The sequence below is a fragment of the Pan paniscus genome, chromosome X, assembly GCF_029289425.2.
Source record: "Pan paniscus chromosome X, NHGRI_mPanPan1-v2.0_pri, whole genome shotgun sequence".
Taxonomy (NCBI): Eukaryota; Metazoa; Chordata; class Mammalia; order Primates; family Hominidae; genus Pan; species Pan paniscus.
In genome coordinates, this window is record NC_073272.2 from 79667924 (window position 1) to 79956281 (window position 288358).

The 288358-nt window shown below is 37.2% G+C and overlaps 1 protein-coding gene and 1 long non-coding RNA gene across 4 annotated transcripts; one reads left to right on the forward strand and one right to left on the reverse strand.

Annotated features, from left to right (window-relative positions):
* Positions 1-9294: 9294 nt before the first annotated feature.
* Positions 9295-95351, reverse strand: LOC100982585 (uncharacterized). Its single transcript, XR_010111309.1, has 7 exons — positions 93723-95351; positions 74571-74717; positions 73356-73463; positions 72598-72749; positions 65755-65794; positions 17390-17556; positions 9295-9616 (listed from the first exon to the last, which is right to left on the reverse strand). It is a non-coding gene; the product is annotated as an uncharacterized LOC100982585 (long non-coding RNA).
* A 22125-nt stretch (positions 95352-117476) lies between these two features.
* On the forward strand, positions 117477-229058 carry TENT5D (terminal nucleotidyltransferase 5D). 3 transcript variants are annotated; one of them, XM_055106411.1, is made up of 5 exons: positions 117477-120290; positions 126751-126815; positions 149387-149414; positions 220792-220914; positions 224707-228241. In XM_055106411.1, exon 5 carries the CDS (start codon positions 224725-224727, stop codon positions 225892-225894), a length of 1170 nt encoding a protein of 389 aa, XP_054962386.1. In that variant the 5' UTR covers positions 117477-120290; positions 126751-126815; positions 149387-149414; positions 220792-220914; positions 224707-224724; the 3' UTR covers positions 225895-228241. The 3 variants fall into 3 exon arrangements, with proteins under 3 accessions (XP_054962386.1, XP_054962388.1, XP_003824470.1); XM_055106413.1 differs by lacking the exon at positions 149387-149414; XM_003824422.3 differs by lacking the exons at positions 117477-120290; positions 126751-126815; positions 149387-149414 and adding an exon at positions 202597-202725 and having other exon boundaries at positions 224707-229058.
* Positions 229059-288358: the final 59300 nt, after the last annotated feature.

Genomic DNA, 288358 nt, shown 5'->3' on the forward strand with positions numbered 1-288358 from the left:
TACCATTTTAGGACACAATCTCAACCAGAACATCAAAGATATTCAATCTTATAAATACTTTGAAGCTGATATGACCATTCACATTCTAACTTTTTAGGCTTGCACTATAGGAGAGAAATAATGCTCTAAGAAGCTCTAGTTACTAGAAAACACTCAGAAGGCAGAAGTCATTTAGATAAAGTTGCCATACTTGTGGGTCACATGTGGCACAGTTGTGTGTCATATGTGGCACGTGGCACATTCATATATAGCTAAAGTCATGAGTTTACATTAACTTTTAGAGAGGTGAAGTTACCTTTTTCTGCTGTTTGCAGGGAAACTACTGCATTGTTTGAAAGAACAACTAAAATGGAGATTATCTTACCTTCTGGCATGTTAGATAAGCTATGGAAAGAACACAGTAATTAACCCCTGGGCTCATATGTCAGAAATTATTCTTCAAGATCAAGGCTTGAGTAGGTAGAGGGAGCTCCCTGAAAGAAATGTCTGGCAGATATAGGGCTCCCTGCCTATTTTAGAAATTTCACAAGCTACTTATAGTTGCATTCCTCAAACTGTGCAATGTGACACTCTGGAGCATCTTATCAAACTCACAGGTGTTGCACAAGTTATTTAATAATTTTGAAAAAATACAGCATTAGTCAACAGCTGTCACACACATTGTATTACTAGTTCTACTGGTCTGAAATAAATACAGTTTAAACTTTATATCATATTACATTTATTTTGACTATGTCTTTTTTTTGTGAAGCTAGGTTTACTGCAGTTGATGTGACAAAAAGCAAGTACTTATAGGGATGAGGAGATGGTGGGGAATAGAACAACATAGTTCCTTTGTGGTGATAAAACAGTTTTATATTTTGATTGTGGTTGTAGTTACACAAATATGTACATGTTATAATATTGCACAGAACTATAAATACATATACCAATAAATGCATATAAGAACTGATGAAATCTAATTTAAATCTATAGATTGTATCATTATTACTGGCTTTTGATACTGTACTATTGTTATATAAGATATTACCATTGAGGGAAAACAAGATGATGCTGAGTCATTCATGAGGGATACACTACCATGATCCACACACCTCCCAACACGCTGCACTTCCAAAACTGGGGATTCCGTTTCAACATTAGATTTTGCAGGGACACGATTCAAACCATATCAGATACCCAACAATATTAGTCATCATGGAATTACAAATGAAAACCACAATAACACAAAACTCTACAACAGGGTGAAGGGTAAACAAGATCTCTATATACTATTTAAAAAAATAAACTTATTGAGATATAATTCACATACTGTACATCATGCCCAATAAATGTACAAGTCAATGCTCTGTAGTGTATGTAGAGTGTTGTGCAACCATTAACACAATCAATTTTAGAACATTTTCAACATGCCAAATAGAAATTCCATACCTTCTAGTTGTTAATCATCAATCTTGTCATTTCCTACTTTCTAACCAATTACTATTCCAGTTTCTGCCTTTATATTTGTTTGTGTCCTGAAAATTTTGCATAAATTGAATCATACAACATGTGGGCTGTTGTAACTGACTTCTTTCACTTAGCGTTACGTTTTTGAGGTGCATCTATGTTATAGCATGTATAAGAACTTCATTCCTTTTTCTTCCCTAAAAATATTTATTGCGCTCTCCCTCTCCCTCTCCCTCTCCCCACGGTCTCCCTCTCCCTCTCTTTCCACAGTCTCCCTCTGATGCCGAGCCGAAGCTGGACTGTACTGCCACCATCTCTGCTCACTGCAACCTCCCTGCCTGATTCTCCTGCCTCAGCCTGCTGAGTGCCTGTGATTGCAGGTGCGCGCTGCCATGCCTGACTGGTTTTCATATTTTTTTGGTGGAGATAGGGTTTCGCTGTGTTGGCCAGGCTGGTCTCCAGCTCCTAACCGTGAGTGATCTGCCAGCCTTGGCCTCCCGAGGTGCCGGGATTGCAGATGGAGTCTCGTTCACTCAGTGCTCAATGTTGCCCAGGCTGGAGTGCAGTGGTGTGATCTCGGCTCGCTACAACCTCCACCTCCCAGCCGCCTGCCTTGGCCTCCCAAAGTGCCGAGATTGCAGCCTCTGCCCGGCCGCCACCCCGTCTGGGAAGTGAGGAGCGTCTCTGCCTGGCCGCCCATCATCTGGGATGTGAGGAGACCCTCTGCCCGGCTGCCCAGTCTGGGAAGTGAGGAGCGCCTCTTCCTGGCCGCCATCCCGTCTAGGAAGTGAGGAGCATCTCTGCCCAGCCGCCCATCGTCTGAGATGTGATAACTCTGATGATGATAACTCAATCACAAAGAAAAAAAAAACTAAGAAAATGTAAAATATCCCACTTTGCCCTCCCCAATTCTTGACTTCTGTTGTTCCATTTATGTCATTTTTATTGTCTCTCTATTAACACATTATTGTAGTTATTTTTCATAGGTTTATCTGTTAGTGTTTCTACTAAAGATACGAGTGGTTTATACAAAACGTTTGCAGTCTTAGAGTATTCTTGCCTGTGTGCTTACTTTTGCTAACATGTTTTATACTTTTAGATTATTTCTAGTTGATCATTAGTATTATTTTCTTTCATAATAAGTAACTCACTTTAGGATTTCTTGTAAGAGAGGCCTGGTGTTCATGAAATCTCTCAGCTTTTGTTTGTCTGGGAAAGTCTTTATTTCTTCTTCATGTTTGAATAATTTTGCTTATTCTAGGTTGAAATTTTTTTTCCTTCTGTATCTTGGAATGCCATCCCACTCCCTCTGACCTGTAAGGTTTTCACTGAGAAGTCTCCTGAAAGACATGTTTGAGCTCTTTGTTATGTTTTCTTTTTCTTCTTCCCTCTTGTCACTTTTAGAATTTTGCTTGTCCTTGACATTTGTGAATGTAATTAGTAAATGCATTGAGGTAGTCTTATTTGGGTTAAATCTGCTTATTGTTCTTGATCTCATTGTACCTGCAGATTCATATCTTTCCCTAGGTTTGGAAAGTTTATTATTATTTATTTGAATAAACTTTCTAATCCCATATTTTCTCTACATCTTCTTTAAGGCCAACAACTTTTTGATTTGTCCTTTGAAGGCTAAAATCTAGATCTTATAAGTGCACTTTGTTCTTTTTTATTTTCTCATTCTCCTTTGACTCTGTATTTAAATATAGCCCATCTTCAAGATCACTAAGTCTTTCCACTTGATCAATTTTGTTGTTGAGACTGTCCATTTTTTAAAACTTTGTCAATTGAATTTTTCAGCTCCCGAGTTTCTGCTTGTTTTTTAAATCTGTTTGTTAAATTTCTCTAATAGAATTCTGAATTTATTCCCTTTGTTATTTAGAATTTTGTTGAGCTTCCCTAAACCAGCTATTTTGAATTCCCTCTGAGTGGTTACATATCTATCACTGCAGGATTGGTTGCTGATGGTTTATTGATTCCATATGGTGAGGTAATGTTTTCCTGCATGTTTTTGATGCTTGTGCATGTCAGTTGATGTCTGGGCTTTGAAGAGTTATTGATTTGGTTTGGCTCTGTGTCCCAATCCAAATCTCATGTCAAATTGTAATCCCTACATGTCAGGGGAGGGACGTGGTGGGAGGTGATTGGATCATGGGGGCAGATTTCCTCAATGCTGTTCTAATTATAGTGAGTTCTCAAGAGATCTGATGGTTTAGAAGTGTGGTACTTCCCCCTCACCCCACTCTCTCTCTCTCTCTCTCTCTCTTTTGCCACCATATAAGTTGTGCCTTGCTTCCCTTTCACCTTCCACCATGAATGTAAATTTCCTGAGGCCTCCCCAGTCATGCAGAATTCTGAGTCAATTAAACCTTTTTTCTTTATAAATTAAACAGTCTCAGGTATTTCTTCATAGCAGTGTGAAAATGGACTAATACAAAAAATTGGTACCAGGAGTAGGGCACTGTTACAACAATAACAGAAAATGTGGAAGCAACTTTGGAACTGGGTAACAGGCAGAGGGTGAAACATTTTGGAAAGCTCAGAAAAAGACAAGATGTGGGAAAGTTTGGAACTTCCTAGAAACTTGTGGAATGCTTTGCACAAAAATACTGGTAGTGATATGGACAATGAAGTCCAGGCTGAGATGGTGTCTGATGGAGATGAGAAACTTATTGGGAACTGGAGCAAAGGCCACTTTTATTATGCTTTAGCAGAGAGACTGGTGCTATTGTGTCCCTGCTCTAGGGATCTGTGCAACTTTGAACTTGAGAGAGATGATTTACAATATCTGGTAGAACAAACTTCTATGCAGCAAAACATTAAAGAAGTCACCTTGCTGCTCCTAACAGCATACAGTCATATGGGTTCACAAAAGAGATGGTCTGAAATTGGAACTTATGATTAGAAGAGAATCAGAGCATTTCTGTAGTGATCAGTGATGTTGAGTTTTTTTTTTACATATTCTTTTTGGCCACATAAATGTCTTCTTTTGAGAAGTGTCTAGGGTTGTTTGTTTCTTGTAAATTTGTTTAAGTGCCTTGTAGATTTTGGATATTTGGCCTTTGTCAGATGGAGAGATTGCAAAAATTTCCTCCCATTCTGTAGGTTGTCTGTTTGCTCTGATGATTGTTTTGTTGTGCAGAAGCATTTTAGTTTAATTAGATACCATCTCACACCAGTCAGAATGGCAGTTATTAAAAATTCAAGAAACAATGGATGCTGGAGAGGCTGTGGAGAAAAAGAAATGCTTTTACACTGTTGGTGGGAATGTAAATTAGTTCAATCATTGTGGAAGACAGTGGGGTGATTCCTCAAAGACCTAGAACCAGAAATACCATTTGACCCAGCAATCCCATTATTAGGTATAAACACAAAGGAATATAAATCATTCTATTGTAAAGATACATGCACACGTATGTTCATTGCAGCACTATTCCAAATAGCAAAGATATGGAATCAACCCAAATGCCCATCAATGATAGACTGGATAAGAAAATGTGGTACATATACACCATGAAATATTATGCAGTCATAAAAAGGAACAAGATCTTGTCATTTGCAGGGACATGGATAGAGCCAGAAGCCATTATCCTCAGCAAACTAACACAGGAACAGAAAACCAAACACCGAATGTTCTCACTTATAAGTAGGAGCTGAACAATGAGAACACATAGAAACAGGGAAGGGAACAACACTCATTGGGGCCTGTTCAGGAAGCAGGGGGAAGGAGAGCATCAGGATAGATAATGCACGTGGGGCTTAATACCTAGGTGTTGGGTTGATATGTGCAGCAAATCACCAAGGCCCACGTTTACCTGTGTAACAAACCTGCATGTCCTGCACATGTATTCCAGAACTTAAAATAATTAAAAAATAACAAATTTAATTTTTTTAATAATGAAAAATGAATCACAGAATAAAAGTTTGAAAATTTTGTACCTTGACTATGTGGTAGAAAAGAAAAAAAAACACATTTCTAGGGGCCTTGCCTAGTGGAGCTGTGAGTAAAGGGCCACCATATTCCAGAAGAAAGAATGTTAGATCCAATAACAGCTTGCACTGTGTGCTTGGAAAAGCCACAGGCACACAATGCCAGTCCTTGAGAGAAGCCATGGGACCTGAGCCCTGAAAAGCCACAGAGGCAGAGCTGCCCAAGGCCTTGGAAGCCCACCCCTTGCATCAGCATGCCTTGGAGGTGAGACATGGAGTAAAAGGAGATTATTTTGGAGCTTTAAGATTTAATGACTGCCCTGCTGGGTTTCATACTTGCGTGGGGCATGTAACCCCTACGATTTGGCCAATTTATTCCATTTAGAATGGGATTATTTACCCAATGTCTGTGCCTTCATTGTATCTTGGAAGTAACTAACTTGTTTTTCTACTAATATTTTACAGGCTCATAGGCGGAAGGGACTTGTCTTGTCTCAGATGAGACTTTGGACTTGGACTTTTGAGTTAATGGTGGAATGAGTTAAGACTTTGGGGACTACTGAAAATGCACGATTAATTTTGCAGTGGGAAAAGAACATGAGAATTGGGAAAAGCCAGAAGAGGAATGATATGGTTTGGTTCTGTGTCCCCATACAAATCTTATGTCAAACTGCAATCCCTACGTGTCAGGGCAGGGATATAGTGGCAGGTGGTTGGGTCAAGAGGGCAGATTTTCCCCATGTTCTCATGATAGCGAGTTCTCATGATATCTGATGGTTTGAAAGTGTGGCGCTTCCCCCCTTGCTCTCTCCTTCCACCACGTAAGACATGCCTTGCTTCCCCTTTGCCTTTCACCATGATTGTAAGTGTCCTAACACCTACCCAGCCATGTGTAACTGTGAGTCAATTAAACCTCCTTTCTTTATAAATTTCCCAGTCTCAGGTAGTTCTGTACAGTGGGTAAAAATGGACTAATACAGTTAGGTATTTATTTCAACCCTTTGCTTGTTTGTACTCATCCCTCCTGAGAGGACTTTCCAAATATTCAAAGGGGATTGGGTGTTGTCACCTAAGCCTGTTGTAATTATAGCCATTTCAGCACTAGGGGACAACCTAAGCCCAGAAATGCTGTGACTCTTTCACATTCAGATACGTAGCCTTGGTGGTCTTGAAGATAATAATTCTGTCGATTTCCATGTAAAGTCCCTCGTTCCATTCCTCCCACTTTCTCCCAATTAGGAGTATCTCTCTATGCTGGGCTGTCTGGAGTTGGGTGAAGGGTGATGCAGGCACTTCCATGGCCTCCACAGGTGGCATTTCACTGTATTGCACCTGTAACCCATGGCCTTCCAGACCAGCACAGTACTGGGGCTCAGCCAAGGTCCACAGCCACTACTGCCTGACGGCTGGTGATGTTTATCCAAGGCCGGAAGACACTTTTTAGCAATATAGTGAATCTTGCCATAACGGATTCTATCCCAGCAGGACATCAGATTCCCTTTTGGCCTGTGGTGGGTCTAGAAATACCATCCAACAGGGACTTCAGAAATCTCCCTGGTGCTTCTTCTTCTGTAGTTATGCTAATACCCAAGTTGCAAAACAGTGTCAACACCCAAGTTGCAAAATAATGTCCTCTGTGCTCTTCCCTCTCCTGCTCCAAAGCGGAAGTAGTCTCTTCCCTTGCTTTACTGCTTAAAGTTGGGTGAGGAGGTGATGCAGGCACTCCTATGGCCACTGCAGCTGGCATGACACTGGGTTACACCACAAGCCCACTGCTCTGAGATCACTGGAGCACCAGGGATTGCCCAAGGAGTGTAGACACTGTGGTCTGACTTCCACCCAAATTTATTTGTGTCTCAAGGATACTTTAGTCAGCTAGTGTTGAAGGTGGCTGGGATATAGGTTCATCCTGCTAAGATGGGAGATTCCTCCAGGCCCAAGGCTAGTGGAAGTGCTCCCTCTGTAGGCACCAGCTGAATTTTTCATAGTGCTGTCTTCCCCTGTAACATGGAGTTACTGACTTCCAATGCAAAGTTTTACCCTCATTTTACTTTTTCTCTCCAAGCACACAGATTCTCTCTGTGCTGTGCTACCTTGGGTTGGGTAGGGGTGTTATAGGCAATGCAAGGCTATCCTTTCTACCCTCTTCGATGCTGCTTCTCCTATCATTTGTTAAAACAAGATGATGTAATTTCTCATCTGGTTTTTGTTTTTGTTTCAGTTTTGCTCTTGTTTGTCTAGTTTTTTTTTTAATGAAGGGTCTTTTGCATGGATAGTTGTACAATTTGGTGTTCCTGAGGGGAGATGATCACTGGAGTGTTCTATTTGGCCATCTTACTCCACATCCTCTCAGAAAAATAAATAAAAAGTTAATGATATCACATTTTATTTATCTGTTCATCTGCTGATGGACAGGCTAATTCTGTATCTTGGCTATTGTGAATAATGCTGCAATGCACAGGAAAGTCTAGATATTTATTTGAAATATTGATTTCATTTCCTTTGGAAAAATAGCCAGTAGTGGGATTGGTGGATAACATGGTATTTTTATTTTTAATTTTTTAGGTAACCTCTATAATGTTTTCCAAAATGGCTACAAATTCCCACCAACAATGTGTAGTTTCTTTTCTCCACATCAGTTTCAACACTTTTTGTAATCATTCATATATATATATATATATATCTTTGTATATATATCTTTATATATATCATCTTTATATATATCTTTATATATATCATCTTTATATATATCATCTTTATATATATATAATAGCCATTGTAATGGACATGAGGTGATATTTCATTGTGGTTTTCATTTGTATTACAACATAAATTACAACATAGGCTGTACAAAAAGCATGGCATCAGCACCTGCTTTTGGTGAGGGCCTCACAGAAAGTTTCCAATCATGGTGGATGGGGAATAAGAGGCAGCATGTCACATGGCAAAAGAGAGAGCAAGGCAGAGAGGAGGAGATATCAGGTTCTTTTTTAACTGACAGGTCTCATGAGAACTAAGAGTGAGAACTCACTCGATTCCATGAGAATGACACGAAGCCATTCATAAGGCATCTGACCCATAATCCAAACAATTTCAACCGTGCTCCACCTCCAACACTGGAAATCAAATTTCAATATGAGATTTGGAGGTGATGAATATCCAAATTAAGATATTTGGCCCATTTTCTAATCAGGTTGCTTTCTTCTTATTGAATCATATAAATTGCTTATATAGTTTGGACATTAACCCCTAACAAGATGTATGGTTTGCAGACTTTCTTTCATTCTGTAAGTTGTCTCTTCCCTCTGTTGTTTGTTTTCCTGTGCAAACACTTTTAGTTGGGTTTAATTACAGTTAATTTGCTGTTGTTGCCTGTGCTTTTGTAGTCATATCTAAAAAAAAAAAAATTCATTGCCAAGGCTAGTATCATGGATCTTTTCCTTATGTTTTCTTCTAGTAACTTCATAGTTCTGATCCTCTGTTTAAGTCTTTAAACCATTTTGAGTTGATTGTTGTATATGGTGTAAGAGAAGGATCTAATTTCATTCTTCTGCATGCAGATATTTAGCTTCCTCAACATCATTTATTAAAAAGACCGTCCTTTATGTTTTGTGGTCTTGGCAACCTTGTTGAAAACCAATTGACTGTAAATATGTGGATTTCTTTCTGGGCTCTCTATTTTGTTTTATTGGCCTATGTTCTATTTTTATGCCATTATCATTTTGTTTTCATTACTATAACTTTGTAGTATATTTTAATATCAGGTAGTGTGATATTTTAGTGTTTTTTTTCCTCAAGGCTGCTTTTCCTATCAGGATCTTTTGTTGTTCCATAAAAACTTTTTGATTATTTGTGAACATTTTTGTGAATTTTTATTAAAATTTGAATAGAGACTGCAGTAAAACTGTAGATTTCTTTGGGTAGTATGAAAATTTTAATCATATTAATTCTTCCAATTAATATTTATTGGAAATCTGCCCCCTTGACCCAACCACCTGCCACTATATCCCTGCCCTGACACGTAGGGATTGCAGTTTGACATAAGATTTGTATGGGGACACAGAACCAAACCATATCATTCCTCTTCTGGCTTTTCCCAATTCTCATGTTCTTTTCCCACTGCAAAATTAATCATGCATTTTCAGTAGTCCCCCGAAGTCTTAACTCATTCCACCATTAACTCAAAAGTCCAAGTCCAAAGTCTCATCTGAGACAAGACAAGTCCCTTCCGCCTATGAGCCTGTAAAATATTAATAAAAAAACAAGTTAGTTACTTCCAAGATACAATGAAGGCACAGACATTAGGTAAATAATCCCATTCTAAATGGAATAAATTGGCCAAATCGTAGGGGTTACATGCCCCACGCAAGTATGAAGCCCAGCAGGGCAGTCATTAAATCTTAAAGCTCCAAAATAATCTCCTTTTACTCCATGTCTCACCTCCAAGGCATGCTGATGCAAGGGGTGGGCTTCCAAGGCCTTGGGCAGCTCTGCCTCTGTGGCTTTTCAGGGCTCAGGTCCCATGGCTTCTCTCAAGGACTGGCATTTTCATTTTTATGTGTCTTAATTTCTCTCATCAGTGTTTTATAGGATTCAGTGCATAGGTCTTTCACTTTTATTAAACTTGTTGCTGAGTATTTCATTGTAACGTATTGCTGAGTATTTCATTGTAATGTATATATTAGAATGCCTTATAGAAGTGAGTAATATATATTTCATTTCTAGTTTTATTTTAGATTCATAGGGTACATGTGCAGGTTTGTTACATGCATACATTGCATAATGCTGAGGTCTGGGGTATAGATGATCCGATCACCCAGGTAGTGAGCACAGTATCCTATATGTAGTTTTTCCACACATGGCCTCCTCCCTTCCTCCCACTTGTAGCAGTCCCCAGTGTTTTTTGTTCCCATCTTTACATCCATGTGTACTCAATGCTTAGCTCACATTTATAAATGAAAACATGCATTATTTGGTTTCTGTTACTGTGTTAATTTATTTAGGATAAGCCCTGATCCAGTTTCTCTGTGTTTTTAATCATTTAAATTAAGCTTTAAAAAAATCTTCTCAGGTTGTGGTAAATTTGTGATGCCAATTTTCCCACCCAGTCTTGCCCCACTCTTCTAGCATTAGAGCTTGCAATCAGCTCTGGGAAGCTACAGGTGCCTCTAAGAATCTCCCAGGGTTGTGCATGGGGGTCTGAAACTAAAGAACCACACTATCAGTCTTTTTTGTCCTTGCATAGACCTGAAATCTCCTCTTATCTGCATCATAACTTCCAAGCTTAGACGACCACATGCTAAACTGGGATACCTAGGAAGGCTCTAACCTTGCTTGTGCCTACCAAACTTTAACTTCATCTTCAAAACTCAGAGCCAATGTGCTATGGTAGAAAAATGACAAGCAATGACATAAAATGAGATTTGAGTGAACTGAGAGTGATATAACTCTACTGGAGGGGTGAAACAATATTGTAAATATACCAACACTCCTACCCCCAAATAAGCCATAATTTCAATGCTATGTCAACCAAAACCTCAATAAGCATTTTTTCTTAAAAAAAACTAATTTTAAATTCATATGTTAGGGCAAATATATAGTAGCCAATTCATGTTTGGGAAAACAGGCACATGGAGCAGAATCTGTTCTACTAGGTATTATGACATGTGATAGAACCATAAAAATTAAAACAGAATGGTATCAGTTGAAGACTAAACAAATAACTCAACAGAACTAAAGAGTTTGGAAACAGATTATATAATTAGTATATCACACAATTAGGATATATAATTAGTATTATGATTATATAAAAATATATTTAGCAATTAGTTTATTATATGAATATATAGTTAGTAAATAATAAAAATAGGTCTTCAGAGTAGGGGTGAATAAATAAAGTATTTAATTGTTCACTTATTGGGACAATTGGTTGTTGATTTGGAAAAAATAAAATTAAAGCCATATCTCACATAATTCAGAAAATTCCTTTAGAAACAAAGTCTTCAAAATAAAAATCAAGATTATAATAACATTAAATGAAAGCACATGATATATAATGTGGGTGTTAGGAAGTACTCTTTTTAAAGAAAAAAATGCAAAAAATAATAAAGTTTATTATATCACTAGAAAGTAGGCAGAAGACATGAACAGACTTTTCACCAAATAATATATACATGTGATAATAATCACTTGGAAAGGTGTTCAATATGCATAGCCATTAAGGAAATATAAATTAAAACTATGTTATCACTACATACCTATCAAAATGGCTAAAATAGACAACAGTGACAGTATAAAATGCAGGTGAGGATTCAGAAAAGCTAGATCATACATTGTTGTTGGGAATAGAAAATGGTACAGCCACTCTGGAAGAATATGACTGTTTCTTATAAAGTTAAAAATACACATCATATGGCCCAGTAATTTGCACTTTGGGGCATTTATTCCAGAAAAATCAAAACTTATTTTTACAACAAAAACCTGTACACACATGTTCATTGCAGCTTTATTTGTAATATCCCAAAACTGTCAATATTGCAGTTGCCTCTTAGAAGGTGAATGGTTAAACAAACTGGTGCATCTATACTGTGGAATACTATGCAGCAATAAAAATGAATAAATTATTGATACATGAAAAACTTTCATAGATCTCAAGGATATCTTGTTTAGTGAAAAAGTCAATCTCAAAAGGTTAAACACTATATACTTTCATTTATATAACAATCTCAAAATGATAAAATTATATTCAATCCAGGGGACCTAGTACTGGTAAAGGCACTTCCCTTCCTTTCTCCCTCTCTAGGCCCAGATTGGGAGGGAAGATTGGGAAGTACACTGTACTTCTTTCTACTCCTACAGCAGGGAAGGTCACTGGAACAGATTCTTGGATTCATATACTCAAGTAAACACATGGGGAAGCTGACAGCATCACCTCCATCAACCCAGAAGAGCACCCAAAGTACCAATGTGAAAAAATCTGGGACCTCAAGCTAAAAATCACAAAAGATAAGTGTTAATAATTGACCTTCCATGGATATCCTCTTTACAGTCTTGCCTATGCTTGCTGTTCTTACCTTTGTTTTGTTCTTCACCATGAGGCACCTTTACCAAGGGTCCATTAATCCTGAACACGAACAGAAATACCTACTCCCCTCAACAGTTATCTCTTTTTAAAGTTTAATTGCTCCCATACAATATTTAATTTCTTTCATAAGGGGCACAATATTATTTTCAGAATGATTAGTATATTTCACTTCTCATTTCTGTTATCTTTGACACTAGATTCGTCCCCTTTAACTCCTCTTTGTATAATACCCATATTTGATCCATGCATAGTTAGCCTTGTAAAATTTGTTTCTTCTTGCCTACAGGCCAACAAACTCCAGTCACGCAACCAGAGCCTCAGACAATGGCTCCCTTTTACTGAGGACCCTTAGATAGGCCTCTGAGAGAAATCTGATTGTCATTGCCCCTAAAACAATGCCCCGTCAGCAGGAAACAGCTAAGATCAGTCATCATCCCTGTTCTAACGACAGTTACATGTACCTCTTCAGAGGGGGAAATGATAGAGGGAGGAGGCAGAGAAATCCTAAAACAGGGGCAGGTACCCAGTGAAATCCCACCTTCAAGCCAAAGACAGTTTAAACCCTAAAGGCCAAGTTACAAGTAAAATTCACAGACCAGGTTGCAAACCCGTCTTCCCATTTCGCATGCTTTCCTTTGATCCCCACCTTTCACCTATTTTACATATATCTACCCTTCCTTATTTATTTTTACACTGTGCCCACCTTTGACTGTATCAAGTTTTTTGAGGGGTTTGGACATGAACAACTTGGATTTTTTCAAAATCTTTTTGCCCGTCTATTGAGATGATCATATGGTATTTAATTTTGTTTGTGTGGTGAATCACATTTATTGATTATAAATCACATTTATTGATTTATTGAACCGGCCTTGCAAATCCAACTTGGTTGTGGTGCATTAACTTTTTGATGTGCAGCTGGATTCAATTTACTAGTATTTTGTTGAGGATATTTGCACCTATATTCATGAAGAGTATTAGTCTGAAGTTTCCTTTTTCACTTTGTCTCTGCCAGATTTTGGTATTAGGCTGACATTGGCTTCACTGAATGAGTTAGGGAGCAGACACTCCTCCTCAATTTTTTGGAATAGTTTCAGAAGGATTACTACAAATTCTTTGTTCATCTGGTAGAATTCACCTGTGAATCCATCTTGTCCTGGGCTTTTTTTTTATTGGTAGTTTTTTATTTTAATTACTGATTTAATTTCAGAGCTCTATATTGATCTATTCAGGGTTTCAATATATTCCTGACTTAATTTTGGGAATTTGTGTTCTTCCAGGAATTTATCCATTTACTCTGGATTTGCTAATTTGCATGCAAATAGTTGTGCATAGTATTCTGTGAGGATTGTGGTCTGAGTGTGTGCTTGTTATGATTTCAATTTTTTAATGTTTTGAGACTTCCCTTATGACTGGGCATGTGGTCAATCTTAGAATATGTTCCATATGCAGATGAGAAGATTATATATTCTATGGCTGTTGGGTGGAGTGTTGTGTAGATGTCTTTTTAATCCAATTGGTCAAGTTTCAAGTTTAAGGCCAGAATTTGTTAGTTTTCTCCCTTGATGTCCTGTCTAATGCTGTCAGTGTGGTGTTGAAGTCTCTCACTGTTATTCTGTGGTTGTTGAAGTCTTCGTAGGTCAAAAAGAACTGTTTTATGAATCTCAGTGCTCCAATGTCGGCTGAATATACATTTAGTATAGTTATGTCTTCTTCTTGTATTGTATGCTTTATCATTATACAATCTCCTTAATTTTTATTGGTTTAAAATCTGTTTATCTGATATAAAAATAGCAACACCTGCTCTTTTTAATTTGCATGGTAGATCTTTCTCCAACCATTTACTTTGAGCCTGTGGGTGTTGCTAAATGAGATACGTGTCTTTTGAAGAGAGCAGATGGTTGGGTCTCATCTTTCTTCAGTTTGGTCTATTCTGCTGTTAATACTTCCAATTTTATTATGAAATTCTTGTAGTGAGTTTTTCAGCTCTATCAGTTTGGTTCTTTGTTAAAACGGTTATTTTGTCTTTCAGCTCATCTCATTTTATTGGATTTTTTAGATTCCTTGGACTGAAATTTTAACTTTCTCCTGAAACTTCCTTGCCGTATAAATTTTGAATTGTATGTCTGTCACTTCAGTCATTTCCAAAATGTTAAGGACCATTCTTGGGGAGCCAGTGGACTTGTTTATGGGTAGGGGGACACACTGGCTATTTGTTTTGCCAGAATTCTTGGGCTCGTTCTTTTTCAACTGGGAGGACTGACATTCCTTCAACTGTAGTGTAATTTGAGTATAGTCAGTTGGCTTTGTTTCTGGATGTTTTCAGAGGGCCAAGGCTCTGTGGTGGGCCTTTTTTGTGGCTGAAATATTGCCCTTGGTTTCACAGATGAGTATATTAGCAAAATATTTTTGGTGTTCTAGTTCGGGCTGCAATTCAGTAGATGGTGCTTAAGAGTAACAGTAAATAGGCTCTTATTACACCATGTGGCTCCTCTGTATTTCTTCATGCTTTCGGGTGTGCTCTTTGGTGTGGGGTGGAGAGAGGTGACTCCCTCACTAGGTCCACTCTTGTGTCTTGGAAGAACTCCCTACAATCACTGGCAGGGCATCTGCTTTTCTTTTGTTAGGCATTCTAGGCTGCAGGACTTCCATGGGCAGGGGCCATGACAGGGAGATAGGCCACACCTTTCCCAGGTGGAACCTGCAGATGGAGGCATGCTGTGTTTCTGCACAGTTCCTGAAGCTTTGACTCTAACCTCTTAGGGCTCTGAGAGTGTGGGTTCCTCTCCTGCTCGTGTGCTGGCCACAGATCACCATTTGGCACTTCTAAGCTGTGCACAGTAGCCCTGGGGTATGTTTAGGCTTCTTGTTCTCTACTCAGCTTGGGGGCAGCAGGGGTCGGGACCTCAGCAGCAGTGATGGCAGATGGGCTGTCATTTGTCTCTGGGAGCTATATGACAGAGAAACACAGAGCCACTGCAAATTGGAATGATCAGCTGGGGGTGACACTTCTTTGCTGCAGGCCAAAGCCAGAGGGCCCTGCCTGGTGAAGAGATGGGGTTGGGGGGTGGCTGATGGGAGCACAGTCTGACCTCCTCTCTATAGGGTGGCTGTAGCATGCTGGAGGTGCAAGTAAAGTACTCAAGCTCTTTGTGACTTTTCCACCCTGGGGGCAGCAAGGGTGGGTACTGTGGAAGGCAGGAGCAGAGGGACTATCAGTTGCTTCTGGGAACTCCACCTCAGAGAAACACAGAGCTACTGCCAATGGAATGTTCATCCAGGGGTTGTTACCAGTGGCAAATCTGTACAGGTCTGCAGCAACCTCTACTGTTGACTCCTCAGAAGGCTTTTGACTGAGGGGCATAAGGCAGAGTGAAAAACCAAAGCAAGTTGAAAGCAGGCCTAAAAGTATGTTAAAAAGCATTAGAGCAGGAATGAAAGAAAGTGAAATACTCTTGTAAGAGGAACAAGCGGGTACTTCACAGATAAGTGCACAGTTTGACCTTTTGACTTGGGGTTTTTTATATGTTGGTAGGCTTCAGGGGTCTTGTGTCCCTTCTCTGATTCTTCCCTTGTGGTGGGCTGTCCACATGCGCAGTGACCTGCTAGCACTTGGGAAAGGCCACAGGCACAGTGTGTTTACTGGAGTTGTATGCATGCTCTCTTGAGGAGTTCTTCCCTTACCAGTCAAATGTCCCTAGAAGGTCATATACCAGTTAAACTCCAACATTTTGCCTCTTGGTGCACATGCCTGAGCCCACTCGCCTGGCTCCTGAGATCTCATCAGGAAGCAGATCGCCAGTTTCAGTATTTTCCTATTGGGCGACCGCCTTTCCCTTGCACACGCTGTGACCAATTATTACTTTAGAGAGACACTTAAAAACCACCTGACATTCCTGGTGTGTGTGTGGTGAGGGAGAGACCTCTCCTGCTCTGCTCATGTCTGACTAGCTACTTACTGTACCATGTCCCCTCTCAACAATCCAAGACCCCAATTCTTTGGGGAAAGTTGATGTAAGTCAGTCTTCTGTAATTGTTTCCTGCTGACAGAAGTTAGCTGTCAGAACAGGGTGGCTCCATGGATTGGTGAAAGTCATAGCCACCCAGGCCCAAGGAAGACAGTGGCAAGATTTTGCCTCTGTCATGTTCCACTGATGGGCAGTCTAGGGGTCCCCTCTAGAAGTGTGACTCTAGTATTGAGAGGACAGTATCCATCACTGAGCATCTTTTGGAGCTTGATGGCCTGAACGCAAGAAAAGACAAATCAGGTTAGTAGATTGAGAAGAATGTCAAAACAAAATAAGGGGGAGAAGACACCTCCAAAAAATCCCAAGGCTGCCGACATGCCCCGGTAGTTGGTGGCTATATTCACGCCTGCTAAGACGTGGGTGCATGGGGTTGCTAGCCAATTATTCTATTGCCAAGAATTAGAACACTGATTCAGGTTTTTGCACGACCCATCCCTCTTGTTTCTTCTGAGTTGTAGCCAGAGTTCACCAGTTAGTTCACAGGAATAAGCAGGGTTAGTCTGAATTGCAGACAAAAACTCAAAAACAACTGATGAGACTAGAATCTAATAAGTATACCATAGTTCTTGAAACATGATTTTTATCTTTCCAGTCCTCCTTTGTTTAAAAAATATCATGATAGGATTGATTAGTTTGCAAAATAAACTTGTCTTATTATACTTGGCCTGATTATTTGCATAAACAACAGCAAGAATAATTATTTGCCATATAGGCTCCCTTTTAAATTGTCTTTGATGGAACTTCATTTCATGAGGAATCAGATAAGACTTTTTTGAAGACTTAATCCCAGCCATGGGTTAGTGTCATCAATTATCTATATGAGTTGGGGAAATTCCTCTCCTCTTGAGGTCCCAAGATAACTTGGGGCTCCTTGGCCTACTGGAAAATAACATTCTTTACTTACCAGAGGTCAAGAGCTGTGTACAGAGACTATTTAGACAAGGTATGAGGCCAGTTTTCCCAAGGTGTATTTATTGGCTTTATAAGTCAAAGTTGATTCCTTAAAGCAACCTGAAACTATGCCATTCCAGTCAAAGCCTTGGTAAAATAACCAGTTTCTCCAGTTGTGTCCTGTGTAAAAGAAAATAGATTCTTACTGCACTAAGGCAAGTAACTATATTGCCATAAGTTGAGAATACTTACAAGTAGTATCTAAATTCTGGAGAGATCAAGTAAACAGAAAACAATATGCTCTAAGTTTCATTTACAGGGACATACTTTACTCAATTGTTAAAAGCTGTAAGGATTATTTAGTCTTTTATTAGTTTACTCCATGAAGTTAACTCCTGTTCTGCTTGATATTCATAAACATTTCAGCTTTCCACGAGAGTTCTGAAAGTTTTTCCTCTATTCTAATGTCACAATCTCTGAAGTTATCAAAAACCTGCATTTAAGAGCACCTGTTAGAGTTTTATAGTTGATTTTAAAAAACCACCTTTTAAATAGAATTAAAACAACAACTGTCTATGGATAACAAAAAGTCTTAGGGCACCCATAGTCAAAGATACAACTAAGAAGGATATTTGTTACCTCTGTGGCATAATAATATAACAATTATAATTATTACTGATAACTTATATTAAGTTATATCAGAATTATAGGAGTTTTACATAATTTTGGAACACATACCAACAACACATTTATAAAGAGTAGATTAATGCTTTAATAAAACTCTGTTGTGCTTTTATTCCAGTGTTTAATTTATGGAAAAACTGAATAATACTCCTTTAACTTTAGGCAATATGTTTACATACAGATTTTATTTTACAAGATTAATCTTTCAAAAAACTTTCACAACTTGCTTAAATATTCAACTTTATCATATCTAACTTAAAATAATCATTTAACCCTCTAAACCAGGCAAAAAGAAATCTGCATTCCCGTGTCTTCTTATAACCCTTTTCCAAAAGCACATTCGGTTCTCCTTACACATCTTGCATGTACAGCTGTTTTTCCAGCAATCTCAAGTACATGTTACACTGTTAACTCTTAGCAACTTTTACTTTTGGTGAAAAACCTGATAAATAAGTGATTCTAATTATGTACTAGGTTTGGAGCCTAGGACACCAGACAGAAGTGCAGATAAGGTTTGATTCCAGCATAGCTAGAGGCATGGCTAACTCTGTGTGTCCCCATTCCTTACCTAGGTTTAAAGCAGGCAATTTGTACAGTTAAGTAATAGTAGCAGTTTATGGAGCATTTAGTAGACCAAATACCCTTTAAAATTGTACATTTTTATAACTTCTGTTTCATGATTTTTTTCATAACTTACACAGACCACCTATAACATGCTTCGACTTTCTGACTTGTCCTAAAATCCCTCTTTTTAAACAACAAGTCATTTTATTTTAGGACAATAATTTACCATACAAGATCCTTTTTTTTAATACAAAATCTTTTTCTTTATAACTTTCCTTACCAGAAATACCTTTACCTTTATAACCTTTGGATTAGACAAAAATAATTTTACTTCTGTTAGGAAGTTATGGTTTGAACTACATGTTACTGTGTAAGTCCTGTGAAGGGCAGAAGATAAGGAGTTTATCTGTGTACTGTAGAGGTTTTGCCCCAAAGAGATGTGAATCTTTTCTTTTGGAGGGAGGTGGTGCTATATGTCCGTGTTACCCAACAGGATTTGGAAGAGAGTTGCTTAGGGGAGAATTAGCACGGAGTAGTCAGCTCTTGAACCCAAAAGAGAAATTTATAATTTTACTTGCCACCTCCAGAGTTGTCCTTGGCTTTGTAGTACCATTGATGACACTGATGTCTGATTTAGAAGCCAGACAGAGCAGAGAGCCCCTTCAGCTGAAGGCCATCAGGAGTTGGGATTCTGTTCCAGAGGCCATTTGGCCCTCTTGACAGTCCCATTTCCAGTGGCTGAGCTTGTGGTAGAGGGGGCAAGTCATGCACAGCTTTTTCCCATTTATTCCATTAGGACAGTTTGCCTTCCAGTGGCCTGGCTTCCTGCCCCAATGGCAGTTACCTAGAGGACTGTCCTTAGGGCAATTTGAAGGGGGCTGGTGGGCTTGCAGGGCAGCCAACAGTTGAGTCTGCCTCCTTTCCCTGTGTTTCTCCTTTTCCTTGGCCCTGTACTCCTTATTCTCCTCTCAGTTATAAGAGATAGAGGAGGCCAATTTGAGGATTTCCTGTATAAGGGCACCAGGCTCTAAGGCTGACTTTTGTTATTTCCTCCATTTATTTTATAGGCCAAATGGTATTACAAAGGAAAACTAGTTGTTTAAGGTTTGGAGAAATCACACTTCCCAGTTCTGGGGGATGCATCTGAGGGGATCTGAGAGGCATGTCTTGTGGTATGGAGACATGATTACCCATCTGTGAAGAGAGAACTGAAGAGAAAAGGAAAAAAGGGAAAAAGGTATGCCCTCTTACTTTCCTCTGATCCTTAATAGGGCATTCCCCATTCTTCCTGAGGGTTCTCAAATGAATCAGTCTTACTGTGTACCCTTAACCTTAGTCTCAACTCATCACAATTACCCACTTGAGAACTTGATATACTGGAGTGAACAGTGGGCAAACTATTCATCCTTGGGGTTCCATGATGAACTCGTCTTACTCTGTACCCCTAACCTTGCTATCATCTCTGTTTTAATAGTAATTTGTCAGCCTGGGACCAACCTTCGTCTCTATCCTATTGGTCTCTTGTGCTTGCAGCCTTGGGCTTGCCTATATCCTTGTCTTCATGAACTTATAGTGACTCTCATTCAGTGCATTCTAACAACAAAATAATTATCGCTTTTCTCGGATTCCCAATTCCCATGTTCTTTAAGTAAAGGAGAAGCTTGTTTTTCAGTAAACTGCCACAAGGGGGCTGACATTCCCTCCCCCGCCCCGCCTTCACATATGACCTTGAGGGTCTTGATGCATGTTAAGAAGGATGTGGAAGTAGAGAAATGGAGGCTACAGGAGGGAGTGGTAGCAAGTGAGAGGAATACTCATGGAGTGCCTTCATATGCTCGCAAAAATAGCAGCACTTGGATTTGAGAGGGCAACGTTTATTTGCCCTCTTGATACAAAATGGTAACCTTTGGAGTACTTGGGGTTTGAGGTAAGAACATACAAATTGCAAAGGGAGAATTTCCCTTCCTCCCAAAAAGATGCTGACTCAAAAAAAGCAAGTGGGTGGGATCTTAAAGGGCCAGAGTGAGGCCATATGCTGGTGGACAAACTGCTTCAAAAGCCACCAGAAAACGAAGCCCTTGGCATAACAGGAATGAAAAGCATATGGTAAGTCATAAGGAGCTGGCAGAGCCTGAGTTTCAATTAGTGTCTGTCCCAGCAATGTGCTAGCAGACAGGGGAAGGGCTGGAGGTCATCTGAACTGGTAGGGTAAAAACAAGTATAAATCTCAGGGGATATCTGGAAGGCAGCCTGTGTCTTTGATGCTGTGCAAATGCAGCAAGAGCTACAGGTGCGTGAATAACAGGCAGTATCTGTTTAAGAAGTCACATGGCATGCAAAGAGGTGGATTTGACCCTGGGGTGGTTGGTCCAGAGTGTGCAAGGCCGTTTCAGAACACACACAGAAAAAGCACGGCAATAGGCAGTGTGGGTGTTTGAGAAAGAGACCATTTTAGTTGAAAAAGCAGAAGAAACCCCAGACATTGCACAGTTTTGAGTGCTAGCCCTACCACTCTTGTGAGCCTCCTGTCCAGGAGGGCCACTAGTGCCTCATTTCTACTTGGTGCATACCCCAATGTCCTTCCTACTCCCACAAGCCACTCCTCAGGGTGAGCTGAGAGATAAGCCAGGGTGAGGAGAGCCACTTTTGGTTGAGAGGAATCATTTTTGGGGTTGGTTAGTAAGCAGGAGAGAGAAAGGGAGAAGAAAAAAGGTATACAGGGGTTGAATACCTCCAGCCAAAGAAGGCGGGGTATAGAGGTCTCTTACCACTAGGGAACGTATCCATATCCAAGTCACTCAGCACCAAAGTATGTTAGTGGTAAAAAGTACCTGAGTCTCATAGCACCAAAATATGTTACTGGCAGCAAATCTGTATGGATCTGCAGCAACCTCAATCCTTGCCTCCACAGAAGAATTTAACCAAGGTCATAAGGCAGAGTGAGAAACCAAGGCAAATTTTAGAGCAGAAATGAAAGTTTATTAAAAAGCTTTAGAGCAGGAATGAAAGGGAGTAAAATACACTTGGAGAGGGCTAAGCAGGTGACTTGAGAGATCAAGTGTATAATTTGACCTTTTGACTTGGGGTTTTATATGCTGGCATGTTTCCAGGTTCTTGTGTCCCTTCTCCCCTGATTCTTCCCTTGCAACGCACTATCCATATGTGCAGTGGCCTGCTCACATTTGGGAGGGGCCACAGGCACAGTATGTTTACTAGAGTTGTACACATGTTCACTTTAGGCATGCTTCCTATATTAGTCCATTTTCATGCTGCTAATAAAGACATATCCAAGACTGGGTAATTTATAAAGAAAAAGAGGTTTAATGGACTCACAGTTCCACATGGCAGGGGAGGCCGTACGATCATGGCGGAGGGTAAAAGGCATGCCTTACATGGTGGCAGGCAAGAGAGAATGGGAGCCAACCAAAAGGGGCAACCCCTTATAAAACCATCAGATCTCATGAGAGTTATTTACTACCAGGAGTACAGTATGGCAGAAATGGATTATCTCCAACAGAGTCCCTCCCACAACACATGGGAATTGTGGGAGCTACAATTCAAGATGAGATTTGGGTGGTGACACAGCTAAACCATATCAACTTCCCTTACCAGTAAAGTATTCCTAGAGGGAGGTCATATACCAGTTAAATGGAAACATTTTGGTTCTTAGTGTACATGCCTGAGCCACTTGCCTGACTCCTGAGATCTTATTGGGATGCTGATCACCAGTTTCAGGTTTTTTTCTATTTATTGGGAGACTGCCTTTCCCTGGTTTCAGCTGTGACCAATTATTATTTTAGAGAGACAGTTAACCACCTGACCATCACTTGATGGTCGCCTGACATTCCTGGTGTGTGTGTGGTAGGGGAGGGGAGGGCAGAGCTCTCTCCTGCTCTGCTCATGTCTGACTAAGCTACCTACTGTAACAGGGTGGGGTGGCTGTACTATGGGCCCAAGCGAGGGGCCCTGCCTGGTGAAGAGCAGTGTGTCAGAGGCTCACAGGGGAGGCAGACTGGTCTCCTCTCTGTAAGGAAGCTGTGGTGTGCTGGGGGCATGAGCAGAGAAATCACATATTGTCTTCTAAAAATTATTAACCAATAGTTACTTGTGATAAATGGGATATAAATATTTAATAATGTACGTAATTTAAACAATAATTATTTTATTTAATAAATAATTCTATCTTGATGGAAAAAAATAATTGACTAGACGTATTTTCTGTATTATTTCTCATTACCAATACCTGTGAGAACCCAGGGCTGGTTTAATAGGGCCTCATGCTATTCACCTTTTACTTTGAGAATGGCAGGCCATGATATCCAGGAATAGTAGAGTTATACTTAGCAAGTGGAAGTCTAAAAAATTGACCTTTATTGTCTTAAGGATAGACATTGTATAGTTCATTTCCTCTATCCTTAAACTTAGCTCTAATTTGTGTGGCAAGTAAATACAAGCATACCTCATTCTATTGACTTCACTTTATTGTGCTATGCAAAGATAGCATTTTTTAGATTGAAGCTTTGTGGCAACCCTGTATCAAACAAGTCTATTTGCACCATTTTTCAAACAGCATGTGTTCACTTTGTGTCATTGTGTCACATTTTGGTTATTCTCATAATATTTCAAATGTTTTCATTATTATTATATGTTATGATGATTTGTGATTGATTATAATTAATGTTACTATTATAATTGTTTTGGAGTACCATGAACCACACTCTTATAAGATGGTGGGCCAGGCACGGTGGCTCATGCGTGTAATCCCAGCACTTTGGGAGGCCGAGGCGGGCAGATTGCCTGAGCTCAAGAGTTCGAGACAAGCCTGGGTAACACGGTGAAACCCCATCTCTACTAAAATACAAAAAAAAAGCTAGCCGGGTGTGGCAGCGTGCGCCTGTAGTCCCAGCTACTCGGGAGGCTGAGGCAGGAGAACTGCTTGAACCCGGGAGGTGGAGGTTGCAGTGAGCTGAGATTGTGCCACTGCACTCCAGCCTGGGTGACAGAGTGAGACTCCATCTCAAAATAATAAGAAGAAGAAGAAGAAGAAGATGGCAAACTTAATCTATAAATGCTGTGTGTGCTCTGACTGCTGCACTGACGGGCTATTCCCTTATCTGTCTTCCTCTCCTCAGGTCTCTCTGTTCCTTGAGATGCAATAATATTGAAGTTAGGCCAATAAATAATCCTACAATGGACTGTAAGTGTTCAAGTGAAAGGAAGAGTTGTACATTTCTTACTTTAAATCAAAGCTAGACATGACTAAGCTTAGTGAGGAAGACATGTTGAAAGCCAAGACAGATCAAAAGCTAGGCCTCTTGTGGCAAACGGCTAAGATGTGAATGCAAAGAAAAGTTACTGAAATCCTACTTCAGTGAACACATGAATGATAAGAAAAATACAGCCTTGTTGCTGATATGGAGGTGGTTTCAGCGGTCTGCATAGAAGATCAAACAATCCCCAACATTCCCTCAAGTCAAAGCCTGCTTCAGAGCAAGACCCTAAATCTCTTCAATGATATGTAGGCTGTGTAAACTAAAAATAAAATTCTAAGCCCCCCACTGACTGAATGGACCCCATTGTGGCCAAGGGACCCCAGAAAAACCTTAAAAATAAGTTCCCAGTTATGATGGGACAGGAGGTCAGACAGGCTTCCTTATACTTCCTCCCTTTTGCAGATTAGACACCACAACTGACCAACATTTATGTCAAAATAGAGATCATAAGACTGATGGAACACACTCTTTTTGGCAATAGGATACCAAATTATAAGGGACCTAAGCCCATGCCAGACAAGGGTTAAGTCACATACCCTTAAATGTAAAGAATAAACTATGTTCTAACTGCCACAAGGTTTTTCTTTTTCTCTAGCAACTAAACAAGCACTAGCCTCGAGATAGGCAATATTAAAACAATTACAACTCATCCAGTTCACAGATGCTAACCAAACCTCTGTTCTACTAGCCACAACTATAGATTTCACTGGAAAAGAGACTGATTTCAATAACTTTATCTTGGTAAGAAGACCACTGACCATGGACTGGCTCTGGCCAGTTTTCAGAGGTTGCACACTCATGTGCCTTCATGTCCTGAAGACTTTTTGATGTATAGTACCTAATTGTAATAAATTTAAATGTTTTCTCCACCCCAAAGTGAACATTAGTTATATGTTACATGCATGTTTCTTCAATATGGAAGTGTCAGGACCACCTTCATGAATATTCACAGCTCCTCCTGTAACCTGTCAAGTATGTATGTTTAGCTAGCCTCTTTAGCATAAACTTCCTACTCCAACCCCTCCTTCTTTGAAGTGCTTGTTTCTGGTCTTGGCTGCAGGCTGTGCTTCCCAGCCTGTGGGATGGCCACCTTTTAGGCTATATGCCTTACAAGAAATAAAGTCTCTTCTCCTTTTCTAATTCATACTTTTCCCAATTAACAATTGAGAGAGGCAAGGAAGCTGCAGATGAAAAGCATATAGGTAGCAGAGGTTGGTTCATAGGTTTAAGGGAAGAAGCTGTTTCCATAACATAAAAGTGCAAGGTGATGCAGCAAGTACTGATGTAGAAGCCACAGCAAGTTATCCAGAAAATCTAGCTAATACAATTGATGAAGGTGGCTAGAGTAAACAACAAATACTCAGTGCAGACAATACAGTTTTCTATTATAAGAAGATGACATCCAGGAATTTCATAACTAGAGAGGAGAAGTCAATGCCTAGCTTCAAAATTTCCAAGAACATTCTGACTCTTATTAGGGACTAATGGAGCTGCTGATTTTAACTTAAAGTCAATGTTCATTTATCATTCAGAAAACCCCAGGTCCCTTAAGAATTATGCTAAATTTTCTCTGCCTCTGCACTCTAAATGGAACAACAAAGCCTGAATGATAGAACATCTGATTTCAACATGGTTTAGTGAATATTTTAGGTGCACTGTTGAGACCTGCTTCTCAGAAAAAAAAAAAAAAAAGATTCCTTTCAAGATATTATTTCTCCCTGACAATGCATTTAGTCACCCAAGAGCACTAATAGAGATATACAGGGAGATTGATGTTGTTTTCGTGTCCTAGAGTTAGAAGGAGAGCCTGAAGATGTGACTGAATTGCTACAATCTAACAATAAAACTTTAATAGATTAGGAGTTGCTTATTTATAGATGAGCAAAGAAAGTGGTTTCTTGAAATGGAATTTACTCCTGGGTAAGATTCTGTGAGCACTGTTGAAATTATAACAAATGAGTTAGAATATCACATGAAGTTCATTAATAAAACAGCAGGATTTGAGAGTATTGACTCCAACTTAGAAAGAAGTTTTATTGTGGGCAAAATGCTGTCAAACAGCATCCCATGCTACAGAGAAATGTTTCATAAAAGGAAGAGTCAATCAATGTGGCAAACATCATCATTGTCTTATTTTAAGAAATTGTCACAGCCATCCCAATCATTAGCAACCACCACCCTGATCAGTTAGCAGCCATCAACGAGGCAAGACCCTCCACCAGCAAAAGATTATGACTTGCGGAAAGCTCAGAGGAGTGTTACAATTTTTTAGCAATAAAGTATTATAAATTAAAGTATGTACATTTTTTAGACATAATGCTATTACACACTTAATGGACTACAGTATAGTGTAAACATAATTTTTTTTATTTCTTTTTTAAGATGGAGTTTCACTGTTGTTGCCCAGGCTGGAGTGCAATGGCATGATCTCGGTTCACTGCAACCACTGGCTCTCTGGTTCAAGTGATTCTCCTGCCTCAGCCTCCTGAGTAGACGGGATTACAGGCATGCATCACCATGCCCAAATAATTCTGTATTTTCAGTAGAGATGGGGTCTCTCCATGTTGATCAGGATGGTCTCGAACTCCTGACCTCAGGTGATCTGTCTGCCTTGGCCTCCCAAAGTGCTGGGATTACAGGTGTGAGCTATCACACCTGGCCTGTAAACATAATTTTTTTTTTCTTTTTGAGACAGAGTCTCGCTCTGTCACCCAGGCTGGAGTGCAGTGGTGTGATCTCGGCTCACTGCAAGCTCCAGCTCCCGGTTCACACCATTCTCCTGCCTCAGCCTCCTTAGTAGCTGGGACTACAGGCACCCGCCTCCATGCCCAGCTAATTTTTTTTTGTATTTTTAGTGGAGATGGGGTTTCACCGTGTTAGACAGGATGGTCTCAATCTCCTGACCTCATGATCCGCCCACCTCGGCCTCCCAAAGTGCTGGGATTACAGGCATGAGCCAGCGTGCCCAGCCATTAACATAATTTTTATATGCAATGGGAAACTAAAAAATATTTTGTGACTCACTTTATTGTGATATTCACTTTATAGTAGTGGTCTGGAACCCAACATACTATGTCTCTGAGTTATGCCTGTATCAGCCACTTTACACTCATCTTTGGCTTGCAAACACATCATTTGCCTTTAAGCTTTGTCCTAGAAGGGATGCAGAGAAACTCATTCAAATGAAATTGGCAGAAACTATTGTACTGGAGAAAATTGTTTTTCTGCTACCTCTCATCATCCCTGGTAGGGAATGGCTGCTAACATACCAATTAAGACAAATACCAGTGAATATAAATGAATCTTTAAGGTTATTTCAAGTTATCCAACTTTGAAAGGGAGTAAAAATGATATACTTTGAAATCATCTTTTTGTTCAAAGTCAACACAAGAAATACTATCCCTTAACAATCAGGAGACCATTATGGGCTACACATGTTTATTTGGTTTTTAGAAATGGTTGTATAATTTTCTTTAGTTCTTTATTAAAGGCCAAATTATCTTAGAAGCAGTAGAATATAGTGGTTAAGAACGTGAACTCCAGAGTCAGTCAGATGGGTTCTTGATTCTACCATTTATAAGTGTGTGGTCTTGGTCAAATAACTTCTATCTCATTTCCCTCATCTGTAAAATGGGTATAAGTTAGTTTGAAGGACTAAATGAGGTTTTCATGTAAAATGCTTAGAATAATACCAGACAGTTAGCAACTGATGAATAAATATTATCATCCCATCTAGTGTGACATTAGGCAGGACTACTGTACCTTTTTATTTATTTATTTTTTAATTTACCCTTAACCTTCATCTATCACTGTCAAGTTTATACCACCAAAAATAATGGCCTTCTAATTAGAGGCATTCAAAATACCTGTCTGATTGTCTGATGACCTACTATACCTACTTCCAAGAAGTTCTGTTGAATAATAATACTAGACTACAATATTTGGTCATCTATTATGTGAACTTGTTATTCATTCTCTCTCTTTCTCTGTCTCTCTCTCTCTCTCTCCTGCCTCCCTCCATCCTTCTCTCTCCCTCTGCCAATCCCTAGAACATGTGAATATGTTACTTTACATGGCAAAAGGGCTTTGTTACAGATATGATTCATGTTACAAACCTTGAGATAAGTGCTATGGTTTTAATGTGTCTCCCAAAGTCCATGTGTTGGAAGCTTAATTCTCAGTGCAACAGTGTTTAAATATGGGATCTTTAAGTGGTGATTAATCCATCCATGAGGATTAATGTCATTATCAGAGGAATTGGTTTGGTATAAAAATGAATTCAACCTGCCTTGTGCTAGCATTTTCTATCTCTATATATACCCCTCCCTCCCTCCATGAGTCTCTTTCTCTCTCTTTTTCCTGCTCTCTTGTCCTCTGCCTTCCACCATGGGATAACGGAACAAGCAGGCCCTGACAGATGAGGCCCCTCAACTCTGAACTTCCCAGCCCTCAAAATTGTAAGAAATAAATATATGCTTTTTTATAAATTACCCAGTTTCAGGTGTTCTGTTATAGTATCATAAGGTAGACTGAAACAATGAGATTAGCCTAGATTATCTGAGTGAGTCCAATAAAATAACACATCCTTAAAATTGGGAGAACTCTGTGGGCTGTGATTAGATGTGACCAAAGAAGAATGGTCAGAGATATGCAATATTGATGGCTCTAAATATGACAGAAGGGAGTCATGAACCAAGTAATACAGGTGTCTTCTAGAAGCTGGAGAAAGCAACAAAATACAATTTCCCCTACAGCTTCCAGAAGGGGGCATAGCCCTTGATTTTATCCGGGTGAAACCCATGTTGAACTTCTGACCTACAGAAATTTCCAGTAGAAAATAATTAGGATATCTTGACAAATTTCTCTAAGCCTCTGAACCCCTTATCTTTCCATCTCTGTTCAGGAGTATGGATCCAATGGCAACTCAAGATATTCTGACTGCACTAAAAGGAAGTAGAAGGAATTCACATTCCCTAAGAAAGAAGCAGGATGGTCTTCTATTTTCTTCTTCTTTCCTATTCACCTTTAGCCCTATAATTCTCAATCCATTAATGGAACACACCTAACATACAAGTCGGATTTTTTTCATGCCTGATTCTCCCTTTGGAGATGGTCCCTACCTGGTTGTAAAAAGGTCAGCTTGACCAGTATTTCTTTTTTTTTCTGCCTTTAGTAAATGCCTGTAGTAATTTATTGGGAACTTTTCATTCCAACTTTGCTCTTCCTCTGGTAGGATTTTCAGCTGAACTAGAAAGAAAGAGATACCTGGGGAGCAAAATAATTAGGAGATATTTCAAGCCACATTTCTTGCTACAAAGGGTCAAAATGCCTGTGCAACATATTTCAAACACAGCTATGCCTTCTCTTTCTTAAACTCAGATGGAGAGATTATGGAACAGGAATACTCTCTTCATGGGTATCTGCCTGGAAGGCAGTACAAACTTCTTCCTCACAAGCAAGGCTAACTGCATATTTAACTGCAGAAAAGATGGAGCTGAACTAAGCATGTCTTAGGGAGACTTCTGAACAGCAAGTGTAGCTTCTATCACCCTCCAATCTCCCACTCCTTCTCCACATTCTTTCATTTCTTCCCTTTACTTATCCTCTCCCTCTCCCCTTACTTCCCATTCTCTTTCATTCCTCTTTTCCTTTCTGCATCCTAAGAGATGAAAAGTACTTGTTGCCTAGATGAAAGCTTATAATCGCCATCTACTGGATACAGGATTTAAGTACGGGTTGCAGCAGGGTATTTATGAGTATTTGCATGCTTGAATATTGTCTGTCTCTATGAAGTAATTATTTCTCTCTGACTGCACAGTTGAAATTGCTTCCTGAAAAAACACAATCTTATGCTGTTTATCAAGGCTTCTTTTTCATAGAATGTGCTACAGAGTTTTAAAGTTACAATTACTAAATTATAATTTACTAAGCCCCTCCAGGAGAGGGATTCTGCTCAATTCAACAAGTGCTTGGCACATAGTAAGAATTAGTAAATGCATTTGACGAAATATTTGAATCAATCCCTTGGCACAGAAACAAAGCCTCTCTTTCTCTGTACATCAATGTCAACTGATTACAACAATAACCACCTAACTAGATTCCCTGAATTTTTTTTTTTTTTTTTTTTTTTTTTTTGAGATGGGAGTCTTGCTCTGTCGCCCAGGCTGAAGTGCAGTGGCGCCATCTCGGCTCACTGCAACCTCCGTCTCCTAGGTTCAAGCAATTTTCCTGCCTCGGCCTCCCAAGTAGCTGGGATTACAGGCACCCACCACAACAACCAGCTAATTTTTGTATTTTTAGTAGAGACGGGGTTTCACCATGTTGGCCAGGCTGGTCTCGAACTCCTGACCTAGTGATCTGCCCCCCCTCGGCCTCCCAACATGCTGGGATTACAGGTGTAAGCCACTGTGCCTGACCGATTCCCTGCCTTTATTACCTTCTCCTCTAATCTAATCCATTCCACATTTGTTGCATTAATTTTCCTGAAGTTGAACTCTTTCTTGACAAGAGCATTTAAAAAAGTATCCAATACCTCCCTGTTTCCCACATAACGAGGTTCAGAGTCATTAGCCTTACTTTCAAATCTCCCAACCTTCAAACTTCATCCTAATTTGCTGACTTTATCTCCTATAGCCCCCTTCACAAACAAAATGATTTATTTGTTCCCAAAACATTCTGTTCATTTCACTGTCTCTGTGTCTTCTATTCAGAATTCGTCTCCCCTTCCTGTTCTTCATCTTGCAAACCTTACCTTGTCTTCAAGTTCTTCTTGTAAACTGTGTTCCCTTTTAAACCTTCTTTAGTTGTCTGCAGCATGTAAGTTCTCACCTTTAAAGTGACTCTCTTGCTTCTGAACTCCAATATCACTTTCTCTTAATGTTTCTTATCACTTTGCACTTTCTAGTTTGTATTCTAATTATTTAATACATGTTGTATTTATCCTACTAGATTGTGAGCTTTATAATCATGATAGCAAATATTAATACCTATTGAATTTTTATAGGTCAGGGTTACTGAGAGGTACTATAGGACCTAGTACGTAGGAAAGACTTTATAAATGTTATCTACGTTAATGTTGCTGTTGTTCATTTTTTAAAAAAGATACTGCTGAGCTTACCCATTGTGCTTTCAAAAATCTTCAGCTTCAGCAGTAAGACAGAATCCAACTGTGTTTTCATCACTCAAAACTTTAATTTCCTTTCTTTTATGGATTTGTTTTTTGAAAATTCTTAGAGGTAGGCAACAATCGGAGAGCCAAGCTGCTTATTTGAAACTTCACAGCTGTGTGACCTCAGGCATGTCAATTCCTGTGTGCTTCAGTTTCCTCATCTATAATGTGGGAATAATAATAGTATCTACTTCACAGGGTCACTGTGATTATGTAAGTTAATGGGAATTAAGTGCTTATAACAATGTTTGATACATAGTAAATACTGTAAAATTGTTAGCTGTTATTGTTATTGTTATTAAAGGAACAACAGCACGAAACAGGCACTTTGACATACATTGTCTCATCTAATCCTCAAAACAACTCCTTAAGGTAATAATTACTTTATGTTTTGCAAACAGGCCAAAGCTCAGGAGAGTTTAACACTCCTCTGAGGGTACACAGTTAGTAGAGTCAGAGCATAATTCTAATCCAGATGAATATGTTGTACCCTAGAAAGCTAAGAAAATACTAATGTTAATGTTCTGAAGAGCTAAGAACATGCATAAATGTAGATATAGGAGGCAACTGTCTATAAAGCATGATTTGAAAAAGGCCCTGCCACAAAATCCTTCCACTTCCTTCAGTTTCCTTCTCTTCCTTCCTTCTCCTTCCAAGGTCTTTAATACTACTGCTATTACTTCATTCTACAGGTTAAGCATTACTCTCTTTAGACTCTTGGAAGGAATAGCATCTCAGCATGAATGAGTTTATCACATTAAAACTAATAGGCATTATTTGAAGAAAGGAATCCCCAAATGGGAACCACTTTCCTCAGGGCGGCTCTGATAATAGTGCACTCCATTCAGGAAACCTGATCTAACCTGGGTTCTCCATCTCAATTTGGAAGCAGCAAATTTAGGGTAACTGACATAGGCCTAAAATATCACAGCTTTGCCACTTCCTAGCCATATGACTTTGGGCAAATCACTGATTCTGTTTCCTTATCTATAAAATGAGGCTAACGATATTTCTAGTTTAGAGAGTTGTAATGATTAAATGATTTGATGCACACGAAGGGCTTACTGCAGTTCTTGACCCCTGACAAGTATTTAAGTAACATTAGCTGTTTTATTCTAGCTTCTGTTGGCTCCAGAGCAGGACAAGACCTAGCTTCTCACCTGCTCAAAGGGAGCTTTATCAGTGTGGTAAAAATAATCATAATCATAAGCATACCATTAACATTTATATGGCTTTAATTTTTTTTTTTTTTTTTTGAGACGGCGTTTCGTTCTGTTGCCCAGGCTAGAGTGCAGTGGCGTGATCTCGGCTCACTGCCAGCTCCACCTCCTGGGTTCACACCATTGTCCTGCCTCAGCCTCCCGAGTAGCTGGGATTACAGGTGCCTGCCACCATGCCCGGCTAATTTTTTGTATTTTTAGTAGAGATGGGGTTTCACCGTGTTAGCCAGGATGGTCTCGATCTCCTGAACTCGTGATCCACCCGCCTTGGCCTCCCAAAGTGCTGGGATTACAGGTGTGAGCCACCACACCCGGCCATGGCTTTAAGTTTTTAATAAGGACTTCGTAAATATTTTTGGTACTCCATAATTGAGGTAAACAAATAGCTTATATTCTCTACTTCATGTATGATGAAACTGCGGCCCTTTGCCAAAGGTTCAATGATTTATCCAAGATCACATCTTCAGTAAGCAAAAGCACAGACTAGGTCTAGGTATTCTGGCTTATGATTTTTCCATTCAACTAAATTAACTCTAAGGGACCTAGATTTGAACTCTCATAATTGTCTAGTTCTTTTGCTCGCAGCCTTTACCTCTTATGTACTTTTTCATCCTCTGCTAATGGCCTTCCCTTTTCTTTCCTCAATACAATCACCTTGTTTTTTCTATTTTAAGAAAAAACATAAGTGACTTAGACTTGCCAGTAACTTTTTTAGGTTCAGCATAATGTACAACCACAAATATGATTTAATTCATTGTTATCCGTTTCTTGATCAATTTCAAGTTCTTGATAAATAGCATGCACACCACGCATACAAAAGTGTATTTCACCAATGAGGAAATAGCCTGTCCAGGAAGGAAATGGCCCGTAATTTTCAATTGATAAAACTGAGTAGCAGAAAATGACTAAAAAGTAAAGGTTTTCCATTGTCTGCTAGTTTTTTTTTTTTTCCCCTGGTTTTCTTTTTCTCTTTCACCTTTTTTTCATTTTCTTTCATTTGTTCTTTTTACTCTCAAAACACCAGATTAGGAAAGAAAATCAGGGCAAGCCTTGGGTTTCAGTTGTCCTGTTAATAGCATCTGGGCCTTGTTACATGGTTTTCCTTTATGGCACATAGAATCATATTGCAATGTAATAGGGGTCACAGTACTATTTTTCCTTAATTTTTTATTTTCTTGGAGGTGAGGTCAAGTAGTGGTGATAAGTAATTCACATAGGAAAGAGCCAAAGAAAGAAAACTTACAGATCATCAATTATCAAGAAGGAGGGAAATAGAGAGAATATGATCATTTTCTTTCTCCCACTTTCCCCTACATCAGTGGAATTAAAGCAGGCAGATGTTGTCCTTCACTGGTCTCTGCTAGACAGATTTCATGACTGTACTACTTTGCTATGTCTCATTTTCATCAACTAACCAACATTAATCAAACTTTTGGAAGCATCCTTATCAGTGCTGCATAATGCATCTCTGTGACTTCCTGATTCTTTCAGCTCCTGTTTGCCTCTTGTTTGGCTTTCATGTAGGGGAGCAGAGGTCAGTCACTCTAGGAGATATGAATAGTCCCTTCAGCTCCCATGTATTGCTGTCACTCCACCCTGCTGCCTGTCCCCACATACCTGCAAGATGTATTTCTATTAACCAACACTGATTTGCAGGAGCCCATTCTTCAGTTCCATTTAGGTCACCTAATCTGTTTGCTGCTCACTGTCCAAGGGAATTAATTTAACATACACACGTGTGACAAACTCTCCAACATTCAATATAGTTACCAACTGTCTTGAAGTTTCTGGGGCATTCAGTCTTTGGCTACCCAAGGAGACCCAAGAACAATGAGAGAACTCTTCCAAGTTGTTTTGTTTTCTCCTTCCCTCTCTCTCATTTTTAAAAAAATAACCTGATGGGAAATTATTTAATTTGTGCATCTGAGAACTATGCATTATGATGATCAAAGGGAGATAATACAGAGTTCCAATTTAAATCAAAAGCAAACTCTAAAAACAATTTAATGAATGCCACATTATTATGGAATTATGAACTAAACAGTGTGTGTCTTAACAGTGGCTGGCATATTTCATGCTTTGTGTGTGCTGCAAAAAACATTTTGTAAATCTGTAACTTTTCCTGATTCCCAAGGTTCTCTACAAAGGATCACGGTGATATACATTTGTAATGTGTCCAATTAGGTTTTCAAATAATATTTTATTTGGAAGATATTCCCAAATTAAATATACACTCTGTCTATGTACGCCTGAGATTCTCAATGCTCTCTTACTGGACGTTGTTCAAACAACAATCTGTGCATTTTATATAAGGGTGAATGCAATAATGTTTCTTAAGAGAAAAAAATAAAGATGAAACAAATAAATTGTGATTCATTCAGTTCCCTAAAGCAGACACACCATGTTTTGACAGTCCCTGTTTGGCAACATCTGGCATCTCATGCATAGTAAAGGGTAGCAAGATGCATTGTGAATTAGCTTAATGAGGAAATTATATTTGTTGCATTTGCTTGAGACATTTAGCAAAGCCTTCATCTACATGATTTCGTCAACAAAATTTGAGAAATATACCAGCAATATTTTCACCCCTATTTTAGGATTCATTTTCCATAGGTCACAAATGAAAAGAAATTTCTTAAACTTAGATGTCATCACACCCACTTTTAAACAACAGAGTAAGAGGCAGGAACCATAGGTTTCTGTTCCAGCCCTGTCAGTTTCCAGCTGTAAGGCCTGGGGCAAGAAAATGTGGCTTTTTTTGCTACAGCCAGTGGCTTCAGTCAAATACAGAAAACTGATGCCTTTTTACTTTCAAATTATACGAAAGCTTTCTTTTAAAAAGTAATTATTGCTCTTTTGTTTTTCCTACTGAATCATTTAAGAGTAAATTGCAAAAATCATGACTCTTCACTTCTAAATATTTCAGTGTGTATTTCCAAAGAACAAGCACAGAATTTTACATAATAATGGTACAATAATCAAATTCAGGACATTTAACATTGTCCCTTTGTCCTTGCCCTTCTTGCTATCTGGAATACCCTTCCTTTACTCCAACACTCATCTTCCAAGGTCCATTTTCTTCACAAAGCCCTCTCAGATTCCTCAATGCCACACTGAAGAATAATGAAGTTTTAAAACATTGAAGCAAGACAGAGAGTGTACACCTTTGCTTCTGCCATTTTCTAGCTGCATGATTTTAGGAAAATTACCTAATCTGTCCAAGGCTAGGTTTCTTTATCAATTAAATAAAAATAAATATTTACTGACTTAGGCTCACCTGGGGATTAAATGAGATCATGTATATACAATATTTAGCATAGGTACACAATAAATCATACTTCTATATTTTATTACAATTTCTCTTTTCCCTGAAATCATGTAGGAGTGAATACTTTCTACTTTGTATTTCAAGCATTGGTGAAATTATTTATCTCCCTTATCTCTGACAATAATCACTTATGTATGAGTCAGAATTTTCTATGTGCAATTGGTAGAAACCCAACTCAAATTGGCTTTAGAAAAAAAAGGGAATTCATTCATAATTGAAAACTCTAGGAAAATCCAGAGTCTCAAAAATGTCAAAAGGAGTTGGTCTCTATTTTTCTTTCTGTGTATGTATGACTGGGCATGGGGGTTGCCTTCAGTAGCTCTATTCCTATATCTGACTAACTACAAATCCAGTGGAATGAAAGGGATTCGTTCCAACAGATCCAGCAAAAATTAGGGAGTTAAATCCTAGACAAATTTGCCCATCCCTAAACTAAATATCTATGATTTAGGTGGCAATGATTCTGGTTGGTCAGATCTGGGTCATGTGATAACCCTGCTTGTTTCAGAGTGATGTCATCCCTGCCGGACCCACGTAGACAGAGAGTGAAAACGGGATGTTTACCAGAAAAAAATCAATGTGTGGTGACTATAAAAAGAAGGAATAGATGTTGGTAAAAAAAAATTATATTATGGCATTTTGTAAGCCATACCCTACCTTATAAATATGGAATATATCATAGCCAATATCCTTAGTCTCCTGCAATCAGTCTCATCCTAAGTGGCCTTCAAGACCACATACATGCTGAAGTCAATATCCTGTATAACCATGGAGGGACATACTGCAAAGCAGCTATCTTGAATATCAGATCACATTCAGTTTCCTCATCTTCCATATCTGGTCAAAATGGAGTAACAGAGACCAGATTCACTCTCCTACCTGAAACAACCAAGAGAGCCAAATAAAATATACGAAATGCAAGTTTTTAAGGCACTGGATATCAGGCAAAAAATGATAGTGATCCCTGAAAGACGGAAAAGAAATGAGGTGAGCCCTATGATTGTCCAGGTTACTGTCATCAGAGTTTCCAGGCCACAAAATAAGGACACGGAACTCTGGCAGAACATACTCCCTGTGTTGAGGAAAGAAAGCTGAGAGTCCAAAGAGAACCAATTGGTAGAGTCTGCAAAACAAAATACCAGAGAGGAGAGAGCTGCAGAGAAATAACTTTGGGGAACTGCAGAAGATACCCTTTGAATATTCAGTAGAGTACTCATCAGTGTATGCATATAAGGAAATTACTAGAGAAAAAAAGATAGATAAAAAAAATAGTGTTCATAGATGGCTAGAATTAGTTCCTGTTACTACCAGATTGGAAAACTTCACAATTCAGTCAATAAGGTACTTATTGACTGAGCTTGATTTATTGACTTATTGAGCTTGCCTCACTTGTAGGGAATAATGAGACTTGAATCTAGACTACAGACTAAAGGCCACTCTGGTTCCCTAACAAATTTGACAACAAATACATAGAATAATAAAAATCTTTCCAAGTAATTTAATTATGGCCCAGAATAAAGCTTAAGAATATTTATAGAAATTCAAAAATACCCAGTATCCAAAAAGGTAAAATTCACATTTGACATCTAGCCAAAAATTAGCAGTCATGAAAAGAAGAAAATACATGCCCTAAGAAGAAATCAACCAATCAAAAGTAATTCAGAATTGAAACAAGTGTTAGAATTAGCATACAGGGATGTTAAAACAGTTGCTATAACTGTATTCCATATATTTAGTAAGCTAAGTAGAGACATGAAAGATATAAAAAGGCCCAGGTCAAACTTATGAAGATGAAATCTACAATGCTTGAGATTTAAAATTCATTGGCTGGGATAAGCAGCAAATTACAAAATTACACCTCTCATAACAAAAAGTTAGTGAATTTGAAGACAGAGTAATAAAAAAAATTTGAAATGAAACTCATAAAGGAATAAAGAATTTGAAAGAGTGAAAAGAAACATCAGCTACCTCTGGGACAACTTCAAGAGACCTAATATATGTGTAGTTACAGTATTCAAGAAAGGAGAGGCAGACCAATATTTGAAGACATAATGGCTAAAAATTTTCTAAAGCTGATGAAATTTACAAATTCACAGATTCATGCAAGAAGTTCAATGACACCCAAATATAAGAAACATGAAGAAAACTAACTACACTGAAATACACCCTAATCTAATTGCAAAAAAAAAAAAAAAAGTGATACAGAGAAAATCTCAAACTCGCCAAGAGAAAAAAAACAGACAATACATACAGAGGAACAAAGATGAGAATGACAGCATTTTTCTTCTCAGGAATGATGCAAACAGAAGACACTGGAGTAACATCTTTAAAGTATAGAAAGAAAAAACAAAAAACAGCAATCAAGCTTAATGTTTGGATGTGTATCCCCACCCAAGTCTCATATTGAATTGTAATCCCCTATTTTGGTAGAAGGGCCTGGTGGGAGGTGATTGAATCATTGGGGCAGACTTCCCCCTTGCTGTTCTTGTGATAGTGAGTTCTCATGAGATCTGGTTGTTTAAAAGTGTACAGCACCTGCCTCTTCTCTCTCTTCCTCCTGCTCTAGCCATGTAAGATGTGCTGCTTCCCCTTCACTTTTCGCCATGATTATAAGTTTCCTCAGGCCTCCCCAGAATCAGAAGGCTGTACAGCCTGCAGAACCATCAGTCAACTAAACCTCTTTTTAAAATACAAATTACGTAGTTTCAGGTATTTCTTTATAGCAGTGTGAGAATAGATAAATACAGAAAATTGGTGCCTAGGAGTGGGACTCTGCTATAAAGATACCTGAAAATGTGGAAGTAAATTTGGATCTGGGTCATGGGAAGAGGTTCGAACAGTTTGGAGGGCTCAGAAAAACAGGAAGATGAGGGAACATTTTGAAATTCCTAGAGACTTATTGAATGGTTTTGACCAAAATGCTGATAGTGATATGGACAGAGATGGGCAGGCTGATGAGGTCTTAGATGGAGATGAGGCACTTATTGGGAACTGAAGTAAAGGTCACTCTTGCCATGCTTTAGCAAAGTGACTGCTATCTTTGTGCCCCTGCTCTAGGGATCTATGTAACTTTAAACTTGAGAGTGATGATTTAGGGCATCTGGCAGAAGAAATTTCTAAACAGCGAAACATTCAAGATATAACCTGGCTGCTTCTAACAGTGTATACATATATGCATGAGCAAAAAGATGATCTGAAACTGGAACTTCTATTTAAAAGGAAAGCAGAGCATACAACTTTGGAAAATTTGCTGCCTGACCATGTGGCAGAAAAGTAAAATCCATTTTCTTGGGAGGAATTCAAGAAAACTACAGAAATTTTCATAAGAGGAACCAAATGTTAATAGCCAAGACAACGGGGGAAATGCCTCCAAGGCATTTCAGAGACCTTCGTGGCAGCCCCTCCCATCATATGCCCAGAGGCGTAGGAGGGAAGACTGGTTTTATTGGCCAGGCCCAGGGTGCTGCTATCCTGTGCAACTTTGGGACACTGCTCCCTGTGTCCCAGACACTCCAGCTCTAGCCATGGCTAAAAGGGCCCCAGATATGTCTCAGGCTGCTGCTCCAGAGGGTACAAGCCATAAGCCTTGGCAGCTTCTATGTGGTGCTAAGCCTGCAGGTGTGCAGACAGCAAGAGTTGAGTCTTGGAAGCCTCCACCTAGATTCCAGAGGATGTATGGAAACATCAGGATGCCCAGGCAGAAGTCTGCTGTAGGGGCAGAGCCCTCAGGGATAACCTCTACTAGGGTAGTAAGGAGGGAAAATGTGGCGTTGGAGCCCCCATACAGAGTCCCCACTGGGACACTTCCTAGAATAGTAGATCCTTGAATAGTAGATCCACTGATGGCTTGCACTGCGTACCTGGAAAAGCCACAGGCATTCAACACCAGCTGTTGAGTGCAGCCATAGGAGCTAAGCCCTGCAGAGACATAGTGGCAGAGCTGTCCAAGGCCTTGGGAGCCCACCTCTTGTATCAGTGTGGCCTGGATGTAAGACATGGAGTCAAAGATTATTTTGGAGCTTTAAGATTTAATGACCATCCCACTGGGTTATGGACTTGCATGGAGCCTGTAGCCCCTTTGTTTTGGCCAATTTCTCCCCTTTAGATCAGGAGTATTTAGCCAATGCCTGTACCCACATTGTATCTTGGAAGTCACTAACTTGTTTTTGATTTTACAGGCTCATAGGCGGAAGGGACTTGCTTTGTCTCAGATGAGACTTTGGAGTGTGGCCTTTTGAGTTAATGTTGAAATAGATTAAGACTTTGGGGGACTGTTGAGAAGTGATTATTATGTTTTACAATGTGAGAAGGACATGAGATTTGGGAGGGGCAAAAGGTAGAATGATACGCTTTGGATTTGTGCCTCCCCACCCAAATCTCATGTTGAATTGTAATCCCCAATATTGGATGAGGGACCTGGTGGTAGGTGACTGGATCATGGGGGAGGACGTCCATGGTTTGGACTTGTATCCCCCTCCCCAACCTCATGTTGAATTGTAATTCCCAATGTTGGATGAGGGGCCTGGTGGGAGGTGACTGGATGATGGGAGAGGACTTCCCCCTTGCTGTTCTTGTGAGAGTGAGTGAGTTATCATGAGAGCTGGTTGTTTATAAGTGTGTGACACCTCCCCCTTCTCTCTGTTCCTCCTACTCCGGCCACATAAGACCCATGCCTCCTTCCCCTTTGCCTTCCACCATGATTGTAAGTTTTGGGAGGCATCCCCAGAAACAGAAGCCTGTACAGCCTGCAGAACCATGAGCAAATTAAAACTATTTTCTTTATAAATTACCCAATTTCAAGCATGTATTTGTAGTGTGTGAGAATGGACAAATACAAAGCTATAATACTACACTAAATAAAATATTTTTCAAAAATGAAATAAAGACTTCTTAACATATATAAAAGTTGAAAGAATTCATCACCATCAGACTTGAGCTACCAGAAACATCAAAGGAAATGATTTGGGCAGAAGGAAAACAATACCAGATGGAAATATGTACCTATATAATGGAATATAGAGCAGTGATAATGGTAACAACATGAAAATATCTCTATGTACATATATATATATATATATATACCTTATTTAAATGTCTTTAAAAGATGACTGTCTTTAGACAAATAATTAAAATGTAATGTGTTATTGAAAACATATGTAGAAGTAAAATATATGACAATAGCAATAAGGCTGGGAGAGGGAAAAATGAAAGTAAACAAAGGCAAAGTTCCTATACTATACATGAACTAATATATATTTTAAGGTAGACTGTAATAAATTATAGCTAACAAGGCAACAAAAGAGTAAAAATGACATCGCAAAAATGCTCAATCCAAATGAAGGCAGAAAAAAATGAAAAGGTACAATGAAGAGATGGGACAAATGAAATACAAACTAAAAGGTAGATTTAAGCCTAACTATATCATTAGAAACATTAAATGACAATAGTTTTTTAATGCCCCAATTAGTCATAGTCTTTTAATGCCCCAATTAAAAGGCAGAGGTTGTCATGTTGGATAAAGAAAAACAATACTCGAGGATATACCTACAAGAAATTCACTGCAAATATAAATACATAAATAAGTTAAAATGTAAAAGGATGGAAATCGGTATACAGTGCTACCATTTATCAAGTGAAAACTGGAGTGATTAATATCATACAATTGATGCTGGGAAAGGAAGTAAAAAATGCTATTTTCAAAATGTTTGCTTGTATATATCAATAAACAAATGAACATTTTGAATCCACGCAGAAGCTAATAAAATTTTACAACTGAGTCTCTGAAAACAAATAAAATGAAAAAGCCCTGATGTGTTGTTGTGTGTGTGCTCCCACCATAGCCATTTTCAAGCTACTTGATGTCAACCAGCTCACAGTTTCTGAAAATTTAAACATAGACTCTTAAGAGCCAGTCCTATTTACCACTGATTCCAGGCTATCAAAATGTGAGCATATAGTCATCATATCCTGCCAGCTGGCTCTCCTTTGAAGCAACTATATTTAGAACTTAGAATACAGTTGCTTCAAAGGAGAGTTGTTTAGAATTTAAACGCTGAAACATTAAAGGGTACACAAATGATCCATGGGCTATGAATGTATATGGTCTAAATAAAACAGGATTTCTAACAGCATTCTCCACCCTTCCTCCTTACTAAATAATTTAGCCATTCTTATGGCCTCAATAAATCTAGGTACCTGCTGAACAAACCAACAGAAATCAGGACATTAACATTTCATCATGGAAACTATGTATGCCTGCAGAAGATGAGAGGACAGGCCTTTGGGGATGTTCAAAGTGATTCTATTTGTTAACTTCTTAAAGAAAAGTTAGTGTGAATGTCATAAATTTTATTAATTTGCAGGTCATATCAATTCGTTTTAGTCTTTTATAACAGACTGAAACTAATTTGTAACACAGATAGAGGGCAAATTAAGTGTTCTCACGATTAATCGTAAAGGAAATCTTTACAGATGCTGACTTTTAAATCATGTATTTATTATTTTTAACTTTTTAGTGTATGGGACAGAGAGGGAGAAAGGGGATGCAGGTGGATTTAGTTTTTGCTCTTTAAAAATTATTGGTAGGTAGGTGCTGAGCAATTCCACACATGGAATCTCATGTACAAAATGGGGTAGTGACAATAAATAAATAGTTGTGGGCTTTCAGGCACCATACCTTAAATATCAATGAGATAGTTTCTCATAAGTGAGACTTTTAAGCTACCACACATAACATGGCATGGGAAGTCAATTCCTCTGCCCTATCTGGCATAAGGCTGGCCTTAACTTTAAGACTAAACACACCATCCTCCCCTCAGCCCACCTCTAACCATCAAATAATAATTTTTTTAGACTATCATCAAATCTGACCAGAAACAAAAACTATCACGTCTTATCTGGAAACTAGATAAGGATGGGGAGATATATCCTGTTCAATATATGCAAGTTTTCTGTTTAGTGTGTTAGGGAGACTAAAGCAGTGTGTACTAGTTGAGTGAGGTCCAAAAGTACAGACTGTTAGAAATATGCAACCTTCACTTCTCAGTTCAGAAGGATCCCTAAGTTCCTGTGCTTTACACAGCCTGTGAGGGGGAATCTTAATCACATTAATATCATGGACTCTAAAAAGAAGCAGTCCTGGTGTTTAATGGTGCATGGCAGGTCAGCCTATGTTTATAGCTCAGGATATGAAGAGTAGGGCTTGGGAGCTGGGGTGGTGGGGGAGGAAGGCAGACAGGGACAAAATGAAGTACAGAATGTGAAATGGTGGCAAAAGCTTAGGACCTAGCATCAGCAATACTGGAATCTCCCATGAGCTGTGCCACTAATTTCTGGTGACCTGGACAAGTCCCTCTTCCTCCCTGAATTCCATTTGTATCATCTGAACAATGAAGATGTAGGACTAGTGGTTTCTAAAGGTTTTTCTTTTTGTTTGCCCCAAGAGTCAATGACTTTAGGGACTCCTTTAACCTGTCTGGCAATGATTCTTTATATCTGCCTTAAGGGAAATGGTAAGAACTCATAACCTCTTATAGGTATAAGGCCTAGTTCAGTTTACAAAGTGCTCTTCACATACATATGTTCTTTGATCCATCCTAGCAATAGCCTTCTGAGATAGGTAGAGTAGGTACTTTCATCCCCAGTTGACAGATAAAGAAACTGAGGCTCAGAGACTAACACTTAGTGAACACTTACACTTTATGTGCTAAGCATGTTACATGAATCATCTCCCTTAGTCCACACAATGACCCTCTGAAGACTTTTATGGTAGTAATATATTATTTACATTTTACAGATGAAGACACTGAGGGACAAAGAGGATCCCTGATTTGCCCATGGTCGCTTAGGTGGCAAATGCCTACGCTTCAGAGCCTTGCACTTTATACTATATACTGCTTATTTTGTAAGGGACCAAATGGAGTCTTGCCTTTGGGAACAGGGGGTAAGGATAGGAGAAACACCCATAATTAGAGAAAGCACAAACCTGCTTTGGGCAGGCATGCCCTTGGCAACACTGTGAATACAGTTTGCCTTTGCTGCCTTCTGACATCTCTGTCCCCATCAGGCGTCCAGTACCAATCAAGATTTCCATAGGCCATATTCTCTAAAGCCCATAGAGGTGGTAAAGCATTTTCTACAGCAGGGGTTCCCAATTCTCGCTGGCCAGCTGGGAATCTTTAGCCTCATTTTAGAGAATTAGATTCAAATAGTTTAATTCAGCGTCAAGGTTTAAGCTTTTCGGGTGGTTCTAACGTGCAGTCAGGGTACAGAACAAATGTTCTCAGTCTTGGCTGCACATTAAAATCATCTGGAAAGATTTCCAAAGTTAATGAAGTGCACAACCACCAGAAATGCTGATGTAATCGTTTTGGGGTATAAACTTGATCTGGAGATTTTTATAAGCTCCCAAGTGATATTAATGTAGATACAAGGTTGAAAATCACATATCTACCCAGAAGACCTATGATCTACTATATAGGCTTCACCACTCACTAGCTAAATAAACTTGGGTAAGTAACTTAATGTCAGACATAGTTTCTTCATCTTAAACATAAAGAAAATAATAACATTCACACTGTGAGGTTATTCTGAGAAGTAAATAACGTTTGTAAAGGGCTAATATCTGGCATGTAGTAAGTGCTAAAAAATCTAGCTATAATGATAAATTACTATGCAGGATAAAAAGTATCTGATAAACAAAATCTCACTGAGGCAATGGTTCTCAAACTTTAGCATCCATCAGAATCACCTGAAGGCTTATTAAAACACAGATTGCCTCTCTCTAGCTATACTTCACGTCTGGGGTGAAACCAAAAATATGCACTTACAATAAGTTCCCAGAAGATACTGATGCTACTAGTTTGAACATTATAGTTCAAACTAGAGAAGCTCCATAATAAAATATTAGCTTCAGTTTCAGATTCCCCTCCAAACGAGGTTTTTGTTTGTTTCATTTTTGTTTTTTGAAACAGAGTCTCACTCTGTTGCCCAGGTTGGCATGCACTGGCGATCTCGGCTCACTGCAACCTCTCCTTCCCGGGTTCAAGCGATTCTCCTGCTTCAGCCTCACAAGTAGCTGGGATTACAGGCATGTGCCACCACACCCAGCTAATTTTTGTATTTTCAGTAGAGACAGGGTTTCACCATGTTGGCCACGCTGGTCTCGAACTCCTAATCTCAAATGATCTGCCCATCTCAGCCTCCCAAAGTGCTGGGATTACAGGTGTGAGCTACCGTGCCTGTCCTCAAATGAGTATTGATACATTCAAAAACCCCAAGGATGTTATTATGGTGGAACTTAAGATACTTCAGTTGACAAATAGTGGGGAGATATTTGGGGACAGGCAATATCCTTGTAAAAAGCTGACTACTCCACTTAATTTTAAGGTGAGTCCATGTCAGCTTCCCTGGGCTATTTTCCAAAGCAGGAGACAGAACAGAGGCTGCTCTAAATGAGATTTTGTAACAGAGTAGAGGAAGCTTCATGTTTTTTTTTTTTTTTTCTTTTCAGCACCATTTAATGAGAGCTGCCCTTTCCCCTCCTTCACTCTCTCCTCTAATTTAAAAAAGATCCCACTAAAGTGGCACGTCTTCACAGAAGGGTTAAATTCATGTTTAAATGTATTTCAAGGCTTATAAAACACATTAAGATTGACGGGAATGTGATTATTTCCTACCAAAAACTGTCACAGAAATAAGAATGTTTTCCAGTGTCTCTGGAGAGGTTCTGACAAATAGACTAAAGCTGACAAATTTCTGCCCCAACCCTGACAGCTACTGAAGTCATCAATTCTGGAAGGGATAAGGCAGGCTGCGAGCCCAATAAGGAGGCTGGCAAACGTGTTTGCAGCATACTTTCTACTTTTCTGTGTCCCTGTCAAGTACTCCCCTCCAGCACTGGATTCCCAACTCTTCAACCATCACTCTGTTTCTGGGCAGCAGATATTATCCTTGATAACCTCCACCCCAATCAAAGTCTATTTGGACTTTTTAATTCTCTAATATCTGGCCAAGGCTAGGCAGTTGACTTGCTGAATTTAGATACATAAATTCACACTGGCCAGGTGTGGTGGCTCACACCTGTAATCCCAGCACTTTGGGAGGCTGAAGCAGGCAGATCACCTGAGGTCAGGAGTTCGAGACCAGCCTGATCAACATGGTGAAACCCTGTCTCTACTAAAAATACAAAATTACCTGGGCATGGTGGTGCATGCCTGTAATCCCAGCTATCAGGAGGCTGAGGCAGGAGAATCGCTTTGGCGGAGGTTGCAGTGAGCTGAGATTGCTCCATTGTACTCCAGCCTGGGAAACAAGAGTGAAACTCTGTCTCAAAAAAAAAAAAAAAATCACCTGGATGCGGTGCCTCACGCATGTAATCCCAGCACTTTGGGAGGCCGAGGCCGGCAGATCACCTGAGGTTGGGAGTTCCAGACCAGCCTGACCAACATGGAGAAACCCCGTCTCTACTAAAAATACAAAATTAGCCGGTCATGGTGGCAGGCGCCTGTAATCCCAGCTACTCGGGAGGCTGAGGTAGGAGAATCGCTTGAATCCAGGAGGCAGAGGTTGCAGTAAGCCAAGGTTGCGACATTGCACTGCAGCCTGGGCAACAAGCAAAACACCATCTCAAATAAATAAATAAATAAATAAATAAATAAATAAAAATCACATTGAGGCCGGGCGCGGTGGCTCACGCCTGTAATCTCAGCACTTTGGGAGGCCGAGGCAGGTGGACCATGAGGTCAGGAGTTCGTGACCAGCCTGGCCAACATGGTGAAACCCTGTCTCTACTAAAAATACAAAAAGAATTAGCCAGGCGTGGTGGCGGGCACCTGTAATCCCAGCTACTTAGGAGGCTGAGGCAGGATAATCGCTTAAAACCGGAAGGCGGAGGTTGCAGTGAGCCGCGATCATGCCACAGCACTCCAGCCTGGGCAACAAGAGAAAAACTCCGTCTCAAAAAAACAAAACAAAACAAAACAAAAACATCACATTGAATGTGTGAGTGGTAGGTACTGCTTAATGGGATATTTTTTTCCAAGGAATTTGTAGCAAAAGCAGCAGCTCAAATGAACGAGTCTCAAATAGCGGAAAGCCAGGCAATGCGGCTGGTGGCATAGTTGGTAAAATAATTTGGTTGCTAGGGTGGCATTTGGGCAAAGCATGCCAATATTTTCTAGGGCAGATAAAGTGGTGGAGAGTCCTAGAAACTTAGTTCCACAGGTGGATGGGTTTGACGCTCGAGCAATCGCTCAATATCTTTATATCCTGACACTCATCTATAAAACGAGGTTAATAATATCCTGCCCTGCCTCCCTCTTTTGAGTTTTGAAATTGAATTTTCATGGCACATGTGAAGGCATGCTGTAAATTAGCAGGTGTTAAGAGAAATTCAAGTTTTTGAATAATAGTAATGACAATGATGACGATGATGAAATAAGTGATAAATCCTTAGCCACATGAGAAAAATAGATTGAAGGTTAGTAAAGTTTCACACACCAGAAAAGATGTACTGAATAAAAAGTACTCTTGGTTGGGCATGGTGGCTCACGCCTGTAATCCCAGCACTTTGGGAGGCCAAGATGGGCAGATCGCCTGAGGTCAGGAGTTCAAGACCAAGCTGGCCAACATGGCGAAACCCCATCTCTACTAAAAATACAAAAATGAGCCAGGCATGGTGGCACATGCCTGTAATCCCAGCTACTCAGAGGCTGAGGCAGGAGAATCACTTGAACCCAAGAGGCAGAGATTGAAGTGAGCTGAGATTGTGCCACTGCACTCCAGCCTTGGTGACAAAGCAAGACTCTGTCTCAAAAAATAATAATAATAATAAAAAAGAGGAATGTTGATGTCGTCAAATTAAATATTACCATACCTCATATCTTGGAGCCACGAAAATCCATTGATTTGATGTTGATAGAGCATATTTATCAGGCATGTCCTTCTGTGGGTCTCAATGTCCCCATCTGTTCCATGAGGGGGTAGGAGGCCTGGATATTCACAGATAACACAATTTTCTGGGTATTCATAGGGAGGAAAGAAGCCACCAAGGAAGCTGGCTGCCACTGCTTCCTCCTCTCCTGCTCAGAGGGGATAGCTCAAGAGCCAGAGAAGAAACAGTAACACTTTGTAGGGATCTGTACATTGGAGGCTGCTTGGAGGACCCTGAGTAGCCCACTGCTATTCCCTCCTAGTGAGCTGATTTCAGTAGAAGATTTACAAGTACTCGAGACCCTTAAGGACACTAAGACGCTGGTCTACACTAGCATAGCTCCAGGTCATAAGTAGGAAATGATAGCTCAGTCAATAGCAAATACTCCAAGGACCTGAAATGATCTGAGACCACTTCGCTTTGAATCATTCTACTGTAGAGAAGCAGCTAACTTACAGGCTCTTGATGTATTTGCCCTAGTAATGGCAACCCTCAGCCCCCACCTCTCAGTAGTAATTTACATGAGCAAAGCCTGCTCATGCAGAGAAGGCTTAAAACAATAAAACTGTGTGTTCAACCCCAAAGACCCTAACAGTCTGCCATCCTCCGAAGAGCAGTGACTCCTAGCTGGTCAGACCCAGTACCCATGGTTATCCAGCATGACTTGCTCCAGGAGAAAAAGCAGAGGGCTGCAATGAGGAGATTGTTATCCCTGCATAAGGTAGGTATCAAGTCATTCCATAGTTGCATTAGGGCTTAAAGATTGGGGTTGCAGTGGTGGGTAACAGATGGCGTTTCTGATATGTTTATCTCCACAAAGAAAAGAACCTCAGACAGAGATCACCCTATAAATAGAAGCATTACAATCTCTCACTTAAAAAAAATCTTATAAACCTAGCCATTATGCCTCAAATTCTACTGGTAGTGTTTAAGTATTGCTGTTTTCTGAGTCCTTAAAATGGGAAACAGTACATCTACTGATAAAGAGCCAAGGCTCCAATAAGGGCTGGGCTATTTACTAACTCTTCATCCTAGTCAAGTTGCTTAATTTTTCTAAAGTTTAGTTTCCTCATGTGTAAAAAAGGGTAAGCAATACCTTCACCAGAATTGTGATTAACAATAACATTTAGTAAGTGCTTAACACAGTGCTCAGTACATAAGAAATGCTTGGATAAAAAAAAAGGTAGCTGCTATTACTACCTAAAATCCAAACTGTCCTGCAGAATAAATCTCCATTAGTGAGTATGGCAGACGCCTCTCTTTCAGAGACAATTCGGCAGAGTGTAAACATTATGGGCTTTGGATCCAAACAGACTTGGTTTTAAATCCAGCCTCTTTCACTCTCTAGGGCTGAGATCACTGTATCGTTATGAACCTCAGGTCCAGAGTATTACAAAGTGGGAATAATATCTTACCTTACGGGACTGTTGGGAGAATTATGACATAAAGTTTGTGACACACCTGGTACATAGTAAGCACCCAACAAACATTAGCTTTTTTCTCAGGAAAGCAATGGACTCTAACACGACATGAGGGAATGTTGCTGAAAGTAGAGCAATGGGTGTTATAAGGAAAAGGTGGGACACTGGAGACAAACTTATGTCCTGTGGCCCTGATCTAGGAGGTGGATAATTTACTGAGTTAATGGAAATGATGTAAGAATCCAGTGCCATAGAAATGTTAGTACACCATAATAAAAATGGGCTCAGGGGGTCAGACAATGTACAAGCCAGGACATTCAAGGTTTCTTCCATGCTCACTGTACTCTTCTGAGGTGTTCTTAGCTGACCATCCCACATCTGCAGACACATAATGGGCTTTTTGACTGGCTAGGAGACAGTCTAGCATGAGAACTTTACCCAGTAGGTGGGCTGCTGGGACACTAATGGGATAATCCCATTGGATCCTCTCTCATACAGTATAAAAGAAAAATTGGTTATGTCAATAATGGGTGCTGACTGGAGAAGAAACAGAGGAAGTTGATGATGGTGATCATTACATCACCACAAAGCTGTAATTCTAGAGGCAGAAACAACAGACAACAGCTTCTGAGGAGAACATTTATTAGAATTATTAATAATCCAGATCTCTTGTCAGACTGCCAAAGCAGTCTGTTTTTGCAGTTAGCAAAATGGTGTACCACCCTCTGTGACACGTGTTTGCACGGTTAGCAAAATGGCGTACCACCCTCTGTGATTCTCCACATATCCTTATAATAAATCATTTTTAGCAGAGGTGGCCTGAGTATATCTAGGTTCCTAAGAACATAGAAGTATTTGGGTGCAAATTTCAGCCCTGCCACTCACTAGTTTTCTCATATGTAAAATGGGAAGTGTAAGGATTGAGTTAGTACATGCAAAACATTTAGACTAGTGTTTGGCACATAGTAAGTGTTCAAAAATTGTTACCTATTGAAGTAACGGCTTCTGAGTCTGTTTTCTTATCTGTAAAATGGGATTATATTTACCTCCTGAAGTATTTGGATTAGATGCAGTAACACAGGTAAAATAGTACATAGCTATATATCTGGTACTTCACATATGTTGACTACCATTTTCCTTCCCTTAAAAACAAAATATTTAAATATTTTGAATTTTGAAACACTCTTCTAGGCAGAATAGTAAAATAACTTTGAGCTTTTTGCATTGCAGGTGCTGAATATATAGATACTGTGAAAAGTTTCCACTTCAATGAGTGTTGCCACTGTGAACTTCTCTCTCACCCTCTACCCTCATATACCCAGGCTCAGAAGAATTGGGATGACTCAGGTATGGTTTTATTTGGAGATTTATATCAAAAATCTTTCTGTGGGTCCAGGCCTTCCTGGTGAGTTAAAAGGAAGCAAGATAATGTCTGGTCTCTTGCCAGTGGGATGATGTCACTATCCTCACCTTAGCTAAGCAATGCTCATTCTTTATGAGGCTTACAATAAGTGTCACACATAGAAATAAAATAAAATTTAGCTTCAGATTCAAAATTATTTATTCTGTAAATGGGCATTTCCACCTGGAGGGTCTCAAAAAAAGAATACTAAGCTAGTAAATCTCAATAAATTATAACAATTTGAAATTTTTCTTTTCCCCATCTTTACCTAGAAAAGCATCCTCCATCACTGCTCTCTCCTTTTAATTTAACCCCAGATTAGTTCTTAGATTTTATGTCTGATTGAATCTAAACAATAGTCAAAATTCCATAGAGAAAACCCTTGTTAATTATTACTTCAACACCCAGGTCCCTTTAAGTGGCAAAATCACTATGCTATGTTTTTTTTAATGTTTTTATCTTTTCCTCACAATTATTTCATGTCATTTTGATAAATTAAAAGCTAAACATAGCAAGCTCCAGCACGATCAAGTTTCAGCAAGATTTCTAAGAAATATGTATATAGAGTTCATTTTATGAACTTTCATTTGGAATATGGGACCTAACTTTAATGACCAAGCAACATATTAAATGAAGAATTTTTTTCTTCCCTTACAAAATTTAAGAACATAAAACAGTCCAGGTAATACATTTTACATGAATAAATGTCCCTTTAACATTCAATTTGGACTTTTCTAACTGAAGTTGGAAGGCTTTCAGCTGTCTGGTAGACAAAATGGATTAGTGGTTAACGTATAAACTAGTTATTAAGTACCACAGGCACTTTAGTCATTTATTTGTAGCAAGGCCCTTTCAACAACTTTGTACCTGCTACTACAGTAAGGAAGCAGCATATTTACAAGAATATAAGCAATAACAATAGACAGATTTCATTTTGGAAATTTCAGTTGAATTATTTTACCAATAAATCTTCTTGCTTGAGAGCATTTTCCAGTGTGGAAAATGAAAAGCTTGAGTATGAATACAACTTAGTTAACTTTGTAACAAATTGATTCCATTTGTTAACTTGTGGAAAAACTGCTGTGATTTCTAAGGAAGGAAAGTCTTATTTTTCTGACAGTTCACAAGGAGGAAAAAAGAACCAATCCTCACTTTGAAACATTCTGCTAAATACCTGTTTGTCTCTGGATGAACTGCCTTCAATCAATCATTTTATTAGTAGTTTTCATCATCTGTCTCAGCAATAAAATTAGCATATGATACACTTCGAATAGCATTATGGATGAGGATTAAGACAAGGTGTGATATAGTGGGATGAGTACTAGATTTGAAATGAGACATAGTTGTGATCAAATCCCAGCTGTTTCCTAGCTGTATGAATCCATGCCATCTACTTAAATTGTCAGCCTATTTCCTGTTCTCTAAAAATCAAAATAACAATCACCCCACCTTGCACACAGGATTCTTTTGATGATTAAATAAACTATAATATGTCAAAGTCCAGATCAGTTCCTAACATAAATAGGTGCTCAATAAATGTGGAGGATCTGAATCTCTCTGTTGCTCACTCTCCTCTTCTGTAAAATGGGAGGTGGGGTTAAACTAAATGTTCTCTATGTCTTCGGAGAAAAAAAAATGCGAAGGTCCATAACACCATAATACCGCATTTAGAATTCTTTTGGGGGTAATGGTAGTGAGTTTTGGGGTAATTGCAGTGTTTCACTAGTTCAGTGCATTCCCTTCGTTCTTTTCTATTACCCTTTGGGGTAATGCAACCAATGTACTCTGAAAAGATCTGTAGAAAGGGGATCTAAGGCCCAGAAAAGGGTAAAGTATTATCCAAGTTAGAAGTTAGTATCAGAGCTAGGTCTACACCTTACATGAAATCACTGTAATTCAGAACCAGGGCTTTTTCCTTTACAATCTACACAAGAGCCAATTTAGACTTTATTTTGAAGCTGCTATCTACTAGCTTCATTTAATCTATAGCAAATTAAGCTCAGTTTTTGGTTGTTGTTGTTTTCTTTGCATCCTAGCAATCTTAGGTTCTTACTTTATCCATAGATAGCTAGTACCCTTAAATTTCTGTTCAGATAGTCCAGATGGTCCTTTCCTGTAACTTTCTAAACTAGAAAGCAAACTCATCTCTGATCATAATTACTTGTTCTATCTCCTACTCCTGTTTCCTCTCTGCAGCAACATTTGGTAATAAATTAACCAGGCAAAATAATCCAGCCCATAAAGATTACCTAAAATGGTTCACAGGAAGGTGGAAGATTTCAGGTGTCTAAGCATATGAATAGGGAAGTAATTTTTGTCAGCCACATTGTCTAAAGGATGAAGATACAGCAACATTTTTCTGAGCATTTGACCTTATATATTGAAGTAAATGACACAATCAAATAGATAAGAAAAAATCAGGAGAAAATAAGATTGATGGGCAACTAAAACTGAAGGTAAATTAAAGGTGCTATGATGTCTGTTTTTCATGACAGTATAGTCTGACATGTACTACTTTTCAATTATTAAATCAATTATCCAATTAGAAATGTAATTATACTAAAAACTAAGAGTTCACAGGTAGTGGTGCTATTGGTTTAAGAACAAATTCTAAGAAAGGAATTCTTGTTACATTTGTAAGATAATAGATGAATCTAAAAGTAAAACTTGGTGTCTATCAATGTTTTTTAAAAGACAAGTATGATAGGACTATAAACTAAAAGCATGAGCAGTTATCTTTAGATCAAAATCATGTATATTTAAGTAAGTGGTATTGACAATTTAACAATGTTTATTAAAGTCAAAAGAACAGAAACTACACAATTTCTAACAATGCAAAATAAGAAAACTCTATATTCCATAGATATTTTAGTCTGCCATAATCTCTTCTATGGCTAAAATAAAAACTTACCCTTTTAAGTAGAAAGGACAAAGTATCAATTATAAACAAAATAGAAGATTCCAGCATGGAAGTCACAATCATTCAGTAATCATATTTAAATCAAACATATTTAAATAGGATTAACCCAAATTTATAAAATGTATAATTTCTCATCTCATTAACCAGTGAATATAGTCTTCACTCATACATGTTCTCATACATGGCGGGAAACATCATATATGAATAGTGAACACTTAGCAAAGAAGTCTCTCCGCAATTGCACTTTGAAAGCCTTCATGACTTACAATGACAAGATTTTCTAAACAGATCTGCTCTTCGATAGAACTTCACAAAATAGTGGAATTTGTTCATGGATCAATCTTGCAGTAAATAAGAAAAAAACACCTAACTTACTTAACCTAGATTAGTAGCATACTTGCTAAAATAAAACTTCATCACTTCTCCACATTTGAGAATGTTATATCAGAAAATTGCATACTCATGCTAATTTGTTAATTTTATCTGGGTAAAATAAAGGTATTCCTGGGGAGATGACAAGTAGTACAACTGGTCATTTTGTTTTTAAACTCAAGGATCCTGGCCTTCCAGAATTTGTTCTTCTTTACAACCTTATAACTTTTGTGTCCCACCCCCATAACCCCATGTTATGATCCCAACTTCCATTGAGCTGGATGTAATTCACATGTCTGAGCAAAACATTTTAAGGTATTTACTGTCCATTTCATTTTTTCCAGTTATTAAAGAGTTGTTTTAAAAGAATGAACACATTTAACCAGGAATTCTAGTACATGTAACTTGAGTTGGTTCAGTTGTGTTCTCACTGTTATTTTGTCAGTTGGTTTAAAAACACAGGTTAAGAGTCATAGAAATCAATCAACAATCATATGAAAAAATGTGTATGATAAGTAAATTATATTAATACCATGTGGATTAACCTCCTTTTAAAATACAGGCCAGGTGTGGTGGCTCACACTTGTAATCCCAGCAATTTGGGAGGCCGAGGCACAAGGATGGCTTGAGGTCAGTAGTTCGAGACCAGCCTGGCCAACATAGTGAGACCCCCATCTCTACTAAAAATAAAATAAAATACAAATACAGCATGATAAGGGTTGAGTAGAAATAGGAGAATCATTAAAATGTGTTTCACAATTTCACTGGAAGTATGAAAAGTTAAATTTTGGGGGGAGTCTTAACAATGATATTTAGCAAAGAGAAAATTGTAAAACTGAGCAAACCTTAATTTCTCTGGTTTAATGTTGCAGATTTTTTCTAGTTAAGTAGGAACATTATCAATGGAACTGTTTTTAATTTAAGGAATTTAAATAGTCATTAAATTACTGGTTGAAAATTCTAAAACAATTTAAATTTAAAAGCTGATAAATACAGATTAAAGTCAACTGCATTTCTGCTTGGATAACAAAAACATAAAACACAAAACAAAAATAGGTCATACCCATTGTATGACACTAAATGAAGTGATTTTGACTACGTAAACATTAAATACACGTTTCCATGCTTTTATTTTTATGTATCTCATCTCACTGCAGACAGATTTAAAACTACTTTGAATTTTTAAAATCCCAAAACTTTTATTCTGTACTTCATTCTGTATAAAGTACTTTGCAGTACTTTCGTGCTGAATTTTTTATCTAACTTTTGAGGAAGATGGTTAATATACAAGAAGCTAATGCTAGCTCTGTCAAAAATACATCCCTCACACTTTTACATATAATATATATAGAACTATATATAAAATCTGTCAAGATGGAAACTCCCTGGAATTTCTTAATGTATTGAAAAGTACAGCAAGGCAAAAGAAAGCATTATATATAAATAGTGTATAGGCAAAAAAGCATTCTGACATACATAGTATTTTTAGTGTAAGTGGAGTACAACTTATCTATAAACACAAAGAATGTTTCAGAGGCAAGTGAAGTAAACAGAAGCAGCAGCTCTTTAAATTACATTCAATCATGGAGAAGAGCAAGTCTCTGTGATAGTTTATCCTAGAGAAAGCAAATATTACAAGTCACCAAGGCAGTGAAAAATACATAACACTGTTGAAGGCCGAAAGAATGAGGGTCGTGATCAACTCAGTATACCAATGGAGGCTATATGAGTAAACAGCAAACTGTTTACTCATGAAAGCAGGATATTGGAAAACTGACAAACTGCATCTGCCACTCAGAAGGAATGCTGAGGGCAGTCACGACCCAGGCACAAGTGTTTCTTGTGAATAGGCATATCTGAAGCCTGTTAGCAATAATGTGAACCTGTGATCAATCAAGCAGCTGATCAACCATTACCTCCTCCTCCCTGCTCTTTCTACCCAACAAACACGAAGGGCGGCCAGCACGGTGGCTCATGCCTGTAGTCCCAGCACTTTGGGAGGCCAAGATGGGCGGATCATGAGGTCAGGAAATCGAGACCATCCTGGCTAACACGGTGAAACCCCATCTCTACTAAAAATACAAAAAATTAGCCAGGCGTGGTGGCGGGCACCTGTAGTCTCAGCTACTAGGGAGGCTGAGGCAGGAGAATGGCGTGAACCTGGGAGGCAGAGCTTGCAGTGAGCCGAGATTGTGCCACTGCACTCCAGCCTGGACAACAGAGCAAGACTCCATCTCAATAAGTAAATAAATAAATAAGAAGGGCTGTAGAAGCTCAGGGCTGCCTTTGCTCACTAGAAACAAGGAGCCCCCTGACCCCTTCTTTAAAACAAATCCTTTTATCTTTGTTTTCATTTCTGCATTCATCCCCCTTCGTTCAGTCCCATAGTAACCATCACATAACACTATATTTTAAATAGTCCACATTTTAAATATGATTTAAAATCCTAACTCAAATATTCACACTAAAACCAACATTAAGAGTTTAATTCTTTTAAACTTTTCAGAAAAAAATGAACATCTTAATAGAGCAGATGCTATGAAGGGGAGCAAATTCAATATCCAAACAAAACGTGCATGCAAATAGATAATTCCCATCATTACAGAGCTAAAGGCTGATCACATTTTTCTGATTTATGATATATTACAAAGTACTTTATTACAGTAGAAAAATACTCTTTATAAAAGGTGAATATATATTTACTTATATTTAATTTATATAACATGTTTAAATTATATACTATATATTTATACATATATATATATATCCTAAATTACTTATATACACGTCAAACACACAACAGCAAAGATAAAATCCAACCTCTACCTGTTCCATGGAAGCAACATTTGTGCCAAGAGAATCTATCTGACCCTGTGGTAGTTGCATATTGAGATCAAGGCTACAACTTAAAATTAGCAGTTGGTGGCTGGCAAGCTGGCCGAATAGGAACAGCTCCAGTCTGCAGCTCCCAGCGAGATCAACGCAGAAGGCAGGTGATTTCTGCATTTCCAACTGAGGTACCCAGCTCATCTCAGTGGGACTGGTTAGAGTGGGTGCAGCCCATGGAGAGCAAGCTGAAAGAGGGTGGGGTATCACCTCACCTGGGAAGCGCAAGGGATCCGGAAACTCCCTTCCCTAGCCAAGGGAAGCCTTGAGGGACTGTACTGTGAGGGACGCTGCAATCCAGCCCCAGATACTACGCTTTTCCCGTGGTCTTCGCAACCCGCAGACCTGGAGATTCCCTTGGGTGCCTATGCCAGCAGGGCCCTGGGATTCAAGCACAAAACTGGGTGGCTGTTTGGGCAGACACCGAGCTAACTGAAGGAGTTTTTTTTTTTTTCATACCTCAGTGGCGCCTGGAATGCCAGCAAGACAGAACCATTCACTCTGCTGGAAAGGGGGCTGAAGCCAGGGAGCCAAGTGGTCTAGCTCAATGGATCCCACCCCCATGGAGCCCAGCAAGCTAAGAGCCACTAGCTTGAAATTCTAACTGCCAGCACAGCAGTCTGAAGTCGACCTGGGACACTGGAGCTTCGTGGGGGGAGGGGCATCCACCATTGCTGAGGCTTGAGTAGACAGTTTCCCCGCTCACAGTGCAAAGCTGCCTGGAAGTTCAAACTGGGCGGAGCCCACCGCAGCTCTGCAAAGCCGCTGTAGCCAGACTGCCTCTCTAGATACCTCCTCTCTGGGCAGGGCATCTCTGAAAGAAAGGCAGCAGCCCCAGTAAGGGGCTTATAGATAAAACTCCCATCTCCCTGGGACAGAGCACCTCAGGGAAGGGGCTGTGGGCACAACTGCAGCAGAGTTAAAAGTTCCTGCCTGCCGGCTCTGAAGAGAGCAGCAGGTCTCCCAGCACAGTGGTCGAGCTCTGCTAAGGGAGAGACTGCAACCTCAAGTGGGTCCCTGACCCCCATGCCTCCTGACTGGGAGACACCTCCCAGCAGGGGTCAATAAACACCTCATACAGGAGAGCTGCAGCTGACATCTGGTGGGTGCCCCTCTGGATTGAAGCTTCCAGAGGAACAAACAGGCAGCAATCTTTGCTGTTCTGCAGCCTCTACTCCTGATAACCAGGCAAACAGGGTCTGGAGTGAACTTCCAGCAAACCCCAGCAGACCGGCAGGAGAAGAGCCTGACTGTTAAAAGGAAAATTAACAAACAGAAAGGAACAGCATCAACATCTACAAAAAGAATGTCCACACAGAAAATCCATCTGAAGGTCACCAGCATCAAAGACCAAAAAAACAAAGGTAGATAAATCCATGAAGAGATAAAACCAGTGCAAAAAGGCTGAAAATTCCAAAAACCAGAATGCCTCTTCTCCTCCAAAGGATCACCACTCTTCGCCAGCAAGGGAAAAAAACAGGATGGAGAATGAGTTTGATGAACTGACAGAAGTAGGCTTCAGAAGGTGTATAATAACAAACTCCTCCGAGCTAAAGGAGCATGTTCTAACCCAATGCAAGGAAGCTAAGAACCTTGAAAAAAGGTTACAGGAATTGCTAACTAGAATAACGAGTTTAGACAAAAACATAAATGTCCTGATGGAGCTGAAAAACACAGCAGAAGAACTTAGTGAAGCATACACAAGTATCAATAGCCAAATCGGTCAAGTAGAAGAAAGGATATCAGAGACTGAAGATCAACTTAATGAAGTAAAGCATGAAGATAAGATTAGAGAAAAAAGAATGAAATGGAATGAGCAAAGCCTCCAGGAATACGGGACTATATGAAAAGACCAGACCTACGTTTGATTGGCGTACCTAAAAGTGGCATGGAGAAAGTAACCAAGTTGGAAAACACTCTTCGGGATATTATCCAGGAGAACTTCCCCAACCTAGCAAGACAGGCCAACATTCAAATTCAGGAAATATAGAGAACACCATAAAGATACTCCTTGAGAAGAGAAACCCCAAGACACATAATTGTCAGATTCACCAAGGTTGAAATGAAGGAAAAAATGTTAAGGGCAGCCAGAGAGAAAGGTCGGGTTACCCACAAAGGGAAGCCCATCAGACTAACAGCAGATCTCTCTGCAGAAAGCCAGAAGAGAGTGAGGGCCAATATTCAACATTATTAAAGAAAAGAATTTCCAACCCAGAATTTCACATCCAGCAAAATTAAGCTTCATAAGCAAAGGAGAAATAAAATCCTTTACAGACAAGCAAGTGCTGAGAGATTTTGTCACCACCAGGCCTGCCTTACAAGAGCTCCTGAAGGAAGCACTAAACATAGAAAAAAACAAACAAACAGTACAGCCACTGCAAAAACACACCAAATTGTAAAGGCCATCGACACTATGAAGAAACGGCATCAACTAACAGGCAAAATAGAGAGCTAGCATCATAATGACAGGATCAAATTCACACATAACAATATTAACCTTAAATGCAAATGACCTAAATGCCCCAATTAAAAGACACAGACTGGCAAATTGGATAAAGTGTCAAGACCGATCGATGTGCTATATTCAGGAGACCATCTCACAAAGACATACATAGGCTCAATATAAAGGGATGGAGGAATACGTACCAAACAAATGGAAAGCAAAAGAAAAAAAAAAGCAGGCATTGCAATCCTAGTCTCTGATAAAACAGCCTTTAAACCAACAAAGATAAAAACAAAACAAAACAAAAACAAAAACAAAGAAGGGCATTATATAATGGTAAAGGGATCAATGCAACAAGAAGAGCTAACTATCGTAAATATATATGCACCCAATATAGGAGCACCCAGATTCATAAAGCAAGTTCTTAGAGACCTACAAAGAGACTTATACTCCCACACAACAATAGTGGGAGACTTCAACACCCCACTGTCAATATTAGACAGATCAATGAGATGGAAAATTAAAAAGGATATTCAGGACTTGAACTCAGCTCTGGACCAAGCAGACCTAATAGACATCTACAGAACTCTCCATCACAAATCAACTGAATATACATTCTTCTCAGAACCACATCACACTTACTCTAAACTTGACCACATAATTGGAAGTAAAATATTCCTCAGCAAATGCAAAAGAACAGAAATCATAACAAACCGTCTCTCATACCAAAGTGCAATCAAATTAGAACTCAGGGTTAAGAAACTCATTCAAAACCGCAGCACAACTACATGGAAACTGAACAAGCTGCTCCTGAATGACTACTGGGTGAATAATGAAATTAAAGCCGAAATAAATAAGTTATTTGAAACCAATGAGAACAAAGACACAACATACCAGAATCTTAGGGACACAGCTAAAGCAATGTTCAGAGGGAAACTTATAGCACTAAATGCCCACAGGAGAAAGCAGGAAAGATCTAAAATCAACACCCTAACATCATAATTAAAAGAACTAGATAAGTAAGAGCAAACAAATTCAAAAGCTAGCAGAAGACAAGAAATAACTAAGATCAGAGCAGAACTGATGGAGATAGAAACATGAAAAACCCTTCAAAAAATCAATGAATCCAGGAGCTGGTATGTTGAAAAGATCAACAAAATAGAGAGACTGCTAGCCAGAATAATAAAGAAGGAGAGAAGAATCAAATGACACAATAAAAAGTGATAAAGGGGATATCACCACTGATCCCACAGAAATACAAACTACCATCAGAGAATACTATAAACACCTCTATGCAAATAAACTAGAAAATCTAGAAGAAATGGATAAATTCTTGGACACATACACCCTACCAAGACTAAAGTAGGAAGAAGTCGAATCCCTGAATAGACCAATAACAAGTTCTGAAAATGAGGTAGTAATTAATAGCCTACCAACCAAAGAAAGCTCAGAACCAGAGAGATTAACAACCGAATTCTACCAGAGGTACAAAGAGGAGCTGGTCCCATTCCTTTTGAAACTATTCCAAACAACAGAAAAACAGGGACTCCTCCCTAACTCATTTTACAAGGCCAGCATCATCCTGATTCCAAAACCTGGCAGAGACACAACAAAAAAAGAAAATTTCAGGCCAATATCCCTGACGAATGTCGATGCAAAAATCCTCAATAAAATATTGGCAAACCGAATCCAGCAGCACATCAAAAAGCTTATCCACCATGATCACGTCGGCTTCATCCCTGGGATGCAAGGGTGGTTCAACATATGCAAATCAATAAACGTAATCCATCACATAAACAGAACCAATGACAAAAACCACATCATTAACTCAATAGATGGAGAAAAGGCCTTTGATAAAATTCAACACACCTTCAGGCTAAAAACTCTCAAAAAACTAGGTATTGATGGAACATACCTCAAAATAGTAAGAGTTGTTTATGACAAACCCACAGCCAATATCATAATGAATGGGCAAAAGCTGGAAGCATTCCCTTTGAAAACCAGCACAAGACAAGGATGCCTTCTCTTACCACTCCTATTCAACATAGTATTGGAAATTCTGGCCAGGGCAATCAGACAAGAGAAAGAAATAACAGGTATTCAAATAGAAAGAGAGGAAGTCAAATTGTGTCTGTTTGCAGATGTCATGATTGTATATTTAGAAAACCCCATCATCTCAGCCCAAAATCTCCTTAAGCTGATAAGCAACTTCAGCAAAGTCTCAGGATACCAAATCAATGTGCAAAAATCACAAGCATTTCTACACACCAATAATAGATAAACAGAGAGCCAAATCATGAGTGAACTCCCATTCACAATTGCTACCAAGAGAATAAAATACCTAGGAATCCAACTTACAAGGGATATGAAGGACCTCTTCAAGGTGAACTACAAACCACTGCTCAAGGAAATAAGACAGGAAACAAATGGAAAGACATTCCATGGTCATGGATAGGAAGAATCAATATTGTGAAAATAGCCATACTGCCCAAAGTAATTTATAGATTCAATGCTATCCCCATCAAGCTACCACTGACTTTCTTCACAGAATTGGAAAAAGCTACTTTAAATTTCATGTGGAACCAAAAAGGAGCCCACATAGCCAAGACAATCTTAAGCAAAAAGAACAAAGCTGGAGGCATCACGCTACCTGACTTCAGACTATACTACAAGGCTACAGTAACCAAAACAGCATGGTACTGGTACCAAAATAGATATATAGACAAATGGAACAGAACAGAGGCCTCAGAAATAACATCACACATCTACAACCATCTGATCTTTGACAAACCTGACAAAAACAAGCAATGGGGAAAGTATTTCCTATTTAATAAATGGTGTTGGGAAAACTGGCAAGCCCTATGCAGAAAACTGAGACTGGACCCCTTCCTTACACTTTATACAAAAATTAACTCAAGATGGATTAAAGACTTAAATGTTAGACCTACAACCATAAAAACCCTAGAAGAAAACCTAGGCAATACCATTCAGGACATAGGCATGGGCAAAGACTTCATGACTAAAACACCAAAAGCAATGGCAACAAAAGCCAAAACAGACAAATGGGATCTAATTAAACTAAAGAGCTTCTGCTCAGCAAAAGAAACTATCATCCGAATCAACAGCAACCTACAGAATGGGAGAAAATTTTTGCAATCTATCCATCACAACAAAGGACTAATATCCAGAATCTACAAAAAACAAATTAAAAAAAAACATCAAAAAGTAGGTGAAGGATATGAACAGACACTTCTCAAAAGAAGACATTTATGCAGTCAACAAACATATGACAAAAAGCTCATCATCACTGGTCATTAGAGAAATGCAAATCAAAACCACAATGAGATACCATCTCACACCAGTTAGAATGGCAATCATTAAAAAGTCAGGAAACAACAGATGCTGAAGAGGATGTGGAGAAATAGGAATGCTTTTACACTGTTGGTGGGAGTGTAAATTAGTTCAACCATCATGGAAGACAGTGTGGCTATGCCTCAAGGACCTAGAACCAGAAATACCATTTGACCCAGCAATCCCATTACTGGGTTTATACCCAAAGGTTTATAAATCATTCTACTATAAAGACACATGCACACATATGTTTACTGCAGTACTGTTCACAATAGCAAAGACTTGGAACCAACCCAAATGTCCATCAGTGATATACTGGATAAAGAAAATGTGGCATATATACACCATGGAATACCATGCAGCCATAAAAAAGGATGAGTTCATGTCCTTTGCAGGGACATGGATGAAGCTGGAAACCATCATTCTGAGCAAACTAACACAAGAACAGAAAACCAAACACCACATGTTCTCACTCATAAGTGGGAGTTGAACAATGAGAACATATGGACACTGAGAGGCAAACGTCACACACCAGGGCCTGTTAGGAGGTGGGAGGCTAGGGGAGGGATAGCATTAGGAGAAATACCTAATGTAGATAATGGGTTGATGGGTGCAGCAAACCACCATGGCACATGTATACCTGTGTAACATACCTGCATGTTCTGCACCTGTATCCCAGAACTTAAAGTATAATAAATAAATTTAAAGAAATAATAATAATTAGCATATGAATGTTAATATAGGCATTTTTCTTCTTTACCTAATATGTATTGTAAATTTGAATATTCCATCTTCCATTTTACCTTAGTTTACATAAAAATAAAACAAGTTCAATTTTATAAATATAAATTGAGCTTAAATATCTTCTGAATGTCAACCTTAAGATAATGAATTTACTAATTTTAAAGTATTTTTGTTGAGTCCTAAAAGTGACCCACGTGGAAGGTAATCTTATGATATAAAAGATAATAATACTGGGAAATGATCTGGTCTTCAGAACAAAAGGCCAAACTAATGGTTATCGAATATATTAGATGTACTGTAGATTACTACATTTCCTACTGTGAAGGAAAACTAATATGCTAAAAAAGATAAAACAGGCTAGATAACTCTAGCCTCACCTAATATTTGAGTTAACTTCAATTTCAGTTTTTAGCTCCTGGGCTACCCTTAGCAGGAATCATTATTTGCATCCAGCCATACAACTGAGTTTCAGAAAAGTTAAGTACACTTGTCTGAGATCATTCTAGTGATAGACATAGGATTTTAATCTAGGTTTGACTGTCTCCAAAGCCTATGATTTTAATCTCCACTGTACCACTCCTCTAGTACATAAACTATCCTTTCTGCGTGTCTCTAAACCATTGGAGTGTATGCCAACTCCAGTATGAAAATACTACAGGGAATATAATATAATGACATTAACAGTCATTATGAGATTTTTTATTATTATTATTATTATTTTTTTTTTTTTTTGGAGACAGAGTCTCACTCTGTCATCCAGGCTGGAGTGCAGTGGCATGCTTTCAGCTCACTGCAACCACTGCCTCCTGGGTTCAAGCAATTCTTCTGTCTCAGCCTCTGGAATAGCTGGGATTACATGCGTGCACCACCACGCCCGGCTAATTTTTGTATTTTTTAGTAGAGACGGGGTTTTGCCATGTTGGCCAGGCTGGTCTCGAACTCCTGACCTCAGGTGATCCACCCGCCTCGGCCTCCCAAGTGCTGGGATTATAGGCTTGAGCCATCGTGCCCAGCCCATTGTCAGATTCTATAAACAGATTTTTATTGAAAAAGTAAAGACATAAAATTTAGTTGGGGGAAGCACTAACTCAATCAGCAATTAGATAGTTAAACATCTTTAAAGATGGGCATTGGTGTTTCTACATCAGTGGTTATATCTGTTTCTACTGCCAGTCACCACACATTGACATAGTCTCTTGATTTTTTAGTCACTACCCCAAGGAACATCTGGAAATATCTGGAGACATGCTTGGCTGTCACAACTGTAGGGAGGGGTGCCATTGGTATCTAGTGGGTAGAGGCCAGAGATGCTGCTAAACATTCTACAGTGCACATGACAGCCCCCAGGATTATCCATCCCAAAATGTCAATAGTATCGAGGTTGTGAAATACTGCTCTAAACCTTATCAAAAAGTTGCCTACTGATTTCATTTACCACTGAGAGTCAGTAAGGCCATAATGTGGCAGCATTCATTTTATAAAACTTCCCTTGCTGCATTTTCAAGCCAAATCGTCTAATTTAGTCTTTAGCAGAAACAGAAACAAGTCCTTAGTCTCTTATAAAGACTATGTTTAAAAGATGGAGTCTTCTGACACAGAATGCCTTTGTTATAATACTTAACAAAAACCACCTTTCTTGTTCCCCTCCATATGGGCTACTTTAGGATACTAACAAAACAAAATAGCACACAACTTAACCCACAGCCCTGTTCTCGAACATTACAAACCTGATTTTTAATTTATTAATCTCGATTTTAATTCTTTAGCAATATATTAGTGATCTAAAGAGTTGATAAACTTAACTGTTTATTCTAATCAGGTAGTAGCTTAGATAGGATTTATCAACTCTATTTTCCAGATGTCCAAATCTTCTCTTCCCAGGAGAAAAGAACAAAATAAGACTAAGCCTCATTTCAAACTAGTTCTCTACCTTTGAAAATACATTATAAAACATTAGCATCAATTTTTATTTTTTACTACTACATTATCTTGAACTAAAATTACACCAGAGAATAATAATACAACATGATTTCTACAGCAAAGATATCATAGATAAGTCATTCTCCCATGACATGAAGGGCCTGAAATAAACAGCCCTTCATGTATTATATATACTGTTTCCAATAGCAATATCACAAAAGGGTATGAATTATTTACTTAAAAGAAACAACCAAATCATTATGCGTAATATTGCTGTCTTTTGAGCCCCTTGCACATTTTGCACATATTACTCAGTTTGCAGTACTCAAACTAGACTTATGACTCAATGGCCTAATCACAGCAGAATTATTTTGGAAGGTCCTTTTTTTAAAAAAAAAAAAAAACTATATATTTCATACATGCAGTGAACAGTAGGTATTGAGCAAATGTTCAAACACTGCTGCTTCCTTTGATCACCTTTGTCTATTTCTTTTCATACACTAAATGAATCTATTTCCAGAGATTTTTAAGAAAATACTAAGATGACTGAAACACAGTCAAATTTTTATGAGCATGGCAAGGAATTGGATGACTGTTTAAAGTCCCTTGAAACACTAAATTCTAGGGTCACAAACCTAACTCTGGCAATTCATGGTAAAGAGAAATATTTTCATCTATATTACAGAATTTTAGAACCTCTAGATATTAAATCAAGATTTTCCAAAATCACCTGGATAACTTCTTACCTACCTTCATCTGCCATTTCCTGAAGCAGCATATCCATTTGGTTCTAGAATAAGAAAATGCGGATTTCTATTAAGCATTTGCTTTTTGCATGGTTTTTGGTTTTCTTTTAAAAGAGGGAAACCGGTCTCTAATTTTTTAAAAGAAAGCATTTAAAAAATATTTTGTACCACCAGAGGGAGCTGCATAATTTCAAATTTTTTTTTTTTCTGAATAATACTAAATTCTAAAGCTTAAAACTATGAGGTTATGGGGAAATACTAGCAGTGAGGTTCACATATAATTTAAATCTTAGTAATACAGATCTCTCCAAGTGAACCAATTTATAAAAGCTCCATTCTAACCCACTTTACTTTTATTATGTATAATAGATTTAAATTTTAGATTACAATAATCAGAATTGTTCTTTCTGCCAGTTGATGTAAATCTGATATCAAGGCTAACTTTTTCAAATGTCAGAGATGAATAAAATATAAGTATTGAGATATTTACTAAAGTACAGGCATTCTCAGGCAATAGAGTCTGATTAATAATTTTAAAAACTCTTCTAGTTTTTAACTAAGTTATTGAAAATATTTTTAATATACAGGTGGGAATTCTAAGTTATGGTCCCAGCTCTACCATTAACAATGAGTATGATTTTAAGCCAATCACTAATCTTGCTGTTGGGCCTTAGTTCTTGTTTTCTTTCATTCACTTTAAAAATATTTCCAAAATACCGAAAAAGTTCATGAAATAGTAGATTCCTATGTGCATTAACATTTTGGTTTTAATTCATATCTAAAATAGCATTATTCGTGTTACGAGAATTTACTTAAATTGTATTATACAATGATTTTATTCCATAACTTCCTTTCCTCATTCAACCTCGTAAGATTATATTGAGATCTAGATATCTAGTTCATTCACTTTAAACTACTGTATGATGTTGCAACACAGAAATAGACTCAGCTTTATTTATCCATTCTATTTTTGGAATTTAGATTTTTCTTAACTTCTCCCTATTATAGAAAATGGTGCAATGAACATTTTCGCACGTGTGTGTGTGTGTGTGTGTGTGTGTGTAAAGAGAGAGAAAGAGATTGATCTATATACATACCGTTGTCTACACATGTAGGGGCTGCTTTGTGTATAAATTTGGAAGTGAAAGTACTAGGTTACATACATTTCATATACTGTGATTTATTCAACAATCTTCAAAAATTTTGAACATCTACTTTATGCCAGATATTTTACGTGCTAGGGAGGCACCAATGATGCCCTCATTAAGCTTAAATTCTAGTGTGTACACGAGAAGGGAGGGCAAATAAATTTTTTAAGAAGTATATGGTATATTAGAAAGCGATATATACAGTAGAGAAAAATAAAGCAGGGAAGGTAGACAACAGGAGGCATGGTAGGTATACTGTTGATGCAATTTTAAGTAGGATGGTCAGGAAAAACCTCACTATAAAAATGACTTAAAGACCAAAGGAGGTAAGATAGTAAGCAACGAGTATGTCTAGAGAAAGAACATTTAAGGGAGAAGAAACTACAAGTGGAATGGCTTTCAGGCAGAAATATACTTGGTGTGTTTGACAAATAACAACAAAACCAGGTGCCTGAGTAGACTGATGAGCAATAACATGTCAGGACAGATCAAGGTAAGGCAGGCCATGTAGAACTTTATGGACCTTTGAAACAATCTGGCTTTTACTGAGGAAAATGTTGAACCACTTGGAAGTTTTGAGAGGAATGACATGATCTGACTTGTACTAATAGGATTGCTCTCGTTGCTATGCTGAGAACAGACTGTAGATATTACCAAACTGCTTTTCCAAAGTGGATGTGCCAATTTGAATTCTAATTACTACTCATTAGCAGGGTGTGAGAATTTGGGCAACTAAATGTGTTCAGCCAGATCTCTCTCCATTTCTGCTGTAAATTTTGGTTAAGTTTTTATGACTAATGTTATATATATATGTATATATATACACATATACACATATATATGTATATATATACACATATACACATATATATGTATATATATACACATATACATGTATATGTGTATATATACATATACACATATATGTATACACATATACACATATACACATATATGTATATATACACATATACACATATATGTATATATACACATATACACATATATGTATATATACACATATACACATATATGTATATATACACATATACACATATATGTATATATACACATATACACATATATGTATGTATACACATATACACATATATGTATGTATACACATATATGTATACACATATACACATATATGTATATATATACACATATACACATATATACACATATATATGTATATACACATATATACACATATATACACACATATATGTGTGTATATATACACACATATATACATGTATATGTATATACACATATATACGTATATATGTGTATATGTATACACACATATATATACGTATATATGTGTATATATATATGAATGTCTCCAGCACCTGGCACAATACCTGAAACAGGAGAAGGTGCTCAGTGAATGTCAGGTGAATGAGCTGAGAGGCACTTCAGATATCATCATATCCAACTCCTACATTTTACAGTTATGAAAACTGAGGCCCGGGGTAGTCAGTATCTGAGTCAAGGTCCCAAAGTTAATTAGAAGCAGAGTGATGACTAGAAATCAAAGTAACCAAGATAGTGAAACAGAACCTTTTAGCAATCACACCCCCTGCAGGAACATCAAATTGAACAACTATCCATGCCAAACAAAAACAACAAACAAACAATAACAAGAACAAAAACACCTTCACAAGAGCTAAAGAAACCAGGCGAATGGTCACAGTACCTGGTTTTGAAATAATCACAAGAAAAGATGCGATAAGGAGGGTGGACAGTCTCGCATTGCCTACATTACCCTTTCTGCAACCGTAGGCAGCACAGCATGGAGAGAGAATCTGTCTGCTTGGGGGAGGGAGAGGGAAGTGTGCATGGGACTTTGCCTTGGAATCAGTACCAGCCTGCCACAGTAAAACACAGCACCAAGCAGAACCCTAAGGCCCCTCATTCTAGGCTCGTGCCCAAGGATGGAGCTCCTACGTCCGCCACAGGCCAGATGGGAATCTGTGGTCCCAACATGATGAACCCAAGTTGCAGCCTGCTTCACCAACAGCTGACAAAAGTAGCCTTAGGCTCTGAATAAATTTCAGTGGCAGGAAGGCTATCATAACTGCAGTCCTTGACTGAGCCCTGGTGATGCACTGGTCTGGGGCTTTTGGTTTGACACACTGTGACATCAGCTGCAGAGGCCACAGACTATCCACTTCACCCCTCCCCCAACCTCAGGCAGTATAGCATGGATAAAGACTCTTTCCACTTGGAGAGAAAAGAAGTGAGTGAGGGACTTTGCCCAGGGAACTCTCCCTGAATTTTCCCAAGTCCATCAGGGCTGGAAGCCTCAAAGCCCTCAAGAGAGTGGCAGCAAACCTAAGCTTAGGGCACCCTCTAGTGCTGAAACTGCTGCAGTGACCACAAGCTTAGTGAATTCAAAAGTCAGTCATGTTTATTTGAATTCCTGGAAAGCCTTCTGAAGAAGGATGAGGACATACAAGGCCAGACTGCAAAGACTGGAATAAATACATAATTTTTCAATGCTCAGACATCGATGCACATTCACAAGAATCAAGAACACTAAGGGCAATATGACCTCACCAAACAGACTAAAATAACAGTGAACAACCCTGGAGAGATGGAGATGTGTGTACTCTCAGACAGAAAACCCAAAACAGGTGTTTTGAGTAAGCTTAACAAACTTCACAAAAGCAAAGAGAAGCAATTCAGAAATATATCAGAGAAATTTTACAAAGGGATTAAAATAATTGAACAGTAATCCTGGAGCTGAAAAATACAGTGAATGAGATTTAAGAAATGCATTCTTGTCTTATTAGGAGAATTAATCAAGCAAAACAAAGGACCAGTGAGCTTAACAACAGTCTATTTGAAAATAAAGGAAAAAAAGAAAAAGCAATGAAAAATGTTCATGAAATCTATGGGATGGCATCAAAAGGGCAAATGTATGAGTCATTGGCCTTCAAGAGGGAGTAAAGAAAGAGAAAGGGGTAGAAAGCTTATTCAAAGAAAAAATAACAGAAAACATTCTAAACCTAGAGAATGACATAAATATACAAATGCAGGTAGGTCAAAGATTACCAAGCAGATTTAATCCAAGTAAGACCACCTCAGACAAAAATAATCAAATTCTCAAAGGTCAAGGACAAAGAGAGGCTCCTGTAAGCAGTGAGACAAAAGAAGCAAATAGTATACAAAGGCACTGCGATAGGTTTGCTGGCAGACTTAGCAAAAACCTTATAGGCCATGAGAAAATGGGATGAAATACTTGAAGTACTGAAGAAAAAATGCCTGCCAATTAAGATAACTGTATCCAGCAAGCCTATCCTTCAAACATCAAGGTGAGAGAGACTTTCCCAGAAATAGAAAAAAAAGACAATCTTCAAATTCATACAGAAATGCAAAAGACCCTGGATAGTTAAAGCAATCATGAGCAAAATGTACCAAGCTGGGGGCATTAATACAACTTAACCTTAAAATACACCACAAAGCTATAGTAACCCAAACAACATGTTACTGGCCTAAAAACAAACACTCAGACAAATAGAACAGAATAGAATAACCAGAAATAAATCCACATGTTTACAGCCAACATGTATTTGACAAAGGCACCAAGAACATACACCGGGGAAAGAATAGTTTCTTCAATAAATGGTGCTGGGAAAACTAGACAACCATATGTAGAAGAATAAAACAGACCTCTGTCTCTTACCATATAGAAAACTCAACTCTAAATGGATTAAAGACATAAATGTAAAAACCTTAAATTATGAAACTAATAAAATAAAACAGGGAAATGCTTCATAAAATTGGATTAGGCAAGGAGTTTTTGAATAAGATAACAAAAGCACAGGTCTATTCGTGTGATGGTTACACTGAAAGCTCAGACATTGCTGCGATGCAGCATATGCAGGTAACAAAGCTGCATCTGTACCCCCAAATATAGTTTTTTAAAGAGCACCTTTGGGAGGCTGAGGTGGGAGAATTGCTTGAGGCTAGGAGTTCAAGACCAGACTGGGCAACATAGTGAGACCCCCATCTCTACAAAAAAAAAAAATGAAATTGGCTGGGTGTAGTGGCACATTTGTGTAGTCCGAGCTACTTAGGAGGCCAAAGCAGGAGGACTGCTTGAGCCCAGGAGTTCGAAGTTACAGTGAGCTATAATCACACCATGCACTCCAGCCTAGGTGACAGAGCAAGACCCTGTCTCAAAAACCAAACCAAAAAGCACAGGCAGCAAAAGTAAAAATAGATAAATTACATCAAATTAAAAAGCTTCTGCACAGGAAAAAACACATAAATACAGTGGAGAAAGTACCTACAGAATGGAAGAAAGTAGTTGCAAAAGACCTGAATAGACATTTTTCGAAAGACATACAAATGGCCAACAAGTATGTGAAAAAATGCTCAACATCAGTAATCATCAGGGAAATGTGAGTCAAAACCACAGGGAAATATCACCTCACTTCAGTGAAAATGGCTCTTATCAAAAAGACAAAAAATAACAATTGCTTGTGAGGATGTGGAGAAAGGACAATTCTTAGGCACTGTTTGTAAGGATATTAATTTAGTACAGATATAATGGAAAAGAATATGTAGTTTCCTCAAAAAATTAAAAAATAGAACTTCCATATGATCCAGCAATCCCCTTCCTGGGTATATATTCAAATAAAATGAAATTAGTATGTCAAAGAGATGTCTGCAATCCCATGTTTATTACAACACTATTCACAATAGCCAAAATATGGAATCAACTTGTTTCATCTAAAGATGAAGAAAATGTGGTATATCTACATAATAGAATACACTACTCAGCCATAACACAAAATAAAATCCTGTCATTTGCTCAACATGGATAAACCTGCAGGGTATAAGGTTAAGTGAAAGAAACCTGGCACAGAAAGACAAACATTGCATGATCTTACTCATCTGTGGAATTCAAAAAAAGTTGATTTCATGGAAGTAGAGAGTAGAATAGTGGTTACCAGGGGCTGGGGATGGAAAAGAGCTGGTAAAAGGAGGGACTAGCAGAAATTTGTCAATGGGTACAGAGTTAGTTTGGCAGAAAGGATAAGTTCTGGTGTTATACAGTAAGGTAGCTATAACTAATAACACCATAGTGTATATTTTAAGATAGCTAGAAGAGAAGATTTTGAATGTTATCACCACAAAGTGATAAACATATAAAATTATGGATATGACAATGCTGATTTAATCACTATAGAATGTATGCATGCACTGACACTGTACTCCACACATTTGTATAATTATGTGTCAATTACAAATTAAAAAAAAATAAAAAGCAAAAAAAAAAATAAATCTAAGTGTCCTGACTTCAAGTTCTTTCAAATGCAGTTGGGTTTTCTAAACTTCACTGATCATAAAATCACCTCAGGATTCCTAAGGTAACCGAATAAAAATCAGAAACTCTAAGACAGTGCTTCTCAAACTCTGTGCATACAAATCATGTCAGAATCTGGTTAAAATGAAGATTCTGATTCAATATATCTGGAAGTGGGGTTCTGAAATTCTAAATTCCTAATGAGCTTCCAGGTTGTGAGAGTGCTCTTGAATCTTGTCCTACACACTTTGGGGAACAAAGCTCTAGGGGAGGGTATAAAAGAATGGTTAAATATATCCTCAATTTAAGATATACACATATATTCTTTCTTCTTAACTCTAAACCCTGAGTATAAGCCTGTTCTTTCATTATTTACCTTTTTGTGAAAAGAGCTGTTTGTGGTAAAATGTTGATGGACAGCTGTCGATTTCTTCTTAATCGACTTGGTAAATCATATTTTTTTCCATATTAGCATCCAAAGTAGTAATAACAAGTTCTCTTTTCATTTGACTAACCACATGTTAGGTGCTGGGATCAGAGAGAAGAGTGATAATGAAATAAATTTTCTATCTGAATATTTAAATTTTACAAAACTTTGTTTCTGACATGTGTCACACACAAACTAATTTCAAATTTTAATTTTCTTCGTAGGAGGTCTCTGTCCAGGTTCCAGGTTTAGAAAACATCCTAGTTTTCTGAAAATTAATTCATCTTGTATTTTCTATTTGGTTCACCTCTGACTCATGCATACACAAAACACCTAAAGAGTAGGGAGGCAACATAAGAATATTTGCAATGAGATGAACTAGCTGAGGCATGGGATAATATCTAATACCAACTGGCGTCAGTGAGCCTCTAGTACAATGGCCTTTATCAATAAGTACCACTGGCAGTCAGACAGAACCAGGATCTAGACTCTAGACATACAACTCAGTACAATTCCCAGAACTTCAAAACAAGCTAGGGAAAACGCCTCCTCAGGAATCTGGGGGATGAGCAGTAACTTCCTACCATCATTGTGAAGACACACCATGTTTATTTAGCATTCTAGAGATCATTTAGGCTCACAATACCATTATAATTTGAAGTGAGATAATTTTAAAAAGTTATTCTAAGTAGAGAAGCTATACTTACTTGTGGTGTTATTAGGGTTGTAGAGCTACTCATTTTATCTTCCATTTGTTGTGTTTGAATATCCAGTGTCTCAAACTGGTGTTTGAATTTGTTCATCAAGGCAGAAGTCTGTAAAAATAAATGTGGTTATCAGAAAAACTTACACTGAAAAGATGCTATCTGAACATAATTCTTTTTTTTTTCACCTTTTCAAGGTTCTACTCCTCAATGAAGCACCCACAGACTTAACTATGCCTCACATGGACTTGTTACCTATTTGGAGGATAAAAACAAACAGTATCCTATGATACAAACAGTCTCAAAGTTTTTGTAGTCTCCTAAATATATTACTTACAAATCAACTTATGAAACTTGTCTACCTTTTCTTTAACAGAAATATACAATGTTATGTATTTATAGTCTAGGCATTGGCTACCTTATTTCTTTGACTTTTCACTTCATTAAAAGACAAATAATTCAACCATTGTGGAAGACAGAGTGGTGACTCCTCAAAGACCTAGAGACAGAAATAGCATTCGACCCAGCAATCTCATTACTGGGTATATACCCAAAGTAATATAAATCATTCTACTACAAAGACACATGCACATGTATGTTTATTGCAGTACTATTCACAATAGCAAAGACATGGAATCAACTTAAATGCTCATCAATGATAGACGGGATAAAGAAAATGTGGTATATATATACCATAGAATACTATGTAGCCATTAAAAAGAATGAGAATGAGACCATGTTCTTGACAGGGACATAGATGGAGCTGGAAGCCATTATACTTAGCAAACTAATGCAGAAACAGAAAACCAAATACCGTATGTTCTCATTTATAAATGGAAGCAAAATGATGAGAACACAAGGACACATAGAGGGGAACAATGTGCACTGGGACCTACTGGAGGGTGAAGGGTGGGAGGAGGGAGAGGATCAGGAAAAATAACTAATGGATACTAGGCTTAATACCTGGGTGATGTAATAATATGTAAAACAAACCCCCATGACACATATTTACCTATGTAACAAACCTATACATCCTGTACATGTACCCCTGAACTTAAAATACAAGTTTTTTAAAAAGACAATTAAATCTTAGTTCAAAATCCACTGCCAAAATCACTTTCCTCACCAAGTACTTTGAATATGTCGCACTTTTACCAGCACCCTGTAGCACCCTGAAACAAATTTTGAGTTCTGATATTTATAGATCTCAAGTCTTACCCTGCCCATTGTTACTGCATTTTGAACTCTGACTGCCACAGCACCAACTCCAGCACTCATTCTTAAGAAATCAATTGCTTGATTTTTCTGGTGGATTGCATTTTCAGCATGTATTCTTGCAGCTTCCTTATTGCCTTTCTGAATAGGCTGTTTTAAACAGAGCAAAAGCAAATAAAGGCAAAAACAAAGATCAAAAGTAAAAATTGGCAAAGACAGAGAGCAAAAGTACACATATTTTAAAAAGAGGAAAATAACCCCAAATTAACCTATAATCTGTAAGAGCTTATAATTAGCTTTTCAGGAAATAATTATGCACTTAATTATTAGGAGAATATATAGTCCCATAATTTTTAATCTTATGATTAGAAAATATATATTCATTGATAGTTTAAGAAATTAGAACATAGGCTGGGCACGGTGGCTCACGCCTGTAATCCCAGCACTTAGGGAGGCCAAGGCAGGCAGATCATGAGGTCAGGAGTTTGAGACCAGCCTGACCAACATGGTGAAACCCCGTCTCTACTAAAAATACAAAAATTAGCCGGGTGTGGTGGCGTGCACCTGTAATCCCAGCTACTCAAAAGGCTGAGACAGGAGAATCGCTTGAACCTGGGAGGCGGAGGTTGCAGTGAACTGAGATCACGCCACTGCACTCCAGCCTGGGCGACAGAGACTCCATTGAAAAGAAGGGACGGGGAGAGGAGGGGAAGGGAGGGGAGAACATAAAACTGTAAAAAATTGCCCATAATAACATCACTGAGCCATTACCACTGTTAATATTTTAGCATAGGGCATTCCAAGTACATAAATATATTTATTACTATATAAATATATTACAAAAGTACATACATAGAGCATACTGTTTTGGAACTTGTTTTTTCATGTAATATATTTTTTTAAAAATGTTTTAAAGTCAAAAATATATAACTACATCATTATTTCTAAAGGCTGAACTGTAAGGATGTACCATTAACCAGGGTTTTCATGTGCTACAAACACTACTGATGGTACAGCAAATGATACTACATGTTATACAGATTTAAGTTTCTTTTCTATGCATTTATTTAAATGTTATATGAAAATAATGTAACTAACATAAATCCATGTTTTTTTCTGGTATAAAAGCTTAGGACAGAGCTAAAGTTAAGTCAATTTTTAAAAAAAGTAAATAAATAGCTCACATGGTCCTCCAATATGGCAAAACCAAGAAGGTAATTAGATTGTTTGTAACTCAAGGGATAAATGCTTGAGAGGATGGATACCCCATTATCCTTGATGTGCTTATTTCACATTGCATGCCTGTATCAAAACATCTCATGTGCCTCATAGATACATACACCTACTATGTACTCACAAAAATAAACATTTAAAAGTGACTGAAATTTGACATCGAAGATTGGATCTCTGATTATTATATTTTTTTCAATTCTTCAATAATATAAAGAGCAATGTGATAACCACACTAGTACATGCAACCCTACACACTTTCCAAGAATCTTCATAAGATAAGTTCCCAGATTCAGAATTACTGGATGCAGAGGTATGCACAATTTTAATTGTCCCACACCTAATTCTGGTAGGGACTTACATCTCTTCCAGCAGTATAAGAGAGCTTCTGCTTCTCTTGCATAGTCATCAATATGAGGTATTATGAGATATATCTGAGAGGTGAAAAGTGGTAGACAGTTGTATTTCTTTGCTTAAAAGTGAGGTTAAAATCTTTATGCTTACCCATTTGTACTTCTTCTTTCTTGAGCCATTTGTGTCTTTGTCCATCTTTCTTGGGCTTTTTCTTATTGATTTGCAAGAACATTTCATACGAAAATTACTTTTTGTTATATATGGCCTTTTCTAGATTGTTGGATGAACTACTATTTTGTGTATGTCTGATATAAAAATGTCTAATTCTTTTATAGTCAGGTATTTCCTTTATGGTTTTTTACTATGCTCAAAACATCCATCTGTATCTCAAGGTAATTTTGGCATTTTAATCTTTTAATTACTAAATTTAGCATTTATTTTGGTGAAAAGTATAATGTAGTGATCTATAGTTTTCTAATGCCATTTACTGAAGTATTCCCTCTTTTCCTCCTTAAATATACTTAAAATATTTTTGTCTGGTGCCTAATTTTTGTTATTTTAGCTAGTTTTAAAATTCACATTATAAAACAAATGTATGCACACGGGTACAGTATTCAAGTAGAAAGGAGCATATAGTTAATAATCAGGTGTTTCTCCTACCCCCGTTGCCCTGTCTCATATCCTAGAGGTAACTGTCTTAATATACATACATTCATTTATTCAAATATTTACTGAGCATCTAGCAAATGCCGGACAGTATTCTAGGCATGTGGAATTCAGTAGTGAACCCAAAACACAAAAACCCCTGTTGTTATGGAGCTTATATTCTAGTTAAAGAATCTGACTATAAACCAGATAATTAAAATAGTATGTTAACTAGTGGCAGGTATCAGGAAGTAAAAATAGAGCAGGGAATGAGGATAGGAAGAGTTAGGATTGCGGTTGTTGAAATTTTACAGAAGATAGCCCAGAAAGACTTACTGTGAAGGTGACATCTAAGTAAATACCTGAAAGAAAAATGGTTTTCTCTCTGCTGAAGGAAGATAAGAATCTAGTCATATGGATATTCAGCACAGCAGGAAGAAAAAGAGCAAAAAAGGGGACCTTATGCAAGCATGTGTCATTTACACAGTAGTACAATGTGTCTGAAGCAGAGTGAATGAAGAGTAGAAGAGGAGATAGAGTCAGATAGATAATAGTCAGATCATATATGGCTTTATAGGCCATTTTAAGACTCTGGCTTTACTTGGAGTAGGATGAGAACAAGAACAGACAAGTGACATGATCTGGCTTCTGTTTTTAAAATGCTCTCTCTGGCCGCTGTGTTAAGATAATACTTAGGGGACAAGAGTCAGGAACAGGGAGACAAATTAGAAGTTCACTGTACTAACTGAGGTAAGATATAATGATAGCTTGGGTCACGGTAGGTGCATTAGACATTAGATAAGAAATGATTAGATTTTGAATACATTTTAAAGGAAGAAATGGTAAGATGTGCTGATAGATCAGATGTAATGTATGAAAAAACAGAGGGCTAAAACATGACTGTACTCTAATAATGTTTGGTTTTGATTTTGTCTAACAGAATTACCTTTAACTGATTTTAGAAAAACCATATTGGAAAGGATGCCACATAAGGGCTTCAGTTTTAAGTTTGGTTTACTCCTTGGACATCCAAGTGGAAACATGAAATAAGCAGGTGGATAGAGGAGTCTGGAGTTCAAGGGAAAAGGCTAGGCCAGAGATGTACATTGGGAAGTCACATTGTGACAAAAGCTAGTGGTAGGTCAACTGACCACTAGACCAAAGTAAAAGCTTCAATTTTAGTGAATGGTGGTGGTATAACCATAAATGGATTGAGTACAGCAGAGAATGAAAGAAGAGTAATTGGAAAGAATTAATAAATATACATAACTCTTTCATACAGTTTTGTTAGAAATACAAAGAGATCCAGTTTGAGCTTTCTACAAATGGCTAGCCAGTTTTCCCAGCACCATTTATTAAATAGGGAATCCTTTCCCCATTGCTTGTTTTTGTCAGGTTTGTCAAAGATCAGATGGTTGTAGATATGCGGCATTATTTCTGAGGGCTCTGTTCTGTTCCATTGGTCTGTAACTCTGTTTTGGTACCAGTACCATGCTGTTTTGGTTACTGTAGCCTTGTAGTATAGTTTGAAGTCAAGCAGCGTGATGCCTCCAGCTTTGTTCTTTTGGCTTGGGATTGACTTGGCGATGCGGGCTCTTTTTTGGTTCCATATGAACTTTAAAGTAGTTTTTTCCAATTCTGTGAAGAAAGTCATTGGTAGCTTGATGTGGATGGAATTGAATCTATAAATTACCTTGGGCAGTATGGCCATTTTCACGATATTGATTATTCCTACCCATGAGCATGGAATGTTCTTCCATTTGTTTGTATCCTCTTTTATTTCATTGAGCAGTGGTTTGAAGTTCTCCTTGAAGAGGTCCTTCACATCCCTTGTAAGTTGGATTCCTAGGTATTTTATTCTCTTTGAAGCAATTGTGAATGGGAGTTCACTCATGATTCGGCTCTCTGTTTGTCTGTTATTGGTGTATAAGAATGCTACACCTTATACAAAAATTAATTCAAGATGGATTAAAGACCTAAAACCATAAAAACCCTAGAAGAAAACCTAGACAATACCATTCAGGACATAGGCATGGGCAAGGACTTCATGTCTAAAACACCAAAAACAATGGCAACAAAAGCCAAAATTGACAAATGGGATCTAATTAAACTAAAGAGCTTCTGCACAGCAAAAGAACCACCATCAGAGTGAACAGGCAACCTACAAAATGGGAGAAAATTTTTGCAACCTACACATCTGACAAAGGGCTAATATCCAGAATCTACAATGAACTCAAACAAATTTACAAGAAAAAAACAAACAACCCCATCAACAAGTGAGCGAAGGATATGAACAGACACTTCTCAGAAGAAGACATTAATGCAGCCAAAAAACACATGAAAAAGTGCTCATCATCACTGGCCATCAGAGAAATGCAAATCAAAACCACAATGAGATACCATCTCACACCAGTTAGAATGGCGATCATTAAAATGTCAGGAAACAACAGGTGCTGGAGAGGATGTGGAGAAATAGGAACACTTTTCCACTGTTGGTGGGAGTGTAAACTAGTTCAACCATTGTGGAAGTCAGTGTGGCAATTCCTCAGGGATCTAGAACTAGAAATACCATTTGACCCAGCCATCCCATTACTGGGTATATACCCAAAGGATTATAAATCATGCTGCTATAAAGACACATGCACACATATGTTTATTGCGGCATTATTCACAATAGCAAAGACTTGGAATCAACCCAAATGTCCAACAATGATAGAGTGGATTAAGAAAATGTGGCACATATACACCATGGAATACTATGCAGCCATAAAAAAGGATGAGTCCATGTCCTTTGTAGGGACATGGATGAACTGGAAACCATCATTCTCAGCAAACTATCACAAGGACAAAAAACCAAACACCGCATGCTCTCACTCATAGGTGGGAATGGAACAATGAGAACACGTGGACACAGGAAGGGGAACATCACACACCGGGGCCTGTTGTGGGGTGGGGGGAGGGGGAGGAATAGCATTAGGAGATATACCTAATGCTAAATGACGAGTTAATGGGTGCAGTACACCAACATGGCACATGTATACATATGTAACAAACCTGCACGTTGTGCACATGTACCCTAAAACTTAAAGTATAATAATAATTAAATAAATAAATAAATAAATAAAAAGAAATACAAAGAGAAGGAAGAATAGCAAGAGATTAAAATGGAGTCAGGAGACAGTTTTCTTTCTTTCTTTTTTTTTTTTTTTTTTGAGATGAAGTTAAGTTTCACTCTTGTTGCCAAGGCTGGAGTGCAACAGCACAATCTTGGCTCACTGCAACCTCCAGCTCCCAGGTTCAAGCGATTCTCCTGCCTCAGCCTCCTGAATAGCTGGGATTACAGGCATGTGCCACTACACCCGACTAATTTTGTATTTTTAGTAGAGACGAGGTTTCTCCATGTTGGTCAGGCTGGTCTCGAACTCCCAATCTCAGGTGACCCGCCCGCCTCGGCCTCCCAAAGTGCTGGGATTACAGGCATGAGCCACCATGCCAGCTGTCAGGAGACAGCTTTTAAAGATTTAAGGATGTCCCTGTGTACACGTACCCTAGCACTTAAAGTATAAAAAAAAAAAAGATTTAAGGATGTTTGTATGCTGATAGGACTGATTCAGGAGAAAGAGTAAAACTGGTGATGCAGGAGAGAGAACTTCTAGGGCAGTAACATCTGGTAGGAAATAGGGATGGAACCTAGTACACAAAGGGAGGAGTTGGTCTTTGCTAGGAGTATAGACAGTTCATGTATTGTGGGAAGGGAAGGGAGAGTTTCTGGGCAGAGATGCAGGTAAGTATAGTAGTCAGAGATTTCTCAATGAAATAGAAAGCACGGTCATCAGCTGAAAGTGAGAATGGGAGAGGAGTTTTTTGAGATTTTAAAAAGAGAAGAAAAAATATAAAATTGCCATTTAAGAGAGTGGAAGAATAAATGGATTATGGAAATATCACCAAGTCACATGGATTCTCTTCTCTTTTAAATTCAACAACTTCACAAGATGTAAATAACAATCAAAACATACTCTCTGGCCCAGCAATTTTACTTCCAGGAACTCATACTAAGGACACAATCAGATTAACATAAAGATTTATAACTCCATCTCTACAAAAAAAATACGAAAAAAACTTAGTTGGGCATGGTGGTGTGTGCCTGTGGTCCGGCCTATGAGGGAGGCTGGGCTGGGAGGATCACTTCAGCCTAGGAAGTTGAAGATAGAGTGAGCTGTGATCACGCCACTGCACTACAGCCTGGGCTAGAGACCCTGTCTCCAAAAAAAAAAAAAAAAAAAAGATGCTTATACTGAAAACTACAAAACACTAAGAAAAATCTTAACACTACATAGAAGGGAGATTGAAGAAACTGCAATTATGCTTAACAATATGAATGAATCCCACATATATGCTGAGCAAAAGGAAGCCAGACACAAAAGGGTTTATGTCACATAAATCCACTTATGTAAAAGTTCAAAAGACAAAACTAATCTGTGGTGTTTGAAAGTCAGGAGGGAGGTTACTCTCGATGGAGTAGTGCCTGTTAAGGGGGCATAAGGAGCTTTATATTCTGATAAGTTCTGTTTTCTCATCTAAATGCTTTTATCATTTGTGAAAATTCATCAAGAAGCTGTACTTGTATAATTTCTGCATGTTACTTCAATTAAATTTCTACTTTTACAAAATGCAAAAAAAAATGTTCACTTATGGTGGTATTTAAAGTAACAAAAAATAGGTTAGCTATCACTTATATGTCCAATAATAAAAGGAAAATTAAGTAACATTTATATGATAGAATACTGTTTTATTAATCTAAAAAATCAAGTTCCAAAAAATAGCTAATCACAATATAAATAATAGCAAAGGGGGTAGGCAGGTCCCTTCATCCATTCGTATATCTACTGACACTCATTGAATGCCTATTATGTATCAGGCGCTGGGCATACAAAACTGAGTAGGACAAGGTCCCTACTGGTAAAAAGAGACCAAAAAAAAAAAAAATGAAAAAAAACAAGGCAACTATATTAGTAGCAAGTCCTTTATTGAAAATAAAACAGGACAACAGGGTAGGGTAATAGAGTAGATGGGCCACTTTAGGCTGGGTAGTTAGGAAAGGTAACTTGAGGGAAATAACATTTAGGTTGAAAACTGAATGGCCAGAAGGAAACAGCCCTGCAAAAATCTGAAGGGAAAAAAAAATCTGTCCAGGCAGAGGAAATGCCTAATGCAAAGTCCTCAAGACAAGGTTAAGGGAGATGTGTTCCAGGAAAAATGTGAGGTCCACTGTGTGCTGGAGTAGTGTGACTGAAGGGAAGAGTAGTAAGATATGAGGTTGGAGTTGCATGCAGGGCCAGATCATTTAGAGCTTTGATGGTAAGGTTTTTGGATTTTGTTCTAGGTGCATTGGGAAGACACTGAAGGGCTCTAAGCAACACAATGACATGATAATGATCTACTGTTAAATGACCACTCGGGCTATTGAGGAAATAATTGGCCACAGGGGGCAATGGTAGATGCAGAGAGACCAGCTGAGAGCTCAGGGCAGTAGCGCAGACAAGAAATGATGTGATTTGGCTTAGGACATTAGCAATGGAGGTGGTGAGACCTAGTCAGGTTCAGCATATATTCTGAAGGTAGACTTGCTATGAACTAGATGTGGGGTAAAAGAGTAAGTAATGATGACTCCCTGGCTTCTGGCTTAAACAAATGGGTGTAGAGTTGCTATCAACTAAAATGGAAAATACTGCAGCAGAACAGTAATGATTATGTTTTAGCATAAACAGGAGTGGAAGTCAAGCATTCTAGTTTTTGAAAATATTAGGTTTGTGATGCCTGTTAGATACCCAAGGAGAGATGACAAAATGATTGCCAGATATGAGAGTCTGTAGTACAAGGAAGAAATAAGGGCAATGAGAATATCTATCTTCCCATTCTTACCTCTCATTCATACCTCAACTTGCTGTAACCTGGATTTTGCCTCCTTCACTCCACTGAAATTGCTCTTCCTAAGGTCATCACTGTCATTCTACTGGCTGTATTTTAACCTTCTTACTTGCTAGATTTTGTGCTGCCAATCATTCATTCTCTCCTTGAATCTCCCTTCTCCCCAGGCTTCCAATATACCGCTTTTACTCCTGGTTCTCCTTCCTACTTCTCTGGTTGTTCCTTTTTGAAACTTTTTGGTTCCCCTTTTTCCACCTTCCATCCCCAATCCCATTAAATATTGATGTTTATCATATAGGCTTTTTCAACCTGGTGTGGTCCTCACTCCTTACCCTCATCTCCCTCATCGATCCCATCCATGTGGATTTATTTCTGGGCTCTTCATTCTGTTCCCTTGATCTATGTGTCTGCTTTTAAAGGTATCACTTTTTTTCATGATCATAAAATTTATAACTCTCAAATTAGTTAAAAAAGTTGAACAACAAAAAAAGAAGACACAAAGGTTATGAACAAGTAGGTCACAAATAAAAATGTCCAACCATAAAAAGACACTCAAACTTATTCACAAGAAATACAAACTGAAACCATGAAATACCTTATTTCACCAATCATATTGGCATAAGACTAGTTTTTTGATATCTAATGTTGGCAAGAGAGTAGAGAAACTGGCATTGTTGAATAGATGGACAACTGTTCACCTTGCTTTTCTCATTAGCAGTATTCCGTTTCAACATACATGCTTATCTCAGTCTTTTCAATGTCTATGTATTACTCTATTATATGACAGTTTCATAATATAATGAGCAAGAGGGTTCTATCTATTTTTATTTATTTTCTGTTTACGGCAAATGATGCTATAAAGATGAAACTTGGCATGTCCATAAACATATGCAAATGTGTCTTCAGGAAAAAGTCCTAGAAATAGAATTACTATATCAAAAAGTATATGAATTTACGATTTGGAGAGATATTGCCAAACTGCCTTCCAAAATTATAATAATTTTCATTCTCATCAAAGTATTATGTGCCTGTTACCCCATGTCTTGATAACAAAGCATATTAGCAACCTTTCTGATATTTATAAGCCTGAAAAATACTATTTTAATTATATTTTACTTAATTTTTATAATTTTTATTTTTAGTGGGTACATGGTAGGTGTATATATTTATGGGGTACATGAGAGGCTTCGAGGAAGGCATGCAATATGAAATAAGTACATAATGAAGAAAGGGTTATCCATCCCCTCAAGCATTTATCCACTGAGTTGCAAATAATCCAATTACACTCTTTATTTTAAAACATATGGTTATTACTAACTACAGCCACCCTATTGTGCTATCAAGTAGTAGGTTGTATTCATGATTTCTAACTATTTTTGTACCTATTAAGCATTCCCACATCTGCCCCAGCCCCACATTACCATTCCCAGCCTCTGGAAACCATCCTACTACAATGTCCCTGAATTCAATTGTTTTTATTTTTAGATCTCACAAATAAGTGAGAACATGTGATTTTTGTCTTTCTGAGCCTGGCTTATTTCACTTAACACAATGATCTCCAGTTCCATCCATGTTGTTGCAAATGACTGGATCTCATTCTTTTTATGGCTGAATAGTAGTTCTCCATTGTGTATACGTAAATTTTCTTTATCCATTCATCCGATGATGAACACTTAAGGTGCTTCCAAATCTTAGCTGTTGTAAACAGTGCTGCAACAAACATAGGAGTGCACATCTCTCTTCGATATACTGATTTCCTTTCTTTTTGGTATATACTCAGCAGTGGGACTGCTAGATAATATGGTAGTTCTATTTTCAGTTTTTTGAGGAACTTCCAAACTGTTCTTCATAGCAGATGTACTAATTTATATTCCCACCTAAAGTATACAAGAGTTCCCTTTTCTCCACATCCTCGCATTTGTTCTTGCCTGTCTTTTGGACATAAGCCATTTTAACTGAACCGAGATGATTTCTCTTTGTAGTTTTGACTTACATTTCTCTGATAATCAATGATGTTTATAGCACCTTTGTTTGTCATGTATACGTCTTCTTTTGAGAAAGGTCTATTCAAATCTTTTGGTCATGTTGTGATCGGATTATTAGTTTTTTTTCTATAGAGTTGTTTGAGCTCCTTATATATTCTGGTTATTAATCCCTTGTCAGATGAGTAATTTGCAAATATTTTCTGCCTTTCTGGAGGTTGTCTCCTTACTTTGTGGATTGTTTCCTTTGCTGTGCAGAAGCTTTTTAACTTGATGTGATCCCATTTGTCCATTTCTGCTTTGGTTGCCTGGACTTGTACAGTACTGCTCAAGGAATTTTTTGCCCAGATAAATGTCCAGATTTACCCAAATGTTTTATTGTAATAGTTACATAGTTTGAGATCTTAGATTTAAGTCCTTAATCCACTTTGATTTGATTTTTTGTATATGGAAAAAGATAAAGGTCTAGTTTCATTCTTCTGGATATGAATATTCAGTTTTCCCAGCACCATTTAACGTAGAGACTGTCTTTTCTCCAGTGTAGATTCTTCGCACCATTGTGGAAAATAAGTTTGACAAAAATGTGTGGATATGTTTCTGGGTTCTCTATTCTGATCCATTGGTCTGTGTGTCTGTTTTTATACTGGTACCATGCTGTTTTGGTTACTATACCTCTAGTATAATTTGAAGTCAGGTAATGTAATTCTTCCAGTTTTGTTCTTTTTGTTTAACATAGCTTTGGCTATTCTTGATCTTCTGTGGTTCCCCATACATATTAAGATTGTTTTTTCTATTTCTGTAAAGAATGTCATTGGTATTTTGACAGGGATTGTGCTGAATCTGTATACTGTTTTGGGTAGTGTGGACATTTTAACAATATTTATTCTTCCAATCCATGAACATGGAATATTTTCCCATTTTTTTTTGGTCCTCTTCACTTTTTTAATCAAGGTTTTAGTTTTCATTATAGAGATCTTTCACTTCTTTGGTTAATTCCTAGGTATTTAATTTTCTGTGTGGCTACTGTAAATGGGATTACTTTTTAAATTTCTTTTTCACATTGTTCACTGTTGGCATAGAGAAATGCTACTGATTTTTGTATGTTGATTTTGTATCCTGCAACTTTACTGAGTTTCCTGATCAGTTCTAACAGTTTCCTTGTGGAATCTTTTGGATTTTTCCAAATATAAGATCATATCACCTGCAAACAAGGATAATTTGAATTCTTCCTTTCCAACTTGTATGCCCTTTGTATCTTTCTCATCTGATTGCTCTAACTACGACTTCCAGTACTATGTCGAATAACAAGGGTAAAAATAGGAATCCTTGTCGTGTTCCAGATCTTCGAGGAAAGGCTTTCGTTTTTTTCCTCATTAAGTGTACTAGCTGTGGGTCTGTCCTATATGGTGCTTACGATGTTGAGGTATGTTCCTTCTATACCCAGTTTTTTGAGGGTTTTTTTTTTATCATGAACGGATGTTGAATTTTATCAAGTGTTTTTTTCAGCATCAATTTAAATGATCATATGATTTTTATCCTACATTCTGTTGATATAATGTATCACATGAGTTTATTTGTGTTTGTTGAACCATCCTGTATCCCAGGAATAAATTCCACTTGGTCATGATGCATGCCCTTTCTAATTTACTGTCGAATTTGGTTTGCTAGTATTTTGTTGAGGATTTTTGCATCAATATTCATGAGTGATGCTGGCCCGTAGTTTTTTTTGTGTGTATGTTTTTTGTTTGTTTGTTTTTGATGTGTCTTTGTCTGGTTTTAGTACCAGGGTAATACTGGCCACAAAGAATGAGTCTGAAAGTGTTCCCTCCACCTCTATTTTTCAAAATAATTTGAGTAGGATTGGTATTATTAGTTATTTAAATGTTCGGTATAATTCAGCAGTGAAGCCATCATGTCCCAGGCTTTTCTTTACTGGGAGAATTTTTGTTACGATTTCTATCTTGTGACTTGTTATCTGTGTGTTCAGGTTTTGGATTTCTTCCTGGTTCAATTTCGGTAGGCTGTATACATCTAGGAATTTGTCCATTTCTTCTAGATTTTTCCAATTTATTGGCATATTGTTGCTCATAGTAGCAACTAATGATCCTCTGCATTTCTGCAGTATCAGTTGTAATATCTCCTTTTTCATTTCTTATTTTATTTAGATATTCTCTATTTTTTTAGTCTGGCTAAACGTTGACAATTTTGTTTAACTTTTCATAAAACCAATTTTTCATTGATCTTTTGTCCTTTTTTTCATTTCAATTGCATTTCTTTCTGCTCTGATCTTTATTTTTTTTCTTCTACTGTTTTCGTTTGGTTTACTCTTGCTTTTCTGGTTCTTTAAGATGCACCGTTAAATTGCTTATGTAAAGTTTTCCCTGTTTTTTGTTGTAGGCACTTAGAGCTATACATTTCCCTCTTAGTACTGCTTTTGTTGTATCCCACCGGTTTTGGTATGTTTCCATTATCATTTATTTCAATAAATATTTCAATTTCCTTCTTAATCTCTTCATTGACCTACGGGTCATCTGGGAGCATTTCCATGTAGTTGTATAACTTCCAAAACTCCTCTTGCTATTAATTTCTAGTTTTATTCCATTGTGGTCAGAGAAGATGCTTTATTCTATTGTGGTCAGAGAAGATACTTCATATTATTTCAGGGTTTTTTTAAGTGTTTTAAGATTTGTTCTGTGGCCTAACATTATGGTTTGTCCTTGAGAATGATCATGTTCTGAGAAAGAGAATGTGTATTCTGCAGCTCTTGAATGAAATGTCCAGTAAATATCTATTAGAACCTTTTGGTCAATAGTGAATATTTAAGTCTAATGTTTCTTTGCTGATTTTTCCCTGGGAAGATCGATCAAATTCTGAAAGTGGAATGTTAAAGTCTCTAGCTTTTATTGTATTGGGGCCAGTCTATCTCTTTAGCTCTAATAATATTTCCTTTATATATCTGGGTGCTTCAGTGTTGGGTGCATATATATTTTAAATTGTTATATCCTCTTGATTAATTGACCCCTTTTTACCATTATATAGTAACATTATTTGTCTCTTCTTATAGTTTTTGTCTTAAGATCTATTTTGTTTTATATAGCTATAACTACTCCTGCTCTTTTCTGGTTTCCATTGGCATGGAATATCTTTTTCCATCCTTTTTTTTTTCAGTCTATGTGTGTCTTTATACGTGAAGTATGTTTCTTGTAGGCAACAGATAAATAAATGGGTCTTGTTTTCATCCATACAGCCAAACTATGTCTTTTGATTGGAGGGTTTAGTGTATTTACATTCAATGTTATCATTGATAAGTAAGGACTTACTCCTGCTATTTTGTTACTTGTTTTTTGGTTCTTTTGTAATCTTCTCTTTCTTCTTTCATTCCTGTCATCCTCTAGTGAAGATGATTTTTCTCTGGTGACGATTTAGTGTTTTGCTTTTTATTTTTTGTGTATCCACTGCATGTTTTTTGGTTTGAGGTTACCATGAGGCTTGCAAATACTATCTTGTAACTCATTATTTTGACCTGATAACAACTTAACACTGTTTGCATAAACAAACAAGTGAAAAGAATACTAATAAAAACTTTGCCTTAACTTCATCCCTCACTTTTTAACTTTTTATTGTTTCTATGTATATCTTATTGTACTATGTCTTGAAAAGTTGTAGTTATTATTTTCAACTGGTTCATCTTTTAGTCTTTCAACTTAGGATAAGAGTAGTTTATACACCACAGTTACAGTGTTATATTATTTTGTGGTTTTCTGTGTACTTACTATTACCAGTTATTTTTGTACCTTCAGGTGATTATTTATTGCTCATTAATATCCTTTACTTTCTGATTGAGGTACTCCCTTTAGCATTTATTGTAGGACAGGTCTGGTAGAAATTCCTCAGCTTTTGTTTGTCTGGGAAGGTCTTTATTTCTCCTTCATGTTTGAAGGATATTTTTGCCAGATACACTATTCTAGAATAAAAGTTTTTATCCTTCAGCACTTTAAATATGTCATTCCACTCTCTCTGGGTCTGTAAGGTTTCCACTGAAAGATATGCTACCAGATGTATTGGAGCTCCATTGTATGTTATTTGTTTCTTTTCTCTTGATGCTTTTAGGATCCTTTCTTTATCCTTGACCTTCGGGAGTTTGATTATTAAATGCCTTGAGGTAGTCTGCTTTTGGTGAAACTGGCTTGGTGTTCTATAACCTTCTTGGACTTGGATATTGATACCATTCTCTAGGTTTGTGAAGTTCTCTATTAGTATCCCTTTCAATGAACTTTCTACCCCTATCTCTTTCTTGACCTTCTCTTTAAGGCCAATAACTCTGACATTTGCCCTTTTAGAGTATTTTTCTAGATCCTGTAGGCATGCTTCATTTTTTAATTCTTTTTTTCCTTTAGTCTCCTCTGACTGTGTATTTTCAAACAGACTGTCTTCAAGCTCACTAATTCTTTCTTCTGCTAGATCCATTCTGCTATTAAAGAACTCTGATACATTTTTCAGTATGCTAATTGTATTTTTAAGCTCCAGAATTTCTGCTTCTTTTTAATTATTTCAATCTCTCTTAAATTTATCTGATAGAATTCTAAATGTATTCTCTGTGTTATCTTGAATTTCTTTGAATTTCCTCAACACAGCTATTTAGAATTCTCTGTCTGAAAAGTCACATCTCTCTGTTTCTCCAGGATTAGTCCCTGGTACCTTATTTAGTTCATTTGTTGAGGTCATGTTTTCCTGGATGGTGTTGATGCTTGTAGATGTTCTTTGGTGTCTGGGCACTGAAGAATAAGGTATTTATTGTAGTTTTCACTGTATGGCCTCATCTGTAGCCATCCTTCTTGAGAAGGCTTTCTAGATATTTGAAAAGACTTGAGTGTTGTGTTCTAAGCTGTTTCTGCTTTAAGGGGCACCCCAAGCTCCATAACCCTGTGGTGCTTGCAGGCTCGTAGAGGTACCATCTTGATGGCCTTAAACAAGATCCAGGAGAATTCTCTGAATTACCAGACAGAGACTTCTGTTCTCTTCCCTTATATTCTCCCAGACATAGAGTTTCTTTCTCTCTCTGTTCTGAGTCACCTACAGCTGGGGGTAGAGTGACACAAGCAACTCTGTGTCATACTACCAGTATGACTGCCTGGGGCGAGACCTGATGCCAGCACAGCCCTGGTTGTCACCCAAGGCCTGCTATAACCACTCCCTGGCTACTGTTTATGTTTGCTCAAGGCCCTGGAGCTCTACAATCAGCAGTTGGAAAAGCCAGCCAGGCCTATATCCTTCCCTTCAGTGCAGCAAGGTCCCCCAGGCCCCATGTGAGTTCAAAAGTGCTGTCCAGGAGTCAGGAACTTCAGTCAAAAACCTTAGAAGTCTACTTGGTATTCTACTGTAATGTTGCTGAGCTGGCACTCAAACTACAAGACACAGTCCTTCCCAGTCTTCCTTCCCCTTTCCAAAGACAGATGAGCCTCACCCCATAGTCAGAGCCACAGCTAGCCAGCAGGAGTACTGCCAGGCTACCACTGATGTTTGTTTAAGGCTTGAGGTCTCCTAAGTCAGCTTGTGATGAATACTGCCTGGCCTGGGACTCACCCTTCAGGGTAGTGACCTCCTCTATGGCCCAGGGCAGGTTCAGAAATGCTGTCCAAGAGTCAAGTCCTGACACAGGGGACCCCAAGAGCCCACTTGGTGCTCTAACCCCCATGGCAGTGTTGGTACCTGAAGCCAGCAAGTCTCAGAGGCTCAACAAGCCCTCAATGTAGTACCTGGGTATCGCTGCTGGTTATTCAAGGCTCAAGGACTCTTCAGTTGGCAGGTGATGAATGCTGGCAGGACTGGGTCCTTCCCTTCCAGACAGTGAGTTCCCTCCTGATCTAGAGTGTGTCTAGAAATGCTGTCTGGGAGCTAGGGCCTGGAACAGGGGTTTCATGACTCTGACCAGTGCCCTATCCTGTGGTGGTTTAGCTGGCATCCAAGATGCAAGACAAAGTCTGCCCTACTCTTCCACTTCTCCTCAAGCAAAATGGGTTTCTTTTGGAGCCACCAGCTGTGCAGCCTGCGATTAAGGGAAGGGTGATGCCAACACTCCCTTGACTGCCCCAGGCGGTGTTTCAGTGTGTCGTGTGTCCCCACAGTCTACTGTCTCTGGGCCTATTTCCGCCATAGGACTCACCTAAGAGTTGCAGTTCTTTGTTTTGTTTTGTTTGTTTGTTTTTTGAGACAGAGTCTCACTCTGTCGCCCAGGCTGGAGTGCAGTGGTACGATCTCGGCTCACTGCAACCTCCGCCCTCCGAGTTCAAGTGATTCTCCTGCCTCAGCCTCCCGAGTAGCTGGGATTACAGGCGCCTGCCACCACAACCTGCTAATTTTTTGTATTTTTAGTAGAGACAGGGTTTCACCTTCTTGGCCAGGCTGGTCTTTAACTCCTGACCTCATGATCCACCCACCTCAGCCTCCCAAAGTGCTCGGATTACAGGCGTGAGCCACCGCGCCTGGCCGAATTACAGTTCTTATGGCCAAGATTGCCTTTCAAGTTTACCTAGAAACCAGGGGCACTTTGACCCTAAGTGGTGAGATTTGCAGGCACTCAAGTTCAGACCCCTGGGATTGGTCATTTCCCTCTGGCTAGGGATGGTTTAAATGTTCCCTGTGTGGGTGGGCATCAGCTAAGTTTGGTCTGGAATTCCTTTCTGCTTTAACAGAACAGCACTGAGTTCAATGCCTTATAACTACTGTCCTCTCCCTCGCCCAGTGCCTAGAGATGCTCTCTGCAAGCAGGCTGCAGCTGCCAGGGGTGGGGAAGGGGTGGTGTCATAGATTCAGAACTGCTTTTTCTATCTCTTCGGTGCCTCTTTCAGCAATATGAAGTTAAAAACAGGTATTGTGAGTGTTCACCTCATTTTCGGTTCTATGAAGGTAATTTTTTCTGCGTAATGTTAGTTGTTAACTGGTGTCCTTGTTGGGGTTGGGGGGTAAGGACAATTGGTGGAGCTTTCTATTCCACTATCTTGCTTCACCTCTGTATCTTAATTTATATTTTAAAAATAATGCATTTAAAGACTGAGTAAGGGTAAGCTCTTTTGCGTTTAAAAGACATTTTATATGCTTTGCCTAATTTTTAATAAATTGTTAGCCATTTTCTTATTAATTGGTTTAAGAGCTCTTTACATATTAAACAGATAAGCTTTAATAGCTCTACAAATATTCATTCCCAGGTATTTTTCTTTTAATTACATTTTTAGATACATGGAATTTTTTTTCAACAGAGTCAAATTTATCAGTCTTTCTTTTTTGGCTTCTGGGTTTTGTGTTTTGCAGCCCTTCCTCCAAGACTGTAAAAAAACTCACCCCTCATTTTCTCTTCTAGTATGTATATGGTTTTATTTTTATGAACTTCTATATTTGATCCACATCAAACATATGTTGTTATATGGATTTACACACTTTGAAATCAAACCCTTTGTGAGTACATTTCAATGAAAAGTGACTTTAATATGTTTTAATAAAAAATGATTGTTGTAGGCCATGTGTTGGGAAGTTTGGAAAAATTAACAGTTAAAGGAGGATGAGGACTGAAAAACTAGAGGAAAAAGCAAAGTAAACTGCAAAGAAATGTTGCAAGAGTAGAATTGCAATGCACTAGACACATGCTAAGGAACCACTACTCCTTGTCAGTCAACCACAAAATAGAAAATTAATTAGGATTGCATATGGTGGAGTAAATTGCATGTTTTAATACTGCTGTGCTTGTCTGAGATTTGATACATTTCTTAATAATTTCTAAACTCCTCAGTATACAAAAATATTAGACCAGAAACCTTTTTGGGGTTTCTTTCTTTGCAATATTTGGCCCATGTTTTTAGAAAGGGATAATCCTAATACATCAACTTTAAGTTTACTTTTTCTGCAGACTCAGCCTAAAGACTTCCATATCCTTTTCTAGAAGTTTTCCTCTCATAAAGTGTTCTCAACTAAGAGTATAGACAAAATACCCTAAGTGACTCAATTGACTCATTTTAAGGATTAGATATACACTATTATATATCTGAATATCTAAAGTAATAACTAAACTAAAATAGATCTATAAATACACACAGAAAAGAATTAGCATAGCATACCTTATACTACTATCCTCAGGTAGGCCTACTTGACGTTTGACACTTGGCTGGCATCTAGGAACTTGGATTTATGGAAGATTCCCAGAATTGGTAAGAGTGGCTCACTGTACCTAAACTGTTTGTACAAACAATGGTGATTTATGCCAAACACCTGATTTCCTTCTGGGGATCTGGAATTTTGGTATGTGCCAGGCAGAATGTGCCCATGACTGACTACTGATTAAAAACTGGGAACTCTTAAGCCCAGGGGAACTTCCCTGGTAGACATTTCACATGTATCATGATAAGTAGCTGGAGGAAATAAGCTTGTTCCATGTGACTTCACTGGGAAAGGAATCTTGCCAGCTTGGACCTGGATCCTCCAGACTTCACCCTATACACACTTTCCCTTTGTTGATCCTGCTTTATATCCTTTTACTCTAATAAATCATAGACATAAGTACAACTATACACTGAGTTCTGTGAATCCTCCTAGCAAATACACAAATCACAGTAAACATTAATGCAATGTTTAGATATAAAACTTTAGAACCTGTAAAAATTTAAAAATTAGTAAAAAATGTTTGATATTATTCTTAGATATAGGCTTTATACTTCATAGTAAGTGGTTTTAGCTATAAATCAAAGGATAGTCTTTAGATGTATGTAACATAGCATAGTTGCAACTTAGCCTTGTGGGCCATAATTGCACATACAAATAGTATATGCAATTAAACATAGTAATAAAAAAATCCATTATTAACTATGTAGGATAATAAGGAATTTATTTAAATGGATTCTTGGCTTAGAATGCTAAAGATATTTATCTTTCTTCACATGAAATAAACTATGTATAATTAATCATTGTTCCATGATTAATTATGCTCATTTCATGAGTTAAAAAAGTAAATATATTAAAAGTGACTTACCTTTTAATCTTGGCCTTTTCAGCCTTTTCTTCTTTATCACATTTCTTGGCATTCCTATTAAGTTCTTTTGCAGCAAACTTCAAGTAAAATAATGGCTCTGAAAAGAGCCATTAAGGATAAGGCTATTCAAAAAGTTATTTCCCCAACATAACTACCTGCAAACAAGATATTAAAATTATAAAACATATGAGATAAGATTAATATTAACCAACTAGTCACAGTGCTTTTGAGGAACTGGAACAATTTCTTTATTCTACACTTGTTTTCTGTTGAAAAATATCAAATTAATAGAAATCATTGATTATAAGGGGAGAAATTACTGTGGAGAAACCGGGCAGATACCACTTAACCAAGGTTAACATCACCAGTGATAAAACATTTCAGTATAATTTATCTTCTGAAATGATAAACTGAGAGGGGTATAGCATCGTTTCTATGGCATGGTTGCCAAAAACATAACCTTAATCTACTCAAGAGAAAACATGGGACAATCCTGAACTGAGAGACATTTGATATAACAGACTAGCGTACTTTTCAAGTGTCAAATTCATGAAAAGCAAGGAAAGACTGAATAAGCAGTCACAGACTGGAGGAGACTAAGGAGATATGGCGACTAAATGCAACGTAGGATCCTGGAACAGAAAGAGGATGTTAATGGAAATACTGGTAAATCCAAATAAGATCTGTGGTTTAGTTATTTATCTTGTAGTGATGTTGATTTCCTTATGTTGATAATTATACTATGGTTCTGTAAGACATTAACATTAGCAAAAGCTTGGTAGAAGGTATACAAGGACTTGCTGTACTATTTTTACAACTTTTCTTTAAATCTAAAATTATTTTAAAACTTTTTAATTAAAAAAGAAAAAAATCATTTAAAAACTAGGAATAAAAGCACTCCCATAAATAAAACCACATTGAATATCATAAATCTTTCATTTTCATGTCACAAACAAAAATAAATATGAAGTATATGCACATATATATGACAAAGTGCTGCGAATTATTTAAAAACCAACCAGATTATGTAATGACTAGATCACTAAGGTATAGTTTTAAAGGGCTGGCTTTTGGATTGATTGTATCATTATTAGAAAACAAGAATGGCTTGCTTAATCTACCAAAACTAAATAATAAATTAAGCTATCTTCTTTATCTCTCAGTTGCTTCATGGCTCTAATTCAATGCCTAAAGACTCTATGTATTTTATGACCTCTGAAAAAAGGTAAATGACCTCTGAAAAAAGGTAAAATATACTTTTAAAAATCTTGTTTCTGTGTTTCTTTAGGACATTTACAAAAACGATGGAAGGTTCCTTTTTATCTATTTTTTTTTGAAAAGTGCACACACATGATATGATTTAAAGGGCTGACTTTTGGATTGATAATATCGCTATTAGAAAACAAGAATGGTTTCTTTAATTTACCAAAACTAAAGCTATCTTGTTCATTTCTCACTGGTTTCATGGCTTTAATTCAATGCCTTATTTATGGATAATGACAGGAATAAATGTGCTGCCCTGAGTAGTTTCCAGGCTATAAATTCTAGATATACCTAGAATTGTAAATAAGTGCATATGTATACATTTATGTGTAATTTTAATATAAAATATACCTGAAATTTGTAAGATTTAACAATTTCAGCTTGGTGACTAAGTTATATGCCCTTATATATACACACACAAATATGTATATGTACACACACACAAACACACACACACGGTTTGCCAAGGTTTCTCAATTTGGGGCCAGATAATTCTCTGTGAGGCTGTCCTATAAATTCTAGGAAATTTAGCAGCATCCCTGGCCTTTATCCAGTAGATGTCAGAAGCACCCGCTCCTCTCAGTTGTAACAACCAATAACATCTCCAGACATTGCCAAAAGTCACTTGGGGTGGGGGAGGGAAAATCCAACTCTGATGAAAATCAAAATCACTAATATAGATGAAAAATATATTATTTTTCCTTTCTTTGTCTTCATTTTCTAAATTATTTCCCCAATATAATTGCTGTCTCTGTAGAAAAAGTCACTAAAGTTAAAAGCTGAATTATGATACTGACAGAGCAGGAGCACTGTCATCTCAGACAAACACTGCCACTTTAAGCTCCAGCTCCCTTTCTAGACTCATGCATTTCAAGGAAATCACTTCTAACTACAAGCAGCCAGAAAGAGTAGACAGTAAAACACAGATAAGAGAGCTCGGGAACAGTGGGAGGTGGAGGGAAAATCTCTTGGTAACTGCAAAACTTCACTCTCATACAATGGGCCCCAGTAAAACAGTGGGCCTTAGTAAGCACATTTCTTTCCCTTCAGGTACACTAAGATAGGGAAGCTAAAAGCAGACTCAGTGGGGTATGCCTGCAGTTGCAGAAAGACGTGTAGGAACAGACACAAAACTCTCTCTCCCAGATAAGCACAACAAAGAGACAAGAAGGAGTCCAAGCCTCTGACAAACTCTCCCACCCTAAATCCTTAAAAAACTCTTAATCTGTAAGAGTTTAAGTTTAACCTAATTCAGCCAGAAGCCCCTCTCAGGTTTGTTTTCTCTAAAATAAACCTGTCCTTGACTGTCAAGCCACCTTTCATGTTTCTTTCCTCTTTCTTTAAAATTCTTACATTTGGTGCTGAAACCCGGGATGGGTGTTGGGGGCAGAGGCTGTCTTGCAACCCAGGAAGCAGTGGGTAATGGCAGCTCATCCTGAATTAACTCCTGGATCCTGAGGGTCTCTGGCCGCCCACCCCACCTCTACTCTTACTTCACTTTTCAAGCGATTTGTGTGAGGAGGACAACTAATCTGAAGGGAACTGCAAGGCTCAGGCCAGGGCTACTCCCCAGTGGGCTCTCAAAACCCTCAGGTCTCAAGAATCCACCTCTGACCTCACACAATGGGTATTTCACTCCCTAACCCTTGCTCCCTCTTTTTCCCTCTTCTCTCTCTCTCTCTCTCTCTCTCTCTCTTCCTCGTGTGGCTCCAGTCTTGGAGGCCCTTTGCCGATTCCAACCAGAACATCCAACATCAGACACTAATTCAGCCGACTGGTAAGATCTGCCTTCTCCTAGCTTTCTCTTGGTACTGGAGAAAGTCCGGCCTGCCATCCAGGTCCTTGGAGGACTAACGGGACTAAGCTAGAGGAAATCTTGGGGATGCCCACTTCCTTCTCAACTTAACCATCCTCTTTCAGAAACAGAATTCCAAGTCTGTCTTTTGTCTGGGGATACCTAGAACAAAACAGACACCCTTGGTTTCCTCTTACCAGTCCACATAGGTGCCAAACAATCCACATTCCTACGCCCTCCCCACGGGGCTGTTGTCTTTGCAACTTCACCAAACTTGGCTTACAGGGGACCCTAAATCCAAAACATTTAATTTTATACTGCAACATGACTTGGCCCCAATAGAGACTAGATAATAACAGCTGATGGCTCAAAAACGGCACCTTTAACTTTCAAATTCTCAGGCACCTTAACAACTTTATCATCAGAAACAGCAAATGACAAAAGGTTCCCCATATTTAGGCTTTCTGCTACCTTAAACCCCGCCCCTCCTCTTCTCCACCCCTTCAAAAACTACTCCAACCAGTCAAACCTCCTCTGCCATTCTCCCCCTATGGTAAGTGTCTATGGTTAAAGGTATTGCTCGGGTTCACATCCCCTTCTCCATGTCTGATTTGTGGCAGATTGAACAGCTTCTGGGATCTTTCTCTAAAAATCCCTCTCATTATTGCAGGGAATTCCTGCATATAACCCAATCCTTTAATATAAGTTGGCATAACATTCTTATAATTCCAACATCTACCCTCACCCTTAATAAAAAAGAGTGCTCAGCTTAATTAAAATGGATATCCAAGCTATAAGTGTATTTAAAAGGCCTTTATGTTTTTCTCTTCGTAAATCTTGTTTTCCTGAAAAAGGTTTTTTTTTTTTTCCAGTTGAAATTACTTTTCTCCACTCTGTCTTTCCAGTCTTGGTGCATGCATAAAAGACCCTAGAATAACTTCTGGTGGTCTGGGACTCCTTGGGAAGACAGAAAAGGCACCACAAATTCCATTTTGGGAAAAATCCGTTTTCCTTATGGAACCCCTGGAATTAGAGGTGAATAAGTACCTCTCAAAATCTGTCTTTGTCTTCCAGCTATGCTTGTCTATTAGGCCCTGAAAATTGTTTTCCTAGCCCTGTTCTTAAAGGGCCACACCCGGAGGCCAATAATCCAATTAGGAAATTAGCAAATGTAAACCTTCTAACTACTTGATCTTCTTCTGGTTGTCTGTGTGTCTATATATGTGTTATGTGTGCAATGTCTATTAAAAAGAGCTCTGATTAATTGATTGGGCTAAGAAAAATAAGCGGCTAAATCAAATATTTTTAAGCAAAAAGTAAAAGCTGTGGTACCTTTCAGTTCATGTAATTTTAATACTTAAAAATAAAAACAGTCTTAGGAATTATTGGTAAAATACCAATGTTCTTAAGGTGTAAAAATGTGGTCTACATTATGCAGGTCAAATACTAGGTTTGCTAAATGTTTTAAGGTTGTAAACTGCTTCTTTAGCCTTTAAAAACTGTCAACTTGCCTGCTTCACAATTGGTAAGGCCAGAAACCTATGGAAGATGGAAGTAACTATGCCCCTAACTATGCTGGAAGAAGTCAAACTTCATCTGCATCTAGCACATAATTTAAAAAAAAAAACAGGTTTTACATTAAAGTTGAAAATTGCTAAAAGTTACCATTATAAGATGTAATTAAAACTACTGAACATGGATTTGCATGCAAGGTATATAAAAATAGTAAAAAGTGTTTTTAGTTAAAAATTATAGGAAGGCATAAAAATGTACATTTTGCTTAAGAATAAAAACTTGTCTTAAAATTAAATAAAATGGATGGTTTAGCAGATTGTAAAAACATTGTAAAAATTAATCCTGCAAAGAAATCTCTGTGTGTAAACATATTAACTAAACTCAAAGGGGTATTATATGGTTTTTTCTGTAAATTAAACACTAAAAGCACCACAAGGTTTTCTTAAAATGCTAATCTACTCTTTAGCAAAACTTGTCAAGGGTTATAACGGGTATGTAAAAATCTCACTTCATGGAAAAACTGGTTAAAATTAAATAAAATTGTCTAGAAGGTTTCATTAAAATTAGGGTTAACATTAATAGCAAACTAACGCAAGGGTAAAATTTAACTTTCTCTCTTAAACAGAATTTTCATGTAATACAAAAGGCTAATAAATGGTTTTTGCTTTTCCAAATTTTTAACTCATCATTTTGGCAAAGCAAAACCAAACAAACAAACAGAAAACTTATGGTAATCTAAAATTATATTTTAATATCAAGTATTTTAAATTTTAAACATATTTAACAGGCTTCTCAAAATCAAATTTTAGTCTCAAAATTGTCTTTCCTAACCCCTGCAGCATCTGGAAAAAAAGGTAAACAGGATTATTTAACATGTTTAGATACATAAAATTGCCAAAATAATGTCTAATAGGTTATATTTTAGGAAATAATATTAACATATGTTCCAAAACTGTATGGAATGTCTAAGGTTCTAGTGTCTAAATATGTGCTATTAATCACAATTAAGGTTGTTATGTTGGGTTATTGTAAACCACAAAAATGACCAAATTTCTTTGTCAGTTGTGTTTCTAACTGTATCCAACCTGGACATTTTGTTATCTACAGACAATTCTTATTTTGTTTTAATTGTCTTCTAAGATGGTTTTTAACGAAGTGGTGGAAGAAGTGCTCTCAAATGTGGGCTTCTCACAACAAAAAAAATACAGAACTCATGAAAAGCTAAAATGTTTACAAATCTCAAGCAAAACAAAAGTTAATAAAATGGACTAAACTAGTAAAAAACAAAAACAAGTTTTTACCTTTTGCTTAGAACACTGCTAATTTTTAGTTTATTTTTCAGAGTCAAGAAAACTTGTCTTAAGCTAGCTATAGCTTTTACAACTAAGTAAAGTATACTCCTTTAAACAGAATTTAAAGTGTGTTTGTTTCTCTCTGCTAGTTCCTCTAGAATTTGAAAACTAGTTACAAGTATTCTTAAACTACAACAGTATTGTTGTTTGCATCAGTGCAATAAAAATCTATTTTCTTTTGTGGCTGGGCGCAGTGGCTCACACCTGTAATCCCAGCACTTTGGGAGGCCAAGGCCGGCGGATCACGAGGTCAGGAGATCGAGACCATCCTAGCCAACATAGTGAAACCCTGTCTCTACCAAAATACAAAAAATTAGCCGAGCGTGGTGGTGCACGCCTGTAGTCCCAGCTGCTCAGGAGGCTGAGGCAGGGGAGTCACTTGAGCTCGGGACGCCAAGGTTGCCCTGAGCCAAGATCTCACCACTGCACTCCAGCCTGGCAACAGAGCAAGACTCTGTCTAAAAAAAAAAAGGCGGGGGTGGGAATCTATTTTATTTTGTAACAGAACACAGTTGGAAAAACTGGTTATTTTACCAAGGCTTTGACTGGAATGGTGTGCTCTCCTTTAAGGAATTAAACTTTACTTATGGAGCCAATAAAACCCTTGGAAAACTGGCCTCATGCTTTGTGTACACAGTCCCTGTACAAAGTTTCTGACCTGTGGTAAGTAAAGACTATCAATTTCTGACAGGCCAGGAACCCCAAGTTATCTTAAAACCTCAAGAGGAGAGGAATTCAACCAACTCATAGGTATTTAATGGTAAAAATCCATCGCTGGGCTTGGCTTTTAAAAGTCTTATCTCAAATACCTTCTATGTAACAAAGTTCCATCAAAGACTATTTAAAAGGCCTATGTAGCAAGTAATTATTCTTGCTGCACTGTATACAAATAATTAAGCCAAGTATAATAAAGATTTGTATTTTAATAAAAATGTGAAACTGAAGACAAAATTGTGTTTCAAAAACTATAGCACACCTGTTGTTAAATTCTAGTATTGCCTAATGGTTTTGTTTTTATTATTTTCTACAGTTTAAATTATATCTGTTACAGAAATCAACTCCTGGATACATCACACTCAGGTCAAAGCCTAAAGAGCTGAGAAAGCAACCCCTAACAGCCCAGAAAAATACCCTAAATATCAATGTAAAAAAAATAAGAAATCTTATACTGAAAATCATAAAAGATAACTAAGTAAAAATTACTCATCTTACTCAATCTCAACCATGCCTCACCAAATACTTTTGTCGCTTCTACCTCTCCTTTTAATCCAAATATTAAAACCTTTTTAATGGAAATTTAGTAAGCCACCCTTGTGGGAACTGCTTTACTCACTCTATATTTGTAGTAGAACTACATACTGTAGCACTATCAGAGTAGAATATCGGACACAGAATCTCAATTACCATAGCATTTTGGTTAATTCTTATCCTCATAGAAGGAGTAACAGTTACTAACAAAAAATAACACATGGGTCTTTCCAAACACATGCCTCTGCCTCTCATTGGGAAAGAAATGTTGCTTCTAACTCAACCAATCGTGCCTAATAAGAAACACTGCTGAAAAGCCTACAACTAATGTTTTAACCCTGCCTAATTAACCTTTTTCGGTTTTTTTTTTTAACTGACAGAATCATGGCCATTTCGCAGACAATTGCCTCAAAACATCTACACACAGTGTTGCTCCTGCAGGCAATCTGAGACCAAGAAACTCTCCATACCCCCATCAGCAGGAAGTAACCAGAAAGAACACATCGCCCCTCATCCTTTTATAACTATAGGGCCTGGAATGACAGAGCAGGAGCACCGTCATCTCAGACAAACACTGCCACTTTCAGTTCCAGCTCCCATTCTAGCCTCATGCATTTCAAGGAAATCACTTTTCTTCTAACTACAAGCAGCCAGAAAGAGCAGACAGTAAAACACAGATAAGACAGCTAAGGCACAGAGGGAGGTGGGGGGAAAGTCTCTTGGTTAACTGCCAATCTTCACCCCCTTTCGAAAGAAACTTTCATGTTTCCTCTTTCTTTAATTCTTACAATACCAATTATTTTTGATGAGTTAATATAGTAAACATATTCTTTTATGTTTTTTAAAGAATGGTTTCAGCTATGATTAAACCTGAAATTTACTGTAAACTTCAAATACTGAGGACTGACTACTGAATACGTCTTATAACTTACTCTTATTTAATAATTAGGATTACAGTATAAAATACTGGCCAAAAAATAGATCTTTCACAACCGTGCATTCTGTTCCATAATGCTTTTTCCCCCAAAAGACTTGAGCTACTTCTAGAAATATGGAGGCCTAAAGAGTTAGAAAAACACTCTGAAATACTGAATAAACTATAATAGAAGTCCAAAAGAAGGAAAATCCGCTGGGAAAGAACAAAACAGGAAGAAGGAACTATTAGTAAGCAAGCACTGAAGCTCCTGAAACTCCCACAGTGTTGGAACTGAACTTTTTGAATAATGACAGAACCCTTGAAGGTTACAACATTAGCACAAGGGTAGGTAGAAAAATATCTTATCAGCCAGCAAGGGATTATAAGATGATATGATTAACTTTCTACGGGCCTTAGGTGGAAGCTGCGGGTGAAACAAAGGCTCCCCTACAAATTTATAGCCACAGCAATGTCATCATGTGGAGTTGGGTTTCAAATGTGTCCTCCTGGAAGGGTCTGGGAAACCCCATCCTGAAATATTAAAGTACTTCCAAGTTGGAGGAACATCTTCAACCCAGGAATTTTAGGATTCCCTTAGGTTTCAATGAATAGATGTATAAAACTAAAAATTAAATAAAGTTGAGGAGAAAAATAGCAGGCTGTAATACAGATTGCATACAAACAGATTGTAATACAAACTGTAATACAAAATATGTAAAGGTTATATTCAAGGAGATGATGCATGAGACTCTTCGCATAACTGATGAAAGTAACCTTTAATATTTTAATTCAGGAAGCATAAAAAATGCCAAGCAGAATAAAAATAAATCTACACTAGATATATTACAGTAAGCCCCTGACTACCGAAGACTATAACAACTTTAAAAGAGCCATAGTGAAAGTTCAGATAATTTACAAAAGATCTAAAATTAGACTCCAAGGAATTTTCAAACAAAACACTAATTTCCAAAGGAAGTACAATTGATTCATGTTGTCCAAGGTAGTCATGGTCTAATTAAGTTGCTGAGAATACCAAATTAGCAAATACTGAACCATTACTTCTAGAGGAAATACAGGAATAGGGTCCTATGACCCGGTGGTTATATTTTCATCAACTGATCAATATATAACCTTATCCCAAGATGGCCAAATAGTAACAGCTCCAGTCTGCAGCTCCCAGAGTGATTGATGCAGAAGACAGGTGATTTCTGCATTTCCAACTGAGGTACCTGGTTCATCTCACTGGGACTGGTTGGAGAGTGGATGCAGCCCACTGAGGGCGAGCCAAAGCAGGGTGGGGCATCGCCTCACCCAGGAAGTACAAGGGGTTGGGGGATTTCCCTTTCCTAGCCAAGGGAAGCCATGACAGACTGTACCGGGAAAGTTGGGACACTCCCACCTTAATACTGCACTTTTCCAATGGTCTTAGCAAACGGCACACCAGGAGATTATATGCCATGCCTGGCTCAGCGAATCCCATACCCACAGAGCCTGCTCACTGCTAATGCAGCAGTCTGAGATCAAACTGTGAGGCAGCAGCTTGGCTGGAGGACGGGCGTCCGCCATTACTGAGGCTTGAGTAGGGACACAAAGTGGCCAGGAAGCTCAAACTGGGTGGAGCCCACCACAGCTCAACAAGGCCTGCCTGCCTCTACAGACTCCACCTCTGAGGGCAGGGCATAGCTGAACAAAAGGCAGTAGAAACTTCTGCAGACTTAAGCGTCTCTGTCTGACAGCTCTGAAGAGAGCAGTGGCTCTCCCAGTATGGTGTATGAGCTCTGAGAACGGACAGACTGGCTCCTCAAGTGGGTCCCTGACCCCTGTGTAGCCTAACTGGGAGACACCTCCCAGACACATCCTGGTAGGGGCTGACTGACACCTTATACAGCTGGGTGTCCCTCTGAGACAAAGCTTCCAGAGGAAGGATCAGGCAGCAATATTTGCTGCTCTACAATATTTGCTGTTCTGCAGCCTCCGCTAGTGATACCAGGCAAACAGTGTCTGGAGTGGACCTCCAGAAAACTCCAACAGACCTGCATCTGAGGGTCCTGACTGTTAGAAGGAAAACTAACAAACAGAAAGGAACAGCATCAATGTCAACCAAAAGGGCATCCACACCAAAACCCCATCTGTAGGTCACTATCATCAAAGACCAAAGGTAGATAAAACCACGAACATGGGGAGAAACCAGAGCAGAAAAGCTGAAAATTCTAAAAACCAGAGCGCCTCTTCTCCTCCAAAGGATCGCAGCTCCTTGCCAGTGACGAAACAAAGCTGGACGGAGAATAACTTTGATGAGTTGACAGAAGTAGGCTTCAGAAGGTCGGTAATATCAAACTTCTCCAAGCTAAAGGAGGATGTTCAAACCCATCACAAGGAAGCTAAAAACCTTGAAAAAATTAGACAAATGGCTAACTAGAATAAACAGTGTAGAGAAGACCTTAAATGACCTGATGGAGCTGAAAACCATGGCATAAAAACTACATGACGCATGCACAAGCTTCAATGGCCAATTCAATCAAGGAAGAAAGGATATCAGTGATTAAAGATAAAATTAATGAGATAAAGCAAGAAGACAAGGTTAGAGAAAAAAGAGTAATTTTTACTCTTTTGAACAAAGCCTCCAAGAAATATTGGACTATGTGAAAAGACCAAATCTACGTTTGATTGGTGTACCTGAAAGTGATGGGGAGAATGGAACCAAGCTGGAAAACACCCATCAGGATATTATCCAGGAGAACTTCCCCAATCTAGCAAGGCAGGCCAACATTCAAATTCAGGAAATACAAAGAACACCACAAAGATACTCCTCGAGAAGAGTAACTCCAAGACACATAATTGCAAGATTCAGCAAGGTTGAAATGAAGGAAAAAATGCTAAGGGCAGCCAGAGAGAAAGGTCAGGATACCCACAAAGGGAAGCCCATCAGACTAACAGCAGATCTCTCAGCAGAAAGTCTACAAGTCAGAAGAGAGTGGGGGTCAACATTCAACATTCTTAAAGAAAAGAATTTTCAACCCAGAATTTCGTATCCTGCCAAACTAAGCTTCATAAGTGAAGGAGAAATAAAATCCTTTACAGACAAGCAAATGCTGAGAGATTTTGTCACCACCAGGCCAGTCTTACAAGAGCTCCTAATGCTATCCCTCCCCCCTCCCCCCACCCCACAACAGAGAGTTAATGGGTGCAGCACACCAACATGGCACATGTATACATATGTAACAAACCTGTACGTTGTGCACATGTACCCTAGAACTTAAAGTATATAAAAAAAGAGCTCCTGAAGAAAACACTAAACATGGAAAAGAACAACCGGTACCAGCCACTGCAAAAACATGCCAAATTGTAAAGTCCATCAATGCTAGGAAGAAACTGCATCAACTAACAGGCAAAATAACCAGCTAACAATCCTGATAAAACAGATTTTAAACTAACAAAGATCAAAAGAGACAAGGCCATTACATAATGGTAAAGGGATCAATTCAACAAGAAGAGCTAAGTATCCTAAATATATATGCATCCAATACAGTAGCACTCAGATTCCTAGAGCAAGTCCTTAGAGACCTACAAAGGGACTTAGACTTCCACACAATAATAATGGGAGAGTTTAACACCCCACTGTCAATATTAGACAGATCAACAAGACAGAAGGTTAACAAGGATATCCAGGACTTGAACTCAGCTCTGAACCAAGTGGACCTAATAGACATCTACAGAACTCTCCACCACAAATCAACAGAATATACATTCTTCTCAGCACCATATCGCATTTATTCCAAAATTGACCATACAGTTGGAAGAAAAGCACTCCTCAGCAAATGTAAAAGAACAGAAATCACAACAAACTGTCTCTCACACCACAGTGCAATCAAATTAGAACTCAGGATAAAGAAACTCACTCAAAAACACACAACTACATGGAAACTAACAACCGGCTCCTGAATGACTACTGAGTAAATAATGAAATGAAGGCGGAAATAAAGGTGTTCTTTGAAACCAATGAGAACAAAGACACAATGTACCAGAATCTCTGGGACACATTTTAAGCAGAGTGTAGAGGGAGATTTATAGCACTAAATGCCCAAAAGAGAAAGCAGGAAAGATCTAAAATCAACACCCTAACATCACAATTAAAAGAACTAGAGACGTAAGAGCAAACAAATTCAAAAGCTAGCAGAAGACAAGAAATAACTAAAATCAGAGCAGAACTGAAGGATATAGAGAAACAAAAAGCCCTCCAAAAAATCAATGAAGCCAGGAGCTGGTGTGTTGAAAAGATCAACAAAATTGATAGACCGCTAGCAAGACTAATAAAGAAAAAAGAGAGAAGAATCAAATAGATGCAATAAAAAATGATAAAGGTGATATCACCACTGATCCCACAGAAATAGAAACTACCATCAGAGAATACTATAAACACCTCCATGCAGATAAACTAGAAAATCTAGAAGAAATCGATAAATTCCTGGACACATACACCCTAGCAAGACTAAACCAGGAAGACATTGAATCCCTGAAAACACCAATAACAGGCTCTGAAATAGAGGCAATAACTAATAGCCTACCAACCAAAAAAAGTCCAGGACCAGACGGATTCACAGCTGCATTCTACCAGAAGTACAAAGAGGAGCTGGTACCATTCCTTCTGAAACTATTCCAATCAAGAAAAAGAGGGAATCCTCCCTAACTCATTTTATGAGGCCAGCATCAGCCTGATCCCAAAGCCTGGCAGAGACACAGCAAAAAAAGAGAATTTTAGACCAATATCCCTGATGAACATTGATGCAAAAATCCTCAATAAAATACTGGTAAACCGAATCCAGCAGCACATCAAAAAGCTTATCCACCAAGATCGAGTTGGCTTCATCCCTGGGATGCAAGGCTGGTTCAACATAGGCAAATAAATAAACATAACCCATCAAATAAACAGAACCAAAGACAAAAACCACATGATTATCTCAATAGATGCAGAAAAGGCCTTCAACAAAATTCAAAAGCCCTTCATGCTAAAAACTCTCAATAAACTAGGTATAGATGGAACGTATCTCAAAATAATAACAGCTATTTATGACAAACCCACAGCCAATATCATACTGAATGGGCAAAAACTGGAAGCATTCCCTTTGAAAAATGGCACAAGACAAGGATGCCCTCTCTCACCACTCCTATTCAACATAATGTTGGAAGTTATGGCCCGGGCAATCAGGCAAGAGAAAGAAATAAGGGGTATTAAATTAGGAAAAGAGGAAGTCAAATTGTCCCTGTTTGCAGATGACATGATTGTATATTTTGAAAACCCCATCGTCTCAGCCCAAAATCTCCTTAAGCTGATAAGCAACTTCAGCACAGTCTCAGGACACAAAATAAATGTACAAAAATCACAAGCATTCTTATACACCAATAACAGACAGAGAGCCAAATCATAAGTGAACTCCCATTCACAATTGCTACAAAGAGAATAAAATACCTAGGAATCCAGCTTACAAGGGATGTGAAGGACCTCTTCAAGGAGAACTACAAACCCCTGCTCCACTAAATAAAAGAGGGCACAAACAAATGGAAGAATATTCCATGCTCATGGATAGGAAGAATCAATATCGTGAAAATGGCCACACTACCCAAAGTAATTTATAGATTCAAGGGTATCCCCATCAAGCTACCAACGACTTTCTTCACAGAATTGGAAAAAACTACTTTAAAGTTCATATGGAACCAAAAAAGAGCCCACATTGCCAAGTCAATCCCAAGCAAAAAGAACAAAGCTGGAGGCATCACGCTACCTGACTTCAAACTATACTGCAAGGCTACAGTAACCAAAACAGCATGGTACTGGTACCAAAACAGAGATATACACCAATGGAACAGAACAGAGGCCTCAGAAATAACACCACACATCTACACCCATCTGATCTTTGACAAACCAGACAAAAACAAGAAATGGGGAAAGGATTCCCTATTTAATAAATGGTGCTGGGAAAACTGGGTAGCCATATGTAGAAAGCTGAAACTGGATCCCTTCCTTACACCTTATACAAATTAATTCAAGATGGATTAAATACTTCAATGTTAGACCTAAAACCATAAAAGCCCTAGAAGAAAACCTAGGCAATACCATTCAGGACATAGGCATGGGCAAAGACTTCATGACTAAAACACCAAAAGCAATGGCAACAAAAGCCAAAACAGACAAATGGGATCTAATTAAACTAAAGAGCTTCTGCACAGCAAAAGAAAGTACCATCAGAGTGAACGGACAACTTACAGAATGGGAGAAAATTTTTGCCATCTACCCATCTGACAAAGGGCTAATACCCAGAATCTACAAAGAACTTAAACAAATTTAAAAGAAAAAATGAAACAACCCCATCAAAAAGTGGGCAAAGGATATAAACAGACACTTTTCAAAAGAAGACATTTATGCAGCCAAAAACACATGAAAAAATGCTCATCATCACTGGCCATCAGAGAAATGCAAATCAAAACCACAATGAGATACCATCTCACACGAGTTAGAATGGCGATCATTAAAAAGTCAGGAAACCACAGGTGCTGGAGAGGATGTGGAGAAATAGGAATGCTTTTACACTGTTAGTGGGAGTGTAAACTAGTTCAACCACTGTGGAAGACAGTGTGGCAATTCCTCAAGGATTTAGAGCTAGAAATACCATTTGACCCAGCAATCCCATTACTGGGTATATACCCAAAGGGTTATAAATCATGCTAGTATAAAGACACATGCACACGTATGTTTATTGCGGCACTATTCACAATAGCAAAGACTAGGAACCAACCCAAATGTCCATCAATGATAGAGTGGATTAAGAAAATGTGGCACATATACACCATGGAATACTATGCAGCCATAAGAAAGGATGAGTTCATGTCCTTTTTAGGGACTTGAATGAAGCTGGAAACCATCATTCTTAGCAAACTATCACAAGGACAGAAAACCAAACACCACATGTTGTCCCTCATAGGTGGGAATTGAACAATGAGAACACTTGGACACAGGGAGGGGAATATCACACACTGGGGCCTGTTTTGGGGTGGGGGGATGGGGGAGGGATAGCATTAGGAGAAATATCTAATGTAAATGACGAATTAATGGGTGCAGCAAACAAACATGGCACATGTACACATATGTAACAAACCTGCACGTACACATGTACCCTAGAACTTAAAGTATTTTATATATATATAAAAACCGTATTTTATATATATAAAACCGTATTTTATATATATATAAAACCGTATTTTATATATATATAAAACCTTATTTTATATATATATAACCTTATTTTATATATATATATAACCTTATTTTATATATATAAAACCTTATTTTATATATATAAAACCTTATTTTATATATATAAAACCTTATTCTATACATATATAAAACCTTATTCTATACATATATAAAACCTTATTTTATACATATATAAAACCTTATTTTATATATAAAACCTTATTTTATACATATATAAAACCTTATTTTATATATAAAACCTTATTTTATATATAAAACCTTATTTTATATATATATAAAACCTTATTTTATATATATATAAAACCTTATTTTATATATATATAAAACCTTATTTTATATATATAAAACCTTATTTTATATATATATAAAACCTTATTTTATATATATATAAAACCTTATTTTATATATATATAAAACCTTATTTTATATATATATAAAACCTTATTTTATATATATATAAAACCTTATTTTATATATATATAAAACCTTATTTTATATATATAAAACCTTATTTTATATATATATAAAACCTTATTTTATATATATAAAACCTTATTTTATATATATATAAAACCTTATTTTATATATATATAAAACCTTATTTTATATATATAAAACCTTATTTTATATATATATAAAACCTTATTTTATATATATATAAAACCTTATTTTATATATATATATAAAACCTTATTTTATATATATATATAAAACCTTATTTTATATATATATATAAAACCTTATTTTATATATATATATAAAACCTTATTTTATATATATATATAAAACCTTATTTTATATATATATATAAAACCTTATTTTATATATATATAAAACCTTATTTTATATATATATAAAACCTTATTTTATATATATATAAAACCTTATTTTATATATATATAAAACCTTATTTTATATATATATAAAACCTTATTTTATATATATATAAAACCTTATTTTATATATATATAAAACCTTATTTTATATATATATAAAACCTTATTTTATATATATATAAAACCTTATTTTATATATATATAAAACCTTATTTTATATATATATAAAACCTTATTTTATATATATATAAAACCTTATTTTATATATATATAAAACCTTATTTTATATATATATAAAACCTTATTTTATATATATATATAAAACCTTATTTTATATATATATATAAAACCTTATTTTATATATATATATAAAACCTTATTTTATATATATATAAAACCTTATTTTATATATATATAAAACCTTATTTTATATATATATAAAACCTTATTTTATATATATATAAAACCTTATTTTATATATATATAAAACCTTATTTTATATATATAAAACCTTATTTTATATATATAAAACCTTATTTTATATATATATAAAACCTTATTTTATATATATATAAAACCTTATTTTATATATATAAAACCTTATTTTATATATATATAAAACCTTATTTTATATATATATAAACCTTATTATATATATATAAAACCTTATTATATATATATATAAAACCTTATTTTATATATATATAAAACCTTATTTTATATATACAACACCTTATTTTTATATATATATATATAAAACCTTATGTTATATGGGTTTCTGTTATAACACATCTAATTTAGTAAATATTGTTGATTCATTAACATTGACTTCACAGGCAACAGCACTGTGATTCATGCCTGAAAGAAGCTTCTCTAACGCATGGATTTTCTCCATAAGACACATCACAACCTTATTGCCCTTAGGAACACTAGGAAGCACTTCAGCAGTAAGCTTGAGGACCATTTTAAACAATAAAATTACCAACAAAAAGCACAAAAATACAAAAATATGTGGCACTAAGTAGGAAGCAAAAAAGACACTTGTTTACAGTATGCAAACTGAAGAAAGAAGAACGAGCATTAATTGCCTTGTCCTGCTTCAGCTGGGAACACACACATTGGGCAAAATCAATTTTTACTGCTCTGTTTATGTCCTGGAATAACCATGAAATTGCCCCAACTATTGATTTTTCAGGTTACCGATTTTAGAAGGCAGGAAAATTTGCAAATAGAGAATCTTACGATAATGAATATCAACTGTATTTCATAAGAAACAAAATTATGTTTGACATAATGAAAAGCTTAGTGAGCATAGAGATTAGTAACCACATGGGTAAATCCAGAGAAATACTGATTATACAAGATAATCGTAACGTTTAATTTTGGAAATAAGAAGGCAGAGCTAGCATACACCATGAAAATACAATACAGACAATGGAGTGACTGAAGTTCAATATTTTAAAATCTTTGTATTATTCAGAAAGAAAACATTTCTGATTAAACTGACATTAAATAAACTACCCATGTTAAAATGTCAAGGGTACTGCTGAAGAAGCAGTGTGTAATTTCCAAAACAATAAAGGAAAAAATGGAGTGAATCACTTAATAAATCCAAAAAGCAGCAAAAGAGAAGTGAATCACAAAGAAAACAGGCCACACAGAAATTACACAATAAAAGGACAGAAATATCCCCAAAATGTCAGGATGGACTAAGAAAATATTAAAACAAATTACAACGATGTGCTTTAAACAGGACTTTAAGACATGAAGGCATAGAAAGGCTAGAGGTAAAAAGACAGAAAAAGTTATGCCCAGACAAATACTGTCCTAAAATAAGCAGCTACATCTTTATTAGTATCAATTAAAACAGACTACATAAAGCAGTATTATAATTTTTTAAGAGGGGTCACTATAAAATGATAAAAAGTACACTCATGAATTGATGAAATAATTATAGATTTCCATGTACTCCTAGCATAGCTTCAAAGTGTCTTTGTGTATGCATATTTTAAACCGACAGAAATTAACAAGTCTTGGGAGATACTAATAAAACCTTTTCAGTTATCTAACAAAACTACATAAGGAGATAGAAGTATGAAAGACCCTATTAAGAAGCAGACTTTAATAATTATACAGAGAATTATGGCTAGTTATGCCCCAATAATTTGAGAATACACATCTTCCTCAAGTATATGAAAACTCATCATGTATTGGGCCATAAAGCAAATCTGAAATAAGAGATACCAGACAAATCTACTATCTAACCATTATTCAATAATTTACTAATTGATATGCGAATTCTCTTCATGTTACAAAAAGAATGGATAAATTGTAGTATATTTCTACAATGAAAAACTATATAGAAGTGAAAATGAATATCATGAATGAATCCCAAATATCATTTTGATTAAAAAAGAAAATAGCTATATAATTCCACACATAAAATTTGGAAACATCTAATATATAGCTATATCTTAGGAATGTACATGTGGTAAAACATAAACACATGGAAATCATAAACATCAATGTTTAGATAGTGGTACCTTTGGTGGGAGAAGGAAGGTGAGTTGGTAATATTTTATTTCTTAAGCCTAGTGGTAGGTAACTGTGTTTGTTTTATTTCTTGTGGTTTTTAGGGAGATAAAGATTAAAATTACATAATTTTTTAAAATTATTCAAATAAAAGGTTAGATTAAGAGCTTACGGTCCTTGTTCCATGAGATTGTATCTTCATTTTAAAAAGGAGGGTTGTTTGAAAATTAAAAGAAAAAAAAAGCTCATATTAAATATAAACAGATGTTCCTCAACTTACAATGAGGTTATGTTTGGATAAGCCCACTGTAAGTTAAAAATATCCTAAGTTGAAAATCCATTTAGCACCTAACCTACTGAACATTGTAGCTTAGCCTAGCCTTCAAATGTGCTCAGAATACTTACATTAGCCTGCAGTTGGGCAAAGATCATCTAACACAAAGCCAATTATGTAATAAAGTGCTGAATATCTCATGTAATTTCTGGAATACTGTAATTTAGTGAATACTTGTTTAAATATACTGTACAGTATTCAATAAATTACATAATTAAATATACTATACAGTATTCAATAAATTACACATTATATAAAGAATGATTGAAATAATGGTTGTACGGGTACTCAAAATATGGTGTCTACTAAATTGCATATCACTTTCACACTACAGTAAAGTAAAAAAATTGAAAGTAAATCGCTGCTAGAATATGGACAACACTGTCAAGAATGTCTAACAATATTATTACTGAACATGTTTGTGCTTGATATAAATTTAATATAAAGTAGCAGCTTTTCAGGGCTCTGTTTTCACATATTCTTTTCCTAAACTTTAAGTATACTGTTAGAAATACAAATTTGAAGTTTATACAATGTCAGTAGCTACTTACTCTGAAATTCCTGTTATTTTGCATATAACATTATATACTTTTATGTACTTTACTATAACTCTGTTTACATGTCTAATCCTTCAACTAGACTATGGGTATCCTGGTAATAAGGATGAGTCCTAATCATCATTGTATCATCAGCCTAGTATAATGCTTAACAGAAGTGAAGTATTCGATATCTTTAAGTAAAGGAATAGTAGAAAAGTGTTCTTGCAGTGTTATATGAGTTGTGGAGAAAAAAGCACCACTGATGCTGGGGAAGAAGACTCAGTTATACATTTAAATTTACAAAACAAATTTATACCAAAAGAATGTTGTTTATTTGTGTTACATATTAGGATTCCACATACAATTTCATTCGGAATAAAAGGGCTCTGCTGCTGAAAGAGTTAGAAAACTAATGTCATAGATGTTCTGCAACATTTTTACTTCATGAACTGATATAATTAAAAGTACAAATATATCAGCACCAAAAATGTAGGAAGGAGAGTCTCAGAAGAAAGGGTAGCTCTTAAAACTGAGTACATTTAGCTTTGCAAAATAGATTACCCTTTTTAATTTTTCCCATTTTGACTTGATCATGAAACCTCATCACAGGCCAAAATATTGCACAGTATTTCAAATCTGGTTCATAACTCAATTCAGTAGCTGAATTGATGCTATTATTTTCCACATCAGCAGTCTATTTTCTCCACTGCAACATAGAGAATCCTCACTTATTGTAGTATACATAGAGGATAGTTATTTGAACAGCAGACACTTGAATTTAAGGGAATCTCATATCCTGGTTTTAGAAACTACCCAATAGTTACAAGCAGGATTTAGACCTAGGGATGTTCTCATTTCTGGCTTACCACAGAACATTCATCATCAGAGAAATGCTGGTGTCATAAGCCAACTGGGCTACATATACATATATGAATGTATTTGGCAGTGGTGCTTTGGGCATCCTTTGTTGCAAAATGAATTCCTCTATCTCAAAAGTAATTTTCCCCATGACTCAGTGGATTATTATTCCTATTTCTGCCACTGCTGCCAACGTTAATGCTTTAATACCTTACTTAACCAATATTCTCAAGTATTATGGTGTTTCACATAAAGACATTTTAAGCTGTGGTTCAGGTTCAATTTTAAATGCCTAAACTTCTTTTTTTAAAAACTGGGAATACCTTAAAAATGATTTATGCATCCTTTGAGTAATATACAAAATGGTACATATTTTCCTAATCACTCAGAATCCATCTGATAGTTGTTAATAACTGTTATTTGATGTAATTGATAGTTTTCTGTTTCCTCCTTTGATGTCAGGCTGTCAATTGTCACTTCTACTGTTTGTATACCTATGTCTTGTAGCCCTCTCTCTTTCTCTCTCTCTCTCTCTCTCTCTCTCTCTGTTGTTAATGTGAAGGTCTAAGAAATAATTAAAGATGGTAGATTTTGGAAAAAAATAAGTCAGTAAGTTCTGATTTATAATGACAGGTGGGCCAGAGAGCTCACATAGCTAGAGACAGAACTAGGGCAGTAACCCAGTCCTCTCGTTCACAGTCACTATATTTTCAATACCTGATCTAGGTAGTAGGATTCTTAACTGGAGGTATTCACTTCCTTGGGTTAGATTTATTCAGCCCCTGTGAGGTTTAGCACATACCATTATGCTTGCTTTTCAGTTAATATAAAACATAACCCTGACTCTGAGAAACTTGATTTCAAAGGTCTCCACTAATGGCATCAGGTTTCTTTCCTCGTCCCAATATCCATGCAAAAGCAAAAAACTACCTCACTTGGACCTTGAGATTGATAAATAAGGAAATCAATAAATAGCTGAACATTTAGATTTCAAATTTTCAAAAAGTATTAATTCCCTTCCTTCCAATTTTACAAAATCAAAATTTAAAATATTACGTCATACAAATGTACCTTTTAAATGGGAATATATATGAAACAGACTTGTCTTCAAGAGAATCTAGGCTAGCCTTTCCCATAAAGTGATTGTGTAGATTCACATCTTTTTCAAACTCCTTTTAAAGCAAAACCCCAAGTAGACTATCAATATATAGAAAAAGTAGCTCTGCATAACCCATAGGACTGCATCAAACATGACTTAATTGTGCTGTAAGTTCTAGAGGCACTGCAGAAAATGAAGAGACTTCAGAGCCCAGCCTAGGTCGTTTACTCTATGCTTACAAGCCCTGTGGCTTTCATAGCTTTAATTTCCTCTTCTATAAAATGGAGATAATATCATTTGTCTCCCAGTGCTGCTTTGAGGATCATAGATAATGTACACAAAATCCTCAGCACAAAATTTGGCACATAGTAGTTAAATAAATGAGAGCTATTGTAATTACCTCCTTGTGACTTTGCTAAGTCACCTACATTAATTGGATAATAATAAAAAGTCTGAATGTCTCTTTAAAACATTAATATAATTTCTTTTATTTGTAGTTACACTGTTGATAGAGAAAGTGTGGAAATCAGCTATGTCTTAGATCATTGCTTTGAAATCTAAATAAGAATCATTAGGTTTCAACATATTTATTGTACATATAGAAGGAAGCCTTGCTTTTAGGATTGAATGCAACTATTTTCCTGAATAAAAATTGTTATACTCAGTTTACCATAGAAATTCATAGTAGAAATATGTCCCCTCTGCCTCTCTGAAATGGATGGAAAAACACCAAGTGAAAATAAGTTATCCAAACACAGTATGGCAGAAGCTATTTTATTCCAAGTGTCAAAAGCAGGATGATGCAATCTCCTGGGTACACAGAAGTTGGATAAAAAGCAGGTAAGAGAAAGAAAATAAAAATGTTCCACTAGCAGCTGCCCTAGAATAAGGCAGCGGTACCAATACTATAGATTGTTTATTCATGCATTTGACAACAAGTGGCATTTTGCATCCAACTTTCCTCCTTTTCAGCTCACAGAATCTTAAGCATTCTTTGTATATTTAGGGGAAGTAGAGTTTGGGATCAGAGAATCACAGGAGGATTATCAGAATTGAAAGGAACTTTACAGATAATTTGTCAACCTCCTCATTTTACTGATGTGAAAACTGAAGTCCAGAGATGAATAACTGAGAAAAAATTGCTGAATATAAGAACAAGGAGGAATTCGAGTCCAGCTCAACTCTTATTTCCCTCTTTGCATTTTAACTTTCATAGAGAATTGCTCAGAATTGGCCCTCAAATGGAGTCAAATGATGAACCATAAATAATCATTATATTTAATACTCATTATAAAACATTTTACTGACTAGTCAGGCCATAAATTACAGGGCTACTGTCAAGTAAATTTTAAAAGCAAATTTGAAATATTAATATCTTAGTCAAAATACCATTTTTCAGCACTATCAAAGCCTCAGAGACTAAGAGTAATTAGTTCTGCTTTAGGATTTAGAGAGATTCAGAAGATTCAAAATGGGTAACATTTTTAAGGTAGCTGGCAATCTTTGCCTATAACACAGTCTGAGCTGTCTGGGTGACTATGGAAGGAGACAATACCAATCTAGAACATCCATCTCTCTACTTTCAGAATATGTACAGTACTTATTACCTACTTTGTTGGTTCTTAACCTTTTTCAGGTTAGAATCTCTTAGAGAAAGATGACAGCTGTAGACAGTCTTCCCAAGAAAATGCATATGCTACCATACAAAATTTTGCACACAATTTCAAAGAGTTTAGCAAGTCCACAGTGGGATCAAGAATTGCTGTTCTACAATGAGAACATATGGGCACAGGGAGAGGAACATCACACACTGGGGCCTGTCAGGGGGTGGGGGGCAAGAGGAGGGATAGCATTAGGAGAAATACCTAATGTAGATGATGGGTTGATGGCACATGTATACCTATGTAACAAACCTGCACGTTCTGCACATGTATCCCAGAATTTAAAAGATAATTTAAAAAAAAAATGCTGTTCTATCATTCATCTCAGTTAATATATGCTTCCTTGTATTGTTATTTATTCCCACCCATGTGTGTCCTGGCTTCACTAGATCAAAAGCTGCTCAAAGTTGGGGATGGATCTTATAACCCTCTATGTATCCATAGCCTAGGTGCATTGTTTAGCCCATGGTAGAGATTCAAATATATGCTAATAATTAAATCTTAATAGAAGGTAACTTATTTTGTGCCCACTATGGCCCAGTGCTGTTTAAGGAAATGAGGATTCAAAGATTATAAATATAAAAGCCATCCTTCAACAACTCACAGTCTAATGAAAGAGATAAATAAGTAAACATATGATTACAATGGGAGGCTTGGGGAGGCTACAGATGGTAAAACATGGGGAAAAGAGGACAGCATAGAAACTGGTGGGAACTGATACTCTCATATTCCTAGTTTTGGAAGGGATGGTAGGTTAGAAGATTAGGAAGATGGAAAACCTCCTGTAAATGAAGCACGCTTGAGCTAAGTCCAACAACAACAAAATGAGTTATGAGTTACCCAGAAGAGAGGTAAAACTGTAGAGAAGCAAAAAGAGAGAAAGCGAGCAAGAGAGAGCGACCGCGTGCGTGTCAGAGAGAGAAAGCTTGGACCAGAAAAGTATCCCTTATTTTTTTACTATTGTTTCATCCCTATAGTTAATCTAACCCTAGTCCCTAAACACCTTGTGTAAATATTGCTCCAAAGACAGAAGTCAAAATGATCATGCTAATCGAATTGTGTCAGCACAGTCTTCTTATATACTATAACAAAGGGATTTTTGCATTTATAAAGGTGACAAGTGTTACTCAAGATAGAGCTCAACTTATTTATGGAAGAGGGCTCTGAGTCCATATGTCATTCTCCTGTTCTATACTCCAAGAAAAAGGTCTGGACTTAACATATTCCACATAAATGAACCAAGAGACTTAATCACAGCCAGATGGTGTGAGTCAAGTTAAAGCTCCTTTTTTTTTTTTTTTTTTTTTTTTTGGTAGACTGAAGGGAAGTTAATCGTTCACTTTTGTTGGGTATTAAACTATTGATAACAGTACCATTAACTTTGATTACAGTCAGGCATTCCTTTCAGTTAAAGAAAATTGGTCAGTATAATAGTTATCTTGTTACCAGAAATTACATGAGGTAGATTTAGACCAAAAATAACTTGATTAGAGTAGGAAACAAAAACTCATTTAGAGCTATTACCTCAAATACTTCTAAAGGTTCTGGGAAAAGGGATACGATTTGTAATTTATTTCCTCACACTTTACATGAGGAAAACTTTACAATTTAATAAGCACTTCCATTTCATCTTCACAACAGCTTTATAAGGTTGGCAGGTCAGTTATGCATTACAGATGAGCAAGCTTTGCAGGAGGCTATATGACCTGTCCTAACTCACAGGCTTAAGATAAACTGGGATTAGAAATTGATTTGACTCATATTCCAGTGCTCTTCCCTTTATTATGCTAATACAACTACACTTTCTTTATTATCCTTTAAACTGTAGTGATAAGTAGGCCTTTTAGTCATCTACTATGTTGATGAAATGACCTATCGGTGCCCATCAAGGGTTCATATTTTATTCTCGGCCAGTCCGGCACATGATATAATGTTAACAATATTCTCAGTATGGCTTACATAATTCTTTCACCAAATGTCTTTCTATGTTGTAGGCTTACAAACGAATGAAGCTAAAAGAGCTTTAACATGAGCTATCAAACAACTACTATTACTCACATTTTATTATTTTGCCAAGTTTCATTCAGTGGCAGTATACCAAGCTATTCTATTTTCCATAATACCAACTCCTTGAAGAGGAATTACAACATTTCCGTTGTGAAAAACAATTTCATCCTTTAATTCAGGGCTTTAGACAGCTTGCTTCTAAACTCTGACCTCATTTCTTAAGTGGGAACACAGGTGCAACTGATGAATTTTATAGCTTTAGGGAACTATATGAGTTTTCTCATGTGTTAAATCCTATTATTAAGCAAGCAATCATCTTAGTTTGGAGGCTTGGTGTTAAGCACTTTACCTCCTTACCGGTCACCTCCACCCAGGAAAAGAAGTGAAGTTCAACAAAAGCTATCTGCCCTAGTACTGCACTCAAAACCTACACCTACACCCTAAACCTCTGGCAAACTCCTGTTGCCTTGCCTCTGTTCTCGCACAGTTTCCCAACAATTTCAAAGAGGACGAATTCACTAAAGGACAGGTGACAGAAGCTCTCAGAGTGGGAGGGCTCGCGCTCTAAATCTCAAACCAGTGCGGCGACTCCCCTGACCATTCTTTAAAGCAGTCCCACCTCCCCTGATTCTAGGATGGCAGCGAGTCCCAGGAAAAAAAAAAAAAAAAACAGAAAAACTAAAACCAAGCTGCTGGAGCCCACCAATCGGTGCCAGCGCTCTCAGCCCTCCACAGGAGACCAAAAAGGTCACTACCAGGCACCTCCCAGGGTCCCAACCTCTGCCCTCCCCACCTTTCCCTATGCCCTAAGAGCAGCTTTTCAAACAGGAAAGGATACTCCCCATGTTCGACATGGTCCCACGACTTTTCGCGGGAGGCGAGTGCCCGGGGCAGCAGCACGAGTGGGATGTGAGGTCGCCCAGAGTCCTGCGCTAGTCCTGAATAGCCGGCACGCGCAGCTACTAGGTTTGCAATCCCATTTCCTGTTTCTGCTCCTGGACCGAGGGGGCGGGGCCGGGTGCCTCCGAGGGGCGGGGCTGGTGCAACTCCAAAATGGCTGCCGCGGGGAGCGGCGATTAGAACGGGTTCCAGTCGCTTGGGGGCGTTGGGGGGCTGGAGGGCAAGAGGTTACGCGCCTCAGCTCCCACCTTGGGTCGTTCGCCTGCACCCAGTCTAACCTGGCACCTAAAGGTTTCGTCACCCAGCCAACCTTCTAGTTCTTTCTTTTGTCCTACTCCAAAGTCTTCTTAACCTTCCGCCCCACCTCTTTCCTCAGATTTCACTCTGTCCTTGGCCCCTCACCATTGTCTCAGAGTTTAAGCCTTAACGGATGAAGGAAAAAGGTATAGGGCTTTTAACGTATTTTTCAAAAAATTATAGTCGTATAAAATAAGGGCCTAAGGGATAGCGCGGCTGGTAAATTTGAGGTGTGAAGTTCACTTATGGCGTTAAAAAGCTTCGTGATCCTTAAAGTTGTAGGCTAGACTTAATAGGTAAAGTTTATGTGAAATATGTATTCGCACTAACTTTTTTTTTCAATAGATATATAAGATACGAAAATTACTACAAAGTCTATAATGTGCAAGGAGGTTAAGTGAAATACTAGATAGTAGTTGGCGTTTTATATGTGACATGAAAATGTTCCAAAGTTATTAGACACTATGGATTTATGGAAAGGAAGGGCATCCTGGGAATTGTCGATTCGTTTCAATTCAAAACCCTTGGAAATTCCAAGGAAGAACTGAGATTTTGCTTTGGGGAAAACAATTAGTATATTCTCTTACTAAGGAATTTAACAAGTTTGACGAATTTTTTTCCCATCTTTAGTGTTTCAATATATAGGGGAAATAAGCATCTAATTGGATGTTTCTTTTTATCTTTGTTTCTTTTTGAAACAAACATGGATCTAAAAACTACTGTTTTACTCTTTAGTGTTAATGTAATTGGTGGTAGGCTTCGGACTGTTACCCTAACTACAAACCTTCGATGCTGGAAAAACAAACCTTTTAAAATACAAGGTTCTAGGAAAGTACAGCCTGGAAACCACTTCAGTAGGTGAAACTGTATAAAGATTGCTTTATTTTTGATGTCCCTATATATTTGAGAATTAAGACTTTACAGAAACAGGTAAAACTTAGTAGATTTCATCACTGTTTGATCAGTTTCTATACTAGATAAACAGTTGTATTTCGCTGTTGGAGAACTTCTTTTGGTATAAAGATAAAAAAACATTAAAAAAAAGATTTTCCCTGGACTCTTAGTATTTTTTTAACACAGCTATTTCAAAAAAATCCATATATAGACCAGAACAATCCACTAAAGCTAAAGCATTTTCAAGTTTCATATAAAGTTCCTAGACTTATATGTAGCTAAGCTATAAGAATAAGCCTTTTTTAAAAAGTGTTTTGAAAATGTTTTGTGGAATTTCTTAAGGAAAAGGTCTTTAGGATAGGATCAGTTTTTTAGTAAAATTAAAATCTGAAGATATTTGTTGTTAGGGTATTTGTTGTTGATGTCCGCCTTAAGTAGAAGACGAATCGTAGTCTGTGCTGACCACTTAGAAAATTAAGAAGTGGTTTTTGTTTTTGTGAGTTCCAAACTAAATTTGACTCCAAAAATTTCCCTCTTGTTTTTTCTTAGATATCTGATTTCTTAAAGCGAGGTTTATATTTTTCTTAATACTTAGGCACAGAAATAGCATTATTTATTTAAAGTACATGCGTATTCATTTATAACTGGTGTTGTTAAAAGCAACGAACAAATCTGTTAAAGTAAAACTTTTTATTATAGAGAAAATATAAAAAGGAAAGAAAATATAACATTTTAGTTGTATATTAAATATTGAATACCTATAAAATATTTATAAAATGTGTGTGCAAAATAAAAGCAATATTACAAATACATACTTGTGAACTATCACCCAATTTAAGCAAAAGGATATTATACCCTTTAAGTTCCCTTGTATACTCCTTTCTAATCACATTTATTTTCTTCATTTTTAGAGGCAGCTGCTGTCTTGAATTTATGTATAATTTTTCTGTTTTATAGTTGTACTATAGTATTTGCATCTTTAACCAACATATCCTTTAGTGCTGCCTATTTTTTAATTTTGTATACATGAAATGATACTGCTTTTCTTCTTCTGTGATTTTTGTAACTCATAATGTTCCTCAACCAGGTTATTGTGCATAGGTATGGCTCGCTTATTCATTTTCACTGTTCTAGAGTTTTCCACCATATGAATATATTGTAATTTATCTGTTCTGGTGATGGACATTTGGGTCGTTTCCAGTAAATATGTTAGGATGAAATCTGGATATGCTTATTTTATCATAGTAATGATTAAGGTTAACTTTTAAAAATCCAAATGTTATCTTTAAAAATATAATTTTCCTTTTTTTTTGGAGTTGGAGTCTCACTCTGTCGCCCAGGCTGGAGTGCAGTGCAATCTTGGCTCGCTGCAACTTCTGCTTCCTGGGTTCAAGAGATTCTCCTGCCTCAGCCTCCCGAGTAGCTGGGACTACAGGCCCACGCCGCCACACCCGGCTAATTTTTTGTATTTTAGTAGAGACGGGGTTTCACCGTGTTGCCCAGGCTAGTCTCAAACTCCTGAGCTCAGGCAATCCACCTGCCTCGGCCTCCCAAAGTGCTAGGATTACAGGCGTGATAATTTTCCTCTTTCACTGTAGGCACAATTATTCATTCTTTATTATATTTATTCAGATTTTTTGTTTTGGATTATCTTACATCTTGGCTTTGCTTCTTCCTGTCTACCAGATTTAGTAATACCTTCTACCCTGTTTCACCTAAATAGGTTGCTACCTTTTTCTCCTTTCACCGTTAGAACAGGGCTACAATAGTAGAGACAATAGATGTAGGATCTTCCAAATTGTTCTTTGGGGACCTAATTAACTCTACTTATGAAAGCTTAGCTAAAGTAACATCAGTCACATATTGATAAATCAGATATGGCGGATACTTAGAAGGTGTGAATTTGACTGGGATAATTGAGATGTAAAGAACCAATACAGTATCTTAACTCAGCAGCTATTGAACATGTTAAAATTTGACATGAGCAAAACTAATGTGGAAAATTGTAATTCCTCAGTAAATTGAGTAATTTTTTATGATTAATTATGCTTAGTTCTCTAAATGTTTTGAACCCAGTGTATTACAGAGAACAAACTTTGTTTAAGTTAAAAACATTTATGAAACAATTCCAGTCAAGATTCTAAGCCACTTAATTTTTAATATTATGATTGTTTTGTGTTAACACATTTTTTGTTGTCTTCTAACAAATGATTTTAAGATGATCAGAAAATTAAATGGTACTTGACAAACTCCCATTGAAGTAAAAATAGTTCACTAGAAATGAAGAGAGCATAGTGTCATATTTCTCAAACTTTGATGTCCTTGTTAAAAATGCAGATGACTGGGCCTCACTTCTGCAGATTCTGATAGAGTAAATTTGCAGTGAGATCCAGGAATCTGTGTTTTGCTTCTGTTTGCATAATGGAAATAAGTACTATAGAATTATACAAATCATTTATTGCATAAAATAGCTTAACTGGGCTGAAACTTAATAGTTTACAGAATGTCTCATATACATCATTTCATTTGATACCTAAGGTAATCTGAGGTAATCTGGCCAGGTATTATCCTTTATTTTTAACCAATTAGAAAAACAACAAAAAAATCCCAAAACAAACACAGCAACAACAACAAAAACAGAAGCTCAGAGAGATTATTTGGTTTGCCTAGGTATTCAACCTAGGTCTTCTTGATTCCCAATGCAGTACTTTTGAATGTGTGTAGCAGATAGGCAAAGCAGAATCACAAATAAGACCACTTCTGTTGCTTGGTTTCTATAGCTCAGGTGCCCATTTAGTATAAGAGTAAAATGAGGACTTATTCTAGCTGACTGGAAATCTTTCTAGTTTGTATATGAAGAAATAGACTCAGTTTCCTAAAAATTTGAGAGAGGTCGAAACTGAGGGTCTTTCCTACTTATAATAGAAAAACTGTTTTTTCCCCCTGGGCAAGCAAAGTACACTTTGCTGGTTTCATAGTTCTGGTGTTTTAGGTTTAATTTGAACATTAGCCTAGCCTAGAACTCTTCAAGTGACAAGTAAAAAGATTAGAGCTACAGAAGAGGTAAAGCACTATTAAGAGAAGCAAATAGATGATATTGTAGGGAACAGAAGCTTAAAGACAAGAGAAGTGGGTTTTAGTGGTGGTCACAGGTGACCTGAAAAACTATCTAATTCATAATTTGGAAGTGACAAATAAACATAAGGAGACAAGATGAGAAGCTGAATGTAGGATTTAAATGAATAGAATAAAATGAAAAAAAAAGTCTTGGAAAATTAGAAAAAATAAATCTACATGTTTACTATTTCTCAAAGTGCTAATATTTGATCTTTATTTTAATAACAAATGTCACGTTTGGTGATTATAATAGATTGTTATCGGAAATATATATATATAGAGAGAGAGAGAGAGAGAGAGGGAGAGAGTTATCAAAAAGATTGTTTCTCTAAAAATCTTTGATTTTAACAGAATATCCAAGACATATAATTTCTCTTTGACAGGAAACCTTTTCAAAACTTGAATAATAAAAATGAAGTTTTATTATTACTTGAGTTGATTGATTATTAAAAGATGATATGGTAGGAAATAATAAAACATTTGCTATTATTACAGATACTTTAGGGATAATTCCAAATTAGGTTTGAGAATTGTAGGATTCAAAAATTCTTTAATGTAAGCATAGTGCTCAGAAAACTCATTTTTAATAAACATTTTCCTTATCTCTATGATTTTACTATCCAAGAGCTGTTTGAAAAAAAACTCTTAAGGGAAGAAAAAGCAAAAAGAACAGACTTATCAGAAGGGCAGGTGAGGGCAAGGTTAAAAACAAAGCAAAACAAAAAAAGCTCTCTTAAAGGACTATACTACTCTGGACTCCTGTATCCCATTTTGCTGACCATAGAACCTACACATTTAATTCTAGATATGACTTTTATTTACTGTTACTTTCTTACTACTCTTCATTCTAGATTGATTCTCGAGTCTCTAATACAAAATCTGTCAAAGTCATGGTTGTTACTACTTTACCTGGTAATTGGTTAGAACAGAGTGTAGCATGCTTTGTAAATTTCTCAATTTCTCTATGTTTTATTACCCACATTCTATGATTTTTGAATATTTTTTCTAAAATTTGCAATAGTATGTACCAAAATTCTCACCTCTAGATCATAGTTTCTCAAGCAGAACTGTAGACATTTCGGTCTGTACAATGTTTTGAGGAGACTGTCCTGTGCAGTGTAATACTTAGCAGCATCTCTGACCTCTACTGCCCAAATGCCAATAGCATCTTCTTTCCCAAGTTTTGACAGCCCAAAATGTCTCCAGACATTGCCAAATATCCTTTGAAGGACAGAATCACCCCCAGATAACCATTTATCTAGCTATAGAATTATCTAATGCTGCCTTTACATTAAACCAACAGACAAATGACGACAATAGCAACAGAAATATCTTTCAGCCCACTCTTTTTCAGGATTAGCCACAGCAAGAGCAAAACACCCACTCTTTTTCAGGATTAGCCACAGCAAGAGCAAAACAACAACATCATTCCTAGCTTTTGAACCAGTTTTCTAAAGTTGGTAAAATATGAATCCAATACTTTGAAGTCATTGTAAAAATTTTCACTTTGGAGGCAGTGGAAAGAACAGGGCATTTGGAATCATTCATTTGTGACTATGCACATTTGCAAAAATTCTCTGAAGTATTTACCAGAAGTGGGATTACTGAGACACAGGGTAGAAATAGCTATTTTACTGTAAATAAAAGAAATACTATTTTATATGTTAAAAGATTTTATATATTGCAAATGATTCAGAAAGGAGTTAAATTAGCATACATCTTACAGAAAAGCTGGCTTTTATATGGGATTTGTGCCTTAAAAGTCAGACATGACTGCTTATTTCAAAAACAGTTCAATGAAATATTGATTGCCTACTGTGTGCTCAGCATTGCTCATCTGACATATCAGAAACAGAATACTGAGCTGGATAGACTATGGGTCTGATCCAAAATGGCTTTTATTATGTTCTTGTTCAGTCAAAAGGAAATATTATTTACAGGACAAGATCAGTGTATAAGGCAAAAGTCCATAAAGCATATCAGGTTAAATTCCTATCTGATTTGCATAGCTAGCTCTGATCTAGGTTGGTAGTATGCTTTTATCCTCTCTGAACCTCAGAATTGTAAAAACCATTGTTTGTCAGTTGTAGCTGAGGTATACTGAAAATAATTCTTTTCTTAAAATGTGTATTGGGTAAGGCATATGAAGATATATAGAGAAAAAATACATATCATTTAACCTACCATGTAACTAGAATAAAAGAGACATTCAATTAAAAGGTAAATTCAAAATAAGAATTTATTTTAAAAAAAGGAACTATAAGAACTATAAGTCAATCTCATGGGTACCCTTGGCCTTAGATGACAGCAACTTACTCAAATGATACTTATCAGACTTTTCATAGAACTTTACATTAAGATGTTCACTTTCACTACAACATGTCTCAAATTCCATATTTGGTCCAAAAACCATACAATTTTGTTTCATAAATGATTGTGTGTCTAAGCTGCCTGAAAATAAAACAGTGAGAGTCTATGGTAACTGAGCTCAACTGTCCCATTTCTAAGTCAGGTCCTAAACTGAGGCTTAATGAGAATGAGGCAATGATCCAGACTATATCGAAATTAATAACTTTCTATTTCTTTTTTATTCAGATTATTTGTGAAAAGAAATTATCTAACACTTCTCATCTATCTAACTGGAGTTTCACTAGCTGGAGGTAAGATAAAAAGGTTAGAGAGAAATAAATTTTTAAATTGGAGGAATAATGAGGGATTATTTAACTTGTTAAAGACCATACGTCAGATTAGTGTGAATTAACCCTTTCATTTTTTATTTTAGCTTTTAGACAACCCATAATTCAAGATGTATTTATGAACAAGGTAGAAAAGAGTATCTTGAAAATTCTCTTTGACAATTATGTTAATAAATAATGTATGATTTCAATAAGCAGTTGTTCAAATTTGGAGAGAGAGAAAATATTATGTACATGTGTTTGGCAAGCATATTCTCTATTATGTGATTTCTGCTTTTGTCTGTCTTTTGTTTAAACCACTAGCATTTTTTTCTGTTAGTTTCTCCTTTCTTATTAGTCTATCTTTATTTTTTTTTTACAAATTACCATATTCATCCTCATTACAACTCTCTGGATACTTTTAAGTCAACTTTATAAAGGAAACTCTAGTTCAACCTATTTTCTATACTTTACACCCAGAATAGGATCTACAGGAATTCACAGACTGCAGTACAATTAAGATGAAGATTTAGTTAATAGTCTCATATTATACAAATGCAGCTCATACCGGGTACAGGAGTGTATTAATGCTCAGATATTACATGTTTCTTGATATTTGCTAGAAGCCTATTAACTTCTGACAAGGTGCCATCTACAAATTTGGTATTGAACATTCAGAGTGGTGCAGTCACTGTGGCATCCCCTAGTAAACAACTTTGGTTAAAACATAAATTGTTATTATATTTTAATATGTGTGCCTTATTTCTTTAATTAGTTTATAACTTTCTTTAGGACCAGGTCATTTTATTTCTTTTTTTTTTTTTTTTTTTTTGTCTGAGATGGAATTTCACTCTTGTCACCCTGGCTGGAGTGCAATGGCACGATCTCAGCTCACCGCAACCTCCGCCTCCTGGGTTTAAGCGATTCTCCTGCCTCAGCCTCCCGAGTAGCTGGGATTACAGGCATGCACCACCACACCCAGCTGATTTTTTTGTATTTTTAGTAGAGACGGGGTTTCTCCATGTTGGTCACGCTGGTCTTGAACTCCCGACCTCAGGTGAACTGCCCACCTCGGCTTCCCAAAGTGCTGGGATTACAGGCATGAGCCACCGCGCCTGGCCCATTTTATTTCTTATATGACTTTGGACACCTGGAACCAACAGAACTCCTTGCAAATAGTTTAAACTTTGTATACTTTTAATGGTTTATTTTTTTAATTAGTCACCTTTTATTTTAGGTTCAGGGGGTACATGTGCAGATTTGTTACATGGGTAAATAGCAAGTTGCTGGGGTTTGGTATACAAATTATTTTGTTACCTGGTAGAGTGAACATAGTACCCAATAGGTACTTTTTTGAATCTCAGTCTCCTTCCACCCTCCTCCCTCAAGTAGGCCCTGGTGTCTGTGTCTGTTTTTCCCCTCTGAATCAATGGGTACTCAAGGTTTAGTTCCCACTTATGAGTGAGAACATGTGGTATTTGGTTTTCTTTTCCTGAATTAATTCCCTTAGGATAATGGCCTCAAGATGCATCTATGTTGCTGCAAATGACATGATTTTATTCTTTCTTATGGCTGTGTAACATTCCATGGTGTATATGTACCACATTTTCTTTATCTAGTCCGCCGTTGATGGGTACCTGAGTTGATTCCATCTCTTTGCTATTGTGAATAGTGTTGTAGTTAACATATGAGTGCATGGGTCATTTTGGTAGAACAATTTATATTTCTTTGGGTGTATACCCAGTGATAAGATTGCTGGGTCAAATGGTAGTTCTGTCTTAAAATTTTTTGAGAAATCTCTAAACTGCTTTCCACAGTGGCTGAACTAATTTACATTCCCACCAGCAGTATATGAGCATTCCCTTTTCTCTGCAAACTCACCAACATCTGTTATTTTTTGTTTTTTTTTTAATAATAGCCATACTGACTGGCGTGAGATGGTATATCTTATGGTTTTGATTTGCATTTCTCTGATGATTAATGAAGATGAGCATTTTTTCTTATGCTTGTTGATCATATATGTGTCTTCTTTTTTCCTGATAATACTTTAGTTGAATTGTCACAAGGTTATTGAACTTCAATAACTTTGATATTCATGGATCATAGCAGAAGTGGTAGTGCTTAGTAATGTTCCATGAGTAGCACTCTTCTAGGTTAAGCACGCATTTCAAAAAGAAGTTTCAATAAACAATTTCTTAAATAATATTAAGAATAGAAATGTTATATTCTCAATTAAATATTATTACCTGTTTGCTTAAGAGACCCCTTCCCAAGCAAAAGATTAATTTAGATACTTTGAAGCCTGTGAACACTAATTTTAACCCAAGTTAGTTTCCAGTGCTTTTCATTCATAGCACAAACTCACTCAATGTCAGTACCTCTTATATGTGCTCTTATACTTAGAAGATCTAGGTCTTTACCTATAAACATAGAAAGAATAAAGAACACTCACTTTTAAAAACAGAATTACTCTCAATAAAATAATGTTTATTTATAATGAGTACTAGTACTCAGAAATAGTGACAGTTTAAGAAACTAGCTGCTTCCTCAAAGAATGGTCAGAAAAGTTGGAATGTTTTTTATTCTTGTTACCTCCCCTTACACCTTTATATAGTTCTTTGTCATATGTCTAGTTTTTCTTGCTATATCCTATATCCCTATATATCCTATATCCCTATATCCGTGTATCATCAGAGATTCCAGAGATTCCTTCCAGTTTCGCTTGAGAGTCCCTTTGTAAAATGCCAGACCATTTCCCCTTTGTCCTCACCTCTTCATCTTCCTTAGAACTTAATTCTTAAGGGGATCTTGAAAGATCCACCAAACATTCCAGTAGGTCTTGTAACTGGCAAATTCCTTTTGGAGTGCAGACTATTTGACCTGAGACATCTTTCTTCATCACCTGGGGTCACAATCCAGGTGCATATTGGAGGTGAGAAGTTGCAACATAATGATGAGGAGTCTACCTAGCATATCATCACTGTGATAAAGTGGGGAAGGTGCTCCCAGGGATTACCCTATTAGCATCCCTGCCTTACTTGTCCCACTTTAATTTTCCAAACATATGAGTGATTGTTGATAGAAGAATTCCGTTTTTCCTGCATATTATCTGGAGCAATAGAAACTAGGATATCCATTTATCATTTTGTCTTCAAGCCCTCTCTGTAGCAAATCTTGGCTCTCTCTTTAGCCAGCTTAGCTTCTCCTCTTTTCTTTCTATTGCCAGAGTTGCCTGGTTAGAGCTTACAATGGTAATCTGCAGGGTTTCCATAAGGGTCCCTTTTGTCCTTGCTCTAATTCTCTTGTCACTCTGGCTTTCACCATGACCAAACTCTGAAGAAAGACCATTTTGTCCTAATCCAGTGTCTTCCTTGCCTTTTTACGTCCTCCCTCCCCAGTTATTGAGAAGTAACTCCTACATTTTTCATTCCTATTCTTGTCTATTTAATAACCCTGTGTATAGATCTGTTATAGTCATATTCTTCATTTGACTGACCCTGGCAATCACTGAACAGTTATAACCCTTCAAGAATTGTCATTTAAATGGAATCATACAGCATGTAATGTTATGTGACTGGCTTCTTTAACTCAGCATAATGCCTTTGGGATTCATCTATAAGTGGTTCACTGTATAAAAAGTGTATTCTTTTTTATTACTGAGTAGTATCCCATTATATGAATGTACCAAGTTTGTTTGTCCATACACCTGCTGAAAGATATTTCGGTTATTCCCAAATATCTTTGGGATATTTACAAATATAACTGCTGTGTATATTGATATACCAACAGCCAGGTGTGAGATTGCTGGGGCATGTGATAAGCGTGCTTAACTTTATAAGAAACTTCAAAACTGTTTTCTGGAGTTGTGGTACCATCTTGCATTCTTACCAGCACTATACAAGAGTTCTAGTTGTCACATACCTTCACTGGCACTGAGTATTGTCATTATCTTTTATTTTAGATATTCTTATAGGTATGTGCTTGTATCTCATCATGTTTTTCATTTGCATTTATCTAAAGGCTCATGATAGTGCACAGCTTTAATGTGCTTGTCATATTTATATCATGTTTAGTCAAGTGTCTGTTGATTATTTTATTTTTTTGTTTTTTACTTTAAGTTCTGGGATACATGTGCTGAATGTACAGGTTTGTTACATAGGTATACATGTGCCATGGTGGTTTCCTGCACCTATCAACTCGTCATCTCGGTTTTCAGCCCCGCATGCATTAGGTATTTGTCCTAATGCTCTCCCTCCCCTTTCCCCCCAGCCCTGGACAGGCCCTGGTGCGTGATGTTCCCCTCCCTGTGTCTATGTGTTCTCATTGTTTGGCTCCCACTTATGAGTGAGGACATGAGGTGTTTGGTTTTCTCTTCCTGTGTTAGTTTGCGAGGATGATGGTTTCCAGCTTCATCCATGGCCTTGCAAAGGAAATGAACTCATTCTTTTTTATGGCTGCATAGTATTCCATAGTGTATATGGGCCACATTTTCTTTATCCAGTATATCATTGATGGGCATTTGGGTTGGTTCCAAGTCTTTGCTATTGTAAATATTTCTGCAATAAACATATGTGTGCATGTTTCTTTATAGTAGAATGATTTATAATCCTGTGGGTATATACCCAGTAATGGTATTGCTGGGTCAAATGGTATTCCTGGTTCTAGATCCTTGAGGAATTGCCACACTTTCTTCCACAATGGTTGAACTAATTTACACTCCCACCAACAGTGTAAAAGCATTCCTATTTCTCCACATCCTTAACCAGCATCTGTTGTTTCCAGACTTTTTAATGATGGCCATTCTAACTGGTGTGAGATGTTATCTCATTGTGGTTTTGATTTGTATTTCTCTAATAACCAGTGATGATGAGCTTTTTTTCATATGTTTGTTAGCCACATAAATGTCTTGAGAAGTGTCTGTTCATATCCTTTGCCCACTTTTTGATGGGGTTGTTTGGTTTTTTTCTTGTAAATTTGTTTAAGTTCCTTGTAGACTCTGGATATTAAACCTTTGTCAGATGGATAGATTGCAAAAATTTTCTCCCATTCTGTAGGTTGCCTGTTCACACAGATGATAGTTTCTTTTGCTGAGCAGAAGCTCTTTAGTTTAATTAGATCTCATTTGTCAGTTTTGGCTTTTGTTGCAATTGCTTTAGGTGTTTTAGTCATGAAGTCTTTGCCCATGCCTACGTCCTGAATGGTATCTCCTAGGTTTTCTTCTATGGTTTTTATAGTTTCAGGTTTTACATTTAAGTCTTTAATACACCTTGAGTTAATATTTGTGTAGTGTGTAAGGAAGGGGTCTGGTTTCTGTTTTCTGCATGTGGCTAGCCAGTTTTCCCAGCACCATTTATTAAATAGGGAATCCTTTCCCCATTGCTTGTTTTTCTCAGATTTGTTGAAGATAACATGGTTGTAGATGTGTGGTGTTATTTCTGAGGCCTCTGTTCTATTCTATTGGTCTATATATCTGTTTTGGCACCAGTATCATGCTGTTTTTGTTTTGGTTACTGTAGCCTTGTATAGTTTGAAGTCAGGTAGCGTGATGCCTATAGCGTTGCTCTTTTTGCTTAAGATGGTCTTGGCTCTTTTTTGGTTCCATATGAAATTTAAAGTAGTTTTTTCTAATTCTGTGAAGAAAGTCAATCGTAGCTTGATGGGGATACCCTTGAATCTGTAAATTACTTTGGTCAGTATGGCCATTTTCACGATATTGATTCTTCCTATCCATGAGCATGGAATGTTTTTTCCATTTGTTTGTGTCCTCTCTTATTTCCTTGAGCAGTGGTTTATAGTTCTCCTTGAAGAGGTCTTTCACATCCCTTGTAAGTTGGATTCCTAGGTATTTTATTCTCTTGGTAGCAATTGTGAATGGGAGTTCACTCATGATTTGGCTCTCTGTTTGTGGTGTATAGGAATGCTTGTGATTTTTGCGCATTGATTTTGTATCCTGAGACTTTGCTGCAGTTGTTTATCAGCTTAAGGATATTTTGGGCTGAGACGGTGGGGTTTTCTAAATATAAAATCATGTCATCTGCAAACCAAGACAATTTGACTTCCCCTCTTCCTATTTGAATGCCCTTTATTTCTTTCTCTTGCATGATTGCTCTGGCCAGAACTTCCAATGCTATGTTGAATGGGAGTGGTGAGAGAGGGCATCCTTGTCTTGTGCCGGTTTTCAAAGTGAATGTTTCCAGCTTTTGCCCATTCAGTATGATATTGGCTGTGGGTTCGTTAGAAATAGCTCTTATTATTTTGAGATATGTTCCATCAATACCAAGTTTACTTAGAGTTTTTAACATGAAGGAGTGTTGAATTTTATTGAAGTCCTTTTCTGCATCTGTTGAGATAATCATGTGGTTTTTGTCATTGGTTCTGTTTATGTGTTAGATTACTTTTATAGATTTATGTATGTTGAATCAGCCTTGAATCCCAGGGATGAAGCCATCTTGATTGTGATGGATAAGCTTTTTGATGTGTGGCTGGATTCAGTTTGCCAATATTTTATTGAGGATTTTCACATCTATGTTCATGAACGATACTGTCTTGAAATTTTTTTGTTGTTTTGTCTCTACCAGATTTTGGAATCAGGATGATGCTGGCCTCATAAAATGAGTTAGTGGGGAGTCCCTCTTTTTCTATTGTTTGGAATAGTTTCAGAAGGAATGGTACCAGCTCCTCTTTGTACCTCTGGTAGAATTCGGCTGTTATTCTGTCTGGTCCTGGGCTTTTTTTGGTTGGTAGTCTATTAATTACTGCCTCAATTACAGAACTTGTTATTGGTCTATTCAGGGATTCGACTTCTTCCTGGTTTAGTCTTGGGATGGTGTATGTGTTCAAGAATTTATCCATTGCTTCTAGATTTTCTAGTTTATTTGCATAGAGGTGTGTATAGTATTATCTGATGGTAGTTTGTATTACTGTGGGATCAGTGGTGTTTCCCCTTTATAATTTTCTATTGTGTCTGTTTGATTCTTCTCTCTTTTCTTCTAGTCTGGCTAGTGGTCTATTTTGTTAATCTTTTAAAAAAAAAAACAAGTTCCTGGAATCATTGATTTTTTGAAGGGTTTCTCGTGTCTCTATCTCCTTCAGTTCTGCTCTGATCTTAGCTATTTCTTGTCTTCTGCTAGCTTTTAAATTTGTTTGCTCTTGCTTCTCTAGTTCTTTTAATTGTGATGTTAGGGTGTCGATATTAGATCTTTCCTGCTTTCTGATGTGGGCATTTAGTACTTTAAATTTCCCTCTAAACACTGCTTTACCTGTGTCCCAGAGATTCAGGTACATTGTCTCTTTGTTCTCGTTGGTTTCAAAGAACTTCATTATTTTTGCCTTAATTTCATTATTTACCCTATAGTCATTCAGGAACAGGTTGTTCAGTTTCCATGTAGTTGTGCAGTTTTGAGTGAGTTTCTTAATCCTGAGTTCTAATTTGATTGCACTGTGGTCTGAGAGGCTGTTATGATTTCTTTTCTTATGCATTTGCTGAGGAGTGTTTTACTTCCAATTATGTGGACGATTTTAGAATAAGTGCTATGTGCTTCTGAGAAGAATGTATATTCTGTTGATTTGGGGTGGAGAGTTCTGTAGATGTCTACTAGGTCTGCTTGGTCCAGAGCTGAGTTCAAGTCTTGAATATCCTTGTTAATTTTCTGTCTTGTTGATCTGCCTAATATTGACAGTGGGGCGTTAAAGTCTCCCACTATTATTGTGTGGGAGTCTAAGTCTCTTTGTAGTTCTCTAAGAACTTGTTTTATGAATCCAGTTGTTCCTGTATTGGGTGCATATTTATTTAGGTTAGTTAGCTTTTCTTGTTGCATTGATCCCTTTACCATTACATAATGCCCTTCTTTGTCTTTTTTTTATCTTTGTTGGTTTAAAGTCTGTTTTATCACAGGCTAGTATTGCCACCACTGCTTTTTTTTTGCTTTCCATTTGCTTGATAAATATTCCCCCATCCCCTTATTTTGAGCCTATCTGTGTCTTTGCACGTGAGATGGGTCTCCTGAATATAGCACACCGATGGGTCTTGTCTCTTTACCCAATTTGGCAGTTTGTGTCTTTTAATTGGGTCATTTAGTCCATTTACATTTAAGGTTAATATTGTTATTTGTGAATTTGATCCTGTCATCATGATGCTAGCTGATTATTTTGCACATTAGTTGATGCAGTTTCTTCATAGTGTCATTGGTCTTTATATTTTGGCTTGTTTTTGCAGTTGCTGGTACTGGTTTTTCCTTTCCGTATTTAGTGCTTCCTTCAGGAGCTCTTGTATGTCAAGTCTGGTGGTGACAAAATCCCTCAGCATTTGCTGTCTGGAAAGGATTTTATTTCTCCTTCAGTTATGAAGCTTAGTTTGGCTGGATATTAAATTCTGGGTTGAAAATTCTTTAAGAATGTTGAATATTGGCCTCCATTCTCTTCTAGTTTGTAGGGTTTCTGCAGAGAGATACGCTGTTAGTCTGATGGGCGTATCTTTGTAGGTAACCTGACCTTTCTTTCTGGCTGCCGTTAACATTTTTTCCTTCATTTCAACCTTGGAGAATCTGACGATTATGTGTCTTGGGGTTGCTCTTCTCAAGGAGTATCTTAGTGGTGTACTCTATATTTCCTGAATTTGAATGTCGGCCTGTCTTGCTAGGTTGGGGAAGTCCTCCTGGTTAATATCCTGAAGTGTGTTTTTCAACTTGGTTCAATTCTCCCCATCATTTTCAGGGACCCCAATCAATCGTAGGTTTGGTCTTTTTACATAGTCCCATATTTCTTGGAGGCTTTGTTCATTCCGTTTCAATGTTTTTTTTTTCTCAAATCTTGTCTTCACTCCTCATTTCAGTAAGTTGATCTTCAGTCTCTGATATTCTTTTTTCTGCTTGATTGATTCGGCTGTTGATACTTGTGTATGCTTCACGAAGTTCTTGTGCTGTGTTTTTCAGCTCCATCAGGTCATTTATTTTCTTCTCTAAACTGGTTATTCTAGTTAGCAGTTCCTGTCACCTTTGTCAGGGTTCTTAGCTTCCTTGCATTCAGTTAGAACATGCTCCTTTAGCTCAAAGGGGTTTGTTATTACCCAACTTCTGAAGCCTACTTCTGTCAACTCATCAAACTCATTCTCTGTCCAGTTTTGCGCCCTTGCTGGAGAGGAGTTATGATCATTTGGAGGAGAGGAGGCGTTCCGGTTTTTGGAATTTTCAGTCTTTTTGTGCTGGTGTTTCCTCGTGTTCGTGGATTTATCTACCTTTGATCTTTGAGGTTGATGACCTTGGATGAGGTTTCTGTGTGGGGGTTCTTTTTGTTGATGTTGATGTTATTGCTTTCTGTTTGTTAGTTTTTCTTCTGACAGGCCCCTCTTCTGCAGCTCTGCTGCAGTTTGCTGGAGGTCTACTCTAGACCCTATTTGCTTGGGTATCACTAGTGGAGGCTGCAGAACAGCAAAGACTGTGGCCTGTTCCTTTCTCTGGAAGCTTCGTCCCAGAGGGGCACCAGCCTGATACCAGCCAGAGCTCTCCTGTATGAGGTATCTATCAACCCTTGTTGGGAGGTATTCTCCCAGTCAGGAGGCATGGGGGTCAGGGACCCACTTGAGGAGGCAGTCTGCCCCTTAGCAGAGCTGGAGTGCTATAATGGTAGAATCCTCCTTTTCAGGATCTGCTGCTTTCTTCAGAGCTGGCAGGCAGGAATGTTTAAGTCTGCTGAAGTTACGCCCACAGCCCCCGCTTCCTCCAGGTGCTCTGTCCCAGTGAGATGGGAATTTTATCTATAAGCCACTGACAGGCTGCTGCCTTTCTTTCAGAGATGCCCTGCCCAGTGAAGAGGAATCTAGAGAGGCAATCTGGCCATAGCCGCTTTGCCACGCTTTGTTGAGTTCTGCCCAGCGCGAACTTGCAGGCCTTTTTAGCGCTGTCGGGGGAAAACCACCTACTCAAGCCTCAGTAATGGTGGATGGCCTTCCCCCCACCAAGCTCCATTGTTCCAGGTGGACTTCAGACTGCTTTGCTGGCAGCAAGAATTTCAAGCCAGTGGTTCTTAGCTTGCTGGGCTCTTTGGGAGTGGGACCTGTTGAACGAGACCACTTGGCTCCCTGGCTTCAGCCCCCTTTCCAGGGGAATGAATGCTTCTGTCTCTCTGGGGTTCCAGGTGCCGCTGGAGTACGAAGCAAAAAAAAAAAAAAAAACTCCTGCAGCTAGCTTAGTGTCTGCCTGAACAGCTGCCCAGTTTTATCCTTGAAACCCAGGGCTCTGATGATAGAGGCACACGAAGGAATCTCCTGGTCTGTGGACTGGAAAAACCATAGGAAAAGTGTAGTATCTGGGCCGGATAGCGCAGTCTCTCTTGGCTTCCCTTGGCTGGGGGAGGGAGGCCCCCAACTCATTGCACTTCCTGGGTGAGTCAACAGCCCACCCTGCTTCTGCTTACCCTCCGTGGGCTGCACCCACTGCCTAACCAGTCCCAATGAGATGAACAGGCTACCTCAGTTGGAAATGCAGAAATCACCTGCCTTCTGCATTGGTCTCCCTGGAAGCTGCAGACTGGAGCTGTTCCTATTCGGCCATCTTGCCAGCAGCCCTTGTTTACTTTTTAATTGGTTTGTCTTATTCTTAAGTTTTGAGATATCTTTGCATATTCTGGCTATAAGTTCTTTGTAGGATATGTGACTTGCAAATATTATCTCCCAGTTTATGGCTTGTTCTTTCATTATCTTATTTTTTAACTTTTACTTTCAGGGATACATATGCAGGTTTGTTCAATAGATAAATTGTGTTTCATGGGAGTTTGGTTTACATATTATTTTGTCACTCAGGCAATAAGCATAGTACCCTATAGGTAGTTTTTTTTAAATTTTCGCCCTCCTCCTATCCTCCACCTTCATCTAGGCCCTGGTGTCTATTGTGCCCTTCTTTGTGTCTATGTGTACTCAATGTTTAGCTCCCACTTATAAGTGAGAGCATGTGGTGTTTGCTTTTATTTTCCTGTGTTAGCTTACTTAGGATACTTACCTCTAGCTCCATCCATGTTGCTGCAAAGGAGATGATCTCATTCTTTTTATGGCTGCATAGTATTCCATGGTGTGTGTGTACCCCATTTTTTAATCCAATCTACCATTGATGGTCATTGAGTTTGATTCCATGTCTTTGCTATTGTGAATAGTGCTAAAATGAACATATGCATGCATGTGTCTTTATGGTAGAACATTGTATATTCCTTTGGGTATACACCCAACACTGGAATTTCTGGGTTGAATGGTAGATCTGCTTTAAATTCTTAGAGACATTGCCAAACTGCTTTTCACAGTGGCTGAACTAATTTACATTCCCACCTGGAGCGTACAAGCATTCCCTTGTTTCCACAGCTTTGGCAGAATGTGTTATTATTATTTTTTTTTTTTTACTTTTGAACAGTTACCATTCTGTCTGGTATGAAATGGTATCTCATTGTGGCTTTGATTTGCATTTTCCTTATGATTAGTGATGTTGAGCATTTTTTCATATGCTTGTTGGCCACATGTATGTCTTCTTTACAAAAGTGTCTGTGACCCGTCAGTTTTTCCTACCTGCCTTCAAGAATTTTTCTTTTGTATTGACTTTGGAGAATCTAATGACTATGTGTCTTGGGGACAGTCGTCTTGTATGGTATCTCACAGGGGTTCTTTAAATTTGCATGTTGATCTCTCTAGTGAGGTTGAAGAAATTTTTGTGGACAATATCCTCAGATACGTTTTCCAAGTTGTTTGCTCTCTCTCCATTTCTTTCAGGATGGCCAGTGAATCATAGGTTTGGTCTCTTTACCCCATATTTCTTGGGGATTTTGTTCAATTTCCTACTTTTTAAAATTTTTATCTACCTGCATTGATTCACAGGAGGGGTCTTCAAGCTGTGAAATTCTTTCCTCAGCTCAATCTATTCTGTTATTAATGTTTCCAATGCTTTCTGAAATTCCTATAGTGATTTTTTCTTTTCCAGAAGTTCAGTTTGGTTCTTTCTTAAAATGGCAATGTTATCTTTCAATTCTTGGACTGTTTTACTGTATTTTTTGGATTGGGTTTCAACCTTCTGTATGTCATTGAGCTTCCTTGCTATCCAGATTCTGAATTCTATGCCTGTCATTTCATCCATTTCAGTCTGGTTAAGAGCCACTGCTGGGGAGCTACTGCATTCGTTTGGAGGAAGGAAAACACTCTGGCTTTTAGAGTGGACAGAGTTCTTGCGCTGTTTTTTGTTTTTGTTTTAGTTTGTTGTTGTTTTTAATCATCTGTGTGGGCGGATGTTCTTTTAATGTTTGAAGTTGCTGTCTTTTCGATGGGGCGTTTTACTTTTATTCCATGATGCCCTTGAGGGTTTGATTGTGACATGAGTTGCATTTAGTCAATTAGTTTTGTTCCCAGATGCTTTCGGGGGGCAAGTGCTCAGCTCAGCACAGCACACCTGGGCCATTTGTTCTAACCCCGAGGGCTTTGACCAGAACCACAGCTTTGTTCTCTGGCCCCTTGAAGTTAAGCACCTGCTACACTAGAGTGTCAGAGGTGTTTTCAGTCAGCTGGCAATAACACTCCAAAAGGGGCTGCTGGCAAATTCCACTGGCAGAGCAGTAGCTAGTCATGGGTGAGTGAGCTCTAGTGGGGTTCCGCCTGCAAAAGCACTTTGATGGGTAGCTGGGCTTTGCTGGCAAAAGAGCTGTAATGGTGACTGCTGACACGCACTTTGACTGGGCAGCTGAGACTGTTTTGCAAGTGGGTATGGCCAGGCAGAGGCTCTGGGAGAGGCCAGCAGACCACAGGGGTGCTGAGATTAGACTGGCCCTGTCCCACGGCCAAGATAGCCCTACTCTGTCCAGGTCCAGCAGCTAACAAGGGATAAAGCCACCTAAAGGAATATGGCAAGCCTTGGGAGATGGTTGCCTATGGCCATGCTCCACTGCAGCTGTTCCTGGGCCAAACCTTCTGGGCTCTGCACAGGCTGGAATTATGTCTCTGCCAACTCTCCAGGCAATTTTCTCTGGCAGCTCAAATGTCTGTGGGGGTCGTTGGGTCTCCTACAGCTTGAATTCTGCAGGTTTGTGACCATAGTGAGCCATTCTACTCCCTTTTCACTTACCTCTTTTCTAGAGCTGCTGGGGGCCAGGAATGATTCCTGTTGCTCCACAACCCTGTGTAGGGTTCCCAGCTTCCTCCCTTTTCAGCCTGGGGTCTGCAACCTCTTTCTGTCTACTTTCAGTACATTCTTTCCAAAGATCTGTTAGCAGTGGGCCAGTCTACTTGATGCTGTGGTCTCTCTTGGTAGGAGAAGCTCTTCCCAGCTGGTCTAGTTGATCTTCTTGGCTCTTGTTTATTTACCAACTTCTAGGGTGTCCCGGTATCCTATCTGTGGAACTCCCAGTACCTGCAGTTCATGGGGCCACAGAGGCCAAGGCAGAGCCACCTGGTGAGTGCCAAAGCCAAGAAGATGCAGCCATGGAGATGAGACCCCATCTAGGAAGGCAGTCCCACTTTAAATATTTTGAGGTTTTGTTATTACTTTCTTATATTAGAGCTATTCCTTTTATTCAGAGATAGAACTGTCTTCATATTCAGTTACATATATGTAATTTGAAGAAATATGCAAATGTTTGAGGGGTAAGAAATTTGGAAAAGATAAATGGCTTAGAAGAGAAACTCCTAGTTTATTTACAACAGACAAAAATGTCTGTTAAAATCATCTTTCTCCTTAAGTGAATATATCTAAAGTTGAGAGTAGCCTATTCACTATAAATAACAGAGTCTTTTGGCTACTTTTGGTATCAGTAACAGCATGAATCAGCTTCAAACAAAATGACGAGTGTAAAATAGTCTCTTATGAGCCATAGGTGTCTTTGGGCAAATAATGAGAAAAACTGATCAATTTTGGTGCTAGTAAAATTGTTCCTGATTTTATGAATCTGATCTCTTTATGAATGGTGTAATTACAAGTTAATTGACTGATCTTATAATTTTACAGTTATTAAATATATATTAGTTAGAACACCCTTCTTGTTAGATTACTTTTTAAGATAAATGTATTATCCTAACGCAAAAGATTCTTATTGTGAATATCTTGAAAAGAACTTACGATACCAATATAGTTAAGTATTAAAGGAAGCAAGTTCTGTTTTATTAATATTTTTAATTATATATTAAGAATTTTAGTATAGAAATGTAGAAAGAAGTTTTTTATTTTTTTATTTTTTAGTATACTTTAAGTTTTAGGGTACATGTGCACAACGTGCAGGTTTGTTACACATGTATACATGTGCCATGTTGGTGTGCTGCACCCATTAACTCTTCATTTAACATTAGGTATATCTCCTAATGCTATCCCTCCCCGCTCCTCCCACCCCACAACAGGCCCCGGTGTGTGATGTTCCCCTTCCTGTGTCCATGTGTTCTTGTTGTTCAATTCCCACCTTGGAGTGAGAACGTGTGGTGTTTGGTTTTTTGTCCTTGCGATAGTTTGCTGAGAATGATGGTTTCCAGCTTCATCCATGTCCCTACAAAGGACATGAACTCATCATTTTTTCTGGCTGCATAGCATTCCGTGGTGTATATGTGCCACATTTTCTTAATCCAGTCTATCATTGTTGGACATTTGGGTTGGTTCCAAGTCTTTGCTATTTGTGAATAGCACCGCAATAAACATACATGTGCATGTGTCATTATAGCAGCATGTTTTATAATCCTTTGGGTATATACCCAGTAATGGGATGGCTGGGTCAAATGGTATTTCTAGTTCTAGATCCCTGAGGAATCGCTACACTGACTTCCACAATGGTTGAACTAGTTTACAGTCCCACCAACAGTGTAAAAGTGTTCCTATTTCTCCACATCCTCTCCAGCACCTGTTGTTTCCTGACTTTTTAATGATCGCCATTCTAACTGGTGTGAGATGGTATCTCATTGTGGTTTTGATTTGCATTTCTCTGATGACCAGTGATGATGTGCATTTTTTCATGTGTTTTTTGGCCGCATAAATGTCTTCTTTTGAGAAGTATCTGTTCATATCCTTTGCCCACTTGTTGATGGGGTTGTGTTTTTTTCTTGTAAATTTGTTTGAGTTCATTGTAGATCCTGGATATTAGCCCTTTGTCAGATGAGTAGATTGCAAATCCATGCTCATGGGTAGGAAGAATCAATATTGTGAAAATGGCCATACTGCCCAAGGTAATTTATAGATTCAGTGCCATCCCCATCAAGCTACCAATGACTTTCTTCACAGAATTGGAAAAAAACTACTTTAAAGTTCATATGGAACCAAAAAAGAGCCTGCATTGCCAAGTCAATCCTAAGCAAAACGAACAACACTGGAGGCATCATGCTACCTGACTTCAAACTATACTACAAGGCTACAGCAATTAAAACAGCATGGTACTGGTACCAAAACAGAGATATAGACCAATGGAACAGGACAGAGCCCTCAGAAATAATGTCACATATCTACAACTATCTGATCTTTGACAAACCTGACAAAAACAGGAAATGGGGAAAGGATTCCCTATTTAATAAATGGTGCTGGGAAAACTGGTTAGCCATATGTAGAAAGCTGAAACTGGATCCCTTCCTTACACCTTATACAAAAATTAATTCAAGATGGATTAAAGACTTCAATATTAGACCTAAAACCATAAAAACCCTAGAAGAAAACCTAGGCAGTACCATTCAGGACATAGGCATGGGCAAGGACTTCATGTCTAAAACACCAAAAGCAATGGCAACAAAAGACAAAATTGACAAATGGGATCTAATTAAACTAAAGAGCTTCTGCACAGCAAAAGAAACTACCATCAGAGTGAACAGGCAACCTACAGAATGGGAGAAAATTTTTGGAAATGTAGAAAGAAGTTTTAAAATACCCTCTCTAAAATGGAATAAATAGGAACTATAGTGAAGCTTGTAATCATAGAAAAATTGTGATCAGACACTTCACAAAGAATACACATATTTTATTATAACCAAGAGTTTACCTTTTGCGTGAAGCTGTCTATGGTTTTGTTTATTTTTTATTTTTTTGGAAATATTCTTTGGAGAATAGTTTCTTATATAATATCATTGTACAAATGTCATAATAGTCAGGCCTTACCTTTGTTGAATCTAACCAGTCAATTAGTGCACATTTTTGGATACATTCTATTATTTCACAGCTCAATATAAGAAGGAAATGTAAGACGTGAATTCTGTCCTCAAGGAAGTTACTATTCAGTTGTAGAAATCAAACTGACGTACATTAAACACATGGAAAACATTGTGTTAACTTTGCAGCACTGGCTCTAAGTAGAAGAAAATAGTGTTGACTAGAATGTTTAAGGTTTCATGAAAGAGATAAGACTTAAAAGATTTGGATAGGTCAAGGGATGAAGGAAAGTATTGCCAGATAGGTAGAACAACTAGATCAAATACACAGAAGTAAAGATTAATACCTGTTTCTAACACTTCTCAAAAGTAAACATTTATGCTGCCAACAAACATATGAAAAAAAGCTCATCATCACTGGTCATTAGAGAAATGCAAATCAAAACCACAATGTGACACCATCTCACAGCAGTTAGAATAGAGATTATTAAAAAGTCAGGAAATAACAGATGCTGGAGAGGATGTGGAGAAATAGGAACGCTTTTACACTGTTGGTGGGAGTGTAAATTAGTTCAACCATTGTGGAAGACAGTGTGGTGATTCCTCGGGGATCTAGAGCCAGAAATACCATTTGACCCAGCAATCCCGTTACTAGGTATATACCCAAAGAATTATAAATCATTCTACTATAAAGACACATGCACACATATGTTTATTGCAGCACTGTTTACAATAGTAAAGACTTGGAACCGACCCAAATGTCCATCAATGATAGACTGGATAAAGAAAATGTGGCACATACACACCATGGAATACAATGCAACCATAAAAAAGGATGAGTTCATCGTGGATGAAGCTGGAAACCATAATCCTCAGCAAACTAACACAAGAACAGAAAACTAAACATCGCTTGTTCTCACTCATAAGTGGGAGTTGTACAATGAGAACACATGGATACAGGGAGGGGAACATCACACACCAGGGCCTATTGGGGGGTAGGGGGCTAGGGGAGGTATAGCATTAGGAGAAATACCTAATGTAGATGGCAGGTTGATGGGTGAAGCAAACCACCATGGCACATGTATACCTATGTAACAAACCTGCACGTTCTGCACGTGTATCCCAGAACTTAAACTATATTTTAAAAATTAATACCTGTTTCCACTCTAGAGATATGGCTGCGTTGGCTGAGTCAGGAACTCTACGTTAAATCCTAACTGGGAGATTATAGAACTCTGGTTTTTATATAATTAAATGATGTATTTCTTGTTTATTTTATAGCATATGTTCACGGGTAAAACCACTACAAATCAAATAAGCATATTAAGGATAATCTCAATCAACTTTCCCCTAAGTAGTAAATCCATATTAAAGATTGCAGTTGGTTCAGGGCTATGTGATATTAAAAGAGTTTTATACGTTTCTGAATCAGATGAGCGAGATTGAGAAATCAGTTTATAGCTTTTCCTGTACTACCTAATTACAAAATCATCTTTCCCCATTGCACTTAATATGATACAAAAGTAATGATGCCACAATAAGATCTCATTAGTACTAACTCAATGGCCAGAGAACTAGACAATTTATAATTTGTGAATAAAATTCTGGTTATCGATATTGAAAGCCATGTTCTTTTTTCTCCTTTGAAGAAATTTTAAATAACTAACTTTTTTTGGATGAGATGTCTACAGTTCTAATAGAGGAATAACATATAACCCAATTTAGGCATTTAAACCAAAATAAGTGACATTTTGGTTCAAGTATAAATTGGTTAATATTTTGATAGTTTGGATCATTTATTTTAGAAATTGTTGGTGCTAGCCATACTCAAACTGGCAAAATGTTATTTAAGTCAGAATTTTGGAATAAAATAATTTTGCATTTAGTCTAAACTCGAACTATGAAATCGTTTTTGTTAAATTATGATAATTATTTTTCTTAAAGTTTTTGGTCTTAAGAGGTTAATAGGAGGGTTGCAGATTATTGTTGGCTACACATGATATGAGAGAATAATGGTATGTGTTTTATGATAGTCTGTCTCCAGAGAGGTTACAGAAGAGTAGCTCAGATTCTCTGGATATTTGGGATAAAGGCACATATATTGGAAGAACCAAGGAGACTCTTTACTGATAACTGTCCATATTGAAGTAAAATTGAAAAGTATTAAAAAGGTAGTCCCAAGTCAAGCAAATTAGTTTTATGCATTATTCTCAGTATAGCTGACCTTAAGGTTTTTTAGATGAGAATCTTAAAAAGCTGGACATGGTAACTCTTAAAGATCTAATTTAACACTTCCATTTTGCAGAGAAGCAAACTGAGGTTCATAGTGGTCAGGTGACTTGCCAAGTGCCATATACAATATTTGAGTCAATGTTAGAATCAAGATCTCCTTCCTTCCAATCTAGTCTTTTTGTTTTTACTGTATTTCCTATGTGATTTAAAGTTTGTTGTTTAAAAGATACTAACCCAAATACACTTCATCACCATCCTCTCATACACCTCAGTATTCATGATTCTTATGTTATCCTGTTTTGATATTCCCAAAGGAGATAACTCAATATGGCCAGCAACGTTTCAGTATGAATTAGTTTATCAGTAGTTAAAAGTTTCAAAATCTAGAGGAGATGGGCACAGGTAAGTTTTGATACAGAAATGGAAAAGGAAAGGTCCAGAAAATGTTATGACCAGAGGTTCAAGGAGACTTAACCCAATATTTCCCCTAGGAGCAATGGTTCAGTATTTGCTAATTCAGTGTTTATTGTGACTTTGTAAAACATAATTACTGCAAATAATGAGAATCAACTGTACATGTATTCTTACTGTGTTTTTAGTGCTTCCTAGTCTGATAGGAAATGTCTTTTTTTGATATGTTTTTATCATTTCTTTCAGTCCAATTAATGGTGTATAGCTGCTCTCAAACTTTAGTACATATGTGGAATTATCTCTCTTTATATTTTATTTATCATGTTGAAATTTTTTGATGATAACTTTAGTATATCTTTATTTTGTAATTAAATACAAATTATCTCAAAAGACTTCAGTTTATAGTGTTATAAGTAGCCTGAGTTGCATCAGATGCTTTTAATATTGCAGTGCCACCTAATATAGACACAGTTCTTGGACATGTGTCTACAGCATTGATAAAATTTACTTAGCACTATTTTTAAAATGTCATTATTTATTCATTTAAATTTCAACTTTTATTTTAGATTCAGGTGCTGCATGTGCAGGTTGGTTACATTGGTATATTGCATGATGCTGAGGTTTGGGATATGTGATGCTGAGGTAGTGAGCATAGTACCCAATAGGAAGTTTTTTATCCCTTTCTCCTCTTTCTCCATTCCCCCTTTTTTGGAGTTCTCAGTGTCTATTGTTCCCATCTTTGTAGCCATATGTACCAGGTGTTTAGCTCCCACTTAAATATGAGAATATGTGCTATTTGGTTTTCTGTTCCTGCATTAATTCACTTAGGATAATGGCCTCCAGCTGCATCCATGTTGCTGCAAAAAACATGATTTTATCTTTTTTTTTTTTCTTGAGACGGAGTCTTGCTCTGTTGCCCAGGATGGAGTGCAGTGGTGCCATCTCAGCCCACTCCAAGCTCCGCTTCCTGGGTTCACACCATTCTCCTGCTTCAGCCTCCCGAGTAGCTGGGACTACAGGCATGTGCCACCACACCCAGCTAATTTTTTGTATGTTTAATAGAGACGGGGTTTCACCATGTTAACCAGGATGGCCTCAATCTCCTGACCTCGTGATCTGCCTGCCTCGGCCTCCCAAAGTGCTGGGATTACAGGCATGAGCCACCGTGCCCGGCTGATTTTCATTTTTTATGACTTTATGGTATTTCATCTCAGCCCAATTTTTAAAGTAAATACTTAATTCTCTTCTACTCCCTATGTAGTAGCTGGCTGCCAGCATTTTGGAGTTTTGCCCTTTGCTTTTTTATTTTCCTTGCTATATCTCCTTTGTGTCCATTTTTTTCCCGCCTAATTAGTTCCCTGTCAACTGATCCAATTTTTCCTAAAATTCCTACCCTAAAGACTTAGCATAATAATACAGCTCACTGTGGTCCCAGAGCCTCTTCCCTCTAATGGGACTCTATTCCATTTAATCCAGAATTTGCCACTGCTCTTTTTAAAGATTGTGAAATAAAACCAGAAATCAGCCAAATGCCTTAGACAATTCTTAGATGTAATTAATCAGTGTCAATATCTTCATCTATTATTTTCATTGTCAGAAAAAAAGGTGTTTCTAGGTTAAGGTAAATATAAAAGGATAATCAAGACTGAATAAAAATCTCAAACCTGTTTAAGATAAATTAACATGTGGAAAACATTGTATATTGCTATACAAAAAAATCTACTAATGCAGTAAGATTTTTATTTTTTCTAAGCTGTTACTAGTTTAATAAAAGCCATGTAATTATAATGAGGAATTTGGGGAGTGTTAAAAAGTACTTAAAATGTCTTTAAGCTTCTTATTCAACATTTATTTTAACCAGCTATTACACTGCTTTTCTGTGTCATTGGCAAGCTTGTTAACTGAATATTTTAAAATACCATGACATTTTGATATATTATTATTGAACTGATAATAAACCAATTACTGCATTTCCTAATTTATAGCATTAACTTAGAACACATTGAATATAAAAACCAAATTTTCCTGTTAAATTAACTTACTTAATGCAAGATGTGGCATAGAAGTCATTTTATGAGTATATCCAGGTTAGAGGATATTTTGACCAATGCTAAAATTTTACTGTTAGTCCCATAAACTTTACAAAGTTAACATTTTGTTCTAAACCCTACTACCAACAGTGACTTTAAAAGTGCATACTTTTATGTCTTTTATACAAAACTATTTAATGGCTTTATTTAATATTTTATTTGATTAACTATATCATCCAGTGTTCATTAATTGCAATGTGCCGTAAAGTTTGAAACACTGTTCTTTATGAAACCATTTCCTGTCTTAGTTTCCATAACATACTGTTCTTGTTTTACTCCTGACTCTGCCCATGCCTTCTCAGTCTCCTTTTCTGCCTTCTCCTCTATCTGTTCTCCAAAGTTGTAGTTCATAAAGCATTTGTCCTGGTTCCTCTTCTGTCTCTATGTTTTCTTCCTAGATTGGTTCTTCCATTTCTGTAATATTTTTGACAAGTAAAAATTGTATTTATTTAAGATATGCGGTGTGATGTTTTGATACATGTAGACATTGTGAAATGTTTAACCACAATCAAGCTAATTAACATATCCATTACCTCACATAATTACCTTTGTGCATGTGTGGTGAGAACACTTGAGATCTACTGTCTTAGCAAATTTCAAGTAAACAATACAATATTATTAACTATAGTCACCATCCTGTACATTATTAGGTCTCTAGAACTTATTCATCTTATAGCTGAAAGCTTGTGCCATTTGACCATTTTCATAACTTTTAGCAACATCTATATACAAATTACTCCCAAATTTAGATCTCCAAAACCCTGAACTCTAGCCTCAAAAACCCCACTGCCTACTTTACAAGCTGATGTCTCTCAGGCATCTCAAATTTAACGTGTCTATAAATGAACTAATGATTACCCCTAATTCAGGACAGGTGCATATACACCCATACACACACACACTTTTTGTTACTCTCTTTACTCCACGTGCAGTAAATGACACTGGTATTTGCCCACTTTGTCAAACCAGAAGGCAGAGATTAATTCTTTACTCCTCTTTCTCACATGTCACATTTGATCCATTATTAGTTCCTATGGACTCTACCTCAAAAACATTTCTAGATCTGTTAATTTATCTCTATTTAAAATGAAATGATACTGAAAACTACTCATTGGGTTTCTCAATATGTACTCTATATATAAACTTAAGAGTTTTAGTACAGTTAGGATAGGGAAGGTAAGATTGCATAGGGTTAAAAGTGAGTGAAAAGGCTCTTTGAAGAGGATGAGGAGAGATCAGGGGTCACTTTTCTTTGTTTTTATTAATATTTTGTTTGAATATGTAACTTCGAAGTCTTGACTTAAAATGTATATTTATATCTATATATAATATGTAGATATGTAAAATATATTACTATATATTAGTTAGAAGTTTCCTCTTTATTTGTATTTCTCACTGGCTGATCTACCCTACCCACAATTAGGTAACTTTTTACTTTTATTACTTTAAAAACATTATTCTAGAGCTTCTGTTTGCAAATATAAATATACAGTGATATTTTATCTCCAAGAGAGATTCTTTTTCTTTTTTTTAATATGGGAAATCCTGCATAAAAAATCCATAGCAAGGTCCTCCCTCATTTGTTGATGCCACTTTTCTTTATCAGGATGGAGAGCATAAAGTAAGTCCTTGGTGCCTTCCTTCAGCCTAGCTTCACCTATGTAGAACAGAAATCTCTCAAAGTTTCTTTCTGGTATGGAGATACCACTCCAGAGTCTCTAGTAATGACAAGGGTTGTTTTTTCTTCTTTACAGATTCCATTGGCCATTTTCGTGGGAAATTGTGAGTTATGGAACTTAGATGCTGGTATTCAAATTTTGGTGTTACCAAGACATTGTAGATTATACTTTATACTTAAAATTTTGTGAGATCAGGAAAAAATTGTAAGGAATTATATTTCCAAGTTTTCAAAGTACTTTTTTTTATTTTTAATGATATAGTTAGTAGTGTTCCTAATGTTAAGAAGCTTATTGTTTATGGAAAGTCGCCTGATACAGAGTAAGTATTCTGCTTATTTTCTATGTAAGAAACATCAGAATCATCCACTGCATATGTTTTCATGGCTTGGTGTTTACTTTTTAAATGTGTGAAACATAAAATTTCTGAAATTTGTGTATATTTAGATCCATCTAAAACTAAAGCTCCCAGAAATATAGGAGTCCATAAAGAGTAGTTTTAGGCCAAGCTCGGTGGCTTATGCCTGTAATCCCAGCACTTTAGGAGGCCGAGGCGGGTGGATCACTTGAGGTCAGGAGTTCGAGACCAGCCTGGCCGACATGGAGAAACCCTGTCTCTACTAAAAATACAAAAATTATCCAGGCGCGGTGGCAGCCACCTGCAGTCCCAGCTACTCGGGAGACTGAGGCAGGAGAATTACTTGAACCCGGGAAGCAGAGGTTGCAGTGAGCCGAGATTGTACCACTGCACTCCAGCCTGGGGGATAGAGCAAGACTCTGCCTCAAAAAAAAAAAATGACTTAAAAGAGATTAAATGAGATAATATACTTAAAGTATTTAGCAAACTACAAGACAGACAATGTTCAATGAAAGGTAGGAGTCATTATTTTATTAAAAGGAGCAGTAATAGAATAATTGTAATAGTAATAGTAGTTGTTCTTGTCACCATATTTTATTGTGTCATAGCAAATGTGAACTCTCTCCCAGGAGACTTTTAACTAACTGATTAATTCAAAGGTCTCACTTGTACTGTTCATTATTAGTATTTCATGGTATGTTAAGAAAAGTTGACAGTATTGACAGTGTCATTATTTATAATATTAAATAGATCTCTCTAGTGGTGAGTTTGAGAGAGAGAAAGAGAGAAGACAGGGAGTGTGTGTGTGTGTGTGTGTGTGTGTGTGTGTTCCATATGGACTTATTCCACAAATGTATTATGAAGCCTTAATTATACAAATTATTTAATGAAGTAAGCATTCTTATTGAGAAAATAGTAAAATGTCTTATTTACCTAGTACTTTGGGTTTAATGTAGATCTTAATATCATTTACTCTATAAACTACCTTTAGAATTTTGCCTTTTTATTGCCATGCACTTAAAGTAGTAATACTTTCCCAAACAAGTAAAAACAAGTTTTTGCCTGTTGCTTATCATTTTACTTATTAAAGAACTTTTTGCAATTTTCCCTTTTCTCACAGAATGCACAAGTGCTAAATGTTTTTGAAATAGCATAACAAATAAGCAGTTTTTAAAAGAAAAAGTCATATATTGTATTCTGCTTGATTTTTAGAAAAGGGATAAGAGAATGAATGCTTTATTAAATACTCACTACACATTTTCCCACTTAATCATCAAATAGCCATATGAAGTATATTATTGTTTTCCACATTTAATAGATGAGAAAACTAAAGTAACAAAGATTAAATAATTTATTCATGATAACAGTTTATGAATTACAGATATTCAGATTAAAGAGCAGTTATGTTAGGACTCCAAGACTATCATATTTTCTACTATACAATTCTGCTTTTAATCTTTATTGAGGAATCTATAATGTTCAAGGTACCATGCTGGGTACACTTACATAATATGTTATCTCATCTTAATTTTCATAACAACCATGTGAGATAGAAAATATATGCATTTTATACATGAAAGATGTAGGACTTTCAGAATGTAAGTAATTTACCAATGATTTTATAGATATGAAATGGCAGAGCTGGAATTTGATTCTCTATCAGTCTAGTAATTCCAGAACCTAAAATCTATCACACTTTTAAACCCAGAGAGTTAATGGGAAAAGACCCCAATCCAATAACACTTCATGTCTTACTAATCATAATGTGACATGATCCCCTTTACTATGAGTTTTAAAATTTGTCTTAACAGTTCAATTACAATTAGAATTCTGATTTTGAGCAATCATCAGAGAAACACAAATCAAAACTACAGTGAGATAATCATCTCACCCCAGTTAAAATGGCCGTTATCCAAAAGACAGTAACAACAAATGCTTGATGATGGTGTAGAGAAAAGGGAACATTCGTACACTGTGGTGGGGATGTGAATTAGTAAAACCACTTTGGAAATGGTTTGGAGGTTCTTCAAGAAACTAAAAATAGAGCTACCATACAATCCAGCAATCTCACTGCTTGGTATATGCCAATAAGAACGGAAATCAGTATACAGAAGGGATATCTATACTCCCATGTTTGTTGTAGCACTGTTCACAATAGCCAAAATTTGGAAGCAACCTAAGTGTCCACGAACAGACAAATGGATACAGAATATGTGATACATATACACAATATAGTACTATTCAGACAAAAAAAGAATGAGATCCTGTCATTGAAACAACATGAATGTAAATGGAGGTAATTACATTAAGTAAAATAAGCCAGATACAGAAAGATAAACTTCACATGTTCTCACTCATTTGTGGGAACTAAAACATGAAACAGTTGAACTCATGGAGATAAAGAGCAGAAAGTGTTTATCAGAGACAAGGAAGGGTAGTGGGAGTTGGAGAGGGGGAAGTAGTGATGGTTAATAGGTAAAAAAGTAGTTAGAAAAAATGAGTAAACTCTAATATTTGCTAGCACAACAGGGTGATTACAGTCAATAATAATTGTACATTTAAAAATAACTAAAAGAGTATAATTGGATTGTTTGTAACACAAGGGATAAATGTTTAACAAGATAGATATCCCATTTATCATGTGATTATTATGTGTTGCATTCCTGTACCAAAATATTTCATGTATTCTATAAATATATACACTATGTACCCATAAAATAAAAATAATTTTAAAATTACCCAGAAGAAATAATTCTGAAACTAGTTGAAGAAAAGTTTATCTGCAGGATCCATTCTCTGTACATATTCCCTGGTTTGAGTCAGCAAACTCTGGAATTATATTTCCTAGAACAGTGAGGGCCTCCTTGACTTTCACTCAGCCTGGAGTTCCATCTTTTCTCAAACCCCAGTAATTCCTATTCATTTAAGATGGCTCAGATGTCAATCGTAGGAACCTTTTATTGGCCACTCCGCACTGCCTTCTTGTATATTATTCTTTTTACTGGCAGGTTGTATTTATACTTTTTGGGTTATTGTTTCCAACTCTATTGAACTTTTTGAAGGCAGAGATTCTATTCATCTTTTATCTTGTTTGTCTGTCATAGTGCCCGGTGCCTCGTAGGTATTTGAGAATTATTTATTGCAGTCAATTGATTTAAATTTTATGTATATCTTTGCCAAAGCTGTACACATTTGAGCAATGATTATCTTCCACCAACTGATCTGAGTCATTGCAAGAGGTTGATATGTTTTTATTGGCAACAAGAATTGACTGTAGCTTGAATAAAATGCCTTATACAAATGTACATATTTTTAAAACAGAATTACTTAGAGCTGTTACTGAATTAGTGTTATTGTTATATAGTTATTCAGTCAGTGACACTGAAGATGACAACTGTCAGGTGGGGTTGTGTGAATCTTTTTGGTGTTTAAAATAGCTCCTCATACTCAGAAAGCTTGGGGACCATGGAAATCAGGAACTTGCTGCTTATATCAACCTTTTTTTTCTTTAAAACACCAGTTACTATCACTTGTGAATGGCAAAAGTTCAATATTATGTCTATGTTATTTCAATAAGTATTTCTTCAGCTCTTATTTTTTTGCCAGATCTTTCCCTAGATACTGTCAAGAAAACCCAGAGATACAAAATATTTCTGGACTTGCCCTTGTGTATACACATTGTGGTTATTTTTGCTGCAGTTATCCAGTGATATCAGGTACAAGTGACTTGAGGGCTTGGATTATTCAATTAGTGTCTATTTTCTTTGCATGGTATTTCACTTGTGTTAGACACATTTTAATCAAGAAACTTGAAGTTTTTCATGGACATGAATATTATTTATTCTATATCATGACTTAAAGGAAAGAGATGTTTCATAGCACATGCAAATGTTCTCAAATAGGAATTCAAAATAAAAATCCAAATGTAAGGAGAATCGTATTTAGATTGTACTTAGATTTTTATCTTTGTCCTGAAGAAACATTCCGTTCTGAATGTGTAAAATAAAGGGAATTTTGAAAAATACAACAGTGAAAGATGAAGACAGAAAAAATGCCAGATCCCTAACATTTGAAATGAGTTAGCTAGCATTTAGAAGGAAACTTTGTATGTCAATTGGTATGTTCCAAAGAAAACAGGTCAAAATACTGTTTATCCCCAACAGCTAATATTATTGTTACCTAGAGTACAGTTGACCCTTTAACAACATGGTTTGCGTTGCACTTGTTCACTTCTATATTTTTTAAAAAATAAATGTAGTTAATCCTCCATACTTACAGGTTCCCCATCTACAGCTAAATACGGATGGAAAATACAGTATTAGTGAGATGTGAAACCATAGATACATAGGTCCCATTTGTCTTATATGCAGGTTTGGCAGGGCTGCCTGTAGGACATGAGTATTATGGATTTTGATATCTGTAGGTGTTCAGGGGGCAGTGTCCTTGAATCAGTCCCCAAAAGATACCAAGGGATGACGGTAGTTTCTTCATAAGCATTTATTTATTTTTATTTTTATTTTTTAGAGAGACACTCTTGCTGTCTCTCAGACTGGAGTGCAGTGACAAGATCAGACCATAGCTCACTATAGCCTCAAACTCCTGGGCTCAAGGGATCCTTCCACCTCAGCCTCCTGAGTAGCTGGGGTAACAAGTACGTGCCACCACACCCAATTATGTTTTTTTTTTTAATTTTTTAAAATTTGTTTTTGGTAGAGATAGAGTCTCACTGTGTAACCCATGCTGGTCTCGAACTCCTGGCCTCAAGTATTCTTCCTGTCTTGACCTCCAAAGTGATGGGATTACTGATGTGAACCACCGTGCCTGGCCCACAAACCTTTATTAATTATAGGAGGCAAATAAAAAAACAGCCAAATTGTTTGCATTCAACTCTGATGTGATACGCTACAATTAAACCTTGAGTGGATCATGAAATTATTATATACTTTTTTGACTTAAAGTACTTTTCTGATTATAAAATACATGTTAATTGTTGAAAATACAGAAAAAGTCTTTAAAAATCACCACGAGATATACAATTTATATTTTTCCCAATAGTTTTCTACTCATGTGTATATGTATAGCATATGTTTCACAATTTGGATCATATTATATGCAATTTTGCATACAGTTTTAACATCTTGAATGTTTTTCAATACTATTAAGTAATATTTTAACATGACTTTAAATGGCTGCTTAATAGTCTGTTATCTAAAATGTGTCTGACTTTTACTAGAGGCTTAAGTTTCAGTAAATATCTGTGCATAAATCTTTGTTTATATTTATTTTTTAATTCCTACTTTAAGCAAATGTGCTATCTCATTGGTTTTTTTTTAGTATACTTACAGAATTGATAGACATTGGCAATAAAAGATAAATAAGATACGTTGTTACTTCTAGGACTTGAGGGTCTAATGAAGGAGACAAACTTGTAAACAAATGATATGACAATACAATATGAGGTTTTTAACAATATGAAAAAATATGTATATGTCAATGTGCTAAGGAAACCAGAGGAGGAAACAACTATAACTCTATATGAAACTATATAATTCTTTGATTTCACTTGCTCATGTAAAATTTCACAAAACTTAGTTATTCAGCAGTGATAAGGAGAATACTTTCTTGAGTATTTGGGAATATCATGAGAACCATTCCAAATGGAAGTGTATAATGATTCCATTTTGTTGAGCTGCTTCTTACCTCCTAAGAGAGACTTTCTCAAAGTATGATCCCTAGACTGGCAGTGTCAGCATTACCTGGGAACTTGGAAGTACTATTTTGAGAGAAATCTTTTTTTTCTGAGCAGGAGGTCTTAACAGTGGGCTTCAAATATCCTCTAAACCATACTATAGACATACAGGCTATCATCCAGGCTTTGTTTTTCTATTTATAGGGCATAGAAAGAGTACATTTATCATAATTAGTAAGGATTCTAGGATTTTCAGGATGGTAAAAGAGCATTGGCCTCAACTTAAAGTCACCAGCTGCATTATCCCCTAACAATGGAGAGTCAGCCTGTCCTTTGAAGCTTTGAAGCTAGGCACTGACTTCTCTTCTACAGCTATGCAACTCATAGATTAGATCTTCTTCCAATAGAAGGCTTTTTCATCTACACTGAAAATATTTTGTTTAGTGTAGCCTCCTTCATCAATTATCTTAGATCTTCCCACAGCTTCTCCTTCAGCACTTGCTTCACTTTGCATGTTTGTGTTTTGGAGATAGCTTCTTTCCTTAAACCTCATGAACCAACCTCTGCTAGCTTCAGACATTTCTTCTGTAGCATCCTCACTGCTCTCAGCCTTCATTGAATTGAAAAGAGCTGGGGCCTTGCTTTAGATTAGGCTTTCATTCAAGGGAATGTTGTGGCTTCTTTGAACTTCTATCCAGACCACTAAAACTTTCTCCATATCAACAATAAGGCTCTTAACGCTTTCTTATCATTGCATTCACATTTCTTATCACTGGTGTGTTCACTGGAGTATCACTTTTAATGTCCTTTAATAGCTTTGTATTTGCATTCACAAATTGGCTATTTGGGGCAAGAGGCTTAGTTTACAGGAGTTGGATCATCACAGTCCCAAAAGACTAAATCCTGAATGCCATGATACCAAATGTTGATCAAAATCCTGAAAGAGCAAATTCCCTGAAGTTTAAATTACTGAAGTCTTCAATTTCTAACATCTAAAATTCCAAAAATCCCAATCAGAAGATACTTGCATTATTTTAGGCAGAACTGTAACCTTTTAGTTGTCTTTATGTGTAAATTAAGTATGGTTTAAGGAGATGGTTTAAGGGTGTCAAGTTGACAAGGGGTGCACTTGTAGACCTGACTGGATTCAGGAATACCTAGAAACCTGGTAAAGCAATTTGCTATACTATGTATTTCATCTTCACATTATTTTCAATACTATAGGTATAAATTGGGTAGAGACTTTAGAGAATTTTAATTCATTTTGTGTATTTATTTTTGCAAATTTAACTGCACAAAAGCGCATTATCATGATACTGGCTGTGTGTAAGCATTGTGTGTATATGTAAAAACATTGCAACTTCTTCAATAAATGAAGAGAAGTCTTTATTGTATATCTGTATTTGTGAAAGATAAAATTTCTAGAGATCTCGTCTCGTGGGATGATTGCATATGTAATGTTGAACCATCATGGATTTTGATTGATCTCATAAAAAGTATTAGGTTGAGCCGGGTGCGGTGGCTCATTCCTGTAATCCCAGCACTTTGGGAGGCTGAGGCGTGCAGATCACTTGAGGTCAGGAGTTCGAGAACAGCCTAACCAACATGGTGAAACCCCGTCTCTACTAAAAATACAAAAACTATCCGAGCATGGTGGCACGCACCTGTAATCCCAGCTACTCAGGAGGCTGAGGCAGGAGAATCGCTTGAACCTGGGAGGTGGAGGTTGCAGTGAGCCAAGATCTCACCACTGCACTCTAGCCTGGGCAACAGAGCAAGACTCTATCTCAAAAAAAAAAAAAAAGGATTAGGTTGCTTGTTACTGTATTTCATATTACCAAAGTTACAAAGCTAGATGCACACAATAATCAACCATAGTGATATGTATTTATACATTTCCCTTTTTGCCTATATCTTAATGAATACAATTTGTCTGCTCTTAACTGTTATACCTACACGACTGTCACTAGTATTGCAAAAATATGTATGTTGCTATTGCCTATTTCATTGTGTAAAGTGGCCTCTGAAGTATCCTGTCATGTGTATATGTTTCTCAAATAAGATCCCCTTTTAAAATGTAAATATACATTTTTAAAAATAATTTTTAAAATTATTTTTTTCAGAATTACATTTCCAGGATTTTGATCATTCAGGATTGTGATGTTCTGGACTTTATAGTTTAGGGATTTTGATTTCTCAGAATTTCAGTATTTGGGATCTTGGCATTCAGGATCGTGTCTTTTTGGATTATGATCTGCTTCCAATTTTCGACCTGTTGTAGCTTTTGAAATGCCTTATTCACTAAGCTTAATTGTTTTTAACTTGTGATTTAAGGTGAGAGACATGTGACTCTTCCTTTTGGTTGACCATTTAGAGGCCATTGTAGGGTTATTAATTAGCCTCATTTCCATTGTTCTTTTAGTCATGAGGCTGGACTTAGATTTGAATTTGGAGTGAACTCTGGAGAATCTTCTTATAATAGATAAGGAAAATGAGGCACAGGAAGGTTAAATAATTTGACCAAAGCTATATATCTATTCCTCTTGGTTAATCCTTCTCTCCTGATCTCCCATATATATTTAGTCACATCACCAAGTGCAATTGATTCTAAAGCTATAATGCTTGGCATCTCCCCATTTTTCTGTTTTCTCTTTACTGTTATCATGCTCCTGGGCTTTTGTCTGTTACCCATCTAATATATTTCATGTATATTTTTTAGATTAATCTTCACAAAAGCATTTTTTAAACTTTTAAGTTCAGGGGTACATGTGCAGGTTTGTTATGTAGGTAAACTCATATGTCATTGGGTTTGTTTTATAGACTACTTTGTCACCCAGGTATTAAGCCTAGTACTGATTATTTTCCTGTTGCTCTCCCTCCTTCTACCCTCCACCCTCCACCCTCTGAAAGGCCTCATTGTGTGTTGTTTCCCCTATGTGTCCATTTGTTCTCATCATTTAGCTCCCACTTATAAGTGAGAACATGTGGTATTTGGTTTTCTGTTCCCACATTGGTTTGCTAAGGTTAATGACCTCCAATTCCAACCATGTACCTGCAAAGGACATGATCTTGTGCTTTTTTTGGCTGCGTAGTATTCCATGGTGTATATACACCACATTTTCTTTATCCAGTCTACCATTGATGGGCAAGCATTTAGGTTGATTCCATGTATTTTCTATTGTGAATAGTGCTGCAATGAACACACGTACGCATGATAGAAGATTTATATTCCTTTGGATATATACCCAGTAATGGGATTGCTGTTGCTGGCTCAAGTGGCAGTTGTGTTCTTAGGTTTTTGAGGAATTGCCACACTGTTTTCAACAATTGTTGAACTAATTTACTCTCCCACCAGCAGTATATAAGCATTCCTTTTTCTCCACAACCTTGCCAGCACTTGTTTGGTGATTTTTTTTTACTTTTTATCCATTCTGACTGTTGTGAGATGGTATTTCATTGTGGTTTTGATTTACATTTCTCTCATGATCAGTAAAGGTGTTGATAGTTTTGCCATGCAAAAGTTTAATTAGATCTCATTTGTCAATTTTTTCTTTTGTTGCAGTTAAAAGCATCATTTTTAATGGTTCACTTTCATACTCAGAAACTTTAGGTCTCCCTGTGACCTACAAGATGAAACCTAACATATAGATATAGAGGTTGAGTATTCCTTATCCAAAATACTTAGGACAAGAAGGGTTTCAGATTACAGATTTTTTTGGACTTTGGAATATTTGCATTTTACTGGTTAAGCATCCTAAATCTGAAAATAAGAAATGCTCTATTGACCATTTTTGGGGGGTGTCATGTCAGCTCTCAGAAAGTTTTGGATTCTGGAGCATTTCAGATTTCAGATTTTTGGATTTTGGATGATCAACCTGTATTTTCAACTTGGTGTCCTACAATTATTCTATTGTCTATATAAACCTGTCTGATTTTTTCATTTCCTCCCACATGCATGCTTTGTGTATTCCATTTCTGTTCTTTCATTGCTATTGTCTTGCATTCTGTTTCCACTTGTAGTTTAAATTTTTTTCTTTTCTGGAATATTCACTTCATCTCTGTTATCCATTTATCAGAATTCTACCTATCTTTCAAAACAAAACTTAAATTTCATACATAGAAACCTTTTCTGATCATACTCATTCTCTCTGTTCTCTTAGCTGTTATACTCATTTTCTGTGCAGTTAATTGTATATTTAATTGTATGCACTGCTTGTGTTGCTAGTTGACCTTTCGGGTGTATATATCTTATTTTCCTAGCTTGCTTGTAAATTCTTAGTAGGCAAGGACAATGCCTTATTTTTTTGTGGTCCCTAAAGTGTCTTATTGTAATAGGTGCTCAATAAGCGTGTGGTTTGCAATATTGCAGACATGATAACTTTATAAGTTTTGCTGCACTGAAAAAGTCCTCATTGTTTACAGGTTTCTAATTGTATTTTCTACAATTTGTCCATGTATATTTTCAGTCAGTTTAATTCAGGTGACCTTTTCATCCATTTGCTTTTTTTCTCTTTATTTTCTACCTCCTTTGTGTACTCATTTCTGGACAAGAAACTTCTCCATGGAAAACACTGTTTCTATGATGTTGATACAACTCATGTTAATTTTTAGTGAAAGCTTATGTGATAATTATTTCATAGTATTTCTTAACAAAAAGCAGAAACCTTTAATGACAAATAATGTGAAAACTCAAGTATCTAGCCTACAGAGTTCTGATAAACATAGCCCTCTTTGTAGAGTGCTGTTGGTATTTTTATTCTCTTAAGATTGTAGCTTTGTATTTATTGATGATTCTGGTGAAATGGAATACCTGCTTGTAATAAGTAAGGCAATAAGTACTATTTGCCATATGCTGTTTCATTTTTATTTGATTGAAATATGTTTTTATGTGTCTAGATAGTAAATTGGATAACAACAGTTTTCTGAAATGTTCACACTGTTGGGCTAGATAAGAAGTTTCAGTGTTTTTTTTTTCTTTGAGGAGTATATGATAGCTCTCTAAGACAGTTTGGTATATTTCACTACTTGTAGTAATTAACGTTTATGGCCCAATTGTTTATTCCATTTGATTTTAATTTTCCTCTGTTTAAAGAACAAGAAGTAAATACTGAATTTTAAATCTTTTTTTGTTAATCTTCATTTATAAAATCAATAAAGTACTGAAAAGTTTCTGTACTTTACAGTATTTCTGTTTTCTATCATAATTCGTTAATAGTATATACATAAAAAATATATCTGCTAGATGGCTATAGTCAGATAATTATGTCTTTTATTTAAACACTGATGGCTGAAATTCATCTTTTTCTTTAGCATGTTACTTTCCTTTATGTATTGTAGTAAATATTAACATCCTCTCCTAATTTCTCGTGTCTAGGCCATCTTTGGTCAAACATTCTTTTTAAATTTAACAGAATGTGCAATAAGCATATGTGTTTTAAAAAACTATTTTTAAATTGGCTAATATTATCATGTTATTGGATCTCTATTGTTCATGTGCTGATTATTTTGTACATAAAATCCCTGCTGGATTTTAGCTCTCCCCATGTAGGTTTCTCTTGCTGAGTAGCCGATGTATGTATATTCAAGGAATAAAATTTAATCTTATATTCTCTAATCAGAAAGTCCCATAGAAAAGTGAATTTTCTGTCAGAGATCTGTAGTATATTTTAAGGTCAAACATAGCACTTTGGGGTATTATCCATTGTTTTGAATTATTTATATATTTTCACTTCCATTTTAGCACTCATAATAAATATTTAACAGTTTACTTCCTAGATCATGATACATAGTTAATTACAATAGGAAATTCAAGACATGTTAAGAATATAGTGAGCACCTGAGTCAGGGAGAGGACACTATCAGTAGGGATAATGACTATTATAGGGGCTGCTGGGGTCACTTTGATTATTTCCCCAATTTTTATTTTTTTCATGTTTAGTCTTTATTGCCAACAGACACTCCCAGTGAAAGTCATCCTTGCAGATATTAATCTTAAAGGGTAGGATTATTACAACTTCCTATCAAATAATTGGCAATGATTTTAATTCATATACTTACCCAAACTTAACTTTTATATTAATTGATTATAATGTTGCTAGATTAGTGATAATCATTAATCATTATGCAAAACAGTACTTTTTGAAAATTATACTTTAAGTTCTAGGGTACATGTGCACAACGTGCAGGTTTGTTACATAGGTATACATGTGCCATGTTGGTTTGCTGCACCCATTAACTCGTCATTTACGTTAGGTATTTCTCCTAATACTATCCCTCCCCCATATACCCACTCCACGACAGGCCCCAGTGTGTGATGTTCCCCGCCCTGTGTCCAAGTGTACTCATTGTTCAGTTCCCACCTATGAGTGAGAACATGTGGTGTTTGGTTTTCTGTCCTTGCAATAGTTTCCTCAGAATGATGGTTTCCAGCTTCATCCATGTCCCTACAAAGGACATGAACTCATCCTTTTTTATGGCTGCATAGTATTCCATGGTGTATATGTGCCACATTTTCTTAATCCAGTCTATCATTGATGGACATTTGGGTTGGTTCCATGTCTTTGCTATTGTGAATAGTGCCACAATAAACATACGTGTGCATGTGTCTTTATAGTAGCACGATTTATAATCCTTTGGGTATATACCCAGTAATGGGGTCCCTGGGTCAAATGATATTTCTAATTCTAGATCCTTGAGGAATTGCCACACTGTCTTCCACAATGGTTGAACTAGTTTACACTCCCACCAACAGTGTAAAAGCGTTCCTATTTCTCCACATCCTCAGCAGCACCTGTGGTTTCCTGACTTTTTAATGATTGCCATTCTAACTGGTGTGAGATGGTATCTCATTGTGGTTTTGATTTACATGTCTCTGATGACCAGTGATGATGACCATTTTTTCGTGTGTCCTTTGGCTGCGTAAATATCTTCTTTTGAGAAGTGTCTGTTCATATCCTTTGCCCACTTTTTGATGGGGTTGTTTGATTTTGTCTTGTAAATTTGTTTAAGTTCTTTGTAGATTATGGATGTTGGCCTTTTGTCAGATGGGTAGATTGCCAAAATGTTCTCCCATTTTGTAGGTTGCCTCTTCACTCTGATGGCAGTTTCTTTTGTTGTACAGAAACTCTTTAGTTTAATTAGATCCAATCTGTCAATTTTGGCTTTTGTTGCCATTGCTTTTGGTATTTTAGACATGAAGTCCTTACCCATGCCTGTGTCCTGAATGGTATTGCCTAGGTTTTCTTCTAGGGTTTTTATGGTTTTAGGTCTAAGATTGAAGTCTTTAATCCATCTTAAATTAATTTTTGTATAAGGGGTAAGGAAGGGATACAGTTTCAGCTTTCTACATATGGCTAGTCAGTTTTCCATTTTTTTAAATAGGACATCCTTTCCCCATTTCTTATTTTTGTCAGGACCATTATTAAACAGGGCATCCTTTCCCCATTTCTTATTTTGGTCAGGTTTGTCAAAGATCAGATGGTTGTAGATGTCTGGTGTTATTTCTGAGGCCTCGGTTCTGTTCCATTAGGCTATATCTCTGTTTTGGTACCAGTACCATGCTGTTTTGGTTACTGTAGCCTTGTAGTATAGCTTGAAGTCAGGTAGCGTGATGCCTCCAGCTTTGTTCTTTTGGCTTAGGATTGTCTTGGCAATGCAGGCTCTTTTTTGGTTCCATATGAACTTTAAAGCAGTTTTTTCCTATCTGCAAACAGAGACAATTTAACTTCCTCATTTCCTAATTGATTACCCTTTATTTCTTTCTCTTGCCTGATTGCCTGGCCAGAACTTCCAACACTATGTTGAATAGGAGTGGTGAGAGAAGGCATCCCAGTCTTATGTCAGTTTTCAAAGGGAATGCTTCCAGTTTTTGCCCATTCATTATGATATTGGCTGTGGGTTTCTCATGAATTGCTCTTATTATTTTGAGATACGTTCCATCAATACTTAGTTTATTAAGAGTTTTTAGCATGAAGGGCTGTTGAATTTTGTTGAAGGCCTTTTCTGCATTCTCTTGCAGAAAAGGCCTTTTCTGCATTCTATTCTGCATTCCATTCTGCATTCTATTGAGATAATCATGTGGTTTTTGTCTTTGATTCTGTATATATGATGGATTACGTTTATTGATTTGCATATGTTGAACCAGCATTGCATCCCAGGGATTAAGCCAACTTGATCTTGGTGGGTAAGCTTTTTGATGTGCTGCTGAATTCGGTTTTCCAGTATTTTATTGAGGATTTTCATATCGCTGTTCATCAGGGATATTGGTCTGAAATTCTCTTTTTTTGTTGTGTCTCTGCCAGGCTTTGGTATCAGGATGATGCTGGCCTCATAAAATGAGTTAGGGAGGATTCCCTCTTTTTCCCTCTTTTTCTATTGATTGGAATAGTTTCAGAAGGAATGGTACCAGCTCCTCTTTGTACCTCTGGTAGAATTCGGCTGTGAATCCATCTGGTCCTGGACTTTTTTTGGTTGGTACGCTATTAATTATTGCCTCAGTTTCAGAGCCTGTTATTGGTTTATTCAGGGATTCAACATCTTCCTGGTTTAGTCTTGGGAGGGTGTATGTGTCGGGGAATTTATCCATTTCTTCTAGATTTTCTAGTTTATTTGCATAGAGGTGTTTACAGTATTCTCTGATGGTAGTTTGTATTTCTGTGGGATCTGTGGTGATATCCCCTTTATCATTTTTATGGCACCTATTTGATTCTTCTCTCTTTTCTTCTTTATTATTCTTGCTAGTGGCCTATGTATTTTGTTGATCTTTTCAAAAAACCGGCTCCTGGATTCATTGATTTTTTTGAAGGGTTTTTTGTATCTCTTTCTCCTTCAGTTCTGCTCTGATCTTAGTTATTTCTTGTCTTCTGCTTGCTTTTGAATTTGTTTGCTCTTGCTTCTCTAGTTCTTTTAATTGTGATGTTAGGGTGTCAATTTTAGATCTTTCCTGCTTTCTCTTGTGGGCATTTAGTGCTATAAATTTCCCTCTACACAGTGCTTTAAATGTGTCCCAGAGATTCTGGTACGTTGTGCCTTTGTTCTCATTGGTTTCAAAGAACATCTTTATTTCTGCTTTCATTTCATTATGTATCCAGTAGTCATTCAGGAGCAGGTTGTTCAGTTTCCATATAGCTGTGTGGTTTTGAGTGGGTTTCTTAATCCTGAGTTCTAATTTGATTGCACTGTAGTGTGAGAGACAGTTTGTTTTGATTTCTGTTCTCTTACATTTCCTGAGGAGTGCTTTACTTCCAACTATGTGGTCAGTTTTGGAATAAGTGTGATGTGGTGCTGAGAAGAATGTATATTCTGTTGATTTTTGGTGGAGAGTTCTGTAGATGTCTATTAGGTCTGCTTGGTGCTGAGCTGAGTTCAAATCCTGGGTATCCTTGTTAACCTTCTGTCTCATTGATCTGTCTAATATTGACAGTGGGGTGTTAAACTCTCCCATTATTATTGTGTGGGAGTGTAAGTCTCTTTGTAGGTCTCTAAGAGCTTGCTTTATGAATTGGGTGCTCCTGTATTGGGCGCATATATATTTAGGACAGTTAGCTCTTCGTGTTGAATAGATCCCTTTACCATTATGTAATGGTCTTCTTTGTCTGTTTTGATCTTTGTTGGTTTAAATTCTGTTTTATCAGAGACTAGGATTGCAACCCCTGCTTTTTTTGCTTTCTATTTGCTTGGTAGATCTTCCTCCATCCCTTTATTTTGAGTCTATGTGTGTCTTTGCATGTGAAATGGGTCTCCTGAATACAGCACACTGATGGGTCTTGAATCTTTATCCAATTTTTCAGTCTGTGTCTTTTAATTGGGGCATTTAGCCCATTTACGTTTAAGGTTAATATTGTTATATGTGAATTGGATCCTGTCATCATGATGTTAGCTGCTTATTTTGCCCGTTAGTTGATGCAGTTTCTTCCTACCATCAATGGTCTTTACAATTTGGCATGTTTATGGAGTAGTTGGTACCAGTTGTTCCTTTCCATGTTTAGTGCTTCCTTCAGGAGCTCTTGTAAGGCAGGCCTGGTGGTGACAAAATCTCTCAGCATTTGCTTGTCTGTAAAGGATTTTATTTCCCCTTCACTTATGAAGCTTAGTTTGGCTGGATATGAAATTCTGGGTTGAAACTTCTTTTCTTTAAGAATGTTGAATATTGGCCCCCACTCTCTTCTGGCTTGTAGAGTTTCTGCTGAGAGATCCGCTGTTAGTCTGATAGGCTTCCCTTTGTGGGGAACCTGACCTTTCTCTCTTGCTGCCCTTAAAATTTTTTCCATCATTTCAACCTTGATAAATCTGACAATTGTGTCTTGGGGTTGCTCTTCTCGAGGAGTATCTTTGTGGTGGTCTCTGTATTTCCTGAATTTGAATGTTGACCTGCCTTGCTAGGTTGGGGAAGTTCTCCTGGATAATATCCTGGTGAGTGTTTTCCAGCTTGGTTCCATTCTCCCCATCACTTTCAAGTATGCCAATCAAATGTAGATTTGGTCTTTTCACATAGTCGCATATTTCTTGGAGGCTTTGTTCATTTCTTTTTACTCTTTTTTTCTCTAAACTTCTCTTCTTGCTTCATTTCATTCATTTGATCTTCAATCACTGATACCCTTTCTTCCACTTGATTGAATCAGCTACTGAAGCTTGTGCATGCGTCATGTAGTTCTCATGTCATGGTTTTCAGCTCCATCAGGTCATTTAAGGTCTTCTCTACACTTTATTCTAGTTAGCCATTCATCTAATCTTTTTTCAAGGTTTTTAGCTTCCTTGCAATGAGTTCGAACATCCTTCTTTAGCTCGGAGAAGTTTGTTATTACCAGCCTTCTGAAACCTACTTCTGTCAACTTGTCAAAGTCATTCTCTGTCCAGCTTTATTCTGTTGCTGGCGAGGAGCTGCAATCCTTTGGAGGAGTAGAGGTGCTCTGGTTTTTAGAATTTTCAGCTTTTCTGCTCTGGTTTCTCCCCATCTTTGTGGTTTTATCTACCTTTGATCTTTGATGATGGTGACCTACACATGGGATTTTGGTGTGGATGTCCTTTTTGTTGATGTTGATGCTATTCCTTTCTGTTTGTTAGTTTTCCTTCTAACAGTCAGGTCCCTCAGCTGCAGGTCTATTGGAGTTTTCTGGAGGTCCACTCCAGACCATGTTTGCCTGGGTATCACCAACAGAGGCTGCAGAATAGCAAATATTGCAGAACAGCAAATATTGCTGCCTGATCCTTCCTCTGGAAGCTTTGTCTCAGAGGACCACCCGGTTGTATGAGGTGTCAGTCGGCCCCTACTGGGGTGTGTCTGGGAGGTGTCTCCCAGTTAGGCTACACGGGGTCAGGGACCCACTTGAGGAGGCAGTCCGTTCTCAGAGCTCAAACACTGTGCTGGGAGAACACTGCTCTCTTCACTGCTGTCAGACAGGTACGTTTAAGTCTGCAGAAGTTTCTGCTACCTTTTGTTTAGGTGTGCCCTGAGGAGGGGTCTGCAGAGGAGGGGTCTGCAGAGGCAGGCAGGCCTCCTTGAGCTGTGGTGGGCTCCACCCAGTTCGAGCTTCTGGCCACTTTGTTTACCTACTCAAACTTCAGCAATGGCGGATGCCCCTCCCCCTGCCAGTCTGCTGCCTCGCAGTTCAATCTGGGACTGCTGCACTAGCAGTGAGCAAGGCTCCGTGGACGTGGGACTGACTGAGCCATGCGCGGGATATAATCTCCTGGTGTGCCATTTGCTAAGACCATTAGAAAAATGCAGTATTAAGGCACGAGTGTCGCAATTTTCCTGGTACAGTCTTTCACGGCTTCCCTTGGCCAGGAAAGGGAAATCCCCTGACCCCTTGGCTTCCTGGGTGAGGGGATGCCCCACCCTGCTTCAGCTCGCCTTCCATGGGCTGCACCCACTGTCCAACCAGTCCCAATGAGGTGAACCATGTACCTCAGTTGGAAATGCAGAAATCACCCATCTTCTGCATCGATCACGCTGGGAGCTACAGACTGGAGCTGTTCCTATTCGGCCATCTTGGAACAGATCCAAAGTAGTACTTTTAAATTTGCTTTAAAACTACTCAAATTTTGAACAGTGGCCCCTCCTATTAATTTATAATTTTAAAAGCTACTTTATATGACATTCCACGATTTTAGAGATATTTCTCATACCCTTTTCCAACTGCAGCAAACTCTGTGATGCTTCATGCAGACTCACTTTATGAGGTGAGCATATCTATCTTTCAGCCACTATAAATGTTGGCCTCTAACAGCCCACAAATTACTCAGTCTCCAGAGAACTGCCCTTGGCTGATGAGTGCCTTCTTTCTTCTAGAAAAGAAGACACAGTTTATAGCCACCAGGTCACTGAATAACTAGTGTATCTTCATATATATAAAAGTACTGATTTTTAAAAAACCAAAATCATTTGTCTTCCAAATAAACTGTTTCTCATTGCCATCATTCCCATTAATAAACAGCAAAACTTGGGCCGGGCGCAGTGGCTCATGCCTGTAATCCCAGCACTTTGTGAGGCCGAGGCAGGCAGATCACAAGGTCAGGAGATCAAGACCATCCTGGCTAATACAGTGACACCCAGTCTCTACCAAAAACACAAAATATTAGCCGGGCATGGTGGTGGGCACCTGTAGTCCCAGCTACTCGGGAAGCTGAGGCAGGAGAATGGCATGAACCCAGGAGGTGGAGCTTGCAGTGAGCCGAGATTGTGCCACGGCACTCTAGCCGGGCAACAGAGGGAGACTCCATCTCAAAAAAAAAAAAAGTAGTTGAATCTCTGAAAAGACCAATAACAGGCTCTGAAATTGAGGCAATAATTAATAGCTTACCAACCAAAAAAAGTCCAGGACCAGATGGATTCACAGAGGAATTCTACCAGAGGTACAAGGAGGAGCTGGTACCATTCCTTCTGAAACTATTCCAATCAATAGAGAAAGAGGGAAAAAGAAGGAATCCTCCCTAACTCATTTTATGAGGCAAGCATCATCCTGATACCAAAGCCTGGCAGAGACACAACAAAAAAAGAGAATTTTAGACCAATATCCCTGATGAACATTGATGCAAAAATCCTCAATAAAATACTGGCAAACCGAATCCAGCAGCACATCAAAAAGCTTATCCACCATGATCAAGTGGGCTTCATCCCTGGGATGCAAGGCTGGTTCAACATATGCAAATCAATAAACATAACCCAGCATATAAACAGAACCAAAGACAAAAACCACATGATTATCTCAATGGATGCAGAAAAGGCCTTTGACAAAATTCAACAGCCCTTCATGCTAAAAACTCTGAATAAATTAGGTATTGATGGGACATATCTCAAAATAATAAGAGCTATTTATGACAAACCCACAGCCAATATCATACTGAGTGGGCAAAAACTGGAAGCATTCCCTTTGAAAACTGGCACAAGACAGGGATGCCCTCTCTCACTACTCCTATTCAACATAGTGTTGGAAGGTCTGGCCAGGGCAATCAGGCAGGAGAAAGAAATAAAGGGCATTCAATTAGGAAAAGAGGAAGTCAAATTGTCCCTGTTTGCAGATGACATGATTGTATATCTAGAAAACCCCATCATCTCAGCCCAAAATCTCCTGAAGCTGATAAGCAGCTTCAGCAAAGTCTCAGGATACAAAGTCAATGTGCAAAAATCACAGGCATTCTTATACACCAATAACAGACAAACAGAGAGCCAAATCATGAGTGAACTCCCATTCACAATTGCTTCAAAGAGAATAAAATAGGAATCCAACTTACAAGGGATGTGAAGGACCTCTTCAAGGAGAACTACAAACCACTGCTCAATGAAATAAAAAAGGACACAAACAAATGGAAGAATATTCCATGCTCATGGATAGGAAGAATCAATATTGTGAAAATGGCCATACCGCCCAAGGTAATTTATAGATTCAATGCCATCCCCATCAAGCTACCAATGGCTTTCTTCACCGAATTGGAAAAAACTACTTTAAAGTTCATATGGAACCAAAAAAGAGCCCGCATTGCCACGACAATCCTAAGCCAAAAGAACAAAGCTGGAGGCATCACACTACCTGACTTCAAACTATACTACAAGGCTACAGTAACCAAAACAGTATGGTACAGGTATCAAAACAGAGATATAGACCGATGAAAAAGAAAAGAGCCCTCAGAAATAATATCACACATCTACAACTATCTGATCCTTGACAAACCTGAGAAAAACAAGAAATGGGGAAAGGATTCCCCATTTAATAAATGGTGCAGGGAAAACTGGCTAGCCATATGTAGAAAGGTGAAACTGGATCCCTTCCTTACACCTTATACAAAAATCAATTCAAGATGGATTAAAGAGTTAAATGTTAGACCTAAAACCATAAAAACCCTAGAAGAAAACCTAGGCAATGCCATTCAGGACATAGGCATGGGCAAGGACTTCATGTCTAAAACACCAAAAGCAATGGCAGCAAAAGCCAAAATTGACAAATGGGATCTAATTAAACTAAAGAGCTTCTGCACAGCAAAAGAAACTACCATCAGAGTGAACAGGCAACCTACAGAATGGGAGAACATTTTTGCAATCTACCCATCTGACAAAGGGCTAATATCCAGAATCTACAATTAACTCAAACAAATTTACAAGAAAAAAACAAACAACCCCATCAACAAGTGGGTGAAGGATATGAACAGACACTTCTCAAAAGAAGACATTTATGCAACCAAAAGACACATGAAAAAATGCTCATCATCACTGGCCATCAGAGAAATGCAAATCAAAACCACAGTGAGATACCACTTCACACCAGTTAGAATGGTGATCATTAAAAAGTCAGGAAACAACAGGTGCTGGAGAGGATGTGGAAAAATAGGAACGCTTTTACACTGTTGGTGGGACTGTAAACTAGTTCAACCATTGTGGAAGTCAGTGTGGCAATTCCTCAGGGATCTAGAACTAGAAATACCATTTGACCCAACCATCCCATTACTGGGTATATACCCAAAGGATTATAAATCATGCTGCTATAAAGACACATGCACACATATATTTATTGCGGCACTATTCACAGTAGCAAAGATTTGGAACCAACCCAAATGTCCATCAATGATAGACTGGGTTAAGAAAATGTGGCACATATACACCATGGAATACTATGCAGCCATGAAAAAGGATGAGTTCATGTCCTTTGTAGGGACATGGATGAAGCTGGAAACCATCATTCTCAGCAAACTATCACAATGGCATGTTCTCACTCATAGGTGGGAATCGAACAATGAGAACACTTGGACATAGGAAGGGGAACATCACACACTGGGGCCTGTTGTGGGGTGGGAGGAGTGGGGAGGGATAGCATTAGGAGATACACCTGATGTAAATACCGAGTTAATGGGTGCAGCACACCAACATGGCACATGTATACATATGTAACCAACATGCACATTGTGCACATGTACCCTAGAACTTAAAGTATAATAAAAAAAATAAAAATAAAAAATCTAAAAAAATAAAATAGCAAAACTTGGTAAATTTCACTTCAAATTTTAGTTGTAGGATCGTTATTAATAAAGATAACTCAGTATACAAGGAGGAATTTTTCTTCCTACCTATCCTTGCCCAGTGTGGATTCAGAAATTAAATCATTTTAATTTTGTGAACTGCTTAATGAATCAATTTAGAGAAGATTAGGTGTTTGGTTCATATGAAAACAAAATCAACAGGGCACTACATGAAAAACTGCATATTGAAAAAAACTAGAGTTTAGCTGTTCAATTCTTATGTGAGAAGACAATGGGGAAAAAACCAAAGTGCTAAAATGCTAAGAAAAATTAAAATGTTCAATCTACAATTCCGGACCAACCAGCCTCAGTCATTTGTAGTCCTCTAGAGATCCAGTAAGCATTTATCAACTAAAAGGAAAGAAAAAAGGTAAACAACTCTTACCAAAATGGATAATTTCATAAGTATGGAAAGCTACTCTGTCTTGATCCATGGTGAATAAAACTGGTTGTTAAATAACTAAGCATAGTTTACATCATGTGGCAGCTTTGAGTATCGAAGTTCCCAGATGAAGAATGCAGACAGTTCCAATGTCAAAGATTGCAGCCAAGGGTCTTCTTAGGGGGCACATCTCCCTCCATGGGATTGGTTCCTGATGCCTTATATACCTTTTGTAGTGTGGTCAGATTTTACTGGTTGCTCTTGATGCTTGTAGATATCCCCCAATTTCTGGGCATTGCAGAGTTAGATATTTATTGTAGTCTTCATCGTGTGGGCTCATTTGTATCTATCCTCCATGGGAAGGTTTTCCAGGTATTCGAAGGAACTTAGGTGTTGTGATCTAAGTTTTTAGTTACTGAAGCCTTATCTGTGCTAGAGAACACCCCAAGCCCAGTAACACTGTGGTTCTTGAAAACTTGTATTATGTACCAGCTTGCTGGTCTTGGATATGATCTCAAAGTATTATCTGCATTACCAGCCAGAGACTTTTGTTCTCTTCCTTTACTTTCCCCGAAACAAAGTCTCTCCTTGTGCTGAGCTGTCTGCAGCTGGGGGCGGAGTGACACAACCCCCGCTGTAGTCACCACCACTGAGACTGCCCTGGGTCAGACCTGAAGCCAGCATAGCACTGGTCTCACCCAAGGCCGAGTATAACCACATCTGGCCACCACCTGTGTTTTCTCAAGGCCTTAGGTCTCTACAGTAAGCAAGTGGCGAAGCTGGCGAGGCTTCTGTCCTTCCCTTTAGGGCAGCAAGTTCCCATATTCCCCAGGCAGGTCCAGAGAACCAGGGTCTGGAGTTGAAAACCACAGAAATATATTCTATTCTGTATTCCACTATGGCTCATCTGGCACCCAAACCACAAGACAAAGTCCTTCCCACTGTTCTCTCCTCTTTCTACAGACAGAGCAGTCTCCCCTGCTGGCCACCACTTCCCCAGGCCCACAGGGAATACTTCCAGGATAACACTGATGTTCATTCAAGGGCCAAGGGCTCTTCATTCGGTTTTTGGTGAATGCTTCCAGGCCTGGGACTCAACCTTCAGGGCAGTGAGCTACCCTCTGGCCCAGGGAAGGTCTATAAATGCTGTCCAAGTGCCAAGGCCTAGAATCAGGGACCCAAAAAGCCTGCTTGGTGCTCTCCCACCAAGCTGTGGCCAAGCTCACACCTAAGCTGCAAAACAAAGTCCCCTTTGCTTTTCCCTCTCCTTTTCTCAAGCAGAGGGAGTCTTTCTGGATATACACCACAGCTAGGAATATGCTGGGTCACAACTAAAATCATTGTGTCACAGAATCTCACGCAAGGCCCATGATGTGTACTGGCCAGCTACCACTGCTGATTAATCAGGGCTCAAGGGCTCTTTAGTCAGCAGATGATTAATCCTGCTAGGACTGGGCCCTTCTCTTCAAGGCAGCAAAGTTCCCTTCTGGCCCAGTATATTTCTAGAAATGTTGTCCAGGTTCTGGGGCTTGGAATGTGAGCCTCACAACTCTGCCTGCTCCCCTATCCTACTGTGGCTGAGCTGGTGTCCAAGTTGTAAGACAAAGTTCTATTTATTCTCCCCTCTCCTCCCCTCAAGGGGAAGGAACAAGTCTCTCCAAGAATTGCTAGTTATACTGCCTGCGGTTGGTAGAGAGGTGGTGCAATTACTTACTTGGCTGCTGCAATTAGTGTTTCATGTTCCCCTCAACCCCCAAATCCACTGGCTTTGAGGTCAGCACACCAGGACCTGCCTAGGATTTGCAGTCCTTGTGATGTAGACTGCCTTTCAAGTTTATGTAGGACTCCAGAGCACTTTACCCCACAGTGGCAAGGCTTGCTGGAACTGAGTTTCCAACCACTGGGATGGACAATTTCCATCTGGCTAGGGCTGTGTCAAATGTTCCCTCCATGATCACTAGCTGAGTTCTTCCTGGTGTTGATTTCTGCTGTGAGAGGGCAGCACTGAGTTCCAATGTGCAGTTCCACAATTGGTGCATTCTTTCTCTCAAGCGCGGAAATTCTCTGCACCATGTGGCCACTACTAAGGGCTGGGGAAGTGGTGGCATCAGCAATTGAAGACTGTCTTTACTACCCTCTTCAGTGCCTGTCTCAGTGATATTAAGACCAGATACTGTGATCACTCATCTGATTTTTGGTTCTTACAAAGATGCTTTTTGTGTGTAGATACTTACTATATTTGATGTTCCTGTGGGAAGGATGAATGTTGGAGGCTTCTGTTCTGCCACCTTGTTCTGCCTTGGGTTCTGTAAGCATTAATTTGAGAAGCAAATTAAATATTAACGTAGATTTGCTAAGTAGGCAATTAGATATACAAGTCTGGAGTTCAGCGGAGGGTTTCACCCTAGAGCTTTAAGTTGAGGAGCCATCACCCCATAGATGGTATTTAAAACTATGAAACTCATGAGATCACTCCAACAGTAGGCATAACATAAAATAAAAATCTTAGTGCTGAGCACACCTCAAATTTACAAAGTCAAAAAAGTACAAATGAAAGATTGAGTAGAAGTGGCCAAAAAGGTAGTAGAAAACCAGATGAGTGTGGGTCCTAGAAACCAAGAGAAGAAATTGTTTAGAAGACGAGATTGACCAAGTGTGGCAAATGCTGCTAATACGTCCAGTAATATGAGGACTGAGAAATAACTATTGGATTTAGCAACTTGAAGGTCACTGGGAAACGTTTTAGCGGAGTGATGTGAAGAAATAAAATGGAGACAAGACATATAGCTTACTTTACAAAGAGTATTTTTGTAAAGGGAAAAGAGAAATAGGATGATACTAGAGGATATTAAATCAGGATAGTGTTTATTGAGAATGGAAGAAATAGCAGGAAGATTCTGTTTTGATGAAAATGATACAGTAGAGTGGGAAAGGATGAAACTTCAGGAGAGAGGAGGGAATCAGCAGAACAAAACTTTTGAGTATTTGAGAGGATGGGATATTATACACAGGTGGAGGGATCTGCTTTGGCCAAGAATGTAGGAAATTCATTCATAGTTAACAAGAGAGAAGGTAGCATAGATAGCCATGAATGAAGATAAGTGAGTAGAAGTAGGTTTTAGGAGCTTGTAGAAATTCCCTTCTGACTGGTTTTATTTTCTTATTGAAGTAGGAAACAAAGTGCTCAGATAAGAATGAGGACTGGGGAGGTGTTGAAGCATTAGGAGAGAGGAGAAGGTATAATAATTGTCTAGGAAAGTGGAAGAGAGAATAAACTATAGAAGTTTAGTATGTTGCCTAGCAACATTATCATTTCATTCACTTAGTGGTTATTAATATTAAAGTGAGACCTATAAGCATAGTAGTGTTATTCTCTAGGCACATTCACCTGCATGACTTCTGTCAAGGAGTAGGCAGAGACTTGGCATACCAAGTATATATGATGCAGTGAGACAGAAATTATGATAACTGACGTTATATATAAGGCACTGATTATAATGAATAAGCATGAAATTTAGGCTCAGTATGTAGAGAAGGCAGGATAGGAACAAGTTGAGGAACAGTGAAAATGTGGTAAGATCAATGATTTGTAGATCTAATGGGAACATAGGACTATTGGAATCAGGGTACTATAACATACAAGCTTGAAAGATAAGATGCTCAGAGAGTAGAGTACTGGAAATTGTGATAATGGAGGAATCGCAGTTTTTAGTCAAGAATATGAACATGGGAATAAATGTCCTCCACAAGGTGGAAGACAAGATCATTTGAGAAGAAGGACAGATACTGAGATGCAAGGGTATTGGAAGAAGTACCTTTATTGTGGATGTTGAAATCTTCAATAACAATGAACGTTCTTGTGTGTATGCTGTTTATCAATATAGAAACAAATATAATTACTAAAAATATTCCTTTATCAGAGTTGCATCTCTTAGAGAAAGAACAACTATGAAACAGAAGAACTGAATTCTAGCCTGGCTCTGTTTGCTAATAATCCTCATGATCTTTGGAAAGCTAATATTCAATTACCTTTCTCAATGTTAGTTTTCTAAAATTTATTCACTCATTTATTCATCAAAAATTTTGAGCACCTTTTATATACCAGCCATGTATTAGGCGTTATGGAATATAATGGTAAGAAAACATGCAAGGTCTCTGCCTACACAGGACGTTCAGTGTGACAGTGTGATAATTGAGAAATTGCCATAAGAAAGCAGAAATACATAGTTACAAAAGGGCACAGAGTCCTTTAAGTAGTGCATAGCTGCGATATACTAGGGAGGTGAGGTTAATATAATTTTATTCTTTTTTAACTAAAATGTATTTGTGAAAAGATAAATAAAGAGGAATTAAATGATCTTACATTATATACTTTAAACTAAATAATATTCTGCTACTTTTTAAACATTATTCATTCTGAATTATGGCATAATATAAAGCTTTTTACTCCAACTTAAAGTAAAAACTTCTTTCTAAATCATCATGCATTCTTCATTTCTTAAAATTCTGGACATCTTGCTATGAAAAGCCTTCTGGTGTATGTACCTTAACCTTGTGTATAAATGATATGGGAATCTGCTATGATAATAAAAATATATCATGTCTGAAAAAGTGAACCCTGAAAAGTATAAAGTATACACACATTATTTATAAAATATCAGAATTTTGTACTGAAGCATCTATTGAAACTTAAAAGTGGTGGTAAAAAGTATATGTGAAGATGCAGACTAAAAATATAATGAGAAATTATGATGTGATTCTCTATAGGCAGTGTTTATTATATTCGTATTTGGGATAATCGTAGACCCCGTTTAGGGAAGTTTAGTCGAGGTGCCACTAGGCACTAGACACATTCACTCTTAAAGCAACCTGTCTTTGTTTACTCTAAGTATGGGATAGTATAGCAAACCTCCTGAAAGGCAGTTTGGTATAATAGAAAGAGTAGAGCATGGTTTTTGGAACCAGTTAGGCCTAGGATTTTTATCATGCTTCTACCACTTAAAAGCAATGTTACCTGGAAAGAATTACTTCATTTATTTAAGTCTCAGATTCCTCATCTTTAAAATGTAGGTAATAATATCTGCCTCAAATGATAGCTAGAATTAAATGGCAGAAAGAATATAAATGGCCTAATAATCCCTAACGCTTGGTAAGAGCTTGGCAAGTTTAGTGTCCTTTACTTTTCAGCTCTTTGTGATGTGTTTAAGAAGGATTTAGGTTAATTAGCTCTTTTTAATAATAATCTCTTAAAGAAGGATTTAGGTTAATTAGCTCTTTTTAATAATAATCTCTTAAAGAAACCTACAAATCTTTGTGGGTTTAACCATAACTCTTTGAAATAAACGTTATGCTTTTCCACAAATAACTTTGAGGCACTATTGAAGACCATTCTTAATGGGCCAATTTCTGTGATCTTACTTGGTTTCTAATTTTTAATATTTTATAGCTTTATTCTCATTTTATTCTTAAAATTTATCTTCTCTAAACTTTTTTTTTGCCCTACAATATGATTAAGATTTCAGTGATGCCCATCATTTACATGATAAAAACTCTTATTTTCCTTCTCTTTATGCTTTCTAAAACCCAATTTACACAGTCATATATATGTCTTTAAAGGGCTTTTATAAAAACCTATTACTGGTCCAAGAAGCTACAACAACCTCTGTGTGAAACTGACCCATGGCTCAGGAGGCATACATTCAGGAAAAATTTTTTTATATTCTTTGTGAATTATTTGACAACCAACTTGTTGGTTGAACATAACGTGTCTCGGTGTGTGTATGTGAAAGTTTATTCTGTTTTGGGATCTCTGAGCTTCTTGAATCTGTGATTTGATGTATTTTCTTGTTTTTGAAAATTATTGTCCATCATCTCTCCAAATATTCCTTTGTTCACTATTTTCATTCTGGGATTCCAATCACATTCATATTAAACAATTAAATATTGGCTTACAGATATTAGATGCACCGTTCTCTCATTCATTCATATTTCTCCCCTCACTCCTTCTTTTTTCCTGTTTCTCTCCCCTCCCATTGTGTTTAAGTTTGGGTAATTTCCTTTGTTATTACATATTACAAACTTGTATATATTTATGGGGTACAATGTGATTATATAATTTTTTAATACAATGTGGGATGATTAAACCAAGTGAATTAACATATTCATTATTTCAAATATTTAACATTTTTTGTGGTGAGGAATTTTCAAATTTACTAGCAATATTGAAATATAGAATACTCAATTATTAGCTATATTCACCATGCTATGCAGTACATCTAAGAATAAATCAAATTTATTCCTCTTATCTAACTGAGACTTTGTAACCTTTTACTATCATTTCCTTATTCCCATCACCTCCCAGCCTCTGGTAACCACCATTTTACTCCCTGCTTTTATGAGCTCCATTATTCTGAAGTCCCTATATAAGTGAAACCATGCAGTATTTGTTTTTTTGTATGTGTTTGGCTTATACCACTTAGCATAATATTCTGCAATTCTATCCATGTTTTTGCAGATGACAGAATATCTTCCATTTCAAGGCTGAATAATATTCCATTATTTATATATACCATATTTTTTACCCACTCATTGATGGATGAACACTTAGGTTATTTCCACATCTTGGTTATTGTGAATAGTGCTGCAATGAACATTACAATGCAGACATCTCTACAACATATTGATCTCAAATATTTCAGGTAAATGCCTAGAAGAGGGTTTGCTGGATCATGTGGTAATCCTATCTTTAGTTTTTGAGGAACCTCAATACTGTTTTCCATGATGGCTATACTAATTTATATTCCCACCAACAGTGTACAAGGGTTTCCTTTTCTCCATATCCTCACCAACACTTGTTATCTTTCATCTTTTTGATAGTAGTTATTCTAACAGGCATAATGTGATATTTCATTTTGCTTTTGATTTTCATTTCCTAAATGATTAGTGATGTTGAGCAGTTTTGTTTTTTTCATGTATTCGTTGGCCATTTGTATGTCTTCTTTTGAGAAATGTCTATTCAGGTCCTTTCCTTTTTTTTTTTTTTTTTTTTTTTTGAGACAGAGTTTCACTGTTGTTGCCCAGGCTGGAGTGCAGTGCTGTGATCTCAGCTCACTGCAACCTCCTCCTCCCAAGCGATTCTCCTGCCTCAGCCTCCTGAGTAGCTGGGATTACAGGCATGCGCCACCACGCCCAGCTAATTTTGTAATTTTTTTAGTAGAGAAGGGGTTTCTCCATGTTGGTCAGGCCGGTCTCAAACTCCCAACCTCAAGTGATCCACCCACTTCAGCCTCCCAAAGTGCTGGGATTACAGGCGTGAGCCACCATGCCCAGCCTGCTTATTTATTTTTTATTATCAATTCTTTATTACAAATTTTAATTAACACATAATAATTGTACATGTTTGTAGGTTACAGTGTGAGGTTTTGATACATGTATACATTGTGTAATGACCACATCAGGATGATTAGTGTATCTCTCATCTCAAATTTTATCATGTCTTTGTAGTGAGAATATTCAAAATTTTCTCTTCTAGCTATTTTGAAATATGCAATACATTATCGTTAACTATAGTCACCCTAATGTGCAATAGGATACCAGAACTTATTTCTCCTATCTAATTGTAACTTTGGACCTGTTGACCGATCTCTCCCCATTCTCTCCTGCTCTCTTCCCTCCCCAGTCTCTGGCAAATACTTGTATTTGCTATTTCTATGAGAGCAACTTTTTTAGATTTCACTTGTGAGTGAGATCATGCAGTATTTTTCTTTCTATGTCTGGCTTATTTTACTTAATGTAAGCTTTTCAGGTTCATCCATGTTGTTGCAAATGACAAGTTTCATTTGTTTTTATGGTTGAGTCATACTCCATTGTGTATATATGCTACATGTTTTTTATTCCTTTGTTCATTGATGGAAACAGATTGATTATTTATCTTGGCTATTGTTAGTAGTGCTGCCATAAGTATGGGAGTGCAGATACCTCTTTGACATATTGATTTCATTTCCTTTGGATATATATACCCAGTAGTGGGATTGCTGGATAATATGGTATTTCTGTTTTTAATTCTTGGAAGAGCCTGTATACTGTTTTTTATAATAGCTGTACTAATTAATATTCTCACCAACAGTGTGTGTTTCCTTTTCTCCACATCCTTCCCAACACTTGTAATTTTTTGTCTCTTTGATGCTAATCATTCTTTTTTCAATTGTAAATTGATAAGTAATAATTGTACATATTCATGGGGTAAGATAGTGATATCTCAATACATATAATTTATAGTGATCAAATCAGCATAATTAGCATATCCATCATCTCAAACATTTATCATTTATTTGTGTTGGGAATGTCAAATATCCTTTTTCTAGCTATTTGAAACCATATATTATTGTTAACTATATTCATCCTACAGTGGCGTAGAAAACTAGAACTTATCCCTCCTATTCAGCTGTAATTGTGTTATCCTTTAACAAATCTCTCCCTATTCCTCACTTCCCCCTGCTCTTCCCAGCATCTAGTATCCTCTGTTTTACTTTTTTGCTTCTGTGAGATGAACTTCTTTTTAGCTTCCACATATGAGTGAGAATCTGCAGTGTATGTTTCTGTTCCTGGCCTATTTTTCTTAACATAACCTCCTCCAGTCCTTCCATATTACTGCAAATGACAGTTTCTTTACTTTTTATGGCTGAATAGCATTCCATTGAGTATATATACCACACTTTCTTTATTCATCAGTTATTGGAAACTTAGGTTGATACCATATCTTGGCTATTGTGAATAGTACCACTGGGAACATGGGGGTGCAGATGTCTCTTTGATGTAATAATTTCATTTCCTTTGGATTAATTCCAAGTAGTGAGATTGCTGGATCATATGGTAGTTATAGTTTTAGTTTTTGAGGAAACTTTATACTGTTTTTCATAATGGCTGTACTAGTTTACATTTCTACCAACAACATATAGGCATTCCCTTTTCTCTACATCCTCACCAGCGTCTGTTATTTTTTGTCTTTTTGATAATAGTCATCCTTGCTGGGGTGAGATGATACCTTATTATGATTTTGATTTTCATCTCCCTGTTGATCAGTGATGTTGAACATTTTTTCATGTATCTGTTGGCCATTTGTTTGCCTTCTATCAAAAATGTTTGTTCAGATCATTTGTCCATTTTTTTTGTTTGCTGTTGAGATATTTGAGTTCATTATATATTCTGGATGTTAATCCCCTGTCAGATGAGTAGCTTGCAAATATTTTCTACTATTCTGTACATTGTCTTTCTACTCTGTTATATATAACATTTCCTTTGCTGTGCAGAAGTTTTTGGTTTGATATAATCCTGTTTGTTTGTATTTGCTTTTGTTACCTGTATCTTGGGGTCTTTATTTATACAATCTTTTCCCAGACTCATGTTTTGAAACATTTCACCTGTGTTTTCTTTCAGTCGTTTTATCATTTCAGGACTTACATTTATGTTTTTTTTTCTATTTTGAGTTGATTTTTATGTAGGGTAAGGAGCAGTAGCCTAGTTTCATCCTTGTGTATATGGATATCTAGTTTTCCCAGTACCGTTTTATTGAAGAGAGTGTCCTTTCACCAATTAATTTTCTTGGTACCTTTGTCAAAGATCAATTGGCTATGGACATGTGGATTAATTTCTGGATTTTCTGTTTTGTTCCATTGATCTATGTGTCTTTTTTTTTTATAATGCCAGTGCCTTGCTGTTTTGGTTACTACAGCTTTGTGGTACATTTTGGGGTCAGAAACAAAATACTAAAATTTCTATGGAACCATGAAAGACCCTGAATAGCCAAAGAAAACCTGACCAAAAATAACAACGTTGCATGTATCATACTACCAGACCTTACTCATTTTTTAAATTAGATTGTTTTCATTCTATAGTGTTAAGTTCCTTATATATTTTGGACAATAATCCCTCATATGTGTTGTTTGCAGATATTTTCTCCCAATCTCTAGGATGTCTCTTCATTTTGTTAATTGTGTCCTTTGTTGTGCAGAAGCTTTTTATTTTGATGAAATCCCATTTGTCTATTTTTGCTTTTGTTACCTGAGCTTTGGGGATCAAATGTAGAAGATCATTGCCCAGAACAGTGTCATGTAGTTTCTCCCATGTTTTTCTACTAGTTGTCTTATAGTTTCAAGTCTCATGTTTAAGTCTTTAATTCATTTTGAATTGATTTTATATATTGTGTGAGATGAGAGTCCAATTTAATTCTTTTGCGTGTGGATATTGGTTTTCCCAACACTACTTATTGGAGGGGCTGTCATTTTTGCATTGTATATTCTTGGCATTCTTTTAGAAAATAAATTGACTATAGATATGTGGATTTATTTCTAGGCTTTCTTTTTTTCCCATTGGTCGATGTGTCTGTGGCTAGTGCCCATGCTGTTTTAATTACTATCACTTTGTAGTGGGTTTTGGACATAAGCCCGACAGACACAATCTGAATGCCATAATACTGAATGTTGAAATCCTGAAAAATCAAAATCCTGAAAATGTAATTCAGTAAAAAAGAATTTTAAAACTATTCAAAAGACATGTATTAACATTTTTAAAGGGGAATTATTGGAGAAGCAAAAATACAACACAACACTGTATAGGCCACTTTACACAATAAATTGCAAGTAAGTGATTCTCTGCTTTCAGAGCACCAATAATGATTAGCTTTTAAACTTTTTTTTCACCATTAGGTAGCATTATACACTTACTACAGCCTTTTTGTGGGGAAACAATTTCACAGATCTCTTCCATTGTGTTGTAGGGGATACAGTAAGCAGAAATGATATTTGACTTCCCAAACACCAAATCTGTATTAGTCAGGGCTCTCCAGAGAGACAGAAGCAATAAGATATGCATCTAGGTATTTGGGAGGGAATATATTAGGGGAATTGGCTCAGATGATTAAAGTGGCCAAGGCATCCCATTACAGGCCTTCTGCAAGCTGGAGATCCTGGGATGCAAGTAGCATGACTCAGTCCAAGTCTGAAGGCTCCAGAATCAGGGAAGCTAGCTGATGGTGTAACTCTCAGTCCAGGGCCAAAAACCTCAGGACCCAGAGAGATATTGCTATTAAGTCCTGTACTCCAAAGGCCAGTGAAGCTAGAGTTCTGATGTCCAAGGCAGCAGATGAAAAGTCTCAGCTATCAAAGAGCGACCCATTTGCCTTCTGAATGTGTTCTTTATGGGTCTCTGGCCTATTGAATTGTGCCTACCAACAGTGAGGACAGATGTTCACTAAGGACAGACTCACATCCTAATTTCCTATGGAAACACCCTCACGGACACACCCAAAATATCACTTTACTGAGTTTCCAGGGATTTCTTAATCCAGTCAAGTTTACACCTAAAATGAAGCCCACAAATTCATCTCTTGACAACTTGGCATCCACACATATCTCCTTAAATAATACTTAATTTCCAAATAATGACAATAACTGGGTTATAGTTCTGCCTAACATGATGCAGTGAATATGATGCAAATACCCTATATGCAACTGAAAATGCACTGATCTGTTCCCCCGAATTCAGCTTTCAGGATTTCAGCATTCAGGATTTTAATCTTTTGTGTTTGTGATTTTCTGGATTTGGTTTTAGGGATTTTTAGACTCTAAGGATTTAGACTTTAGGAATTGTCATCTTTTATGGTTTCAGTTCAGGATTTCAACATTCAGGATTATGGCATTCAGAATTGTGTCTTTCAGAATTATGATAGGCACCTTGTGGTATAGTTTGAAATCAGGTAGTATGATCTCTCCAGCTTTGTTCCTTTTGCTCACGATTGCCTTGGCTGTTTGGGTTTTATGTTTTGGTGGCTCCATATTAATTTTTGGATTATTTTTCTATATGTTTGAAAAGTGACATTGGACTTTTGATAGTGATTGCATTGAATCTGTAGATCACTTTGAGTAGTATGGACATTATAACAATATTATGTTTTTAAATCCACGAATGTAAGCTATCTTTCCATTTATTTGTGTCTTCTTCAGTCTCTTTTGATAACATTTTATAGTTTTCATTATAAAAGTCTTTCACCTGTTTGGTTAAATTTATTTTAAACTATATATATTTTTGTAGCTATCATAAACAAGATTATTCTTGATATCTTTTTTGGAAAATGTGTTGTTAATGTAGAGAAATGCTACCAATTTTTGCATATTAACTTTGCATTTTGTAACTTTACTGAATTCATTTATCAGTTTTAACAGATTTCTGCTGAGGTGCTTAGGGTATTCTATGTATAAGATCATGTCATCAGCAAACAGCAAAAATTTCACCTCTTTTCCTGTTTAGATGCCTTTTATTTCTTTCTTTTGCCTTATTGTTCTGGAAAGGATGTCCACTACTATGTTGAATAGATGTGGTAAAAGTAGGTTTCCTTATCTTGTTCATGATCTTAAAAAGGTTCTACTTTTTCACCTTTGAGTATAATGTTAGCAGTGGGCCTATTATATGTGACTTTTTTGTGTTGAAGTACATTCTTTCTATACCTAATTTTTTGAGTGTATTTACTATAAAAGGATGGTGAATTTTGTCATTTTTTCTGCATTTAATGAGATGATCATATGATTTATGTCTTTCATTCTGTTAATGTGATATCTCACATGTATTAATGTGTGAATGTTGAACTATCTTTGCATCTAGGGATAAATCCACTTGATCATGGTGAATGATCCTTCTAATATGTTGTTGAATTTAGCTTGCTTGTATTTTGTTGAGGATTTTTAAACTATATTAATCAAGAATACTGGCCTGTAGGTTTCTTTTCTTGTGACATTCTTCGTTTGGCATTGGTATCAGGATAATTCTGGCCTTATATAGTTTGGAAGTATTCTCTCTGGAATTTTTTGATAAAGTTTGTGGAGACTTGGTATTAGCTGTTCTTTAAATGTTTGGTAAAATTCAACAGTGAAACCATCAGCACTTGGGCTTTTCTTTGATGGGAAATTTTTTGTTACTGATTCAATCTTCTCACTTGTTATTGATCTGTTAAGATATTCTATATTTTTCGGGATTCAATCTTGGTAGGGGTTGTATGTGTCTAGAAATTTATCTGTTTTTTTCCTAGGTTATCTAATTTTTGGCATATAATTGTTGATAGTAGTCTGCTAGGATCCATTGTATTTCTGTGGTGTCAGTTTTAATGTCTCTTGTTTTATTTCTGATTTTATTTATTTGAGTTCCTTCTCTTTTGTTCTTGGTTAGACTAGTTAAGGGTTTGCCAATTTTGTTTGTCTTTTCAATAAACTAACTCAGTTTTATAGATTTCTTGTATTATTTTTCTAGTTGTGATTCCATTTATTTCTTCTCTGATATTTATTATTTTTCCTTCTGCTAACATTGGACTTAGTTTGTTATTTTTTCCATTTCATTAACATCACATTAACTTATTTACTTGCAATCTTCTTTTTTGATATAAGTATTTATCGCTAAAGACTTTCCTTTTAGAACTGCTTTTGCTGCAGCCCATAAATTTGTTATGTTATATTTCCATTTTCATTTGTCTCCAGAAATATTTAAGTCTCCCTTTTCTTAATTGGCCCATTGTTTTTTCAGGAGCATGGTGTTTAATTTTCATGTATTTGTGAATTTTATATAATTTCTCCTGTTATTCATTTTTGGTTTCATACCATTGTGGCTGGAAAAGTTACTTGATATGATATCAGTGTTCTTAAACTTGCTAAGACTTGTCTCGTAGGCTAACATGATCTTTTCTGTAGAATATTATGTGTGTACTTAACAAAATGTGTATTCTGTTGCCATTAGATAGAATGTTCAGTATATGGCTGTTAGGTCCATTTGGCCTAAAGTATTTTCACGTCCAGTGTTTGCTTATTAATTTTATGTCTGGATGATCTTTCCATTATTGAAAGTGGGGTGCTGAAGCCCCCTACTATTATTGCATTGCAATCTATCTCTCCCTATGGTGTAAAATTATTTATTTATAACGTCCCTATGATGCATGCATAGTGAGAGCAAAGTGCTCCAGAAAGTGGTTCTTCAAATGTTGATGCTGGTAGAATTAAAGGTAATATGTTTCGCTCATATTTGTATTTTTTACTGTTGCTCAAATATTTTCAAGTGAACATGTATCAATGATATTAAAATACACTCATAAACAATCAATTAAATGCATTTCAAGTAAAAATTTAAAATAGTCTGGTTTTTTCTTAAGGTTTAAAAAAATGAATCTTACACAAAAATTAGCCCAATGACAAGGTAAAATACCCTTAAGACATTGTTATTTACCTGATAACATGCTATTATTTTCCCTTCTTAAACCAGCATTTTCTCGCAGTTTTTACAAAATGATATCTGATGGTTTTAGAGACCTTGGCATCTTTTACTAGCAATACACCTCATTGAATCTGAGTATATATCAGTGCTTTCTAATAACACTGGGTTTCTCAACCTCAGCACTGTCGACATTTAGGTTGGATAATTCTTTGTTGTGGCAAGCTTCGCTGTGCTTTATAAGATGTTTAGAGTATCCCTAGCTGGATAATTCTTTGTTGTGGCAAGCTTCCCTGTGCTTTATAAGATGTTTAGAGTATCCCTAGCTTCTATCCACCAGATGGCCAGTAGCAGTCCTCATGCCCCTAGTGGTGCCAACCACAAATGCCTCCAGACATTGCCAGATATCTGCTTGAGTGGAATTTGTAGATTGCTTTGGGTGGATTGGCCCTTGTAACAATTGTGAGCCCCAAATATCTGAGACAGGTCTCAGTCAATTTAGAAAGTTTATTTTGCCAAGGTTAAGAACACACCCCTGAGGAAGTCCTGAGACATGTGCCCAAGGTGGTCAGGGTACAGTTTGCTTTTATACATTTTAGCAAGACATGAGACATCAGTCAATATATGTACGATGTACATTGGTTTGGTCCAGTAAGGTGGGACAACTTAAAGTAGGGGCTTCCAGGTTAGAAATAGGTAAGAGACAGAAAGATTGCATTCTTTTGAGTTCTTGACCAGCCTTCCACTGAATACACAATTTCGTCTGGTTCGGTGAATCTGTGTTTAATAACATTAGTAAAATAATAACATTTATAAAAAGTTTAAAACAATATCATCAGAATGGGATCACAGGTCATTATAAAATAAGTCATTCATTTAGCCAAAGTGATAACTCAGAGATTTCAAAAAAAGACAGAAACCTTTATTCTTTGAGAGTGGAGACTTAATTTCTGAAACAATGTGATGTAATAAAGATAGCACAAGACCAGTTAAATCTGTCTCTCAAAATCTTGTAAAAAATCTATAAAATTTTAATAATCTTGACCATAAGATATAATTTCCATAAACCGGCTTGTAACCTTTATAATTTTGTATTAAGGAGTGTGTTAATGCTCCGAGAAAACCTTGTTTATCTGACATAGGGACCCACATGCTGGTTTTGTATCAGTGTGCCTTTGATATTAATGGTTAATTTCTATAGAAACTGAACTAATTTTATCTCTTAAAATCGGCCCTTAAATCTCATGCACTCACCTCTTCCGCAATAGTTTCTGGGCCTTGAGGAGTTAATAAAAACTATTGTTTTAATTTCTGGCCCTGTGTTTCACGAATGCAGTTTATTTTGACTGGCATCTTCTACCAGGCCTGAAGATGTGGCTTAAATTGCTGTCAGTGTTTAAGATTTAGCAGGATCTGGTGTCCTTTTTAGATGCAGGAGTCAAAGCCCTGTAACTCAATGGCACAAGGACTTTAAAAACACATACAGAAAGTTACATGGATGTAATAACCTTACTTTAAAGAATTTTTATAATCTCAGGGTTTTTTTCTAAGCAAACCAAAACTTAATAATACTGACATAGGAATTATTTCGATAAAACATAAATCTGTTAGGCCAGGAAAAGGCAAAAGAAAAGACCTTCTGCAGTGCACAGAATATTGTTGGAAGGAAACACTTCCTTTAGACCTTTAAGAAAACATTTTTAGCATCAGGCCACAAGAAACAGGACCCGAGGGGAAAAAAATTATATGAACTGAAAATGAGTTGAAGGAGAGCGTTATTATTTTTCACCCTTTAAAAGGGGAGAGAAAACTGAAAACAGTGAGACACAATAAAAGTTGAACTTTGAGTTTATAAAGAATTAAAATCTCTTATAATTTATTAAGAGTAAATCAATCTGTTAAGAAAATTTCAGGGGAGGAGCCAAGATGGCCGAATAGGAACAGCTCCGGTCTACAGCTCCCAGCGTGAGCGACGCAGAAGACGGGTGATTTCTGCATTTCCATCTGAGGTACCAGGTTCATCTCACTAGGGAGTGCCAGACAGTGGGCTCAGGTCAGTGGGTGCACGCACCGTGTGCGAGCTGAAGCAGGGCGAGGCATTGCCTCACTTGGGAAGCACAAGGGGTCAGGGAGTTCCCTTTCCGAGTCAAAGAAAGGGGTGACGGATGCACCTGGAAAATCGGGTCACTCCCACCCGAATATTGCGCTTTTCGGACCGGCTTAAAAAACGGCACACCACGAGATTATATCCCGCACCTGGCTCAGAGGGTCCTACGCCCAGGGAGTCTCGCTGATTGCTAGCACAGCAGTCTGAGATCAAACTGCAAGGCGGCAGCGAGGCTGGAGGAGGGGCGCCCGCCATTGCCCAGGCTTGCTTAGGTAAACAAAGCAGCCGGGAAGCTCGAACTGGGAGGAGCCCACCACAGCTCAAGGAGGCCTGCCTGCCTCTGTAGGCTCCACCTCTGGGGGCAGGGCACAGACAAACAAAAAGACAGCAGTAACCTCTGCAGACTTAAATGTCCCTGTCTGACACCTTTGAAGAGAACAGTGGTTCTCCCAGCACGCAGCTGGAGATCTGAGAACGGGCAGACTGCCTCCTCAAGTGGGTCCCTGACCCCTGACCCCCGAGCAGCCTAACTGGGAGGCACCCCCCAGCAGGGGCACACTGACACCTCACACGGCAGGGTATTCCAACAGACCTGCAGCTGAGGGTCCTGTCTGTTAGAAGGAAAACTAACAAACAGAAAGGACATCCACACCAAAAACCCATCTGTACATCACCATCATCAAAGACCAAAAGTAGATAAAACCACAAAGATGGGGAGAAAAAAGAACAGAAAAACTGGAAACTCTAAAACGCAGAGCACCTCTCCTCCTCCAAAGGAACGCAGTTCCTCACCAGCAACGGAACAAAGCTGGACGGAGAATGACTTTGACGAGCTGAGAGAGGAAGGCTTCAGACGATCAAATTACCCTGAGCTACGGGAGGACATTCAAACCAAAGGCAAAGAAGTTGAAAACTTTGAAAAAAATTTAGAAGAATGTATAACTAGAATAACCAATACAGAGAAGTGCTTAAAGGAGCTGATGGAGCTGAAAACCAAGATTCAAGAACTACGTGAAGAATGCAGAAGCCTCAGGAGCCGATGCGATCAACTGGAAGAAAGGGTATCAGCGATGGAAGATGAAATGAATGAAATGAAGTGAGAAGGGAAGTTTAGAGAAAAAAGAATAAAAAGAAATGAGCAAAGCCTCCAAGAAATATGGGACTATGTGAAAAGACCAAATCTACATCTGATTGGTGTACCTGAAAGTGATGGGGAGAATGGAACCAAGTTGGAAAACACTCTGCAGGATATTATCCACGAGAACTTCCCCAATCTACCAAGGCAGGCCAACGTTCAGATTCAGGAAATACAGAGAACGCCACAAAGATACTCCTCGAGAAGAGCAACTCCAAGACACATAATTGTCAGATTCACCAAAGTTGAAATGAAGGAAAAAATGTTAAGGGCAGCCAGAGAGTAAGGTCGGGTTACCCTCAAAGGGAAGCCCATCAGACTAACAGCGGATCTCTCGGCAGAAACCCTACAAGGCAGAAGAGAGTGGGGGCCAATATTCAACATTCTTAAAGAAAAGAATTTTCAACCCAGAATTTCATATCCAGCCAAACTAAGCTTCATAAGTGAAGGAGAAATAAAATACTTTACAGACAAGCAAATGCTGAGAGATTTTGTCACCACCAGGCCTGCCCTAAAAGAGCTCTTGAAGGAAGCGCTAAACATGGAAAGGAACAACCGGTACCAGCCACTGCAAAATCATGCCAAAATGTAAAGACCATCGAGACTAGGAAGAAACTGCATCAACTAACGAGCAAAATGACCAGCTAACATCGTAATGACAGGATCAAATTCACACATAACAATATTAACTTTAAATGTAAATGGACTAAATGCTCCAATTAAAAGACACAGACTGGCAAATTGAATAAAGAGTCAAGACCCATCAGTGTGCTGTATTCAGGAAACCCATCTCATGTGCAGAGACACACATACACTCAAAATAAAAGGATGGAGGAAGATCTAGCAAGCAAATGGAAAACAAAAAAAGGCAGGGGTTGCAATCCTACTCTCTGATAAAACAGACTTTAAACCAACAAAGATCAAAAGAGACAAAGAAGGCCATTACATAATGGTAAAGGGATCAATTCAACAAGAAGAGCTAACTATCCTAAATATATATGCACCCAATACAGGAGCACCCAGATTCATAAAGCAAGTCCTGAGTGACCTACAAAGAGACTTAGACTCCCACACAATAATAATGGGAGACTTTAACACCCCACTGTCAACATTAGACAGATCAATGAGACAGAAAGTCAACAAGGATACCCAGGAATTGAACTCAGCTCTGCACCAAGCGGACCTAATAGACATCTACAGAACTCTCCACCCCAAATCAACAGAATATACATTTTTTTCAGCACCACACCGCACCTATTCCAAAATTGACCACATAGTTAGAAGTAAAGCTCTCCTCAGCAAATGTAAAAGAACAGAAATTATAACAAACTATCTCTCAGACCACAGTGCAATCAAACTAGAACTCAGGATTAAGAATCTCACTCAAAACTGCTCAACTACATGGAAACTGAACAACCTGCTCCTGAATGACTACTGGATACATAACAAAATGAAGGCAGAAATAAAGATGTTCTTTGAAACCAATGAGAACAAAGACACGACATACCAGAATCTCTGGGACGCATTCAAAGCAGTGTGTAGAGGGAAATTTATAGCACTAAATGCCCACAAGAGAAAGCAGGAAAGATCCAAAATTGACACCCTAACATCACAAATAAAAGAACTAGAAAAGCAAGAGCAAACACATTCAAAAGCTAGCAGAAGGCAAGAAATAACTAAAATCAGAGCAGAACTGAAGGAAATAGAGACACAAAAAACCCTTCAAAAAATTAATGAATCCAGGAGCTGGTTTGTTGAAAGGATCAACAAAATTGATAGACCACTAGCAAGACTAATAAAGAAAAAAAAGAGAAGAATCAAATAGACACAATAAAAAATGATAAAGGGGATATCACCACCGATCCCACAGAAATACAAACTACCATCAGAGAATACTACAAACACCTCTACGCAAATAAACTAGAAAATCTAGAAGAAATGGATAAATTCCTCGACACATACACCATCCCAAGACTAAACCAGGAAGAAGTTGAATCTCTGAATAGACCAATAACACGAGCTGAAACTGTGGCAATAATCAATAGTTTACCAACCAAAAAGAGTCCAGGACCAGATGGATTCACAGCCGAATTCTACCAGAGATACAAGGAGGAGCTGGTACCATTCCTTCTGAAACTATTCCAATCAATAGAAAAAGAGGGAATCCTCCCTAACTCATTTTATGAGGCCAGCATCATTCTGATACCAAAGCCAGGCAGAGACACAGCCAAAAAAGAGAATTTTAGACCAATATCCTTGATGAACATTGATGCAAAAATCCTCAATAAAATACTGGCAAACTGAATCCAGCAGCACATCAAAAAGCTTATCCACCATGATCAAGTGGGCTTCATCCCTGGGATGCAAGGCTGGTTCAATATACACAAATCAATAAATGTAATCCAGCATATAAACAGAGCCAAAGACAAAAACCACATGATTATCTCAATAGATGCAGAAAAAGCCTTTGACAAAATTCAACAACCCTTCATGCTAAAAACTCTCAATAAATTAGGTATTGATGGGACGTATTTCAAAATAATAAGAGCTATCTATGACAAACCCACAGCCAATATCATACTGAATGGGCAAAAACTGGAAGCATTCCCTTTGAAAACTGGCACAAGACAGGGATGCCCTCTCTCACCACTCCTATTCAACATACTGTTGGAAGTTCTGGCCATGGCAATTAGGCAGGAGAAGGAAATAAAGGGTATTCAATTAGGAAAAGAGGAAGTCAAATTGTCCCTGTTTGCAGATGACATGATTGTATATCTAGAAAACCCCATTGTCTCAGCCCCAAATCTCCTTAAGCTGATAAGCAACTTCAGCAAAGTCTCAGGATACAAAATCAATGTGCAAAAATCACAAGCATTCTTATACACCAATAACAGACAAACAGAGAGCCAAATCATGAGTGAACTCCCATTCACAATTGCTTCAAAGAGAATAAAATACCTAGGAATCCAACTTACAAGGGATGTGAAGGAACTCTTCAAGGAGAACTACAAACCACTGCTCAAGGAAATAAAAGAGGATACAAACAAATGGAAGAACATTCCATGCTCATGGGTAGGAAGAATCAATATCATGAAAATGGCCATACTGCCCAAGGTAACTTACAGATTCAATGCCATCCCCATAATGCTACCACTGACTTTCTTCACAGAATTGGAAAAAACTACTTTGAAGTTCATGTGGAACCAAAAAAGAGCCCGCATCGCCAAGGCAATCCTAAGCCAAAAGAACAAAGCTGGAGGCATCACACTACCTGACTTCAAACTATACTACAAGGCTACAGTAACCGAAACAGCATGGTACTGGTACCAAAACAGAGATATACATCAATGGAACAGAACAGAGCCCTCAGAAATAACACCGCATATCTACAACTATCTGATCTTTGACAAACCTGACAAAAACAAGCAATGGGGAAAGGATTCCCTATTTAATAAATGGTGCTGGGAAAACAGGCTAGCCATATGTAGAAAGGTGAAACTGGATCCCTTCCTTACACCTTATACAAAAATCACTTCAAGATGGATTAAAGACTTAAACGTTAGACCTAAAACCATAAAAACCCTAGAAGAAAACCTAGGCATCACCATGCAGGACATAGACATGGGCAAGGACTTCATGTCCAAAACACCAAAAGCAATGGCAACAAAAGCCAAAATTGACAAATGGGATCTAATTAAACTAAAGAGCGTCTGCACAGCAAAAGAAACTACCATCAGAGTGAACAGGCAACCTACAAAATGGGAGAAAATTTTCGCAACCTACTCATCTGACAAAGGGCTAATATCCAGAATCTACAATGAACTCAAACAAATTTACAAGAAAAAAACAAACAACCCCATCAACAAGTGGGCGAAGGACATGAACAGACACTTCTCAAAAGAAGACATTTATGCAGCCAAAAAACACATGAAAAAGTGCTCATCATCACTGGCCATCAGAGAAATGCAAATCAAAACCACAATGAGATACCATCTCACACCTGTTAGAATGGCAATCATTAAAAAGTCAGGAAACAACAGATGCTGGAGAGGATGTGGAGAAATAGGAACACTTTTCCACTGTTGGTGGGACTGTAAACTAGTTCAACCATTGTGGAAGTCAGTGTGGCAATTCCTCAGGGATCTAGAACTAGAAATACCATTTGACCCAGCCATCCCATTACTGGGTATATACCCAAAGGGCTATAAATCTTGCTGCTATAAAGACACATGCACACGTATGTTTATTGCGGCATTATTCACAATAGCAAAGACTTGGAACCAACCCAAATGTCCAACAATGATAGACTGGATTAAGAAAATGTGGCACATATACACCATGGAATATTATGCAGCCATAAAAAATGATGAGTCCATGTCCTTTGTAGGGACATGGATGAAATTGGAAATCATCATTCTCAGTAAACTATCGCAAGAGCAAAAAACCAAACACTGCATATTCTCACTCATAGGTGGGAATTGAACAATGAGATCACATGGACACAGGAAGGGGAACATCACACTCTGGGGACTGTTGTGGGGTGGGGGGAGGGGCGAGGGATAGCATTGGGAGATATACCTAATGCTAGATGACGAGTTAATGGGTGCAGCGCACCAGCATGGCACATGTATACATATGTAACAAACCTGCACAATGTGCACATGTACCCTAAAACTTAAAGTATATTGAAAAAAAAGAAAATTTCAGTGTTCTAACCAAGTCTTTAGTGTATAAGTGGTTTTCTTAACATCAAAACCCAATCTCTAGAAAGACTTTTATAAATGATTTCCCTTTAATTATAGACAAATTGACACAAATCATTTACTACATGCTTGAACTTACTGTTTTATCCTAGACATTCGTCTTTCTTAAATAACCAGTTGTTTTATTTTAGGACAAAAATTTACCGTACAAGATTTTTTTCTCATATAAAATTATTTTTCTTTTAACCTTTCTTGCCAAAAATTCCTCTTTATGTTTATAACTTTCTTTACATTGTACTTATTCACTGATTACCTTTACATAATTTTTAAAATAACTTTTAAATAACCTTTGAATTAGACAAAAAGTATTTTTTAATAAGAACACATTTCTTTTTTTCAGAAAAAATGTTTTCTTGTAATTAAGAAAAATTGGAAATGACCCAGACATTTAATAACTATCACTTATTTAGCTTAATATAACTTTAGATTTTAAATTGTATGACAGGATTATCTACAAGCATTTATTCCATTACATTTACCTTATTAATTATTAATTGGCTTTGAGAGTCTACGGCTTTTCGAGGCACATGGTGCAAACTGCCAGTGGAGCTACCATTCTGGGGTTTGGAGGATGGTGGCCATCTTCTCACAGCTCCACTAGGCAGTGCCCCAGTAAGGACTCTGTGTGGGGGCTCCAACCCCACATTTCCCTTCCACACTGCCCTAACAGAGGGGCCCCACCCCTGCGGCAAACTTTTGCCTGGGCATCCAGGTATTTCCATACATCTTCTAAAATCTAGGCGGAGGTTCCCAAACCTCAATTCTTAACTTCTGTGCACCTGCAGGCTCAATGCCACATGGAAGCTGCCAAGGCTTGGGGCTCCCACCCTCTGGAGTCACAGCTCGAGCTGTACGTTGGCCCCTTTCAGCCATGGCTGGGGAGCAGCTGGGACACAGGGCACCAAGTCACTTGGCTGCACACAGCAGGGGGACCCTGGACCTGGCCCACAAAACCACATTTTCCTCCTGGGCCCCCGGGCCTGTGATAGGAGAGGCTGCCACGAAGGTCTCTGACGTGGCCTGGAGACATTTTCCCTGTAGTCTTGGGGATTAACACTAGGCTCCTTGCTACTTCTGAAAATTTCTGCAGCCGGCCTGAATTTCTTCTCAAAAAACAGGCTTTTCTTTTCCACTGCATTGTCAAGCTGAAAGTTTTCTGAACTTTTTGCTCTGTTTTCCTTTTAAAATGGAATGCTTTTAACAGCACACAAGTCACCTTTTGAATGCTTTGCTGCTTAGAAATTTCTTCTGCCAGATACCGTAAATCATCTCTCTCAAGTTCAAAGCTCCACAAATCTCTAGGGCAGGGGCAAAATGCTGCCAGTCACTTTGCTAAAACATAATAAGTCACCTTTTCTCTAGTTCCTAACAAGTTCCTCATCCCCATCTGAGACCACCTCAGCCTGGACCTTATTGTTCATATCACTATCAGCATTTTTGTCATAATTAATTATTATTTTTTAATAGTTTACCCAGATTACTTATGAAAAATATGATAGTTATTTAAAGTTTAAAGTTTTCTTGTTAAACATTTTTATAACCTGTGGATTCCAGGTTTTCCTAAGTAAGAACATTAAGATTAGATAAATGTGGGGTTTTTGTTTTGGTGTTACTATATTTTTTTTTTTTGCCAGTAAGTCAAGATTTACTTGTTTTCATTAACCAACCAATGTTAAATGTGTTATTTATTAAATTTTATGTAAACAAAGATAATTCTCTTTTGAGCCGCATTTACAGATTTATAACCCTCATACCAAATTTTGACATCTAGCAGAGATAAATAACGTATGCTGACAATTGTGAAGCCATTTCTAATTCTATTTCACCAAATTTTTAAAACCAGATTATTTATTAAAGATTTAGTTAAGCCATGTGAACTTGAAAAAGCATTTGGCTTAAAGTCTCTATATTTCTGATTAAGTATTTGATTTAAGCACCTTTTTAAAAAGCCAATTATAGTTCTTTTATACATTTTTAATAGTGAAACATCATATATTTGATGCGTAAATACATAGACATATTCGACATGTAGTTAGGAGTAGACCTTATAGATTCATAAGACATGGTTTTGAAATGTGAGGACATGAGATTTGGAGAGACCAGGGGCAAAATGATATGGTTTGGCTTTGTCCCCACCCAAATATCAACTTGAATTGTATCTCCCAGAATTCCCACATGTTGGGGCATGGACCCAGGGGGAGGTAATTGAATCATGGGGGCTGGTCTTTCCCATGCTATTCTTGTGATATTCACTGAATAAGTCTCCCAAGATCTGATGGGTTTATCAGGGTTTTCCGGTTTTGCTTCTTCCTCATTTTTCTCTTGCCTCCACCACATCAGAAGTGCCTTTCACCCTCACCATGATTCTGAGGCCTCCTCAGCCATGTGGAACTGTAAGTCCAATTAAACCTCATTTTGTTCCCAGTTTCGGGTATGTATCAGCAGCATGAAAATGAACTAACACACACATAATTTGGAGCTTTCCTTTGGATTTGATCAAGTCAGATAGAGTTGGTCAAACCCAGTGGGAAAAAGACCAAAACAACAACAAAAACAGAAACAAGCAAACAACAAAAAAATAGTTAAGCAAAGCAAACAATTGCACGATTTATGTGATTACTGAGCACTCCAGTGGTAAGGAGAAATGAAGACCAGCTGGTTGTTAATCTTAACTTTAGTGAAAACAAAATTCCAATTCAGGTATTTACCTCGGGATGGGTCTGAAGCTGTTCTCTGTCATCCTAGAAGCAGGAACAAACTCAAACTCTCCTTCCCTGTTGGAAGCAAACTCAAACTCCAGGAAGGAGTTACCTGCCTTCCATCATGAGAGCAGGAAGACTTGCCTTTGTTGTTGGCAGCAAGTAAAACTCCAAAAAGAAGGAGTTGTACAGTAAAATAAACTTTAGATCTTGACTAAAGCTTGGGAGGTCAGGGATTCTCTGGAGGGGGAGCTTCCAGGCCTCAGAAAATTGTCCTATTGGTTTGAACCATAAAGATAGCTCAAGCTGGTACCGATAGATTTGTCTTAGATCAGGGGCACCTCCACTCAGAATCCCTTCATGGCCACCAAAATGTGAACCCCAAATATCTGCAACAGGTCTCAGTCAATTTAGGTTTATTTTGCCAAGGTTAAGGACGTGCCCGCAACAGCCTCAGGAAGTCCTGAGACATCTGCCCAAGGTGGTCAGGCATACAGTTTGTTTTTATACATTTTAGGGAGACATAAGACAGGTCTTACAGTCAGTATGTGTAAGACTTACATTGGTTCAGTCTTGTAAGGTGGGACAACTCGAAGTAGGTGTTTCCAGGTTAGAAGTAGATAAGAGACAAAAGGTTGCATTATTGTGAGTCCTTGATCAGCCTTCCACTGAATACATAATTTAATCTGGCTCAGTGAATCTGCATTTTTACATAAAGAATAGGGGAGAGGAAGCAATGAGATATGGATTTGTCTCAAGTGAGCCTCAGAGGGATGACTTTGAATAGAATAGGAAGCAGGTTTGCCTTAAGCTGTTCCCAGCTTGACTTTTCCCTTTAACTTAGTGATTTTGGGGTCCCAAGATTTATTTTCCTTTCTCACAATATTGATTTTTCCTATATATGAACATGAAATGCTTTTCCTTTTTTGTATTATTTCTGATATTTTTATCAGTGTTTTGTAATTCTCATTGTAGCAATCTTTTACCTCCCTGCTTAGATGTATTCCCAGGTATTTTATTCCTTTTGTGGCTATTTTGAATGGTATTGCATTCTTCATTTGGCTCTCAGCTTGGATGTTGCTGGTGTAGAGAAATGCTACTGATTTTCATACATTAGTTTTGTATCCTGAAGATTTGACGAAGTTGTTTATCAGATCAAGAATCTTTTGGGCAGAGCCTATACAGTTTTCTAGGTATAGAATAATATAATCTACAATCAGTGATAGTTTGACTTCCTGTCTTCCTATTTGGATACCCTTTATTTTTTTGTTGTTTGTTTGTTTTGCCTGATTTTTCTAGCTAGGACTGCCAGTACTGTGTTGAATAGGAGTCTTGAGAATGGGCATACCTGTCCTGTTCTGGTTTGCAAGGGAAATCTTCCAGCTTTTGCCCATTAAGTATGATGTTTGGCTTTGGGTTTGTCATATATGGCTGTTATTATTTTGAGATATGTTCCTTCAATACCTAGTTTATTAAGATTTTTTAACATAAATGGATGTTAAATTTTATCAAAAGCCTTTTCTGCATCTATTGAGATTTTCATGTTGTTGTTTTTAGTTCTGTTTATGTGAACATTTATTGATTTGCATATGTTGAACCAACCTTACATCCCAGGGATAAAGCCTACTTGATCATGATGGATTAACTTTTTAATGTGTTGCTTGATACAGTTTGCTGATGTTTTCATGAGGATTTTTGCATCCATGTTTATTAAGGATATTGGCCTGAAGTTTTCTTTTTTGTTTTGACTTTGCCATTTTGTGGTTATCAAGATCTTGTTGGCCTCATAGAATGAGTTAGGGAACAGCACCTCCTCCTCAGTTTTTGGGACTGGTTTCAATGGGAATGGCACCAACTCTTCCTTTTACATTTGATAAAATTCAGTGTGAATCTGTCTGGTCTTTGTACTTTCTGATTTTTAGGCTTTTTATTACTGATTTGATTTTAGAACTCATTACTGGTTTGTTCAGGGATTGAGTTTATTCCTGGCTCAATCTCAGTTGTTGTATGTTTACAGGAATTTATCCAGTTATTCTAGGTTTTCTAGTTTGCGTGTGTAGAGGTACTCAAGGTTTTTTTTTTTTTTTTTTGTATTTCTGTTGGGTCAGTGGTAATGTCCCTGTAGTCATTTCTGATTTTGTTTATTTGGATATTCTCTCTTTTGTCTTTACTAATCTAGGTAGTTGTCTATCTTATTTATTCTTTCAAAGAACCAACTCCTGGCTTCATTGATATTTTGAATTTTTTTTTTTTTTTGCATCTGAATTTCCTTCAGTTCGGCTGTGATTATGGTATTATCTTCTGCTGGTTTGGAGGTTAATTTGCTTTTGTTTTTATTTTTCCTCTTTACGTTATGTTAGTTGGTTTTTTTTTTTATCTTCCTAACGTTTTGATGTGATCATTTAGTGTTATAAACTTCCCTTTAACACTGCTTTAGTTGTGTCCCAGGGATTCTGGTATGTTGTCCCTTTTTTCCTATTAATTTCAAAGAATGTCTTGATTTCTGCCTTAATTTCCTCGTTTACCCTGAAGTCATCCAGGCACAGGTTGAATTTCATGTAACTGTATGGTTTTGAGCAATTTTCTTAGTATTGATGTCTGTTTGGGGTGGGGGGTGCTGTGGTCTGAACATGTGGTTGGTATGAATTTTTCTTTCTTTCTTTCTTTCTGGAATTTGCTGAGGATTGTTTTTTGGCTGATTGTGTGGTCAATTTTAGAGTATGTGCCATGTGCAGCTGTGAATTTATATTCTCTTGTTTTTCAGAAGAGAATTCTGTAGATGTCTATTAGGTCAATTTGGTCAGGTGTTGAGTTCAGGTCCTGAATACCTTTGTTAGTTTTCTGCCTCAATGATTTTTCTTATACTGTCAGTGGGGCATTGAACTCTCCTGCTATTATTGTGTGGTTATCTAAGTATCTTTATAGGTTTTTAAGAACTTGCCTTATGAATCTGGGTGCTCCTGTGTTGGGTGCATATATCTTTAGAATAGTTAGGTCTTTTTGTTGAATTGAACCCTTTACCACTATATCATTTCCTGATTTCTCCTTTTTGACTTTTGTTGCTTTAAAATCTGTTCTGTCTGTAATTAGTATAGCAATCCCTGCTTTTTTTTCTATTTTCCATTTGTATGAAAGATTTTTCTTCATCTGTTTTCTTTGAGTCTGGGTGTCATTATATGTGAGATTGGTCTCTTGAGGACAGCATACCATTGGATCTTGTTTCTTTATCCAACTTTCCAATTTGTACCTTTTAATTGAGGCATTTAAGCCTTTATGTTCAAGGTTAATATTGATATGTGCAGATTTCATTCTATCATCATGTTATAAGGTATTCATTATGCAGATTTATTTGTGTGGTTGCTTTATTGTATGAGTCATCTGTGTGCTTAAGTATGTATTTGTGGTGGCTGGTAATAGTTTTTTTTTTCCACTTTTAGCCCTATCTTCAGGACCTCTTCTAAGGCAGGTGTGGTGGTAATAAATTCCTTTAGCATTAGCTTTTCTGAAAAGAATCTTATTTTTCCTTCGCTTATGAAGCTTAGTTTGACTGGCTATGAAATTCTTGCTTTGAATTTCTCTTATTTAAGTATGCTGAATACAAGCCTCCAGTGCCTTTTGGCTTTTAGGGTTTCTGTTGAAAGATCTATTGTCAGCCTAATGGAGTTCCCTTTGTAGGTGATCTGCTCCATTTTCTCTAGCTTTCTTTAACATTTTTTCTTTCATTTCAACCTTGGAAAATCTGATGACTTTGTGTCTTGGGTAAGGTCATCATGTATATTATCTTGCAGGGATTCTCTGCATTTCCTGAATTTAGATGTTAGCCTTGTTAGTGAGCTTGGGAAATGTTCATGAACAATATCCTGAAATAGGTTTTCCAAGGTGTTTGCTTTCTCTTCTTCTCTTTCAAGGGTGCCAATCAGGTGTAGACTTGGTCGCTTTACATAATCCTGTATTTCTTGGAGGTTTTATTTATACTTCTTTAATATTTTTAAAAATTTTTTTCCGACTTAGTTATTTCAGCGAACCAGTCTTTGAGCTCTGAGATTATTTCCTCATTTTTGCCCTAAAATGCCACAATTCACTCAGTAACATAAAAATCATTCTTACTTGAAAAGGGATCTTTAATGATTTTTTTTTGAGTCAGGTTCTCGCTCTTTTGCCCAGGCTGGAGTGCAGTGGGGCAGTCATGGTTCACTGCAGCCTCGAACTCCTGAGCTCAAGTGATAATCCTACCTCAGCCTCCCAAATTGGTAGGATTACCAGTTCATGCCACCATGCCCAACTAATTTTTTAAATTTTTTTTCAAAGACAGGGTCTCATTATGTTGCCCACACTGGTCTCAAACTCCTGGCCTCAACAGATCCTCTTGCTTCAGCCTCCCAAAACTCTGGTTGATTTAAAAAGTATATGTATCCAAAATGAGTCAAAAGAGAATGACACTATTGGTCAAATTGGGAATTATGACCTTTGGAATGAATGGGGATGAAACCAGAATATTTGGATTGCTAAACAGCTATTTAGCAGTAGTTGTCTTTTGACTTCTGTTTTGTCTTTTCTTCTCCCAAAACTCCTTCCTCCCATCTTCTTTCTCACTGATACTTGTACTATCTTTGTTATTATACTGTTTTGACTTTTTATATTGGTAAAAGACATATTTTTAAATCTTTATAAAAAGATAGTTGAGAATTTGACCTATATCTGATATATGTATTTTATTCTAGAATTTGACCTATATCTGATATATGTATTTTATTTTAAACATGTAGTACTTTACAGAATTCATTATTGCTGATTAATGAAACTGTCTTATGACATTTTCAGATTTCTTTCCAATACCTGTTGCTTGTATATTAAATGGCACCCTACAAAATATCTGATTTCTTATTCTACTTAAAACCTCTCCTCCACCCCCTACCTAGCTAGCTAACTCTTTGTTCATCATGTCCATTTTATCTGTTACTCTTTTCATGAATTTCTTTGCATAATTTGTTTTTTATTTTTTTCAATGGGATCGTAGACCCTACCTCTATTCTTTACATTCTTTTGAATGAGGATTGAGTTAATTAAAGCACTTAATACCTGACACATTATAAGCATCATATAATTTTTAGTTATCATTGCCATTTAATTATGTTTAAAAATTCTACACTCAAAAGTTTAAAATTAAAAACTTATATTCAGTATTATATATATCATGTAATGTAATTTTCATATCTTTAAGAAACTGTACACGTATATTTTTCTTTAAAATTAAACTCCAGTGTAACATTCTTTATATACAAGGATTAGGATTATAGTCTTAAATGTTACTAAAAATTATTTATTTCTTTGTCATATATTATACTGCCAGGAAAACATTGAGTAGGTATCTTGTTTTACCTTTGGCCCCTCCAAAATGTATTTAGTCTTTTCTATGTTTTACTGGAAAATGCTATAAATTATCTATCTTAAAAATATCACATGGATCACTGGCTTAGCCAGACAATTGTCTTCCTATATCTACCTATTTGCCTATCTTTGTAATCTTGATATTCTTATTCAAACAGTTATGTGATAGTTTCTATAAATTGGACATACTGTAACAAAACATTATTTTGAGAAGAACTCTGTCTTTTAAATGTTCTTTTTAAAAATTAGTTGTTGGCACTCAAAACAATTATACTTATCAACCATAATACTTTTTTAACTGTTTCTTTTTGAGACAAAGGCTTGCTCTGTTTCTCAGGCTGGAGTGCAGTGGTGTGATCATGGCCTACTTCAGCCTTGACCTTCTGGGCTCAAGCAATTCTCCTACCTCAGCCTCCTGAGTAGCTGGGATGACAGATATGCATCCCCACACCGAGCTAATTTCTTTTTATATTTTTTATAGAGTCGAAGTCTCTCTATCTTGCCCAGGCTAGTCTTGAACTCCTGGGCTCAAGTAATCCTCCAGCCTCAGCCTTCCAAATTGCTGGGATTACAGGCATGAGCCACCATGACCAGCCTCTTTTTAATTGTTTAAGAATTTTTTTTTAAACAAAAATATGTTCACTTGGGGGTAAAAATTAAATAGAGAATATTTTCCCAAATTCTGTATTTCAGAAATTACAACTTAATTTTGAAGTTACATGTAGGCAGTTACAATACTTACAAAACAAAAATGTTTGCCTATCTGTGTGAATCTGCATGGTTTAACTGGTTATTTTCACTATTTTTTTCTCCTTCCTCCCTCTTCACTATTTTTTAACTTAAGTTCAAGTATCTTGAGGAACCTGTTTTTAATCTTTAATATATCTAGTATAACATTGTCTTTTTTGAGATTTGGGACTCAGAATTGCCCCATTTAAATTTATTTTTTGAAAATTCCCCCATCTATAAGAGCATTAATGATGCAATAATAATATTCCTTGTCTCCTGGCAACAGTAACCCTGGAATTGCAGCAAGTGAGGTGTAGAGAATGTGTGGAGATCAGGTGATGCAGAACTCTGGTAAAGGATGTTAGTCTTCAGAGTAAGACTGTTAAATTCAGCAAAGTCTACTCTCAGAAGACACGGTGAGCAATCTTGTAGAAAGGGAGTTTTTCTTTTAGTTGTCACTCTGAGCACACATCAAAATTGACATTTAATTTATATTTTGTCCAGAAACTTATTTGATTCAACTAAAATATCTTTGAAAATTATCTCTTTCATTAATAACTGTGCCCAAAATCATGGCTGTGGTAAAACTGAACTCAGTTAATATGTTTAAAAGGGCATCAATAATTGTTTTAATATTTTATTTTCTGAACTAGCTCAAGAGTAAGAGATAAAAGACATAACTGATACGTTGATATAGTATTAAGAATTATGTTTTTTCAGAACTCTAGAGTAAGAGAGTTACAAAACTCCCTACATCCTACATTAATTGACTGACACATTGACATCTCAATAAATAGCCTGATGATGGATTATTTTCAAACTTTAATTTGTTTCTGAAGTGAAGTATTAAAAGACTATACCTAATTCCTTTTTTGATATCAAATGTTTTTAATTACTACATACCAGTGAAAGAAAGTTATTGTCAGGTAATCAAGCATGTTTACATATCTGTATTTTTTTTATATAGTCCTGAACTTCCTTTTCAGATTATTTTTTTTCCTTTAAAGCACTCAAATCTTATCTCATTTGTATAGTTTTTGTTTGTTTATTTGTTTTTTAGATGGGGTCTCACTCTGTCACCAGGCTGGAGTGCAGTGGCATGATCTCGGCTCACTGCAATCTCTGCCTCCCAGGTTCAAGCGATTCTCCTGCCTCAGCCTCCAGAGTAGCTGGGACTACAGGCATGCACCACCACACCCAGCTAATTTTTTTTTGTATTTTAGTAAAGACAGGGTTTCACCATGTTGGCCAGGATGGTCTTGATCTCCTCACCTCGTGATCTACCCGCCTCGGCCTCCCAAAGTGTTGGGATTACAGGCGTGAGCCACCGTGCCTGGCCTCACTTGTATAGCTTTTAAGTACCTTAAGAGTGAAGTTACCTTATTTTCCTCTAGTAGAACAATTTAATGCAAGTAAAGTTTAGAAAAATAATCAAATTAATCATAAACTTAATGGATTTTATTAAGCCAATTGTATTTTAAAATAGCAAAGACTGCATTTTGAAATTGTTTCTTTAAAGAATGCCATTATCATTCACCCTTTTTCTCCTATGAAAATTAACTGCAGATGTGAGAGAAAATATGAGGACCTGAATATCTGTAGCCAAACTAAGAGTAGAAGGTGTTGAAATGAGGGAGGGGACTTCCCCATGATAAGGAGACTTAAGGAAAAAAGTGACTAGAAAAAAATGCCACTTCTTTCAGCAAAACTGCCTTCTGAGCGTGAACTTAAATTTGTATTTGTGTTGGAAATGCTTGAAGAAATGTGAGGAGAAGGAGGAGTTATTTGTGTGTCGGGGGGTGAGAAAAAAAGTGGAGGTTACTGAGTGGGAGGTTGGGAATTCATGGGGCAAGTCATTATTTATAAGAAAAAAAGGGAAAATAGTTTTTGGTGTAGGAAAGGAGAAAGGTAGTAGTATCCCATGGGAGAAAGTTCAGCAATGAAGGAGAATGGAAAGTAATAAGAGATCACCCCACCTAGGGTAGGTAGAATCCATATGATTCCTTCTTTCTTTATTTCTCTCCCTTTAAAAAAATTCATTTCATGGCTGGGTGCAGTGGCTCATGCCTGTAATCCCAGCACTTTGGGGGGCTGAGGTGGGTGGATCACGAGGTCAGGAGTTCAAGACCATCCTGACCAACATGGTGAAACCCCGTCTCTACTAAAAATACAAAAATTAGCTGGGCATGGCAGCGCATGCCTGTAATCCCAGCTACTCGGGAGGCTGAGGCAGGAGAATCGCTTGAACCTGGTAGGCAGACATTGCAGTGAGCTGAGATCGCGCCACTACACTCCAGCCTGGCAACAGAGCTAGACTATGTCTCAAAAAAAAAAATTGCGTTTCATTTTATCTTTCTTTAATGGCCCCTTCTCTTGCTTGCCTACTAGCAGGCTCCCTCCTGAGCCTCACGCTAACACCACACCCCTGTAGTTTTTCTCCTTGATGGGATGGGTTTGAGGAGAGCAGCAGTTGGTGAGGTAAGTTCTAATGTCTGAGAGGGTGCGGTGAGTAGACGGGGAGAGCTATGAACAGAAGTTTTTTGGGTTTTTTTTTGTTAATAAAAGGCTTTTTCTAGAAACATTGGGATGAGTTTCTACTTTTCTCCTTCCTCAGATAGTGTTTAAGAGGGATGTGAAAGATGTATATGGTGTTGGCTATAATTCTGGAGTCCCCTTCAGAGAATACTTAATTCCTTGAGTGTTGACAGGGTTATCCACAGAGGGGTTAGTGATTTGGAATGATGTGGAAAAAGCTTATTAGGTTACTGGGTTTACTGTGAGGGTCATGGCGAGTTGTACAGCATCCAGTGCAGAGAGAATGGCATTTTGGTCTCACTAGGTGGCTTTACCTCCCAGCTTGCTTGAAAGCCTGTTGTACTTCAGAGTATTCTCAGCGATTCCCTTCAAAAGGGGCTGGAGATTTCTCTGGCCAGCTTGCTTCTCTGAAATTGGTGGCAGTTTGGAGAGGCAGCAACTCTGCATCATTTACATCAGAAGCAAGAGAAGCTCACTTGGTGGCTGTTGAATTCACATAGCTATAAATCTTTACCAGCTACAGCCACTGGAAGGGGCAGAGGAAGAGTAGGAAGGGGAAGTAGTACTACTGTTGTAGTTTTCCCAATGAAGCAAAATATGTAGCAGTATTTTGTTGTTTGAGATAGTATCCAGAGGTTTTTTTTTTTATATTTAAGAGAATTAAGGAGCGTGGACACAAGGGTGAATTTCAAGTGAAAGTTTAATAAGCAAAAGAAGAACGCTTTCTGCAGCAGACAGTGGGGCCCAAAGGGGTTCCCCACCATGAGGCTGGGGTTCAGGGTTTTTATGGACCGGGATGGGAAGGAATGTGCATAGTTTGCAGGCTGTTTTGAGGAAAGTGTGATTTAGCTTGGTCTGGGACCAATCAGGAGCTGAAGTGATGATTTACTGGGGCTACCTAGCTTGGCCCAGGACCTAGTAGAAGCTGAAGTGAAAGCTTGGCCAAAGACCTTGGCCCTGGGACCAATTAGGAGCTGAAGCAATGATTTATTTAGGCCGAGCTTACAGTTTAAAGCATGTTTAGAAAAGAAAAAAAAAAAAGTGCCCACCAGAACCTACTGGAGCACCCCATGTACATGCCCACATAAGGAGAAGAGACTATTTCCTGGAAGCCTGCTGGTTATACAAAGGACAAAGACATTTCTATGCAGAGTCTTGTTCTCTTATTACAGTAGCTGCAGGCATGTCTTAGGCACAAAGAACAAAGGTTGGGCCTTGTTTCTTTATCTGAGTGGGCCAGAGGTTTGTGCAAGTTTTCTTATCTGTGCCTGCAGCCTGATTTTTCAGGCTGTTTCTCCAATTACAGGAGTTTTACCAAGGGCCCACCCTAACTGCCACCTTTTCTCTCTTATTCTCCCCCTCAGGAGTGGAGACCCTAACTGCTGTTAGGGAGATTAAGCGTTGATTTTTTTTTTTTAGCTACTTTTTGCTGGAGATGGGTGTTGTGTGGGGAACAGCAACTAGGGTTTCTTTTGGGGCTGGCTTAAGGGTCCTTGGAAGAAAGGCATGTTTATGCATGGTTCCTTTTGCATTACCATTTGTAGCTTGATAGCCGTTAGATGAGAAGAAACAATGTGGGTTATTAGAGTACATGTATTAAAATGAAACAAGGATGGAGGTAAAGAAGCTTAAAAATTCCAAGGCTAAGTGATGGCTAGTTATGCGTGTTAAGATTTGGGTTCATGGGGCTTGGCTTCGGTTAGCTTTCTTGGTTTTACTTTTTAAACAAAGAAACTTGTGGGTTATGCGCACTTTATTTACTTTTATTACCTGGCAGGACTTGTGGGATAATTGCCCAGAACTAGAGTATTGTTTTCAATTTCTACATTACCCATTCCCTTTTGTTTCCTTTGAGTGGTAGTTGGAGATTGCTGGTTGATTTACAGGAATAGGGTTAGTTTAAAATGTAGGTAGGCAAGAACTTGAAAACAACTACTGAGACTAGAAATTAATGACAGCTGTATGATAACTTTTGAAACATAATTTTTTCTCCAGTCCTCATTTTTGTTAAAAACAAATTATGATAAGACTGTGTTGTTTGCAAAATAGACTTTAGTCTCATACTTGGCCTGATTATTTACAGAAACTGCAGCAAGAATAATTACCTTTACATAGGCCTTTTAGATGGGCTTTGATGGAACTCTGTTTTACAAGGAATCTTAGATAGGACTTTTTAAAGCTGAGCCCAGCCATGGGTTTGCACCCTTAAATACCTGTGAGTTGGGTAAACTCCTTTTTTTCTGAGGTTTCAAGAGCATGGTGTTCTGGGCCTGTTAGAAAATGACTTTTTTACTCACCACAGATTAAGAACCCTGTACGGGGACTGTGTAGACAAAGTGTGAGGCCAATTTTTCCAAGGGGCTTTTTTTGGCTTTTCAAGTTAAGCTTGACTTCTTAAAGGGAAACACATCCTTTTAGTTAAACCCTTGGCAAAACACCAGTTTTTAAATTGTCCTGTTGCAAAAGAAAATGCATTCTTATTGCACTGATGCAAACAATATATTGTTAGAAGTTAAGAATGCTTACATCTGGTGTCTGAATTTTAGAGGAACCAGGCAGAGAGAAACAAACATGTTTTACATTTTGCTTTCAGGACTATACCTCACTTAATTGTTAAAGGCTGTATCTAGTTTAAAATAAGTTTTCTTGACTGAAAAACAAAACAAGGATTAGCAATATTTTAAGCAAAAGTTAAAAAGATTATTTTAGCTTTTTATGAGTTCAGTCCATTCAGTTAACTCTTGTTTTGCTTGATATTTATAAACATTTCAGCTTTTTATGAATCCTGTATGCTTTTCCATTATTAGATACCTGCATTTGAAAGCACCTGTTAAAGTTTTACAGCTGAGTTTAAAACATTTTTTGAAGAGGATTAAAACAAGACAATTGTCTTAAATGACAAAATGATCAGGGTGTTTACAGTTAGAAACACAATTATCAAAGAAATTTGGTTATTTTTGTGGTTTACAACAGTTTAAGATAATTTCAATTATAATTGATAGCATATATTTAAACATTAGAACCTTAGACATCCCATATGGTTTTAGAATATATGTTAATAATATTTACTGAAGGCTGGGCACAGTGGCTCATGCCTGTAATTCCAGCACTTTGGGAAGCTGAAGTAGGCGGATTACAAGGTCAGGAGTTCGAGACCAGCCTGGCCAATATGGTGAAACCCTGTCTCTACTAAAAATACAAAAATTAGCTGAGCATGGTGGTGGGCACCTGTAATTCCAGCTACTCGGGAGGCTGAGGCAGGAGGATCACTTGAATCCGGGAGGCAGAGGTTGCAGTGAGCCAAGATCACGCCACTGCACTCCAGCCTGTGCGACAGAGTGAGACTCCATCTCAAAAAATAATAATAATAATAATAATAATATTTACTGAAATATAACCTGAAGAAGATTAAACATTACTTTGGCAATTCCATGTATTTAAACATCTTTAATAATTCTGTTTACTTGTTTTCTGGATGCTCTAGGCCCGCTGTAGCATCCGAAAGCTAGGTGTTAGGAAAGTCTATTTATTTTGGGAAGCCTGTTAAATATGTTATTGGTTTAAAACACTTGATATTATGAAATGAAATTTTAGATTACCATAAGTTATTTATTTTTCTAAAATGATGGCTTAAAAATTTGAAAAATCAAAAGCCTTTTATTAGCCTTTAGTATTACACAAAAATCCTGTTCAAGAGAGAAAGCCAAATTTTACCCTTGCATTAGTTTACTATTAATGTTAACCCCAATTTTTAATGAAACCTTGTGGACAATTATATTTAATTTTCACTGGTTTGATCATGAAGTGAGATTTTTACAAACCTTTTATAACCCTTTACAAATTTTGCTGAAAAGAATACCTTGTTGTGCTTTTATTTTAATGCTTAACTTAAAGAAAAATCTATGTAATACTCCTTTGAATTTAGTTAACATGTATATACAGAGTTTTCATGGTAAGATTAATTCATACAGTTTTTCCACAGTTTGCTTAAATCTTCTGCTTTATTTTATTTAAGAAAATTCTTTATCCCTAGGCAAAATGTACATTTCCATGCCTTCTTACAATTTTTTAGTAAAAACACATTTTACTGTTTTCACACGCCTTGCACGTAAATCCATTTTCAGTAGTTGATATGGTTTGTCTGTGTCCCCACTCAAATTTCAACTTGACTTGTATCTCCCAGAATTTCCACATGTTGTGGAAGTGACCCAGGGAGAGGTAACTGAATCATGGGGGCTGGTCTTTCCTGTGCTATTCTCATGATAGTGAATGAGTCTCATGAGATCTGATGGGTTTATCAGGGGTTTCCACTTTTGCTTCTTTCTCATTTTCTCTTGCTGCCACCATGTAAGAAGTGCCTTTCGCCTCCCACCATGATCCTGAGGCCTTCCCAGCCATGTGGCACTGTAAGTCCAATTAAACCTCTTTTTCTTCTCAATCTCAGGTATGCCTTTATCAGAAGCATGAAAACAGACTAATACAGTAGACTTAATTACATGTTATAATGGTAACTCAGCAATTTTTAACTTTAATGTAAAACTTGGTAAGTTGTTATAATTATATACTAGGTGCAGATAAAGTTTGATGTTTTTCAGCATAATTAGAGGCATGGTTACTTTCATATGTCCCCAGACCTTACCCATTGTGAAGCAGGCAAGTTGAACAGTTTTTAAAGGCCAAAGAAGCAGTTTAAAACCTTAAAACATTTAGCAAACCTACTATGTGACTTGCATAATTTAGACTACCTATTTATATTTTGAAGACATTTGCATTTTACCAATAATCTTTGAGGCTGTTTTTATTTTTTAAAGATTAAAGTCACACGAACTGAAAGGTACCAGAGCTTTTATTTTTCCCTTTAAAAAATATTTGATCCAAGGGCTTATCCTTTTTCAAGTTAATTAATTAGAGCTCTTCTTAAATAGACATTACACACACAACACATGTATAACTACACAGACAGGCAGAAGAAAATCCAGCAGCTTAGGGTGGAACCATTTAAGAATAGGGCTCAGAAAGTATGTAGTTTCTGTGGCCTGACAAACAAGCATACCTGGAAGGCGAAAATAGATTTTGAGAGGTATTTATTTGCCTCTAATTTCAGGGGTTTAATGAGGAAAACAGATATTTTTCCCAAAATGGGATTTGTGGTGACTTTTCTGTTTTCTCAAGGAGTCCTGGGTTACCAGAAGTTATCCTAGGGCCTTTTATGCATGCACCAAGAGTGGCAAGACAGAGTGGAGGAAAATAATTTAGTTGACTGAGAAAAAACGTTTTCCAGAAAAACAAATTTATGAAGAGAAAAACATAAAGGCTTTAAAAATATACCTATAACTTAAATATCCACTTTTAATTAAGCTGAGCACTTTTTAAGAAAATTATTTTTTATTAATTAAAACTACAGAGAGTATAAACAGTGATTCTTACTATTTCTTTTATCAGTTTATACCACTATCTGTTCACAATAATGTTCAGGTTTTCTAGTTTTCTCTGGAAGAAAGTGGCTGCATTCAGACGGGGAGTTTTTTAGGTGGACTGCAGATCACTCTAGCAGCAAAGCTTGATATTTGAGGAGGTGATTGTCTGTTAGCCAGAGACTTTCCCTAGAGGACAGCAGTCTTGCTATATTGTGTGGGGTGTAAACAGTTAAGTTATTCCCCATGGTTAACCTGTTGGCTTCTGGCACCTGCAAAGCCACCACTGCAACTTCTTAGAGGCAGGCTGGCCATCCTTTAGCCATTAAGTTAAATTCCTTGCTTAGGTAACCCACTGATTGTTGAGCTGCACCTCGAGCCTTAGTTAAAACTTCCAGGGTTATTCCCTTGCTTTCTGATACATAGAGATTAAATGCCTTCCTTGTGGGAAGACTGAAGAAAGCTGCTGCTTTCAAGCAAGGCTTGCTTTAATTGTTTAAAGGCTTTTGAGTTTTACGTTCTTAAGTTAGGGAGTGAGTTTTATCTGCTCGAGTTTCTTTTATGAGGTGGTATAAAGGGTGAGCTATTCCACTGTACCCAGGTACCCACAGTCTGCAAAATTCATTAATGCCTAAGAATCCTCTTAACTGTTAAAGTAAATGGGCTTAATCCTTTTCTCACCTGGTGCTCTCATCCCTTTTGATAAGGCTGACTTACATACTTTACTGAAGTCTGACAGAGCTGAGCTTTAGATTTTGAGACCCTATATTCCCTTTTAGCTAAGAAATTATGAAGAGCTTTTAGTGCCTTCTAGAGAAGCCCTTCACGATTGTGCAGTGGGAGGAAGGGAGGCCTGGATTGGGGAGGAGAACAGAAAGACCAGCTTCGGTGTTTAGAAGGAAGTTTACCTTCCTCCCTTTTACCTCCAGAATTACCCAGGGCCCCTGAGTCATAATGGCAGTCTGAGTTGATGGAGCCGGGGGGTTGAGCCTCAGGACCCATTAGTCCTGCTGGATCATTTGTGAGACAGGCCCTGGACCTGGTGACTTGTACCTCTGGAGACATTCTGCCTTTTAGTGGTCCCCACCACAAGCTGGACAGGGATGAGGTGGCTTTTTTATTGCCTGGGCACTCCCTTTTGAAGTGTTCTGGTTTGCCATACTGATAGCAATTAGCAGGTGCACCAGGGGACTCTGGATTTTTGTTGTTGTTGTTGTTTGTTTATTTTTTGAGACAGAGTCTTGTTTTGTCGCCCAGGCTGAAATGCAGTGGCACAATCTCGGCTCATTGAAACCTCCACGTCCTGGGTTCAAGCAATTCTCCTGTCTCAGCCTCCCGAGTAGCTGGGATTACAGGTCCCTGCCACCACGCCCAGCTAATTTTTTTTTTTTTTTTTTTTTTTTTTTTTTAGTAGAGACGGAGTTTCACCATGTTGGCCAGGCTGGTCTCAAACTCCTGACCTCAAGTGATCCTCCTGCCTCGGCCTCCCAAAGTGCTGGGATTACAGGCGTGAGCCACTGCACCCAGCCAGGACTCTGGATTTTATAGGCCTGTGAAGTGGCCACTACTGCTTCTGTTCTTTTCTTGTGCTTCCCCTCTTTTTCCTGGGCCTCCTCCTCCTGGTTTCTCTTGTAAAAGACCAAGGAGGCTGTCTTCAGGAGATTTTTATAAGGTACCCTTTGGTCCCATAGCCTGCTTTTGTAGTTTCCTTTTGATATCAGGGGCTTCCTGAGTAATAAATACATCTTTTAAGATTATCTGTCCCTCAATTGAATTACGAGATAGGGAGGTGTGTTTCACTAAAGCTTCTCTCAGCCTTTTTAAAAAGGCCATCTGGTTTTTGATTTAACAAAGACAGTTTAGAGTAATTAAGATGTTTGGTTCTGGTTCTTTGCATTCTATTGGGAATGGGGATCCTGCTTTTTTTTTTTCTTCACCGTCTTTCCCTTTTTGACTGGGTTTCTCTGTTGACTGGCTATAGGAGACATGGTGTTTGTCTCTGAATCTCTCTGCTGCCTGTAGGGCTGCCTGCTTTTTGGCAGCCATTAGGATTTGGCTAGGAGTAAAAAAACATTTCCCCATGCAAGATTAAACACTTGGGTTAGATTTTGGAAAGCCTTTATATATTTATTGGGGTCATTAGAAAACTTGCCTAGGACACCCTTTATTTGTTTAAGGTTCTGCAATGAGAAGGGAATTTGAACCCTAATAGTACCATGTCCATTGGTCATTTCCTACAGAAGCAACAGCGAAATTAGGGGTTTCTTGGGTGTTACAGCCAGAGGAGCTGATGATATGACTGCTGGGAGCCCTTGGGGAAAGGTAGGGCATTTAGAAGTTGCATTTGAGAGTTCCCCAGGGGTTTGTTTTTCTGACTTTGGGGAGTTATTTTTTGTAGGCTTGGCTGATATGACTGCCAAGAAGGGCAGGATTAATTTTACAATGCTTATAAAGATCTGGGTTATCTTGCAAGGCAAAGAAAGCTTGTACATAGGGAACCTCAGACCATTTGCCCTCCAGTCTGCAGAAAAGATTTAGTTGTTGGATAGTATTGAAATTAACACTTTCCTGAGGAGGCCAGGCCTTCTGTCCCTCCTGAAGTTGGTAACATGGCCATGCACTTGTACAACAGAATATATGCCATTTTTTTTTCTTTTGAGTCCTAGGGTCAAAGGAGTTCCAGTGTTTTAGAATGCACTCAAGAGGAATACAGACTGCAGATGGTTTGTTACCCAACTAGAAAAGAGGCGGGGGAAAGATGTCTCCTTTCTCTTTTCTGAGTGACCCAGAGTGACCCTAGCCCTCCATCTTGCTGGTTTCCTAGACACACTTGGCCCATAGGGCTCCCAAGATACCCTAGGGGCCTGGGAGAGATTATGTAGTAGTTGGATTTGGGCAAGACTCTTTAACAGAGGGAGTGTTTTAATACTATCTCTGGCTTCCCTTCCTATGGCCCCAGTGAAACATTAGAATTCCAGAGAATGACACCAATTGACTTCCAAATATAAAATCCCATTGTTGTTTAAATGTCAATGTAGTTACATTCAGAGCATGTGCCTTAAAAGAATACAAAGATTGAATGGCTGTTTTTCCTTTGATGGGGACAGTACCAAGGCTGGAATCTGTCTTACCAGGATGGCTTCCTCCTGGCCATTGAAAGTGGAGTTTTTCTGACTACAAATAGGGTATGGGGCCTGATCACTGATAGACGGATGTAAGAGAGAAAAAATTGGGGGAACTAGAAATTTGGGGCAAAGAGCTGACAAGGCTCCCCAAGGAGAAAAATTCCATCCCACTAGATGGCGCTGTAAGGTCTGAAATGTTAGGTAAAAACTGACTCCAAATTCTTTTTAGACAAAAGTTAGAAAGAGAGTTTTAGGGCTTGATAGGCTGTCTTAAAGTATGCCTCCCAGCAGAAGAAAATTGTGTATTAGTCTGTTTTCATGCTGCTGATAAAGACATACCTGAGACTGGACAATTTACAAAAGGAAGAGGCTGGGACACCTGACAATCATGTTGGAAGGCAAGGAGGAGCAAATCATGTCTTACATGGATGGCAGAAGGCAAACTTGTGCAGGGAAACACTCTTTTTAAAACCATCAGATCTCGTGAGACTCATTATCATGAGGCCAGCACAGGAAAGACTTCCCCCATGAATCAGTTACCTCCCACCAGTTCCCTCCCACAACACATGGGAATTCAAGATGAGATTTGAGTAGGGACATAGCCACACCATATCAACTTTTTCATAGAAAAGTATTTTAGTTCTGCTGGGCAGTGCTGGCTTCTCATATGGGAAAAGGAACAGCTTAAATGAAGGAGGGGATAGTTGCTTGGGGAGAAATAACTCCCTGTTTAACTCCATTGAGTGCTATTGTTGGGAGATAAATAGGTTTTCAGATAAATAGGTTTTCTGAATAGATTCAGATCTTGGAATCCCCCATTTTAAGGAAACCACAGAGACAATAATTCGTTGAATTACATTCCTAAGGCTCCAGCTGACTTTGCCCAGTAAGACTATATCCCCAGGTTGCAAAAACACCCACAACATTGCATACAAAGCAGGGATAGGAAACATGATAGTTGCAAAAAACAAAAAAAGAAGGAAAATGTGATAGAAAAAGACTGGAAGTCCTTTTGCCAATTCTCTAATGGGCTGTTGGTGACTGGAGTTAGTCCAAGGGCCCCCAGGTAACACTGAAGTGTAGCCTCAGCCAGATACCTTCAGTTGCCCCAGGACCTCCTTCCGGCCTCACGTGACAGCTAGGTCCTTTGTGAAAGGAAACTGGATTGGAACAAAGTCAACATTTTCAACACGTGAGGGCAAAGGGGGATTGAAAAAGTTCTCTCCAGCAAGCCTTTCCCCTGAGTCTTTAAGTCTGGCAGTCACACTATTCGTTTTTAACTGGCCAAAAGGAACCCACTGTTTTTGTTTGCTCTTGAGAGAAGGAAACTTAAGACAAGAAGCCTTGGAAATGAAAGTAAAGAGTTAATGTTCTGCTCTTACTCATCCTTTAGATGAATCCCTTTCTTCCCAGCCAATGCAACAAAATATGTTGTATTTTTGCCAGTGCACCAAAATATGTAGCAGTATCTCATTGTCTGAGATAGAACATGGAGTTCTTTGTCTCATGTCCAGGAGAATTAAGGAGCGCAGAAACAAGGGTGAGATTGGAGCAAAAGTTTAATAAGTGAAAGAAGAAAGCTCTCTGCAGCAGAGAGGGGTGCCCAAATTGGTTGCCCACCATGAGGTTGGGGTCCGGGGTATTTATGGACTGGGAAGGAAAGGACTATGCTTAGTCTGTAGGCTTTCTTACAGAAAGTGTGATTAAGTTTGGCCTGGGACCTTGGTCCAGGACCAATCAGGAGCTGAAGTGGTGATTCATAGGGGCTACTTAGCTTGGCCTGGACCTATCAGGAGCTGAAGTGAAAGCTTGGCCCTGGGACCATCAGGAGCTGAACTGATGATTCATAGAGACTGGGCTTACAGTCCAAAGCTTGTCCAGAAAAGGAAACGGAAGTGCCCACAAGAACCCACCATGTACATGCCCACAAAAGGGGAAGAGACTATTTCCTTGAAGCCTGCTGGTTATACAAAGGACAAAAGCATTTCTATGCTGAGCCTTGTTCCCTTATTAAAGTGGCTGTGGGCATATCTTAGGCACAAAGAACAAAGGCATTTCTATGGAGGGCCTTGTTCCTTCATCTGAGTGGGCCAGAGGTTTGTGCAAGTTTTCTTATCTGTGCCTGCAGCCTGATTTTTCACTGCCTAACTTTTCTCTCTTACTGCCACACTACAAGGGAATGGTGCTAAACCTGAAAGAAATCAGGCAATGATTTACTTAGAACAGTGTACACTTTTATCCTTAGAAGCAATAGACAACAGCCATAGCAACACAAACAAGTGAACACAGCAAGAATTGTATTTGTCTGGTTTAGGGCCGAGTGAAAAGTATGTGGTAAGATTTCTCTGGGATTAGGGGCAGAAGTTTAGCCTGGAGAAAGCTTCTGAGCACGAAGCTTTTAAATTGAGAACTTTTTGGGACCTGTATGCTATTTTCTCTTTGTGTTTATAGGTGCCTAGCATGTTTATCTTAATTGTTCCAATGAACCTTTCACCTAAGCCTCTTAAGTCAAGGATCTTTTAGTATGGTTCCACCTACATATAAGAATTTCAAGAAGTTATTTCCCTATACATCAAATGACAGGAAACTGGGAATTTGCATAAATCTCAGTCAGTAAGAACACTTTGACTCTTAAAATGGGAAATGGAGGCCAGGCATGGTGGCTCATGCCTCTAATCCCAGCACTTTTGGAGGCCGAGGCAGATGGATCACTTGAGGTCAGGAGTCTGAGATCAGCCTGGCCAACATGGTGAAACCCCATCTCTACTAAAAATAAAAAAAATTAGCCAGGCGTGGTGGCAGGCGCCTGTAATCCCAGCTACCCAGGAGGCTGAGGCAGGAGAATCGCTTGAACCTGGGAGGTGGAGGTCACAGTGAGCCAAGATCGCACCACTGCACTCCAGCCTGGGTGACAGAGTGAGACTCTGTCTCAAAAAAAAAAAACAAAAAAAAAAGGGAAATGGAGCTAAGCATAGTATTTTAAAAGAGATGATCATAAAGTAAAAAAAAAAAAAAGACAGATCAGGATATAAATAGCACTAACATGGAAAGTATATGCCTGCCTCCTTGTAGGTCTGAATAGAAACTAAAACCTTTAACACTCCCATCATCTTTTGGTACAAGATAAATTGAAGCCCTCCTCCTCCCAGCATGGGTCAACCCTGAAACGGATTGCCTACATATATCTCCGAGCATTACCCAATATATAGTAGTTAAAAGTGTGTGAAATAACTTCATTTTAAATATAATTAAAGACATTTTTAATTAAGAAGAATTAAAAATAAACATCTCTTTTTCAAGCTTCACAATTATCTGAGGTACGTTTGTGAGTGGCTATAAATTTTGGAAATGACCACATTCATTAGTAGAATCCTGGACAAGTGAATTTTTGCAAATGTTGTTTTGGTATATGAACGTTATTGCAACTAAAATAAGTTTGTGAATTGACCCAAATTGGAGCTGTTTTAGCATTATCTATAGTAATGTGAGTCATTTTTTGGAAGGAAATTTGAAAATGACTAATACTATAAGTGAACAGTTATTGAGAACTCTCTTCTGAAACTTCGTTTTTTTCTTTGTTTTTTTTTCTTTTTTTTTTTTTGAGACGGAGTCTCTCTTTGTCGCCTAGGCTGGAGTGCAGTGACACGATCTCGGCTCACTGCAAGCTCCGCCTCCCGGGTTCATACCATTCTCCTGCCTCAGCCTCCTGAGTAGCTGGGACTACAGGCATCCGCCACCACGCCCAGCTAATTTTTTTGTATTTTTAGTAGAGATGGGGTTTCACTGTGTTAGCCAGGATGGTCTCGATCTCCTGACCTCATGATCCGCCCGCCTCAGCCTCTCAAAGTGCTGGGATTACAGACTTGAGCCACCGCGCCCAGCCCCCTTCTGAAACTTTGAACGCTATAGACTCATAACATCAACAGTGTTAACATCCACAATGTATTACAGCATAAATGATACAGAATTTTGTGATGTACATATTGTTCTGCAATTAAAGCACTACGGTCAATTATATAAAAATCATAATTACACAATAATAAAAGTTTAATATATGCATGCAAACAGCTTAATCTTACTATGACTTCCTCATGCTTATTTAAATCTGTTGTGTTTGGCTGTTAAAATATCACACATCTAGATTACAATTCCAAATTCAACAATACAGAGATAAACTAAATATTATACTTTTTACCTAGATAAAAACACTGGAAACATGTAAAACAGTTTTCATTTAAATTGTTACACTTTTTGATTGAAAACTTTCATCCTTTGCCAGATTTTAACCTGAAATATGTTTCAAGATTGCTTCGTAATTATTTTTAATGTAATATACTAATACAGAAGTCCTCAAAGAGGGACAGACTAACACATTATTGAAGTCAATCAACAAATTTTACCCAAGGTATCTATTTTGAACAGATTATAAAATAGCTGCCCATTTAGAACAACTGATAAACACATTCTGATTATGGTACTTATAAAAGGACCTTCATAGGTTGTCTACAGAGCTTAATGTTAATACTACTTCCTATTGAGAACAAAGTTCCTTTAAATATTTTGCATCTACAGTTGGACTCTAAACACATATTTAGTTCTTTCTTTTGTAAGCAAAACTTATCCAGATGTTAGTGGAACAAAAAACTAGTGAATCTAATTGAAAGTAAAAACTGGCTCTTTACAATTTCTTAATTTCCATTTTATTTCAAACACATTTTAAAGCTTTAGCTATTACAGGAATAAATTAGTGTTACAACCATAGATAAAGTATCTGCCTTAAGGTGTTGCAACTAGGAATCTTCATTTAAAGATGGGGTGGACAACATGAGGTCAACTTTCAGTATATGTACCTCTATTTTTTTACACTCTACTACTAGTTTTCCATAGCCTATAATCTAAACTATTCTGTGGAATAATATCTCCCTTTAAAGGGGCATATATTCTGATTTGGTGGCTATTCTAAGAATTACTTTAAGGTTATATGGGTATCTACTAAATAGAATATCTGAATATCTTATCTGAATGTCTACTAAATATAGTAGACATTCAGAAAAGAAAATATGTATAATTATTGTAGATTCAAGATATCTGGGAAAATTAGGGAACTCTTTGATGTATAGAGAAAACTAAAATATCAATGACTTTTTCAAGGCAAAGTATATTAAAAGTGCATTTGTTTTCAATCTCATTCTTTTTTATTATTATTATACTTTAAGTTCTGGGATACATGTGCAGGACGTGCAGGTTTGTTACATAGGTATACACGTGCCATGGTGGTTTGCTGCACCCATCAACCCGTCATCTACATTAGGTACTTCTCCTAATGCTATCCCTCCCCTAGCCCCCCAACCCCGATAGGTCCCGGTGTGTGATGTTCCCCTCCCTGTGTCCATGTGTTCTCATTGTTCAACTCCCACTTATGAGTGAGAACCTGCGGTGTTTGGTTTTCTGTTCCTGTGTTAGTTTGCTGAGAATGATGGTTTCCAGCTTCATCCATGTCCCTGCAAAGGACATGAACTCATCCTTTTTTATGGCTGCATAGTATTCCATGGTGTATATGTGCCACATTTTCTTTATCAGTCTCATTCTTATTGATACAATAAGGACTACTGGAAACACACTTCTACTTTTAATTAGCTTTCTCTATAATTAGGCAACTAAAGCACTAGGGCTCTCTATTGGTACAGAGATCACTTTTGTCCCATTAAAAACAACTCACTTGCTTTCCTTTTTACTGCTTTTACTATCTTTGGTATCTTTTTGCTTTGGGTTAGCACAATAAACAAGCAAAAAAATTATCTGCAGTGTTGATAGTTGAAAAGAAAAGCAAATTTCACTGTTAAGATGATTTGATTAAAAGGGTTTCTCTTATTGCTACATAGCTATTTTAATGCTTTATTCCTTTTACAGCTCCCTCTATATTTCCCAACAATTATTAAAAGAATATGATTTGAGCACCCAACTAGTTAACTGATATCACAACTTTATTTTTGAAGAGCAAAATGACAAAACAGTAGACATCTTACATTTTTCATCATGGAGCCAGACACAAAGTTAATGACTGGGTGAGGGATCTTTCTGACCTTGCCTGGCTTATTGGTCCACAAGTATCAAAATCAGTATTTTATTTACTGTGGTTCCTTTCAGTATTGAATGAGTAAAATACCAATGGTAGTTTTCTTTTGGGTTAAAGTAATACTACAGGTTTTACTTTTGACTGAGTGAAAACAATGCAAGACACTTCTGTGAGATGATTAACACTTTATTTTATAGTTTTTTTATTGCAGTATACTATTCAGGGTATTCTACGATCTTATTGAACACAGTATGGAAACATCAAATTGATATTATTTGATAAGCATAATCTTTTCTTCTTGATATAAGAAAATACTATTTTTTTCTGAAATAGGTATCTGTATTTTAAAGGGATAATGGTTGATTATGAGTAAATCATTGTTTAATTAAATACTGAACTGTTATTTCTCACAGACATTAATATTCTCTCTTGGAAACAAATGCAATGTGTCAAATAAAATATCTAATACCTCTTTCCAATAGTCAAATCATGTTTAATACTTCTTTAGACTGGTAAAATATAATACATTCAGACCAAAATCTTGTTGTTTGTTTGTCTATAGGTAGGTATATATGGATATATAACTTGAAAGTTTCTAAAGTACAGGAATTCATTTTTATATACAATCATTTATTATAGGTAAGGGAACTAATTAGATTTAGGACCACAATACAAGCTTTAGAAAGACTTTCTACTGGCCTTAATGTCCAGCTCAGAAAACAATATTGCACTGCTGAAATGTTTTCAAAAGTTTATGGCTTAAAAGGGCATTCACTTTGATTAGAATTTTCTGTATTATTTAATGTAATGTTTTAAATTAAGTGGAAATAGCCAAAATATGAGGGACTAGGAACTGCTATTGAGACTACTTTTCCTTTACCATTTCTTCTCAGTTTTCTTCAGTGTAGCAGTTCTTAAAGTGTCATTCCCTGACCAGCAGCATTAGCATCATCTTGGAAGTTATTAGAAATGCAGATATTCTGGCCCCACATCTGACCTGCTAAATTAGAAACTCTGGAGGTGGGACCCAGAAATCTGTGTGTTTACACACAGATAAAATGATTGCTCTAAAATAGTGGTTGTCAAATTTTAACATGCATTAGAGTTACTAACCATCTGTGTAATTCTAATGCATGTTAAACTTTGAGAACCACTATTTTAGAGCAATCATTTCATCATTTCTTCTGTGTGTATGTATGCGTCTGTGTGTGTATGTATGTATGTGTGTATGTATGTATATAATTTTCAGGACTGTTGGCCATGGGGCATCATTATATTATTTGTATATAATATCTATTAAAGAACTTTATTTTTGCTTTTATTATCTTGCAGTTTTTCTGGTTGGTGTATTACTTTATTCAGTGATAATATGAAAATTACTATCTTCACTGAAGGATCTACTGAATAATCATTTTAACTCAACTATATTGCATTCTTGAAAGCAATCCTTTCAATGTAAGTATGATGTCTTTTCTCATTGTCTTTGAAAATATAGTTCTAATATTAATATAGACAGGTAAAGAGTGGCTAACTTCTTATGTTTCCCATGGTCAAAGGGAACATAGAGTTGTAATAGGGAGAACAATTACATTTTCTTTATTATACAAATATCCATTCATAGTCTTTTGTGATATCTTGACAAATTGCTTGCTTTGCTTTGCATTCCCAGATGAATTTAACCAGTTGAATAATGGAAACCACTTTGCATTGATTTTGGCATTTACTGTAGTCAGATACATTACAGGCACACTAATAGGTTAGGCTAGATGGGAAAAATGTTAGCTTAAAGGATAAGTATATTGGGAGAAGACAGGGAGCCAAACAAGATTTAAATGTTCTGCAATGTGAACTACTGCTGATCTCCACATTTTGAAAACGATAATTAGAAATTTCATGTTTTGTGCTTCTATTGAGGTTTATGTGGAAAATTATTGAAGAGTTTCTGCCTTGAATTTGGAATTTTAACTCACGAAAATGTAGCTTTATAATTCATACTCAATAAACAAACTTTCAGTAACTAAAAGTTGGATTGTACCCAAGACAGTATTATAAGCAATGTGGGTGGCTTTGTTGCAGTTTTTCCACCTTTACCATGACATTCATCCAAAGTTTCTATTTAGCCATACTTTTTGCTTCAGAAAATTCAAATTAAGTTTCCCAACAAGTTTTCTGATGTGCTGTTTTTGATATATGGGTGATTAACTCTACTATATGCGGTTAAGTATGGAGCCATAATCTACACATTAAGATAAGTCCTATTACTTTAATGCCATATTTGAAATTTGTACTAATAACACTACATTGATATTGTACATTATGTGAAAATGAACAGTAGCTGTGCCAAAAGGAGCATAACATTATTGTCAAATCTTGATTATTCATGTTAATAGAGGTCAGCATTTTTGGAGGCATGTATAGATTCCAGATCAGTACAAATCACTTATATTTACTCCATTGTGACATGTATTTTATTATATTTTGTACTTATATATGTCTATATGTATACATATATATGTTTGAGTGTATATGTATCACAAATTTTTATCATAATTAACGCTTTTTTCTAGGGCTAATTTTAAAAATTTGTAATTTTCATTTTCTTATGTAACAGTAGAGGTAGTTAGTGACATGGTAACTCAGAATTTGTCAGTTAGTAATGATATGGAATAAAATAGACTTGATTCCAAAAACAAGCTTTCATAGTTATGGCTAGAGAAAGGTTAAAAAAAACCTAACTGGTTATTAAAGCCTTGATTTAGACAATTGAATAATGTGTTGCTCACGCAAGGACACCGTTTCTCCACATCCTAGCAAGTTGTCATCACTGTTTCTGTAATTATTATGAAATACTAGGCCTAAACTATTTTATGTGTGTGTGTTTAAAGCTTGTAGGTAATTGAAAAGACTAGAATGTTTGGAAATCACTAGCATAGATAATTAAGTGGCAATTGGAAAGTTGCATACTGATGGACAGTTTTTCTACACCACTTTCCTGGTATAAAGTGAAGTTAAATTTTGGACCACTTTCTTATCTTTGCAAGATCTTACTGCCATTCTGTTTGGTAAACAAAATCCTATCTTCTCCCTTCTCTGATATCTAGGAACAGATCCAAGATATTAAGTAGGGCTTCCAATTTCTTGGTTTGAAGGATATCTCTTGATCAAGGACTTCTGCATTTTGGCAATTTTTTTTTAGTTAAGTCTCTGGATGGTTTTATTTGTATATAAATGTCCTGTCAACTTTTGTTTGGGAAAGAATTTCGTAATTTCAGTAATGTCAATATAGCAAGATAAATGTTTTCCTTTATTTTCAGATCATAGATGATTTACATGGAGACTGTAGGCCTAGGATTAGACCATTGAATTTTTTAAAATTTTTACTGATATTGACAATGGAAATTTGCCATTAAGGAAAGGAAAATATATATTTGCAAAACAAATTTGCACATGAAGAAGGAATTTTAGAACTTTTGCTGTATCATAAATTAAAATCTTACAGTTTATATGTGATATTTAAAAAATATTTATTAGGTAAATTGTTTTTCTTCCTAAAACCTTTACATGAAGCCAGCCAGTGTTATGAACTATTCCTTTTCTAGATTGAGAATTTGAGCATAACAAACTGTTAGCTTCTAATAATTCAGTGATAATTTCAGAAGGAATTAGAAAATAAGATTACCAGTTCTCATTGCGTGTTGTATCACTTCATGTAGCATCTTGCTCTTTCCAGTGTCCTAAAGATGCTATATATATCATTTCATTCGATAGATAAATTACCAAATTCTGAAAGCCTGATATGTAATCAGTTTGGTCCATCCATCTTTAAGGATCGATTTGGATATTCACGTAGCTGATCAAACTGTATAAACATTAGTCATTAAAGTGGCTTAAAACAAGCATCCTATTTCATGGGTCATTTCATCATATAATAAAAATAAATATTCAGTCTGTAGTTCATATTTCTAGGGATTACATACAGAGAAACAGAATAGGTTTAATTTTTCCTTCTCACTAACACAGATATGCTGTTGCTTAATTGGCCTTTTGCAAAATGCATGGACTATCAAAGTAGTCCATGTAGATGTCAAATAAGATGATTATGTTTGCTCTAGTTCTACTAGGGAAATACATAATACTAAATTTCAAATATTTATATTCTGTTTTGATAGCTCCTTAGATAGGCAAAATATGAATACTGTCCACACAAATCTGTCTTAGGCTTCATATTGTTTTTTATTTCTGGAAGTCAGGAACAAATGCCTAACCCCAAAACTATGTCCATGTTGAATGTTATTTACTTTCCTAGATTTATTTGTTTAGACAACTTATTAGCGTACTTGAAGATCCATGTAATCACTGTGATTGTACGTAACAACATAATTGTATCTACTTGCATTTATAGTGTTACAATATATTATAAAATGTTAACTTCCTAACATTCCCTAAACTATAAAATTATCTGAGCATATTATATTGCAAATCTGCAGTGAACATTTTTTAAAGCTTAGGAATCTTATGAGTTTATATATTCTTATTCTCATTTCAGGTACAAATTTAGTAGTCTCATCTGTTTTTCATTTTAAATTGACATTCCTTCAACTAACATTTTTTAAAGGGCTACTGGGCACATAGAAGAGGTGATAAATTAGGTACTTTCCTTATTAAGGAATTAAAGGAGCTCATACTCTAACAGAAGACTTCAGTAATATTCTTTTAAGTAAGAGCAGTTATATATGAGAAACTGAAAAGTATATGAGAGAGTGATCTGATGCTTTTGGGATTAAAGATTATATATATTGTTTGTAAACACTATGCCATTGAGTCCATTGGTTCTAACACAGAGACATGTTATCTGGTCTCACTTTACGATCATGATAATTAATCTCAATGATACATTATGGTTATCCCATGAACAAAATTTATATCACCAAAGAAATACCATCATTATAGTATTTACATGAAGCAAGATTGAAAAAGGCTACCATTTTATACCAACAGTCATTACAACTCCAGAAAATTCCTGAGAAATCTGTTTGCATTCATCAATGTATCTAACATCTTTGATATAATAATTGTGGCTTTTATTTCACTTTTATATTTAAACATGATTAAATATATTGGTAATTTCCTCCCTAGTATTATCATGATTTATGTTGAGGGTAAGTCTATTTTTAACTTTTTCATATGCTTTAGCATTGGTTTTAAGGTGCTAACATATTTCTTCCCAATATTTTGTTTGCTGTCTAGTGATCTACTGACTTCACAATGTCTGAAATCAGATTCACCAATCTCACTTGGGATCAAGTTATAACACTGGATCAAGTGTTAGATGAAGTAATTCCAATTCATGGAAAGGGGAATTTCCCCACAATGGAGGTAAAACCAAAAGACATCATTCATGTTGTGAAAGATCAACTCATAGGGCAAGGAATTATTGTTAAAGATGCCAGATTGAATGGTTCTGTAGCAAGTTACATACTTTCAAGCCATAATGGAATCAGCTATAAGGATCTGGACGTTATTTTTGGTGTTGAGCTTCCAGGTAACGAAGAATTTCAGGTTGTTAAGGATGCAGTTCTAGGCTGTCTACTTGACTTTTTACCAAAAGATGTAAAGAAGGAAAAGCTCTCCCCAGATATCATGAAAGACACTTACGTACAGAAATTGGTCAAGGTTTGCAATGGGCATGATTGTTGGAGTCTTATCTCCCTTTCAAATAACACTGGGAAGAATTTAGAACTAAAATTTGTGAGTTCACTCAGACGGCAGTTTGAATTTAGTGTAGATTCCTTTCAAATTGTTTTGGATCCCATGTTAGACTTCTACAGTGACAAAAATGCCAAGCTAACCAAAGAATCCTATCCTGTTGTGGCAGCTGAAAGCATGTATGGAGACTTCCAGGAAGCAATGACACATTTGCAACACAAGCTCATATGTACCAGGAAACCTGAAGAGATTAGAGGTGGTGGCCTTCTGAAGTACTGCAGCTTGCTGGTTCATGGCTTCAAGCCAGCCTGTATGTCAGAAATCAAAAACCTAGAACGTTATATGTGCTCTAGATTCTTTATTGATTTTCCTCATATAGAAGAACAGCAAAAGAAAATTGAATCATACCTCCACAACCATTTCATAGGTGAAGGAATGACCAAGTATGACTACCTTATGACCTTGCATGGAGTTGTGAATGAAAGCACCGTTTGCCTCATGAGTTATGAAAGAAGACAGATTCTCCACCTGATCGCCATGATGGCTTTGAAAGTACTTGGAGAACTAAATATTCTACCCAATACACGAAAGGTAACTTGCTTTTATCAGCCTGCTCCGTACTTTGCAGCTGAGGCAGGGTACCCTATTTATGTAATGCCTGAGCCGCCCCCCGTTAGCTTCCAGCCATACCACCCACTGCACTTTCGTGGATCAAATGGTATGAGTTAAAAAATACACACGCAACCATAGAAACTTTGATTTAATTAAACACCATTTAAAAGCAAGTTTCCAAATGTAAAATTCAAGATCTGTTTTTATTTTTGTACAGTTACCAATTATTTTCAATTACAGTTGATGGAATAGTAGTTACCAACTATTTTTGATCAATTAAGCCATCATAGTAAATACAATATCTATAAACCAACCACTTTAAATGTTTTTCAAACGTTATTGACTAGCTATAATAACTTTCAAATGTTGTGTTCCCCTTGAAGTGATTTTCAAATCTTTTGACTACTTGTGACTTTCAAATTTACTGTGACAAATATATTAGAGATGCCTGCATCTTTGACTATAACATAAAAGGACAAATTCATGTTTTAAAATTAAGATGTACAGTGAAGTATCAAATTTTTTATATTCAGTCAGTTCCTTTGTTACATTTAGTTCTTTTTTTCTATTGAACAATACCATCAATAAATTTTCAGTACTTAACAGAAATGCCTAATTTCAAAAGCAACAGATTCAGAAGACATTAAAACCCTGGACTTTTCAAGCATTTTTTTTGACAATTAAATTGGGTTGGATACAAAAATCCTACTATAGTTTAAAGGAATACTGGAAAAAAATGGTTCTGGAAAGCCCTGGACATTAGTAATTTGTCATCTATATAATAAAACATGGATTTGAATAACAATACCATACAGCTGTGCAACTACTACTGAGATCAGATACAGGGTTTTTTTGCCCCTCAAAATAAGTTAAAACGAATGAAAATGACCAGCTCTGAATGTGAAAGCTTTCTATCATCATCTACTACAAAGAGACTCTAAATGGCAAACAGGAAAAAAACAGGCAGAGGTTTATAGCCATAGCATTTACCATTTTATGGCTTATTTGAAAAACATCTTTATGTTGAGAAACATTCCATTTCAGTAAGTTAAAATATTTTCATTGTAACTAAATGAAGCAGGTTTTTCACTTTGCCTTTACCAAAGATCATTTTCTAACATGCCACTCAAGTGCCTCTTCGTGTGAATTTTTGCCTAACACTATAATTTATTCAACAACTGTGTACCTTTACAGTATATCTAAATATATACTTACCACATCGAGTATACTGCTAGAAAAATCTACCAGTGGGATTAAAAATGTATTTTCTTCCCATAATGAAAATAATTCATGACCAATATTACCTGAAGTGTCAGAAGAGGAGCTGTCTTAAATTAATATGGATCAGGCCATTGGAAAACTTCAGTATTTCCACTTGGTTATGATTCTTTGTGAGTTTCCATTTCAGTTTTTATTGACCATCACGTTTTCTATCACAACATGACCTGACAGTTGTATCCTGATAATTTGCCAGTTATAGACTGTGCTTATCTTCACTGTATTACAATATTGGACAGAAGTACACCAAATATGGCATTTTCAAATAACCAATATTTCCGAGATGTTTTATACCACAGCACAAGTGGCCATCAGTATATTTTTAAAGAATTATATATCACAGAACCCTGAGGCTTTAAAACACTGTAGACTTACCACTTTCTTGACAAAGAATTTGTAATTACAATAAAATATTTAGAAATGAAAGGACTATGATTGTGATGTCATGGGTATAGATTCAGTAGGTTCAATATTTTCCAGAGTGGTATTTGACACTGAATAGCAGAATTCTGAAGCTATTTGGAAATATCTCATACCCCATGTGCTCCCATAGCTTTCTTTGATCCCATTGAGAATTTAAACTCCTTCTTTCCTAAAAAGCAAATTATTTATGGTATTCTCCTAAAGCTTTAAGTCCTGATGGAAGAATGGCCTGAAAGCTAGGTATGTTCTCCTAACATTTTAAGCATGTATTTCCCTTGTAACAGCAAAGCTCTCAGAACTGCTATCTATGATTTTCTCAAGAGAAAGAATTTAAACCTCTTGAATGGGGATGGTATCACTGAAGAAAAAGCTGTAGCTTTATTTCTCATGGCTTGCTTTCTATAGATACCGTTACCAAGCTAGTACTTTGCTCCCAACCAACCAGAAAAATATCAGTCTTCAATAGTGTATGAATATCTCTCCAGGATTAGGCTAGTTCCCTTGAGAAGGAGTATTATTTCATTCTGCTGATTAGGGTAGTAAATGGAAAAATTTTTCTGTAAATTAATGAATGCTAGCCTCTTTGCCAAAAGGAGTTAATAGAAGTTATTTTTTTAAAAACCCTACTCTAAAGCATATGACCTCCCATTACCAAAGAGAAACAGTATTATCTTTGCCTGTTTAATATGTAGCCATTTTATTTTGTACAAACGCAATACTGAGTCTTGGTTTAGGAAGTTTTTTTTTTTTCAGGAACCTAACCAAAACCAAAAAAGAAAGCAATTTTTAATATAATTCTAACATTCATATCTGTGAGACAAATTTTGTCAGCTACAGATACATATTTTTTAAACCAGAATATTCTTGTATTTCAAAAATATCCACACATTATTATCAAACTTCTACAAGTAGGGTATTTATAACTTTTAAAGTTTTATATATTCTTCTAATAGTGACTCATGCCCAATTTAGTTGAACAGAATTGAAAGAGAAGGATTAACTAGTTGATTTAATTTAGAGAAAAGCCAGCTAAATTCAAGACAAAAATATCAGAGCTAGAAATGTCAACCTCCCCTCAAAACTGGAAAAGGCTTCTGTGCCCAAATTCCATCTTCTTACATCAGCAAAGATCTATTAAAATACATTCAAATTAGAGAGTTTAACATTTGTCTTTAAAGTCACAGTTTCGTTATGCATTGATAAAAATAAGATGAAAAATGCCTCAGATACAATTAAAAATCCTTTTTATTCAGTGCATCTATTACCTGGAAGTAGTCATTCAACTTTAAAAATATGGGAAGTTAAAGCATATAATTGAGAACATTGTTGAAGTTTTAAAGTTTCCAATACTTTTCAAAATTACATTGATTTAAGAGCGCATATGTCTCACTCATTGAAGATTTTCAGAAATATAACTTACATTGTAAATTAACATTAAAACAGGATTGGGAGATATGTAGAACTACAATTTGGTAAATATTTTCATGAAGACCACTTTGATAAGGCATCAAACCCAACATTTTAACCTAATCTGAGATTTATTTCCTTTACCATTGTAAAATAAAATGCATTTAACATTTTGTTTTTAGTTGTGCTCTCTATTTGGTGGTTATATTCTGTAAGTTATAATGTTAAAATTTAATAAGCATTTGGAAATTTTATTGCTGACCCACTGCTCCATTTAATGAATATTTCTTCAGCACATATTGAAAGTAGCAAATCTGTTGGGATTTCAGTGTTTTGCTCTTAAATCCTTCATTAAGGAAACAGTTTTTCTTGAATTTTACAAGTTTTAACAGAAAACATATTATTTAGCATATATGCTATTTGGAAGCCAATTCAGCATGTAACTCGTGATCTTTGAGCGTAACACATAATTTCTTTTGCTTTTTTATGGGGGAGTGTAAGGTGATTTTTTTACAATTTTCATGTTTAAGGCAGTGCTACATGGATGTATTTGTTTTAAACAACAACAAAAACACACTTTTTGTCTATATGTAACTCTTGAAAGAGCAAAAGATAGACAATAGATGAACAGCTGAATTTCATGTGCATGTGTTTTTTATGGCCCATCAAATAAACCAAACCTCCCTGTCCTAGAAAAATAGTATCATATAGATATACATTTTAGTAGCTCAGAGCAAAATAATTAGCCCCTGTAAATGCATAAAATGACCTTTCTAAGAAAGAAATGTCTTCAGAGGGCCCTCTTTGAAAAAAATTTTTCTTCTTAATTTCCAAATTAAAATTGATGAGTCGAATAACCCAACCCAAGTAATGTCATGGTAATTTTTTTGACAATTCACTTGTTATATATTTTAGATGGTAGAATTTGAACCATTCTCTAAAATGCTAATAAGTAGTCCACCTTATGTTATGAATAGACATGGTTCAGTCACACCTGGTCCTTTGGCTCAACTAGAGAACCCAGAAACATGGGATTGAATTCTTGTTTTAGTATTTGTATAACTCCAATATCAGTGGGGGAGGTTGATCTTCATGAAAATGACAGTAGAAGTAGTATGAGTGTTCACACTAATATTCTATTCAGTAATTTCACTTTTATTATAGGAGGACAACATAAATAAAATTTGTCTATATAGCAGGTGGCTTTAATCCCAAAAGGAAAAATAATACAGGCATTGTCATATTTTTAACTTGTAAAATCAGAGTTAAAAAGCACATTCTTCTATTATGTGTAGTACTCACTTCCAATATTTTTAAAATAAAAATTGATATTAGCCATTACATGTATGTGTTTTAAAAGTTATTATAAATGTTCACTTCTCCCGAGTAAAATTAAAGATTCAACACAAACATATGTTTGCAGATATTTGAACAAACAGAATTGTAAATAATTTTCTCTAAGCTTCACATGTAACCTTTTTGAACGCAAAAGATTTCTACATAAATTATTTTCTTTATGGTTTTGGGAGTTTTGTAAGGTAGTTTTGGACATTGAGAGTTAAATGCCTTAAAAAACCAATGGTTGTTAAGGCAGTGAACTTCAGATAACTATTGTCTTATCAAAAGATTTGCCGTCAGGTAAAATGCATTTAATAATGTCAGCAAGTAAAAAGTGTAAATTTTAGCAGTTTTAAGGTTAAAAATTGACTTCCTTTAAAAGCACCTAAATACATATTTCAAGTGAAAGGCATTATATTCTTCTAGATAAATAATATGTGTACCAAAACAGAAACCATGCCAGGAAAGTTATCTGATTTCAAAATGTAGAGGACTATATTCAATATGCTGTGAATAGATTTCTATGAAATTCAGCAACTATTTACTAAGTTAGGGAAAGTACCTCTATAGAAGAGATATATAAATTCTGGTAATCCTGACAGTTTCCAAAAAGGGAGCATGTATTCCATTTTCCTGGGGACCAAGTTTTTAATTCCTCCCATTTTGCTTCCTCATTTTCTTCATTTATTGAAATGATACCTCTTTATGCTCACAATGATAAGATGCAAAAAATGACATCTGGGGGCAATTTGTTACTGTTTATATTACCAAAAGACAAAATGACACTATGCCAAGTTTAATTACTAGTGAGGGAGAGTCTAGAAATGTCATGATTATTAGTCAGGTAGAATTGTGTTTGTGGATGGTCCCGTTCTAGAATAGAAAGCTTTCATGTGTGCGTTATAGAGAGTCCAATTTTAGGAGTTCTAATATTTCAAGATTTCCCTTAACTACATATAATAACAAGACTTTAATTCAGAAGCCATGATTCTAGAGATAAAAATTCACTTCTCAGTTCTTGCAAAACCCAGGAATTCTAGGCAGCTAAATGTGAAGAAATGACTTAATTGGCTTACTGTATCATTTAGAGCTCAGACTGGTATAAATTATAAAATACCTTTCTTTAGTAAGAAGTGTCAAAATTATTTTAAGCATCATTACGTGATACTGTGTAATTCCTGGGAATTTTTAAAAGATAAGTTGCATTTCAGTTTAGATTGGAATATATAAAAATTATAAGTAAAATCATTTAAACTTTTAAGAAATGAAAGCCACATCAATTTAGATTTCATACATAAAATTATGTCAAATCATACAAACTTACACATTTTAAATTCCTATAGATTTTAAATTCCTATAGACTTAATGGTACATTATGATGTAAAACTTTTCCTAGATGATTCACCTTCATAAATTATAATGCAGTATCATATTTACTGAATAAAGTTCAGTATATTTTATGTATTTTATTCAAAAAGATTAAATATTTTTTAATAAAGATTGGAAACAACCCAATGGATTATCTGCATTTTCCAGATCTCAACTCATTGTAATTGGACGATATTGTTATATGAATATGTTTTCAATTTGCCTTTAAGTTCTTTTGACACAGTTTAGTTGTTCAATTTATAGATGGCTGACGCTAAAACTATAAGTTGACATGGCAAACTCTGATTTGATCTTTAAATAAAAATGTTCCAGTATTTTTAAAACAAATCCCGTATATCTCTGGAAACCACATTCACTTTATATCCATACACTACCACTAGACTAAATAGAAAAGTATCATTCTCTTGGCAGTAGTCTCTGTTTAGATTGAGTGAAATCAGTGTTAATAACTTTTCCTTCTAGTTTGAAATAAGCAACTACAACTTTTTTTAAGGAAATTTTTATTGTGGATATGTTTAAACATGCACAAAAATACAGAATGAGCCTTCTCCTGTACCCATGCCTCAGCTCAGGTTGTTGATATTTGCCAGTTCTGTTTTACATATCCCAGCTCTTATACACACACTCATTTGCATGCTTTTTTTCCCCTCTGAGGTATTTTAAAGTAAACTTCAGACATTATGTAATTTCACTGTAAATTTACCAGCCATGTATCTCCAACTGATAAAGTTTAAAAGAAAAATAAGCACTTTACCATTATCACACCAAAGAAAATTATGAATACCTTTATATCACCTTATACCTCAATTAATGTTCGGATTTCCCCAAAAGGTCTCAGGAATGTAATTTTACCATTGAGTTTGCACAAATAAAGATCCAGCAAGGGCCACACATTGCCTTTGGTTTATGTGTCTTTCAATCTTCTTTCAATCTTGTCAGTAGTTTTGTTGCCCTGCCTCCACCATTTCTGTTGTGCCATTTGTTTTGGGAGGAGACTGACCGTCTGCTCTGTAGAGCTCCGCAGTTCTGAATCTTTTTGCATCCTCTTGGTGCGCCCTAATACAACATTTTTTGAAGTTCTTCTGGGCATAGAGTTAATGTCTCAACCTACAAAACAGAGAATTAAGAAGAATTAAGACACTTATCCAGATAATTCACATCAGTAACATGTCACTGTGTAATAAACAATGCAACAAATACCTGTTATTTATGATCCAACCATTGAATAACTGTGTTCTACCATATGAAGCAGACCAAAAATAACTATTACATATGGCACAAGTCCTACAATACTGTTTCACGATGTGTAAAACAATTCATCTGATAAAGAATAAAGTGAGAAGAAGATCTGACTTCAAATCTAAACACATAAATTGGATCCGTAGGTATTTATCTTAAAGATATATCTGAAGTTTCAGTTAATTCAAATTCAATTGTTTAGCATTAAATAAAATATTAGTGAAAGGAATTATAGTCACTGAGTGGGAAATGAAACAGAAACATCTAAATGTATTTACCCAGAACCCAGTGAAATTGCTGACACCATTTCCTACACTATTAAATTAAGAAGAAGTACAGTTTAAGTAATTCAACTTTTTAGGAAAATTTTGAATATAAATATAGATTTATAAAAATTTTGGACACCTTTTTAGCCTTCTAGTTTATATCACCAGTTCTAGTTTTTTAGTGCAAAAATATTTAAGTGTTCTGAAAAACTTACTGTGTTTCTGTAAATGAATATTTTGAGCAGTATTTCAGTAGTGGGGCATCTAAGACATGACTGAAATTTCCAATGGTGAGTTAAATGTCAATCTTTGCTTTCATGTTGACTATATGTTTGTTAAATAAGAACAGTTTCTTACCATGTTGTTATTCATTACATAGTTCTGAAATGTGTAGCTACTATTTTGGAAAATGTATTTTACTGTTAACAAAAAAATTATTGTTGTATGAGCAGTGTGGGCTCTTTTTGGTGAAAATTATTTTTAAATAGATTATAATAACTGTAATAAGTATAACTGTACTCTTTATTATTTAATAGTTTTTATACCTGTTTTGTCTTGTGCTTTTGTACACTATAAGGAAAAAACACTGTAGAAACTCTGTTATTAGATTAAAATGATTTTTAAAATAAAATCACTGGGAAACATACAGCAATGTGCCACCTCCAAAATGGGTAAATGCCTATTATTTCAAACATCACCAAATTGCTTACAGTTTGTTCAGAACAGTACGTAAGAAGAAAATTTACCCTGGAATTTTTACAGAATCCCCAGTGATTTCATTAGAAGTTGTAAATATGGAGCATGCGAAGAGACTGATCTTCAGTATATTATGGCTCTATATAATTGACTTTTGCCATGTACCAAAAAATAACACCGCCCACATAGCTTGAGATAATTATCATATTCTTGTAGATTTCTAATGCCCGGGTAGATTCTAAAAAAGACCCAAAATCCTTTAGTTCACCTCATGTGAACAACCCTTGCCTCTTAAAAAAAAATGCATTTTTTCAAAACTCACTCAGTGACCACTATCTCTGAAGAAATGATCTTCTTCACCAATAGCTTCATCATACAAATGGTTTGCATTCATTCATTTCCCAAACTTCATTTGATTTTACTTTGGTAAAGTTTACTTATCTTATTCTCCCTCTCAAATAAGTGTTACCTACAGCATGTTGGATAAAAACATAATTGGTGATGAAATAAATAAAATAACACCATCATTAAGGGAAATTTATCAAAATGTTATGATTTAGCATTGACTCCACCACCTACACACATTAGCATCACACATTTAGCAGAGCCAGATAGTGTATCTAGCCAGGTCTGTATGTGCTGAGCACATATCCAAGCAGTTATCATAAGTGATCACTCTAGTGAAAAAATAGATTTGAATAGAGGCTTTATTAGAAGAATAAGAACTATTGGAAAAAGAAATTGTGAAGATAGCACAATGCTCAATATAGTTTTCTTGAAATTTAAACAACTTCAGCAATAGCCTAGCAACTCTACAGAAGATTATCTTGTGTGAAATATGGATCAATGTGTCTTTTTTTTTTTTAACTTTAAGTTCTGGGATACACGTGCAGAACATGCAGGTTTGCAGGTTTGTTACATAGGTATACATGTGCCATGGTGGTTTGCTGCACCTATCAACCCGTCATCTAGGTTTTAAGCCCCGCATGCATTAGGTATTTGTCCTAATGCTCTCCCTCAGCTCGCCCCTACCCCCTGACAGGCCCCGGTCTTTAGTGTAAATGCTCTTAAACTGAAAATGGTGCATTTTCTCTACATAATGTAAATTACCAGATGACTGAGGCTTGAAGTAAAAGACATGATTACAATAGAAAGCCCAAGTGATCCACCAACACTATCAAGATGGTTTATCCTTTAATATGCAAGGATAAGTTGTGCCTTGTCTGGCACTTCAAACTTTACCAGAAAGCATAGATACTTTCCACATTTACATAAAAATAGCCAACTGTAAATTTAGTAATAAATTGTGGGAAATAACAAATGCAAGCCAAAAATATCCCTGTGTTTGTCCAATGATGTTTTGTTTGTAACATGCCAGTGAAATCATGGGTAATATTTTTTAACCACCATTTACTTATGTAGTATATTTTATCAAGTACTGTAACATAATTTTGTTATTGAGCATTAGTAGATAAGAGATTTGTTTACTTTGAAAACTATGACAGTGATCCCACTAAGTTACTTGTATATTACCTAATTTCTGATTAGACTAGGTGATTGCTGCACTTTGCCCTCCCTCCACATTATTTCCAATGTCAAAACAAAGTAGAGACACATTATTCCTATAATTATATTCTCTTTTCTGTCCAAAGTGGATATGGTCTCTATTAGGATTATCTAAAATTATCTACTTGCACCATTTCTTCAAAGGTACACTTTTTAAAAAAATGTGAACAATCGGCGGGGTGCGGTGGCTCACACCTGTAATCACAGCACTTTGGGAGGCTGAGATGGGCGGATCACGATGTCAGGAGATCGAGACCGTCCTGGCTAACACGGTGAAACCCTGTCTCTACTAAAAATACAAAAAAAAAAAAAAAATAGCCAGGCGTGGTGGCAGGCGCCTGTAGTCCCAGCTACTCGGGAGGCTGAGGCAGGAGAATGGCATGAACCCGGGAGGCGGAGCTTGCAGTGAGCCGAGATCGCGCCACTGCACTTCAGCCTGGGTGACAGAGCGAGACTCTGTCTCAAAAAAAAAAAAAAAGAAAAAAAAATGTGAACAATCTTTACACATGTTTTAAAATAAAATTTTGTTTAAAGACATAAAAGATGAAGAGTAGCGTGCTATTCCCCATCATTTCTCACATTAAGTTCTATTACATAAAATGTTGCCCCTCTCAGCTGCTTCTATATTCCTCTCTTTATCCTATGTTATTACAGAATTTTAATATCTAAACTCAACAGTTGCCATGGAAAGAATTACAACATTAAAATAACAAGATTAAAACAACACATTGAGTCTTCTTTAGAATATGCATATACATAGGAAATGAACCCCACAATTTCTCAACACTGTAATAAAGAGAGACTGTGTTCCCCCACATCCACGTGCAAGCATTCATGGGTGTGGCAAGTACTTAATATACATGCAATGAAGGAAAATAACTTTCACAATTTCAAAGGGAAACAAAAAATTGATATACATGAAAATTGTCTTAGGTTATAGCTAAAATAGTAAAACTGTTTAGTTTTCTAGGCACGTAAGATGGTAATAAGACAAGGACATGAATTTGAATTGAGAGGAATTTTCAACTAACTTTATAGAAAACTTTCAGAAAATGAGTCTTCTGAGAGTAGTGTCCTGGGAAGATAATTATCATATTCTTAGGGGTTTCTAATGCCTGGGTAGATTCTAAAAAAGACTCAAACTCCTTTAGTTCACCTCACGTGAACAATCTTTGCCTCTGAAAAAAAAAATGCTTTTTTTCAAAACTCACTGAGTGACCACTATCTCTGAAGAGGTGATTTTCTTCACCCACTCCAATGCCTAAATGAAGTAACTTTGAACAGCCCCACAGGGGAAACCCTTAGAGAAATTGCTAAGTGTGGCATTGTTTACTCCTTTCCAAGGACTCAGGCTCCTGTGCATTTGACTGTGCATCCTAGCACCACTACCACTTCAACCCCATCATTTTATTCAGCTCATACATGTGTATATCCTGATGTGATTCTCTTCCATGGGCTGTACTGAGTAAATCCCTCCATGAAAGTATTAAAAGTGAATTCTGCTAATGGCTTTCTTTTCTTAGATCATGTGAAATATCCAGAGTGAAGTCAGTAAAACTGGTGGAGTAAAGACTTCCAAAAAATTTTTTTGAAAAGAACAGATGGAAAAAAATGTTAGAATTAATATTTTCCAAACTCTGAAAATTATCCAAAGTCTTGCAAGAACACACAGAGAAAATGTGACTGAATTTTAGTTAGAACAGCAAGCTTTGTGGCATTTTCAGAGCAGTTGGAGGTTCACAGCAAAATCGAGCAGAAAGTACAGCTATACATGTATGTTCTCACATGTCCCTTTTCCCTCACACACCCAGCCTCCCCTGCTATCAACATACCACACCAGAGTGATGTATTTGTTACAATCAATGAACCTACACTGACACAGCATTGCCCAAAATCCAAAGATTATATTAGGGTTGACACTAGGTGTTGTACATTCTATGGGTTTTAACAAATGTATAATTACATGTATCCATCATTAAAATATTACACAGCTGCAGTGTCCTGAACTAAGCTGTGTGTTCTGCCTCTTCATCCCTACCTGCCCCCTAACCCCTGGCAACCAATGATCTTACTGTAACCATAGTTTTGCCTTCCGGAATTTCATACAGTTGAAATAATACAGTATGTAGCCTCTTCAGATTAATTTCACTAATAATCATGTATTTATGTTTTCTCCATGTCTTTTCATGATTTTATAGTTCCTTTTAAGTAAAGAATAATATGTCTAGATGTACCACAGTTTATTTATCCATTTACTTACTGAAGGGCCTATTGGTTGCTTCCAAGTTTTGGCAGCTATGAGTAAAGCTGCTATAAACATCTGTGTGCATGTTATGATGTAGCCATAAATTTTCAACTCATTTGAGTAAATACTAAGGATAATGATTCCTGGGTCCTCTTATAAGAATATTTTTAAATTTTTAAGAAACTGCCAAACTGTCTTCCAAACTGGCTGTACCATTTGGCATTCCCATTAACAATGAATGAGAGTTCCTGTTGCTACACATCCTCACCTGAAATTGAAGTATTTGGATTTTTTGCCATCCTAATAAGTGTGTAGTGATATTTTGTTATTGTATTAATTTACAGCCCAGCAGAAAACATTTCCTTTGTCCCTACAAAGGGAACACCCAGCAGAAAACATTTCCTTATCTTTAAGCCTACCACTCACACTGCATGTACTGGTCACCCTCATTGCTTGTGTCAATCGTGTGGAAGGCAGTTCAGTTCGTTTGAAGCATTCATCTTCCTATGCAAAGCTGCCACATGGATAATTCAGTCTTGGTATTTTTCCTGAGAGCCACCTGCCACATATTTTCATGAGGTGACAATGACCATACGCTTCTAGACCACTTCCTCACTACGCCCCATTCAGGACAGATACCGACAGTGCTCCTTCCTCATAGGACCCAACAGTTTTCCTTGTTTGACTGCTGAGTCCCCTTGATGAGGCAAAAATAACTCAAGCATTTCCATTGCTGGATTTTTGTGGGAGCATGAGGGACTGTGCAATAAGGAAGGCTTCTTCACTCTGAAGATCACCGAGCCCACTTCAGTGTGGTACTGGGACTAACCAGTCCAACTATTGTGCATTGATTTTTCTCTATTTCTTGGGTTTTTAAATTTTCTACACATTTTCTTAAATGGCAGGTATTCTACCCCACCCTCAAGAAAATAAATTTTTTTTAAAATACTATACATTGGGAAAGACAAATAGAGCAACACTTCTACAAGTAAAAATAGGCTTGAGGAGCATGACAGTGTAAATGCTTACACAACCAGTCTTACTGAGTATGCTCAAGAGTGAAATGTTATCACCGATTTGTTTTGCCTTTTTTAATCCTTAGAAATTAAACGCAATTTTTAACATAGAACACTTGATCAGTAATGAGTGTAACCTTATGTGTCAATACTGTTGTACAAATTGGAGGTGGATGGCTTAGTTCAGAGCTAACCACCCTAACACTGATCCATGGCACCAAAGAGTAAACTGTTTTCATATATGTTATTAACATTCTTGGCAGCAGGAAATTATGAAATGACCCCTCCTTTTTCATTTACATTGCCAAGGGAAATATAGCAGGCTGCAGGAACCCAGTACAGTTGTAAAGAGGGCTGTGGCCTGGAATCCTGATGCCACCCACATTTCCCTTGCACATCCCAGGTCGTCTTAAGCACCACAAGATGATGCCCAGCAAGCCCACTCACTCTTGCCAATTCCTTCCCAGGAATTTGATGGAGATGCCGAGAATAGCACACATGTCCTTTCTTAGATTGTACTCCCACTCCCCATCCCCCATTCTTGGCAGAAGAAAGCATAAAACATCTTTTGACTTGAATATTTGCCCATTTCAGAAAGCCACACCGTCACCATATAAACTTAAAAAAATAAATCAAAACATTGTGTTCACTGGGTTGACACCCAATCCATTTCAAGTGTTCTCTAAGCATGTTTTTTAAAACCAGTGTATCATCCTTGAGAGACTTTCTTCCAACTGACCACTGTTCATGTAAATTATTTTAGCAGTGCCTTTATAACAGTGTTTTCAAAGCATCTTACAAGTTCCTAATTTCTATGAACTTTGCCACCAAACAAGTGAAGAATGGGAAATGGGAAGGAAAACTTGTTGACAGCTATTTGGAAATCAGTAACAGTGGGAAAGAGGAATATGTCACATAAAAGTTTGAAGGACCTAGAATAAAATGAGCTATCTGGAAACTTACCCTGGAGGGGTGAAGATTCCCAGAATGTTAGGCAAGATAAAGATTCAGCTTGTGTAATTACACAGATTTGTTCTAAAGTCTTGTAAAGGACTGAAATATCAAGTCTTCCCATTTCTACTGGCAAACTAGAAAAATGAAACCCCCTGCATACAGGCCCCTCCGGATGCTTGCCTGAAAAGAAAACCAGCTAAGAAACTCTGGATTCTCTCCTATGATGTGTCCTCCTAAAGCCCAACTCAATTGCTTGTTAGCAAATCTACGCTTCTGAGAACTTAGGTCCAGCTATAGGCACTGCTAACAGTAGTGGAGTGAGGTAGCCGAGTGGTGCAGAAGACGTGTCTCTTTTCGCACCTGTATGCAGTGATTACATCAGGTCCTCCCTTGGACATCTTCCTTCCATTCCTCAGCAGGCTGCACCACAGAGCTCTGTTCAGTATCAGGAGACTCAGTGCAAGAAGAGTGCCAGAAAATCCAACTGATAGTGGGATGAGGATTAAAACCTTAATGGCTTATTAAGCAATGAGGTCTGCAATGCCATCCAAAGGACGTCCAATCTTGATGTTGGTCTCTTTCCAGGAGACATGAAGGATTCATGATGCCCACATCTAATCCTAATGTGGCATCCACTTTTGAAGCCTGGAGATTGTAAGCAACTTTTGATACACAATGAACTGGAAGTTTAAAAAAAGGAAATCAAAACAACCAAATTGGGCCCTCAATGGATTGAATAATGGCCATCAATATTAAAAAAAAAAAGGATCTTCTTGATTCAGTGTACTGATACAAATACTAAGTTTTTTCTGAATAACTCTCACAGACACCCAGAAATGTTTTACCAGCTATCTGGGTATCTTTTAGCTCAGTCAAATTGACATAAAATTAATCAATTCATACACATTCATACACTGTCTTATATTGTTTGCCCCAACATTTGAAACTATGTTGCAGACTTTATAACAATTTACCTCTAAATAATTCAGCATAATTTTTTAAGAATAAAGATATTCTCCTACATAACTACATTATCACATAAAACAAAATAAATAAATCTCTTATGTAATCTAATATCCAGTCTGTATAACAATTTTCCTAATTGTCCTACAAACATTTTTAGAGATTCTTTTCTATACCTGAGTTTAACCAAATTTCACATATGCTGCATTTGTTTTTATAAACAATTTATTTTGACTACCATATTTTTCTACCTAAGACACATATACATGAACACACACAATAGTAACAGATAATATTTATGCATCTACTACTACAGGTACTGTTCTGTGTATTCCATAGATACATTTAATTTTTGCAGCAATTCTGGAAATAGACACTGCTATTATTGCAATTTTATAGATGAAGAAATTAGGGCACAGAAAGGTAAGTAACCTGTCTAAATCCTCACAGATAGTACGGAAGAAGAGTCAAAATTTAAAATGTAAACTCAGGCATCTGTTTTAGTAGTCCTGTTTTTGACCACTATATTATCCCACACCTTATATATCTACACATATACTTACATGCAGCACAGGCACAAAAATGCACATACACAGAATATATGTAGTGGTGGCTGTGGCTTGGTTATTGCATCGCTCTTTGGATGAATTTGTGTCATAATTTCCTCATCTATAAAATAGAAATGATTAGTTTCTACAACATAGGGTTATTTTGAAAGTTACCTTTTTAAAGTGTACAGAATAGTCTAGCAGAGTAAATGCTCTAAAAATTTAGCTCTTATTGTCATTATCCTCAGACAGAATGTGAGTTCCATTAACAATACTATTATTTCTATTTTTATTACATTTGTAGATATTATGTCACTGGATAAATTTTACACTGAGCATTAAATTATAGCATTGCCCAAATGCCATGAAATATGGCACAATTGTGAATGGCATAAACCCTTTTTAAAATAAAGTTTCCAATTATTTCAATTACATTTATTTTTATAGTTCAGTCTTAAAGAGGCCTTACTCAAATTCCTTGATGGATTTGTAAAAAACATAGAATTTTTATTACATTCTTGGGTTAAAATCTCATATCCACCTTACTTAAACTCTGAATACCTGTGTCTTTGGATACATTATTTAATCTCTCAAAATGTTTTCTTCTTTTTGGCATGGTGAGAAAACTAGAAAAAAAAACCCAGAACATTTCTGAGAGAACTACTCACTTTTCTTTTTAAAAAAAGTATTACAAAATTTAGAAAAACTACTAGACATTCTGCTTTGGATGTAGTGCTGACTAAAAGAGTAATAAGTAAACCAAAAATAAATGTGACTTCTGAGAGAAATTGATTATGTTAGAGCCAGTGACAATGAGAGGTCAATTATGTGTTCATTGGATTGCATTCAAAACAGTTTTGAAAGCAGAATTTTGACCATTTATGTAAGATAATCACTTAGTTAACTTCAAAGAAAGAACAAGTTTTCATTTAACATTTTGATGATGTCAACTCCACTTCCAGCAGTATTGTCTGTGAAGGTAGTAGTGGTGGAGCTTCTGTAAGCAACCAAAAATCTTTATTGGGTAATCTAATTGTATTATTTAGGATTCTCAAGAAAAAAAAAACAGAATGATCTCACAGACTCTCTCTCTATATATATATATATATATAATGTGTGCACCAAGCCCAGTGATACGTAATTTACCTGTGTAATACACCTGCACATGTACCCAACTCAACCTGAAATAAAAGTTAGAAAAAAAGAAAAACCTCATTTTTATAATTCTGTTTCTCCAGAACCACTCTTGGTACCAAAATCTGTGTGAGGGTTCTCCAGAGAAAGAAATCCAGTAGAATATTAAAAAATGTAAGGAAATTTATTATGAGAATTGGCCGATGTGATTATGAAGGCCCATAATACTCATTGGTGATTCTCATAAAAATTAAAGTTTGAAAGCCACTAATACAGATCATTGCTATGATGGTTAGAAGTATAATAGTTAACTTTAAGTATCAACTTGACTGCACCATGGGGTGTCCAGCTATTTGGTGAAACGTTATTTATGTGGTCTGTGAGGATGTTTCTGAATGAGATCAGCATTTGAAATCAGTAGACTCAGTAAAGCGCATTGCCTTCCCCAATGTGGATGAGCATCATCCAATCCCCTGAAAACCTGAATAGAGCAAAAGCTGGATGAAGGGAGAATCTCTCTCTCTCTTACTCTTTCTCTGCATAGGTCTTCTCCTGCATTCTGACTTGGGCTGGAACTTACACCATTGTCTCTCCTACATCTCTCTCTCTCTCTCTCTCTCTATATATATATATTTACTACCTATATATAAATCTCTTTCTCTCTCTCTCTCTCTCTCTCACTCTTTCTCTGCATAGGTCTTCTCTTGCATTCTGACTTGGGCTGGAGCTTACACCATTGTCTCTCCTACTTCTCAGACTTTTATATTGCAAATGTTGAGACTTCTCAGCCTCAATAATCACATGAACCAATCTCATACATATATATATATATATGAGAGAGATTTTATATATAGGCAATTTATATCTATATCTATAGATATAAATTGGTTCATATGTTTATTGAGGCTGAGAAATATATATTATATATAAATATATACATATATAAATACATATATAATATATAATATATATATTATATAATATATATGAGATTGGTTCTTGTGATTACTGAGGCTGAGTCTCAACATTTGCAATATAAAAGTCTGAGAAGTAGGAGAGACAATGGTGTAAGTTCCAGCCCAAGTCAGAATGCAGGAGAAGACCTATGCAGAGAAAGAGTAAGAGAGAGAGAGATTCTCCCTTCATCCAGCTTTTGCTCTATTCAGGTTTTCAGGGGATTGGATGATGCTCATCCACATTGGGGAAGACAATGTGCTTTACTGAGTCTACTGATTTCAAATGCTGATCTCATTCAGAAACATCCTCACAGACCACATAAATAACGTTTCACCAAATATCTGGACACCCCATGGTGCAGTCAAGTTGTTACTTAAAGTTAACTATTATACTTCTAACCATCATAGCAATGATCTGTATTAGTGGCTTTCAAACTTTAATTTTTATGAGAATCACCAATGAGTATTATGGGCCTTCATAATCACATCGGCCAATTCTCATAATAAATTTCCTTACTTTTTTTATATTCTACTGGATTTCATTCTCTGGAGAACCCTCACACAGATTTTGGTACCAAGAGTGGTTCTAGAGAAACAGAATTATAAAAATGAGGTTTTTCTTTTTTTCTAACTTTTATTTCAGGTTGAGTTGGGTACATGTGCAGGTGTATTACATAGGTAAATTACGTATCATGGGGCTTGGTGCACAAATTATATTGTCACTTAGGTAACAAGCAGAGCACCCAATATGTACTTTTTTGATACTCTCCCTCCTCTCACTTTCCACCCTCAAGTAGGCCCTGAAGTCTCATTTCCTTCTTCATGTCCATGTATACTCAATGTTTAGCTCCCACTTATAAGTGAGAACATGCAATATTTGGTTTTCTGTTCCTATGTTAATTCCCTTAATATAATAGCCTCCTTGCAGCTGACAAGATGGCCAAATAGGAACAGCTCTGGTCTGCAGCTCCCAGCGAGATCAACACAGAAGGTGGGTGATTTCTGCATTTCCACCTGAGGTACCTGGCTCATCTCACTGGGACTGGTTAGACAGTGGATGCAGCCCCTGGAGGGCGAGCACAAGCAGGGTGGAGAGTCACCTCATCCGGGAAGTGCAAGGGGTCAGGGAACTCCCTCCACTCACAAAGGGAAGCTGTGAGGGACTGTGTCATGAGGAATGGTGCATTCTGGCCCAGATAATGTGCTTTTCCCATGGTCTTTGCAACCTGCAGACAAGGAGATTCCCTCTGGTGCCTATGCCACCACAGCCCTGGGTTTCAAGCACAAAACTGGGTGGACATTTGGGCAGACACCGAGCTAGCTGCAGGAGTTTCATTTCATACCCCAGTGGTCCCTGGAACACCAGCGAGACAGAACCGTTCACTCCGCTGGAAAGGGGGCTGAAGCTAGGGAGCCAAGTGATCTAGCTCAGTGCATCCCACCCACATGGAACCCAGCAAGCTAAGATCCACTGGCTTGAAATTCTTGCTGCCAGCACAGCATTCTGAAGTCAACCTGGGATGCTCCAGCTTGGTGCAGGGAGGGTCGTCTGCCATTACTGAGTCTTGAGTAGGCAGTTTTCCCCTCACAGCATAAACAAAGCTGCCCAGAAGTTCTAACTGGTCAGAGCCCACCACAGCTTGACCAAGCCACTGTAGCCAGACTGCCTCTCTAGATTCCTCCTCTCTGGGCAGGGCATCTCTGGAAGAAAGGCATCAGCCCCAGTCAGGGGATTATAAATAAAATGCCTATCTCCCTGGGACCGAGCACTTGGGAGAAGGGGTGGCTGCAGATGCAACTTCAGCAGACTTAAATGTTCCTGCCTGCCAGCTCTGAAGAGAGCAGTGGATCTCCCAGCACAGTGCTCAAACACTGCTAAGGGACAGACTGCTTGCTCAAGTGGGTCCCTGACTTCTGTGTCTCCTGATTGGGAGACGCCTCCCAGCAGGGATCGACAGACACCTCATACAGGAGAGCTCTGGCTGGCATCTGGTGGATGCCCCTCTGAGATGAAGCTTTGAGAGGAAGGAACAGGCAGTAATCTTTGCTATTCTACAGCCTCTGCTGGTGATACCCAGGCAAACAGGATCTGGAGTGGACCTCCAGCAAAATTCAGTAGACGGGCAGCAGACAGGCCTGACCGTTAGTAGGACAATAACAAACAGAAAGGAATAGTATGATCATCAACAAAAAGAATGTCCATACCAAAACCCCATCCAAAGGTCACCAACATGAAAGACCAAAGGTAGATAATTCCACAAAAGTGGCGAGAAACCAGTGCAAAAAAGCGTAAAATTGCAAAAACCAGAATACCTCTTCTCCTCCAAAGGATCACAACTCCTCGCCAGCAAGGGAACAAAACTGGACAGAGAATGAGTTTAAGGACTTGACAGAAGTAGGCTTCAGAAAGTGGGTAATAACAAACTCCTTCACGCTAAAGGAGCATTTTCTAACGAAATGCAAGGAAGCTAATAACATTGAAAAAAGGTTAGAGAAATTGCTAACTAGAATAACCACTTTAGAGAAGAATATAAATCATCTGATGGAGCTGAAAACACAGCATGAGAAGTTCGTGAAGCATACACAAGTATCAATAGCCAAATCAATCAAGTGGAAGAAAGGATATCAGAGATTGAAGAACAACTTGATGAAATAAAGCATGAAGACAAGATTAGAGAAAAAAGAATAAAAAGGAACAAACAAAGCCTCAAAGAAATATGGGACTATGTGAAAACACCAAACCTACATTTGATTGGTGTACCTGAAAGTGATGGGGAGAATGGAACCAAGTTGGAAAACACTCTTCCGGATATTATCCAGGAGAACTTCCCCAATCTAGCAAGACAAGCCCAACATTCAAATTCAGGAAATACAGAGAACACCACAAAGATACTCCTCAAAAAGAGCAACACCAAGACACATAATCATCAGATTCACCTACTCCTTGAGAAGAGCAACACCAAGACGCATAATTATCAGATTCACCGAGGTTGAAATGAAGGGAAAAATGTTAAGGGCAGCCAGAGAGAAAGGTTGGGTTATCCATAAAGGGAAGCCCCTCAGACTAACAGCAGATCTCTCTGCAGAAACCCAACAAGCCAGAAAAGAGTGAGAGCCAATATTCAACATTCTTACAAAGAAGAATTTTCAACCCAGAATTTCATATCCAGCCACACTAAGTTTCATAAGTGAAGGAGAAATAAAATCCTTTACAGACAAGCAAATGCTGAGAAATTTTTGTCACCACCAGGCCTGCCTTATAAGAGCTCCTGAAGGAAGCACTAAACATGGAAAGGAACAACTGGTACCAGCCACTGCAAAAACATACCAAATTGTAAAGACCATTGACACTATGAAGAAACTGCATCAACTAATGGGCAAAATAAACAGCTAGCATCATAATGACAGGATCAAATTCACACATAACAATATGAACCTTAAATGTAAATGGGCTAAATGCCCCAATTAAAAGACACAGACTGGAAAATTGGATAAAGAGTCAACAACCATCAGTGTGCTGTATTCAGGAGACCCATCTCACATGCAAAGACACACATAGGCTCAAAATAAAGGGATGGAGGAATATTAACCAAACAAATGGAAAGCAAAAACTAGTAGGCATTTCAATCCTAGTCTCTGAAAAAACAGACTTTAAACCAACAAAAATCAAAAGAGACAAAGAAGGCCATTAAATAATGGTAAAGGGATCAATTCAGCAAGAAGAGCTAACTTTCCTAAATATATATGTACCCAATACAGGAACACCCAGATTCATAAAGCAAGTTCTTAGAGACCTACAAAGAGACTTAGACTCCCACACAATAATAGTGGGAGATTTTAACACCTCATTATCAATATTAGGCAGATCGATACAAAAATTAACAAGAATATTCAGGACTTGAACCCAGCTCTGGACCAAGCAGAACTAATAAACATCTACAGAACGTTCCATGTCAAATCAACAGAATATACATTCTTCTCAGCACCACATCACAGTTATTATAAAATTTACTACATAATTGGAAGTAAAACACTCCTCAGCAAAAGCAAAAAATGGAAATCATAACAAACAGTCTCTCAGACCATGGTGCAATCAAACTAGAACTTAGGATTAAGAAACTCACTCGAAACCACACAACTACATGGAAACTGAACAACCTGCTTCTGAATGACTACTGGGAAAATAACGAAATTAAGGCAGAAATAAATAAGTTCTTTGAAACTAATGAGAACAAAGACACAATGTATGAGAATCTCTGGTACACAGCTAAAGCAGTATTTAGAGGGAAATTTATAGCACTAAATGTCCACAAGAGAAAGCAGGAAAGATCTAAATTGACACCCTAATATCACAATTAAAAGAACTAGAGAAGCAGGAACAAACAAATTCAGAAGCTACAGAAGACAAAAAATAACTAAGATCAGAACAGAACTGAAGAAGATACAGACACGAAAACGCCTTCAAAAAATCAATGAATCTGGGAGGTGTTTTTTTAAAATATCAACAAAATAGATAGACCACTAGCCAGACTAATAAAAAAGAAAAGAGAGAAGAATCAAATAGACACAATAAAAAAATCATAAAAGGGATATCACCACTGATCCCATAGAAATAAAAACTACCATCAGAGAATACTATAAACACCTCTACGTAAATAAACTAGAAAATCTAGAAGAATAAATTCCTGGACACATACATGGTCCCAAGTCTAAATTCCTGGATACATACACGGTCCCAAGTCTAAACCAGGAAGAAGTTGAATCCCTGAATAGACCAATAACAAGTTCTGAAATTGAGGCAATAATTCATAGCCTAACAATCAAAAAATTCCCAGGACCACACAGATTCACAGCTGAGTTCTACCAGAGTTACAGAGAGGAGTTGGTACCATTCCTTCTGAAAATATTCCAAACAATAGAAAAAGAGGGAATCCTCCCTAACTCATTTTATGAGGCCAGCATTATCCTGATACCAAAACCTGGCAGAGACACAAACAAACAAACAAAAATATTCAGGCCAATATCCCTGATGAACATCAGTGCAAATATTTTCAATAAACTACTGGCAAACAGAATCCAGCAGCAGATCAAAAAGCTTATCCACCATGATCAAGTCAGCTTCAACCCTGGGATGCAAGGCTGGTTCAACATATGCAAATCAATAAACATAATCCATCACATAAACAGAACCAGTGACAAAAACCACATGATTATCTCAATAGATGCAGAAAAGGCCTTCAACAAAATTCAACACTCCTTCATGTTAAAAACTCTCAATAAATTAGGTATTGATGGAACGTATCTCATATAATAAGCTATTTATTACAAACCCACAGCCAATATCATACTGAATGGGCAAAAACTGGAAGCATTCCCTTTAAAACCAGCACAAGACAAGGATTCCCTCTCTCACCACTCCTATTCAACATAGTATTGGAAGTTATTGCCAGGACAGTTAGGCAAGAGAAAGAAATAAGGGGTATTCAAATAGAAAAAGAGGAAGACAAATTGTTTTCAGATGACTTGATTGTATATTTAGAAAACTCCACCATCTCAGCCCAAACTCTCCTTAAGCTGATAAACAAGAGCAGCAAAGTCTCAGGATACAAAATCAGTGTGCAAAAATCATAAGCATTCCTATACACCAATAATAGACAAACAGAGAGTCAAATCATGAGTGAACTCCCATTCACAATTGTTACCAAGAGAATAAAATACCTAGGAATACAACTTACAAGGGATGCGAAGGACTCTTTAAGGAGAACTACAAACCACTATTCAAGGAAATGAGAGAGGACACAAACAAATGGAAAAACATTCCATGCTCATGGATAGGAAGAATCAATATCGTGAAAATGGCCATACTGCCCAAAGTAATTTATAGATTCAAGGATATCCCCATCAAGCTACCATTGACTTTCTTCACAGAATTATATAAAACTACTTTAAATTTCATATGGAACCAAAAAAGAGCCCACATAGCCAAGACAATCCTAAACAAAAAGAACAAAGCTGGAAGCATCACGCTACCTGACTTCAAACTATACTACAGGCTACAGTATCCAAACCAGCATGGTACTGGTACCAAAGCAGATATATATACCAATGGAACAGAACAGAGGCCTCAGAAATAACACCACACATTTACAACCACCTGATATTTGACAAGCCTGAAAAAAAAAAAACAGCAATAGAGAAAGGATTCCCTATTTAATAGATGTTTTTGGGACAACTGGACAGCCATATGCAGAAAATTGAAACTGGGCCCCTTTCTTACATGGTATATGAAAATTAACTCTAGATGGATTTAAGACTTAAACATAAGACCTAAAACCATAAAAACCCAAAAGAAAACCGAGGCAATATGATTCAGGACATAGTCATAGGCAAAGACTTCGTTACTAAAACACCAAAAGCAATGGCAACAAAAGCCAAAATTGACTAATGGGATCTAATTAAACTAAAGAGCTTCTGCACAGCAAAAGAAACTATTATTAGAATGAACAGGAAACCTACAGAATAGGAGAAACTTTTTGCAATCTATTCATCTGACAAAGAGCTAATATCCAGAATCTGCAAAGAACTTAAACAAATTTCCAAAAAAAAAAAAAACCCACTCCATCAAAAACTGGGTGAAGTATATGAACAGACACTTCTCAAAAGAAGACATTTATGTAGCCAAGAAACATATGAAAAAAAGCTCATCATCACTGGTCATTAGAGAAATGCAAATCAAAACCACAATGAGATACCATCTCACACCAGTTAGAATGGCAATCATTAAAAAGTCAGGAAACAACAGATGCTGGAGAGGATGTGGAGAAATAGCAACACTTTTCCGCTGTTGGTGGAAGTGTAAATTAGATCAACCATTGTGGAAGACAGTGTGGCAATTCCTCAAGGATCTAGAACCAGAAATACAATTTGACCCAGCAATCCCATTACTGGGTATATAGCCAAAAGATTATAAATCATTCTACTATGAAGACACATACACACGTATGCTTATTGCAGCACTGTTCACAATAACAAAGACTTGGAACCAACCTAAATTCCCATCAATGATAGACTGGATAAAGAAAATGTGGCACATATACACCATGGAATACTATGCAGCCATAAAAAAGGATGAGTTCATGTCCTTTGCAGGGACATGAATGAAGCTGGAAGCCATCATTCTCAGCAAACTAACGCAAGAACAGAAAACCAAACACCATGTGTTCTCACTCATAAGTGGGAGTTGAAAAATGAGAACACATGTTCACAGGGAGGGGAACATCACACAGCAGGGCCTGTTGGGGGGTGGGGGGCTAGGGGAGGGATAGCATTAGGAGAAATACCTAATGTAGATGACAGGTCGATGGGTGCAGCAAACCACCATAGCATGTGTATACCTATGTAACAAACGTGCACACTCTGCACTTGTATCCCAGGACTTAAAGTATAATTTAAAAAAAATTAAAAAATGATTATAGCCTTCAGCTCCATCTATTTTGTCTCAAAGGACATGATATCATTCTTTTTTATGGCTGTGTGATATTCCATCACATATGTGTACCATATTTTTTATATCAAGTCCACCACTGATGGGCATCTAGGTTGATTCCATGTCTTTACTATTGTGACTAGTGCTGCAGTGTACATAAGCATGCATGTGTCTTTATGGTAGAATAATTTATATTCCTTTGGGTATAAATCCAGTAATGAGACTGCTGGGTCAAATGGTAGTTCTGTGTTAAGTCCCTTAAGAAATCTCTAAACTGCTTTCCACAATGGCTAAACTAACATACATTCCAACCAACAATGGCTTGACCAAGCCACCCAATCGCATCAATTCTTCCACCAAAACTGGAGAAAATTATCTAAACAATTTCAACTTACCCAAAGACTAGCTAAACAAATTATCCTGCGATGTCCAGATTGCCAGCTCACAGGCATGTACCTTCCTTCAACAGCTGTTAACCCTGGAGGACTAGGACCTAATTATTTATGGCAAACAGATGTTACACACATCCCTGAATTTGGAAAAGTTAGATACATGCATGTATTCGTTGATACCACCACTCATCTAATTAGTGCACATGCACTTCCTGAAGAGTCCACTCGATATGTCATTAAACATCTTCTTATAACTTTTGCATTTATGGGGAAGCCCACAAAAATTAAAACTGATAATGGTCCAGCTTGTGCCTCTCACAATTTCAACAATTTTGTCACACGTGGAATATCCAGTATTCCACAGGCATTCCATATAAACCCCGAGGACAGCTATAGTAGAACGTGTCCATTTCACTCTTCAAAAATATGCACAAAAAACAAGGGGGAGTATGAGTAAGGACCCTGCAACACTACCAGCACAAGCCTTATTACCCTTAATTTTTTAAATTTAGATGATAAATCTCAATCAGCTGTAGAAAAGCACTTGCAGGTTTGCAGTTTTATGGAAAGATGTAAACAGTAACGCAGGGTGTGGTCCAAATGAATTGTTAACGTGGGGAAGAGGATATTCTTGTGTTCACACCCCCTCAGGTCCTCTTTGGATTCCAGCATGATGCATCAAACCATACTATGGCATGGCTAGGACCCAACCTGGTACCAGAAATGAAGGAACTGCCCTACAGGACTCGCAGCCCCGGATGATGCAGCTTCCTCGAACGACACGAGTCCTGGACATTACCTGGGGGATGCTGAAGAAGACAACTCAGGAGGCTGAACGAATTCTGCTCCAGACACAGACACCATTCACTCCGGATAATGTGTTCCTTGCTATGCTCTCTGTTGTACATTGCAACTTGCATAGGGTATTGATCCTTCTTATGCTCTCACTTTGTCTGCAACCTGTACCTGCTACACTCTATTGAGCTCGTATCTTAGATCCGCCTTTCTTTCACCCTGTCACCTGGCCAGACACCCCCTTCCCTGCCATTAATAACGTAACTACTTGGCTAGGAGGGATAGATTTACCCCCAGTGGGGTTCCTCATTAATGGCACACAATGGACTAAGGTGCCAGGTAACACTACATATCACTCTACTATTCTCCCACTGTGTGTAAGTTATAAAGTCCTAGCTCTTACTGTGTACCTGCCCAAACACAATTAAGGCTACATTATGGCAAAGGAAATGCCTTAACAGTCTTAGCTGCAGGTAGCCTCAAACCGGGCAATGCGATAAATGCCACTTTCCCAAACATTCCTTCCTGTGCTAAAGAACAAAGCTGGGGAAGTAATGGATTCCACTGTAGCTGGGAGGTCTGTCATGGGGGGCAAGCCTGTAGCCTCAAGTTAGGTAATTATAATATCTTAGGCAGCCTTACTGATGTCCTCATCCATCATGGCATCAATCACAGTTTCGCAGCCACATCTCATTCCCCTATGATTTGGACCAATGAGGGGATGAGATATCCCAGACTCCAAGGAAAATCCATGCCACCCCAAGACACTTTATGGTGCCTGGGACATCTTAGCACCTCCCTTGACACCTGGCATGGGGCATATCATAATTTCAGTCACAACTATACTATAACCTTTATTGATAATCACACTGATTAGTGCCTAATTTGCACTACCTATCCATATTTTTTCCTTATGGGAACCAATATTTCTATTACACCACAAAACCCTGAGTTTGTGACCTGGGTGCAGGGACAAGCTTGGTTCACCTCATGTATCACTAATTACAATATATCTAATTTAAATATTACTAGTGTCATGGTATTGAGGAGACAATCTGAGGCATTCCTACCAGTCAATTTGACACACAATTGGCAAGGTTCCTCTGCCTTTGCCACCTTAGAATGTGCTCTGTCCTAGGTCAGAACCAAAAGATTCATAGGCACACTTATAGCCTTTATAGTCTCAGCCATAGTCATCCTAGCAACTGCTAGTGTGGCTGTAGCATCTATTACTGAATCAGTACAAACAACTGCTTTTGTAGATAATTTGGACAGAAATGTGTCTAATGAACTTCTCTTACAGCAGGGTATAGATCAAAACATTCTTGCATGTCTGCAAGCCCTCGAGGCTGCCTTGGAATATGTAGGGGAGTGACAAGATGCACTGGCATTCTAACAGCAATTACACTGCAACTGGGAGCATAAACATATCTGTGTCACTTCTCAACTATGGAATCAATCAATACATAGTGGGGATGAGAGGAAACAACACCTCTGGGGAACCTTTCATGACAATTTAACAGCAGACATAAGGCCACTTAAAACTAAAATTTTAGAATCCCTTCACACCATAGATCTACACACCCAACAAACAGCAATATGGAAGGGTGTGCGAGATATTCTCTCCTGGATAGACCCCCACTCCTGGGGGTCACTCTTTGATTGGAAAAGAATGTTGTTGATCATACTCATGTTTGTCTTATGTTATTTGTTAATTCTAGGTTGCAAAGCCAGAATAAGAGCAGTGACCACCTTGCCTGACAGACCTGTTGCTGCACACCTCTGTACTCTTCAATCAATAAAGCTGGATGCAAAATAAATAAATAAATAAATAAATAAATAAATAAATAAATAAATAAATAAATAAAAAACAGAAAAGGGGGATATGTGGGAGTTCAGTCAGGGCGGTGGGAAAAAGTATAGTGAAAAAATTTTAAAAATAGTTATAGGAAATAGACACAAACCTTCTTGAAAGGCCAGGGGGATTGCATAGCTTCAGTAAAAGATTTGGCTGAAGGCAGCCTAATCCTCTTATCTTGAGTTAATAGCTTAAAGTAGATACAATGGAATGTAAAGAAGTTTATCTAAATAGCTTGTGTACTCATGTGGTCCTAAGACCAACCTTTGATCGTTTATGGGCAGAATGGCTCTGGTGGGGGAGGGTGACCAGATTAATTACCCACAGGTGTGTTGACTCAAAGCCTTTGTCATTAAATCTGTGCTGAATAAATGCCCACAGGGCCAGCTTTATCAAGGCTGATGCTGCAGACTCGAGCAGCAGAGCCCCTTAGCCGGACTGACAAATAAAATATCTGCGTCAGTGTACATCTTTCATCGGTTGCTGGGTCAGGGTCTGCAGGACGAACCCCACATCCTGCTCTCTCCTGTGGGTATTTCGTGCTATAAATTTTCCTCTAAGCACTGCTTTAGCTGTGTCCCAGAGATTCCTGTACGTTGTGTCTTTGTTCTCATTGGTTTCAAAGAATGTATTTATTTCTTCCTTAATTTTGTTATTTACCCAGGAGAAGCTTGTTCAGTTTCCATGTAGTTGTGTGGTTTTCAGTGAGTTTCTTAATCCTGAACTCTAATTTGATTGCACTGTGGTCTGAGAGACTGTTTGTTATGATTTCCATTCTTCTGCATTTGCTGAGGAGTGTTTTACTTCCAATTATGTGGTCAATTTTAGAATAAGTACAATGTGGTGCTGAGAAGAATGTATATTCTGCTGATTTGGGGTAGAGTTGTGTAGATGTCTACTAGGTCGGCTAGGTGCAGAGCTGAGTTCAAGTCCTGAATATCCTTGTTAATTTTCTTTCTCATTGATCTGTCTAATATTGACAGTTGGGCATTAAAATCTCCCACTATTATTGTGTGGGAGTCTAAGTCTCTTTGTAGGTGTCTAAAAACTTGCTTTATGAATCTGGGTGCTCCTATATCGGGTGCATATATATTTAGGATAGTTAGCTCTTCTTGTTGCATTGATCCCTTTACCATTAAGTAATGCCCTTGTTTGTCTTTTTTGATCTTTGTTGGTTTAAAGTCTGCCTTATCAGAGACTAGGATTGCAACCCCTTTTTTTATTGCTTTCCATTTGTTTGGTTAATATTCCTCCATCCCTTTATTTTGAGCCTATGTGTGTCTTTGCACCTGAGATGTGTCTCCTGAATACAGCACACTGATGGGTGTTGACTCTTTATCCAATTTTCCAGTCTGTGTCTTTTAATTGGGGCATTTAGCCCATTTACATTTAAGGTTCATATTGTTATGTGTGAATTTGATCCTATCATTATGATGCTAGCTGGTTATTTTGCCTGTTAGTTGATGCAGTTTCTTCATAGTGTCAGTGGTCTTTACGATTTGGTATGTTTTTGCAGTGTCTGGTACTGGTTTTTTTTTTCTATATTTAGTGCTTTTTGCAGGAGCTCTTGTAAGGCAGGCCTGGTGGTGACAAAATCTCTCAGCATTTGCTTGTCTGTAAAGGATTTTATTTCTCTTTTGCTTATGAAGCTTAGTATAGCTGGATATGAAATTCTGAGTTGAAAATTCTTTCTTTAAGAATGTTGAGTATTGACCCCCCACTCTCTTCTGGCTTGTAGGATTTCTTCAGAGAGATCCATTGTTAGTCTGATGGGCTTCTCTTTGTTGGTCACTCAACCTTTCTTTCTGGCTGTGCTTAATGTTTTTTTTCCTTCATTTCAAACTCGGTGAATCTGACAATTATGTGTATTGAGATTACTCTTCTCAAAGAGTATTTTTGTGGTGTTCTTGTATTTCCTGAATTTGCATGTTGGCCTGTCTTGCTAAGTTGGGGAAGTTCTCCTGGATAATATCTTGAAGTGTGTTTTCCAACTCGGTTCCATTCTCCCAATCACTTTCAGGTACACCAGTCAAACATAGGTTTGGTCTGTTCACATTGTACCATAGTTCTTTGAGGCTTTGGTCATCCCTTTTTATTCTTTTTTCTCTAATCTTGTCTTCACGCTTTATTTCATTAAGTTGATATTCAATCTCTAATATCTTTTCTTCCACTTGATAGATTCAGCTATTGATACTTGTGTATGCTTCACAAAGTACTCCTTCTGTGTTTTTCAGCTCCATCAGGTCATTTATGTTCTTCTCTAAACTGGTTATTCTAGTTAGCAATTCCTCTAACATTTTTTCAAGGTTCTTAGCATTTTTGCATTGGATTAGAACATGCTCCTTATCTCAAAGGAGTTTGTTATTACCCACCTTCTGAAGCCTACCTCTGTCAATTCATCAAACTCATTCTCCATCCAGTTTTGTTCCTTTGCTGGTGAGGAGTTGTCATCATTTGGAGGAGAAGAGGCGTTCTGGTTTTTGGAATTTTCAGCCTTTTTGTGCCTATTTTTTTTCATCTTCATGAATTTATCTACCTTTGGTCTTTGATGTTGTGACCGTCAGATGGGATTATTTTGTGGATGTCCTTTTGATGTTGATGCTATTTTTTTCTGTTAGTTTTCTTTCTAGCAATCAGGTCCCTCTGCTGCAGGTCTGCTGGAATTTGCTGGAGGTCCACTCCAGACCCTGTTTTTCTAGACTTATCACCAGCAGAGGCTGCAGAACAGCAAAAGTTGCTGCCTGTTCCATACTCTGGAAGCTTTGTCCCCAGGGGACACCCACCAGATGCCAGCTGGAGCTCTGCTGTATGAGGTGTCTGTCAACCTTTGTTGGGAGGTGTCTCCCAGTCAGGGGGCATGGGGGTCAGTATCCCACTTGAGGAGGCAGTCTGTCCCTTAGCAGAGCCCAAGCACTGTGCTGGCAGTTCTGTTCCTCTTTTCAGAGCTGGCAGGCAGGAATGTTTCAGTCTGCTGAAGCTACGCCCACAGCCATCCCTTCCCCCAGGTGCTCTGTCCCAGGGAGATGGGAGTTTTATCTATAAGCCCCTGACTGGGGCACCTGCCTTTCTTTCAGAGATGCCCTGTCCAGAGAGGAGAATTCTAGATAGGCAGTCTGGCTACAGTGGCTTTGCAGAGCTGTGGTGGGCTCCACCTGGTTTGAACTTCCCGGCAGCTTTGTTTACACTGTGAGGGGAAAACCGCCTACTCAAGCCTCAGTAATGGCAGACACCCCTTTCCCCACCAAGCTCGAGTGTCCCAGGTTGACTCAGACTGCTGTGCTGGCAGCGAGAATTTCAAGCCTGTGGATCTTAGCTTGCTGGGCTTCTTGGGGGTGGGATTTGCTGAGCTATACCACTTGGCTCCCTGGGTTTAGCCCCCTTGCCAGAGGAGTGAATGTTTCTGTCTTGCTGGTGTTCCAGACATCACTGAGTTATGAAAAAACTCCTGCAGCTAGCTCAGTACCTGCCCAAATGACCACCCAGTTTTTGCTTGAAACCCAGGGCCCTGGTAGCGTAGGCATCCAAAGGAATCTCCTGGTCTGTGAGTTGTGAAGACTGTTGGGAAAACATAGTATCTGGGCTGGAATGGACCATTCCTCATGGCACAGTCCCTCATGGCTTCCTTCCGCTAGGGGAGGGGATTCTCTGACCCCTTGCACTTCCCAGGTGAGGTGACACAACACTCTCCTTCTGCTTGCCCTCTGTGGTCTGCACCGTCTAACCTGTCCCAGTGAGATGAGCCGGGTACCTCAGTTGGAAATGCAGAAATCACCCATCTTCTGCATTGATCTCACTGGGAGCTGCAGACTGAAGCTGTTCCTATTTGGCCGTCTTGCCCAAGTCCCCTGTATTTTTAAAACACCAATTCTTACTTTGTTTTGATCTTTTCTTTTTTTTTTTTTAGTTTTTAGTTTTTATTTAATTTATTTCTGCAATGATCTTTCTTTCTTTTTTTTCTTCTACTAACTGGACTTAGTTTTTTGTTTTTGTTGTTGTTGTTACTTCAGGTGTAATTTTAGATGATTTATTTGGGATATTTCTTCTTCTGTAATATAGGCATTTATTTTTTGAACCTCCTTCTTAGAACTGCTTTTATCATATCCCATATATTTTGGGTTTTTTTACTATTGTCTCCAGATATTGTTTAAATTTCCCATTTTATTTCTTTTTTGATTATTTATTGTTCTGGAGCATGTTGTTCAATGTCCATAGTTTGTAAATTTCTCAGAATCTTTTCTGCTGTTCATTTCTGCTTTTATAACATGTGGTCACAAATACTACTTGTATTATAAATCTTAAATTTGGTAAGACTTGTTTTTTGGCTTAGCATGTGGGCTGTCCTGGAGAATGTTTCATGTGTGCTACAGAACATTGTGTATTCTGTTGCTTTTTGATGGAAAGCTTTTTACAAGTCCATCTATTAGTCATGGTTTTCCAGAGTAACATGACTGATAGGATAACTATATCTATATATTTGCCTATATAGGCAAGTATATAGATCTAGATACACTTAGATATAGATAGATATAGAGATAGAGATAAATGTATGAGAGCAAATTTATTAGGGGTGTTGGTTCACATGATTATGGAGGCTGAGAAGTTCCACCATATGCTGTGTGCAAGTTGGAAAAACAGAAAAGCATGATTCATTTCAAGTCTGAAGGCCTGAGAACCAGTGGGGCTGATGGTGTAACTTTCAGTCTGAAATTGAAGACCTCAGAGCTTGGATGACTACTGGCACAAGTCACTAAGTCCAAAGGTTAGATAACTTGGAGTTTTGATGTCCAAAGGCATGAGAAGACAGGTGCCCCAACTTCAGAAAAAAGAGAATGAGTAAGTTTGTCTTTCTTTTCACCTTTCTTCTATTTGGGCCCTCAGCAGATTGAATGGTACCAACCACTTTGGGTGAAGACAAAGTCTCCATGCAACGCTGTTCGCTAAAGTTGACATTGGCAAAAAACTGCAGAGAACCTCAGTTGCCACAGCTGTCTGTATCTGCAGGAGCAGTGAGGGCTGTTATTGTGTTCTACAGTGCTGAAGATTGCTGGGGGTTTTTAAATCTCTTTTTCTCCCATGTGGATGTTTTGGCTGAGGTGTTCTTTCTTGGTGCCATCTTCTTCTTGCTGGTGTATTTATGGTGGTGATACCACTGGTGTCTGATGTCTAGTGCTCATGGTGCAGATGTCTGAAGTATGGACACATAGAAAAACCACAGCTCCGTAGGCCAACGTTCTGGTGCCACTAGTGCCTGGAGTGCTGGCACCACCACTGCTATGTCAGTAATAACGTGCAGAATGCAGGCACATACAGAGGACCTGCAGATCTGGGCTCTGTAGCACAGGTTTATGAATAACTACTGCTGTTCCAGGGACCAGAGTGTGGACATGCCTACTGTAGAAGTGGCTTCACAGCAGTGGAGTTTCTCCAGTGTCTGATGTGCCAGTGTTTATGGAGCAGCTGTTGACTTCAGGTCTAGAACTTAGACATCATGAGAGCAATAATTTCTCTTGAGCCCTGGGCATGATCTAGCTAACTGTGAAAGTGACTCCAATGTCAGAGACATGGACGCTCACAAAGTAGTGGAAGACCCATGTTCTAGAGTGCAGTGCATGCAGAGGGACTGTGGCTCTGGGGCCTAGGGTGGAATTAGCCCAGTGGAAATTGTCATTGCTCCAATTTCTGATGTGTTGGTGGATGTGGTGCACCTGTGGATCTGCTGTCTGAAGCACAGGCTCATGAGGAGTGACAGTGTCTCTAGGGTTTGAGGCATGTGTTACCTCACTGTGGTGGTGGCTTAGAGAATCCCACAGCCTTTATGGAAAGGATGAGAGAGGCACTAATAAAACACACCTCTTTATCCCCTGATTCAGTTGAGAGACAGCTCATTCTGAAAGACAAGTTCATTACACAGATTGTTCCCGATATTAGAAGGAAACTACAGAAGCAATCTATAGGACCAGATAGCAACCTAGAGAACCTCCTGAGAATAGCCACTTCAGTCTTTTACAATAGGGATCAGGAGGAAGCCCAAGAAAAGGAGAGGAAATACAAGAAGAGAGGCTCTAGTAGCAGGATTGCAAGCTTGCAAAGTCTAGGATCCCTGAGGTGCATCCACTAGCTGTTATCGATGTGGCAAGTCATGGCATTTTAACAAGGAAGGCCCAGGCAGCAAGACAAAGCCACCTTGACCCTGTCCAGCCTGTGGCAGAGACCACTGGAAATGGGTCTGTCCCCAGAGATAGAGGTCACTGGCTTCAGAACCAGTCTCACAGATGTTTCAGCAGGACTGATGGGTCCTGGGGCTCAAACCACTGGCTCCAGTGACTCAGACAGTTATTACAGCATAGGAGCCCCAGGTAATTCTGGAAATTGAAGGAAAGAAGGTAGCTCACCTTCTGGATACTGGAGTCAGTCTCTCTTCTCCTAATTTAAGTCTCTCCTCTTACCATAGCATGACCACAAGGGATATCTCAGGGAGAACTCTAACCTAATATTTTTCTCAACCTCTTAGCTGCAGGTGGGGGGACCTACTATTTACACGTCTTTTTAATCATGCCTGAAATTCCCACTCCTTTATTAGGTAGAGATATTCTAGTTCATTTGGGGGTCAGCATCCATATAACCCTACAACAAACTCTTTGTCTCCCCCTGATGGAAGCTAACATTAATCCAGAAGTTTGGGCAACTCAAGGAAGAATAGTTTGAGCTATAACCACTAAGGCAGTCCAGATCTATCTTAAGGATCCAACTTCTTTTCCTAATCAGAGACAGTATCCCCTAAGGCCAGAGGCTAGGAAAGGGCTAGAAGCCATTACTAATAAACCAAAGATGCAAGGCCTCCTCAAACCCTATAGTAGCTCCTGCAACACCCCAATATTAGGAGTGCAGAAACCCAATGGGGAATGGAGACTAGTTCAGGACCTTTGCCTCATTAATGAAGCTGTAGTTCTAATTCATGCAGTGGTACCTAATCCCTATAACCTGTTAACTCTATTTGAGTTAATGGTTTACAGTTCTAGATATAAAGGTTGCCTTTTTCTGTACACCATTACATCCTGACTCTCAAGACCTGTTTGCTTTCAAAGATCCCTCCAGCCAGACCACCCAGTTAACATGGACAGTGCTGCCTCAGGGATGTTGAGATAGTCCTCATCTGTTTGGACAGGTACTTTCAAAAGATCTCTCTGAGCTCTCTCATCCTCAAGTTAGCATCCTCAAGTTAGGGTCTTGCAGTATATTGATGATATCTGCTCTGTGTTCCAACTGAGGAAGATTCTCAGAAAGGAACTTAAGCTCTTCTCAACTTCTTAGCTAACAGAAGATACAAGGTTTCAAAACTGAAGGCCCAGCTCTGCAAAACCTCAGTGAACTATATAGGCTTAGTGCTGTCTGAGGGGGCCAGAGCATTAGGGGAAGAGAAGATTAAGCCAATTTCCTTCTTCCCTGTCTCCAAAACCCTCAAGAAACTAAGAGGATTTGGGGGCATTACAGGATTTTGTAGACTATGCATACCTGGGTATCGTGAAATATCCCGTCCATTATATAACCTCATAGAAGAAACTCAGGGAGCTAAAGCTCATCGTCTAACCTGGGAACCTGAAACTCAAAAGGTCTTCAATCAGTTAAAATAAGCCTTGCTTAAGGCACCAGCTCTCAAACTTTCTGTAGGGAAGGCCTTCGCTCTGTATGTATCAGAAAGTAAGGGAATGGTCTTGGGAGTTTTAACACGGGCCCAAGGACCAGCTCAACAGCCAGTGAGTTACCTAAGTTAGAAATTTGATTTGCTGGTTAAAGGATGGCCAGCTGGCCTCTAAGCCATCGCCTCAGTGGCTCTGCTGGTCCCAGAAGCCTCCAAATTAACCCTGGGAATTGATTTGACTGTTTACACCTCACATAACATGGCAGGACTACTGCACTCTAGGTGAAGACTTTGTCTAACACATACCAACTCCTTAAATATCAGGCTCTCTGTGAGAGGGTTCCAACATCTAATTAAAGGCTGTTCTCTCCTAAATCTAGCCACTTTCATCCCCGAGGAAACGGGAACATAAGCATAATTATGAACAAGTCAGAGTACAGACGTATGCAGCCTGGGAAGATCTCAGGGAAACTATGCCTAGAGAACCCAGACTGGACCCTCTTCACAGATGGGAGCTCTTTCGTAGAACAAGGTATCCATAAGGCAGGATACACAGTAGTCACTCTATATGACATCAATGAAAGTGTCTCTTCTCCCTCCAGGCACAAGCACTCAATTAGCTGAGCTAATAGCTCTTACAAGAGCAAACTGATTTAAGGAAAGGAAAGGCAGCTAACATTTACACTGACTCCAAGTATGCTTTCTTGGTTCTCCATGCTCATGCTGCCATTTGGAAGGAAAAGCATTTTCTTACCACCAATGAATGGACCACCTATAAAATATCACCACAAAATTAACAGGTTATTATCCTCAGTTTTCCTTCCATGAAAAAATAGTGATGATGCATTTCTGTAGGGGACATCAAAAGGGAACAGATGAGGTAGCCAAAATAAATAGATTAGCTGATCAGGCGGCTAAGTCAGCAGCAAGGAAGCTTCCAGACATCAACACAATTCAAACTCCTTTAATCTGGGAAGGCTCCATAATAGAAATTAAACCTCAGTACTTCCCTACAGAAATAGAATGAGCCACTTCTCGCCGGTATACATTTCAGCCCTCAGGATGGCTACAGTCAGAAGCTGGCAAACTTCATTTGCTAGCCTCCAGCCAATGGAAAGTCTTTAAAGTCCTTCACCAAGCCTTTCACTTGGGAAAGGATAAAACTTATTAACGTGCCGAGAGATTGTTCTCAGCAGAGAATTTACTAAAAACAGTCAAGCAAGTTGTTAATGCTTTTGAAGTCTGTCTTAAAAATAATCCTCTGAACAGGCAGCTCCTTCCTTCTCAAACTCAAAGAATAGAAAATTATCCAGGTGAGGATTGGCAAATAGATTTCATCCATATGCCAAAGACAAAAGGCATTCAATGCCTGCCGGTATGGCTAGATACCTTCACTAACTGGGTAGAAGAAGCATTTTCCTGCCATACAGAAAAAGCCTCTGAGGTAGTAAAAGTATTAGTTAATGAAATAACTCCCTGCTTTGGTCTATATAAGTATCTACAAAGTGGCAATGGGCCTCAAAGACACAAGGGGTCTCAAAAGCACTAGGCATATAATATCTTCTCCATTGTGCTTGGAGACCCCAATCCTCAGGAAAGGTAGACAAAACTAATGATATTATCAAGAGACACTTCAGAAAATTATCCCAAGAAACTCACCTGCCTTGGGTCACTCTTCTTCCCACGGCCTTACTACAAATAAGAAATACCCCTTCAAAATTAAGTCTTAGTCCTTTTGAGATGCTGTATGGATGGCCTTTCCTTACCAATGATTTTCTATTAGATCAGGAAACCTCTGAGCTAGTTAAGCATGTAACCTCTCTGCTCACTTTCAACAGGAATTAGCACAGTTTGTGAAAGTCAACCCCCAGGAAATTGGACCCCCTCTATTTAAGCCAGGAGATTTGGTGCTGGTAAAACTCTTTCTTCTCTGTCTCCCTCCCTAAGCCCAAGCTGGGAAGGGCCTTACATTGTTTTTCTTTCAACCTCCTCAGCAATAAAAGTTATGGGAATTGACTCCTGGATACCTCACACTTCAGTCAAAGCTTGGAATGCTGATGGAGCAACACCTGACAGCCCAGAGGAATGTCCTGAATATCAACGTGAAAAATAGGAGATCTTAAGCTGAAAATCACACAAAAAAATAAGTAACTGAGTAAGAACTACTCACCTTACTCATCTCACACTTACCTCACTAAATACTTTTTGTCACTTTTACCTCTCCTTTGAGATTCATCACCAAATATTACAACTTCTTTTTGGTGGAAATTATTTACTATGCCACCCTTGCAGGAATTGCTGTACTCACTCTACTATTTGCAGTAGGACTATATACTGTAGCACCAGCAGGGTGGAATATTGGACAGAGAATCCCAATTACTGTAGCATTTTGTTTAATTATTATCCTCATAGCATGAATAACAGTTACTAACAGGAAGTAAACGTGAGTGTTTTACTATCACTAAGTCTGTTAGGACTTTTTATCACACTTAGTAATATGTCACATCCTTTAGCTCCTATAATATCCACCATGGCGCATTTGTACAAGACTAATTGTTGGGTCTGTCCTAAGCAGTTTGCTCAATTCAGTGGCACTAAGGAAACTTACAGTGACCTGGAATTCACTGTCTTAGGATTCCCTTTGTTGAATTTACCTTTAACCCTTAAAGACTTATCAGGCATAAATGGGACACGGTATGGGAGCACTTTCAACTGGGTAACTTACTCCTCTCAGGAGAACACTCTGCCCCCAGTGCCGAAGAACACTCTCCCCAAAGACAAGCTTCACACCCTCAGGGTAGGAAAAGTTGACCGAGTGACAGCAAATGCCTCCCTCTTCTTTAAAAGCAGCGGGGAAGGACCACACTTGGGAGATCTCAGATATTTTAGCATCACATTTGTAATTGCTGATAGTTCAAAGATTGGGGGAGGAGACCACAACAAGTGTGATCTAAAAGGATCAGACGACCTAGTGGGGGGCATTCAGAATCTAGCCTCTCCTGGTTGGAAGGACTCCGATGGGAGTGGCATGCTCTAAGTAACCACCTTAACTATAATCTAAAGAATAACACATGGGCCTTTCCAAGCATGTGACCTCATGGAATTCCAGACCCTTGTATGATGTTTGCTAACAGTAGTGGCTTACAGATATGTGGGCAACCTGGAGACATCTGGACTGCTAGCCCTTGCCAGGCTAGCAGGATCATCTAAGATATTGTCCAGGGCATATAATATCTCTAATTTTTTGAAACTCCATTTGTCAGGTGGACCCTTCTCACTTGGCATGTCAAATTCCAAATGGCATCATAAATAACTATCCTAAATATGCATACCCTTATCCCAAGGATTCCCCTATTATACGTAAAGAAGGGAAAATTCTAATATATGAGAAAAATCTGCCGGTGTCTCTCACAAGCCACAACTTAGAACCATCTCTTCAAGGAACGGGGCTATCTTTTCTTTGTGGCTCCTGGATACACTTAATCCTCCTAAGGCATTGTAAGGGAACTTGTACTTTAGTATCTGTAGTTACCGACTTATTATTTTTAAATTCTACTCAGATGACAGCATCATCTGGGGACATCCCTAACTTAGGCTCTTTTCTAGAAAACTGCACTATGTAGAATATGCCGGACAAAGAGATCTATCATTTCTGTGCCCTCATATGGAGATTTAACTGAAAGGGCAGACTGGGGAGGGCATGCACATGACAATCCCATCTTAGAAAAAACATGGATGGGAAATTCTACAGCCAGAGGTCTATTCTTATTTATGGGTGTCCCTCTCCTTGAAAGATCTGTACTTTATATCTCTATTAGGATGCACTGAAGATGGAAAGCAATTCTAGATGCCATAGAGCCACAATAGCAATCTATAGACTCTTTAGCCTCAGTAGTAGCATAAAATAGACAGGCCTTAGATGTCCTTAAATTTGAAGTAGGAGGTACCTATGCACTTTTAAATGAAACATGCTGCTTCCAGATTAACACCTCTAGTAAAGTAGAGGAAAATCCACAGATACTCAAAGATCAAGTCAAAATTATTGACAGGCTAAGAGAAAATGCAGGCTTCAGCCCCAGGTGGCTACAATCCCTCTTTAATGAATCCCAGTCTTCCTTACGGAATTGGTTAACTCCTTTATTAAGCCCCCTTTTGCTTATGTGTCTTGTATTAATATTTGGACCTTGTAACTCAATACTAACTTGAATTGTTTCCTCTCATCTAGAAGCAATCAAACTCCAAATGCTGCAGCAAAGTGAACCACGCATGGACATGCCATTCTTCCAAGGACCAACCCCAGGAGGAGCCCTAGCTGCTGTTCCTCACTTGATGCCCCTTTTCACCACGAAGTAGCCAGAAAGAGTTGTTGCCCAAAACCCCCTAACAGCAGTTAGGGTGACATCTCCTCATGAGGGAATGTTATAGGAGTTATTAAGAAATTATTTAAGGCAGATAGAGAGGATAAGAGGTCCTTGGTAAGGTTTGTTTATTTTAAAGAAGCTCCAGAAATGTTTCTACTCTAGCAGAAAAGCAGCTTGAAGGGCAAGGCCAGCTGGCAAGCTTTGATATACAAATGCCGGCCATTAGAAACTGAGTCCATCCAATATGGCAATTCCCACTCTCTTCTCCTTGTCGCCCTGTGTGCCAAGCATCATGGCTGTCCCCAGATCACTCCACGTGTGCAGGACATTATGGCGCCCTACATTTGCATATTAAAAGGCTAGGGTTGGAGGGCCAGTTTTTTCACGGGCTATGTGAATTGCATACCTGGTCAAACCAATCCCCCGAGCACTGTGCAAATCATACACCACTTCCTCCAGCATCCTAGTAAAACTGACTGTTTTCCACCACACTCGGGCTTTCCTCTCTTGGCTTGGAGTCCCCCTCCCTCTGTCTCTGTGCGGGGAATTTCTACCTTCTTTCTTGCCTATTAAACTCTCCACTCCTTAAAACCACTCCATATGTGTGCGTGTAATTTTATCTAATCAGCGTGAGGCAAAGGACCCTGGTTTTCCTCCATTCATTGGAGCTGTATCACGAGATATGAGTACTGATGAAGTGGTGGCAAAGCTGGTGTCCTGAGTGCAAGTATGCACAGAGTGACCACAGTTCTAGGGACCAGGGTGGGTCTATCTTACAGTGGCTCTGGCTCTGGCTCTAGTTTCTGAAATGCAGTGATACGTGTGCTATGGCTGTGAAGATGGGTTCTGGATTGTGGGCAGGGAGTGGCCATTGCTCCAGGTCCAGGGTGGCCATGGGGTTGGAGAGGTCTTAGCCCTTGTCCCAGACCAGCACAATAAAACCTCCTTTTTAAAGGAGTGGATGCAGAAGTGTTTCCTTCTTCGGGAGTTTTGCCGCACCAATGGTTGAATACCTCAGTGACTGAAACTGCTGGTGCCCTCTACACAGCAGGCAATTGGAGACCATGGTGGCACCCACTGCATTAACAATACTGATGGGTTCCACCCTTGTTCTTTGTTACTAGCTTTCTCCAGACATCTCAAGTATGCCAACCTACCCAACAATATTTTCTGTGCAGTTATTCTCCATTTTTTGTTGCAGGATCTTAATTGGAATCTTGAGCTCTTTTGAGCCTTTTTTCATTCAAAGATAGCTGTCTAATTGTTAATTTTTGTGGTAGGATGAAGAATAATTTCCCACTCTGCCATTTTTCTGACATCAATCCTGCATCAGATATTTTGGGACTCTGATGTTTGATGTTTACAATTGTGATATATTCTTAGTGAATTGATGCTTTCATTAATATGTAATTTCCTCTTTTGTCTCTTGCAACAGTATTTTACTTACAGTTAATTTTGGCTGATATTTGTATAGCCAACCCAACTATATTTTGATTACTGTTTTCATATAATATCTTTTACCATTCTTTACTTTTTAAATAAATCTTGTGATCTTTGTTAAAACTTGAGCATTTGAAAAACAGCTATCTACCTTCTCATTCTTTTCAAACTGGTTTGGTATCAAGGCAGTTCTGTACTTAGTTGCTGGGTATTATTTGAACTTTAAGATTAACTCAGAATGAAAGATTAAGGCCTCTGGTCTTTTCTGAGCATGCAACACACACATATCTGGACTTGTTTGTGGCTTTTTCAATTTTCTTGTATACATAACTGCTTTTTAGTGTCTTAATTTCCCAAAGAATCTAACCCCAGAATCTCCTCAGAGCCTTAGGTGGTCTGTTATGTCTCTTCACCCATAGTAACTTTCCCCAGGCATCTGTAGATTTTAGCCTCCCTGCAGCTTTCTCAGCAGCACTCATTTCTTCTCCCTGTCTGAGATCTGAGTTGCATCACTGTTCTGTGCCTGAGATCCAAGTTAGGCAAAACAGAGACCAGTCATTCAGGCAGTCCCCAGACAGGTTAGAATGTTACAGTTAAGATCTGCTGTGCTCCCTTTGGTTTCAAAGGAGGGAATTGAAAACTAAGCTACCACTTTCTTCAGACCAAGACTGTTCCATGCCAGGGAAGGAGTAGGGCAAGGTTGAGTAAAAATGTCATACAATTTCCTACCGTTTTGAATGTCATTAAAAAAAATGGTCATTCGGTTGACGGTTATAGACCCTTGAAACTTTTCAGGAGCTTTTATACAATAATGTTAAACAGTTTTTGGTGTTTTTGTTTGGTTGTTCTGCCTTTTTTTCCCATGTTTCCATGGAGGAATGAGAACTTGGAGCTTCTTAATGCACCAATTTACTGATGTCACTTATCTAATCTCTACCTTTAAATTGAACCATTAATATTTACATTTAAGGTAATTATTGATATGTTAGTATTTAAATCTTTTATTTAATTACTTGTTTTCTGTGTTTCTTATTCTTTTCTTCCTTTCTGTTTTCCTGTTAATTATTTAAACATTCTTGGAATCTACCTTGATTATTTTTATTGTATAATTTTGTATAATTTCTTTGTGGTTGCTCTGTGTACTATATTATATGTAAATTTGAGGCTGCCTGCTTCAGGTAGTCTAGCCTGCGTAGTTTCTAATGGATGGAGGAAATGGACATGGAAGCACACCAGGGATTTCCCATTAATGCTACTGAGCAGAGCAACAATTGCTTGTGAGCACAAGATGCTCATGGCTAGCTGACACTGTGGCTGGGACTCCAGGGACATCCCAGAAGCTTCCAAGAACACTTTGTCTCAGGGATTCTACCTTCTTTTCCCTTATGGCAACAGCTGCTGGTAACACTTCACTGATGCAAGCAAACATGCTGTTTGGGGTAGTTAATGGGCTTCAAGACTGGGTAAGTCACTCTGGTGTGTACAACTTGGAACACCCTTCCCATTCATTTGGGCTTTTCCTTCGAATAAGCCACTTTATGGTTGTATTCAGTTTGGGTACCCTGGTAGAAAAGGGAATAGTTGTCAGAATTTTACCCAATTTGAGAGCTAGTTCATTTACATTTGTCTGTTTTTGTGGATCCCAGTCTTACATATTTCAAAACATGGAAAAGTTCAAACACATGGCAGATTTTCTGGGACTCCAGCTGATTACATAATACAGCCCATTTTTATTCACATTTTAGACTGATGGGAAAACTACAGCAATAAAAAGTCAGAACTCACACGGCTAACTGGCAACTATAAAGTTAAATAGTCTTCTAAAGCTCTCTATTTATCTTTTCTTTTCTGACTCTGCTGTTATTAAGATACTGGTGTTGAGATAAAACTATAATTTAAAGTTACTTGAAGCTTTTGTTTTGCTTATATCGTTCAGCCACTTCTAACTAAAATGTAGACATTAATAACTCATTTAGATCTGATGAAAAGGATGAAAGAAATTTTTCAAAAATTAAACTACCATGGAAACTGTTACTCAGGAGTTTGATCAACAGCCTTCATTGGGTTAGCTGTCAGGGCAAACAAAATTTAGCCATGTAAATATGTTCCAATTTTGTCTGAGAAATAATTTGAATTCAAGTATCTTTTATAGGACAGTGAGTTTGTGATGCTGTCTCATGGCTAGAATTACAAAGTGACTGGATCTTTGTGTTTGTATATATATGTTTACATGTATTTATATGTATGCACATGTATTATATCATGCGTTAACATGCTACAAAATTAATTTATAAGTAAATGAGTATTCATAAATTAAATCCAAAATGCTATCAAGTTCACATGAATTTATTCATCTTCAGAAAATAAAAAGGATTTTAAAATTATTAGTAAAATAAAAATAGAAATGTTTTAAGAATTCTTAACATATATTTTTGTCTATGTTTACTGATTAGATAAGTTTTATATTTGTCTCTGTTAGAAATGTTAAGGCATCAGAGTGTGGCACAAAATTTATAGTACTATAAAGAGAGGCAAAAACAGATTAATCTTTGTGTGATTTTTGATAAGTAAGACCAATTTAATATTGTTGGTTTCATAAAAAAGAGTTGAATCTTCGGAGTTATTGGCACAAGGCCCATGTGTTTAAATTTAAGATCATAGCTTAGGTAAACACCTGATGTTCACAGGCTTTAAAAATGGTTAATAGGAAAAAAAATCCTAGTTATCATACAATTTCATAAGTTGTATTCTTATTGAGAAAAAAGTAATTTTTTGTAATTTGGAGGTTATTTAAATGTTAGAAATGAACTGGTAAGTAGAATAGAAAAGTATGAAAAAAAGTTATGAATATAAATATGTATTTTGGTAAAAAGGTTATTTTTAAAAAAGAAAATGATTTTATATGAGAAAATACCTTATACATTGAATTTTTATGAAATAAAATGACTGGTTATTTAAGAACGTGGTAGTATAGGACAAGTCAGAAATTCAAAGCATATGATAGATGGTCTGTGTAAGTCATGATAGGACTTACATAAACAGGACCTAAGACCATGCCAGGCAAGGGTTAATTCACAAACTCCTATAATTTAAAAGTAAACTGTATTCTAAGTGCCACAAGGTTTTGTTTTAGTTTTTGTTTTTTTTCTCTATTAGCCAAACCAGCACTGGCCTTGAGATCAGCTGACTGACTTCCAACTCCTGTTCCACCAGTAATAGCTATAGCTTTAATTAGACAAGAGATTAATTTTGGTAACTTTCGCCCAATAAAAGACCACTGACCATGGACTAGTTCTGGCCAATTTACAGAAATTGCACATGAGAGTGCCTTTGTGTCCTGAAAAGACCGTTTGACACATACAGCCTTATTAAATGTTAAGTTTCCACCCAAAAATGAACATGAGTCATATATTACATGCATATTTGTTTCATACACATTTGTCAGGACCACTTTCATGAATATTCATAACTCCCCCACAACCTATTAAATATGTATATTTAGCTAACCTATCATCAATCCTCACAGGAGCTCCAAGTACAATTGAGAGTGAAGAACATGTGCTATAATTAAGACTAAACGCTGTGTGTACATCCAAGATAACTCCAGAAACACCCTCAGCCCTATATGATATGCACAAGAAAACTGAACTATGTCTTATCCACAATGCCCTTAAATCAATGGCTCTTTGTATGATTTGGATCAGGCCCCACCTGGTAAAAAAAAAAAGTTGCTCATAATTTTAGTCATGATTATAGGGATCAGTTTATTCTATTGCTGTAGACTGTATTGCTGTTACATAATCAACATGATGATCTAGCAGATCTCTTTTGTAAGTCCAAGGGCTTGCAAATACTTTCATCTCCATGTGGATAGGTTCCATTCCACCATCTCCTAACCATGCTCCTTTTCAGCAGGAAGTAGCCAAAATGAACACATTGCCCATTTTTCATAGAAATGGAATGAAACTTGACAGTGGGGTTAGGGGTTGTAACCAGGGACCTCAGTTTTAAAAATCACCCACTTTCTTTTTCTTCCTTCCCTTCCCTCTCACCTCTTCATTCCTTCCCCCTCTAGACACTCTCCTCTGGCAGTGCATGCTTGTTTTAAAAATTCCTTAGGTTAATCTTGAAACAAACTACACAAAGGGCCCCTGTGAAATCCTCTTGCCTAGGGGGAGTTGGAAACAAAGCCAACCACCATGGGCTGAAGTTAACACAAGCCAGACTTCTTGATAAGTGATTACCCAAGATAGCCATCTGAACAAGACACACAGTGGCTGCAACCTGGACAACTCCCACATGTCTCTCATACCAAGTTTCCCTTTAAAAGCCCTATGATAAACTTTAAATTTTGAGATGGTACTTTAGAACTCTAATTCACCAAGTTCTTGTTTTGTTGGGTCTCTGATTAAATTGCTTTTCCTCCCACCAACCCTCACCTGTTGTTTTCTGGTTTTGGAGTAGCAAGCAGCTAAACCTGAGTCCAGTTGCATTATCACAGCCTACTGATATGAAGGTTTTATGATGGTGTCATATATGGAAAACTACGTTCATTTAGATCCCTCACTATCTACTTTTTTAAAAATTATACTTTAAGTTCTGGGGTACATATGCAGAATGTGCAGGTTTGTTACATAGGTATACATGTGCCATGGTGGTTTGCTGCACCCATCAACCCATCATCTACATTAGGTATTTCTCCTAATGCTATCCCACCCCTAGCCCCACATCCCCCAACAGGCTCCAGTGTGTGATGTTCCCCTCCCTGTGTCCATGTGTTCTCATTGTTCAACTCTCACTTATGAGTGAGAATATGTGGCATTTGGTTCTCTGTTCTTGAGTTAGTTTGCTGAGAATGATGGTTTCCAGTTTCATCTATGTCCCTGCAAAGGACATGAACTCATCATTTTTTATGGCTGCATAGTATTCCATGGTTTATATGTGCCACATTTTCTTTATCCAGTCTATCATTGATGGGCATTTGGGTTGGTTCCAAGTTTTTGCTATTGTAAACAGTGCTGCAATAAACATACATGTGCATGTGTCCTTGTAGTAGAATGATTTATAATCCTTTGGGTATATACCCAGTAATGGGATTGCTGGGTCAAATGGTATTTCTAGTTCTAGATCCTTGAAGAATCACCACACTGTCTTCCACAATGTTTGAACTAATTTACACTCCCACCAACAGTGTAAAAGCATTCCTATTTCTCCACATCCTCTCCAGCATCTGTTGTTTCCTGCATTTTTTCATATGTTTGTTGGCTTCATAAATGTCTTCTTTTGAGAAGTGTCTGTTCATATCCTTTGCCCTCTTTTTGATGGGGTTGTTTGTTTTTTTTCTTGTAAATTTGTTTAAGTTCCTTGTAGATTCTGGATATAAGTACTTTGATGGATGGATAGATTGCAAAAAGGTTCTCTCATTCTGTAGGTTGCCTGTTCACTTTGATGATAGTTTCTTTTGCTGTGCAGAAGCTCTTTAGTTTAATTAGATCCAATTTGTCAATTTTGGCTTTTGTTGCAATTGCTTTTTGTGTTTTATTCATGAAGTCTTTGCCCATGCCTATGTCCTAAATGGTATTGCCTAAGTTTTCTTCTAGGATTTTTTATGGTTTTAGACCTTATATTTAAGTCTTTAATCCATCTTGAGTTAATTTTTGTATGAGGTGTAAGGAAGGGATCCAGGTTCAGCTTTCTGTGTATGGCTGGCCACTTTTCCCCTACAAGATTTATTAAATAGGGAATCCTTTCCCCATTGCTTGTTTTTGTCAGGTTTGTCAAAGATCAGAGGGTTGTACACGTGTGGTGTTATTTCTGAGGCCTCTGTTCTGTTCCATTGGTCTATATATCTGTCTTGGCACCAGTATCATGCTGTTTTAATTACTGTAGCCTTGTAGTATAGTTTGAAGTCAGGGAGTGTGATGCTTCCAGCTTTGTTCTTTTTGCTTAGGATTGTCTTGGCTATGTGGGCTCTTTTTTGGTTCCATATGAAATTTAAAGTAGTTTTTTTCCAATTCTGTGAAGAAAGTCAATGGTAGTTCGCTGGGGATACCCTTGAATCTATAAATTACTTTGGGCAGTATGGCCATTTTCACCAAATTGATTCTTCCTATCCATGAGCATGGAAAGTTTTTCCATTTGTTTGTGTCCTCTCTTATTTCCTTGAGCAGTGGTTTGTAGTTCTCCTTGAAAAGGTCCTTCACATCCCTTGTAAGTTGTCTTCCTAGGTATTTTATTCTCTTTGTAGCAATTGTGAATGGGAGTTCTCTCATGATTTGGCTCTCTGTTTGTCCGTTATTGGTGTATAGGAATGCTTGTGATTTTTGCCCATTGATTTAGTATCCTGAGACTTTGCTGAAGTTACTTATCAGCTTAAGGAGATTTTGGGCTGAGACATACATGGATTTTCCATTTATTCAATGGTAGCTCTGATAGCAACAAATTCTTTTAATTTTCCTTCATCTGAAAATAGCTCTCTTTCTCCTTTATTCCTCGAGGATAGTTTGCTAGATATAAAAATCTCAAGTTCTTTTCTTTTAAAGCATGAAAAACACATGAGTTTTATTTGGCCTATGTTGTTTAATCTCATTTTATTGCTTGAATTGGTGTTTGCTTACAGGTATGTTGATTCTCTCTGGCTGCTTTCAAGATTATTTGTATGTGCTTAGTTTTTAGCTTAATTAAGTATTTTATGTCTTAATATAAGTTTCAATGGCGTTATGGGAGATTAACTCAGCTTCTTGAATCTGTTAATCTCTATATTTTACCAAATAGGGGGGTGTTTCAGCTATTACCATTCCTGCTACTTTTTAACGTTTTGTCATTGTCTCCACATTTCTCTCAGTCTCTGTTCATATTTTAAAATCTATTTTCTTTATATTTCTTATATTTTGTAAATTTTATAAATTCTACTGATTTTTCTTCAAGTTTACTAATTCCATCTTCTATGACACTCTATTTTTAGCCCATCCAGAAAGTATTTGTATTCCTGCTAATGTATATTTCAGTTATTATAATTTCTATTTAATTTTCATTTTATAACCTATTCATTTGCTTAAATTCTTATTTTGCCTCAAAAATTCATGTTTTTGAGGCATTTTTATGACATCTGTTTTAAAATTCTTGTTAAAATTTCAGCATTTGATTTGTCTCAGTGTTAGGATCAGTTGACTAGTGTTTCTTATTCACATTGTGGTTTTCTTTGTACCTGGTATGATGGTTGGTTTTCAATTGTATCCTAGACATTTTGTCTATTTTGTTAGGAGACTGTATTCTATTTAAATCTTTAACTCTAGCAATGAGTCACTATGTTTAGGTGTAGCACTCAAGTGTTGGCCTATTTTTGTTAGCTGTGATTCTGAGGACAGATTAATTTTCAAAACCTTTGTGGTGCTATTATGGTTTGCTTTGTTTATCTTATACATCTGGGGTTCCCAGTGTCCCTGCTTGTTCTGCCTGAGAGTATGAAAAGAGTCTCCCAAATGACACATCTTTATTTCTCTAGGTGGTGTAAGAGATTCTCCAGGCAAGTCCTCTGGAACTGAATGCTTTAATTTGGGCAGTTTGTTGTGGGAACCCTCTTTATAGAAGAGACAGAAAAAACTTCTAAACCGTTGTTATGGCAGAATGCACTTTTTTGGAGCCAACTTGCTGCCTGGTGTCTCAGTGGTAAAAAAGAATTTCAGGAGCAATAGGAGTGGGGAGAGCTTTCCTGTCCCAGGTTGCTGTTTTGGTCAAATTATCTTTGCTGATAATCCTAGCTTGATAGAGTTGACCAAACCAAAACATTGCTTAGGTGAGAATTTTCCTAAAAAAATAAATATTTCATGAATAAATTATATTAAATTATAACAAAGTATTTAGAATGATTAAACATTTTTAAGAGTCTGCAATTACAAATAAATCACTGTAGATAAAGAGAGGCCAATTCTTTGAAATACGAAATATTCCAGGTTAAAAATGCCCTGAGTGACTGAAGCCATGAAGCATTGTTTCTTCATGGAACTCGAACTAGGATCCAGTCATAAAGCTATGTAAAACAGCTCTTAAGCTTGTACTCAAGCTTAGAGGTAAGAGAAGTTTTATGTTATGGCCAAGCTGCCTTCAGCAGATCCTCCATTCATTGAACTTCTTGAAAGACCAGAGGCAAAGAAATCATACCTCCTTCGTGTTTTTCTTTCTTAGATGGACACTAACAATACAAAAGAATTGAGAGGTTTGTATGACAAAAAGCACACATTTATCAGATAAAATTTTTAATATAATTTTGAACTGGGAGAATAAAAAATTAATGAACAATTATTTAGTTGAAACAGTAGTAACTTTGCATTTAAATTATAAAGTAGAACAGTTCATTTCATCATTCCCAGAAAGAGAATAATCTAGATGATAGGGCAGACAGACTGCTCAAGTGTTAAGGACAAGTGTTTATAGGAGTAAAGTGTAAGGTTAGTATTTTAATGGAAAAGTAATATAATTTGTATTTACAGAGTATTTTACAGATTGTGGTATGTTTTATATCTATAATCAATTTGGTATAAATTACCATATCCTGTAAATGTCATTATTATTCAAAGGATTGCTGGTTTCAAAGCAACTGAACTTAAAATTACAAAGACTTGGAACCAAGCCAAATGTCCAACAATGATAGACTGGATTAAGAAAATGTGGCACATATACACCATGGAATACTATGCAGCCATAAAAAATGATGAGTTCATATCCTTTGTAGGGACATGGATGAAATTGGAAACCATCATTCTCAGTAAACTATCGCAAGAACAAAAAACCAAACACCGCATATTCTCACTCATAGGTGGGAATTGAACAATGAGATCACATGGAAACAGGAAGGGGAATATCATACTCTGGGGACTGTGGTGGGGTGGGGGGAGGGGGGAGGGATAGCATTGGGAGATATACCTAATGCTGGATGACGAGTTGGTGGGTGCAGCGCACCAGCATGGCACATGTATACATATGTAACTAACCTGCACAATGTGCACATGTACCCTAAAACTTAAAGTATAATAAAAAAAAAAAAATTACAATGTCTGTGTACTACAATGTAAGGAATTTCACTTGTTTATAAGTCCTTTATGCTGTTACTCAGAAAATGTTTACCCCTACTTATTCACTATTCTAAGTAACATGGTGATCTTATTTACAACTGTACAGTTGATTATAAGTAGATAATTTAATGAAGAATGGGAGGAGAAAAGGAGAGGGAATCCTAATGTCAGGCAGATTAAACTCTTCACTATAAGACAGAATACAGAGTTGAACAAGGCCTAGGAGCAAGGAACCCCATTTCCCAGAGGAAATAAGGATACCTATTGGGGTTTAAATATGATTACTACAGTAAAAGGAAGTAACACTCCATGAATATGTGGGTGAAAACATGGCGGAGCAAAGAAAGAAGATAGGCCTAGAACACTGTATTGTTAAAAAAAAAAAGTAAGGAATTTCTAAATAATAATAATAATAAAGTGGTGTGAAAGAGACAACAGGAACCAGCTGGAAGGTGCTCTCACTGACAAAATATGGAAAAAGTATTAGCACTAAAAAAATTACTGATAGTAAAGGAATGAGGGAATGGATAACATATAAACCTGAGTCTACACACAAATAAATAAATAGCTCTTCCCTAGAGTTGAATATTAACTAAAAAATCTACAATTGATGGAGTTAGAAAATGATCATTTGGCAGCTATTATAGTGACCATTGATTTATGTAAAAATCATCAATGTAAGCCATAAGTAGTGAGTGAAAGTTTGACATGAAGCAACATCACAAAATCTCCAAGAATTTTTCCAAAAAGTATTAATTATAAAGGGAAATTGGTAACTTCTTGGCTTAGAAATATGGTGGATACACACACACACACAAACACACACACGCAAATGCAGATGGGACAACATATATCAATCTTTAAATCTGCTACTTTTTTTTTTTCACGAGACATAGTCTCACTCCACCGCCCAGGCTGGAGGGCAGTGGCGCGATCTCGGCTCACTGAAACCTCTGCCTCCCTGGTTCAAGCGATTCTCCTGCGTCAGCCTCCCGACTAGCTGAGATTACAGGCCTGCGCAACCATGCCTGGCTAATTTTTGTTATTTTAGTAGAGACGGGGGTTTTTCCCTGTTGGCCAGGGTGGTTGAACTCCTGACCTCAGGTAATCTGCCCTATTCGGCCTGCCAAAGTGCTGGGATTACAAGCGTGAGCCTCCACACCTGGCCGGTACTACTTTTTTGAACTTGTCTTTAAGTTTTACACTATACCAGAATGAAAAGTTACAATAAAAAGCAAGAGGATACAGAAAAACTAATAAAAAGTAGCTATAGGTATACAAAGAATGCAGAAGTCTGTATTATTTACTCAGTGTAAAACAGGCTTGAAGATGTCAATAACCCTTCAGGCATTTCCTGCAAGCTGTACACTAAAAGCCCAGACTCCATCAATATGCAATATATCCACATAACAGAACTGCACTTGTACTCTCTAAATCTATAAAAATAAAAACTAAAAATTGGAATTTGGCACCGCACCGCCTGGGTTCAATTCTTGGAGCCATTATTTACTAGCTAATAACCTTTGGAAAATTTAGTAACCCCTTTGTGCACTGTTATCATTTGTAAAATTGTAATGATAATTATATATTTTATAAGATTGTGGTGACAATTAAATAAGTTGGTTATGTAAATTGGTTGGAATGAAAGAATATTTGGCACATAATAAAATCCCAGTAAACATTGTTATTATTATATTAATGTGAAGCATTATTACTGAAGCTAATAATTATGATCCTTCAAGAAAGTTTGGAACATACTGAAATAACTTTATTTAAGAGTAGAAAAAACTATATAAAATATATAAGAATTTTCTTCCTCAAAATTTATCATGTAAAAATTTGAAATTGCTGAAAACCAATGATAAAGACAAAAAATTTTAAATAGAGGAAAAAACATATGTGTACAAAGAAACAAATAAAAGGATTTTTAAAAAGTTTCAAAATAATGCAACCAAGAAAATAGTGAAGCAATATGTTTAACGTACTGAAAAGAAAAATATCCAGCCAGGCGCGGAGGCTCACACCTGCAATCCCAGTACTTTGGGAGGCTGAGGCGGGTGGTTCACTTGAGGTCAGGAGTTCAAGACCAGCCTGGCTAACATGGTGAAACCCCGTCTGTACTAAAAATTTAAAAAGTAGCCAGGCATGGTGGCCGGCGCCTGTAATCCCAGCTACTCAGAAGGCTGAGGCATGAGAATTGTTTGAACCTGGGTGGCAGAGTTGCAGTGAGCCAAGATCATTCCATTGCACTCCAGCCTGGGCGACAGAGTGAGGCAAAAGAAAAGAAAAGAAAAAGAAAAATATCAAAAACTAAAATGTTATATACAGTAACTAAGTAGATAACTATAAGGAATTTTTAAAGTCATTACTTAAATCTTTGTAAAGATAATCACTTTTTTAAAGTAAAAAATAATAGCCTGGTAGTGTGGGGTTAATATCCATAGAAATAAAATATATGACAGTCATAGTACAACAGACACAAGGGCATAAATGGAATTATAGCATTATGAGGTTATTACACTATATGTGCATTGGTAAAATGTAACTTTCAGGTAGGTGATAAAAGTGAAAATGAATACTATATATAAAGCCTAAAACAATAATTAAAATAAGACAAGAAGGAGTTACAGTGAATTAAATAGCAAAAAGAGATTAAATGAGATCATAAAAAACCTTCAAACATACATACTATCACTTTAAATGTAAATAGTCTGATCACCTTGATTAAAAAGCAGAAATCGTCAAATTTAATAAAGGATCAAAATCCAAGTCTATGTGGCTGACAAGAAGTGCACTTCTTATATTTATAGCACAAAACACCTATATTAGAAAAGTAAAACCAATCTAAAATCTATTTTCTTTGTTTCTTTTTGTTTGTTTTTGTTGTTTTTAAACTTTTTAACTTTTATTTTATGTTCAGAAGTACACGTGCAGGATATGCAGGGTTGCTACATAGGTAAACGTGTGTCATGAGGGTTTGTTGTACAGATTATTTCATCACACGTTTATTAAGCCTAATATCCATTAGTTATTTTTTTCTGATCCTCTCCCTCCTCCCACCCTCCACCCTCTGATAGACCCCTGTGTGTGTTGTTTGCTTCTATGTGTCCATGTGTTCTCACTTCTACTTATAAGTGAGAGGATGCCATGTTCGAACTTCTGTTTCTGCATTAGTTTGCTAAGGATAATGGCCTCCAGCTCCATCCATGTCCCTGTAAAAGACATAATCTCATTCCTTTTTATGGCTGCATAGTATTGCTTTGTGGATATGTACCAAAGTTTGTGGTGTATATGTACCATATTTTCTTTATTCAGTCTGTCACTGATGGGCATTTAAGTTGATTCCATGTCTTTGCTATTGTAAAGAGTGCTGCAAAGAACATACATGAACATGTGTCTTTATGATAGAATGATTTATATTCCTTTGAGTATATACCCAGTAATGGGATTGCTGGGTCTAATGGTGTTTCTGTCCTTAGGTATCTGAGGAATCACCCCACTGTCTTCCACAATGGTTGAACTAATGTACCCTCTCACCAACAGTGTATAAAGCATTTCTTTTTATCCACAACCTCACCAGCATCTTTTATTTTTTGAATTCTTAATAATAGCCATTCTGACTGGTTTTAGATGGCATTTCATTGCGGGTTTGATTTGCATTTCTCTAATGATCAGTGATGTTGAACTATTTTTCATATGATTGTTGGCCACATGTATGTCTTCTTTTGATAAGTGTCTTTTCACGTCCTTTGCCTACTTATTAATGGGATTGTTTGTTTTTTTCTTGTAAACTTAAGTTCCTTATAGTGATGAATATTAGATCTTTGTTAGATGCATAGTTTGCAAGAATTTTAACCCATTCTGTAGGTTGTCTGTTTACCCTGTTGATGTTTCTTTTGCTGTGTGGAAGCTTTTTAGTTTAATTAGATCCCATTTGTCAATTATTGCTTTTGTTGCAATTACTTTTAGCATCTTTGTCATGAAATCTTTGCCCATGCCTATGTCCTGAATGGTATTGCCTAGATTTTCTTTTACGGTTTTTATAGTTTTGTATTTTACATTTAAATCTTTAATCCATCTTCATTTTTGTATGTGCTGTAAAGAAGAGGTCTAGTTTCAATTTTCTGCACATGGCTAGCCAGTTTTCCCAGCATCATTTATTAAATAGGGAATCCTTTTCCCAGTTCTTGTTTTTGTCAAGTTTGTCAAAGATCAGATAGTTGTAGATGTGCAGTCTTATTTTTGTGTTCTCTATTCTGTTCCATTGGTCTATGTGTCTGTTCTTGTAACACTACAATGCTGGCCCCCAGCTTTGTTCTTTTTGCTTACGATTGCCTTGGCTATTTGGGCTCTTCTTTAGCTCTACATAAATGCTAAAATATATTCTCTAGTTCTGGTAAGAATGTTAGAGGTAGTTTAATGGGAACAGCATTGAATCTATAAATTCCTTTGGGCAGTATGGCAATTTTAACAATATTAATTCTTCCCATTCATGAGCATGGAATGTTTTTCCCTTTTTTTTATGGCATCTCTGATTTCTTTGAGCAGTGGTTTATAGTTCTCCTTGTAAAGGTCCTTCACTTCCCTTGTTAGCTGTATTCCTAGGTTTTTTACTCTTTTTGTGGCAATTGTGAATGGGAATTTGTTCATGATTTGGCCCTTGGCTTAAAGGTTATTAGAGTATATGAACGCAAGCAATTTTTGCACATTGATTTTGTATCCTGAGACTTTGCTGAAGTTGCTTATCAGCTTCACTATGATTTTGGCTATGGGCTTGTCACATACGGCTCTAATTATTTTGATGTATGGTCCTTCAATACCTAGTTTATTCAGCGTTTTTAACATGAACAGATGTTGAATTTTATCAAAAGCCTTTTCTGCATCTATTGAGATGATCATGTGGTTTTTTACTTTACTTCTGTTTATGTGAGGAATAACATTTATTAATTTGCATATGCTGAACCAACTTTGCATCCTGGAAATAAAGCCTACTTGATCTTGCTGGATACTCTTTTTGATGTGCTATTGGATTCAGTTTGCCAGTATTCTGTTGAGAGTTTTTGCATCAATCTTCATCAGGGATATTGGTCAGAATTATTTTTTATTGTCACATATCTGCCAGGTCTTGGTATCAAGAGGTCACTGGCCTCATAGAATTAGTTAAAGAGGAGTCCCTTCTTTTTGATTTTTTTGGAAAATTTCAGTAGGAATGGTACCAGCTCTTGTTTGTACATTCAGCTGTGGATCTGTCTGGTCCTGGGATTTATTTTTTTTGGTTGGTAGGCAATTTATTACTGCCTCAATTTCAGAACTTGTTATTTGTCTGTTCAGGAATTCAGTTTCTTCCTGGTTCAGTCTTGGGAGGGTGTATATGTCCAGTAATTTATCCATTTTTTCTACATTTTCCAGTACATGTGCATAGAGGTGTTTATAGTAGCCACTGATGATTGTATGTCTTTGGGGTCAGTGGTAATATCCCCCTTATCATTTCTGATTGTGTTTATTTGAATTTTCTCTCTCTTCTTTAACAGTTACCACTAGCAGTCTATTTTATTAATTGTTTAAAAAAGACAGCTCCTGTTTTCACTGATCTTTTGAATTTTTTTTTTTTTGTGTGTGTGCCTTTATCTCCTTCAGTTCAACCATGGTTTTAGTTATTTACTGTCTTCTGCTAGCTTTGGAATTGTTTGCTCTTGGTTCTCTAGTTCTTTCTTAGTTGTGATGTTAGGTAAGAAACTAGGAAAAACAGTAAATACAACTGAATATTTGCAATCAATAAAATAATAAATATCAGATGATGTAGGAATAAAATTCAAAAAAATGATAGAGAAAAACCAATGAAGATAAAATCCCTCTAGTTATTCAGGAAAATCAATAACATCAATAAACTACTAGCAAACTGGTCAGCAAAATAAGAAAGAAGACACAAATTACCAATATGAGATATAAGACAGATGACATTCTTATGACTTCTACATTTGCCTATTTCAAATTATACTACAAAGCTATAGTTATCAAAACAGCATGGTACTAGTATAAAAATGTGCACACAGACTAATGGAACAGTATAGAGAACCCAGAAATAAACTCAAATACTTAAAGCCAACTGATCTTCAACAAAGCATACAACAACATACATTGGGGAAAGGACACCCTACTCAATAAATGTTGCTGGGAAGCTGGAAAGCCACATGTAGAAAAATGAAATTGGAGGCTCATCTCTCAGCTTATACATAAATCAACTTAAACTGGATCAAACACTTAAATCTAAGACCTGAAACCATGAAAATTCTGGACGATAACATCGAAAAACCCTTCTAGACATTGGGTTAGGCAAATAATTCATGACTAACACTCCAAAAGCAAACGCAGTAAAACCAAAAATAAATAAATAGTTTTTAGGTTTAATAAAACTAAAAAGCTTCTTCACAACAAAAGAAATTATCAGCTGACTAAACAGACAACACACAGAGTGGGGAAAAAGTATTCACAAACTATGCCTCCAACAAAGGACTAATATCCAAAATCTACAAAAAACTCAAACAAATCATCAAGGAAAAAACAAATAATCTCATTAAAAACTGTGCAAGTGACATGAGTAGAAAATTTTTATAAGAAGATATACGAACAGCCAACAAACATGAAAAAAGCCCAACATCACTAATTATCAGGGAAATGCAAATTAAAACCACAATGAGACACCACCTTACTCCTGCAAGAATGGCCAAAATTATGAAGTCAAAAAATAACAGACGTTGGCATGGATTTGGTAAAAAAGGAACACTTTTATTCTGCAAGTGGGAATGTAAATTAGTACAACTATGGAAAACAGTATGGAAATTCCTTAGGAGCTAAAAGTAGAACTACCATTTGATTAATCAATTCCACTACTGGGTATCTACCCAAATGAAAAGAAGTCATTAATAAAAAAAAAAAAAACACATGTACACACATGTTCATAGCAGCACAGTTCACAATTATAAAAATATGGAACCAGCATAAATGCTCATCAACCAATGAGTGGATAAAGAAAATGCGGTGTATATATACACCATGGAATACCACTCAGCCATAAAATGTAACAAAATAATTGTATTTGAGGCAACTTGAATGGAGGTGGAGGCCATTATTCTAAGTGAAGTAACTCAGGAATGGAAAACCAAATATTGTATATTCTCACATATAATTGGGAGTTAAGCTATGAGGATGCAAAAGCATGAGTATGATATAATGGACTTTGGGGATTCAGGCGGAAGGTTGAGAGGGGAAGAGGGATAAAAGACTATGTACTGGGCTCAGGCCAGGCGCGGTGGCTCACGCCTGTAATCCCAGCACTTTGGGAGGGCTAGGCAAGTGGATCACAAGGTCAGGAGATCGAGACCATCCTGGCTAACATGGTGAAACCCCGTTTCTACTAAAAATACAAAAAAATTGGCCAGGCATGGTAGCGGGCGCCTGTAGTCCCAGCTACTTGGGAGGCTAAGGTAGGAGAATGGCGTGAACCTGGGAGATGGAGCTTGCAGTGAGCCGAGATCACGCCACTGGATTCTAGCCTGGGCAACAGCAAGACTCCGTCTCAAAAAAAAAAAAAAGTTACCTTGGGCAGTATGGCCATTTTCACGATATTGATTCTTCCTACCCATGAGCATGGAATGTTCTTCCATTTGTTTGTATCCTCTTTTATTTCACTGAGCAGTGGCTTGTTGTTCTCCTTGAAGAGGTCCTTCACGTCCCAGTTAGAATAGCAATCATTAAAAAGTCAGGAAACAACAGTTGCTGGAGAGGATGTGGAGAAATAGGAACACTTTTACACTGTTGGTGGGACTGTAAACTAGTTCAACCATTGTGGAAGTCAGTGTGGCGATTCCTCAGGGATCTAGAACTAGAAATACCATTTGACCCAACCATCCCATTACTGGGTATATACCCAAAGGACTCTAAATCATGCTGCTATAAAGACACATGCACATGTATGTTTATTGCAGCACTATTCACAATAGCAAAGACTTGGAACCAACCCGAATGTCCAAAAATGATAGACTGGATTAAGAAAATGTGGCACATATACACCATGGAATATTATGCAGCCATAAAAAATGATGAGTTCATGTCCTTTGTAGGGACATGGATGAAATTGGAAATCATCATTCTCAGTAAACTATCGCAAGAACAAAAAACCAAACACCGCATATTCTCACTCATAGGTGGGAATTGAACAATGAGAACACATAGACACAGGAAGGGGAACATCACACTCTGGGGACTGTTGTGGGGTGGGGGGAGGGGGGAGGGATAGCATTAGGAGATATACCTAATGCTAAATGACGAGTTAATGGGTGCAGCACACCAGCATGGCACATGTATACATATGTAACTAACCTGCACATTGTGCACATGTACCCTAAAACTTAAAGTATAATAATAATAATAAAATAAAAAGAAAAGGAAAAAAAAGAAAAAAAAGACTATGTACTGGGTGCAGTGTACACTGCTCAGGTGATGAGTACACCAAAATCTCAGAAATCACCACTGAAAAACCTATTTATGTAAACAAAAACAACCTGTGCACAAAAAACTATTGAAATAAAACTTTACAAAATTAAAATAAAATACAGATTGGCAGACTGGATTAAAAAAATCACAAACTAAATATCTTCTAACTTCAAAAGACTCACCTAACAGGTAAAAATTCTTATAGACTCAAGGTAAAGGGGTGGAAAAAGATATTTCACGCAAATGGAATAAAAAACTAGCAGAAGTAGCCATTCTTGTAGTTGGTAAAACAGACTTTGAGGCAACAACAGTAAAAAAAAAGAACAATGGTCATTTTATAAATATAAAACTATCAATACAACAAAAAGATATTACAATCTTAAGTATGTGTGCACCTAACTATGGAGCTCCCAGATTTATAAACCAACTACTACTAGACCTAAGAAAAGAACTACACAGCAACACAGCAATAGTGGGGGCTTCAATGCTCCACTATGGCACTAGACAGATCATCGAGGAAGAAAGTCAACAAAAAAACACTGGACTTAAACTGCTCTCTAGAACAAATGGATCTAACATATATTTACAGAACGTTCTACTCCAAAACTGCAGAACATACATTCTCATTATCAGCACATGGAAGATTCTCCAAAATAGACCATATGATAGGCCACAAAACAAGTCTCAATCAAATTTTTTTAAATTGAAATTATCTTAAATATCTTCTCAGATCACTGTGGAATAAAACTAGAAATTTACTGTAAAAGGAATCCTTAAAATAATACAAATACATGGAAACTAAACAATCTGTTCTTGAATAATTTTTGATTTAACAATAAAACCAAGATGGTAAGTAAAAAAAAAATTCTTCAAAATGAATAATAATTGTGACATAAGCTATCAAAAAATCTGGGATACAGCAAAAACAGTGCTAACAGGAAAGTTTATAGTGCTAAATGCCTACATCAAAAAGACTGAAAATCACAGGTTGACAACTAATGTCATACCTCAAGGAACTAGAGAAACAAGAACAAGCCAAAACCAAAGCTAGCATAAGAAAAGAATGACAAGGTTTAGAGCAGAACTAAATAAAATTGAAATAAAGGAAATACAAGAATCAATAAAACAAAAATTTGGTTCTTTGACAAGGTAAACAAAATCCATGTGCCATTAGGTGGATTAACCAAGAGAAGATTTACAGAAGCTCAATTAGAAATGAAATGGAAACAATAAAACAATACCACAGAAATACAAAAGATCATTTAAGACTACTATGAACAACTCTGTGCACAAATTTAGAACAGATAGATAAAATGGATGAGTTCTGGGAAATGTACAACCCTCCTAGCTTGAATCCAGAAGAAATATAAATTCTGAAGAAGCCAATAATAAGCAATAAGATTTACTCTGTAATGAAAAAAATTACCAACAAAAAAAATGAACCCAGAAATATATGGATTCACAGGCAAATTCCAAAAGACCTACCAAGAAAGATTAGTACCAATTCTACTGAAACTATTCGAAAAGATTGGAAAAGACAACCCCTTCCATAACTCAGTCTGTGAAGCCAGTATCACCCTGATACCAAAGCAAGGAAATGACATTAAAAAAGAAAACTACAGACTAACGTTCCTAATGGACATAAATGCAAAAATCCTCAAAAATACTAGCAAACCAAATGCAACATTACATCAAAAACGTTATTCATTATGCTCAAATGAGTTTCATCCCAGAAATGAAGGAATGGTTCAACATACACAAGTCAATAAGTGTGATTCACCAAATAAACAGAATTGAAAATAAAAACTGTATGATCATCTCAATACCCACAGAAGAATCAGTTGATAGGATCCAACATTCTTCATGATAAAATCTCTCAACAAACTAGGCATAGAGGAAGCATACCTCAATATAATAAAAGCCATATATGACAAACCCACATCCAACATCATAATGAATGGGAAAAAGTTGAAATTATTCCTCCTGAGAACTGCAACAAGACAAGGATGTTCACTTTCACCACTTCTATTCAACATAATACTGGAAGTCCTAGTGTTAGCAATCAGGCAAAATAAGAAATAAAGGCATCCAAATTAGAAAAGAGGAAATCAAACTATTTGTTTGCTGATGATATAACCATATACCTAGGAAACCATACAGACTCATCCAAATGACTACTAGATTTTATAAATGAATTCAGTAAAGTCCTAAGTTACAAAATCAATGCACACAAATAAGTGTCACTGCTATACACCAACAATGATCAAGCTGAGAATCAAATCAAGAACTCAGTTCCTTTTATAATAGCTGCAAAAATAAAATAAAATACCTAGAAATATATGTAATGAAGGAGGTGAAAGATCTCTACAAGGAGAACTACAAAACACTGCTGAAATAAATCATAGATGACACAAACAGTTGGAAACAAATTCCATGCTCATGGATTGGAAGAATCAGTATCATAAAAATCACACGGTGCCTAAATCGACCTGCAGATTTAATGAAATTCCCATCAAAACAGTAACATCATTTCTCACAGAATTAGAAAAAACAATTTTAAAATTCATATGGAATCAAAAATAGCCTAAATAGTCAAAGCAATACTAAGCAAAAAGGACAAATCTGAAGGCATCACGTTACCCATCTTTAAGTCATACTACAAGGCTGTAGTAGCCAAAACAGCATAATAATGGGATAAAAGTAGATACATAGACAAACGAGACAAAATAGAGAACTTAGTAATCAAGCCAAATACTTACAACCAGCTATTTTTTTTAACAAAGTATACAAAAACATAAATTGGGAAAAGGGCACCCTATTCAATAAATAGTGCTGGAAACATTGGATAGTCATATGTAGAATAAAATTGGATCTCTATCACCATATACAAAAATTAACTCAAGATGGATGAAAGACTTAAATGTATGACCAGAAACTATAAAAATTCTGGAATAAAACCCAGTAGAAACTCTTGTGGACATTGGCCTGGGCAAAGAAAATTATGACTAAGACCTCAAAAGCAAATGCAACAAGAACAAAAATAAATAAACAGGACCTAATTTAACCAAAAGGCTTGTGCACAACAACAACAAAATCATCAAAATAAACAGCCCACAGAATAGAAGAAATATTTGCAAACTATGCATCTCACAAAGTAGTAATATCCAGACCCTACAAGAAACACAAACAAATCAGCAAGAAAAAAGCAAATATTTCCATGAAAAAGTGGGCAAATGACATGAATAGACACTTCTCAAAACAAGATATGCAAATGGACAATGAATATATTTTAAAATGTTCAACATTTCTAATTATCAGGAAATGCAAACTAAAACTACAATGAGATACCACCTTACCCTAGCCAGAATGTCCATTATTAAAAGTGAAAAAACAATACATGTTGACATTGATGTTGTTAAAAGGGAAAAATTATACACTGCCGGTGGGAATGTAAATTAGTACAATCTCTATGTAAAACAGCACAGATATTTCTCAAGGAACTAAAAATAGATCTATCATACAGTCCAGCAATTCCACTACTGGTGATCTACCTAGAAAAAAAAAAGATGTCATTATATCAAAAGACACCTGCATGTACATGTTCATCACAGCACAATTCACAATTGCA

Bases quoted from the DNA above. Each gene is read 5' to 3' on its own strand.
- TENT5D (XM_055106411.1), top strand. From the start codon at position 224,725: ATGTCTGAAATCAGATTCACCAATCTCACTTGGGATCAAGTTATAACA.